We start from the raw sequence: 243,793 nt of genomic DNA, 5'->3' as shown, positions 1-243,793 counted from the left end.
GTCGCGCTTTGATAGCGGGTGAGCTCATGTTGTCTTCCCTAGCCGGCTTTTGTTCAATTTCTCTTCTCTCTCAGCAAACGTGATAGAATGGGAGAGTCTGTATATAATTAGCAATTTAATCTGCTGAAGGGATCGAAAGAATCATCTCCGCTCTGCTATCGCTGCAATCTCCAGTTCTAGGGTTTACTCCCGTAAGACAGCTTCTACACCATATCCATATCCTCGGCTGGAGTTTTCCACTGGTGATTGCTCCCTATTCCAGGCATTCCTCGGAGCTCAGGCAGGACGCTGCTGTGTGGTCTACGGCCAGACCGCCATCTTGCCTTGAGTTTGGAACAGGGACAAAGAGTTTCTAATTCCGCCTTTGGCTGAGCAAACATCATGTGAGTCTGGGCAAGTCCCTTCACCTCACTGCGCCTCAAACTGAAGATCTATCTAAGTATCCACTGTAAATATGTCTCCCCCATCACATCCTGGCTTCTGTAACCCCCCCTACTGACAGAAGACGGTGTCCAGGCGCTGCCACCGCTGCAGCAACAATATTAACTGTAAAGAGGTCAGAGGCTTTCAGAGCCAGGTTTGCACTATGTGGAGTGCCTAAAAATAACACACAAAATGATATGTTATTCAATGACAACACACCAGGAGGAAGGCAGGTTCATTTATTGAAACATCTGGATTGAAGAACAGAAAACCAGGCCTCGGTGGCCAGATCTGTGGTGAGGTTGCTCGTGCAATGAACATAAAGCGGAAATGGCCGGACCCTCCACAATTTTGAGTTGACCACTATTTCCGGTGTCAGCAACCTGTCGGCGGTCTGGGCTACGAGGGAACAAACAAATTGGTATACATAGTAAATTCAAATTATAGTTCACGTTTGCAAGGGTGTCTTCAAGCGTAAGTTAATCAATTCCAGCATGTAAAAATTACAAAAAAAAACGACAGCAGGTGGATAGCAGCACAGGCAAAAACGTTATAAACCAGACCTTAACTTGCAAGAAATTATATGACATTAAAATTAAATATTAAAAAAGAAACCATTGGCAGTGGTAACCCCCCCTGATATGTCCAGGGTACAGTGTTAATCCAAATGCAGGACCGGTGGATGGCCGAAGGGGCGGAGTGACCACTCGCCAAAATCTAGAAAACACCTGCTCACACCAGGAAAAAAAGGCGAATCAAACAGAGGCAAATTCATACTAAGGGAGAAAACAAGAGCCAATTATCATAAAAGAAATAAAAAAACTGGACAAGCAAGGTATTAAAAAAAAGATAAATATTTAAAGATCAAAATGTTGGTGTTGAGTGACCAGATGTGGCTGTTCCAGACCATGAAGAGTGTTTTGGGCTGCGGCTGACGTGTGATAAAAGTCCAGAAGTCCGAGCCATGGACAGAAGACCTGTGGAGCGGTGACCACCACCCGCGCGCCTACTGCGCCCTCCGGAGCGCCAGCTCCTCCTGGATGGTGGACAGGATACAGTCAATGAATAAATTAGCGAACTGGGTCCCTCCTCCGTGTGTCACGAGGTCAAACCTCTCGAGCTTCTCCCCTAGGGTCTGTTGCAGGCCCACGAGGTAATCCCTATAAGGAGACAAGTGAAAAGAATACCTGTTACAATAGCAGTTTAAAATACAACTATTACACAGCTAGGTACTTGAACCTATCTTAAGTGTCTAGGGGTTGGTCAGATGTAGATGTTAAGTCTCAAACCTTTAACGTAAAGCGCACTATATACGGATGTCGTCCATGCCAGTGGTGAAAAGGTGTTCTGCTAATGCCATCTGCTGTGCAGGTTTGTGGGTACCACTTATGGTACCGCTTGTTTTCCATCACTAACGAGACATATAGAGAGCGGGTATTACCACTGCGCATGATGTCTGGGGCGCGCCATGCTGTGTCCGTCACCCTCTAGCACACGAAAGATAAGGGTCGGTTAGCATGCACTAGCCCCCCCCACCCCCTTAACGGGGGTGTAGAATTGTATTTAGCATTTATATAGTGCCTTGATGCCACTAGCTTGGTTACAAAGTACTATGGGCATCCATATCTGGAATTCAGGCCTGGTCTTGTTTGTCATAATGAGACCTAGGCGGGAAGCGTTGCGGATCACGCCTCAGGGTTTGAGGGGTGCTCTAGTCTAGTCACAGAAGACACAGCTCAACCATACACAGGCCACTGACGCAGAAGAAAGTGTGACAGAGAGTTGAGTGGAATCGGTCTCACGTCAGATTTTGGAGAAAAAAAGTCTTTGCAAGAGAGAACATTGGGTGCAAAAAGAGACACTTAACGCCATTTTGTACAAAACTGAAAAACAGTCAACTCTTCTGGCAAACCTACAGGGGGCGCAACTAAACTAGCAGAGCCACTAGACAGTAAACAGGAAGTGAAGCGAGTTACAGAGGGCAACCAGACAGTAAACAGGAAGTGAAGCAAGTTCCAGAGGGCAACTAGACAGTAAACAGGAAGTGAAACAAGCTTCAGAGGGCGACTAGTAAGTTAACAGGAAGTGAAACAAGCTTCAGAGGGCGACTAGTAAGTTAACAGGAAGTGAAACAAGCTTCAGAGGGCGACTAGTCAGTTAACAGGAAGTGAAGCAAGCTTCAGAGGGCAGCTAGTCAGTAAATAGGAAGTGAAGCAAGCTTCAGAGGGCGACTAGTCAGTAAATAGGAAGTGAAGCAAGCTTCAGAGGGTGACTAGTCAGTAAATAGGAAGTGAAGCAAGTTTCAGAGGGCGACTAGTAATTTAACAGGAAGTGAAGCAAGCAAAGCAGGTTTCAGAGGGCAACTATGCAGTAAACAGGCAGCGAAGCAAGATCCGAAGGGAAACTAGACAGTAAACAAGCAATGAAGCAAGTTTCGGAGGGCGACTATACAGTAAACAGGAAGGCAAGCTTCAGAGGGCGACTAGTCAGTTAACAGAAGTGAAACAAGCGCCAGACATAAAAAATACAGTGACAGCGACTATCTCTCTTAATCAAGCACTCTCTCCTACCCCCAACCAGTTGCCTTATCCTTACTCCTAGTGACAGGGGTAGTCTCAAACATGTGCACAGCCACCACCACCACCACCGATGAGTACGCACACAAAGTGTGGAGAAGCGCCGTACCCTACCCACCCGTACCACTTCCCTTATGACAAGAGCAGACTGGAGTTGTTTATTTCATTCTGCACAGACATGCAATGAGAGTGGACACAGGAAAAGCATCAGGTGCCTCACAAGAAACATATATAATGGGTTACTTTAAAAATAAGCCATCATTGGACACAATGAGGCAAAACAGTTACCAGCACCAAGCATACTCCCCACACGGTCAACGCAGGCCGGAGAATAACAAAGATTTCAGGCTCATGGATAAGGTGGGGTAAGAGCCTATGATGAAGCATGCCACACTACGGCGGGTGAGGGTCTTCTTTACATGAACGAGCTACCCAGGCGACATGATACTGCTTTCACTTCTCATGTTCAATAAATGGGAGGGTATGATGCGGTCTCTTTCCTCTCCCTGGTTTGCTAATTCAACATTCCGCAGAAGGATGCACGTTTACACTTGCAGAGTCTGTAATGGAGTGGATTTCTATCCAGAAACTGAATATTGTATCTAAAGAATGCTGAATGTGAAATTCTTTGCCACAGCTGAAGGCGGGGAGGTACAAGCCTCTATTGCATTTTATATCTCAAATCATAGAAATATTCCTCGGAGCATAGGGAGCCGGGCGCTAACGCATGGCCAAGAACATGGGGAGCTTCAAGATGGCCTCAGTACCATCTCTGGAGGGGCTCAAGAAAACAGAAGATGCTAGACCAGGGATGGCCGCTGCAGATAAGAGCGGTGGGCTGGGTGGGAAGGGGATAGACCGATGACAAGTTAAAAAAAAACCACTTACCTGGCACTCACCGATTCGACGCTGAGTCCAGCGCAAGGTAAGTGGTTTTAATTTTTTTACATTTTATTTTCCCTCGTCGTCGTCTGTCGACTCCTCCCTCACCCCGCACCACTGCTCTTACCTCCACCAGCCATCCTTGTGCGAGACATCACATTTTGTTAATGTTACAACTGGGCATTTTGGGATGAAAATAGGCTCATTGCATAGATTCATTTATAATAAGGGCTCCTGGTTTTATGGTATTACTTCTTCTACATTTCCATCTGTATTTAACCATACTTACTTTTTGCCCATCTTATTGGTTTTATCCATATTTATTTTGTGTTTTGAGAATAAATGTAGTCGTAAATTAGTACATTCCACATTTAATTAACTAATAGACATGGACTCATACTTGGATGCTGATCACATTTTAGAAAATTGAGCAGCCAAATTTACCAAAACACTACACCGACGTATAAATATTAGCATTATATACAAAAAAAGAAGTCTGTGTTTAAGGAAATCTCATCCTATTTTTAGGTCTGGGCTAGACAGTGCATAAGCTGCCTCGAAGACACATGTTTTCAAACTGTGAGCTTCAGCCTGACCATAGGCTTACCAGTTACTCCCTCCATCATCATTCTCATATCCTTTGTCCCCATTTGTGCATGACATGCATGCATCATGCCTCTTCTTATGTTTATCCCTTCCCCAGAACATGGACCAAGTACTTGGGTCCATACACTGCTCCCATTTTAGGAGCTACTTTTTTCTTTGTGTTTGAGCGCTTCACACGAGTGCTCGTGTTTTCACCTGCTCCGTCCTCCACCTCCTGTTGCCTCTTTCCCCCTCCCATTAGTCCCATCTCAACCCCAGCCAGATCGCCCCACATCCGACCGCTGCTTTAACGGTGCAGGAGATACGTGCAGGAACACTTTAGAAGACATAAGGTACATTTTCTTCTCACTTGTTTTACAACACTACATTTATTGAACGCATGCTCAGGTGTTGTTATGGTTATATCAATTAATTTACATTACACTCATTTCTAGTGGTCCTTTCCAACGAGCCAGTGTGTGGGCCGCCCAACTGGCAGTGCCAGAGCGCCCTGCTGGCCACTTTATCCCTGGAGACTGAGACACCAAACCAGTGTGAAGTTACATTTGTGGAAGCAGCTTCATCAAACATTTCTTTTTAACTAGTAAAAGCATTTATCCTTCAGAGGGTATTTAGTGGGGCTACGTCATGTGAGTGGCTTTTGTGCACGTTCTAGTTTATAACTAGGCGATAAGTTCTAAGCATTCTGGGAACAGCAGGCCTGCATTTATAGGGTGAAAATTGTAACTACACATCTCAGCCTGCTGCTCACTGTCAGCTGAATACCAGGAGTGGCTGAAATTCACTTACAGGACATGGGGCAAGCAGACAGCCCCGGGGCGTGGGAGGGCTAGAAGGGAGCAGAGATATGAAATGCATTTCATTTTAGCTTATTAATCTTGGTGCCTAAACCTGCGGCAGTCACCCAATAAAAACAAAGCACGCATCCAAGGAATCTGTGCACCTTTGGCTGTGCGACCTGCGGAGAGCAATGTCATCTGCTCAGAGCTTAATTTGAGCCAGTGGTTTCCGGTGCTCAGCACCGGTACTTAATTGTCAATACCAGCACTTATGAGAGCTGCCACATGGTGGTGCTGTTTATGTAATATAGAGTTGAGCGCAACAAGAATTGTTTATTGATCAAATAGGCATTAAAACAACTAAATACCTGCTTCCAAAGCCATTCTTACAGCTTTGGGGACCTAGAAGATTTGAACTGTCAGACTTGTAGGAGATGTGATGGGCTGTAGTTGTGTTGATGCTGTCATTGGCAGCGCTGGCAGTGGGTGGTGCAAGCTGGGGTGGCCTGAATAGGGCTATGGCACTTTTTTTGGGACAATTTAAGCACTGCAGCTGTGTAATCGCAGATTACCACGGATTGTTCAGTATACAGAGCTGAGATTTTATGGTGTGCCTAGAACTCACTAATTAGGTGGAAAATGAGCTTTGTTCATTCACTGTGCACAAAGACAAACAGGCCATATTAAAGCTAAAAGATGGCCAGGAAGGGGAGCCCATACTGGGCTAACACGGTGCTTAGGAGAACAGGAACCGCTTTAGTAGAAAGATAAAACCTTCACAAAGAAGTTGGTGGAAAGCCACAACACTCTCTCTATTTCACAGTATTTAAGGACACTGGTGAAAGTTTTAGACGAAGTGGTTACATTAAATCAGAAAACACACAGGCATTATGTCATTACCTAAAACCTTGCATTTATTTGATGGCCTTGCATTCCAGACAGCTCATGCAATGTGCAGAGAGCACAGCGCGAGCTTCTCTAATCAGGAGACAGCATCCCGCCATACGTAAACAACAATCATTGGCAAATGTGTTTTTAGACACGTTGCGCAGCAACGCAGCGTAGCTGCTGCACAACACAGCTTGAAGTAAATTTTTAAAAGCGCAATGACGCGGTCAGCATTGACCGTGGCGTAGTGATATTTTTAAAGCGTTTTGCACAGCAGCGTGTGCTGCTGTGCAATATCTTATAAGCGGGGGTGGAAGGGAGCATCTGATGGAGTCAGTAATTAAACAAAGGGATGGGTGGGAGGGGAACGAGAACGAGTACCTCAATCAAAGCGCGGGCGGCGGACGTGCACTGACTAAGTTAAATCAATCAGTGCTTGGTCCATGCGCCAAACAAAGAAACAGAAGTGATGTTTCGGCTGCGCTGGCAAAATGAAAGGCAGCAAAATAGAGAGCCAACCAATCGAAAGCAAGGGCGGACTCCATCCTCCAGATTTTGGACCATCTATGGTTTTTAAAACACTACAACTGGTTTCATGGGTTGGTACAGTAAGAGGCAGCACACTTGTTTCACACACACGATACTGTGTATCTATATTACATGCATGTGTCATCCATGATCCCCTGATTCAGGAGACTGACTGACTAATTTAAACATAGGGTAGGCCAGTGGGCATTTGTGCCCGGGATGCGACAGGTAAATAGGCCTGTCCAGCCACTAGAATCTGTTGCTGCCATGTCACTGGGAACCCTGAGAGCACGTGCATGTCGGTCGTGTGTGGTAAGGCATAAAGGGAAAAACCTACAGAGCTCGCTGTGGGGAATAGGAAAGGGGCAAATGCTCCCCGAAGCCCTGCCGTGGACCCTTCCGTCCCAGAGAAACCCAGTGCTAGAAACAGAGATTTGTACCGACTTTGAAACAATCTGGAAACCAAATCTATGCCTGTCAAATGGGGAAAAGATACTTCTGCTGGAGCCCTTACAGCACAGCACACACGCTGAGAAGCAGCCTCGCCTCTCTGGCCGCCAGAGCCCATTACAGCACAGAGCACACGCTGAGAAGCAGCCTCGCCTCTCTGGCCGCCAGAGCCCTTACAGCACAGAGCACACGCTGAGAAGCAGTCTCACCTCTCTGGCCGCCAGAGCCCTTACAGCACAGAGCACACGCTGAGAAGCAGCCTCGCCTCTCTGGCCGCCAGAGCCCTTACAGCACAGAGCACACGCTGAGAAGCAGCCTCGCCTCTCTGGCCGCCAGAGCCCTTACAGCACAGAGCACACGCTGAGAAGCAGTCTCACCTCTCTGGCCGCCAGAGCCCTTACAGCACAGAGCACACGCTGAGAAGCAGCCTCGCCTCTCTGGCCGCCAGAGCCCTTACAGCACAGAGCACATGCTGAGAAGCAGCCTCGCCTCACTTCCCGCCAGAGCTCATTACAGCACAGAGTACACGCTGAGAAGCAGCCCCACCTCTCTGGCCGCTGGAGCCCTTACGATACAGAGCACACGCTGAGAAGCAGCCTCTCCTCTCTGGCCACCAGAGCCCTTACAGCAAAGAACAAACACTGAGAAGCAGCCTCACCTCTCCGTCCGCTGGAGCCCTTACGATACAGAGCACACGCTGAGAGGCAGTCTCGCCTCACTGGCCACCAGAGCCCTTACATGAAAGAGCAGATGCTGAGAAGCAGTCTCACCTCTCTGGCCGCAAGAGCCCTTACTATACAGAGCACACGCTGAGAAGCAGCCTCGCCTCTCTGGCCGCCAGAGCCCTTACTATACAGAGCACACGCTGAGAAGCAGCCTCGCCTCTCTGGCCACTGGAGCCCTTACGATACAGAGCACACGCTGAGAAGCAGCCTCACCTCTCTGGCTGCCAGAGCCCTTACAGCACAGAGCATACGCTGAGAAGCAGCCTCGCCTCTCTGGCCGCTGGATTCCTTACGATACAGAGCACACGCTGAGAAGCAGCCTCACCTCTCTGGCTGCCAGAGCCCTTACAGCAAAGAGCACACGCTGAGAAGCAGCCTCGCCTCTCTGGCCGTCGGAGCCATTACAGCACAGAGCACACGTTGAGAAGCAGCCTCTCCTCTCTAGCCAGCGGAGCCCTTACAGCACAGAGCACACGCTGAGAAGCAGCCTCACCTCTCTGGCCGTCGGAGCCATTACAGCACAGAGCACACGTTGAGAAGCAGCCTCGCCTCTCTAGCCACCAGAGCCCTTACAGCACAGAGCACACGCTGAGAAGCAGCCTCGCCTCTCTGGCCGCTGGAGCCCTTACGATACAGAGCACACGCTGAGAAGCAGCCTCGCCTCTCTGGCCGCCAGAGCCCATACAGCACAGAGCACACGCTGAGAAGCAGCCTCGCCTCTCTGGCAGCCAGAGCCCTTACAGCACAGAGCACACGCTGAGAAGCAGCCTCGCCTCTCTGGCCGCCAGAGCCCTTACAGCACAGAGCACACGCTGAGAAGCAGCCTCCCCCCTCTGGCCGTCTGAGCCATTACAGCACAGAGCACACGCTGAGAAGCAGCCTCACCTCTCTGGCCGTCTGAGCCATTACAGCACAGAGCACACGCTGACAAGTAGCCTCCCCTCTCTGGCCACCAGAGCCCTTATGATACAGAGAATACGCTGAGAAGCAGCCTCGCCTCTCTGGCAGCCATAGCCCTTATGATACAGAGCACACGCTGACAAGCAGCCTTCCCTCTCTGGCCACCAGAGCCCTTACAGCAAAGAGCACACACTGAGAAGCAGACTCGCCTCTCTGGCCCTCTGCAGTCTTCCAGGGGTTTATCAAGAAGAAAGATGCAGACAGACCCGGTGGTTGAAGTGAGCCACCAGGGCCCTTACAGCACAGCACACACGCTGAGAAGCAGCCTTGCATCTCTGGCTGCCAGAGCCCGTACAGCACTCAGCGCACACTTTGAAGCAGCCTCACTTCTCTGGCCCTCTACACCTTCCAGGGGTTATCAGGAAAAAATATGCAGAACTGGTGGCTGAAGTGAGCCGCCCGAGCCCTTACAGCACATAGCACACGCTGAGAAGCAGCCTCGCCTCACTTCCCGCCAGAGCTCATTACAGCACAGAGAACACGCTGAGAAGCAGCCCCACCTCTATGGCCGCCAGAGCCCTTACAGCACAGAGCACACGCTGAGACGCAGCCTTTCCTATCTGGCCCTAGAGCCCTTACAGCAAAGAGCACACACTGAGAAGCAGCCTCGCTTCTCTGGCCGCTGGAGCCCTTACAGCAAAGAGCACACACTGAGAAGCAGCCTCGCTTCTCTGGCTGCTAGAGCCCTTACGATAAAGAGCACACGCTGAGAAGCAGCCTCCCCTCTCTGGCCACCAGAGCCCTTACAGCACAGAGCACACACTGAGAAGCAGCCTCGCCTCTCTGGCCCCTAGAGCCCTTACAGCACAGAGCACACACTGAGAAGCAGCCTCCCATCTCTGGCCACCAGAGCCCTTACAGCACAGAGCACACACTGAGAAGCAGCCTCCCATCTCTGGCCACCAGAGCCCTTACAGCAAAGAACAAACACTGAGAAGCAGCCTCACCTCTCCGGCCGCTGGAGCCCTTACGATACAGAGCACACGCTGAGAGGCAGTCTCGCCTCACTGGCCACCAGAGCCCTTACATGAAAGAGCAGACGCTGAGAAGCAGTCTCACCTCTCTGGCCGCAAGAGCCCTTACTATACAGAGCACACGCTGAGAAGCAGCCTCGCCTCTCTGGCCGCCAGAGCCCTTACTATACAGAGCTCACGCTGAGAAGCAGCCTCGCCTCTCTGGCTGCTGGAGCCCTTACGATACAGAGCACACGCTGAGAAGCAGCCTCCCCTCTCTGGCCACCAGAGCCCTTACAGCACAGAGCACACACTGAGAAGCAGCCTCCCATCTCTGGCCACCAGAGCCGTTACAGCAAAGAACAAACACTGAGAAGCAGCCTCACCTCTCCGTCCGCTGGAGCCCTTACGATACAGAGCACACGCTGAGAGGCAGTCTCGCCTCACTGGCCACCAGAGCCCTTACATGAAAGAGCAGACGCTGAGAAGCAGTCTCACCTCTCTGGCCGCAAGAGCCCTTACTATACAGAGCACACGCTGAGAAGCAGCCTCGCCTCTCTGGCCGCCAGAGCCCTTACTATACAGAGCACACGCTGAGAAGCAGCCTCGCCTCTCTGGCCGCTGGAGCCCTTACGATACAGAGCACACGCTGAGAAGCAGCCTCCCCTCTCTGGCTGCCAGAGCCCTTACAGCACAGAGCATACGCTGAGAAGCAGCCTCGCCTCTCTGGCCGCTGGAGCCCTTACGATACAGAGCACTCTTGAGAAGCAGCCTCGCCTCTCTGGCCCTACGGGTTATCAGGAAGAAAGATGCAGACCTGGTAGTTGAAGTGAGCTGATCGCTGACATCCAACCGCCAACCAATGAGGCCTCTACATCTCCCTATGAAGTTGTGATAAATGTACATTAATTAGGTACTTAACTTTTGGTATGGAATTACCTGTGCTTGAGATTCTGATTTGTAATTCTAATGAAATTGGGGGACCTGGGGTCACCTGGTACTTGTTCCTGGATTGTGTTACTTATTTAGGAGCACAAATTCAAAAAGTATGTCTGTAATTTGCACTAACCCAGTAGTTGCAAGTGGCTAATTAGTTTTAGTTTTTCAGCACTTGACTTTGTTTAATGGTTTATAAGAGCTATATTGCTATTAATGGCAAAGAACTATTGAAACACATGATTGACGGGCAAACTTTTGATCAGTAGTTGAGTGTTTGTAAAGGGCACAAGTGCGTAGTAGGCATCACACTTGACGCAAAGCTCAACATGCAACAGCACATTACCAAAGCAACGAAAGGAGCTAATTTCCAAATCAACACATTGAGGAAACGTAAACCCTTCCTCCCAGTCAAAGACTTCCAAACTGCTGTACAAGCCCTTGTGATCCCCCGCATAGACTATGGAATTGTGGCCCTCAGCGGACTCCCTCTATCAACAACCGCACCCCTAAGAGCCTCCTTGAATGCTGCCGCGAGACTCATTACTGGCTCAAGAAAACACTCTCACATATCCCCTGACTTGAAATCCCTGAAATGGCTGCCCTTTGAAGCCAGAATACAGCTGAAAATTGCCGTTATGACACACACGGCCGTACACCACAAGGCACCCAACTACCTCACTCAAAAGTTGACTATATCAGGAGGTTCGAGATCCAATAGAAGTACAAAAAGTCTACTCTTGAAACCTCGCAGATTCCGGAAGGAAAAAACTTACAAACGCCCCTTCTCAGGAATGGCACCCAGAATCTGGAATGCGCTCCCTCCTGAAACAAGGCTTATCTCCTCCACTGCATTCTTCAAGAAAGAGGTGAAAGCCATCCTTATGGCCAAGTTCACCTGAACTTTACTGTTGTTGGATCAGAGACTTTGCACCACTTTTGTATCATTGGTTACCTGACTGTCTAATGTTTTCATAATCTTACATGATTGCGATCCTACTATGCTACTCACTTACTACCTATTACTACATTGTACACAGTAGTTTGTTGAATCACCCCCTTGATGTCCCTACCCCTTGTTCTCTGTAACTCTAAGAAAGTGGCATATGACATCCTTATAGCTTAAGCTCTCCTGATCTCTATTGTAGCGGGATCAAAGACTCTGCACTGTCTTATATTACTGTTTATCTGATTGTTTATTGGTATTTTATCAACACATGACTACTATCCGACTATGCGATTGACTACTATACTGTACCCAATAATATGTTTAGTCACCCTCCTGTTGCCCCCTCCCCCCTGTTTCTGTGAAGCGCTCTGATATCTGCAAAGATCTTGTTCGCGCTATATAAAACTTTGAATAAATAAATAAATAAATAAATGCACCTCCTGCATGTAGTACACACAATTTTAAACAGGGAAAAGATGAACACCATAGGTCAAAAGCTTATTATGATCTGTACAATAAATACACTGAAATGCCGGGGAAATGTCCAAGATCACAACATTAGAAGAAAGCATTAATATCTATTTAGAGCATGGCCCTAAGGCCCATTTAATTCCTAAAAAGGCGGGGGACAGCAGCTTGCGGCACATCAGAATCACCCTGCAACTATTTATTTCATAAGGAGACTTCAGATGTTGAAACAGCTGCAATGTCAGAGGGACAGTTATATGCAAAATGAGAAATTACCTGGGGAATCAGACCTGGAATTACCGATTCACTGATAATGCCTCGTTTCTGAAAGGATCCCCTCAGTCCGTTTCTTGAAGGCTGGATTTTCCTCACCCCCTCCAGGAAAATGGGAAATGCCCACCCATTTTCTGGGCCACTTTAATTGAGTGCCTAAATTAGGAGGCGATGTCTAATACATTTCTGGTAGACTGCACCACCCAAATCAGCATTGTTGTGCTGGAACATTGTTTTGTTGCTATTAATGGGAAATGTTTAGACTTAAGCAGTAATATTTGTGGAAAGCAGGCTTCAGATCATTTTAAATATTTGCAGGGTCATCGTGACAAAGAATGCAGTCATTTTTTGGCCGATTCCTGATATACTAGAGGTAAAAAATAGGTTTCATTTAGGAAGGGAAATAATGCTTCAAAGCATTTTTAGCGTTGCAGGCATCACACCTTCAAATTAATATTTCTTGGCTTGCTTCAACCCTAAAATATGTCTTACACTTCAGAATTATGGCACAATGTGCCTCTTTGGTACATCCCTTGGAACCTACAGAAAATGTAAGCAGTTCCTAGAAAGCTGAGCTTGGAGAGCAAGCATGTTCTGATTTGCATATGTATGTGAAAAATCTTGAACATACTGTATCCTGCTTGCATGCTTCGAATACCAGTGTCAAAGGATTCACGTTACAACATTCTCTCCTTTGCAGTCAGAAAGGGTCAAAGTTAAAGATATTCATGGTAAAATATATTTTAGCTGCTTATTAGATAAACTGACTGGCTTTTGTCAGACTCACTTTGACACAACAAAGTGTCTAATGTATTGCTCAGTCTCTCTGCTCTCCCCACTGCTTCAAGAATAGCTGAGGAGAGGGGGCCTCTATCAACTACTGCACCCCATCCTCAGTGCCGCCGCATTTAGGATGCTGAAAAGCCACACAGCGCTAAAGACTACTACCAAATGTATGTGGAAACCCTTAGACGTAAGGCACTTCATCGAACAATTCATTGCATCGGAAACATCTCGGGAAATTAGAGATTATTTAGAAATCCGATTAATATTTCAGGATGTTACAAACATCCTGGGAAGCTATAGGTTATTTAAAAATCTGCATTTCAGGATGACGGAAACAACCTGGGGAGGTAGAAATGATTTCGAAATCTGTTTAACGTTTCAGGATGTCGCAAACATCTTTGGAAGCTAGAGATTATTTAAAAATCGGCATTTCAGAATGACAGAAACATCCTGCAAAGCTAGAGATTATTTAGAAATCTGCATTTCAAGATGTCAGAAACATCCTGCAAAGCTAGAGATTATTTAGAAACCTGTGTTTCAGGATATCGAAAACATCTTGAGAAGCTAGAGATTATTTCAATATCTGCATTTCAGGATATCATAAACATCCTTGGAAGCAAGAAATTATTCAGAAATCTTCTTAACATTTCAGGATGTCAGAAACATCCTGCGAAGCTAGAAATTATTTAGAAACTGCATTTCAGGAAGTCGCAAACATCCTGGGAAACTAAAGATTATTTAGAAACCTGCGTTTCAGGATATCAAAAACATCTTGAGTAGCTAAAGATTATTTTAATATCTGCATTTCAGGGTATCATAAACATCCTTGGAAGCAAGAGATTATTTAGAAATCTTCTTAACATTTCAGGATGTCGGAAATATCTTTGGAAGCTAGAGATTATTTAGAAATCTGCATTTTAGGATGACCGAAACATCCTGTGGAGCTAGAAATGATTTAGAAACCTGCGTATCAGGATATCGAAAACATCTTGAGTAGCTAAAGATTATTTTAATATCTGCATTTCAGGGTATCATAAACATCTTTGGAAGCAAGAGATTATTCGGAAATCTTCTTAACATTTCAGGATGTCGGAAACATCTTTGGAAGCTAGAGATTATTTAGAAATCTACATTTCAGTATGTCAGAAACATCCTGCAAAGCTAGAGATTATTTAGAAACCTGCGTTTCAGTATATCAAAAACATCTTGAGAAGCTAGAGATTATTTCAATATCTGCATTTCAGGGTATCATACACATCCTTGGAAGCAAGAGATTATTCAGAAATCTTCTTAACATTTCAGGATGTTGGAAACATCTTTGGAAGCTAGAGATTATTTAGAAATCTGCATTTTAGGATGACCGAAACATCCTGTGGAGCTAGAAATGATTTAGAACTCTGTTTAACTTTTCAAGATGTCACAAACATTCTGGGGAGCTAGAAATTATTTATAAATCTGTCTAATATTTGAGGATGTCGCAAACATCCTGGGAAACTAGAGATTATTTAGAAACCTGCGTTTCAGGATATCGAAAACATCTTGAGTAGCTAAAGATTATTTTAATATCTGCATTTCAGGGTATCATAAACATCCTTGGAAGCAAGAGATTATTCAGAAATCTTCTTAACATTTCAGGATGTCGGAAATATCTTTGGAAGCTAGAGAATATTTAGAAATCTGCATTTCAGGATGTCAGAAACATCCTGGGAAGCTAGAGATTATTTAGAAATCTACATTTCAGTATGTCAGTAACATCCTGCAAAGCTAGAGATTATTTAGAAACCTGCATTTCAGTATATCAAAAACATCTTGAGAAGCTAGAGATCATTTCAATATCTGCATTTCAGGGTATCATACACATCCTTGGAAGCAAGAGATTATTCAGAAATCTTCTTAACATTTCAGGATGTCGGAAACATCTTTGGAAGCTAGAGATTATTTAGAAATCTGCATTTCAGGATGACGGAAACATCCTGGGGAGCTAGAAGTGATTTAGAAATCTGTTCAACATTTCAGGATGTCGCAAACATCCTGGGAACCTAGAGATTATTTAGAAACCTGCGTATCAGGATATCGAAAACATCTGGAGAAGCTAGAGATTATTTCAATGTATGCATTTCAGGATATCATAAACATCCTTGGAAGCAAGAGATTGGCCCCGCCCAGCAGGACAGGAGCAGGCAGTTCTGGATAGAAGCTGATTTAGCAGTCCCAGTGCCACCCATTAATTCTAGTACAAATTGTCCTTTAGCCCAAATAGAGTACCTGGGGTACCGAGACCCCAGCATCCACAAGTCTAAGGAAACAGAAGTTGGATAATGGAGGCAGATATCCAGATGTATATAGGATTAGGAAGCAGCTGCATCAGTATGAAGTGTAGCAATTGTAATCCACGGCCAGTAGGATGAGGAGCCACAGCAGCTGAGTATGTAACCTACAGAGGCTTCCAGGAAAAAGAGAGGCATGCCTACCCACTAGAGTTATCTAAAGATCCTAGAACAGAGACAAGTTAGATCAAGGAGGGAGGAGAACATTTTGAAAAAAAAGATATCTTCCACATGCAGGTAAATAAAATTACAGAGGTTTATTTCTGTACACCTCATCCATCACCAGCTAGGCAGTAACTGACTCCGAATGTTCCACATATAACAGTTATGGACCCTTACAGAACAAGGTAAATTATTTTTAACTGTGGATGTGAGTGTATTCTTAGAACCCCATGCATGAGACACCACACATCTCCCTTCCTTAACCATAGTTGTGGTCCTACAAAACTAACCAACATTATAAATACCGGAGTTCACATTCCCCGATAACTCATCCTTATTCTATTTCTACCTTCATTTCTACAACTCAAACCACTGCAGTGAGGCCCATATTGGGGGTGACCATAGATATGACCACCCCACTATCGAATCGGCTGCTTCTCCTGCACAACCTGGCCACCTTCCCCAGTTAACACACCATGCTGCCACATCCTTACAACTGCCCTCACAATGGCCAGAATCTGTTTCCTACGGAATGGGCTTCCTTCGCAGGTCCCAACTCTCAAGGAATGGCTCTCGGCCATGTTCAAGACGGCCTCTTATGAGAAGGTGACCTAAAACCTGATGGATGGGGCTGAGGAATTCCTCCTAATTTGGTCCCCCTTTCTAAGGGAAAACTGACCCCCTTAGCCATTTCTCTGCCACCATCTGCCTTGCCCCCTCCTCCTTCTTTTTCTCTTCCTCACCCCTCACCCCCTCTCTATCTGTTTCTTTGATTCTCTGTTACACTGGCTCTGCCCCTCTTCTGCCTTTCTTTTTTTGTTGGATTCACAGGTATCTTATTTGACAGCTGTATAATTCTTGCTGATTGTATTTTTGTTTTGTTCCCCTTGATTTATGTGATTCCCCAAAAATAATTTCAACACCAAAAAAACACAACCATCTGGTTTCCCATTCACATCTTCATGTTTGTTTTTGTCGTGAACATCAACTGAACTTCCTTCATCTCCGTCAATCATCACCTCTTTTCTCTCACTAAATTTTAAAGGCACAACTCTAATCTTATTCCAAATCTCACAATCAGCTGTCTTTACAGCATTATGAAAGAACGTAATTACGTTGTATGCTTTGGTACACTTTGACCATGCTGCACATCCCACAGGTGCTTTCATTTTCTCAACATCTGCCAACTTTGACTTTGACATTTCTGACATTCTTTCTTCTGTCAAAATCTTCTTTCCTTTTAGCATCACCCTTTCCTCTGGACTTCTACAGTCTGCAGTACTATTGAATTGTACACCTTTATCCCAATCCATCCAAGATGGACACAAACAAGGGTTGGGCGCTCTTCCCTTAAAAAGTTCAATTGAAGTCTACTCAGTTGTCATATGTTGAGACATGCAGTATGCAGTTATCTTCTCCTGCAAGGCTTTTTTTCCAGTCTACATAGTTCAGTTTGACCAACTGTATCCTCTCCTTAGTGTATTTGTTAAATCGCTCAATAGCGGCATTCGTTTCTGGATGATAAATAGCATGTTTTATGTGAGTAATACCACATGACTTTAGATAAGTTTAATTTCCAACAAAATGGAGGCACATTGTCAGACCAGATACTTTTCGGAAAACTCTCTTTTTTTTTTTTTTTAAAAGACTTGCCATTAACTTAATGAAGCCCAAGGATGAGATATCCATGACATTTATTTGTGCGCTCAACCCACCTCGAGTAAAGATCTATCATTACTATTACGTAAGGTGTGACATGCTCACATTGCAAGGGACTCACTATGTCAACGTGCACCTCATTCTACTGTTGACTCCGTAAACTCCTACATACCATGGAAACTTGAGGAGTCTTCAAAACCATATCACTATAAAACATTCCACACATTCCCTAATTCCCTGCTCAATCTCCATATCCATTCCTGGCCACGAAAAACTCTCTCTCAAGCTCTCCATTGATTTCACAATTCCCAGATGGTCTATATGAGCCTGTCTTATTACCCTGTCTCTCAATCCTGATGGGGTAATCAATTTGGTACCCCTCAGCAACAATTGATTTTTACAGACAATTCGTAGTTTATCATAATCCACACTTTTTCCAGATTCTTAAACTTGCCATGATTCATTGCATTTATCACTTTAATCAAAATCTTATCATTCTGTAGCTCCCAACCCTGCAGCATATACCATGCCCGGCTTTGTGATAGCTGGCATTTCCACCTCAGCAGCCACAGGCCGGGACAGGTATTTCCTGTTCGCTCTAGGCTTCATGGTACTTTCTGGATGGCTCTATTCGTTACCCCGATTCAAGACATTTTGACTTATGCCTCTAGCTCTTAAATATCCAGACACATATAAAGCCACAGTTGACCCCTTACCCATTTCCCAAATTCACTAGTCCCAAAGGATGAGTCTGTGGATTGAATAGTGTACCCACCATCTGAAAATCAGTGGAGGGATTTGTAATTTATTTTAAATAAAAGGACCCTTGAAGTTTTAATATCACCTGTTAACATTCGTAGGTGTTCTTCCAACTCCAGTGTGGGCAGTAAGCACCTCAAACAGTCTGAACTTGAAATAAGTCTCCCTCTTAGAACACATTTGCCAGAAAACCAGTAGCTTCTTTAACTAGGCACAGGGCTCTGAACTAGCATTATGGGGCCTAAACATCACTTTTTTTTAGATGGGACACATGTTCTTTCTGACTGTTGGCTTTTTGTGCAAGTTAAACTTCAGGACTATTTTAAATGGAGTTTTAACAACTCAGACCCAAAAATTATGATAATGTGAATGCTACAATGGTTCAGGTTCCTAGTTTAAAGAAAAAACAATTGTAGCTTCAAATGATTCATTTAAAGAATCCCATCCAAAAATCATGAAATAATTCAGTACCCGTAAGAAAATATCAAAAGATATATTTTTCAATTCAAATATACAATAATAGAGAAGATGCTCGTTGTGTTACACAAACATATGTCAATAACAAAGGACATACTAAAGTGTAAACAAAAATAATAATGGCAACAAAGGAAAAATTATATACAATAACAGGTTGGTAGGATCACAAACCATGAAACGCTTAATGCTTCCTCTTATTTTTTTCCAAGGAAGGCGTAGACGGCGTTTCAACCATATTCAATCATCAGGTCATCAACAGGACAGAACATATAAAGAGCAATCATCAATTGTTCAGGCAAAGCTGGTTCAATCTTAGGCAACAAGCAAGCGCAAATCTTGCACTGTGATTCATTCAAGATATAATTTGTGCGAGGCCAAAAGAGATTTGACGTAGCTGGAGGACTGTTGAAATCTTAAATGATGTGATGCCTCCTGGATCCAGTCCATATAATTTAAATTACTCAAGTCAAAATCCACTCCTCTTGTCAATGCATTCCGAATTACGCCATCAGAAATTATGATACCTTCAGACAGTTAATGGGGCACAAGTGCCAGACAAAAAGGTAACTGTTTGCTAAGTCCATCCAAATACTTTTCAATAACACAAAATATAATTTGATTTTAACCCTTTATTGTCTAAGTGCTATAGAGAATGTGGAGTTTGAGGGCCTTCTGGGTTTGGCGTAGTCCCCAATTTTAAATACACTAGTTTTCTACTTGTAAATTAAAAAAAGCTCTAGTCAGACTGTGTTTAATTTATTGAGTATAATTATTATTATTATACTGTAGCACCGTCCCAACCTTTGTGCCATGCTTTGGAATAGTGCTTGGTCACTGGACTTGCTACCCTTGGACAGCAAAATTTCCAAAAGAAGGGCCTTGTTTTTGCAGTTGTGATGCAACAGTACTTGTTGCCCTGTACGCCAGTGGTCAACAACAGCACTCAACACATACCAGACGGCCACAGAAGCCACTGTACACTCCGCACAGAAACCACTGGCTGCCCTACAAGCCAGATAAAAGGTCTCAAAAGATGGACACATAATTGTAAAGAATGAGTTACATTAAAGAAGAAAATTTTTTTTTAAGTTACCTGGTGTTTTCTAGTTGTCCAGTGCGGGCGGCGGACGCTGTGCAAATAGTGTTCAAATCTTTAGCTATTTCCTTGGAAGGCCAGTATTTGGCTGCAAGAACCTCTGTGCTTTCTGCTAAATGTTTCGCATCACCTGAAGTAGCAAGCAAGAAACACTGCAGTCATCAGAAATGTAAACTAGTAAGAAAAACGTAGTGCTTACACCTTACACTAGAAAGCATGCACATTAACTTTACAAATGCAATACTCTTCGTTTTTAGGAACATTTCATCTACAATTCTTGGCATGTAAATGAAAAACAAAACATACGAAGATGGATTGCAAGTGTGTTACAACTGGTTGCAAAGTTAGGAACAATTCAATCTTACAAACAATTTTATAAACCTGACCTGGCCTGTGCTGTTTGGCATATGTTTTGTCTATTTATTTATTTATAAAGTTTTATATAGCGTGAACACGATCCAGAGGGATATCAGAGTTTATGTATCTGAGATTATATCCTAGAATAACCGCACAAATTGAAATGCGTTTAACTCTTGAAATGATACATGTCATGAGATGGAGAATAATAATGCAGGTACATATGTGAGATTGGCAGATTGGAACTGTGCGTTAATGTTGGCACAGAAGCCAAGATGGAACGTTAATGTACATTTGAAACTTGCAAGTTTCCTAAATGCTAGTAACTATTTCGATTTGCTTAGAACTTCTGTATGGTGCAGTTACAGAGATCACAAACATTTACAGCACAATACAGTGAAAACCTGCCAAAAGTTTTTTGTTAGAGGCAATTTTTAAGATGTTTATGGAAAAGCAGTAATTTGGTTAGTTCTGGGTGGTATGGTCTTCCGCAGTGACGGACCACGTACCACGAATCAACAGCCTCCATAGGATGCCAAGAGGACCTTTACAGTGTGTTTGAGAAATAGAGACGCGTAGGTCGGTGAGCTGTCTATTTATTTATGTTGTTTGTAAGGTACACCGGGGCATTGTCAGCGAGATACATGTTCACCACACAGAGTCCTACATACAACCCTAGACAGGAAGCCAGTGGAGAATCTTTCTGGTTGCAGTGGTAGATTACCAGGAGTACTGTTTAGTTGAGTGAAACCCTCAGCAGTGTGGAAAATTAGTGCGTTTTGGTGAACATTATCTGCGCCATCTTGCCTCTTCCCCTGATGCCACACTTTTGTTGCGCGCGTCCGCCATTTTAAGATGCCCCGATCAGAACCAACCCTTTTGCATGCCGCTGGCCCCTGACATAGCCCTTTGCCTTCGCTAAGCCTGCCCGCTGACCACCCCCCTGCTTGCACCTGCCTGGAGTCATAAACCCCTCTTCGGCGCTGCTCTGCCCCCGGCCCTCATCCTGTTCCCAGCGCGACACCTCCCTGCTTTCCTTTCATGATCTCCGGCCCTTAGATGCAAACCCCCTTTTTCCCCGTGTGCCCGTTTTTTCCTCCCCGTTCCCAAGCCGACACCCAGCTCTGCCGATACCACCCTCGCCCCTCCCCGTACAATAGAAAGCTTCCCCCATCAAAGAAATCCCCGGGTTGATCAAAGCCCCCGCCCCATGAGATCCAATCAGACTCCCCTCATCCCGTGAATCGGCGGATTATCCAGCTGCGCGATGCTCACCACCTGTTGTGATTAGGGTGGGGATTTCAACTGTAAATGTGTGTGGGAACGGGCCCCAAAGGGGGATTCCGGGTATGTCTTTCCGTATATCAAAGCTTTGTCACATATTTGTAAACTGCAATAAAAACCATAAAACACTGTATATAAGGGGCCAGGCCTCAAATGTACGTTAGAGCACCTCTGAACGATACCTTCTGTCCGTTTCGTTGTGTTCTCCTCCGGAGAGAATAAAAAACCTTGTTTCCTGCTTTCCAGTCTCCAGCGCCTGCCTCTTCATTGATTTAAATAACTAGAGGGTCACAGAGGCAATACCGCCGGGCAAATATCGATTGTCCCCGACCCGATTGAAACTGTTTTTACAATTGGCGTCCCAAGCGTGGGGCCCATCAGCGACTCGTGGATCCAGTGGGAGAGGTCCCGACGACAGAGTGAACGACTGCAACGATCGGGAGAGCTCTTGCCCAATAGACCCTCGTCTGGCAGCCGATCATCCGAACTTCACTAGTTCCGAACAGACCTCTCTCGAGTGATCTACGGTCCTGACTGGGAACCATCAGGAGTGCCGTGAGAAATACGAGAAAAAGAGGACGATCGGGCGCTGGATTCGGAAGACAAGAAACTGTCCACATGGTCCGGGTAAGGTCGTGTTGCCACGACAAATTGCGAAAGAATTTGTCTTGATTGATTGTCAAAAAATACTAGTATTGCCTTGTTTATTTTTATTTAGAGATTCACTGTCTGCAAACGGAGAAGCAACAGGCTCTCTCTCCCTTTGCAAGCAGTGGAGGATAAGTAGGGTAGCAGCCGTGCTTGTTCTTTTTCTCCCCCACTCAATAATTGCTTGAAACTGAACTGTTGTTCACAAACTATTGTTTCCTGGAGATTCTCTGTCTGCAAGCAGGGAAGAGACCATCCTTTTTGCAGATAGTGAAAAGGGTAGGTGACGCAGATCTTTGCGGTCCTACTCATTCTCCCCATTGTTATTTTGTTGGTCTATTGGTTTTTTTGGGATCCATGAGGTATTCACTGCCTGCAAACAACGTAGAATAGAAATATTCTGTCTAGTCTTTGCACCTAGTGATAAGATAGGCAGTGCTGACTTTTTAGTCCCTCGTTACGAGCCGTCATGTCTGTCTTCTCCCCATTGATAAATAGCCTGTTTAGCCCGGACCGGGTGTTAGAGGTGGACCATATGGCTCCACTAGAAGGCACCCCATATAAGGACATGTTCATAAACTATGGGTTAGTTACCATAGCTTATAATAAATTATGGCACAGGTATACCGAAGATAGCCAAGACAAACAGTGGCCACTGGCAGGATCCTTCGACCTTGATAAAATAGAAACGTTAGAAATAGCCCTTCGAAATAATAAGACAACGCCAATTATGCTCGACAGTCTCGGTATGTGGCGCAGAGAGGCTATGCAACGACAGAGAAAAGACGAGGATAAACCAAGTAGGGAAATATACCGACAGGACAACCCCAGGACACCGCTACCCACAACTTACCCCCCGACACTATACCAAGGACGACCAGACTTAGGGTCAGACCAATGCGCTTTTTGTAGGTATGTCGGACACTGGAAAGCCCAATGCCCGACTCTACTGAGCGTGAGTAGGAGCAGAGGACCGACAGGAACGACAGACCGACAGTACGAGAAAAGGCGCGAGACAGAGAAGAACCCGACTTACATAGACAGGCCAGACAGAACCACCACGTTTGATTATGCCCGATGGCACAGATTTCGCCAGGAAAATCTCAGCGGCATGATCAAGTTCTCCTAGGTCGGGCAATGTCAAGACGGGAACCCTGCCTCGTTTAAAAACTTACAGACGGAAAGAGATAATTATGACCGATAACTGTTTTTATATTTGTCTTGGGTCTTTGTATGTCGTACTTGTACTGTCCCCCGTCTGAGTTCGTGTGTATGTAATGTACAAATCTGCGTCATCCCTTTTACACGTGTTTCCGTGTTACTCGACCCCTGTTAGCAGAAACTTAGCATAAAAGCAACCTGGAAAGAAAGAAATGATAAAACAAAATCCGTAGAACATTAATAAACTTGAACTTTTAATTTAACACAACAAACAAGGAATAATAACGATAAACTGTAGAAAATGAAAGTCAAACGGAACATTCGCCCCCCCCCATTCTGGAACCTTCCAAAATAGGGTAGGGTTACGGCTACGCCCAACCAACGGCAACCCATATAAGGCGAGCCCCGCCGCCAACTCTTGGTCAGGAAATCTTAACGTATGGGGGAGCCGGAGGAGAGGCGGGAGCCCGCAGCCTGGGCATTTGCAGGTAGTCCCGCCACATGTCTCTTTGGCCGGCCGCAACGGGCCTGGAAAGACTAAGGTAGTCCCGCCACATGTCAAGAGGAGAACGAGGCACCTCTTCCTTTTCTCTTCCGTCACGGCCGCAGCAGTCCTGGACGGCGGGATGTCCTGCACGTACCTCCACAACAATTTGTCCAAGTTGGGCTGGGAGGGAGAGGCGACACGGACGAGCCTCTCCCACCTCCACCGGTAGGAGGTTTCCCAGCCCCCAGCCCGGCGCCGAACACCCCCAGTCAGGCGATGGTGCCCATACTTCCACAGCACCGGACACACCATGGTGGCACCCCAGTACTTGCGCAGCACCGAACACACAATGGTGGCACCGCAGTATTTGCGCAGCACCGAACGTACAATGGTGACGCTTGGGGAACATCGGATGTGGAGAGGCCTTCATGCAGGGCGATGAAAAGGAGCGGCATGGAGTGCACCGGGAGAAGGAGACGATGTGAACGAGTCTCCCTCGCCCCCCCAGGTGGGGGCATCACAGCTGCACCCCAGCTGAACGTCCCGCTCTCACAAAACAGGGACCTCTTCCCTTCACTCCAAAGGGTCTCTTCCATTCTTGCAAACTCGACGAGAGTGGCCCCTGTAGGGCCTCAAAATGGCGTCTGGATCCGCTGGAAGGCGGGCCCCGGCCACTAGAGTAACTTTGGCCAGCCATACAACTCGAACATTTGTCCCATGGAGCACGAGCCCCCATCTCCGACAGCATCTCCGCAGCCTTGAAGATCATGCAAAGGTCCCCGGCGGAGCCTTCGGCCTTAGCAGGTTTCCGGTAAGGGACGGCTGCTTCGATCGCCAACGAAACAAACATGACATTGCCACACCTTCTGTTAGCGTGAATTCTAGAACTGCCGAAAAGGACTCTGGTCCAAACTGCCAGTAATGGAAACATTTCCCCCTGATGCTGCTTCCGGACTGTGCCGGCCCCGCCCAAAATGGCGCTGGTATCAATCGGAACTTACGAACACCTCGTGGTGTTCCTTCGCACTAATATAAACTTGATGTTCTGAGATTTTTGTGATCCTTTGTACACTTGGCTAGAAAAGACAAGGAGAGCTCACTCGACGAACTGTATGAAAAGACCCCCGTTACAAACGTTGATTACAAATATACAATGTATTATATTTTTATAACTGATGTAGACCTCATTTACGATACATGCGTACGGTATGTATATAGGAAATCTGAATTACAACCGTTATGATTATGTTTCTAAATTATGAAAATATATGCCCCCGAACCCCCAGCCAATTAATAGACGTTTTAGTCTCTTACAAATGAATGAGTAAAACTTTCCGATGTTTTTACTGTTGCAAACGACACCCCCCACTGTACGCACTTTAGCCATTGCCACGACCGACCAAATACGGCCACACCCTCCTAATCCATATGCTGAAATGAATTTGCAAATTAAAGTCTTTTAAACTATGGACGGGTATTGCATGTTTTATTTTAAAACAATATGGGATGGGTAGGAAAGTTCTTTTTCTGTGCACCCTACTCTGCTCTCTCTTTAAGGTTAAAAGAAGATGGTTGCCCGGCCTTGGAGGACGGATCGGATCGACAACCCGACGCTCCGCATTAAAAGTACGCGACTGACTCATGAACCCTCGCGTAGAGGAAGAACGTGACTTCCAAGGATGGGTAAAACGAATGGTGTAAATGAGGGAATGTAAAAGGAGGGTGAAATGAAATAATGTAAATATTGTAAAGTACAACGTTCCGAAGTAGCAGGGACCCAAGAACCGAAGAACTTTAGAACGCCACGGCGTCGAAAGAGGTTTAAGGACCCCGATAGTAAGATATATCCTTTGACTAGATACCTCGCACTAGGCACCTCTGGTTTCCTTTTTATGTTTCCCCGCACACGCCCTACATGAACACACTACCCCCCGACTCCGAAAACCATATCTCCGGGGACCCTGCCCCAAGGAGAAAAAGACGAGTAAGAGGTAAGTAAAGGACTTATGAATCCATGTATTTGAATGCGCGCGAATGCTGTCTCCCCCCCCCCCCTCTTTTCCTCCCTCTGCAGGTTACGTCAGAAATTACAGCCGAGGTGTGGCGAAGATCTGAGACCTTGCCATGTCCAAATACACGAAACGGACTAGCGCCGCAGGGTAGTGCCCAAGCACGCCTGCAAACTACTCACGTATCGAACAAGCCCGAAAAATTAGCACAACCTGATAAAAAAAAAAAAAATGACCACCCTTAAACCAGACCGGAAGAATGAACCCATGTCACGTATGATGCGAAACTGTGAGGGAGTGTGTGTGTGTGTGTGTGACTGAAACATTGACCCAACTGGTCAAAGGACCGAGAATGCGAGAAAGTGCGACAAAATGGTACCTCCTTTTTTTCTTCTTTCCTTTTCCCAAAGCACGTCCCCTCTACCCTGTCTAATGCTCAAACTGCATGATTACAAGATTCTAACGTGGACTCGTGAATACCCTTTACTGTGTAATTCACTAAATAGCCTTTCTTGAATGCACTGCCGCCCTCTCCGTTGCACGTGCACTATTTAGCCTGCCGTTGCACTCTCTCTCTCTCTCTCTCTCTCTCTCTCTCTCTCTCTCTCTCTCTCTCTCTCCCTTTTTTGCACTACCACTCTCCCGAGTGGTTAGCCCCGAAATTGGCAGATCGCCACCCCTAGCACACCACCTAATTGGCTTCAAATACCGTCAGTATTTGCACAAACATTTGTCTTTAATGCAATCACCCTGAGGCCGCGTCATTACCTCTCCTTTTCCGCTAGAAGTCAATAAACCCAGGTTGGGCCGTAAGGGAAAGGACAGGTAAGACAACAGAGGTTCCCTAATCTGGCCCGAAATAAGGGAACTACATGTCAACGGCTCCTATAGTATAAAACAAGGACCTCAGAATACGCGACCCTCCCCTCCCCGAATCGTCGCAATACCGAAACCAGAAAAACGATCACCCCCGTTGCCTCCCCTGTCTATGTCCCTGGTTGTCTCCCATAAAACCCCTGTCCCTCCTAGTTAAGTAACCGGGCTGTAAAAGGTTACGTAGGACCCAGAATGATGTTTTACAAGGTTAACAGACTAGACCAAGGTAAAGAAATCATCAAAATGAACCCCGCAGTAGTTGAAAAACAGGATGCACCGATAAAAAGGAAATGTTTAGCCATGTTCGTCTCTCAGCAAAATACCTGTGTAGTACCATGTTGACGACTCACTGTACCCTTTTGTAAATGTGAAACTCTAGAGAACGGCATATCTTTGCCAGATTTGTCCCCCGAAGGTGGGTTACCATCAGACGAACCGTCATGCCTGTAATAAATGATTCTGAAGGAAAGTCATAGTAAATCCAGCAGGTCCGCCACCGGTCATTCATATGCCAGTTGTGAACGTTAAAAATGACGGACATTTTCATTCTTTGCCTGGAGCTGGGAGAGAAATAGACTTTTTTGATTATCTTCATCCGAAAATTTTCTAAAAAAACTGTCTTTTCAAACTTGTTTAAGGGTACTGCTGTTGGAGGAGAGAAGGACCGGATGTGGGAGCACGAGGCCCGACTGCAGACTAAGGGACACCTGCGACATTAGCCAAGGCGAGACCACGACTGAAAAGAGCTGCAGGACGAGGCACTGTTTCCGACAGCGTGAAAAGAAAGGGTCGACCTGATGCCCCTGCTCGACGTCCAGTGCCTGTCGACAAGTCCCCGCTCTCCGAATTCCGTCACACGCCCGCCTATTTGAAGTCTCTCGTTCCCCTAGTTTGTTCCTAATTTGGCCTTGCTCCATCCCCTTTTTCCTCTGACCTACCCTATGAACTGTCTTGAACGCTCTTCTTCCATCGGAACTTTCTGACAATCACCTCAAAGGACACAGGGCGAAAAGGACCTTTCCGACCAGAAACGCGAGGAAAGGGTCGTGCCCTGCAACGCAGAACCTAGAACAGAGCCGGACTTGTAGCTCCACCGCCGGTGCTCAACAGCGCCAACGAAAGACCACAAAGAACAATGAGAACTCGTAAACTTCGAACATTTGACATCCTCAAACCACAGTTTTTTTCCTACGCCTCATTTCTCTCCCAGCCACCATTGTATTGATCCTGCTCCAATCCGAATCCGAAATATGTATTAACCTGCCAGTTTATGTTATGATATGTGCTTGCTGCTCGCCGTTTTTTTGTATTTCATTCCTATGACTTTCCTGCTGAACAAATTTATCAAAGTTCATCAAATAGGTGCACCTCCTAAAAACTAGAAACCTCAAAATGTATTGTTTACAACTCTTTATCTTGGGTTTCCTACCGTTTTCTCTCTCATGCTCACCACCATAGACCCGAGTAGAAAATGAACCAACAAGATGTCTTGAATATGTTAAAGGAGGGACTGTGGAAAATTAGTGCGTTTTGGTGAACATTATCTGCGCCATCTTGCCTCTTCCCCTGATGCCACACTTTTGTTGCGCGCGTCCGCCATTTTAAGATGCCCCGATCAGAACCAACCCTTTTGCATGCCGCTGGCCCCTGACATAGCCCTTTGCCTTCGCTAAGCCTGCCCGCTGACCACCCCCCTGCTTGCACCTGCCTGGAGTCATAAACCCCTCTTCGGCGCTGCTCTGCCCCCGGCCCTCATCCTGTTCCCAGCGCGACACCTCCCTGCTTTCCTTTCATGATCTCCGGCCCTTAGATGCAAACCCCCTTTTTCCCCGTGTGCCCGTTTTTTCCTCCCCGTTCCCAAGCCGACACCCAGCTCTGCCGATACCACCCTCGCCCCTCCCCGTACAATAGAAAGCTTCCCCCATCAAAGAAATCCCCGGGTTGATCAAAGCCCCCGCCCCATGAGATCCAATCAGACTCCCCTCATCCCGTGAATCGGCGGATTATCCAGCTGCGCGATGCTCACCACCTGTTGTGATTAGGGTGGGGATTTCAACTGTAAATGTGTGTGGGAACGGGCCCCAAAGGGGGATTCCGGGTATGTCTTTCCGTATATCAAAGCTTTGTCACATATTTGTAAACTGCAATAAAAACCATAAAACACTGTATATAAGGGGCCAGGCCTCAAATGTACGTTAGAGCACCTCTGAACGATACCTTCTGTCCGTTTCGTTGTGTTCTCCTCCGCAGAGAATAAAAAACCTTGTTTCCTGCTTTCCAGTCTCCAGCGCCTGCCTCTTCATTGATTTAAATAACTAGAGGGTCACAGAGGCAATACCGCCGGGCAAATATCGATTGTCCCCGACCCGATTGAAACTGTTTTTACAGCAGCTGTGGTGAAACCTGGGTGCCGCTCATGTCCAGATATGTACATATCACTATCAGTTAATACCAGATACAGTTGATAGGTGCTCTTTCAAAGCCTCTGGACTGCCACAAGTGGTAACTAATAATCCCAACAACAAAGTAGGAAGGCACTCATGTGGTATTCTGTAACAAAATCAAACCCAATTTAATTGGCAAGTAATGCAGCCTGAACCTCCAGTTGTGCACTCACTCAATCCATTTCAGGCTGTGCCCAGTCTCTAAAACGCACGCGCTTCCCTGAATTTCGTCCGACTACAGTCTCTCAACACCGAAACACCTTCTGATCTTTTGCCACAATCTGTCTCAGTAGTCCCAGATTCTCCTACAAGACTCATCCCTACAAAATGATCATCGCCCTTAACTTTTTTCTCCGCATGCAATGACTTTTTTTTATCCAAATCACTCCTGTTGTAAATAGGTCTTGTAAAACTATCTCTGCCTCCAATGACTCTGATGAAGACAACGAGGCAGGTTTATAATCTTAATGATAATGTATCTCTGTTTTCTCTATCTGACACTGAATACTTTGCTCCTATATGCCTCTGCCTCCCCCGTAGGATGCCTGCGTATGCTTTTCATGAACTTACTCAGTCGGATTTTATACGTTTTGCACTTTGCACCGCGCGTTGTAACATCATACATCCTTGCCTACTATATCCTGCCCACAAGTTTTATCAGACGCTGCCCTTCTTGCTCCTTCCTTGCTCAAGAAGTAGAGCTGGCTGGTCACTAAATGCACTTGGACTTCCTTGTTGACGTGCACGCTGACTCTGCTCTTTTTATCTCCACTTTGAGAAGTCCGAATCTTGATGCTGCTTTATTTTAATTATGTATTTATATGTTGCAGTTTTATGTTGAATGAGCCAACCCCAGGGGTGTAAAGTACAAAACGTATAAAGTATGACTGAGTAAGGGCTGTATGATGTTTCAATGCAATCATTTAGATCGCGGTACATTACATCGCTGTTTTTACAACGCAAGTCGTTACAACGACTTGTGCTGTCGGGCGCTGGACTTAGGAATAGTATGATTTACTATTCCAACTCCAGCCTACGGACAGTAGGGAAGGTGTTCAATAGTAAATCATACTATTCCTTAGTCTAGAGCGCCCTCCAGTGCAAGTCGTGGTAACGACTTGCGTTGTAAAAACAGCTATGTAAATGTATTGCGGTGTAACAACCGTGTTGTTAAGGTCGTTTCCCCTGCAGATGGATAAGGGAGTTACCAATAAAGTAACCTCAGTTATGAATAAGCTCTTTGGAAGAAGATAGTTTTACAGTTCCTAGAAAAGGCAGCCTGCCTCTTTCCTGTCTTCCCTCCAGGAAACGTTGCTAAAGAGGACGATCCCTGAGGAAGCGAAGCAATGTCTGCCCTCATGGATGTCTTTTTTATTACGAGCAATTAGCATAAAATGTTGTGTGATCTCAAGGCCTGCTTGTGGCACAGTGTACACTCCTTCTGCAGAGGGGATTCCCTTTTCAAGGCTTCATTGTATCCTACACATACTTTTGCACCAGAATTCAGCATACCTCTAGCAAGCGTGCAGCGAGGGCTGTTTGATAACTCTGGTGGGGTCTGGATATATTTGCTGTATTAGGGTGCTATACAAATCTGCTTCTTCTGATCTAATCTGTGTCCTCTGTTTATTTTTGTGACCGGGTAACCATTGCACTTAAGAAATATAATTAACATAACATAACATTTTGTAAGCACAATGTATGCAGTCGAGTCGAGTATTAGTGAGCCTGAATTTAATGCTTCCAGAATATTTGCAGAGGTAAGCAGGGTTGTTACCGAGAGATGACAAAGGTCGGATGAATAAAATGATCGGAGTGAAGTGATAGTGCGCTCTGGTAAATTGTAATTTTGAGAGAAACGTGGGGAAAGTCTTGTAGCTAGTGCTTGAACTAGACACATAGTCTGCTTCACTCTTGAACTTACGCAGTCAGAGTAGGGCTTCCAAGGCTGGACATAAATTGTCCCTCTTCTCAGCTTTCAAGGCTGGACCTTTATTGTCCCTCTTCTCAGCTTTCAAGGCTGGATATATATTGTCCCTCTTCTCAGCTTTCATGGCTGGATATATATTGTCCCTCTTCTCAGCTTTCAAGGCTGGATATATATTGTCCCTCTTCTCAGCTTTCATGGCTGGATATATATTGTCCCTCTTCTCAGCTTTCAAGGCTGGATATATATTGTCCCTCTTCTCAGCTTTCAAGGCTGGATATATATTGTCCCTCTTCTCAGCTTTCAAGGTTGGATATATATTGTCCCTTTTCTCAGCTTTCAAGGCTGTACATATATTGTCCCTTTTCTCAGCTTTCAAGGCTGGACATTTATTGGCCCTCTTCTCAGCTCTCAAGGCTGGATATATATTGTCCCTCCTCTCAGCTTTCAAGGCTGGATATATATTGTCACTCTTCTCAGCTTTCAAGGCTGGATGTATATTGTCCCTCTTCTCAGCTTTCAAGGTTGGATATATATTGTCCCTTTTCTCAGCTTTCAAGGCTGGACATTTATTGTCCCTCTTCTCAGCTTTCAAAGCTGGATATATATCGTCCTTCTTCTCAGATTTCAAGGTTGGACATACACGGTCCCTCTTCTCAGCTTTGAAGGCTGGATATATATTGTCCCTCTTCTCAGCTTTGAAGTCTGGATATATATTGTCCCTCTTCTCAGCTTTGAAGTCTGGATATATATTGTCCCTTTTGCCGGCTTTCAAGGTTTGATATATACCGTCCCTCTTCTCTCTGTTTATGCAATAGTTCTACAGAGAGAGCCAGACAAGATTGAGCCTCCAAACTAAATTCTAAGGAAGCCTCAAGTAGACAGCTTTCAACTAATCCAGCCTAGAAGACAAAAAGGTATTAATGAGCAGAGACTCTAAGGATAGAGTAGCAAAGACTGAAGAGGTATGTTAAGCACCTGCAGATGCAAACAACAGGAACTAATTGCAGCCTTCACCTGCCGAGTTAACTTTAGTTCAGGGTCAAACTTGATGCCAAGATTTTCCCAACTGGACTAGACTAATAGGAGATCACAGCAAAACAAACCCTGCAGGAATTCCATTGCTGGACACAAGACATCTCTAGAACCGATGGTAGTAATGAGCCATGCAGCCGTGGTTGTAGATGGCCCAATGTATCTGGAGTTACAACAACTGAAATATGACTGCGGGGGACAAAACAAAGGTGCTTATTTGGGGCAGCGAATGTGGAACGAAGATTCTTGTTGCTCTCATCCTACATGAAAATCCTAGCTACTTTTGCATCTGGGACAAAATCCTCGCAATTGTAATGGACACCAAAAGAAGAAGAAATCAGCCTATATAGCAAGTTGGTCCCTCTAATCTAAGCCAAAATTATATAGCTCTTAATGAAGGTTTTTTTTTATTTCTATATAGCCAGCAGTGTATTTTGTTTTATGTTAAACACACAGATTTCTAAATGTGATCTTAAGAATCCCACAGAGCGTCTGCAATCCTTGTAATCTTTCCAGTGAAACTCTAGAATCAGGGTCAGAAACTCAGCGGACTAGGCTTAGGGCACAGCAGTCGGAGCACCAGCCGACCTCAGGGGGGGATAATCAGAGAACGAGCTAACCTAAGTGTCGAACATTCAGAGACCCAACCAACCTTACGGCGTGGAATTCAGAGAACCATTCGACCTCTGGGCTAGTACTTCAGACAACCAACCCAGCTTTGGGCCAGGCATTCACAGAACCAGCTGAGCATTGGGCCAGACAGTCAGAGAACCAACAACCTCTGGGCCAGGAATTCAGAGAAACAACCTTCAGTAGCAGTGCTCACCCAGGGGAACAGCCATCATTCCAGACAAGAGCCACAGACCCATGGGGATATTTGACACGATAAATAATACGGCTGCTAACCACCAAAGCTCTTTGGGAAATAGGAGAGTTTTCAACTGCTCTTTTTTCTGCACATGAACCCATGGACATGCACATTTTGACAGCTTGTCCTGTTGTAAGCCTACTTTTTTCTGTAGATAAGGAATTTAGGTGCAAACAACTCAATCCTACTGAACAGACTTCTTCTGGAGCACCATAGGAGAATTCTGAATATTACCAGCAACAAAGTAAAAAGCAAAACCACTAAGATAGATTCTGTGACTCGTGGGGATAGAAAAAGATAAGCGATGGGGAGAAGAACTCTGCGAGGAGTATACCCGCCGAAGAGTAAAGTGCACTGTGTTATAGGCAGAGGGCCCTCAACTAATATTTCTTTTAACTTGGCAGCCCCTGAAGGGTTTTCAGAGGATTGGAAACTGATCAATGACTATTGAGGAGGAGAAGCAAAGCTAACTTTAGAAAACATCTAGTTAGACATTGCTAATTGTTTTAAACTGGTAATTACTAAATGCTACATCTGATGCGTTGCAAAAAACTGAGAATGTAATAATTAGCCATTTTTAATTTCGCAGTGTTTGAACACAAAGAATCAAAAAGAAAAACCCAGAAATAAAAAAGGCACCTTCAGTGATCAGTGTCCACGCAGAGGTCATGCCAACATTCCGGTTCGGATGTAGGTTGTACTGGCTGCATTTATCAGCCAGGTTGGAAACGACATCCTTTCGCTGACGTAGGTAACGCTGTGCTATCCGTAAGGAAAATTTCTCTGGTTCTGAAAACCTCCTTTCAAGCTCTTCTGCGGTGACAAGATGTTGGATCTGTCCTTTGTGGGACAGGTTTATATCAAACATGGAGTACACCGAACCAAACACTAAAACAAAAAAGAGGTTATGACACAGCGATATTGATAAAATGTGAAATGAGAGATGCAGAAATACAAACACCTTTGACAGCTTAACAAAGAGGTCACAAACACAATTCAAATATGGCTAAAGTGGCTGAAAAGAAACAAGTTACCAACCTGTAAAAAAGATTCTGTTGGAGTCAATTGTAGATTCCGATGTGTCATCTTAAGTCAGCAAGTATTCAAAAAAATTTTCTAATGCAGTCTGATACCCTCAACCCTCCAATTTAAGCCACAGAGTTGTTGAGCTGTGTCTGCGCTGTGGGTATTCTAGTGTGGTGTAAGGTGGACAGCCGTGTGCTCTAGTGTAAGAGCCATGATTTGGACAATGTTCATATGCTTACAAAATGTCCTGCTATCACAGATATATATGAGGGGGTCTTTGATTCACCTACCATATAGCACACAGATTTGCAGAGACATCGGTCAGTAGTATCTTACTTGGTTTGGAAATTACACTTTTGATCCCAAAGCAAGTCTCAGCCTTCTTTCTTGACTGCACAGCTTTTGGCCAACAGTTACCTGCACGCAGTTGGCTAGAACAGGAACCACCACCAGCGTCTCCGTAGCCTCAATAAATGTACACATGCTTCTTACTCAAAGGATGGATATACAGGGCTCATAACACGCATTCCTTCTTTTGAAGAAATGTTTAATTATGTGGAAAATTAGTTGGGGATCCAATATGTATTGTGCCTAAGAATTTCAGAAATCACAGTACATTTGACTGATCGTACCATATTCTAGCAATGCAGCACCAAACTCAACACGTGAAGTCTTCTGTCTCCCTTTGAATCCGGCAGAAAGTAGGCATCTCTCTACCTTAAGGGAGACGGAAGCAAGGTTCAACCACCTCTCCCATATGAGCACAAGCCAACAACATATATGCCCAGTTCGGCTGTAGTATGCAAGCGAGCAAGCACAACAAACCTACTTGGAACTAACTGAGATCAACAATATCTTTTCTTTTTGGTTTTCTTTCATTTACTGCACCACCTACGTAGTGTGTAGTCCTGACAACAAGTAAATAAAGAAGTAACACAAATACTATGTTAAAATTTAAAAAAATGAAGTTAATCTGGAGAGCATATAACAAGCAACTGCCAGTTCTAATGGAGTTTAAAGGTATTTAAAAAAATATTGTTTAGAATTTCATTTGGCACTTCCAAGGCACAAGAATTTAAACATGACATTAGTTTAGAGAACAGTGGAAGATCATTAGGTGTTTCTCTTGCCTTAATAGTATGGATAGTATGACTTCATAGAGTTTTAATAAATAAAGTGAAGCCCTATATAAACTAGCGGTGTCAAATAAGTATGCAATTGTCTGCTATATGAAGTCTTCAAAGACAACGCAACCTCAATATGGATCAAAGACTATTATAGAGTTTGTGTTTATGTGGCATGTGGTTTTGTGATATAATGAAAGTGTAACACAGGCCATTGTACGTTCCTTCCTTTTTGTTTATATTTTTGATTGTTAAGAGGTTCACAAATTGGTTATGTTGCAGCCATGAAGAAGTGGGGGCATTCCTGCGAACCCCGTGCTGGCTGTTAACGTCGGATTGGTATTGTGGACCTCAAATCTAGGCCTTCATATCAAATACAGAAAAAAAAACTATGTGTAAACAGATAATTCAAATAAAGCACTATGAAATTGGATGTATTTTATGCCAAATTTATAAACTAAACAAGAAAAAATTGCTTTTTTTGATATGCATATATGGGCTTTCATATGATGTGCGCATAAATATGAAAAATATTTTTGGAAATTGGTACATAAAGGTCAATTAATCAATCAGTATTTATACAGCGCAGCATATCACCCCTGCGGGTATCCAGGTGCTGTGGTTTTGCTGGTCTCAGTCAAACAGCCAGGTATTGAGTCCCTTTCTGATGTCCCCTAGATAGGGCGACGTTCCCAGATGGAGAGATAGGTAGTTTGAGTACTTGACGGTGAGTTAAGAGAAGGAAAGACCTCCACTGCCGCTTCGGCAGCTGCAGAGAGTGTGGGCGAGGGAGGTGGATTGCAGGTGTCTACAGACAATTCAGGCGGTAGTTAATGTAGGCTGGTCCCTGATAGTGGAGTACCTTGTAGGCGTTTGTCAACATCTTGAACTGGCATCTCTTCTGAACGGGGGCAGGTGGAGGGCCCTGAGGTGGGAGTTGTGCAAGTCCATCTGGGGAGGTCGAGGACGAGCCTTGCCACTGTGTTCTGTATGGTCTGGAGTCTCTTGAGGAATTGGTTGTGATTTCAGCATAGAGTGAGTTTCTGTTGTCTAGCCGACTGGTGACGAGGGCCTGAGTGATGATTTTTTTGCTGTTGACGTGGATCCATCTTTAGATTTTCCTGAGCATACAACGGGTATGGAAGCACGAAGAAGCGACTGTATTGACCTGGCACTTTACGGTGAGTTTGGTGTCCGGGAAGATGCCAAGGTTACAGGTCAAAGTTCGAGGGGGCACCTGGTGTCGCCCCATTAAGGTGTTCATTTCAAAGATCAGCATTTCTGTTTTGTCGGTGTTGAGTTTCAGGCAGTTGGTCCTCATCCAGTTGGCGAAATTCATCATGTCGATGTAGAAGTTTGTCTTGGTGATGGTGGGGTTTTCTGTTAGAGGAAGGATGAGTTGATGAGGGTTTGATGTTGAGGCCATGGGTTCGGATGATGTCTGCCAGGGGTGTCATGTACGTGTTGAAAAGGGTGGGGCTGAGGAATGAACCCAGAGGTATGTCGCAGATGATGTTCTTCACTCCGAGGAGTAGGGTGGTAAGAGAATTCTTTGGGTACGTCTGTGAGGATGTAAGATTTCTATATGTTTATTAAATTGTTCATATAATACCCCCAAAACATACAATGAACTATGGCCTAATGTATGTCAGTGTCATCTTCTAGTATTTTGGGTGGGAACTGCAGGGCCATTAATGCTGATCAAAATCCCCTGATATCTGTATATTGAGTTTGTATCAATTAGGCACTGCACTTTTTGTGATATTATATATTGGTCAAATAATCTTGCTATTTTTATTGAGACTGGTATGCCAATTACATTTTCTTTCGAAAGTGGTCAAATTGTTCAATGCGCCAAAAAACTAAAAGATTTGGCATTCAGGCTAGGTAAAAACAACATGTCTAATAAACGGGACAAAGAAGAAATGTGATATCTTGGTTGAGGTCCATTTGAATTTCCCAAATGATGTCAAAGATACAAAAAGCAGTATGTTCCTAAAAGATTAGAATATGCATTAGGTTGTGTTTGCATGTAGGCTAAACAATTGGACAAAACAGTCGAAAATATTCCAACGACTATTGTTACCTCAGATACTTCTAGTGTTGATTCTCTGAGCTCAAGTTTTGAAGAACGTAATAAAGGTGGCGAGAGAACTACATAATTTTTAGAGTAGCAAAGGAGGATGAGACTAGCACAAACAGCTCTGAACAGAGAGCTCAGTGTAACACAGGATCAGTTACACCGAGGAGAAAAAGAAAAGGTTAAAGTGTAGGGGTCAAGAAATTATCAAAGATGAGCGCAGAACAGCAATAGGTTATCTGATTACTGATCTGTTGGATAGATGGTTATCAAATGCTGGGATTCAATGTTTAAAGGTCTCTCATATGCTCAGATGAGAGTCACTTTGAAATAATTGATCCTAAAAAAGACCTATAAAAATTCACTGGAAATCTGAAGTTGAAATACATTATTTTCAATTATTCTGAAGAAGAAATTAAAGATTGCCATAACCCTAATGAAATTACGCTTAAGGACCGGCAAGATATCCAACTTTTGATGACTTTACAAACCAATGAGGTCCATGACATTGATGGTGTAATCAAAAATACGGAGATGGAAAAAGTGATTTGTTTTACTAGTAAATTGTCCAATAAATCTTGTTTTATACCAGCCATGAAGGAATAACATGTAATGGAAGTCTTGTATAAATTGGTGTCAAGTCTTTAAACAAGTTAAGAAAAACAGTCTTAAGAACAAAATAACCAATAGTGAGATGCACTTCAAAGTCTTCTTAACCCCTTCCGTGCGGAGCACATTCCCCCGCTGTGCTGGGGGGGAGGAGGGGCGCGCGCAGCGCTCCGGTGCCCATGACGAGTTCAGCTCGTCATGAGTCATGGTGGTCGTGTGCTCATGACGAGCTGAGCTCGTCATGACCACACCCGTTCCTGTAGAACGCTCGCACAGCAGGGGAATTTGCCCCGCCTGGGAGCGTTCTAACGGTCATGACGAGCTCAGCTCGTCATGAGCACACGAGCACAGTGGCTCATGACGAGCTGAGCTCATCATGAGAATCCAAGAAGTTAACGAAAGAACAATTATAATACACAACGCTGACAAAGGAGAAAATGTCAGTATCAACTCTGACTCCTATGACCGTGAAGCCATAAGACAGCTTACAGTAGCGAAAGATTACGAGAAAGTACGAGTTATAGGAACCAAAGAAATTGGGGTCTCTTACTTAGAAAATGGGTGAAATATGGTATATTGGATCAGCAAGAGTAAAGATATTTAGAAGTAAAAAGTTCTGTGACACCATTATATACTTTCTTCCTAAGATTCATAAATGTGTAGTCCATTGTGCAGGCTGATCATCTCTAGAATTGGGTCATACTCTGAGAAGATATCAGAATGCATTAACCAGTTTTTAGCACCTATGGTCAGACAGTTACCATCATGCATTAGAGATTCTGAAGTTCTTCAGAAAAAAAGTAATATCCCATGGCAGAACATTTAAAGGTTGGTAAAAATGGATGTCTAGACTCTCTGTAGAATCACAGAACATGACCATGGTATACAGGCCATAAATATATAAGATATTTATATAATGTAAACCAGACAGCCGTATCCAGCATGTGAACATGATTGTTCTATACAAAATCAATTTGTTCTATCAAAAATGGGGTATAAAATGGGAGCCAGATTTGCTCCCTCATATGCCAAACTCTTTATGGGGTCGTTTGAGATGGAGAATGCCTGTAATGAAAATCTGTACAAAGGCTTAGTATATTAAATTTTTCTAGGATATATTTATTGACAGTGTCTTACTGATGTAAATATATGTTACTATATGTAATTATCAATTGTTGTAGAACATTCAGGTTAATATACAGCTGACAATGCAATACTGCAGAACAAAAACCGGTTTGCTTGATTTAGAACGTTATACGAGTGGAAAAAGTTATGCAACAGCAGTCAGCAGCACTTATTTTTCAGGATATCTACATACCCAGATGAATATTATTCCCGATAGGGAGTTATTACTATGCTAATCCTAGTGTCCTCTCAGATCTACAACTAAAATCCAATTTAGAGCAGGTACTTTACCCACAACAACCCCAGAGACAGACGTCTGATAGGGCAAAAGCAGGGTCCTTCAGCATTCTGTTATATATGAACCCAGCAGACCTGTCACGCAGGATTTGACACTCAAGAATGATTAAATGTTCATGGAAGAGGGAAGGAGGTGACGCAAGGCTACTTTCAGATGACCACTGAGTCAGTAAATAGTGCAGACCCATTATGGGAGGACTGTAAGATAGTGGTAAGAGGGGTCTAAATAACCAAACAGTCTGGGGTACTGAGATCTCTTCACACACATTTGCAGAGATTGGAGAGGGATCTTTCAGAATTAGATTCTCATAATATGTCAACATAGATCAGGAAGTGTTAGCAAACTTATATCTTAAACTCCAGGAATAGAGGGAGATAGCGTACCGAGAATTTCACTTTTTGGGAAATACACCACCACCAGAATATATGGTCAAATAAGTAAAACTGTAACAGGGATTTATACAAAAGTTAGCAGCCTTTTAACACCAAGCTGGAAACGCCTAATAACGATATTGAGTACTTGTGGAGGACAGCAGATGAAAATTGCTTGTGGACCAATGAAAAAAGGAAAACAACCGTCAACTGGTCTTGCCTTTATAATGTCAGTGCCAAGCTACTGACTTTGCCAGTGCTTCTTTGGAAAGCATCGTTTTAAAAAACCCCTGAAAAAAGCATTTTAATTTCTGCAGGAAAAGAAAACACGCCTTAAAGTGCCTTGAAACTCAACATTTAATTAACTTTTCCACTCGCTATGTGCGCCATTGTTTACTCGTCACATACTTTTCATGAAGAAAACTGAACAGAATCTAAAAAGAATAGGGAAGTGTCACAATTTAAAGAAAAACACTTGCTGCTGCATAATTTACTTCCCCAGGACTCAGAACTAAAACAAAGGCTTCAGCATGGCCTCCAGGACAAGAGAGATTTCCTTTTCAGTCAGGGTAAGTCCACTTCAGCCTCAAACAGCTGAGTTAAGTGCAGCCGCCCACCCAACCTCCTGCACCATAAGTACCGCCTTTCATGCCAAGCCCATGTGGAACACTAGAGATAAAACAAAAAGAACCTGTAGTCTGTTCTTTTGTCAACCCCTGTAAAAATATATCTGTTGCTGTGCTTTAAAGAACAAGCCAAGAAGGGTGAGGTGCAAGGGGGTGAGGATATGAGGGGGAAGCAGAACAGAGGAAGAAAGCAAGAAACCATATGCACTACCAAGGAATGGAAAAATAAAGAAGGAACTCTCTGATTTGAGCCACAGAAGAATACAAGTCATCCAGTCAAGATGATGGTAAAGAAGCTATGCTCCAGGGGAGGGACAAAAAAAAGAAGAGGAAGAAAAGCCGACAAAAACAAAGCAAGGAAACGAGATTTAGAAGAAAGCCAACCAATGATAAGAAATTGTGTGACCCGAAGCCAGCTTCAAGTGTATTGTACTATACACAATAGGTCAATGGCAACAGACAGCTAAAAGCTGCATGTAGGCGAGACCTAACGAGGGCGCCCTCACTCCCTGAAGCCATGTAGAACATGTGCAATAGTTCTGGCTGACAGCTTCCACAGCTGAGCAAGTTCACACTTCAGTTGATACCCAAGAACATACGTCTCTATACTGCAGTATATGACTGTTCTCTTTATTGTGCCACCATTGCACCCATGTTTGTGGGGCCATATTATTATTGCTTTACATAGACTATTTAAACCACACAATTCATCGCTTTGGAAATATCTGCTGAACCATGCTTCAATTCTAGAGAACATTTACCACAACATGAAAACAACATGCTAACTTAAGAGAATCATTATCACCATCTTTGATAGAAGCCTCACAACACGCAGTTAATAGAAGTACTTTGATGTTACAAAACTGTATAATTGGTTAGATAAAATTCAAGGTTCTCTACCGATCCCCAAATTTGCTATGAATTCAGAACAAACCTCAAAGCAACATAACTTTATATTTAACAGAGTCAAAGAAAAAATATACTGAATAATATTTTGTTACCAAAATGTGGATAGTTGTTTTTTTCTGATAAAAAGGGAGTTAATGTTAATGGTAACTAACCTCCACTAACTACTCCTTGGTCTGCGGCCCATGATTCTGCAGAGAGAAAGAGCAATTATGAGGTTATCAAACACAGAAAGATCAGACACAAATAAAGGCAGACGACTGGTACAACTTAGGTTACATTCTAAGTATATGCAAGCAATGGCAAGTGTACAGACGTGTAATGGCATGGATACATATAGTTAATCATCCTGCTCTTCTCCAGTATAAAAGTGAGTCTCCATGCACCCTCCGTGACAAGTACCTCTTCTACCTCTAGACATTAAGATTAAATAATCTTCCAGTGATTGGCCTATGGACACCCAGTAGGTGAGTATAATCTTGTTAACTTCCCACAACATTTATCAGCTATGGAAGCAAGCATACTCTGAAAGATTGCAAGAGCGTGGCCCACGTAACACAGCACGCGTGTTATATTTAGAATGTTCTACGCAAACAGATCTAGCCTCCTGGACTGCCACTTAAAACTGCTTCTGATGGGAAGTAAACGTAGATGGACTGATCTATGTTACAGTCAAGGACACCCCTAAACACTCCGTCTCGGAGGTCACAGAGCCTTAGTGGAGTGACCTAAAACCAGAAGTAGAGTCCCTATTTGCAACAAAAGCTGGGGAGCCACCCATGCTCATCCTAGGGGTGTCAGAGGAGACTGCCTTTGTTTGTTTGTAAAGAATGAGACACAGAATGCCCCTGATGAAATTAGGATGCTGTACAATCTGGCTAGGCTCTCACTGCCCTCTCAAAATCAAACCTATGATGCCCTTCACTCATAGGAGGAGAGGGAGTAAAGTACAAAGACCGAGGAGACCGAGATCCTGATTTAAATGGACGTCATATGAAGTCTGGAGAAGAATTGAGCAACAGAGCCTGCCAGAACCTTTGCGTATATCCCAGGACGAACATCTAGAATGGCAGAACAGGAGTAGGTACCCCCAGCGGGACAATGTATACTCACATCACCTGAGCTGGTATGGCAGGCGGGACATCGAAGACTGAGATCACTCGAGCGTGTATCCTAGAAGGGACTGACCTCCCTGAAGGGGATATCCAGATGGAATAGATGAGACATGCAGGAATTGTGCAGTTATTCTATAGGTACGGCAGCTCAGGCAGAATCTGATAGTCATCTCTGTCCTTCATAGGTACAGTGTGGACGGATAGCATCCGGGCAAGTATCCCACAAGGTACACAACTCAGGACTAGCAACACCGGCTCAGTGGGCCAGGAGGGATCATCCGCACTAACTAGGGTATCCATGGAAGGACAGTTTAGACACACAGAAAATGGGGATATTCCAACAGGAACAACCATGACTGGCAGCTCCTGAGTAGGTAACCCCATGAGGGACAAATTGCAATTGCAGCATCTGAGCTGGTATGCAAGGTGGGACATTGAAGATGGACAGCGCCTGAATGCGAATCCTAGGAGGACACAGAACCAGCAACATTGAGGGGTGTTTCATACAGGACAGCTGAGCCATGCTGGAACTGAGCCTGTATGAGGGAGATAGAACTGACAGCATTATAGCAGGTATGTTAATAGATATTCGAAAGGCAATCAAACAAATGTTTACACAGTAAATTACAAAAGGGATCAATAAAAGTATAACAAATCAGTCCTCTGTGTGTATTCTTTTATTCATGTCCTTCTTCACAAGGGAGCAGAATGCATGCAGCCAACGTGTTTTGCCAATACAAGGCTTCTTCAGGGCGCAAAAGAGTGGGTGAGCTGCGATCGTCAAACACAGTTTCCAGCGTTTCAGAAAGCAGATTGAACATATAAAAATGTCTGGAATGCAGGATGAAATCACCATGAACAATATATAGTTCAAGTGTCCAAAATTATCCAAAATTGTATGTCAACATTGATTGCTGTTTGCAGTTCACGTCACAGAAAAACTTTAAAATGTCCATAATCATCAGACGTTACCGACATGTAGCTCGAGTGTCATGCAGTGGTCACTTGAGTCAGGAAACGAGTATCTAGGGTGTGTTCTGTAGAATGTGTTGCAAGCCAACAGTCTAGTTTGGCTTGCAGCTAGTGAAAGAGGATAGCAGGTATCCCAGAAGGGGCAGGTAGCATTTAAGTGAGCAACAGAGCTGCTCCGCGAAGAACAGACAGAACTGGCGGCACCTGAACATTTACACTGAAGGACAGGCAGAACTGACAGCATCTAGGCATTTATTTTTTCTACAGGGACACACAGGGGTGAGAACACCGGATTGGATATCCTGGAATGAACAATGGGCAAAGGAAGGAACTGAATGGATTTTCCATGGTGGACAGATGGGGCATTAGCATGTACCCGAGGTGAAGTGACTGATATAAGTACCACTTGAGTAAATATCCCAAGAAGCCTGACAGCAGGACAGACGTCATTGTAACAAGCACCCCCGGAGAGACAACTGCCGCAGGTATCTCCTGAGAGGGTATACCAAGAGGAGCAGACAGAATTGACAGAACTAGAGAAGGTACACTTCAGTGTTTCCTTCTAAGTGTCATCTGTCTAGAGAGGTAATGGAGTGAAATCACAGCTCATCTTCATCTCACAGAGATCTATGAAACATTACAGAAGTGGGACTGTACAAATGATCTTTCCATCAAGGCAATGGACAGGAGAACATCTACCTTCCAGAGAACCGTACATGACAGGCATGACTGACACTGCTGTAGCAGGTTTCCCAGGACCGCATTATAGAGGATAACCACTGATGGGCTCAGTCAAGACTGAGACAACCTTCTGGCTCAGCCATTCCAATGCAGCTTTGTCATTTGTGTGGGAAGTGCACTTCACTGTCCACCAGGCGGTTACATCCACGCTGAGTGATTAGCAGGGGATCATCAGAGGAAAATGTTGTGCTTATTGCTTAGTGAGGCAGCATATTTCAGGAGGGTGTGCTCAATACGAGGATGGATGACCTCCCAGCCTAGACCACGCTTGTGTTTTCATCTGTAGTGGTGCTCTGTGACTTGCAAAGAGTGTGGGGCAGGAAGGGTGCCAGAGACAGTCGGATTATGGAGTTCTGCTTCAGATAAAATATGTCAAACATGGGCTTCTTCCTCGTGTGTCTAGTCAGCACCATGTGTTAGAAAAGAGAGTCATGGTCTAGCCTTATAACCGCCCTTTCCAAGAAGGTGGTCTTTCCTGAGGTTTCTGCCTGGGGTTCTCGATCCAAGATGAAGTTGAGTGTTTTCCTGTCATGTTAGTTCCTCTTTGAATCATATATAAAGCAGGCATTAAGGAGAGAATGATGTGTCACAAGACATTCATTGTCCTATACTTTGTCACATTCATCACTCACTTGCTACTATTCATGTCCATGATTTTGCCTCCTTTTAGCTTGAATTCTTTTTGGTTCCTCAACAGGATGTCCTTGCTCAGCTCTTTCCTCTTTCGTGATGCCAGGCAGAGTTTGGTGCCTTTCTTATCTACTTCTGCATAAATCATATTCAATGAAGAGCCACAGGCTGTTTTACGCCTTTCTGGCTTTTTCTTCCTTTCTTTCTAGTTAGGGCTCCTGCAAGGAGACATTTTACACCTTTCACATGTACTATCAAGTGCAGGGTGGAACAGTGGTCACCGGTAGGAGACACCTGATCCTTGAGCAATGAGGAAGGAAACTTGACAGACCTTGAAGGAGTTCAGCCCTTCACACAGGCCCTGAGCTACCGATAACCGATTTCTGCCATAGACAGCCTTCCCAACCTCAGAGAAACAGGTGGAGGGTGTAAGGGCCGGGGGCATGGAAGGCATAGTACAATAATTGTGACTCCTTTGCTGGGCATTATCCCCCATGGACCTTTAAAGCTGTAGTAAACTGCACTGGGATCTCAATGACACTCCTGTGAGCAGGCAAGTACAATGTTGTGAGACCATTGTTAAATTACAAATTAGAAACAAAAATTAAATGTATCTTCCCAGGCTAATACTTTCTTTCATAGAAGTGAAAAGGGGCTAGCACACTCGTTTTCAAAACCCTCGCTTTGTAAGAAAGAGAACTATACAGGATGTATTATTTGGGATTAGGAGGGAATAGTCTAGACAAATATTCTGAAAATGAAGTTTAGTGGTAGTTTGGGAAGGATTTTTAAAAACAATATTTGAAGGCCACTCTCCAAGAAAGGTAGCTGTTGCATCAATTCCATTCAGTTGAAGTTAATTAATGTTTAGACACTGGAGTACATAAATACAGTTTAAAATTGTGTATTAAAAATTGAGCCCATCCTGGGGGGGTTAGGGGGGGCCAATCCTTCAAGTACAGACTTGAACTACTGATCATACACCAGTACTAACAGACACTTGAGTGCACAATATCACTATATAGCCATTCTTCCTTAGCCCTCTGGGATTCAACTATAGCCAGCTAAATAGTCTCAGATCAGAGATCCTTACATAACTAACCCAAACTTATTTTTAAGCTCTCATATCAAGATGGCTGTCAGTTGAAAAGACCTGAAGTAATAAATGTGGATTTTTTTTTAAACAATGAATGAATAGTAGAAACAATAATGTTTTAGTTTTTCTTTAAAAAACAATCAACTTAAAGTACATTACCAACTGACCTGTGTTTGATATTTCCACCTCTGCGCAAATGGCATCTGGAAAATAAATACACAAAAAAAACATATACTGTGACTCTTTAAAAGCAGATTAAAAAAATCATTACTAGGTTTTATAGAAACTAATAAAAAAAGCTTCACATTTTTCATACTGTGTAGAAATTCACTAACATATTAGACACAAAAAACACAATAATAAAAATACTGCAATGTCTCAAAGTGTCTAGACGATTAACCTGTCCTTGTCGCAATACAAAAGCCAGGGAAATTACAGGTATGCACCCACTGAAATAAATGTAGAATACTTAAGAAATGTCTAAACAGTTGTATAACTTGATGTTCACTCTGCATAAAATGTTCAATATGTTAATACTTAACAGTGGGAAATTACACCCTCTAATGTTTTTACATTTTAGAATTACAACCGTTATCCCACCACCTTTCTGAGTTTTGTAAATTATGCCCCTGTCTGTTTCACGATATCCATTGGTTACGAATGGTTACCACTCCGATTTACGGCTAATGGTTTTGCACCTCAGGTGCTACGTAATTTATACTAACCTGCACCAGCTACATCCAGCTTTGCAGGCTTTGTGTCTACTGAAAGTAAGAGCAAACATGTGAGGTTAGAAAACAAAGTGAACTGTTGCATAGGAAGAGGCACAAATGCTTATGATGTATACAAAGAAGGATGCAATGCTGTTTGATGGAAAGATTTTAACTGCAAGCCTAATGCAAAGAATGGCTTTGTTTAACCAACATTATACATCTGGAATAATCACTGTTCAAATTGCTTTTAAAAAAACAAATAAATGAATTATTTTATAGTTGTGAAATGACTGCACTAACCTTGGATTGATGTGTCTATCTCCATGGCGCAGGATTCTAAAAGAGTTAATCAATAAAGCATGATATTGTGACCCATTATGACCTGGTCTGGTGATATTTACAACATGGCTTTGGCACACACAGAACTATGTACTACAAACTGAAACGATTTACATTTTAAAATGTTCTTCTGATTCCAGTATTACCACCTGGAGATTAGATGGATTTGTTGTGATTTATCATTCCTCCTTATCACGGTGCACTGATAAAGCCAATAATTTTGACGTTTGGAAGCATGTACACCTAGAGACCGAACCTAGATGAAGATATTCACCTACTTATCACACAAATATTCAGACCTATTAGTACGTACACCGAGGTCAACAAGCACCTAAATTCAAACAGATGCAAAGACAAGTATGTACAAACGTCCACAACAAAAACATTCAAGCACCCGGACCAACAGGTAAATGTGTATACAGACACCAGTGTGCAATGACCAAAATACAGTTTTGTACAAACAAAAAACACATAAAGGTGCTTATGGAAAGACAGGAATATTGTCGATAGGAAGACAGAAATGGAGAGATGAAGATAACACACCTATAAGCACCAGTGCACACAGACTGACAGATGGACAGAAAACGACGCACACAGATAGATCTTCAAATAGCTATACAGGCACCAAAAAACGCAGGGCAACAGCCATGCAGGAACCAATGCACACAGAGCCTGAATTTTTTTTTTCCGGTCCGGGAAGGACCTGGCCTGGCTGTTCGGGCTGGACTCTTCCCATGTTGAACAAGGTCAAGGCTGATTTGCATATGGCTGGATTTGAACTGGAAAGGCATAGGGAGACTAAAAAACAATATATTTAGGCCCAGATATCTGTACTGGGGTGAATGTCTGACATTGTTCAGCATTCTGTTCATTAAATGTTCTTTTTGCATGAATTCTAAGATGGACATGTTTGGACTGGGTAATCACTTACTGCCAGTACCCCAATTTCAGAGAAGCACCGTCTTCTGGAACATAAACTTTGTTGCCTTGATTTGAAGGATTTGCTCTACAGCCCCTTTGGACAGGATACACTCTAAAGAGCTCAATCTAAGATCTAAAGAGATCTTCTCAATTGTAGAGGAACTCACAGGTCCGGCGAGAGTGACTGCACCACCTGAGCAATCTCAGCAGCTCTGTGACTCATTAAACCACTACTTTTTCGATAAAATTACTGCAATAAAAACGAGCATCCCTCAACCGACTACCCTCACTATACCACGTCCGGCTTGCCAGACGTCTGTGTCTCTTAACCAATTTTCCCTCATCACCGTGGACTCTTTCTCTGAATTAATGATTAAAGTCAAATCAGGCTCTACCCTTGACAGTGCCCCCCCCCCCCCATATCTTGTGTGAAGTCTTCACAGTTTGCCTGGCACCCCCTATATCCCTTCTCAATTCGTCACTTAACAGTGGCTTGGTCCCAGAATCCTTTAAGGTGGCAGAGATTCTTGCTATTTTGAAGAAACCTGGCGCAAACTCTCAGGTCATGAGCAATTATCGTCCAATCTCCCTCCTACCCTATCTCAGCAAGATTTTGGAGGCCCATGTTGCTGGCTGCTTGAGCTCCTTTGTCGAAGCTTCTTCTCATCTAGATCCCAATCAGGCTGGCTTTAGACCTGCTCACTCGACCGAAACAGTCATTCTCTCGGTCATGGACGAACTTCGCAAAGGAGCAGATCAAAACTCCTCCCAGGTTCTAATCCTCCTCGATCTATCGGCTGCATTTGACACGATCGACCATAACATCTTGGCCGACCGTGTCTGCAGTGCTGGTGTGGGGGGCCGAGCATTGAAATGGCTCCAGTCGTTCCTGTCAGACAGGTTTCAATCCGTCCGCCTGGGCCAATATTGCTCTATGAAAGGCAGACTTCCCTGCGGAGTTCCGCAGGGTTCTTCCTTACCCCCCCTCCTGTTCAATCTTTATATGCAACCTTTGATCACGGCTTTGAGGGAGATGAATGTTCTGGTGTTTAATTATGCAGATGATCTGCAATTAATTTTTAATTTACATCCTACCTGTTCATCTGAAAAGCCACCTGCGTGATATAATGACCTTCATCAGCAATTGGATGAACCTGAACCAGCTTAAATTAAACCCAAACAAAACTGAGCTGATCCTGACAGGAGGGAACGCCAGGCCTTGGAATTCTAACTTTTGGCCGACTTCTTTGGGATCTCCTCCTGTTCCTGCCGCAACGGCGAAGAGCTTGGGGATTACGATAAGCAAGGACTTATCCATGAACCCACAAATTAACTCAGTGGTCTCGGTCTGTTTCTTTATGTTAAGGAAAATAAAGAAGATAATAAGATTTATTTCTAAAGAAGCATCCATCCTGGTAGTCCAGGCATTAATTATTTCCAGACTGGATTACGCAAACTCACTTTATGCTGGCATTCCAGCCTACCAAGTGCAACGCCTGCAACGGATACAGAATCACGCGGCTAGGCTTATCTTCTCATTTTCTTCCCGCCATCATGTCAAACCCCTGTTGAAGCAGCTTCACTGGCTCCCTGTGAGCCAACGCAGTGCATTTAAATTGGGTTGTATTGTACATAAAGCTCTGCTGGACACCGGCCCGGAGTTCATATCTAACAAGATCAAGAAATACATTCCTTCTCGCAATCTCCGGTCATCTTGCCAACGTCTCTTGAGCACTTCAAGATTCAAACGAATCAAACACGGCGGGCTGCGCTTCACGACGTTGGCTCCCAAACTGTGGAACTCGCTCCCTCTCTCAATTCGACTCATTGATAATCATCTCCAATTTAGGAAACAGCTTAAAACATGGCTATTCACGTCCGCCTACCTCACCTAACTCATCTTTTTTCGTTGCGCCCCGCCCTCTAGCGCCCAGAAACCTACCCGGTTTACGTTGTGCTTTTATAAATGATTTATAACATAACATAACATAACACTGTCTAGGAGCTGGACTCTTGATATTCCTGCCCAAGGGTGGAAACACATTTATAGAGATAATCTAGGAAATCTGCCTTTTCTGCACGGCCATCCTAATTTTTTTCACCTTTTCTAGACCCTATATTTTTTGCTGGCTTTCGAACTCTGTGCATTTTATCCCTGCTAACCAATAGAAAAGTGCCTGTACTCCCCCTTTAAGCATGGTTGAATTGACAATACTCTCAATTGGTATATTTAACTTGCTGATAAGTCCTAATTTATGGTACAAAATGTACCCGGACCTGGAAGTTAAATGCCACTAGTGGACTGCAGAGTATACTGTGCCATCCTCTACAGTGGCAGCACAAACATGGCTTCAGAGCTTCCACTGTAGTTTGACTGTAGCAGTGTAATAACTACAAATCAGCCTGGTACAATAAATCTTTTCACAGGTAAAACAAACTCCCTTTTAAATATTAATAGGCGCCTCCTCTTTAGGGCTTGCAGCCCAGAAGGCAGAGTGCATTATATTTAGAAACAAGTCATGCTGAAAATAAGTTAACATGTCTAAACTGTGACTAGAACCCAAAAGCTATTTTCACTGTGACAGGTCTACCGGCCCTATGTGGAAATGTATAATGTATCCCTGGAATGGGACCAGCTAGAAAAATAATTAAAACAACTATTTTAATAGTTCTTAAAAATCTAAATCGATGGTGAAGTTAGATTTGTAATAAATATAAAGGAAAAGTAACTTTTGGAAAGTTACCTTTTCCCTACCTCATTTTTCTGGGAGTTAATTTGCATTGGCTCTCTGGCTTCTCCCAGCCAATAATTAGCCCTGTATAGATTTGAATAGATGTGAATCGTCTCCCAGGAGCCAACGATAGGCTGACCTCAGTGGGCCGCGATGGAGCCTCTGAACACTGCAGAATAGTCATGTGTGCATCCTGTTTGGTACCAGTATCAAATTCTGCTAGACAGGTCTTCTGGTTTCACATATAACATTGGGGTACAAGTTAAAGGCGAGAGAACAGGATGCCAAGACGACTCTTGTGAATCTTCTGTCTGCTTGCTGAAGAACTCTCCTTTTGCCCTACCAGCCATCTGTACCTTGGTTTATTATAGGAACGGTGGGACTCTCAAATGCATTTTAGGTTTCGTTTTGAGAGGACTCTGGGATTACCATAGTACACTCCCCCCACAACCCAGCCTTCAGAGCACAAGTTTAGTGTTTCTAAATACCTTTGCAATCTTGAACATTTTTAAAATGGGTAAGGTTGGCCCTGGGCACTTTTACCTCATTGGTCATCGCTACATCGCAGTCAGCCTCAAATTGCGCCTAGGTCCCGACCTACCAAGACCATTTACTATCATTGATGATTTGTGCTTTTTGGCGCTATTCCTACTAAATCTTCAAAATTCATATCTCTTGTTCCCCTTACTGGATTTTTGTCATGTTGAAGTCATTTTATTAAATGTTACTCTATTTTTCTAATTTGGTTTGGGATTCTTATTGTTTTGCATTTTGACTTCATTGCTATTGTGGTACTGCATACATGCGTTGCACATTGTCCTACGTAAAGCTGGTCTGCTCTGTGCCATAGTTACTAGGGGGTTGAATCCAGGCTAATTTAGTAACTTTGAGAGTTCACCCTGACAAAGGTTGGTATTATTCTTCGAGGTGAGTAGTCACCAACCCTAAATAATAATCCAATTTCTTACACATGAAGATCAGCCAAGCCTGCTATAACCTGCACGCAGGCCTCTGATCTGAATGACAGGAGCCTAGGTCCAGCAGGAACTGCAATTCCACCTGGCAGATAGACTCAAGAGGAGACCATTGCAGGAGTCACCAAGATCTGCGGTCCAGCACGATCAAGACAAGAAGTTGGACAAAGGTATTATTACTAATATTATATGAGATGTCTGAGAAACCCAGTAGAACTATCTCCACCTGGAGACTCTTGTCCAATTCATATAATTCTTAGACAGACAGTTGGACCTTCTCACTGCCAGCACCTAACCCAGTATTACTCCAAAAATATTGCCCTTTGTATCTTTACAGGGGTCCGTGTGCACACTGCAGAGCACCCACCGTCACAGTGCTTGTTCCCTCTGGAACTCAACAATTTGAACCAAAAAAGCACGGGTGCACCACACCACAACACATAATTCAATAGAAGCAATTCCAGTAGACCACGAGAGAAAGGTTCCTCAGTTAAATCTCTTTATTCCATTTTCTTATTGCTTAGAGAAAAACACAGTACAGCCGACGCGTTTCATCCAAATACAGGACTTCTTCAGGGCACTGTATAAAAAGTTCAAAGTGTCTTCATGAGTAGAGAAGGATATAGGAAGTGCACTGCTCAAAAGGAAGCATTCCCGTCCGGTAGGTTAAGACAAAAGAGCTATGGAGGCCGCCCAGGAATAAGCCACATCTAGTCCAGAAGAGTATAATACTCGACCCCCAGATAGGAGGTCCAAGAGCGACACCGTCTGCGTGCTGCGTAAAGTTAGATTCCCATCTGCAGGGAATCATGCAATATGCTTCGGAGTAATTTTCAGTTTAATATGACGCTCTTGTTTATGGGAAGAGGTATCATTCGACCTACACTCTATTCAAGTAACAAGAAAATTTCCATCAGTTAGCAGCTTTTCTCAAAAGGCACGATAGGGCAGAAGAAACAGAATCGCAATATAATAGGTTCGATCGGCGAGAGAAGCGTCCAAGACCGTCACAGCAACGGTTTGATGAAAGGCTAGTTCATGTTGACGGATTACTGCACCACACTGCAAAAGGCATTGACAGGAATTGCTGTGACAGTAATTTCTAAATCCGGAAGACTGTACCTTCGTTAGGAAGACGCAGTAATTTACTCTTTTGCCCTGGTGGTGAAGCGGGCCATCCGCTAGAATACAAATCAGATGCTTAATTCCAAACCTACACCATCTTCTACCTTGCACCTTTACCCCTCATCGAAACTAGCACTGGAGAGTCTATTATGCAAAGGGAGTCTTGGATAACTAATTGCAAGCAACAGTAGCAACGAGCAGCAAACTATAAAACGCATTAACAAACTTACTGTTTCCAAGGTACATCCATCAGTAGACATACAGCAAACCATGCACACAGACCTCCAAACAAATAAGAACCAAGTAACAAACCAACAGACAAACAAGCACCCATACGCACAGAACAGCAAGCAGCCATGCAAATATGCCTAAAGACAGCCTAGTACACTGCTAACAGAAAAAGAGACATGCAAGTACCCATGCAGTGAAGTATGCCCATACAAGCACATACATAGTGTGGCAGATACAGGGCAGACACAAGTACAGATGCATGAATTTACTCATAATTGGGCCAGGTGTGCAGTCTTTAAATCAATTTAATCTTAAGCTCTTTCTCAGCGGAAATACAATCTAATGTGGAGAACATACTGCAGGGCCAATGCCCATTCAATATTTGCAATATCTGAAATTATTACAATTATTACAGTATAAATCAACACAGTGAACGTGTGTCTAGTCTATCCTTGCATATTTATAACTATACAAGAATAGCAACTCAGACAGAATTTCTCAAGTAGCATCATGACAATTATCATTTCACTCATTCAACTGGACTAAAAAGTCTGGAATTCACAGACTGCACATATTTAAATCAATGACCACGACTAAAAACACGGTAGTTAGGATATATGGTGTGATCTAGCGACTGTAATGCTGCAGCCTCTGTGCATTAACTTTGTTAGCTTCCATTTTCTTCAACATTCATTGAAGTTTACTTTCTTGAAACGTTCACTGACTTATTGATTTCAAAGGAAATAAATGTTTCCTTTTGGCATTTTCCAAATGCATAAATGAAAAAGCAGATTTGATACACAAATTCTGTAACTCTGATACTCTAACTTCTTTCATTAACCTTTGTTTACATGTTCAACCAGTCATGTAGTAGGATGCTGTGCTTATACACAAGGTTAGGGTTCCCAGGAGGGAACCCTAGAAGGGTAGGGAGATCCTCAGTAAAGAAGATTGAACGGATATGTCCTCCTTAACATATATTCAAAAAATCCCCCCTGGAACCAGAGTGCACTGGTATGGTGTTATTTTATTAACACTTTGACTCCAGCACTACCTGTGGCATCACGTAAGTCAAAACTTATCTGCCCAAATTCTCATGTTATGTGAATGTAACACCTTCAGCCATTCCTAGCTTTTTAGACAAACATTTAACTCATAGGCCTTCTAAGCCTAACGTTGAAAAATAAATGTCCCATAATGGTATTTTCTGAAACTGCCAAAGCCAGGGCTGGCTAAGGGTGTCGCAGATGACACCGCGCCATTTGGTAGCTATGTCAAATGTCATGCAACGTTACTTCCTTTGATGTTAAAACATATGCGGTGCATAGCCCTGCCAAGAACCACACATCAGGGGTTAAACAAACGCATTTTAGTGCTGGTGTCCGTATCACTGCACTAAAATGCAATAGTCACGCATTTATGACACTGTGGCGATTATGATAGTTTTATTAAAAGAAGCCCAGGCGTGCTTTTGGGGCTAATTGTTATATTCTTAACCTGCCGTCCTCTACTCACTCGTTGCTATGGTGACCGAGACCCTTCCTCAGTCTTGCAGGATGATACAATTGTTTCCATGCTGCAAAAAGAAATCTACACATGCGTAGACAGGCGGCTAGCTGGCGCCTTATGAGAGAGTTGACTTTCAACATAAGCAACTGCAAGCGTTGAACCGAGGCTCACATGGATCCGGTGCCTTTTGTTTGTCTTCAGAGATACAGGGCAGAAAACTATAAACTATCATGTCATTTTCTTTACCAGGATGATATTACAGGGTGAATAAAAAAAATCCCTTTTTATTGTTTTTACCTCAAACGCGTTGCAATGAAAACATTGTTTTATGATCAGACAAGGCATATTTCGTTACTTTCGTGTTCGTTAAGATAGCTTAATACCCAGAGCTGCCGGCTTTGGAACTGGGGAACCAGGTTCGCGGCATGGTGTCCACTCAATATCTTGCGATTCTGGGCAAATCACTTAATCTCCCTTGGAAAGTCTAAAAATGAATCCAACCTTGTGTTCAGTAATCTGGTGCTCATGTACAGTGCGCTATTGCCCTTGGGCCAAATTTGCAGTATATAAAATGGAAAAAAGACAACATAAAATAGACAGAGGAAAGCACGATTTACTGTATCCCAAACAGTTTCTTGAGGGGTATAACCAATCTGAATACATGTTCCATGTGTTGCAAGTGGCAGGTTGGTGGTTTACAATGGAATTTCTAAATATTAAAGGATAAGGCAATCCTATCAATATACCGCTATATATTTTTGATAGCAAGCGCTCATAAAAAAAAGTTATGTTTTCTTTGTGTAATGCAGGGGTTGAGGTATATTTGTGAACGCTTCTCTTCACACCACATGCCTGCCCACTGACCCCCTGTTTGCCAGTTATGCTAATGATTCAAGTACCTGTTCCCAGGATGCGCAAGGCCCTGCCCCCAGGCCGGACACAAACTCTGCCTGGGGGGCGGGGTCCCTCATTGTTCCTCGTGGTTGCACCTGTGTTGCAGGAGTTTTGAGAAGGGGGACGTATGCAGCGGCTGCCGAATTCTGCCAAAGAACCTGCTGAACGCAAGTATCCTTAGAAGAGGGCAGTAGTCACACCTTGTGTGAAGACAGGGTCCTGTAGGAACAGCTTGAACTTAGCTGAATACATCAAGGAGTCCATTTTATCTTCAGTTATGCCGATTTTTAATGCGCCGAGCCATTTACAGATGTGCACTATGCCCTGTCACCTACAGCCTTTGATGAATCGTGTCCTACCAATGGTCTATGGACACTAAAGCAAGGGCAATGCCTCCACACACTTGTCTGGCAGTGATGGACAGCCATAATTAGTATGAAGAGGGCCTCTCATACCTGATTCCTTTGGGTGGAGAAATGTGGCTCAATGGTTAGAGCGGCAGACCCTGATGCTGAGGTCTAGCCTGGGACCAGGGTTCAATTCCCGCCTCGGCGGGTCTTGGACTCAACTTCCTTGGACCTGATAATTCTCGCCTCGGTGCCTACTCTAATCATGGGTCCCACTCTGCAACTCTGGGCAATAGCTTGCTTAATCTCCACAACGGCCCCAACAACGCTAGGATGCCTGGCTTCACCATGGGGGTGCCCAGGAGTGGGCACTTCACAGGGAAAGGCCAGGAAGGGTTCCTCAGCGGTTTTCGTACAAGCGCCGAGATGCCTCATGGGTGATTTGTGCGCTATACAAGTACCACTACATTTACATTCCTCAACACCTGTTGTTCCATCGATGGCTAGCCCCGTTGGCGAAAGCTGTCCCGTGCTTCCCACAGCACAATATACATGGTTGCCTATTTCTTTCTCTTCACATGTAGCTCAGTATAGGTTGCTTAAAGGTTGTCCCGGTGACATGCATTTCAGCATTGCACCCATTTCTGTACTTCCCAGCTTTACACTCTTTGTGGCATTTTTGTTTTCATACAGCGCTTTGAATTTTAATGTTAGAAGCCAGGGACTAAGTACTGTTGGTTTTAAATACCAGCGTACCAGTGTTTTGTTTATCGCAAATGGTGTGCGCCATTTTACTCCTCCATGCAGCTGCAATGACTTAGCAGTACTCTGCAGTACTATGATGTACCGCAGAGACCATAAGGCAATAAATAAGCCTTAGCTTCGACTGCTTGGGCAGCCAACGCAGTCTAAGCCTCACAACAAAACAGAAACAAGGAAGAAATCATTGTATAACTATTTTATAATGTTATTGTTAGACCACACACCTTAAATGAAGGATGATAAATCATGCAGGTTAAAATCAATGGGGACTGCACTCTCATATTATGAAACTTCAATTGTTTAATGCAGCCACTGCAGATGTTTTGTGTGTAACCGGTGAGAACCAGAATTGAGTTCTTTCTTGTTGGAATAAAGACTTCTGTTATTGGCTGCTGCAAAATTTGCAGGGATTAAGTGTTCATTATAAAACAATTGCTCTCAAACTGTATATTTTTAGTAATAAACAAAAGCAGGCTGTACCCAATGCAAAACTTTTTTTCTAAGTAACCATTAAAAGGACCCCCTTCAGAATTCAGCTTGTAACACTCTTATCTCTTAGAAACAGGCTGTAGATTAGTGACCTTACATTTCAGGCATTTTTTCACCAGTTTCAAGCAGCCTTGTCAAGTGACACACATCTGGGGTTAGACTAACGCATTTTAGTGCTGGTGACCAAATCACTGCACTAAAACGTGTTAGTCACGCATTTAAAAAGATACTGGTCTGATTTCTGCAGTAGGTGCATTACCTGTACTAGGCCGCTCTTCCACTTAGTTACAGTGAAACCCAAAAGCATGTTTTTCTTCAATGTATAGTGCAGATGTACAAAAGAGCTGGAGATCCAGGCCCATGTCTCAGAGAGTTGATTTGGTTGCCATGGTGATCGACAGTCTGAGCCCAGCAAGTTTTTTTACTTAGCCTAAACTTTTTAATTAGCTACCTCCAAGCCCAGCCCTGAATTGCACCACACAAAACAAAAATAATGTTTTCTGCAAAAAGTCCACCATTCTGGCATCTGCCTTCTGACCTCTTACATTCCCTGGCGCAGATACAGTTAAATGACAGAGTGGTGTCACGCACCAGTCAAAGGCTCTACTAGAGTGCAGCAGGCTCAGCAAGGCATGGCACAAGATGTTTCCATCTCAGGGTGTCAGGGGCACTCGCGGCGCTATGCAAGTGGCAGCGGAATCGCCTGCACAAGCTATCTCCGCTGCAGGCAGCAGAGGTGGGTACCCGAGCTGGTGGTTTAATTTTAGCACCAGTAGCCAACCACCCCATATATGAAGCACTGCAGAAACAGTGTCAGCCACCAGGAGAGAGTCACATACGCGGCCTTCCAACCTCAGAGACAGCGCTCCATGGCTGTACAAAGGAAGTAAGGCACTGTAGACTATGCAGCGTATTTAACGACCCTTCCTCAGTTGGCTTGTCATTTTTCTGGCCATTTCCACCCTTTACTTCCTCCACCTTTGTGGCCAGTGATGAGTTCCATGAGGAAAGCACGCCCAGAGAAAGAATTAGTATTCATTACAAAGTACAATGATGGAAGGTGTGGATGACTGGCAGCAGTTTACCTGTCAGAATCCTCAGGCTGAGTTCTACAGAGATCAGTTGGCAGAGCTGCCAGCTCTAGCAATCAGGTGCACACATGAAGAATTACAGCAGCAGTTTTTAAAGCTAAACATGGCTAGCCTGTAGAGAGAGCATCCCTGAAAAGGGGGTACCACTGATGATCCCACAGATACCATGCCATTGTAATAGAAAACAAGCATTTGCAATGCAATAGGTCTCACATTTGCCAGAGTTAGAGCTATTGGTGTTGTAAATGACAATGTCTTTCACCTAGGTGTTTTGATTTGGAGTGGAGGCATAAAAATTGAGTACAAGAAGTTGACAGACCACTTATGAATCTCTTCTGGCATTGATTGCTTTCCAGTCACATGGAAATTATAAAATCTCACCCGATAGTACCCGCACTAGGGACAGCTACAAGATACCCTTGTGAACCGGCATTGCATTTATGGCCCGCGGAGGCGGGTGGCTATCCCATGGTATAGTGAGCGCTGCGCCAGGATCCCCCCGAGCCATCTGTTTCCATTTTACACCTCCAGAACCACTGCATAAGCCAATGGTGTGAGAAAATGGAGAAATACAAGGAGATAGCGCTGCATATGTGTTTGAGTTCTGCACTTTCAAGGATGGCTTAAAACAAAGGGATGACGGACCAGCAAGCACATGTGTACACTTTGCTTCAAACCTGTACAGTTGTGGGGACCACAGCTGTATGGTTGTACATTGAATATACACACGGAAGGCCGCCGGTGATGGAATTAGAATGAGGAATTACCATTGAGACCAGAGTAGGAACAGCAGCACTGTGTAGAGGACAAGGAATGAGGAATTACCACTGATACTAGAGACGGAACTAGCAGCACTGCCTAGAGGACTAAGAACGAGGAATTACCACTGTGACTAGACACAGCTGCAGCACTGCCTAGAGGACTAAGAACGAGGAATTACCACTGTGACTAGACACAGCTGCAGCACTGCCTAGAGGACTTAGAATGATGAATTATAGATGGGACCAGAGAAGCAGCTAGCAGGACTGCGTAGAGGACTTAGAATGAGGAATTACCCCTGGGAACAGAGAAGCAGCTAGTAGCACTGCATAGAGAACTTAGAATGAGGAGTTACCAACAAGACCAGAGAAGTAGCTAGCAGCATTGCGTAGAGGACTAAGAATGAGGAATTACCACTGGGACCAGAGAAGTAGCTGCAGCACTGTCCAGAGGAATTAGAATGAGGAATTACCAAGGGGACCAGAGTAGCAGCTAGCATCACTGTCTGAAAGACTTAGAATTAGGAATTACTGGTGGGACTAGAGTAGCAGAACTGTCTGCAAGACTTAGAACGAGGAATTACCAACGGGTCCAGGGTAGCAGCTAGCAGCACTGTCTGGAGGACTCAGAGTGAGGAATTACCACTGGGACCAGAGAAGCAGTTCGCAGCACTGCCTATAGAACTTAGAATGATAATGAGGAATTACCAATGGTACCAGAGAATCAGCTAGCAGCATTGTCTAGACTAGAGGACTAAGAATGACGGTTTGTTGCAGTTCTATTAATTTGTGCTCAATCACAATGCAGAATGTTTGTTATCGTACTGTGAATTTGTACACAATCAGCTCTTAAAGTTCCCTGAAACAATGTCCACCGTAGTGTAGCACTATACAAAAAAAGGTCACTGTGCACAGACACTAATTTGAACACATCCAACTGTTTTTATGGAACTGGGTAGATAGATCACTTGTACGTTAAAAGGTCAACATCGAACTGTATAAAAGCGATTTAAAAATGCAAATCACTGAAATCACATAGGTATACTTAAAACCAACAGACTGAACATCTCACAAAGTAGGCTGCGCTTTGTGAAGGGACAGTTTGTCGAGCTGCAGTCTGCTTCTGTGGGACTGGACAGCTGACTTTGCCCACAATCAGAATAGTTCCTTTTTCCCTTAAACAGGGTCGCTCTTTAATGTCCAGACACATGCCAAGAGCACAGCTGTGGAAGCAGATGCTAGTGCCCCTTGGATTTGTTGTTGTTGCCATCCTGGGGCTTAGGAGGCTCCCCAACTGTTGCAGGTCCCATTGTGCAGACCCCCAAAATTAACATGCCTATGTGTGCTGGTAACGAACAAAGGTCACGGTCCATTGTAGGCCACAGTGCCTGCTGGACACCCAACATGGTTGTTTTGTTTAGGCGCTAGGAGACCGTTTAATTTATGGACTGGCCAAAATTTAATCAATACAAGTTTCAGATAGGGGTGGGGTTGGATAAGGACAGTAAGTGGACTGGCTTCTTAAATTGAATCCTTCAACTCAAGCAGGCCCACTCAGACAGGAAGTTTCCCATTACCAGGCCCTAAATGAGCTGAAATGTTTCTAATAACAAGTGGACGTTACTGCGCCGACAGGTTACAAATAGGGACTGAAAGCACAGTAGCAATATTGAAGGTTTATAAAGCGACTGCAGCGGTGGTCTGCATGAGTTTTCCATCCAACCCACTATGCCCACCGGAACCCTTTTAGAAAGGTAATTCCAAGAACATGGAAAAGTAAGAAGGGAAAGGGGGATAAATCCTCTCGTAGTGAACTTGATGGATAGTCAGGCTGCCATCAACAGTGCTGTAGCCTTTGTGTGTAGAGAGTGATGTGAGCATATCCTGCCATTTAGACTGTAGAGGGTCCTTAAAGATTCTACACCTCCAATCCCTTTGAATTATCGGCAGTCTCCAGTCTGTAAATCATCACTGCAATTTTAGATTGTGAGCATGCGGGCAAGGCAGATTATTGGCAAAGCAATCCAGGCTGATACAACACGACCTGGCAAACAGAAGGGAATTGTGTTTACTTCTGACACTGTAGAGAGACAATAAATTAATTCTTACCAGTTAACATTTCTCTTAAATAGCAGTCGGACTCTTAGCTCTAGTAGCTGTGAACCAGTCACAGTACCTTGTACTAAGGTATGAATAAGTGAGCTATTATTTCTAGCTTCTAATCGGGCAATCCCTTACCATAAGCCCTGGGTCAAATCCCTGAGTATTGTGCAAGTCTGTTGGTATGATGTTAACAGGTAATTTAGAACCCTTCTTTGATGCCAACTACAGGAAAACAAAAGGGAAGTCTATGTCTCCTAAGGGGCCGCCATCTTAGAATGCATAGGGCTGAGCCGTATCCCTTTAAGATTTATATAGTTAAAAACGTTCATAAAGTTAATCAAATTTAAATCAGAATAAAAGTATTTTATGCAATTAACCCTGCATCCTATATATGATTATTGCCATTCCTTCTTGATTAACCCTGCATCCTATATATGCTTGTTACCAATTCCATGTTATCATTGTAACGTTGTTTAAGGTGTAATAGTAATTACGTCGAGAGAAGTGAAATCTGGGGGCTGGTCATAGGAAGGCAATAATGAGCTAAGAAGTGGCAAATTAGCTGGCCCTAGGTGTATATTAGAGGGAAGTTTTGTCTATCTTCCCAATAAATAAGGTGTGTAAGGGTGAAGTGGAGTAGAACTGCTCCCTGTGGAGAGGTGTACATTATATTAAGTCCCATGCATCGCTTAAAGTATCGTAATGTTCTGAAACACAGGAGAACAAGCCAAATCTCCCTTAAAAGGAAGCCCAAAACCAAACCAACATCCAACCAAATAAAAAAGCCAAGTGACGTTGGTTATTGAAAAGTGCAAAAAGGATCAAATACAAGCAACAGAGAGGGAGGCACTCATGGCAGGCAGCATTAACATAACTGTGGCATTAAGAGGAGGAGGGAGGGGGGGATGCTATATTTACATGTAAGCATCTAAGGCACTGAAGCAGTACACAGACAAACAGTATCAGAGCAGGAAACCAAGAAATAAATAGCCCCCCCAAGGACAGATAACAAACCATAGTGGAATGAGACAGTACTTAGTCCCTGCTGCCTCGGAGGGACGGAAGAGAAAAAGGAGGGACAAAGAGGCAGGACTGACCACTAGCAAGCAAGGATTTTTAAAGGACACTCAAACAAACTATTGGAAAGCAGGGGGATGGCTTTAAGCCCTCAAGAGAAGTTACAACAGCTCTCTGTAGTAAATACTATCTTCACTGTTCCTCTCTGGCTAGACAATACTATTATACTTATGACATCATAGAATGCCAAGGAGTCTCTCTAGCTGACTGTACCTTTCTATTCCCTGTTGTGGCAGTTGGTCACCTGAGGCTGAGCTACCAACAGCGAGCTCCTGGTGGGGTTTTCTATCTATCTACTTACAATCTTAACCTGTCTGTCTAACCTGGAAGGAACCTGCAATAAAGGATCTTACTATCAAGTGGACTCTGCATCATTCATTTACCACAGTTTGGCGACGATTTTAACAGGATGAACTACGCGTGGATTAAGGAGAAAGGACGACTAAGCAACTAAAAGACAAGGTACTAAAGACTTTTTGGACTTTCAAACGTCAAATGGTAACCTAAAGTGAACGCCCCAGCTAACCCCACCAGTGTCCTGCACCATCTGGACAGCCTACAATCTGGGCGTAGGTTACTTGATGAGCCTGCTGTCACCCTGCTGCTGTCTGGATAAAGTCTTTCCAGCAACGCTCTTCCCTGAGGCCTGTGGTATTTATCTTTTGATTTGGCCTTCATTCTGACTGGGAAGAGTCTTGGTTTCACAGTTGGTTCTATCTACTTCATGGGAACAGTAACTGCGTGTTTCCCTGCAGTATCTGTACTGAGTTTTTGGTGTTATTGTGCTCCAGAGCGTTTTTTTTATAAGCAACAATGTGGCTCACGGATTTGAACTGTACACACGAGCGTCATTCTTGGTGAGCCGACGTGCGTGTTTGAGGAGACTGGACAGAGGGAGAGTTTTGCCGGTCAGTGAGAGGCACTACTAATTGTCAGTTCAACCTCTGCTTCTCTAAAGAATCAGTTGAGCCGATGTGCGTGGTTGAGGAGGCTGGTCAGAGACAGAGTTTTGCCGGTCAGTGGGAGACACTACTAATTGGCAGTTCAACCGCTGCGAGCCCCGCATGCGCTCTCCGTGCACAGAGTCTTACCTGGCTCGTGCTGTCTGCATCGTCGACCGTTGGTCACAAGCGATCTTCCCTTCTTCGTGCCTGCTGTCCATCTGATGACGTCCATGGAATCCTTCTGGAGTTAGTGAAGTGAGATTCTCCTATGACGCCTGTGTTGTCTTTGGAGACACGCTCCTTACGTCGCTACGACTGACGTGGCGGCCATTTTGGGTTTGTTGGGTTGCCACGGCAACAGCGTGCTGTGAGTCACTCTGCGCTGCGTGAGGCAGCGTACCGTCATCAGCGTTTGACATTAGCGTTTAATTTTGAAGGTTGGCTGTGGTAAACGCGCTTTGCCCAAACTGCTGTGTTTTTGCAAGTTCAGTGTTGGAGTTTCCTTCGAGCGTACTTGGAACAAAACTTTATTTTCGCCGAGGTGCGATGCCAAGGTGTCCGGTCTTCCTGGTCTTTCTTGCTCCTTTTCACCATGCTCCTGTCGAAGTTCGAGTTTTGTTGCCTATGTGAGCAGTGGCAAGGACTTTGCCTCTCGAGGTGCTATGGCTGCGCGGACAGCGTTACCAACACTACATCGACCTGCAAGTCTTCTACTGGGACACAGCAAGTTGACTTTTCGCATGTCCTGTTTGCCTTATGGTCTGAATGCTTGGATCCCGGGTGAGAGGTCGCTCACCGGAGCTGGCATTGTTTACTAATTTGTTTTAAAGTGTTTAGTTTGCATATTATTTTCAACATGATCTTTTGTGTGATTAGTAGTCTCTTCAGTGTTAGCCCTATCGTTTACATATGGGATCAGATTGACAGTATTTAACTCTACCGAAACCATTTTTCTAGGGTTATGATGTACCCCCAATCCTATGTAGGGCTTAGTGTCGTTTCGTTTATCAGTGTGGGTGTGATGTCATAGTGGGTAGTCCAAGCCCATACCAGTACACAAGGTGTGTGTTAGTCCATGCCCATGGTTGTACACTTACCTGAGCATGTTGGTGTTTGTGGGTGGCCCATGCCCATCTCTTGTCCCAGGGTCATAGTCCATACTATGCGCTGTACCCTCGTCTGGGGACGTTAGTGTCTGTGGTAGTCCATGCCCATGGTTGGTTGATTGGGGATGTTGATGGGTAGTCCATGCCCGTAGTATGTTCCATAAGTAGTTATGGGTAGTCCATGCCCTTTTCCCAGAGATATTTTGTTTACTCTGCGCTGTACCCTTTTCAGGGGAGGTTAAATGTTTTTTTGGCTAGTCCCATGTTCCATAAGTAGTTATGGGTAGTCCATGCCTTTTTTCCAGAGATATTTTGTTTACTCTGCGGTGTACCCTTTTCAGGGGAGGTTAAATGTTTTTTTGGCTAGTCTCATGTTCCATAAGTAGTTATGGGTAGTCCATGCCCTTTTCCCAGAGATATTTTGTTTACTCTGCGGTGTACCCTTTTCAGGGGAGGTCAAATGTTTTTTTTGGATAGTCCCATGTTCCATAAGTAATTATGGGTAGTCCATGCCCTTTTCCCAGAGATATTTTGTCTACTCTGTGGTGTACCCTATTTAGGGGAAGCTAAAAAATTTTGGGTAGTCAACGCCCATGCTGTTCTGCAACGTACCCTTTCCAAGAGAGATTCATATTGATAGAAAATGTTTGTACACGGTGTCTTGTCTGAGTCTACCTGCTTGTAGCTACTGGCCAGGGCTTCATTTAGGTGAGATTTTCAGTTGTATTTTTATCATACATTTAGTGTCGACATATCTTCTACAAGGGTAATGTTCAAAATAATCTTCGTTTTATTTCAAAACCTTACTCTTTGTTAAGGGAAGAGGATGTGGCTGTGGCATGTTATAATATAATGCTGATTCTTTGTTCTCTTCTCTCCAAATAATACCTTATGCTAAAGTCATCTTTTGTTGTACACTACTAATAATTTTGGTACTTCTAGTTTGTGTACTTCCTTACTGTTTGGGACATATTAGGTATTATTGTTGATTATTCCTTTGTTCTGCTATTACTCCATAAAGAGAGAGGATGTGTAGTAAATACCTTCTTCACTGTTCCTCTCTGGCTAGACAATACTATTATACTTATGACATCATAGAATGCCAGAGTGTCTCTCTAGCTGACTGTACCTTTCTATTACCTATTGTGGCAGTTGGTCATCTGAGGCTGAGCTACCAACAGCGAGCTCCTGGTGGGGTTTCTCCTGTTTTCCTTATAACTTAACCTGTCTGTCTAACCTGGAAGGAACCTGCAATAAAGGATCTTACTATCAAGTGGACTCTGCATCATTCATTTATTACACTCTCGAATGCTCGACCTAAAAAGGGAAGTGTTGTTAATGACCTTCTGTTTCAGAGCTTTTGGATACGTTTCAATGGATTTTCTAGAGCTTCTCAAAGCACGAAAGAGTGGTAATTTATTTTTTGTCTCCTTAGTCAAATTTTAATGCTTGATTTTCCTCATGTGAGCATGTCACTCAAGTGTCACACATTTGCCAATCGAGTGTCACTCATAGGCCCAATAAAACCATGGAATTGTCACTCATAAATTGCCTGAAAACTTGGCAACTATGTTAAAGATATTTTTTAGAGATTCTCAGTAATCAAAAGGGTATAACCTCTGTTATTTATCTCTGTCAACACATTTAGTTTTTAATGTCACGCATAAGTCCCCTGAAACCATAAAATGTTACACATAAGCATTCTGAAAACTTGGCAGTTATGGACCATAAGGCACTCAAATCTAGATCATAAACTCCCTGACGTCATCCCCCCCCCCACCCCCTCTACCCGTTTGCGTGAGCTAATTAGGAGAGGGGGGGCACTAGCCGCGAGGACGGTTGATGGGCGTGGCTCCCCAGTGAACCCAGGCGAAAATTGGCCCCTCTCACCGATATGGGTTCCCCCGGGGTACAATACTTACATCGTGAGCCCCAGGGGTACACTACATACCATGTGCCATGAGGATAGACGCCGCGGGTACTGTGCTAATACTCCTCCGTCACAAGCGCCCCCGGGAGACTTCTGAGCGATGCCTTCTGAGCGCGGTAGCTTCGACGCACAGTGCGCGTTCTCGTGGACAGCGTGCTAGTGTCCGCGTAACGTGACCGCCATCTTGGTACACTATTACAATCTGGGGCACGCTCCTAAAAATATCTTCAGTTAGCCGCAGAACTTATGTTAGCTACGTTAATAATACGTGACTCGAGATATCGTTTACAATAAATATAGGAACTACATGTTTTATTTTTTACCTGAATTTATAGGCAGGGCAAAACCAAACACGAAACATTGCTAGTAATTTAAATTCCCTATTAATTTACATACTTTTGTTTTCGCTCACGGTACTGTGACGGATCGTGGCTGCAGACAGAATTTTCTGATATGGCAACAAGATTCACGGAGTTAAAAAAAGACTAGTGTGGTCGGGTGGGGTCAGTGTACCCCTACGTTACGAGCGCGTGCACTGTAAGGAAGTGACCAACCACTGCACAGGCGCAGACGTGTACCCGGAAATCGTGGTTGCGCATGCGCAGTACGGACATAGGGTGTGTTGGGACTGGGAGTGCTGTTGACATAGAAGCTGGAGTGAAGTGAGTGGGCCCTGGGGAGCTTCGAGCTGGAGTGGAGCGGAGGGCCCGGGGTGAGTACTGCCGAGGTGAGGGGGGTGTTGGATGACTGAGGGCAGTGGCACTGACTGTGCCTTCATTCAGCATGTTGGACAGATCAGCCTAGGCATGGGAGTAAATATAATCTGACCCTGTCCACGTCACAGGCTCCCTAGTTTGAGAGGGTGAGGGCAGGGGCACAACCCCCGAGTGGCACGGCAGCCCCTGCCCTCACCCTCTCAAACTAGGGAGCCTGTGACGTGGACAGGGTCAGATTATGTTTACTCCCATGCCTAGGCTGATCTGCTGAGAAAAGGTGTAAATGAGCTGGAGCAATAACATGAGTCCCTCCTCCGCATCGGTTGTCTGCAGTTGTGGTGTGGTGGTCACTCACTCCTGAACCGAGGTGCTCCAGCCCTGGTATCCACATCGGTAGCAACCGACCGTACTTCTCAAGTGAGACCTGCAAAACTGATCTTTAAACTCGCCCCCTCCAAAGGCACTTACTTCCTGGAATAATTCAACCCATTGCTTGGCCCTTACGGTCATCTAGCACTCATGTGATGTCAACTTTGTAATTTACTCCTGCTTTAACCTAACACTGACACCTTTTTATTTTTTTACAATATAATTATGCAAATAGTTGGAGTTGGAACTGCATAGATGTAATGTGTTAGTGTGCTCAGTCTTTCTTGTGTGCCAATTTAACTGTATATACGTAACTTGTTAGCATGCTTAGTGTATCTTGTGTACCTTTTGTTTATTTTATTTATTTTGATTTATTTACTTGAGTTTTATATAGGGCTGGCTAGACCCGAAGGTATCGGAGCGCTGTACATGAGGAAAGTTCCATAGGTTACAAGTTACACATTGTTACAGAAGATACATCAGTTGGTTTGTGGCGTGTAGAAGGGTAAGGGGGTAATGTAAAAAGGTAACGGGGAGGGAGATAAAGTGGAGAGACGAAGGAAAGTCTGCCCAATGTCCGGCTGGGTAGGTGACAGCTGAAGGGAAAGTCCACAGCTCATCTCCTCGATAGCTATCAAAGTAGCTCCACCAGGCATCGGCCAAAAAGTTAAGTCTCTACGGTCGCTGGCAAGATTCACAGGTTCCATGTCCTGGTGGGTGAGCGGATGGGGGTGTTGGAAATGAGCGAGGTCTGGTCGGTGTCCACTACGGCAGCTGTTGTATTCATACCATCTGTGCGGCGTGGCAGGCGCCCATCGCTACTCTTCTCACCTGCTGACCTGATATTGAGTGCTCTCCCTTGGGGTACGGCCTCATCGATTTGCTGGGCTACAGTCTGAAATGCACCAGGCGCCTTTTTAGGGTCAGTCAGGCATGGCGTTTCTTACAGCCTTTCTTGCAGTGAAAGCCGGTTTCCACAGGGGCAGAGCCCCTAGCCCCAGGCAGAGGGAAGCGTCAAAGTTACGGACCGTATATGATCATTGTTTTCACCATCATTCCCAGTAAGTTGCTGAGACTCTAAACTGAAAACTGAAAATCTGGGCATCCACTGGGACTAATTCTTGCTTCTCAGATGCCATCTTAGAGTCAGGCAAATGCAATCACCAGATTTGTTACTGCTTCACAACCCTTGTGTGCACATAAAAGGGTAGAGATTTAGCTTGTCTTCCTCATACCCCAGTTGTATAGGAAGGACCCCTATTCAACTGTTCCATGCCCCCCTTACTGGTAAGCCTCGTCGTATGTTGTCCATCTTAGGGTCAGGCCTCTCATCCCGTCCGCACTCGCCCTCTCCGTACCTCCGTACAGATCATGAAGGGAAAAGGCTGATTAGTGCTGGTACAGGAGGAAGCCTCCTCGTCAGTTTTCAAGGCGTGGATGCCACAGAAATGTAGGGCCGATTGAGGGGTGCACAGCTCCAGTGTCCGCCGATCCCTCCGCTTAGCAACTCGGGCCCATACACGAGTCCTGGGTGTAGTGAAAGAATTGCTTGGCCAGCACCATCTTAGGGTCAGGCATTAGTCAATGGGTGTCTTACCGGTAGTCTGGCCAGCCCCAGGCTGGACACTCTGTCAGCGAGTGTCCACGCCTCAATACGTAGCATGCTGGGCCCCCGCACTTGTCGCCTCTTCCCCCTTCTCCTCACCGGGTGCGTCTTCTGAACGCCAGCTTCTCGCTCGTGCTGTCTGGAGGGGGTGGGACTCTCTCTCGAGTCAGCGGGCGCGGATTGCGGTCACATAACATCACCTCCGCTCCCCTCGGAACAGGGCGCGGAAGCCTCATGGAGCAAGAGCCTCGGGCTCTCTTCGTTTACTCCTACAGCCCGACTGTGAGCCCCACCTCTATCCTCCGATCTGCTTCTCTGTGGCGGCCGCCATCTTGCTGCCTTCCCCGGGCTGCCAGGAATCTTTGCTATAAGACATCGCCGGCAGGCTCTTCATCTGGGCTCGAATTCACGGTAGTCCAAGCGCTGTACATACTTGTCCGTTTCCACATACCTTATGTAACCTACCTGGTTCTTTTGTAAAGGGCTCTGACACCTTTGGGTAAAGTTTGCGCTATATAGAACTGCATTAAATAAAAAAGAGTGGGGCATCACCGCCAGAAGCCCTGGATAGAGGAGGGACAGGCAGAGACCTTTAGCATTAGAGAGTTCTTGACTGTACTTCTCAAGCGAGGCATCATTGACAGAAAACCTGGATAGATGAGGGGCATATGGCCTTACCACCAGGGGGTGCCTGACTGTGCTCCTCAAGTGAGGCATCACAGGCAGAAACCCAGGATAGATGTGGGGCAAAGGGCATTAGAACTGAGGTAGCCCTCCCTACTGCAACTGGGAAGAGTCCCCCGGGCTCCAAGAAAAAGTCCTTATATAAAGGTTTCCCAATAGTTTTCAAAGAATAAATGCCAACTGTTCAATTTGAAAGTTTATTCATGTATTTTTCCATCTTGTTGTATTCACAAGGGTATAATCCATTTATATTTGATCATTCCTTCAAATTCAAGTTATGCACTCTAGTAATCCCAATGCATTTCGGCATATTCATAATGCCTTCATCTGGGGATATATGTTCGTAGCGTGCAAACGCGACTCGGTGAATAGAAGGTGTGGTTGTTCCCATGAATACAACAAGATGGAAAAATACATGAATAAACTTTCAAATTGAACAGTTGGCATTTATTCTTTGAAAACTATTGGGAAACCTTTATATAAGGACTTTTTCTTGGAGCCCGGGGGACTCTTCCCAGTTGCAGTAGGGAGGGCTACCTCAGTTCACATTTATCTTGGGGAATATTGAGCATAATTGTGGCAAGCTTAGGAAAAACAGTAAATGAACTACTTTTATCACATTGGATTAATGTGCATACTGTTTACATTTGTCAACGACGTTTCGATCCTTTCAAAACAATAGTAGGATCATCATCAGGACAGATAAAGTTACAAGCCTGAGTTGTAAAAGTTCCTTGGATTTACGTGCGGGAACAAATTATGTGCACAGTGGCTCGAACCGAGCTGAAGGAGCCGCACAATGGATGGGTCTTGACATTAACTGGCAAGGATCTGCTGGTGTTTTGGGATAAGTAAATTATTGGTTCACAGCAAGGTTGCGATGCACGTTGTACTGTGGAAACCATCGTACGCATAATTTGTTCCCGCACGTAAATCCAAGGCACTTTTACAAAGGATCGAAACGTCGTCGACTAATGTAAACAGTATGCACATTAATCCAATGTGATAAAAGTAGTGCATTTACTGTTTTTTTCTAAGCCTGCCTCAATTCTGCTCAATATTCCACAAGCTACCTTTTGTCTTGCCTCAAATGTTTTTGTCTTAAATGTAAAACTTTATACATAAATAAATACATGTCATGTGTTTATGTAGGATGCAGGACTGTGTCCCACTATATTGATGTGCTGTTATTTGTGTTTTTAATGTTATTGATTTATTAAATTGAATGTCCGGGTGGACACTCGCAATATAGCACTGATTCTAGCCTATATTTATCATATTCACTATTGTTCTGTTTAAGGACCACTGTTCTAATATAAAACTGTCACCCAAGGTCCTTATCTACCTTTTGGGTTCCCTTGGTTTTTTTTTTTAATCTGGATAGGTGATGGGCAAAGGGCATTAGAACCATGGGTTTCCCGACTTTACTCCTCAAGTGAGGCATCCGTGGCAGAAGCCCTGAATAGGTGATGGGCAAAGAGCATTAGAACCAGGGGGTTCCCAACTGTAATCCTCAATTGAGGCATCACTGGCAGAAGCCCTGGATAGATGAGGGGCAAAGACTACTCGCACCAAAGGGTTCCCTCATTGGAAGTGCCAGGTGCCGCTGCCCTCAGTACATTTGGAGACCGAGTGGAGTAGCTTTGGGCTTAGATGCACAATGCGCTAGCAAAGTACTTTCATTGTTGAGTTGTGTGGTATGTGTACTGCAATACTTTTCCTCTTTTATTTTTTGTGCTTATATGTTCTTGCACTCATTGAAAGATGTAGCTAGACACTTTTCTCCGACTGTGCGTGTAGTTATCAATCAGTTTACGTGTTATCACAGAGTGCAAAACAAAGATGAGGGCATTGATGACTATCTAGTTACCCTTTAAAAAAAATTTGCAGTGATGCAATTTTGTTGTATTAAAAGATGAATTCCTAAGAGACCCAGTAATTATGCACATAAATAACCCTAATATACAAGGTAGGTTTATGATTAAATGCGGATTCATCAAAATTAGGATAAATATTTGCAATTGTTAAAAAAGCTGAACTGACAAGTAGGTCTGCTACAGTGGTGATAAAAGAAGAGGAACATAAGGATGTTGTGGGAAGAGTAAAAGAGAAGACAAGTTACACAAACAAAATAAACTTTATTTGAAACCTAATGGGATCTAGAGTATAGACAATTTCCAAGGGAATAAAGGAACATGCTATAAATGCTGTAGTATTGACCAAATGGCGAGTAGCAGGAAATGACCTTCTTTTAGTCAAAAATGCTCAGGATGTAGTGTTAAAAGTCATTTTACAGAGATTGGCGTTAAAGGTGGGATAGTAGACCTTAATTTGGGGTTCATTTACACTGGTTTCCTCCTTTCTGCTTTAAGGATCGCTTTTGCGTTACCAGAAAAACAAGAGCTCTTTGGCTCCAACCTCTTAACATGTCCAAGTCCAAAGGAAGGACTTTAATGTAAGCGTCCTCGGCCGTATCTATTATGCGCGCTAATGGATCAACCACATCCAGGAGTCTATCTCTCTAGTCCTTTTTAGGGGTCTCTGCCCATCTTAAAAAGAAAAGGGATCATCTCAGAATCAAAATTAGGCATGAGACAGACCTTATCATCGATAACTGGCCTTGAACATTCAGATTTCAATACATTTCTCACATCTTTCTCAAGAGTTTTTTTTTTCAAAAATGTTCTAATGAAATTGCCCACATGCTCCAAGGCCATCACTCTGCACTTCTAGGGTGCTTAATAATACGGGGTGAGAAAATGTCCTCCTCTAAGGCTCTCAGGGTGCTGGGGGCCGTGGGGAGATTAAGTGAGCTGTTGCCCAGAGTCACATGGTGCTAAGCTGAGCTGGCGCCGGTGCGGGGATCGAACCGTGAGCCCTGCACTCCGGAGTCAGCTGCAATGGCCTCTGCGCCACACCTCTCCCTTCTAATATCTCTCATCTTCCTTTTACCTTTTTTTCCCCTATATTATCATATTCTCCATCTGATAAGGTCAAGTACTCATTATCTGAACCATTTTTGTTTTTCCATGTCTTTATCAAAAGTCTCCTCCTGTACACAGCTTCTTATCTCTTGCTGAATTATCCTTCTAATTATCGCCTTGTTAATCTTTTCCCTCAGGGATCTCAAGTACAACCTTTCCTTTCTCATCCATATTAGTATTTACCCTATTCATAAATGTGCCCAAAAGTAGTCCTTAATCTCTTTTCTTCCAATATTATAGCTCTTCACCTGACAATGTCCCCCCTACTGTCTTTTCACCGTCACAGCCGATATAGTAACTGTCACTTGTCAAAGCGCGCAGTAATGGCATCAAAAAAACGGCAGCGTAGACTGTATGCTTAATGCAGGGATACACCCAATCCTAAATGGCTTCCCGTTCTCTTGTGATTTCCGCAACACGCTGGTCCACTCTTCTTTCCTCTAATCAATCTCTGCCTCGCATGTCAGACCAACTGACAGATGAGTGGTCGGCTGCAGTAGTGACCATGCGTCTACGCACAAGTGGTCGCTCCTTCATGCCATACCAGCCTTGTCCTGCCATGCCAACGGCCCACTCCTGAAGCAGGAATTGCCTCGCATGTGGCTACTCGCACATATAATGCCCAAAGGCTTGCTTACCGCTCTGAGGTAAGAGCACTTTTTAAACGGCACTCGCTGTGGCTGGTAGCGGCTCCCCCAAATATGTGCCTGACAAGAGTCAAGCGCTGGTAAACCACCTACACACCAGCCTAAATGCAATAAATATTAAAACCATAGATCCTAAGCGCCGGAGCATACATAGCGCATACATTTACATTGTGCTTCGCACTGAGCCTGAACTAACATCCAAACTAAACTCATAAGTTTTACCATTTTCAGACTCTACTTCCTTAAAATCCCTACATACATACTTGTTTCCATAAATCGGAAATCATTTACCCCATAATAATACACCATATACACTCATAGATCTAATTTATAAAGAAAATGAATGTGCTGGTTATCCGAAGAGGAACCGCATTTAAAAGAGGAAGAAGATTCCGAGAAGCAACTTTATTTGTAGAGGAAGGTTCTAGCTCTGGATTGTTAATGATGTGATATGTCTTTGAGGTGCTGTATGGAGTAGCGTTAACGGATAAATGCATAATGATTGACTCTGGTCTTGTAATGAAATTGTAAAAGAAAGGAAATGTGAGGATTTTATATGTGAATGAAGTTATTCATTATATTGCAAGTGTTACATATAGATATTGATGGGTTTGTGTTAATAAGAAACTCATAGTTACATAATGCTTAACACTGTCCTCTGATAAAGCCTTACTGCTCGACCACACTACCACAAATGGAGAGTGAGGTGGTATCTAATTTACCACTGCCTACCTTTTGGGTTCCACTGGACTCTGTGCGTACTATACCTCACTTTGATATAGTATATTTTAATATGGTAGTTATATATGTATCATAATAGTAGAAACAGTGTTAAATATCTGTATATTTTTGTTGTCGTTTATTTGTATATTGTTAAGGGGAAAGATATGTTATATTTTGTATAATGAATAGTTGCCACAGTACTTGAGTGTTAAGAAATACACTGGAATTTCCAGCACACAGGAGTTGGTGGCAGGAAATGGTGTCTTGTCTATGTTCACGCCTTCAATAAAGAAATATTTTTGAAGCACATGTCTCTTGTTTTATTTCAATAAAGAGTAGCCCTGCGAGTTCTTGCCTAGACTAGTGACTTTTAGAGTAACTGAAATATTTACATAAGGGTTGTGAGAAAGTGCCCTCTTTCTTCATGGTTGCCTCCACTTTTGCTGAACTGCTGATGTTATTTGACTCAGTGTGCCCTGGGCTCCTGCCAATCAGGTACCCGGAGCCTATGTTCTTTCCCGAAAACTTAATTGAAAAACAAAACTCAAGTGGCATCTCTGGCCACAGGTCCGCCCCTGGTCAATGGTACCACAGGTACCAGGGCCCTGTCACCAGGGAAGACCTCTAAGGGCTGCAGCACTCATTGTACCACCATTAGTGGCCCTGTACCATTACAATCACACACTGCCTTTGCAGGCTGCATGTTTTGGTGCAGAACAAAGTGAAGAGTCGACATGGCACACATCCCTGTGTAAAAATGAAAAAAATCCACAGAAGCCTGTGTTATGGGGAGCACTATTCACTCGTTCACAATAACGTGATTTGTTTTTTCTTATTTTTCATCCATATATTCGATCCAACATAAACATCATAAGTTTAACAACCTTATAATTCATCAAAAGTTCAAACTTAATGTATCCACAGTCTTATTGATCAGACTGAAAACTTTAACAAACACGAAAGTAAATGCTCATCAAACGGTGATCGTATTTCCTTTCTTCAAAGTTGATTTTATTCTTCTTTTTCATCAATAAATGCGACAATCTGAGTTCTTCAAACAACTCTCCATAATTCAACAAATGATGACATATCCCAATGCATTTCGGTATGCACCTTCGTCAGGGGAATGCACTATAAGTAACAAATTCTATCATGTATATATCCGATAAATGCAATATTTACAATCACAAGTACAACAGTTTCATTGTTAGGTAAATTGAACAGCAACCAGAAGATCTCCTAGTGTAATCCATGCATCTAATGTGTGATTAAGAATCATGCTCACAAAAGTTCACCTGCCACCTTATGGACCAAACCGAAAACGTGGTGAACAGCCCAGTGCTACCACCACCTCCTACTTACTACATTCCAAAAATAACCTAGTCTTAACAAAAACCATCCAAGTCAACAAATATTCTAAAGTACTGACGGTACCGTGTCTAGAAACTCTTACCTTCATTCAAGCAATAAGGCAAAAAAGTCGACCACGGTCAAAGTCCGTGCTATTCTTTTTCTAGAAAACAAGGCGATGCTCTTAGTACACTAGATCTATTGCCTCATAACTAGCTTGTGCATTACAAATAAAACCGATACTTACTCGGTCTCCAAGACCCCAATAGCAAATCTTTGTGGCGCTATTTCAATCAAGTCGTGCCCTTAATCTGTAACACATTAACGGAGAAAACTCCTTAGTATTTAAATGGTTTGTGGTACCATGTTTCGTAATGCTTAATCTATATAGCGTCATCTTACCTCTATATATTTAATCAAACACTCCACGTTACTCTGAGGTTCTCTGTCTGTCGCTTTCTCGCTAGGTCGAGCCCTGTTCAAAACGCCAGTATATGGCGTCTGACGTCATGCTGCTAAGGAAATCGAAAACGGACTACCGGCTTACACGTCCTCATCCAAAATGGCCCCCGTTTATTTACTAATCGCGAAAAAACGAGTAGACTGATCCCATTCCATGTTATTGGAAATGAGACTGAACTCGTAATTCCAATAGACGAAATAAAACTAGTAAAACTAATAATAACAAAATAATAAAACAATAACAATGAAAGTGTATGAGTCAATACACGTATCAAAAAGTGTGAGATTTTATGAGCATGAATGTCAATGACACCTAAATGTAATATAAAAAACATTAAAATACAAATACCAAGCATGTATATTTTACAGCATAATGTTACAGGAAACAAATCATCTCAATCTTGTCATTGAGTCCATAGGGTGTCAGCGTCCTAAGGGACTTTATCCAGTATGTTTCTCTTTGTGCCAACAATCTAGTTGTGTCAACATGTGATTTTTCCACCAATCTTTCTAGTACAGTGAATTTCAATTGAGGTATCGTGTGTCCCCTCTCATGCCAATGTACAGCCAAACACGATTTCATATTCTTTGTACGTATCATACTCTTATGTTCGGTCATCCGAACCTTCACCTTCCTTGTAGTGCGTCCAACATAGACAAGTCCACATGGACATTTGATTGCATATATTAGAACACTAGAGTTACAATCAGACGTGTGTCTCAGGGTTATGTTTTTACCTGTTTGGGGATGAGCAAATAAATTGCCTACCAATACATTGCCACAATGACCACAGTTTAAACATTTCATCATACCTTTCTGGCCTAGGTCTGTGCTTTCATGCCTGCGATCCTTTAGTAATTCCTTAATGTTCCTCGACCTTGAGTGTGCAAATAGGGGTTTGTCTAAAAATACCTGCTTAAAATCAGGTTCTTGCTCGATTATTTCCCAACGTTCCTTACACATTTTTTTATGGCCGCTGCGGCTGTAGAGAATTTTAGTACATAGACTTCCCTCCTGTTTTTGCTTCTTTCTCTTTTTTCCAACATGGTGGATCTAGGCATAGTTTTTACTCTATTCACGGCTTGATCAAGAATTGTATCCGGATACCCCCTTGTCTTGTATTCTGAGCGCATTCTGGTAATGGTCTCAAACCCTTGTTTCTCATCTGAACAAATCCTTGATAAAAATAGGAGTGCATATCGCTTAATACTGTTGTAAACATATCCCTGTGTGCCATGCCTACAACCCTCTGCCCTGGCATTGATCAGTCACCCCTCTAGCTGGGTGCCCTGTGCCAGTGGTGGGGTACAGATGCATGAGCTCTGTACCCCTCCTGTGTCTAAGTCCATTCTTAGACATTGTAAGTGCAGTTCTACCATTAAGAGTATATGGTGCTGGGAGTTTGTCATTACAAACTCCACAGCACCATAAGGGCTACACTGAAAATGGAGACGTTTGGTATCAAACTTCTCAGCACATTAAACCCACACTGATGCCAGTGTGGGATTTAATGAAAAAATGCACACAGAGGGCATCTTAAAAATGCCCCCTGAAAAACGACCTACCACTAGTGTCCAGGATGAGTGGCTGCTTGCAGCTGACACCACCAGACATGTTTCTGGACCCCTGAGTCGAGAGCCTGCTGCTTTCGGGGGCCTGAAACCATGCACATCCTGGGACGAGATGCCAAGCCTCCTCCGCCAGGATGTACAGGGTCCACGAAGGGGAAGCTTCAAAGGCTTGCCGCCTCTGTGAGCTTCCCCAGGCCACTTGCTGTTTTCAGCAACTGGTCCTCACTGGGTCTGATCCCCACTTTGGGTGGGAGAACTGGCGGGAAAAACAAGTGAGGAAGAGAGGTGTGGCCACCTCTGCAAGCTCCAGCCCTCAGGTGGGGGAGGCAAGGTGAAGCACAACTCTCAGTCCCCGCCATCTTGCAGATGGGGGGGGGGGACCCAGCCAACCAGGGAAAGGCTTATGCCCCTCCCCACTGGTTGGAGGCATAATAGGGGGCGTACCCACCACAGGGCAGGGACCCAATGGTCCCAACCTTTTACCTACCTGTAACACCCCTAAATCTAGTGTTATGGGGCACCTTCCTCAGAAAAGAAACCAGAATAAGTACCGAATAGCAGTGCCGAAGCTAACAAGAGGAGGGTGCCCACTGACTTGGCCCAGCCCTACCGGCCTAACCTGCTCCAGCGAAATCCTGGTGTGTCCTGCAGCCAGCAACCTCAAGAAACCTGGAGGACCTGCCTGCCTTCAATCCCCAAGACTCTGTCTCCCTTGAATACAGGATTTGTTCAAACAGACTCCAGCTCCGCAAGGATCCCGGTGATCCTGACCCGAGATCCGCTGACCCCTGACCTGCCTCAAGCCTCCAGCTGACGCCTGCAGCCTCAATCCGGAAGGTCCCAACAACCGCGACTAGGAGCATTATCAGTAACACTACTGTAATCAAATTGCAATCCAAACTGTGACACAAGTGTATATTTATTGCAAAGTATTTCTCACTCACATGTACCTGGCTTGCTTGGTTCTAGGAAGTAAAATCATTAAAATAATATTTTTATACAAAAACAATTGGTATGAAGTTCAGTCTTTGAGTGTGTGAATTCATTTGCCGACTGAGTGTGTACAACAAATGCTTAACACTGTCCTCTGATAAAGCCTTACTGCCCGACCACACTGCCACACATAGAGAGTGAGGTGCTATCTACTATACCTCTGCCTACCTTTTGGTTTTCACGGGAATCTATGCACACTATGCCTCACTTTGGTATAGTATATACAGAGTCAGATTCCTACAAGGTTTCAATATATCTTCAGTTGAATCTCTGAAAAGATACCGGAGCAGCTTCTAGGTTGTAGGAGATGATTGGCGTAGCCCTAAAAATATATAGAAGTTCACTCTATATAGAGCAAACACTGGCTGATGTCTTTGGCTATATTCAAGCATCACAACTGGTACAATATGCAAATTACCATGTTAGACCTAGCATGGGCATGAGTAAGAAAAACTGTGGTAGGTGTTACAGTATGAATTGGAACATATATTGGAAATATTAATTGTCCTGCACAGAGCAAACATTCTTAGCGCATGCAAGAAGAATATTGGCCATTTCCAGGCAGTTTGCAAATCCATGGACAATAATGTCAAAGTTAGTAGGATAGATATAGCAGAACTAGGGTGCATAGATAGACTTAGTATTGTTGCAGTGACTGTTAATTCTGTTATCAGACTTACTGCTTTGTGTCCTGCAAAAGGACCAATCTGTATAGCATGTTGCGGAATTGTTGAAATGTTTGTCAAACTAAGTGTGGAGTTATATGGCCCACAGCATGACTTATATTTCTCCTTTTAGACTTTTGAAAGTGATGATCCTAAAACCAGAGTCTATCCTTAATGCTTGAGAGAGTTGTTTGATGCGATTAGGCCTCGCTAATGATGTAGAAACTGTTTTGGTGACTAGGTGCTTGCCCGCTTTATACTGTTAACTAGCAGCCCGTCCCGACGTTGTCCGGGTATGAAATAGAATGTGTGTAATGTGTGTATTCAGATACGGTCATTCGCGTGTTCCCCCGCTTGAGGCCCAGCTGCAGCCCTGGTTCATGTTAGCAGGCGCATGTAATTAGTGTATTATTCCGCCGCCTGAGCCCGGCTACAGCCCTGGCTGATGTTAGCAGGCGCATGTAATTTGGTTTAATGTGATAGTTCAGTAACAGTGCGCATGAGAGGCTGCAGTAATTGTCCCCGCAGACACGCTCAGTCGCGTGTGCCCCCGCTTGAGGGCCAGCGGCGACCGTCTAACAATTAGAATTGTGTGAGTTTTGAATGATTGTTTCCTGCTGTTCTTGTTTTTTTATGACCCACACCAACGCTCTTCGGCCTGAGTGCTTTTCAGACGCGCCAAGGCACACACTGCATTCGGCACCCCCAGTATGTGTGAGACAATGAGCAGTCCCCCAAGGGAGTCTTGCGAATGGTTACTTACCAAGCTTCGAGGTGAACGCCTTTGTGACGCCCCCAACACACGGCCACAGCAGACGATCTGATTAATGTACGGCCCATATGACATGAAGTGAGGAACGTAGCACACGCCCCCAGCGTTTGTCACTCCCCCAGCGTGCCCCTTGATGCGGCGCAATTGCGTAATTGGCGCTTCAGATGGCATGAAGGGCGGACACACGCCCACAGCGCGGACACACGCCCACAGCGTTTGTCACGGCCCCAGCGTGTCACGCCTCCAGCGTACCCCTTGATGCGGCGCAATTATGACTCACATGGCATGAAGGGCGGAACGTACCACACGCCCCCAGCGTTTGTCACGCCTCCAGCACACGCCCACAGCAGAACGCAGACACGCCCACAAGGGACTACTTTGCGGGCACGGTTCTTTTACCTTTTAAATGTATATGGTGGCCGTCTGCATAGCCTATGTCCTTCTGCTGCAACTGCCCTTTCCAACGCTGTATTGGGTGTTGTGATTGGTGCTGTGGTTACTGGGATTACCCACCTCAAAGGTTTGGGCTCTCTCTTTATAATATTAGTATGGATAAGGAGAGGTCCACATTCACTTGACCTGAAAAAGTGATCAAGATGTGCAAAGCTTTTGTGTTTTCGCAGTTTAAAGGGTGGTAGTATAGGTGTTTGTGTCTTATAGTGTACTCTAGGCAGTCACTATGGAATATTCTGTTTGTGTTTCATGGTCTAGTGACTATAATGTGTGTGTGCTGACAGTGCTTCTGGGTTTGCTAGATGAAGTGTTCTGGAAAATGTGTCTTCACATGAAATTATATGTTCTCGATCAGAAGAAGGTGATTCTCTCTTGCTTTGCTAAGCGAGGGTCACAGCTATTGTTTATCCTAACAGACTGCTGTTACTCCACAGAAAGCCAGGATACTGAGTAGCAGAGTGATTAAAGTTCTCTGACTGTGAAATATATTGCTTCTAGTTATTTTGTTATGTTATTTAAAACTTAGTTGTAGTTATCTTCTCTTGTTGATCAAGGCAGGCTTTGCTTTGTTTTCCATTAAGAAGATGACGCGCTGTGTGGACTACAATGTTTTCCCTCTTTTACTGTTTTTGCTTACCCGTTAGCGTTTTAATTCCATTTTCGGGGAGCGAAACACATTTTGCTCTGGAGCTCGTCCACAATATTCCTCTCTTGGCCAGGGCTTGAAAAATCTTAAAATATTACCAGATCTGCAGGTCAAGTAACTTGAATAATCTGCTTGACCTAACTGTAATGTACTTGACCTGTGAACTGATCTCAAATTGTGTGATCCTAGGCAAATATTGTGTCCTATGTAGCCACTTTAATCTTACAGCCTTTAATTTCACATGGTTTGCCCAGGATGGTCACACAGTTGACTTTACATAATCTTCTAACTTTAGTCACAGAAAGAAAAGTAAATTTAGGCAGACCGATTGACTTTTGACCTGTCTCTGAAAGCCGAGAAAGTGTGACACGATAACAAGATTTAAAGGCATCTTTATTTCTCATTCAATTTGTGAGCAACCAGAACACCAGTTGTCAGCTCGCCAGAATGTGCGAGTAGGCCTAAAAAACGAGATTGGACCTCACTGTGTTGAACGTTTGTTTGGAGCTGGTGCGTGCTGCTGTAATGAGATTGGTCCTCGCTGTGTTGAATGTTGGTTTGGAGCTGGTGGATGCTGCAGTAGTGAGATTAGACCTTGCTGTGTTTAATATTGATTTGGAGCTAGATGTTGCTGCTGTAACGAGATTGGGCCTCACTGTGTTGAATGTTGGTTTGGAGCTGGTGGGTGCTGCAGTAATGAGATTGGGCCTCACTGTGTTGAATGTTGGTTTGGAGCTGGTGCGTGCTACTGTAATGAGATTGGGCCTCACTGTGTTGAATGTTGGTTTGGGGCTGGTGATGCTGCTGTAATGAGATTGGACCTCGCTGTGTTGAATGTTGGTTTGGAGCTGGTGGGTGCTGCAGTAATGAGATTGGGCCTCACTGTGTTGAATGTTGGTTTGGGGCTGGTGGATGCTGCTGTAATGAGATTGGGCCTCACTGTGTTGAATGTTGGTTTGGAGCTGGTGGATGCTGCAGTAATGAGATTGGACCTCCCTGTGTTGAATGTTGGTTTGGGGCTGGTGGATGCTGCTGTAACGAGATTGGACCTTGCTGTGTTGAATGTTGATTTGGAGCTGGTGGATGCCGCTGTAATGAGATTGAGAAAGAGCAGATCCAGCAGACAGTCGACCCTTGAATGCCAATCTCTTGCATGTACCAGATGAGGATCATCGGGTGTGAGTCGGCATCGAGTGATGCAGAGAGGCCCAGGAAAGTGAGGACTGGAGTGTCTCTGCTGTCAAGGATCATGTAAATGTTGCCTGTGGCATCTGCTGGTGTGTGATGGGTGTTCTGAAACGGATGAGGGTGTGGTTTGTCAAGGTAATTGTTGCTGGCTTGTCAACTGTGAGGTTGCTGATAGAGGAGAAAATCAGGTCCATTAGGTGTCGGCCTCTGTGTGGGTGGGTTCAGTAACTTGCTGGGTGTGGACAAGAAAGCTTCCACTGCTGCTGTATTTACTGTATGTAGGCGTATATTTAGGAGGGAGTTTGCACTGCTTTTGATCATATTATAGATGTTATGTGTTTGCAGGAGCTTTGCTTTGCTGCTGTTGGAATCTTTTTGTGAGCATCCCAAAGCTGTTCCATATGTTGGGAGCTTGCATGGCGGCCACATATGCTGACTGAGTGCATGTTTGTGTTGGCGCAGATGCTGCCTGCAAAGCTTGTACTGCTGCTGTTTGTACTGTACCAGTTCCATGTGTAGAAAGCGTGCCATGTCGCTGTGTATACTCTGTGTTCTGTGTGTTGGTGCCTACTAGGCTTCTGCCTATGCAGTGCATATTATGTGTTTGAGAAGGCTTGCATTGCTTCTGCCCAGGCTGCATGTTGGTGGGAGTCTAGTGTAGCTCTGTCAATACTGAGCCTGCTGTGTGTGAAGCTTACGTTGCAGCTACTTCTATTAATTAACTTTGTGTGCGTGTGTTCTCTAGATTGCACTGGTTTTCTTTGTGCAGGAAGCTTGCACTGCTCCTATGTTCTGCTCTGTGTGTTTTAAACTGCTGCGTCCACTATGGTACATCTTTTGTGTGCGGATGTCTTCCGCTGTTTCTTCCTGTGCTGTGGTTGCTACACTTGCGAGGCAGCTAGATTGCTAATGTCCCAGTTATTTACCGGTAATCTTCATTACCCCGAGTATCTGCTGGTATGGACCTGAAGCTCACTCTGTTACTCATGTGGCGAGGGAGACTTACAAGGAGGTAATGCCTGTGCGGCACCCGCTCTCCACATGGGTTTGCGCTTCTGCCATGCTGCCTCTGTTCTCTGTGAGAAGCTGGCATTGCAATGGCATGTACTCTGTCAGTTGTGTCTCATGAAGCTTGAGCAGGCATTCCACTTAACAAAAGCCGTGCCAGCTCACTCTGACAATGCTTGTGTTTGCCATGGACTGGGTAGGGAAGTGATTATTAACCTGTGTTCCGGGGACCCCTGGTGGTCCACGAATCCTACTCGGGGGAACCACGACTGCTTAAAAAACAAAATATTAACAGATTAATGTTCTGTTGATGTGAAGGAATTTAAAGATCAAACGTAAGGTAGTGTCCTCCGATTGATCTGTGGGAACAATGCAAGTGTATCAAACAGAATATGGAATGGACCATGAGTAGCCTAAATTGAGATTAGAAATGCTCTAATAATCCTCTTAAAATTACAATTTTGATTTAAAAAAAATATATATTTGTGAATTAAGTAAAATATTATATAATTTGTAATTGTATTTAATTCTTGTTCTGTATTTGTTTTGTATTTTGTGCAGTTCAAATCATCAAAAATGACTAGGCCGGGGTACACAGCTTCCAGTAATGGCTTAATTGGGGTCCCGAATTCCAAAAATATTCAGTGGGGGTCCCCAGGTTCCAAACATGATTAGGTAGGGTCCACAGAAGTCAAAAGGTTAAGAACCACCACTGGGGTAGGGAATGGCGATGGGGCTGGGAGTGGAATAACAGGGGGTGTTCTTTCCAATGATAAGAATATCTATGAACTCAGCTTTGGTTGTTTGAAGATATAAATAGCCTGTTTTTGAAGAGGCGTATTTCCCAACAGGTACTGCTAGTAACTGTAGAAAAGGACCTTTTCTGTTCTAAATGCGTCTTCTCTGTCTGCGACACTTGTGATTTTGCATCCATATGCCAAATGGAGTTTGGCGGAACTGCGAAAAAAATAACACGTGGGTGGAAATTAAATGCTTCTAGGCTAATATTATGACAGATGTCTTCAGGAAGCGCGGCCGTGCCTAAAATTAAACCTCGGGGGGGAAATTATCCAAGTTTTTATTTCTCAAATTCTGATCGTCTCAATTGTTGTGGATTGTCATTTCTCCACCGTAAATCGAGATTAACCCTAGACATCCTTGAAAATTGTACATCCTCACGTTTTGTTAAGACATGGGGATGGTGCCCAGGGTTTGTGGTTGTGTTCAGCTAGTTGTTGCAAAATGTCTCTGAACTCCTTTTAAAAAAAAAATGTCATAACATTGCAGATACTATTTTTTTCCTCTAGCGAAAGGGTTCTGTTCCCACTGTTTTAAATAATCAGTGTTTCTAAAACTGTTTAGGTTGGCTGCAAAAGGAATACCCCAGAGCACACTTGCTTATTTCTGGATTGGGTGTGTTTACTCAAGGAAGCAGCTGTCTATTTCTCCTAGAATTTCTATAGACACAGTTGACATCAAATCAGAAGATTAAAAAATAGAATTAGCAGTTTACAATCGGTTTCTAAGAAAGCAATACCTCTGTGTGTTCCTAAAACCTCCTCTTCTCTTACTCAGTGACGTGTCATTTCTTTGAGATTGAGTATGCGGCATCCTCTGCAGCAACATTAACGCATGGGAGACAAGTATGGAGTGAATGGGGATGTATGTGAGGTGGAGTGAATGGGGGTTTATGTGAGGTGGAGTGAATGGGGGTTTATGTGAGGTGGAGTGAATGGGGATTTATGTGAGGTGGAGTGAATGGGGATTTATGTGAGGTGGAGTGAATGGGGAATTTATGTGAGGTGGAGTGAATAGGGATTTATGTGAGGGAGTGAATGGGGATTTATGTGAGGTGGAGTGAATGGGGATTTATGTGAGGTGCAGTGAATGGGGAATTTATGTGAGGTGGAGTGAATGGGGGTTTGTGTGAGGTGGAGTGAATGGGGATTTATGTGAGGGAGTGAATGGGGATTTATGTGAGGTGGAGTGAATGGGGGTTTGTGTGAGGTGGAGTGAATGGGGATTTATGTGAGGGAGTGAATGGGGATTTATGTGAGGTGGAGTGAATGGGGGTTTGTGTGAGGTGGAGTGAATGGGGATTTATGTGAGGGAGTGAATGGGGATTTATGTGAGGTGGAGTGAATAGGGATTTATGTGAGGTGGCGTGAATGGGGATTTATGTGAGGGAGTGAATGGGGATTTATGTGAGGTGGCGTGAATGGGGATGTATGTGAGGTGGCGTGAATGGGGATGTATGTGAGGTGGAGTGAATGGGGATTTATGTGAGGTGGCGTGAATGGGGATTTATGTGAGGTGGAGTGAATAGGGATTTATGTGAGGTGGAGTGAATGGGGATTTATGTGAGGTGGAGTGAATGGGGAATTTATGTGAGGTGGAGTGAATAGGGATTTATGTGAGGGAGTGAATGGGGATTTATGTGAGGTGGAGTGAATGGGGATTTATGTGAGGTGCAGTGAATGGGGAATTTATGTGAGGTGGAGTGAATGGGGGTTTGTGTGAGGTGGAGTGAATGGGGATTTATGTGAGGGAGTGAATGGGGATTTATGTGAGGTGGAGTGAATGGGGGTTTGTGTGAGGTGGAGTGAATGGGGATTTATGTGAGGGAGTGAATGGGGATTTATGTGAGGTGGAGTGAATGGGGGTTTGTGTGAGGTGGAGTGAATGGGGATTTATGTGAGGGAGTGAATGGGGATTTATGTGAGGGGGAGTGAATAGGGATTTATGTGAGGTGGCGTGAATGGGGATTTATGTGAGGGAGTGAATGGGGATTTATGTGAGGTGGCGTGAATGGGGATGTATGTGAGGTGGAGTGAATGGGGATTTATGTGAGGTGGCGTGAATTGGGATTTATGTGAGGTGGAGTGAATAGGGATGTATGTGAGGTGGAGTGAATGGGGAATTTATGTGAGGTGGAGTGAATAGGGATTTATGTGAGGGAGTGATTGGGGATTTATGTGAGGTGGAGTGAATGGGGATTTATGTGAGGTGGAGTGAATGGGGGTTTGTGTGAGGTGGAGTGAATGGGGATTTATGTGAGGGAGTGAATGGGGATTTATGTGAGGTGGAGTGAATGGGGGTTTGTGTGAGGTGGAGTGAATGGGGATTTATGTGAGGGAGTGAATGGGGATTTATGTGAGGTGGAGTGAATGGGGGTTTGTGTGAGGTGGAGTGAATGGGGATTTATGTGAGGGAGTGAATGGGGATTAATGTGAGGTGGAGTGAATAGGGATTTATGTGAGGTGGCGTGAATGGGGATTTATGTGAGGGAGTGAATGGGGATTTATGTGAGGTGGCGTGAATGGGGATGTATGTGAGGTGGAGTGAATGGGGATTTATGTGAGGTGGCGTGAATTGGGATTTATGTGAGGTGGAGTGAATAGGGATTTATGTGAGGTGGAGTGAATAGGGATGTATGTGAGGTGGAGTGAATGGGGAATTTATGTGAGGTGGAGTGAATAGGGATTTATGTGAGGGAGTGAATGGGGATTTATGTGAGGTGCAGTGAATGGGGAATTTATGTGAGGTGGAGTGAATAGGGATTTATGTGAGGGAGTGAATGGGGATTTATGTGAGGTGGAGTGAATGGGGATTTATGTGAGGTGTCGTGAATGGGGATGTATGTGAGGTGGCGTGAATGGGGATGTATGTGAGGTGGCGTGAATGGGGATTTATGTGAGGTGGAGTGAATAGGGATTTATGTGAGGTGGAGTGAATAGGGATTTATGTGAGGTGGAGTGAATAGGGATTTATGTGAGGGAGTGAATGGGGATTTATGTGAGGTGGAGTGAATAGGGATTTATGTGAGGTGGAGTGAATAGGGATTTATGTGAGGTGGAGTGAATAGGGATTCATGGGAGGTGGAGTGAATGGGGATTTATGTGAGGTTTACTCCCAGATGTTTCCTATCTCGAACCATAAGCAAAAGTTGAAACATACTGTCACAATTAAAGCCCATGACTTGGGAACCAGCATAACCCCTTAAAATATCCTACTTGTAGAAAGCTATGTGTTGTGCAAAGTGTCTATTAATAACCCTCCTTGCTATGGAGACATCCCTGAGGGCTTCTGCTCTCTCCACAATAGGGATTTATGTGAGGGAGTGATTGGGGATTTATGTGAGGTGGAGTGAATGGGGATTTATGTGAGGTGGAGTGAATGGGGGTTTGTGTGAGGTGGAGTGAATGGGGATTTATGTGAGGGAGTGAATGGGGATTTATGTGAGGTGGAGTGAATGGGGGTTTGTGTGAGGTGGAGTGAATGGGGATTTATGTGAGGGAGTGAATGGGGATTTATGTGAGGTGGAGTGAATGGGGGTTTGTGTGAGGTGGAGTGAATGGGGATTTATGTGAGGGAGTGAATGGGGATTTATGTGAGGTGGAGTGAATAGGGATTTATGTGAGGTGGCGTGAATGGGGATTTATGTGAGGGAGTGAATGGGGATTTATGTGAGGTGGCGTGAATGGGGATGTATGTGAGGTGGAGTGAATGGGGATTTATGTGAGGTGGCGTGAATTGGGATTTATGTGAGGTGGAGTGAATAGGGATTTATGTGAGGTGGAGTGAATAGGGATGTATGTGAGGTGGAGTGAATGGGGAATTTATGTGGGGTGGAGTGAATAGGGATTTATGTGAGGGAGTGAATGGGGATTTATGTGAGGTGCAGTGAATGGGGAGTTTATGTGAGGTGGAGTGAATAGGGATTTATGTGAGGGAGTGAATGGGGATTTATGTGAGGTGGAGTGAATGGGGATTTATGTGAGGTGTCGTGAATGGGGATGTATGTGAGGTGGCGTGAATGGGGGTTTATGTGAGGTGGCGTGAATGGGGATTTATGTGAGGTGGAGTGAATAGGGATTTATGTGAGGTGGAGTGAATAGGGATTTATGTGAGGGAGTGAATGGGGATTTATGTGAGGTGGAGTGAATAGGGATTTATGTGAGGTGGAGTGAATAGGGATTTATGTGAGGTGGAGTGAATAGGGATTCATGGGAGGTGGAGTGAATGGGGATTTATGTGAGGTGGAGTGAATAGGGATTCATGGGAGGTGGAGTGAATGGGGATTTATGTGAGGTTTACTCCCAGATGTTTCCTATCTCGAACCATAAGCAAAAGTTGAAACATACTGTCACAATTAAAGCCCATGACTTGGGAACCAGCATAACCCCTTAAAATATCCTACTTGTAGAAAGCTATGTGTTGTGCAAAGTGTCTATTAATAAACCTCCTTGCTATGGAGACATCCCTGAGGGCTTCTGCTCTCTCCACAGGATAGGAAAGGGATGGTAATCCATGAAGATAAGCAATGCTACAACCACCCAGAAAGCCTGCAATATATACATTCACTTGCATTATTGCATTCTCACCCCCACATACTATCTTGGCTTTAGTCGCCCTTGCAAGTTCCAGTACAGAAGTGCCTCATCAGAAAGGTACAACTGACCGACCTTGACAGCAGCACCTCCAACAGGTCTTTGTTCACCTCAGCGTAGAGGAGCGATAAACTCTGCTCCACTCGTGTAGAAAATCTGCTTGAGCTGCAGAAAAAAGCAGCATCCTCTCGGGCGAACCGTGGTGCCACTTGCACTGATTTTACAGTTCAGAACAAGCTCCCGGTGCTAAAAATCAGTGCAAGCAGCGCAACATGTCGTCTTCTCGCAGAACTCTACGGAATCTCTTTGAGTTTTTATGTAACCCCGCTGAATTACGCAGAGTGAAACTCTGCTTGTTCCGCCCACCCATAGTGAATAGGAAGGCTAGGAGGCAGAGTCTAGTCTGTGTGCTTGTGACATGGATCACTTTTCCAGCAGCCTGATTGAGATATGTTCGACTCTTCATGAGACCATGCTCCTGGCTAAAGAAAGGGAACGACTGGCCTTGATGGCACAATATGTTTATATCAGAAGAACTACTTCAGCCAATGTATACCATCTTACGGTATAAGACACATCTGAGTATGAGCAATATCTATGGGGTTCAGTAGAGGTTATGGAGCACAGCAAGGCTAGTCATTGTACTGGTAAATTCCAGGCAAGGTGTGTCATATCCTATTCTTTAGCCACAGATTCAAGCAGGTTTGGGAGGAATTTTAAAGTCAAATGCTGTACTGCGGCTATCATGACTATTTCTGGAGTATTTTTTAGAAGAGATATCTTGCATGTTCAAGGTGAGTGGCCTCATGTGGTTATTTTTTATTCAAATTTCTTATCCGCCAACCACGCTTCTTGTGTGAACGCCATTGCTGTTCCTCATATCTTGAACCCCCACAGGATCCGGGCAATTTTTTGTTATAGGCACGTTGGAAAGTGCAAATCTAATTCTGCTGCCGTTTTTATTGTAATCTGAGTAAGAAACTGTATAAATGAGACTTTTCCTTTTGAATAATGACTTCAAGCAAGCGGGGTGTGTGTGTCATGATAACTTGTTACTATACAAAGACAGAAAGTAATTTTCATTAGTAAAAATCTGTGCAAGATAGACCATATTCTCACACCCACAAAACCTGACAACAAGCCTCTTAAAGCAAAATAATCATGACAGAGGTCTCTCATTATCCATTTCGTACCACGCTGAGGCATTCGAAACATTATTGGGGGCTGCTCTTAATCTATACGTGCATTTTAGGAAGTTTTGTTTTAAGTGAATAGCTATAAGGATCAGGCCATACTCAATCCGAAGCTCACAGTCCAGGAAACATGACTGGTAAAGCTGGGTACGTACCATTAAATCCAGGCTTGAAGTTGGACTGTCCATGTATGGGAGGTCATCGAGTATTAATGTACAGAATAGAATTTTGATAAGCTTCACCAGGGGCACTACTATTAGGCCAACAAGAGCCTCTCAAATAAATAATGCAAATGTAAGAGCACTTGCTTTCCGTTTAAAGAATATAGGGAATGGATCTAGGTTTGATAAGGGTACAACCCTTACCTGATGTCTAAAGAGAACATGACCAGGTCAGGACACAGCTATATTTCTGCACCTTGTTAGTTGCACGTTACATTGAGACCTGGGACCCAGTGCCCAACCCTATTCTAATCCAAGTATTCCCTATAAAAGGGCGATAGGTCCGGAGACCAGGACATGTCCCAGCTACAGAGTTTAGTCCAGAGCGGGCCATGATTCACTCCACCTAAGGCTGAGGAGAAGCCCGTGAAACAGTGGAGTGTGTAGCACACAGATTGCTCCTCTTGCCAGTAGTACCCACACAAGAGCAATGCCCATGTTCTTCTTGCCTGAATCCTCTTAGATGTGAACTGAGAGTCCATGAACTCACGCAAAACTGTAGTTTACCTAACAGTATTTTTATGCACACTTTGACGTTCTAGATGGCGAGCATACAGTAATTATCAGGACAGCGTGGATTGCGCTCTCGAATACTGTCACCTTTATTTAGCTATGAGAAGAGACGGGAACAGTTGACCTTGCCCTGCAGACTTATAAAGGTGAATCAGCAGTAAAGTCCAATATTTTGGGTAACTTTTGAAAAATAACCACCACTCTGTTGGGGCCAGGGGCATTTGCTGGACTGGCATCTTTAAAAATACAGGTTATCTATAATTCATCTGATGGGGTGCGAAGGTTGCTGATCAATTGCTTGCTTTTGTGGGTATAACTTTAAAACGTGCTTTAACCACTGTCTGGCCTAAATTACAACCAGCTGCAGTTCAGACTAAGCAGTCATTACTATTGACCAATCCTCATCCATATGCATCTTTTGACAGTCTCATTCCCAACTGTATAATCTGAGTAAATCTCCTCTATCCCTTTTATTGATTGGATTTTAAAGATGACAGGCTGGGGGTGTAAAATATTCTAAATGTACAGGATGACTCCATTAGGGCAATAGCAACCCAGTCTGTGCGGTGGTCCGAATGATACTTGATGACTGACAATCTATAACTCATCCCTGAGATTGTTTGCTTATAATTAGGGCTCCCTGTTTTATGGTATTTATTTTTTCTAAATTTCCGTCTGTATTTATCCATATTTATTTTCTGCTAATTTTGTCTGTATTTATCCATTTCTATTTTGTGTTTTCTGTATAAATGAAGCTGCCATGGGTATTTTTCCACATTTATTTGACTGATAAATGTACATTTGCATTTGAATATCCAAAAGGTTTCAGCTGTATACAGTGCAATAGCGTTATATGAAAACACTTGCATTGCAGATTAGCGTAAATAACTGTAGATCTTCACTTAATTAAGCTTAATTAGGACATGTGTTGTCTTTTTTCATCTCCCCTACCTCTAAATCTGTACATCTACTGGCACTCATGATTGACAGTAGCAAAACCATCCAAAGAAGACATATTTTCCGTATTTTTCTGTATTAAAAAATAAATACAGACAGGAAAAAAATAGTTTTCTGTCTGTATTTATCTGTAAAAATCAGTAACAACGGAAAACTGGGAGCCCTACTTATAATGTAGTTTTTGTCTCTGTTCTTTCAAGTCAGATTGGGGAAACTAATACTTAATCTTTCCTTATTTCCTCTATGTGGCAAATTACTCACTTTGACAGTTCTAAACCCTGGTGTCGTGCCTTACAGGACGGCTTTCGGAGATGGATAACCGGATCGCCTACGATGATTATCCATACCCTGTAGTGTTCTTACCCGCCTACGAGAACCCACCTGCATGGATTTCACCTCATGAGGTTAGTGGAAGTTCCATCTTGCTGCTTTGTTATTTCCATTCTTGTTTCTGGATGTTGGGGTAGGGAGATGATTATGAAGAAAGGGCACACAATGTTGTTGAGGCAATTGAATGAGTATTCAATTCTGCAAAAAAGGTTTGCATAGGACACACTTTATGCTCACATACCTTGCATGAGTATTTCACACAGATTTCCATTTTACTTCCTTCCTATTTTGCATTTTGTCTCATGTGGGTCATTCAGCTTCTGTTTATTTTTATACGATTTTATTAGCTGTGTCATAATAAACAGAAAATATTTATTTTCATGTTACGGAGGTGCTCTGAATGTAAATATACATTATTAATCCTGCAATATGACTACTTAGTCATGACTAATCTAGTCTCTAATATTTTCCTCATTTGTAAGGTCTTCCTCGCCGTGGCCCTTAGTAAATTATTCACACTACAAAGTACATTTTTTACACCTCATCTTTTATGGATTTATAATCTCCAGATCATCTTGCAATTCTAGGTGACAATATGCAATTCTCTACCTTTTCTATATTGTCCTGTCTCTTTTCACGGTTGTTCAGTAGGGGCTCCTGTATGTTCTGGGTCCCAGTAGAACTACAACTTTCCCTCCTGTGTAAGTCTCAATCAAGCAGGATATGATATCTGCAGTCCTTCCATAAGCCTGAAGGTCTTTCTTGAAATTCCAACTCCCTACTTCTGTAATGGAGCTTGTGTGTGGAGGAATGCGCAGCCGTGTGCCTTTTTCTTTACTCTCTTTAGGGTCTTCTCTTGGACTGTCTCCCCCTGGAACTGTAACACAATTGTTGGTCCATGTTTCATTTAATTTGTGTTGTTACTTTTGGTTCTGATGCACAGGTATTTCACAGTCTGCTTCTGTGACTCTTCCCGGTAGAGGCCTGTCTGTTCCTCCAGCCAGATTCTTCTGAATCCTCAGGTTTCCACATTTCACACCTATGATTTGAATCGATAAATGCACAGGATCAGTGCTCTGATGTTGTTCTGAATCATGTGATCCTTTCTACGAATATTTTATTCAACCCTCTGGTATCTTTGATATCGGCTGTAACTCTGTTGGGCAGTACAGTGGAATTCCACTGCTTTCATTGTGTCCTCCAACATCTGCAATAACTAATTATTTTCATCAAGTTTCAGTTAGTTTGTTTTCAACATCTCTATAAACACTTCTTTAGCACTGAACCAAGAAGCCTCCTTGTGTATTATTGCATTTTTTGTAGTGAAGATTTCTAACTGTGCTCAATCTTTGTGAGACTACTTGATTCCATAGGGTATTCACTTTTTGTTTTGACCGAATTATTTAATGTTGTTTTGGGCAATCTGCTGTTAGTTGCTGTCGTGCCACTGTGTCAACAGACCAGTGCTGTACATTCTATTCATGCTGGAAAGATGACTTGTCTCCTGCTCAAGCTCGTCCTGTGATCGCGCCTATGATAAAATATACAAAGAGCGCACATAAAAATCTGTGTGTGGGTTTTCACTAATCCACACTATTCACCAGCAGAGTTACACTCTCGTTCCGCTTTTCCTCTGAACTCGCTTAGATCCTCTTTAACAACGCCCCCTCTAAAACTCTGATCTTTCACATCCCACATTGCACAGACGATACAACTCAAAATCCCACTACTTCTCAGTAATTTATTTACCTCCGGGAATCTTCACTTCATTGTAGAGGTCTTTTTAATAGACCTAGTAGTTTTCTAGGGCAAGAAAAACACCTTGGCTGCTGCTTTAAAGAGTGTGTGTGTCTTAGAACAGCTCTTATTACCAATCCCCAGTAAAGTGAGCTTCTAAACCTGATCATATTTTGAAGTCCTCTCGCCTGTGTCTCTTAATTGGTTAGAGCATCTAGCTTGTCCCAATAAACTCTAGCAATTTCTTTGACTCATCCTAACCGATCTACACCAAAGTCCTGAGAATATCGTTTTATGATATCAGATTAAACACATTGCCTTCTGTGCATTCTTATTAAAAAAAACGGTTAGCATCTGCGAACTCTGGCTCGGTCACCATTCCGTGAAAAGATGTGTTAGATCATTAAAAAGCGGACTTTGAAGTCACTAACACCAAAGCTATTTGGTAGCCCAGAGATGGCCACGCTGGTGGGCACTCAGTCAAACAACTGGAACTACTCCAGATGATCTAATCACAATCGCTCTACTGTGACAGACTGCTGGAGAAACCTTTTAGACTCTTGATTGGCTGAGCTAAAATCAAGTATTTGTAAAATATGATCCACTTCAAATCTGCCAACGTCTTCTTCCCCACAATTAAATATTTAGTGAATCACTTTCTGAATTCTCATGCTCTCTTTTTAATAGCCATTTTACCCAAATAAACTACTTGAAGTGAACATCTCAAATATTAATTCTCAAAATAAGTAGAATTATCCATCTAGTCTTTCGTACACTATTTTCTGAAGAGTTCTGGTCTGTTTAGCTCGTATGAAGGCAACAAAATGTTTCACACTTCAGATCCGTGTCCTATGAAGATTATGTAGTTGCAGAACCTTTACTCAAAGAATGGAAATAGTATCGCTTACAACATCATTTAAAAAAAAAAAAACAATTATGCCTTTATTTTACATTGAAAGTAAGCCGAATCTCTTCTTTCTGAAAAACATCAACCATCGATCTTAATGATATCACAAATCTCAGAACAGATTTTCATTCTTTGCAACCTTGATGGTAACAGTGAGACAACTTCACTTAAATCGATAGGTTGAATAACATAGAAGCCCACTCACCGGACTGTTGGTGTTGCTGGACCTCTCTGTGACATTTTGCACTGTGGACACCAGCCCTTAAAGGATTGGCACCTTTCCTCTTCACAAGATATCCTTTTGCCACGCCTCCAGCCCATTGCATGCATTTTGGAGCCACCCTGGACCCTCCAGTGCTGCCAGCCAGGTCTTTTCCTACCAGTATCACTAGCATTCACCTCCCTTTTCAGAGTCCTGTCCTCCTCTGACACACTGGAGATGTGCTAGTTATGAAACTTATCTGCCATCACTGCTAACCACTCTGTGCTGGCTCCGGAGAGCTTTTTAGTGGGTGTCAATTTGCATTATAGTATATTTTCTACAATTGGTGGTGGGTAATCCGTCAATCACTGAGCAGCAATGGGCCGTGCTTGGAGATAACTGCTGATAATGATAATATTAACTTGATGATATAACCTTTAAAGAGAAAGAGACTTAAGGGCCTGAGTTCAGAAGCATAGCCAGCCCTAGCTGTCTAGTTGAGCAGAACATATGATCCAGGGTGGTCAGGATATGATTACCAAGATCCATTGGTGAAGATATTCTGAATTTGAAGAATAACATTTACAATTTAAATTCATGTAGGCAGCTCCACAGGTGAATAGACTGACTAATGGATGAACAGTGTGCATTGGGTGGTTCAGGACAAGCAGTTTTGAAAGTTATTTTGGTGTGCAGCCATGGGGTGCCTTGCATACCAGGCAAAGTGTTTCAAGGGATGCGTTTTCTTTTCATGCGAGCCAGTGGATCGATTTAAGGGCCGGTGTGGTTGTCATTTCAGAGGAAAGTGCAGGTGAGCCCTGTAGTTTTGAGAGCGATGAGAACACCGTACCTAAGCCATTAGTTGTCAAAGCACTTCCAGCTCAACAGCACGTTTGCTTCAACATGCATCTTAGAATCATTCTAATCACAATAGCTTAGGTATAGCACTCCGGTGTGTGCATAACACTGCATCATACCTGCAAATATTGTCAGAGAAGCCTTTGGAAAACAAAACTGCTTCGGCTGGACAATGGGAACCGAACACCCAGCCGAAAGCTAAACAGCGCAGTCATTCTACCATACTCTTACAATAATGCAAAGACCTTTTGGGGAATCATTTCACGTAAGCGAACGCTAATTGTTTGTGATCTCAGCTTCTAAGAAACAAATGGGTTCAAACCGCACACAGCAGTCAACAACTAATTAGTTTGAACCCCACAATCATACTGTATTGGAACCCAGATCAATAAAGCACTAGAGTCCCACACTGATGGTAGAAGGCACTGTATTAAGACCAATAACATTCCTTTGCCTCTAACTCAAACTCTACCCTTCTGTTACCATGCTATTTTCAGGACTGCATGGCTCTGGTTGTGGTCTCAGGATTCATGTTTGCTTAAAAATAACAAAATATTGATCACATTTGTAAACATGATTACATCTTCAACTTTCTCTTTATGGCCCAGGTTGGATGCATATCATTTAAACACACAAAAATAGGTATATTGGAAGAATGTTTTAGCAACTTTTTTCATAAACCACCTACTGTAGGAAATTGAAAAGACAGTTTTTTTGCATGCCATTACCATATAAAATATAACATTAGGAATGTAGCTGGAAAGAACATGTGACATTTCTTAAGGTTTTGTACCCTGAATTACTATTAGATTGCCATGTGTTGAGCATATGACCCATGTTCTTCTTGGCTGTGAGCTACCTGGCAGTCTCTGGCTGACGAATGTTGCATAGATGCTAAAGGAATACTATTGTATGCTCTTGGGAATGACCACCTCACACACATTGTACTGATAAACTCGCTTATGTTTTTAGAGAATTTACCACCCGGACTACAACAATGAACTAACTCAGTTTCTACCACGAACCATCACGCTGAAGAAGCCCCCAGGAACCCAGGTGAGAATTTTTCGTGTGGCATCTGTTTTTTTACATTACTAAAAATCTCACACAAACATGGGAGTTCTGATTTAAAGGAGTTGTTAAATACTCGATTAGGAAGAATTGGAGGCATAATTCTCAAAAGGCATTTTACAAAAAGGGAAATGGATCCTTTATTCTTGATGATGAGAAGGCCCTCGGCAGCGTAAAATGGGAGTGCTTGCTCGTGGTATTTGGATGAATTTTGGAGATTACTTCTGAAGCATTTTTACCACCTTCTCTACGGAGTCTAATAAAAAAATAAACATAAGTGGTTTTCTTTAAGGATGGTTTAAAGTTCTTATTTTCAGCTATCCCTGCTGTGATAATTTTAGACATTAATCGTGACTGATGCACCCTTCGAGTGAACACTGAGATAATTGCCATCATGATCTGGGAGAACTGACTAACACAACTAGTTTACCCACCTGAACATGATATTGTCTTGATTTTTCACATTCCATCTTTGTGTTCAGGGATCAAGGTTGCCTGTGATTGACCTGCCATTAATGAGTGTAGATGTTAAACCATGATTTCATTTATGAAAAAGAGAACATCAAATTGCAAACTTTGTACTATGGGGTATCCAAAATAATTTTTTTAACCAGTTTGGATGATCAAGTATTGGGCAAGCCAAGAGCCCGGTACAGTTGGTTATGCGTAAATTTAAAGAAATAAACAAATTGATGCATGCAAAAACAAGAGAGAACCTTTAAAATATGTATTTTCTTAACAGGAGTGCCCTAATTAGGTTTAGCTGTAACATTGTTCATCGACTTTTTACTTTCCCTAGGGTGCATGGTTGGTCGGTCCCACTGATGAAATGCCCTTGTGAAGGCTACTCAGTACAAAGCACTTTGCTCTGTTTTTATTAGGTCTTGCCTAGCGTTGCAGCGCGCATGCGCTGCTCGCTCTGCGAGACATATTGCGGTAGAGAAGATTTCAGAAGGGGACTTGAAGCCTCGCTCATCATTTTCATTGGCTGGCGTCATCGTTTATGCTAAACAGTGGCCTCTGACTGAAAATGAGGCTTTTTTGTTACCACCCTGTCTCCTTTTGGGACTGCCCGTCTGGACTGGATCGCTTGCTTAACGGCTGTGGTAAGGGTATTTCTTATCTAAAGGAGGCATGTAGTCACGGATCATGTTTCCGAATTGTGTTTTTTTTTTTTTCTAAATGTGATTGTCTGGCAGTGGCGACATTACAAAACAGCACAGCGCACAGTCAACACCGAAATAAAACGTTCACGCTACTGTATTTTTCCCTACCCTAAATCTAATGTTTAGTTTAAACCGATTTCGGTGCTGATATACATACACCATCTCCCCAACCAGTCACTGCTCAACTCCAGAGTCCAGTCTTCCTTTGTATTGAATGTGCGCCTCACACCTAATGCGGCCCTAGATGAAGGGCTTGCACCTCCTGGGGGGTCGAGGAGCACAGAAGTAATGTGCCACTTTTTGGCAGAGCCGCCCACCCTAATCCCGGCCCTCATGTCTCCAGTCCAACTCCACATTCTATATTTATCTCCCTCCTCCCTTCAAACTAACCAAGTTACCTAACTTATTCACTCACTGACTGACGCACACAGTTCTCACCAACAGGGAAATGGGATCCGATTTATAAAGACAAAATCAAGGAGTTGGGGGTAAAGGAGAGCCCTAATAAAGGAAGAGGCTGATGGGAGCAATCAACAATCAAGGAGAAAAACTTTTGTAGAGAAAATCGAAAGTTCAGAGATGGAGAAAAAGGGAAAGAAGGAATAACTGAAGGTAAAACACAGCTCATGGGGCAGCTCCTGCGCCCATCTATCAGCCGAGACAGTGATGTCTAAATAACACCTCCTTCTCCTGATCAATGTAATCCAATTCATGTTGCCAACGTGGTGTTTACCAGAAATAACTGCCCGGGCAGAGCCGGTGTGTTTGCAGTTTGGGGGTGCATGTGTGCTCAATGCGTCTCTGGACCCAGTCTTGGCGATCCCATATACTGAGTAAACTCCCAGTACTGAGTATGCACGACGTGACACGCTGAGTGCACACCACACCGTAACATGCAAACACTACCATAACATGCACACCCATCATAACATTCAGCAGCGTTCTAGCATGCACATATCACCCCAAAAATACGCAGATTACCCTATTATGCACACACCGTAATATACACACATTATCAAACGAGGGCAGCCGGTCCTGGGAGGGCTGACTTTACGAGCGCTTGGCAGTGTGCCCTGTGCCAGGGATCAGAGAGGCCCAGTTGGCTTGGCGAGGAAGGGAGGGCTGACTTCACGAGCGTATGGCAGTGTGTGGTGTGCTGTGCCAGAAACAAAAATGGCGACGGCCTGTCCACATTGGCCATCCTAAAAGTGGTCAAGGCAGTCACCGAGAAGCCCGCTTTCCAATCACGCGCCATCGTTTAACATAAACGATGACGCGTGCCAATTGGAAAGAGGGGCGGGCCTTTAAATGAGTTTGAAAAATGTATCAATAGCAAAAGGCACTCTCATGACGAGAGCAGCGCATGCGCACTGCTAATGCCAGGCGAGACCCAAAAATGGAGCCCTGTGTTTGGTTTGGAGAGGCCCATTTTTCCCATGAGCCCTCAAGCTCTTACGGGAGCATAAAGGCTCTTGCGGATCTTGCTATGATTTGCTTGTTGTTAGAGTTTTAGAAATAAAATGGCCGCCAATATTGACTGAAAAATTGCAGGTGTTGTGGAAATGAAGTAGATAAGCAATAAAAGGGGGCAGCTGAAGGGCATCCTGTACCCAGTGGCATATCAAAGGCCCCTGCAGTCCCCGCAGTGCGTGGGAGCCCCGACATCCAGGGCCTCCCCTCAGCCCAGCCCCTTGGCCTGAGAGCTCCAGAGTGAGTCCAAAGGGGGCCCCTAAATGTATTTTGCGTGGGCCCCTCAACGTTTGTTATGCAACTGCCTGTACCCATAGATTTGGAGAGGAGGGGTCGAAGGCATAAGTGCTGTGACATTTTTTACAATCTCTCAGGACACTCTCAGGATCGTGAATAGTGAAAGGAGTAGGTGAGTGCTCAATTCACTGTACTGGTTGAAATGCATATTGTGGCCCTTGTCATTCAGAGGGAGTGTGTAAGACATAAGTACTGTGATGAGTAGAAGGTTAATTCTTTCCTAAAAAAACAAGCATTTACAATGCAATAGGTCTCGCAATTACATTATTTTGAGCTATTGACATTGTAAATGACATTGTTTTTTTTTTTTATTTTGTTTATCTTCTGTAAAACATAAAAGGCATTTGCTATTGACTATTAACATTGCAAATGAAAATGCCTTTTATTTTTGTTTTTAAAGCATAAGTAAAGGGCATTGGTATTTATAATGCCAATAGCTGAAACTCGCGTAACTGCGAGTCCTATTGCATTGCAAATGCTTTTTTTAGAGGAATGCAAGGCAAAATTAGAGTGGTTTGGGGCACCAGTATTTCGAATGCATAAAGACTATGTGGTTAAGATTATAGATCAAGTGGGGTGCATTCCAACGATCAACTATAAAAAATGAGGGGGTACAGGTTACTGGTGACATTCACAAAAGAGCATAGAGCACCAATCAATCAGATTCCTGGGATGAATTTATGAATAAGTGCATTTTGAATTATGTGGAGTACCTAAATATATTTTCCGGATTAGAAGTGTTGTGTAACCTGAGGGATAGCTCTGCTGTGAGACTAAGGCAGGTGAGGGGAGCTGGACTAGGAGCATGCCTAATCCACTGGATAAAATGAGGAGGAGTAACCCGAGCGATAGCTCTGCTGTGAGCCTGTAAGTCTGGAGGAAGAGGCTGTGTAACCCGAGGATAGCTCTTCTGTGGGAGCCTGTAAGACTGGAGGAAGATGCTGTGTAACCTGAGAGATAGCTCTGCTGTGAGCTTGTAAGACTGGAGGAAGATGCTGTGTAACCTGAGAGATAGCTCTGCTGTGAGCTTGTAAGACTGGAGGAAGAGGCTGTGTAACCAGAGGGATAGCTCTGCTATGGGAGCCTGTAAGACTGGAGGAAGAGGCTGCGTAACAAGGTGGCAGGTACCACAGGCCCTTAGGAACAGACTTGAACCTGCGCCCCAGCTCGTCCACCTCGTTGTGGGCATTTGGCGGCGAAACTGATCAGTTCTGTATTGATGCTTTGGGTATTGGGTGATTATTGGTTGTGGATTAACCCTGGACTGGATAGTGAGTAACCCTGCACAGGTCTCTGCAGGCCACCAGATCACACAGTGAATCATCCATCCGCCCCTATCCCGCCCGAGACTGAGCATATCCGCTGCAGCACAAGTGATCTCTGTCCCCCTTTCCCCCACTGAATCACCACAGGAGCCTGGAGTTAGCCCTGGAGGTGCTGTGCATGGAGCACCGACGGAGCTGTGCACGGAGCAGCCGGGAGTGGTGTGGGGTTTAGGTGCACCAGCAGAGCTGTGCACGGAGTGCTGTCACTGAACAGCGGGAGTGCTATGCACGGAGCAGCGAGAGGGCTGCAGGTAATGCTCACGGTGCACCGGCAGAGGAGTGTACAGAGCAGCAGGGAGTGTTGTGGGGTTTAGGTGCATCGGCAGAGCTGTGCACGGAGTGCTGTTCATTTAACAGCTGGACTGCTGTGCTTGGAGCAGCGGGAGGGCTGCAGGGAATGCTCACGGTGCACCGGCAGAGCTGTCTGGGCCTCAGTGGGGGAGCGCTCCTCTTCCTTCTTTCTCTGCAATCTGTCACTTTCGTTTCTCTCACTTTTGGATCTTCATCGCTGTCCTGTAACTTTGTTGTCTCTTACATTTCGTTTCCCCTCTTCCTATTTCTCTATAGACTCCATGCCAGCTGAGCGGGCACGGTGAGGGGGTGGTGTGGGAGGTCACAGGAGGCTTGTCTGTGCTGGAATTCCAGAGATGGGTGCGAGAGGAGAGGGGAGTGCTCAGAACAGCTCCCTTGCTTCACGGCTGTACTGAATAATTTTCTTATCTGCTTGTTAACTAAACAAGCAGTTAAGAAAAGTCTTTACGGCAGCCATAAAGCAGGCTATCGTGTCCGGGGGGGGGGGGAGGGGCAGTACAAAAAGTGGACAGGATGGCACCCAAAAACCCTCTTTTCCAAAGGAAAGCCAACGTTTACCATAAACGCTGACGCTACCCAATGGAAAAGTGGGGCGGGGTTTAGAGTACCTTTTACAAATCTTGTTATTTACAAGATCTCTCGGAGAACGGAGCAGGGCTCTGCCCTGCCACGCCCAGCTGAGACCTAAAAACTGTTAATCCTGTCCTCTTTTCCAAGTCACTACCTCCCAGTCAGAAAGTGACAGACGCTACCTTCAGCTCAACAACCATAGGAAGAGTACAGTCGCTGGCCTCCAAATTCCACCCTGTGGAGAAGTAGGGCCACTTGATTTATTTTTTAGTTCAGGTATGACAGTGTGGCTAGCTGCCCGACCGAATGTTACCAAGTTGTTCAAATATATAGAGGGCTTTGTCTTCACCGAGTGGATAATTCATTTCTCAATTTGAGAGCCTGTTTGGTGTATCATCCCACCTCCTATGAAGTACTTTCATTAGGGACTCTTTTGCATCTCAGAAGTCCACTGAATCATCACACATGAATACTGCATCTCATTATATGCACTGTAAACAAAAAATCATATTTTTTGTTTGTTTTTCCTAGAATAGCATCCACTGTCAGAGTTCCAGTACATCATACTATGATCACTGAATTCTAGGAGACCCTGATTCTATACTGCCACCAGGGCTTTAAGTGGGCGGGGTTTCACCAGCAGTTTTTTAAAGGAGGCCTCGAAACGTATCTCTGTCGGGCTCAGTATTGTGCCCTGTCACAGGCGGTCTGTTTTTTTCCAGACTGCAGTGACAGCAGGCACATCGATGTGAGCCTGCTCACACTGCTCACTTCTCACTAGTGGAAAAGTTACGGCATCACGTCATGCCAGGTGTGCGTTGTAGTGGCAGGGAAATCCATTAAAGAGAGTCATTGTCAGCCGCAGTTGGTAATGGGTGTACCTGCAGGGTGGTGATGTGGGGAGGGGCAGGGGCAGAGTGGGGGGCAGTAATCTATGAATTACAGAGCTTTACAGGTAAGTAAACATTTAAATAAATAAAACGAATTTCGTTGTGTGCACGGCATCCCCAAATGCGATGCAGTGCGCGCAACGAAATTCGTTTTATTTATTTAAATGTTTACTTACCTGTAAAGCTCCGTAATCCATAGATTACTACCCCCCACCCTGCCCCTCCCCCTCCCCACGTCACCGCCCTGCAGGTACACCCATTACCGACCGCGTCTGGTCATTTTCTGTCTGGATTTCCCTTCTCTTTTTGAATCTCAGGAACAGCAAAATCGTTGTGGTGTCACCAGGGCGGTAAGTGGAAGCTTTTTCAATATTATATACAAGCCATAGTTGCTGCTTATTTATTTTATGCAACTAACAACAATTGACAAAGCCACTAGTCCTGACTTGCTGTAGGTATGCTGTTACTTGTATCATATATCTGGATGTAATGACAGAAACAGCAAAATACAAGTCGGCCACGCCCTTAATTGCATAGGCCCGCCCCTTTGGGAGACCCCCCCCGTTTTTTTCATCCCACTTAAAGCTCAGACTGCCACAGAATACTAATTTATACTGATTACTGTCCCCTTTTTTTGATGCCATACACTATCCTCAGTACATTGTTTATAACCCCAAACTACCATTCACAGCCCAAGAATACACTAGTCTTCACAAATTCGCATACTGTTGACCCCATAAGGAAATGCAGTGCACCCCAGGAGAGATCGACTGTACGCTGATCCAGAACCCCCTCTACTGTCCTCTTCCAGTACGCCCACCCCAAAACTCCTTCACTTAATCCAGGGCACCTTGTGAAGGTCAACGCTCCCTGCTTCCCCATAAAGCAAAACAATTAGGTCTGGCTTTACAATTTTAACTCATAAGAATACATTCATGTACAAATTCAGTTTGCATTCATTAGCATATTAAAGCCAGAGCTACTGGCTTTGTAAATGTCTGCTTATTCCATTACAAAGTAATGTGCCAATACAATTCAGTTAGCCGTGTCAAGCATAGTGACAGCTAGAATTCTGGAACAGGTCTAGGTATATCTAAAGCAAGCTAGACGTTACCCTCTTTGTAGTAAAAGCTTAAGCCCTCACTCTTCAACTGGCGCGAGCAGACTTGGTGTGAAAAGTACCTAGTGATATAAAGTCGTTCGTCGTGAAACATTTTGTGATTGAATAATGACAAATCCATCAGGAAGGAATTTTATCCACAGGTGGAATCGTGAGTCATATTGTTTAATAGTAGATCTCACATGCTATGTTTTGACTATAAAATGGAATAACTACTAGATAGACAAACGTAGTGACACATTTAAACTCGAATCCATAACCATTGGTGGTGGTAGCCAGGAAGCCTGGCAGTTTTAACTGCTGTAGGAAAAGCAGGTGTACCGGTATCGCTTAAAGAAAAAAAAAACAAGCTTGCCGTCAAAGTTTCCTTGTCTTTTGACACCGAGGCGTCCTACAAACACACAGAATGAGTTAATAAAAGCGTGCAGCTGTTTCCTAGAGCTGCTGCTGTGCATTGCACCTGGGAAGGCAGAGAAAAACTCCACTATCGGAAGTCCAATACTGAGCGCCCCTTCCGGGGCCCTCTTTTATGCTTACTTTGTCTGTTGGTTGGCCTGCTTCCAGAAACGCGCCTGGAAGGTCTGCCCGCCTGCCTAGTTCCGTCCTAGAGATTAGTATGCCCTGATGGGATGTCAAATGCTTCCTCGAGAGGTTGATCCGAGCTCGGCTGATGAATGGCTTGCATTTCGTCGTTCATAATTGGTTTACTTCTCTCCGAGTTCTGCTTCCTGTTTCCACTGCATTCCAAATGTAGCTGTTTATTATAGCGACAAGACACAGGATGCAGCTGGCACTGAACTATCCATCACCTATAAAAGAATCTCTTTAATTATGTCTAAAAATATGCTACAAATGTCGTAAACCTCTCAGACAGAAACGTTGATTATTGTGTTCAGAGCTGGTTCATTTTTGAACGTTGGTTTTTCGCTCTGCCTTTTTAAAACATCCATAATAAGGCAGAGGCGGCTGGTGGCTTTTAAAAGTGTTAGGCGTAAAATTTGATGACGAATTTGATGTATCAAGCGTGAGAAACAAGCGAAGTAAACTAACATAATGTGTATTTAATGGTGGACTCCCCGTAGAAGTTTTTACAACTAGAGAGCAAAATTGGAAATTTTAAAGAAAATGTTGTTAAAGAGTTTGGTTTAAGAACAGTAAGGTTTATAAAAGTATCCCCTTGAAAAATGTTAAAGCTTGAAAGAGTGCACCCTTTACAAAGATAGACACCAAGATAGTCTGCAATTTGGAGGAGTTTTACTGAAAATGAGAGGTGGAACGTGGCTAAAGTGGTAGGAGAATTTATCCCTATAAGAAAAATCCCCGCCGGGCCGCCGCGCTGCCTGCGACGACCCGGAAGCGGTTGGGAAGCCGGCCAATCACAGCGCGGCCCCAACCGGAAGTCCCGCCCCATCGCGGCGAGAGGGAGAGAGAGCTGCCCGAGGAGCCACGAAGGCTCCGCATTGAGTCCCGGTCCCGAGATGGGGGACTGGGTGAAGAGCGGGCGGGCGCATGGGGAAGGCGGGGCTCTCATGTGGTGAGAGAGCCCCGCAAAGCGCTACTGCCGCCCGAGATGCAGATCCGCCGCCGAGCACCGCCAGAACAGGTGAGTGTGTTGAGTGAGAGGAGGGGTGAGTGGGGGTGGGGTGTACGCGTGTGTGTGTGTCTGTTTGAGTGTGTTTGAGCGTGCGTCTGTCTGTCTGTCTGTGTGCGCGTGTGTCTGTTTAAGGGGGGGTGCGTGTGTATATGCAGTGTGTGTATGGCTTTTTTGTGCGCATGTGTGAGTGACGACGTGCGCGCTCACGAGGTACAATCTCGAAGAAAAAGCGCGTGGAAGATTGCTGTCCTCATTCCCCCAGAAGTAACAACATAAGTCGTCTCGCCCTAGACAGCAAAGCTTCGCTTTGCTTTCGTCTAGGCGAGACCTAAAAAATGAGACTTGCTGAATTGGTGAAACATAGGAAGGAGTTGGTGATCTGTGAATACACTTTGGTATGCACACTTGTCCCTGTAGGAAGGAATCTTAGTGGGGATCGTGTTCATCAGTCTACTATTTACGCACATGAGCTAGCGAAGAGTTGTGAGTAGAGTTTAGGCATTTCTAACAACCTAATATGCAGACCCATCATCCAAGAGTAGGGTCTCCGCGGAGAGGCCAGTCCCTCCCCACACCCTACTATGCACACCTGTCATCTGAGAGAGAGGCCTAAAAGGAGAAGCCAGTCCATCCCCCTCACCCTATTATGAGCACTCATCATCTGAGAGAGGGGTCTGAAATGAGAGTGCAGTTCCTCCCCAACCCCTACTACCCACACCCGTCATGAAAGAGAGCGGTCTGAAAGGAGAGGCCAGCCCTTGCCCACTCCATACTACACACACACACACCTGTCATACGAGAGAGAGGTCTGAAAGGCGGGGCTAGTTCATTCACATACCCTACAATGCACACCTGTCATATGACACTGAGGTCTGGAAGGAGAGGCCAGTCCCTCCCCACACCCTACTACACACACACTAACATTTGGGTTTTTTCAGTGAATTTCTAGGTTTAAAAAAAACCCATTAATTAACGTCTTGTTCTAGTTAGGTGTGATAAACAGATCTATTTCTATTTAAAGATAAACCCTAGAAATTCACTGGAGAAAACAAAGGTTATAGTAATGATATAGTTATGTTAATTTCTCACTGACCACATTAACATTTTGAATTTAAAAAAAAAACAAATTCAGCAGTTCTAGTTAACAGCTCCAACTGTAAATTGGGCCCCTCCATACACTGCCTTTGACCCCACGTATGACATCACTCATGGCATGTACTACGACATCATTCTCTGCAGAACTTTACTTCTGTTGAAGCCACTCACTAAGGGTGTGTAATAATTAAGGTTCAAATTATGTGCTAAAGTTTATCTAAATTATGTGGCAAGAAAGGCAAATTTTTCAGTAAATTTTGTCAAGTATTATTTAGATCCATTTGATATAGAAACTGAATTTTTGTTCAAATCTACAAATTGTGCGGTAAATTGATAATTGTCCTGTAAACACCGAAGCCACAGACTTTCATAGTTAAACTTACTTTTGCCATTTTCCATTTTAATAACCATATAATCATGAAAGATGAACAAAACCTAGACAGTCTAATTGAACTCACTTCCTATTCATCAGCTGCACTTTGAATAGATTAACTTTCCAGTCCAAAGTCAGAATGTGCTTTTTTTTTTTAACACGATTGGTGTTTTTCTAAAATCTTCCATTCTTAACTACATGATTAAAAAGTGTTTTGTTTCACAATAAGAAGGGGGATACTACCAACCTTACGAGATGGGAGGCCCTTAAGACCTCTGTTAGAGGAATCATACTTAAGATTTGTGCAGCCATGAACAAGGACGCCAACAATAACCTAACACGCCTAGAGCAAGTGATCTCAACACTTGAAAAGAGACACGTGATTTCTAAAGACCCTCAGACCCTAAATGACATGATGAGCAAAAAATATGAATATAACAAGATTATTAGTGAGAGAGCTGGAATCTGGCTTAAGAACCACAAAAACTTCAAATTATGCCAAACTAACAAAGCTGGTAAGAGCCTTGCATCTTATCTGAAATTTAAGTTGCAACGTACTGCTATTAAGTGCTTAGTAGATAAATCAGGGACGTCACACAATGATCCCACTAAAATTGCTGACATATTTAAAGATTTCTACAGCGACTTGTATAGTAAAAACAAAGAACTTAATAGCACTAAATTAAGCACATACCTGGGTAATTGTGCTCTCCCCTCCCTTTCGCTGCAAAAACAGGCGGGCCTTAACCTCCCCAAATCCGCTGCAGACATCGAACAAGCCATCAAAACTCTCAAAACCGGGAAAGCCCTGCGACCAGATGGGTTCAGCGCCATGTTTTACAAGAGATTCTCTTCAACCCTAGTAGAACCTTTCAAAGACGTATATATGGGCTTCACCAATAGCGGTCAAGTCACTGGTACCCCTGCAGAAGCAATTATCTCAGTAATTCCTAAGGAAAGGGAAGATCCAACATCCCCGAAGAATTACAGGCCGATATCGCTGATCAACCTTGACTGTAAAATTTATGCCATGATCCTGGCCAAACGAATTTAGAAAATCCTGCCCAAACTCATTCACCCATCACAGGTAGGGTTTCTTAAGAATAGACTGTCTAGCGACAACACCCGCATCCTAGCACACATAATAGAAAAGGCCAAGCTAATTACCTCCCCGACCGTTGCAGTAACATTAGATGCAGAAAAGGCCTTTGATAAGGTCGACCGGTCTTATTTGGAAGACACTCTGCATAAATTTAAGTTAGGAACAGACTTTATTCGTATGGTGATGGCCCTATATTCTATTCCATCAGCAAGAGTACGAGCAGGGGGATGCCTATCGTCACCCTTTAACCTGGAGCAAGGTACGAGACAGGGCTGCCCCCTATCTCCCTCCCTCTTTCTACTCACCATCGAGCCCTTCCTCTATTATCTTCGACATAATGACCATATTAAAGGTATTTGCTTTGATGATTATACAGTCAAAATTTCGGCCTATGCTGACAACGTCTTAGTAATATCTGAGAATGCAGTTTTAGCAATTCCAGCCCTGATGTCCTCTATTGCAGACTTTGCCGACGTGTCAGACTATAAGCTTAACAAGGACAAAACGGAGGTGAAACTCCTCAATAATATAGGTGATAGAAGCTTTATAGGTAACTCTGGCTTATTCTGGCAAACCTAAAGCTTTAAATATTTAGGAACAGATTTTGAAAAGGACCTAATTAGCACCCTCAAAATTAATGAGCATACCCTTCATAAAAAGATATCTTCTCTTTTGGACGGTTGGTCACCAACATTTTTGTTGTGGTGGAACAGAGCGGAACCTCTGAAGATGATGATCACACCTCTGATCAATTATCTTGTAAGTATGCTTCCTATGTTACTATCGGATGACTTCCTCACCAAAATACATAAGCTCTTCAATACTTTTTTATGGCAAGGCAAAAAACCAAGAATCTCCCTGAAGAAGCGCCAACTATCGAAAGATAAGGGAGGCATAGGTCTACCAAACTTCAGGTGCTACCAAACGGCATATTTATGCAAACAAGGTGTAAATTGGTTCCAACCTCAATCTGAATACATTCCTGTTTGGGTTCATGCCGAAAAGGCCATCATTAACAACCTACCACTACCAGCCTTAATGTCAATGGATATGGCAGCTTTTCCTCATTCCAGATACATATTTCTTAACACTAGAAGGGCCCTCCTAAACCTAGAGAGACACTCTATGGTTAAAATCAAAATAAGCAAATCCAACTTAACCTCGTTGTGGTTCAACCCAGCCATAAAGGAGGAAGGCAAACACCTCTACTGGGAGCAATGGTCTAAGAAGGGGTTGAACTTAGTGAAAGATCTTTATGAAGGGTCTTCGCCTTTACCTTTCGCCATCTTACACTCACGGTTCGATCTCCAACCTCTTGACTTTTATAAGTTCTTATGTCTTAAATCCTTTCTCTCTGCCAGAGCCATCTCTCCGAGCGATCCTACAATTTGTAACAAGCGGTTTCATCGCATGTCAATGGGTCACATGGTGTCTAGAATCTATAAAATCCTCTCCCCTAACCCCCAGAAGACGCATAGGAAGTGCGAGCTCGCTTGGGAAAACGAACATAATTCCTCTAAAATATCGTTTGGTTGGGATAAGATACACCTTACACCTTTTTCCATTAAAATATCACTGATACTCTCTCAAACTAAATGCATTCTGATAAATAGAACATATTGGTCACCGGAAAAACTCTACAAGCTTAAACTCCTTGATAACCCCCTGTGCTGGAATTGTAAAACTCATGTGGGGGACTTGGATCACATGTTCTTTAATTGCCCGATGCTCCAAACCTTTTGGGACAGGATTTATAACTACATTCAAAGAACCTTCCACTACCGACCTAGTAGGGAATTCGCATATGTTATGTTTGGGGCAATAGACACAAGAATAGTGAATGAACATGACCGTCACCTAATGGATCTCATGCTTACGCTTGCGTGTAAAGTCATCTTAAGCAAATGGAAAAGTGCATCGGATGTTTCTTTCAAGATATGGCAAGAATGGTTGGCCTCTTTAAGGGGCGCAGATAATGATGCACTCCACTCCTCACCGTGGCGAAAATCGCACGCCAAGCTCTGGAGTTCACTTGACTCTCTGGAACTTTGCTATGATCCTCCTTAGATTTGCACAGTGGTCATATCCTATTTCTATTTGGGGTGTTTTGTAAAGCGCATGGTGACGCAACAACGGCGTGTCCCCGCGCTAAGGAGCTACTTTCTTACTGGACCATACAGAAACGGCGCATCAACTAAGCAAATAGAGCAGTTTTGAGCTTGGCTCTAAAAATTGATTCAGATGGCTCAAGTCGAAGCGCCATGGGCAGCTTGTTCCATCTAGCGGCTGCAAGGCATCTGAAGGATCTTCCCCCCATCCGTGCTCTGGACACCTTAGGAACAACCAGGAGTCCAGAGCCGGAAGATCTCAGGGAGCGGGGAGGCTCATAAGGTGTCAAAAGTCCTTGTAAAGGGAGAGGGGATCTCCCATTAATGATCCGATGGCATGTGCAAAGTGCTTTAAATTCTACCCTGCTTCTGACCGGGAGCCAGTGCAGAGACCGGAGAGCCGCTGCAGAAGCAGCTCTTCTGGGTAGTCTAAGCACCAGTCGGGCAGCGGCGTTCTGTAGGACCTGTAAGCGGTTAAGGTTCTTCTCCAAGGTGCCTAAATAGAGAAGGTTGCCATAGTCCATCCTTGATGTGACTAGTGCATGTACCAAGGTCTGTCGGGCTCGCACAGGCAAGAACTTCAGCGTCTTCCTAAGGCTTTTAAGAATCCCAAAGCATAGTCCGACCACCTGGTTGATCTGAGGGCCAAAGGTGAGGGCGGCATCAAACTAGATGCCCAAATTCCTCGCTTTTTGGCACGGAATGGGTGTTGGGCCCAGGGAGGATGGCCACCATGCCGACGTCCACGCAGACTGGCAGCCCCCCACGACCAGCACCTCGGTCTTGCCCCCGTTGAGCTTGAGGCAATTGGCGGACATCCAGGCAGCAAGGTCTTGCATGCATGCTCTGAAGGTGTCCGCCGAAAGACCGGGTGCGCGCGATAGGGAGATAACCAACTGCGTGTCGTCGGCATACGACACCAAGCTGAGGCCGTGACTCTCTACTAAGGTGGCAATCGGAGCGACATAAAGATTGAAGAGTGTTGGACTCAGGGACGAGCCCTGCGGCACCCCCTGGTCCAAAGAAATTCGCTCCGAGTAGTAGTCACCCTGCCTCACTTGGAAACCTCGGCCAGTGAGAAATGAATAAATCCATTTCAACGCCGCCCCTTTCACCCCGATCTTGTCCAGACACTGTAGCAAGATGGAGTGTGCTACAGTGTCGAACGCAGCACTAAGGTCTAATAAAATTAGCGCCATTGTTTGTCCCTCGTCGGCACCCTGCCTGAGGGCTTCGGTAGCCCTCAGGAGGGCGGACTCCGTCGAATGACGGGGCCGAAACCCGAATTGGGTAGGATGAAGATGGTTGCCTTCCTCCATATATGCCATTAGCTGTTTATTTGCCACCTTCTCCGCTACCTTGGAGAGAGAGGGCAGCAAGGAGATGGGGCGTAGATTGTCCAAGTTCTCGAAGCTAATATTGGGCTTCTTGCGGAGGGGAAGCACCACAGCCTGTTTCCAATCGTCAGGTATTGAACTGGATCGGAAGGAAACATCCAGCACATGCCTGATGTAGGGTTCCAGGGTCTCCAGACTGTCACTCAATCTTTTAGGGGGTGCGGGATCTCGAGGGGAGCCTGATTTAACAGACCTACAGATTTTAATTAGCTCTTCCGGTAAAGGGGTGATAAAGTTAAGTAACCGATTACGATCATCTTCCTCTACTGCTAAATCTGTTGGCTCTTCCGCTGCATGAGGTATTTCAGGGAAGGCGGCGTAGATTTTCGACACTTTGTCTCCGAAATAAGTAGCGATGCGGTTGCATGCTGCTACTGAGTGATCTTTATCTAGACTTGCAGTTTTGGGGGTGGCTAGAGACTTATATATGCTAAACAGTTCCTTAGCGGAATTCTCTGCCCTCTGGATTCTGTCTGCATAGTATTTGGCTTTTTCAATACGGATTCTGTTATGATAGATGCGTCTCTTGATATGGTAGACTTCTTTCATCGAACCCTCCACTACTGTATAACACGCTCCTGTCACCTAAGAGCACACCATAGATGCTTTTACCCCACTGTTACGTTTTAGAGTACATAACATGACTTTATGTTAGCTGCTCTTTCCGTTCACATATCAATTTCGTACTTCTTTCTTTCTTCTTCTTCTTCTACATCTCCCTTCTTCTCTCTCTTTCCTCTTTTTCCTCTTCTCTTTTCTTTCTCCTTTCTTTTCCAAGTTCACTCCTATTGCAACCATCCTTTTGATCAATAATTGCATATTTGTGAATATTGTTCATTGTTTCATCGATAGAGAATCATTTGTTAAATGGTCTTGATGCTCTTTACTTAAATTGTGAAACTCAGGGTGCATTGGCTCATGAATGTAATTAAGTGTATGTTTTTGTTTTCGATTTTTTAAAATCCTGCTTCTCTTAATAAAAAAGATTTGAAATGAAAACAAAGTGTTTTGTTTCTTTTTACTGCAGTCAACGAAATAGTATGGGGCTGCCTTTAGCACACTATTTTGTATAAACATTTCCATTCTTTTCAAGCAGATTACCCTTCAATGAGCATCTAGATATCTGTCTCTCCTCACTTCAGACTGTTATCCTTGTGTTAACTGTACACTCAACATATTGCAGATGTCCTTTTGTAGAGCATTTATGTTTTAGGTGTTATTCCTGCCAAATAGATATTGAGGTACTGCCTGTTATGCAAATTCATGGGAATCTGGGAATAATCCATGTTGTGTTTTTCTTTTCCAGCTGGGATTCAACATCCGAGGCGGGAAGGCGTCTCAGCTGGGCATCTTCATCTCCAAGGTTAGTCTGCTCTGGTGTACCTGCATGCTTCGTCCTCTGTCGTCTCTGAATGCACTGGATATTCCAGTGCCCTTCCTTACCACCTCAACCAACCTCTGGTCTGGTAACAACACGCGCCAGTGCACCCACCCCATTAAAATACCCTTGCCATTTGCCCCCACTCGGTGGTCTGCCGGTGCAGGTCAGCGCTACTCTTCAACTCTCATGCTGCGCTGCTATGGGGGCTTGTCGCAAAGCCCAACTAGTGCTAGTCTGTCTGGAGAACCACCCGCAGCTCCACCAGTGCACATTAGACCTCTCCTCAGCACCCCCCCATGAGAGTGAGCACCGTCCACAGTTCTACGAGTGCACACCAGCCTTCTCGTGTGCACCTGCCTTGAGAAGGAGAATGGTCCACAGTTCAACCAGTGCCATCTCCGCCCTCTTCTCGGCGCCCTCCCTTTAGAGTGAGAACCACCCGCAGCTCTACCAGTGCACATCAGCCTTCTCGTGTGCACCCGCCTTGAGAGTGAGAACCACCCGCAGCTCTACCGGGGCACCTCAGCCCTCTCGTGTGCACCAGCCTTGAGTGAGAACCGCCTGTAGCTCTACCAGTGCACATCAGCCCTCTCCTCAGCACCCTCCTTGAGAAGGAGAATGGTCCACAGTTCAACCAGTGCCATCTCTGCCCCCCCCTTTAGAGTGAGAACCCCCCCGCAGCTCTGCCAGTGCACATCAGCCTTCTCGTGTGCACCCGCCTTGAGAGTGAGAACCACCCGCAGCTCTACCGGGGCACCTCAGCCCTCTCGTGTGCACCAGCCTTGAGAGTGAGAACCGCCTGTAGCTCTACCAGTGCACATCAGCCCTCTCCTCAGCACCCTCCTTGAGAAGGAGAATGGTCCACAGTTCAACCAGTGCCATCTCTGCCCCCCCCTTTAGAGTGAGAACCCCCCCGCAGCTCTGCCAGTGCACATCAGCCTTCTCGTGTGCACCCGCCTTGAGTGAGAACCACCCGCAGCTCTACCAGTGCACACCAGCCTTCTCGTATGCACTCCCCCTTGAGAGTGAGACCGCCCGCAGCTCTACCAGTGCACATCAGCCTTCTCGTATGCACTCCCCCTTGAGAGTGAGACCGCCCGCAGCTCTACCAGTGCACACCAGCCTTCTCGTATGCACTCCCCCTTGAGAGTGAGACCGCCCGCAGCTCTACCAGTGCACATCAGCCTTCTCGTGTGCACTCGCCTTGAGAGAGAACCGCCCGCAGCTCTACCAGTGCACATCAGCCTTCTTGTGTGCATCCGCCTTGAGAGAGAACCACCCGCAGCTCTACCAGTGCACACCAGCCTTCTCGTATGCACTCCCCCTTGAGAGTGAGACCGCCCGCAGCTCTACCAGTGCACATCAGCCTTCTCGTGTGCACCCGCCTTGAGAGTGAGAAGCACCCGCAGCTCTACCAGTGCACACCAGCCTTCTCGTGTGCACCTGCCTTGAGAAGGAGAATGGTCCACAGTTCAACCAGTGCCATCTCCGCCCTCTTCTCGGCGCCCCCCCTTTAGAGTGAGAACCACCCGTAGCTCTACCAGTGCACACCAGCCTTCTCGTGTGCACCCGCCTTGAGAGTGAGAACCACCCGCAGCTGTACTGGGGCACCTCAGCCCTCTCGTGTGCACCCGCCTTGAGAGTGATAACCGCCTGTAGCTCTACCAGTGCACATCAGCCCTCTCCTCAGCACCCTCCTTGAGAAGGAGAATGGTCCACAGTTCAACCAGTGCCATCTCTGCCCCCCCCTTTAGAGTGAAAACCCCCCCGCAGCTCTGCCAGTGCACATCAGCCTTCTTGTGTGCATCCGCCTTGAGAGAGAACCACCCGCAGCTCTACCAGTACATCTCAGCCCTCTCTTCAGCACCCTCTTGAGTGAGAACAGTCCACTGTTCAACCAGTGCATCTCAGCCCTCTCCTCAGCGCCCCCCCTTGAGTGTGAGAACCTACTGCAGCACTACCAGTGCACATCAGCCCTCTCCTCAGCACCCTCCTTGAGAAGGAGAATGGTCCACAGTTCAACCTGTGCCATCTCCGCCCCCCCCCCCCTTTAGAGTGAGAACCCCCCCCCCGCAGCTCTACCAGTGCACATCATTCCTAAGGTCCAGGAATTCCAGGCAGTACTATATAGGAGCCTAGAGAGAAGACCAGATGTGAGGGCAAAAAACTGAGTGCCGCAGGTAATGCCAAGCAATGTGCAGAACATTATTCATGATTTGATATGTCCCAAGACCACGTAGATGCAAACTCTGGGAATCCCTCCGGAAGGGCCACAGTTGCAAGAGAGGTTATGATTGCAAGGGAGGATGGCACCAGAATTTGTGTGCCACCAAGGTTATGAAAACATTTACAAATTTGAGTCCAACAAAGCACCAAGCAGACATGGCTTGCTTGCATCTGGGTGCACACATGGCCTTGTACAGCTGCTTCAGGTAATTCTGTGGAGCTCAGGAAAAACATGAGGGCCTACAGGAAGATCCTGGAAGGAGTAGTGCCAGGTGGGATTAAGAGTGCTCCAGAAGCCACCACAACAGCAGTGTGCTTCTGGTGCCTTGGGTATGAGATGGAAAGAGGAGTCCATGTGGAGCTGTAACCCTCTGCTAGACGAGGAGATATCCCCCCCCCCCGGTCAGATAATGCCCCCCCCCCGTCAGATAATGCCCCCCCCCCACTCCCCCCCCCCCCCCCTCCATCAGATGCCACATGGGCCATCACTAAAGCTCTGCATCACTGGTGGTCCGGGCGCAGTGTTACCAGCTGTGTGCATGCACCAGTGAGTCTGGCTTGTGAGCCTGGACCTAGATTTACAAATCCAACTATGGGGTGTGTGAAGGTGGCTCTTAGGTTTCTGGAGAAACACTGGGAATATTGGGAAGAGGAGAAAACAGCCCTGCCTGTAAGTTAGAGATGAAAAGTAAAGATGCAGCAAGGCAGAGCATCGCCCAGAGCTACTGGCCCCCATCATTAGTGAACCCAACACAGTCCAGAAAGGGGGAGGAAGTATGCAGGATACTCTGGCATGGCCTGACATTGGTCAGACTAAGTTAGAGTTGGAGAAGTTGTTTAGTAACAGGAGACAGTGATGAAAGAACAGGTTGATCGTGGTGGTGGCACAGCAACTCAAACTGGCTAATGACAAATGCACCCAACCATTAGCTCCATCTAAAAACCACGGGGACTCCCAGCATAGCGGCAAAGCAATGCCGGCGGTTGAATGTCCTACCAAGTTATACATTTCATTTGAGTTTTATATAGCACAAAGTAAACTCTGCGGCCATCAGAGAAATTTACATATGAAAAGTTACAATACATAAACAGTTTATGGTGATTACAATTACAATGTGCTAATCACAGGTTGCAAATATAGGTTTCAGTACAACAAGTTATTAGTGGTAGGTAGGTGAGTTCATCCAGGCCAGAACTAGTCGGAAGTAGTCTGCTCCATTGCTAGGCGGGATTCCCTTAGTCTTAAGGCGCTGCCAGTCCTAACCAGGCTTATCCAACACCCAGGTGTGATGTGGTCTAGGCAGGAGGCCAGTGGAGTCCCACATCAGTGGTTTTGTGCCATCCTGTAAGGTGATACTTAAGTAAAACTGAAATTCCCTGCGTTGACCAGTTCTGTAAACCACAGCTTGTACACCTAGCATCTACCGCCCCGCACCAGAAATACAGTGCGCACGACCCCACCCTTGGTTTTGCAAATGACCTTACCAACAACAGAGATGATCTGATTAGTGACATGGCATACCACTTGCCATTCACATTACAAATTTCACAAATAACTGATGGGCTTGCAGCAACTTTGTTTTCACTGGGATTTATGTATTGATTTTTACAATATATAGTCATGTAATTTTTTTAATAAAAAGCAGCGCAGCAGGAATTATGAAGTAACTAAAGACCAGATTCAAATTTCAGAGACATTTTGATTACATTAGGGCCACAAACATGATTGGCCCGGTGAAGGGTGGAATAGTCATGGCCCGGTATATTCTGACACTGCAGAGATTAGAATTTATCAGGATCAATGAAACAGAAAATGTTTTCCAAATGGTCATTGATGGTTTTAATAGCCCCATTTGGAGGAGTCACGGTAGCGGTTGGCGACTGCACGTCTGTTAAAAGGTAATAGAAGACCATCCTTCTCACATCTGAGAATCTTATGACCGCAAGGATATATAATACGTTCATAGTAAGAGGAACGTCAGAACAGCATAAGGCCCAAAGCAAGAAAGAGCTGGAACCTTCGTGAGCAAACATATGGGATAGAAGACATACCCTATAGGCCCTACAGAGATTCCTTCAGTTGATACAATGAGAGGAACCTGTTGAGATACACATTTACGTAAAGACAAGGCCCCCCAGCCCATAGTGACAGTAGCCACACAGAAGATATAAAATCTCATAAGGTCCTGCCCCTTGCCTGTACAGACCTGGTTGGAGCGTTCTCTCGAGATTTCCCAAACTCTCTACCCGTCATAAATAATTAAATGCAAATCTTATGGTCCTGATAAAGATGGAGACCATTGATATAGTCCATTGAAACGTACGTCGGCCAGAGAGTGTGACACCCCAGACTTCAGCACAGCAAACTAGGGTGGATGATGCCACCCCACTCTTTATCCATCTGTGCATGCAGTGTTGGTCAGGGGAGCAGTATTTTATTTGATAAAGTTTTATATAGCGCGGAACAAGATTCCGAAGGATGGTAGTGATAGTATGCTAGTGATATGGTTGTGGTGTATTTGAATGAGGTATGAGTGCAGGGGATTGTAAAAGTTTTTTTTTGCTTTATTCATTCTGTACAGTAATAGTTTGCATATTTAGAAATATAAATATGAAATTGTGATTGTTGCACAAAATGAAATGTTTACTGAAATTTAATTTCTATATTTTGATAATGTTTTCAAAATATTTATAAAATATAAAAGGGAAAAAACTTGAATAAAATATGAAATAATAACTATTAAAGTTGGTGTGTGGAGAGTAAGGGAGCAAGGGACTCACGTCTGAGCATACCCTGCCATACCCCCTTTTGTACCGCTTTTGGCCGCCATAAGTGTGGCAGGGTATGCTCAGACGTGAGTCCCTTGCTCACTTTGCCACTGGATTCAAGCAAGCCGGGCTGAAGACGGCTGTAATGCCAGAAACCGGTCCTCGGAAGCTTGTTTCCGGTCCAGGGAAGACATGGCTTGGCAGTTCGGGCTGTACTGTTCCCATGAGGCACAGGGTCAGACTGATTTGCATATGGCCATGTCTGAACTGGGGAGCCAGAGTGGGCTAAAGAACGGTGATGGATTAAACCCAGATCAGTTGACTGGGGTTGAGTGGTTGATTGATTCAGATGCTCCGTCCATCACCACCCCCTTTTGTACCGCTTGAGAAGTATCCCATCCCAGGAAGGGGAGGGGGAGAGGGAATGGAGCCCCACTTAACAAGTATCCCATACCAAGGGTGGGGCGAGAAGGTACTGTAGCCCAGCGTAGGAAGGGATTCATCTCCGGTTTGGTGGGGGGGAAGAGGGGGAACTAGAGCCCTGCTTAAGAAGTATCACCTCTCACCCCATCCCAGGGGTGGGGTGAGAGGGAACTGGAACCCCGCTGAAGAAGTATCCTGTCCCAAGGGTGGGGCGAGAGGCAACTGGAACCCTATCTTAGCAGGCATTCAGCTTGGAGGTGGGAGGCTGGATTGTAGCCCTCCTTAAGAATGTTTCATCTCCAGGGTGGGGGCGTTTCATGGTCCGTGCTGTATCCTCTATGACTGCATCCTTATAACTAGCACACCATTCATCTGTCAGTCTGTAAGGTTGTCAGTACAGTTGTGTGCACACTGTTTCTGGCCGGTCTTTTTACTCTTATTTTATATGGCTTCTTTTCTTTCTCTCCCACAAATGTGTCCAGTATCTGGGCCATTGTAGAGCTTCAAGCACTGCGTGGCCAGCGCCTCGAGACCCTCACGGGTGATGTGCAGCGCTATATAAGTGATTGGTTCATTTGTGTTTGGCACCAGAGCTCAGCTGTCAGCATGCTGTTCTCCATATTATCACCAGTCCCTTGCTCTGTTGGTATTCTGGTGCTTGTGATCACAGAGGGTGCTATAACTATCCTGTAACCTCTTTCTCTGGACTGTTCTCAGGTGATTCCAGATTCTGACGCCCACCGCGCCGGCCTGCAAGAGGGGGACCAGGTGCTGTCTGTGAATGAGGTGGATTTTCAAGATATCGAACACACCAAGGTGAATGTTGGCGCTTCCTTCATTAACTGTACCTATGTTGCTAAATTCAATGTTCCCATGGTGTACCGCCAGCTTCCAGTATGTGCCATAAGATACACAAGGATAACTTAACCGCTCCTTCTGTGTGCTGCTGGAGCGCACCATCTGAATTTGTCTTTATTATTCTGCCTCTTGCAGGGTCGCCTGTCTTTCAGTGGGCCTCTGTAAACGCTTCTGCAAAGGCTTGTGACTGGTCACTGCAGACCTTTCATGCTCCCAGTCCATCTTGAGCATCAGCATCTCTAGTGGATGGCCCATGAACACCTTGACCAGCGTCCAGGGCAGTGTCTCCAATGCAGCGTACCAGGGCGAGACAGCCAAGTGAAGCCTCTTGGGTTTCTAAGTGGACGCTGCTACCCTTTACCACTCGCTCTTCTTGGACCCCACGAAGGAAGACATGGGCCGTCAGTATGGGCCAAATGAGAGTTTGGATTCTTTCTTTGAAACCCTCAGACCATAAATGGTTGGGGATTCATCTGAGCTGGAAACTTGTGTTGCTGCATTTCTTCCTCTCTTTTATACAAATCGTGCAGTCTTTGCTGGACTTACTGCATTTTAATAATTTTTATTTTTTAATAAATTTAAGCCTGGTGCTTACATAAAATCAGCCGATCTATCTGGGCCTGGGTGAGAATGATTTGGCCAAGACAGCATTTCTTGTCAGTGTATAAAAAACAAATATCAGCTGGTGTCCTCGCTTCCTTAATATTTATCCAAAAATGGGCAATCTCTTTGATATCGAAGGTGGGAACCACTATCAAGATGGTGGTGCAGGTAACACTCATCAGCTGTGTGAGCATGAGTTATAGGAAGGCTGTCCTGTGGCACATGAACAGTAGGGAGTCTGTGGCGTTCATCTGGCAGGAGAAGATGACGTGTGTGCTTTCTGCCAATAGGTATTAGGAGAAACCAAAAGAAGATGACTTGGATAGGGTGCTTTCAGACTAAGAGGGCGCCAAGGTCTGAACCCTGCATTATCATTGGCCTCTGTGGGAAGGACGTGTGTCAGTGAGAAGTTGGAGGATCACCAGGTGACAGCAGTGCTTAATTTGAGCTGGTGTTTGGCACGGACACTTAATTGTCAACACTGGCACTTGTGACAGTCTGGCACCAGGTGGTGCTGTCTGGCTAATTTAGGGATGAACGCAACAACAGTTATTTATTAATTCAATAAACATTAGACTCTTACCTGCCGCCCAAGCCATTCTTATAGCTTTAAGGGCCTGAATCAGTCAGAATTGTCGCACTTGTAGAAGTGTGATGGTTAGTAGTTGTGTTACTATCATTGGCAGGACAGCGGGGGCAATGTGTGGTGCAAGCTGCAGTGGCCTCTTGAGAGTGCAGGCACAATTAAAAAAAATTCTTATTTAACAAATTAAGCGCTGGAGGGAACCTGCTGTAATGAGCTGTCCTCGTGATATCCAGGAGATAGGGTAGACTTAGTGTTAGGTTGTCAGCTGTGTCGAAAGTAGCAGAGGGATTCAGGATACGTTCTGGAGGATGCGTTGATTAAATTAAAGATGTTAGGGGCATGTTGGCTCTCCTCCAGGCTGTCCTTTGCATCTCTATTTTTCTTTTTGTAATCTTATTTTTGTTTGTTCTTTTTGTAGGCAGTGGAAATATTGAAGACCGCCCGGGAGATTGTTATGAGAGTTCGCTTCTTCCCTTACAGTGAGTATCTCGCTCTTGAGGCCTGTTTGTCCTGTGATCTGTCTTCCACCCTCTTGTTCGACATGTATTTTTCGTTTCTGAGAGCTGGGACTGCACAATCTGGGATACACAGTTTATCTTCTGAAGAGCAGGAAACGCAAACTTTTGTTGATTGGATAGCTGTGCCAGCGAAGAAGAAGATTGTTTGTAAAATCCATTGAAATTCCCCACCTTTTTTTTTTTTTTTTGTTTACCGGGGGGTTCCATGAATGTAGAGCTATCGCTGTGAGGTTGCGTGGGATTACCACATATTAGGGCCTGTGTCTGGAACTCTCCATTTGGAGAATGCTCAGACCCAGACCTGCAGATTGCCCCTTGACCTCCATTGAGTTCCCCAAGGTACATATCAATATTCTGATGATACCATATTGCTATCTGCTTATTCTTCAATTTTCGAATCTTATGCAGACGGGGCTCAGTCTTATCAGCTAAAGCTTTTAATCTACACTGAACTGAAAAAGGGAAGCCCATCGTGATATGCGAGTTAATTGTTGCAGATGGGTGTTCGCTTATGCTTTAGGGTGCCAACTTTTGACTTTGCATCAGGTGAAAAGAAGTCTGGGCCTTAGAGATTTTGGTTGATGCAGGGTGTCTGCTTCTCCCAATGGAACACTACAGTCAGACTCTTTCTAGAGTGCTGAAGGCTAGTGTTTGGTTTGGGCCATTTCTTTCTTGCAGAAGGTTAAGGTTTTCCCTATAGTTTCACGAGTGCTGCAGTTTAAGGTTTCTCAGATTTACAACTTGCCTTCAGTTCTCATGATATAGCTTCTGCCTGTGCACCTTAATGAGACTCCATTCTGTCTGCTGAATTCATCCTTTGTGCAGGGATGTCCCCACTAGGCATCCGGTTGATCTTGGACAGAGGGAAAATCCTGAAATGGAGGTGCCTCAAGTATTCGGGCCTTTTGAGGTAAACGTTGCTCTCTGAAGGTCTCTTGGGCTCAATTAGCTCAAACTCCCTCGCGCCTTTAAAGATCGGAGGAAATGGTTATCACACCATGACCAATGACGTTTGGGCTAACCTTTTGCCCTGCAGACAGGACAGTTGCTGGCTGGAATGATGACCACTCACCAATGAGGAGGGCAATTGAAATGGTGCCCTGCTCTCCCCAGCTTCTCTCTCCCCCAAGGGAGCCAAGGCTGATCCATGGGAGATGGTTCCAGGCTGGAGGTTGATTTGCCCAAATAGGACTACAACTCCTACGGAGTCACAGGTGATGTCCCACTTCTCGACAAGGAGAACAGAAAAATGAATGCAGCAATACCTATCCACAGTCCCTGTAAATGCCTCCCAGTCCTATCTCCAAACCCAACAGATCCAACCCATACTGGTATCCAGGTTTAACGCAGTCATGGGTAAAGCTACCCCAACCAAAAAATAGTTTTGGCATTCCAGCAGTTGCTGCATCTTTCAGCCCAGTCGTCAAATCACATTCTGTGGTGTTGTGCCTTCTTGGGATGATGGCCTCATGTATCTTTATTGTAACCCACACACCATTCACATATGCTTTGTGGGTCAGTGTCATAGGCAAAGGTTCACTGGAAATATTTAGTGTAGGTAAAGGCCAGCTCTCTACTTTGGTGGAACAGCGCCAACTTGTTGCAGAGTAGGGCTTCCTCAAACTCCATTCTGCAAGTGCCCATCATCACAGACTCCTCTCACAGGCTGTGGTGTGCCTCTTAATGACATGACTGTCCAGGGGTGTGGTACCTAGGAACGCTAGCAACACTCCTAGCCCTTAAGGCCTTTGCCAAAGGAATTTCAAGGCACGGTAGTTCTCATCAAGACAGACATGACCACCAACTATTACCTTAAAAAACTGGGAGGCACGCCCTCTGCCTACCTCTTGGTACTGGCAGAGGAGATTTGGCATTAGGCAATCCACCACAACAAAAGCTTCTAGCGGAACACTTAACAGGGGGGACAGCAATTTTGCAGACCAGCTCAGCAGAACACCTCAACAAGTCCGGGAGTGGAAACTCCCCCCACAAGACCTTCACAGGTACTTCCTGCGTTGGGACACTGAACAGATAGAATTGTTTGCCTTTCCCGAAAATGCAAAATGACCAAACGTTGCCGCCAGGTACCAACAGTCCATATTCGTTCACATCTACAAAGCAGACACTTGGTCAACCCCATATACATTTATAAAGCACTAATGTGTGGACATTCTAGCCCGCCAACAGGCTATGGTTGACCAAACAGTCTTAAGGGCTTTGCTGAAGACATCGGGTGCATATACGCCCACCCTCCTCCTGGAAGATTGAGTTCATTGCAGATTACTGTTCTTTTTAATTAAGTTCACATTCCGCAATATGAATATTGCATCAATCTACGCTCAGTCAGCACTCCATAAACATTCTCAACTGCTATACAAAAAACAATTTAAGAGGGAGTCAGTGCCCATGTGCATTGTCCACTCGGGTACGAGTCACAGCAAAGGCAATGCACTACGGATGAATTGATCGGGGATATTTGCATAGGCTTTTCTTTCTCTCCCACTGCTCCTGTACGTGGTATGGAAGATGAGATAAGCCTCCTTAACACTCATCCTGGTGGCTCCCACCTGAGCCAGGCAACCATGGTACGGCATGTGCCTGGAGATGTCTGCCCCCCAAAGATACTGCTGCTCCTGCCGGATCTTCTCACACAAGGAGACCAGACCCATGCGTCTCAGCCTACCGACCTGGCACCTGAGTCTTAGGCATTGGTTATTTGAATCTCACCAAATAATCTATGACCATTGTACAGGAGGTGTGCAGACCCGCTTCACAGGGTTTTTATGCCACAGACATCTGGACCCTAAAAACCTAACGTCTAGGACATCTCTGCAAAAATCAGGCTTCATGTTTACACTCTGCTGCTATTGTGGCACACATGCAAAACAGAGAACATTGATCCATATTTAATATTCCAGTAGTCAAGGCCTTTTTGGAAGGTCTTACGAGGGCCATACCTGTGAGAATACCTCTTGCCACCATGAGGAACCTTAATGTAGTCCTTGCACCATTCATGAGGCCACTCTTTACTTTCATGGCCACTCCAGTGTCTTTACTGGAAGGCTTCCTTCCTTGTGGCCATTTCTTCCGGCAGACTAATTAGCTAACTGCAGGCACTCTCCTTACAAGAACCCTTCTTTGAGATTCTGAGGTTTACAAAAATAGGTTTGTCGGAACCAATCCTACTTTTGGTTGTGCCCTTCCACCTTAATTTAACTATGGAGTTCCCAGTCTTCTTTCCATGGCCAGACTCTGAACCAGACACAGCCCTAGACATGCTAGTTATTAAGAACTCAAGTGTAAGCCTAACAAAGGCGATCCCATCTCTAGGATAGTTAACTGCATCCAGACACGGCACCACAAAGCTAGAAAGTCATACTTGTGCTGCCCAGGGTGCACTCCACCCATAAGAAAGGGGCAACCATGGCGCCATTAGGCAACATTCTGCTAGCCGACATCTGCAAAATGGCCACCTGGATAACCCAAATACATTTATAAAGCACTAATATGTGGACATTCTAGCCCGCCAACAGTCTTCAGGGCTTTGTCAAGACACCTGCATCAGGAACGTGCTAGCCCCCAGTGAAAGAGGGTGCTGCTTTTCAGTTTATGCAGAGTATGTGTATCCACAGCCACACATGCTACAAGTGGAAAAGGCTACTTACCCTTTGAGCATCTGTTCGCAACATGTAGTGCTGTAGATCCATGTACGCCCACCCTCCTCTTGGAAGCCTGTGTTGATTGCAGGCCTCTGTTCTTTTTAAATAAGTTCACATCTCACAGTGTGATTAGTGCACCTTGCTACACTCACTCAACACTTCATTCACACTCTAACCTGCTGTGCAAGAAACAATCTAAGATGGAGTCAGTACCTATGTGTATTGTCCCCTCAGGGAGGAGTTGCAGTACTGCTCATGACTTTTTCTATGAAAACCAACTTTCAAATGTTTGAGGCCCATAGAAGGCAGGCGTTTGCAGAGCATGAGTATTTACAGCTTTACAGGCCACGAACAGGGAGTTAGAGAACGATTATTAGGAACCTATATCTGATCTATCGGCTTTGGCCTATTACTGAGGGAGGAATCGGAACATGAGCCAGAGGAGTATCTGGCACACAAGAGCTACAGGAAGAACATGAAGAGAAATATACACACGCTTTGAGGAAAACACTGATACCAAATGTAGCCGACACTGAAGATGACAAATTGCTGGAATCTGAGCCTGCTTCCCCTCAGGAAGAGATAAGACACATCCATAGGAGCCAACCCTGTCAGACGGTCTTACCCATATGCCGGCTACTGATCGATAGAGCAACCACTACTTATGGTGTACAGTTAAAAGAACAGAAAGAAACCTGCTTACTGCTGGAAACATTAAACCAAAGAGAAAGGAGCAACTTTTACCTTCCAGTGTTACACAGAAGTGAAGGAATTTTGGTTTGTGTATTTCTACTGATCCCACCACACCCTATTTCTTAAAGACATACATGAATACATGTCCTTACTCTTCTTAGTCCTATTTTGCACTTCCAATTACAAGTACAAGGATTATTCCTTGTACTCTGCTATCTGTAGGTCTGGTGTTTAGTCCCATCCTCTTGCATGCCTATTCCCTATTACAGTCTCCCTATTGTGCATCCTTTTATTTTATTTTGCTTCCCCCAATTCCTCACCTATTTCTCTTTTACTCTCTCCATATGGTACCTCGTTTCTTGTACGGCCTAATGCACTTTCATTATTTGTTTTATGCGCTCACATCTGAATTTTGTGACTGTTTCATTGAAGCTATGTACCGTAGGGTTGGATTCTTCACTGCTGCTGACACTTGCTGCTTGTTTCCCCTTCCCTCAGATTACCAGCGACAAAAGGAGAGGACTGTGCACTAAGAGTCTTCCTGAAAACTGACTGCAACACCTACTGCCTCTCCGTCCACTCGCCACCTGCCCTGCAAAGGACCACCCCGCTAACCACGACATGCGTATTTATTTCCCTGACCTTAGTCCATTTATTTTTAAAGGATCTGTGCCTTTTATCACACAAGCCCTGTCCCCCCCCCAGCATGTGGAAGCCATTTGCCCAAACTTAAGGTTGGTTTGTTTCCAGTTTGATTTGGATTTCAGCAGAAGCCTTGTTCTACCATCATCCATTGGAGTGATACCTTCTCATCTCGTTCCCTCATCACTGTTCTCAGAAGGAACGCACTGACAACTACTTGGTGTACATAAGCAGTGCCCTCGTTCATCTGCGACTGTTACTTGTGATGAGGGGTTCCAAGGATGCCAGACATTTAAGCTGTCTCCCCCCTGGATTTTTCAGCATACATGTCTTCCGTACGCGCTTCACAGTCCTCCCTCCAGGTGCGCTTGTGTGCATCGAGGGTCTGGACCAAATGACTGAGTCTCTTGGTTCAAATGAGTGATTTTCTGTTCTTTGTGAAAAGGAGGGGAGGACCCTTGAGTACTTGTCGTCTGGTGGTTGGTCAGAAGTGTATTGTGGCTTTCCACTTTGATCAGGTCAGAGTTCAGAAGATTGATGAGGTCAGAGGTCACCAATTATTATTTTGATATATGCACACACACATACACACAGATACATATATACATTCATACACAGAATTAACAGTGAAAAGCAATAGAGTGGGGTTTGTCTTTGGCTCCCACTCGCTCGGTGTTGGGGCAGGAAGACTACCTATAGTTATAGCTTGATGTAGGGCTGGGCTATAGACTGGGCTCCATGGTTCAGGATGACGCTCTACGATAAAGCTTGTTGAGGTGTGGCCTAGAGCCGAAGCGCATCTCTGGTTAGATATGGTGGTTAGGTAGTTTAGTAATATGTATCCATTGTAGCTGTGGGGATTTTGTGTTGCTCTGAGTCAGTGAGAGTCTTGGACACTGGACTTTTCCACATCAGTGGAAGGGGTTGGGGGGCACAGAGGACTGCTTGGAAGGAGCAACAGATACAACTTCAAACAGGAAAGTAATTGCCACCCCAAATCCCTTGAAACATGTGCAAGCACCTTAACAGGTGCATTTTAGACAGTAGCTAATATATAATGTCTATAGAGGGTAGACTCTCTCTGGTGAACTGTTCTCCCTGCCGTAATTTGCTCAGAAGATTATGGTTTGTTTCCAGTACAAATGTTCTGTCCATTGTTAGATCCTCCACTTTTTTGTTGAAATGTTGTTTCTTGGTAAACAGGCGGACTTTGCGTTTGTGTTGCTGGCTTTAATTGCCCTCTTCAATGGTGGGTAACAACGTCCTGATCTGTGTGGGTAACCGAAGGTCACAATTTTGAATCCCAGATTTTTGTCTTTTGCAGGTTGATAAAAATGAGAAACCTTTCACTAGGGTAACAGTTTCAAGCCAAATCGATATCTCCAAGGATGGTGAGACATCACGTTGGGCACATGGGTCCTCCAAATTGTTTGGCAGGGCTTCGCCCTCACTTTTCTTTCATCCCACAGTTCCTTCCACCTGCTTCAGCATGGCTGACGGAGGATTACTTCTGTTTTGCAGCAGGATGTGTAGGTTCTTTTGGCCAGTGGAGCTATAGGGAGGGTTTCAGGCTAGTAAGTAGGAACTGGGCGTTACTCCTGCTACTTCCTTATGCCGAAGAAAGACTAAGGCCTTTCTCTTATGTTGGATCTCTGAACGCCTTCCTGCAAAAGAACAAATTCAGGATGCTCATGTTGGCCAAGATCTTGTCTGCTCTGCATCCTGGACGCTGGATGATAGTGTTGGAACTGTACGGGTGTTTCCATATTGCAGTCCTTCCGTCCTACAGGCGTGATCTTTGGTTAAGTTTGCAGTGATCCCTTGTGGCCTTTATAGTGCCGCTTGAGTGTTCACAAAAGTGATGGTGGTATTTGCAGCACACCTTTGGAGGTCAAGTGTGTCAGTCTGCCACCTCGACGCCCGTCTGTTAAAGACCGGCTCAATCCGGGCAGTTTTAGACCTCCTCCATACGACAGCAAACCTCCTAAAATTATTAGGGTTCACTGTGAATGTGCCAAAGTCACATCTGACTCCTTGGCAGACACTTGTTCATCTGAGCCATTCTTAATGTGGTGCCTTCATGCCTTCTCCCTGGAGAAGAGTCTAGGACTTTCGGGCTATGATCTCGATGTTTCTGCTTCTGTCCTAGATCTAAGTGAAGAGGATGACATTGTGGGTGTAGGGACTATTGGTCTCCTGCAGCGTTCTAGTCTACCACACCAGAAGGCACATTCGGGCTCTGCAGTGGAATCCAAAGTCCCAGTGGGCACAGCCCCAAGGGAATCTATCAGAAGGAGGGGGGAGATCAGAGAACTCTGACATGGAGACGGGTTTCCGCCATAGACCAGTTTGTTGCAGTTATGGGCAATCTGCTGGGCATTAAAGGACTTCCTTCCAAACATCAAAGGGATGCTAGTACAGGTGCTCAAGAACACCACCATTCCCGTGTGGGACTTCAAGAAGCAGGACGGTGTTGGCTTTAGCCCTATGCAAAGAGGCTCTGTGCCTTTGGAAGCAGCTGACTCGCCAGGGCATTTATCGGGCTGTGAACCACCTGGTAGCATCTCTCAATACGAGGGTGGATGAACTTGGTCACCAACCCCCTAGCAGATCATGAATGGCAGTTACACCCGGAGGTTCTATGGTGTTTGGTCATTTTGTCATTGCTGATAACATGCAGTCAGACTTTTTGATGGCTAGAGTTCTCAAGACGTCTCTCTAGGAGACACATTCAGCCTAGAGTGGAGTTCGAGACTCCGGTATGCCTTCTTGCTTCTAACGGGTTCTAGAAATTTTGACCACATTACTCCATATCTGAAAGCACTCAAATGGCTATCGTATGAAGCAAGAATTCCGCAAAAAATGGCTTGTAATGATCACAAAGCTCCACATTACAAAACACCAATTTACCTTGCCCAGAAAATTAAGATCTCAGGAGGCTTCAGATCTTCGAGGGGGTCCACAAACTTCCTTCTGAAACCAGCATTGTTCCGTATGAAGAGAACTCATGATAGAGCATTCTCTGGAGCTGCACCAAGAGTTTGGAATGCTCTTCCTCTGCATATCAGAGGAATTACCTCTATCTTGCGGTTCAAAAAGGAGGCTAAGTCCTTTCTCATGAGTAAATTCCTCCCTTAACTAACTACGGTTTACTCTAGGCTCTGTTACGTCCCTCAGTCTTTCCTGAATAGGCTACATTCAGCTGGGCTAATAGGATGCTTGTATTGCGAATATCAGAGCAATGACTCGGGTGATCGTACAAGTCAGTGGGCCTTCAGCGATTCTTACCTTTGGGCCACAATCAGCCCTACTTGGATACCTCAAGTCCATACGCAAGATTCAAGGAACGATGGCGAATGATGGTAACTCTACCAAGCCACAGGGATATGGGACTTGACTTGGAACCATAAGTATATCCAGTTGCTTGCTCCACTTTTTCTTTAGCCCCTTAAGCGCTGCCGTCTGCCAACTGTCATCACGAGCACTACCGCCCCAGTGCTGCGCACGACCGTTGGCCGATGGGCCAGCGCTCGTTATTCGAACGTTCAGCACTGGGTGCTGATCGTTCAACGCAGCTATGAGGTTAGCAGTGGTATTACAGTCTAAATGCAATTAAGGCATAGCATATTCTACTATAACCAGTGTTGTCCACTAGTATGATTTTAATGTTTTTTATTTATAAACACTGAAGGAAACTAATTGCTTTTGATTTCTAAAGCTCTCTGCCACCCAGGATTGGGTCATGTTTGCACTATAGAAAACACTAAATAAATAAATACCCCTCCTGGCTCAAGTTCAGAGAAAGAAAACAAAAATTTAGCCAGACCAGGTCCAAGTCATCCTGGTGGCTCTGGAGTGGGCCGGGAGGATGTGGTACCAAGAATTCATGAGCATGAGGACCTGTCTTCTGATCAAGCGGTAGCTTCCTTGAGGATCTACTGTCGCAGCAACATGGCACGGTACTGCACCCCAGCCTGCGTGATCAGAACCTCCATGTGTGGAGACTGTGCTGCAGCAACTAGTTTCCTTTGATGCTCCGTCTGGGTCATTGATATTATTCTAGAAGCCAGGTGCCCATCTATGAAATCGGTGTAAGCCGAACAGGGAGACAAGTTTGGGGCTTGGTGCGGCACCTGCCAGAATGATGATCTGCTACAAGCTAAACTGTCCTTGGTGTTTGTTTTGTAGTTGGCCCAGCAAGAACTTGGATTGTGCAGTGTTAAAGGTATTTGTTGGCTGTTTTGGCTTTGTACGATTGCGAGATCAGCCTTCTATAATGTTGTAATGAGGTTTCTCAAAGGTTTAGAGTATTTGTTTCCACCGAAGCCCTTTGTGGGATTTACATCTGGTCCGTACCATCTTCACGTGCACTCCTTTTGAACCGAAAAACAATTTTCCACTATGTCTTTTGACATTTAAAATTGTCATTACACCGCTTTGGCGTGTGAGTGAGCTTCAGGCACTCTCAGTCCAACTGCCTTATGTGTAATTTTTTCCTGACAAACTGGTTTTGAGGAGAAAAGTGGCATTCTTGACTAAGCTGGTGACACCGTTCAGGCGGTTTGACATATCACCCTTCCGGCCTTCTTTGCCCTGCCTCACCCCTCTGAAGATGGAGAGCAGAGACTCCATTGTTGGTATGCAAAAAGAACCCTCAGTTTCTACATTGATCCTACCAGAGACCATCTGGATAACAATTAAAAATGAGGTGAAGAAAATAACCAGCTGTAGGTTGATCATCTTCAGCAATAAAATCTGCTCTGTCTTAGTTAAGAAGCAGCCACTTTAAGGAATAAGGGCTCATTTTACTCAAGCCAAGGCTGCTACTACTGCGCCGGTATGCGGAGTGCCTGTCCTATATATCTGTCAGGCTGCAGTGGAGCACTGGTGCTCAGGTCTGTCCTGATGACCATTTTGACCATTCGTTCCTGCAGGGCATTTTGGTCTGAGCCACACCACAGACCCGCCACCTGTGAGGAACTGCTTTGATATCGGTTCACAAGATGAGGAATATGCAGGTGGAAGTATTCATCATAAGAACAAGTTACTTACCTTCGGTAACTCTACCCTTCCTTTTTTGTGGAATGGACTCTTCCATCTAAAAAGGTACCAAACTAGACCAGTGTGCAGATCTCAAGTCGATGGATTTGCGTGTGAGGGTGCATTCAAGCCGTTAAAAGCACCCGACGTAAGCACGCCCAGGTGGTGCATATTTGCAGCCCTGCTCATGTCTTCCGTTGCGGAATGATGTTGGTGCAGAGCTGCATGCGTGAAGAAGTACTGCTTTTGAGTTGGCGTATTAGTTCTGATGTATGAGGGAACGTTCACAAGGTTAGGAATCTGTGGTTATGTAGAGTATTCACCAGAAAGAGTATTATCAAAGGTATGTTCATCTAGCTGTGGCTATGTAGGGACTAGGGGGCATATTATCAAGGGGGTTTATCTCCGCTTTTTTGGCTTTAAAAGCCAAGAAAGCGGAGATAAAATTATCTCCCTATTACCTAGCTGTCGCTAACACCAGTTAGCGACAGCTAGTAGGAGATAGCGACCATCTTGGGCCCCGCTTTGCAGGTCAGTGATATTTATCACTAATGACATGCAAAGTGGGCGTGCCAAGATGTTAGCGACTGGAAACAGTAACTAACATCGCTATCTCCTATTACCAACTTTTGGAGATATTTGCGGTAAGCACAAATATCTCCAAAAGCTAACACCTGCCCCTGAGCAGTTCTTAGCCAAGTTATCCAATGGTAGGTGGTTTCATGGCTAAGAGCATTAGCTCGGTAATGCATGAATATCGCTGACTTTTCAGCGATATTCATGCATTGCGGCCGTTTTTTATCGCATTTGCGATAAACCTTGGTAATACCAAGGTTTATCTGCGATAAAAAATCACCGCAGCTTAGCGGTAAAATTTTGTCTCTAACCAAGCAATAGCGCTAATTATCACTATTGCTTGGTAATATGCCCCTAAGGTTTTATCTGCTTCCTTACCTCAGTGAGGGATGGGCGACCTTCTTGCTCAATAGGGCAGTGGCGGCTGACACAAATCTAAATTGGTGGGTGGGGGTTGTTGGGGAATACTAATAAATAAATAAAAATCGTACCTGTCACTGCAGGCTGCCTTAGTGCTCCTCTCTTCCCGGCAGTCACTAGGGCACAAAGCACAGGCACCCCACCCAATCCAGGCACCGTTCTCATGCAATACCAAGCATGAGAGAAGCGCCAGGATTGGCCTGGGCGGGCTGGTCTGATGCTCGCTCAGGCACAGGGAGCCTGTGCCATTTCTCCACCCGACTGTGCAACATCTAGGTTGGAGAAATGTTAGTATGCATGTCGGTTTGGCCATCCTAAGGCAGCCGACCAAACCGACTGATTCCATGAATTCCAGCAATTGGGTAGTAAGGTATTCCTGCGCAATGTCTGATGGTTTAGGTGTTTTGAATGTCATGATTTACACTATGCTACCAAGGGAGTCCAGACAGCCACCACCCTATACTGCCTGATTGCAATCTGTTACAATTGCATTAAATACGTCTTTTTTGGTTGGTCTCCCTGAGCAAAAAATATATAATTTCTCTCATATAAGTTCACAATGTTCATAAGTCAATCAATTCAAACAACGACAATTATCCGAATAGAATGTCCGTGGTCTACTTTATTCTTCTTTGATTCTTTTCTACACATGGACTTGTAAGACAGATTTCTTCAAAAGTGTATATCTTGTATTTAGATCACAACACTACAGCCAACATGCATGTTTCGTCTTTGGTACATCCCCAAAAAGACTTCCTCAGGGCTACAGCAATAATTTCTGCACTATTAATTTCCGTATTGGCATAGAAGCTAGTAAGGACCACTTAAAGGTAAATCAAAAAGACACATATCGCTTATTCCAACATCTTATTCCACGGGACGGTATTAGTCTCAGTCAGTATCTGACTGTGCCTCAACGAGGGACCGAATGGAGTAGTTCCCTACATCTACTTCTTAACAGGGTTGGCGATTGCCAACATCAGTGGTTTAGAGGGGTAGCTTGCTCATATCTTTGACTGGGGGTTGGGGAGTTAGGATATACAAAGCTAAATACAAAATGCATTAACATTTGTCACTTGGTGGGAGCCCAGGAATTACTCATATTTATAGCACAGAAAGGATATAAGAAAATGGCTCATTGACTGGCAGGATCACCCATACATGGTCCTTCACAGGCAGTCTCTACAGCCCCAGTCTAATGTGGGAGAATAGCTACACACTTAAACCACTTGAGATAAGAGGGACAACCTCACCCGGGAGCAGTTGACTTGAACCCCTTCTGAGACACCCATGAAACGAGACATTTCAGTTAAAGTGCGAGTGCATCGGGCATGATTAAATATAAACACTGGATAAAAAGTAATTATTTGTAAAGAATTTAAGTTTTATGTACCACAAACATTCTTGTGTATAAAATATTTTCACATGTGCACTTTGTTGGACTTTTGCAGACTACTAAAATTTCCAAATACCTGCCTAGTAAAATAAATAAGTTATTATCTTACAAAACAAGTTGTTGGTTTATTCTTCAGAGTATTGTAAATGTTTGTGCTAAACACTTTAAATGTCGCTTGTCTGACCCTTCTCCCCTTCCACGATCCAGGTTTTTTCACGTCAGTGGAGGGGCCTGTGGCACTCTGTTACAGTAGGGCACATTTCAGTGGTGGCATTCAAATAGGTACCATGATGGCAGCAGGTCCTTTGTGTTTTAGTTTCTCAGTTGTGCAGCCTTCTACACCCAAGCGATTCTTTTCTTGATGGGTTACCTGCCATAGAGTTCGGAAGCAGCTGGCACGGTCTGCCTTCTCTTGAACTGTGTCAGAAGCACAGTCACTGGCAGGAGGTACAGCAGAGATGTCCGAGTGGTCAGGCACCTCCTGCTACTTATAAAACCTGCCTTAAAGCAGAAGCATCTGAGCCTCCAGGAGCCAAAGCATGAGATGTCTTCTATCTCATCCGAGGTGGGTGAGATCTGGGCCTCCCGTTCCTTACCAGCTCTAATGGGGGTGGGTGAAAATCAGAGGCCTCCATCCCCTTCCCGAGGTGAGTTCTGGAGCTCAGAAGTAGCTTTTTCTCTCTCGGTACTAAGCTCAGTGATTTTTTTTTTTGTTTTCCAAATCTCTTTATTGTTTTCCAACACAAACAGACACGTGAATGACTGAGCATGTGTACATAAATGCAGTTCCTGGCACATGTAAGAACCTATAGGACCATTGTTCACATTGCGCGGGAGATTGAACCAATAATAATTATCCCAGGTGTCCCGAAGTCTCCCGTTAGAGTAACAACTAAGGTATTGACAGGATAGAAATATACAGTCTCACATTTGTGTCATAATACTCCATGCATCAGGTCATTCACATTCCCGTCCCCACCCCACATTCCCTCCCGCTCGCCGGCGCGTCAGCTACGAAGCTTAAACATAATAAAGTGGCAAATCTATGCAATTATGGGTCCTGTGTCTGTCACCAGTCGTGCATCTTTATAAAGTGTAGTGACCATTATGGGAGGGGGGGGGGGGGAACGCCCCATGTACCTCTTCAGCACCTTCCAGGCCCGTATTCTGCCAGTCCCCATCCCCAGTGAGCACACTCAGCTCTGACTCAGAGTCCAAATCTGCTGTCTTCAACTCAGTCACCAGGGCCTCCCACGCTCGCGCTGCCTCTAGCGCCTTATCATTGTGGGACCTATGAGCTTGCTGCAGACGAACTATGCCCTCGCTGCCAGCCCACATGAGTAACGCAGCCTTCCATCTGAGGTAGCAGGGCCCAGTAGCAGCTCTCAAGTGGGACGTAATTTCTCACTTGGCAAGCAGCAACCCCAAGTCTAAAAACGTACTTGTCATTTTTGTCTTGCTAGTGTGTGGAAACCAATGTAACAAACAGGTCCCCTTATCCGGAGTAATCCGTTGCTCCGTTACATTGCAGAGCAAAATGGCCACCTCCTCCCAGTGTGTGCCGAGTTGCGGGCAATCCCATAGCATGTGCACGAGATCTGCCTACACCGGGGCCATTGTGCAGTGTCTACATGGAAATATTGGTTAATTTTCGCTGGCGTGAGGTATGCTCTGTGCAAAATAAAAAATTGAATGAGTTGGAACCTGGCGTTTCTAGTGCCCTTCCATGCCCTCTTAAGGATCTGCGACAAGGCCGAGTCGGGTATCTCTTGTTTCTATATCCTCCAGCCACTGTGCTTGTAGCTTCTGCAATGGAGTCAGTCCCTCTCCAAGCATGCGCCTATATATATGCAAGTGACCGCTTTGTGCGTGCCCGCCGCCATCACTACGTATTGGCATGCAGCACTTACTGGTGGTTCCGAAAGGGCGGTACCCCAATGTTTCTGAATGGCATCAACGAGGGCCCCATGCATCAAGAAATGTCCCCGCGGGAGCCCAAAGCTCTCTTGTAGTGAACTATAGGGCAATAATTCACCATCTCCGAATAAATCTCCTACCATCTGTAAACCTAGCATCTCCCAGTCCGCAAGCGCAGACCAATCCCCCCGTGCGGCAGGGCGATGCACATCCCCAGCGGTATCTCCGGGGCGTAGGGCCGCTGCACCCCAACCCTATTGTGGTATCGCTTCCAACAGTGTCGCAGTGCGCTCTCCTCGACCGACAGTTCAGCAGCCCGTAGTGGCTGTTGTAGCACCATAAACGATAGTACATGCCTCGGAACATCTGAATGAATGAATGAGGGCATTTTTGTAGCGCGCAAACTTAGCCCCGAAGGGCGTCAAGGCGCGGAGACAAACAAACAGAAAGTCCAAGCTACCAACTGCAAAACCATAGAGCACTGGGAGCATAATCACTAATATGCCTGAGAGAAAAGCCAGAAGATTGACTGGAGAGCTCCAAAGGGAGGGAATTCCAAAGTTTTGGAGCTAGGGTGGAAAAAGCTCTGGTTCGGAGTCTCGCAACGGTCCCCGAAATTCCTGTGCCACCGCCTGGGTAAGTCTCTGGAACTGCGCAGCCAGATAATATAGTTCGAAGTCGGGGACAGCTAGGCCCCCCTCTGCTCTTGGGCATATCAAAGTGTCCAGCACTACACAACGCCTACCCGCCCCCCCATATGAAGCCACTCACCGCAGATCGGAGTTGTCAGAACAGAGCAACCGGTATTCTTATAGGTAAGGTGCGGAAGAAATATAACAGTCGCGGAAGCGCCACCATCTTCAGCAGCGACACCCGACCCGTCGCCGACAACGGCAAAGTGCCCCAGAACTGCATGCTGCCCTTAAGGCCCCTTATTTCCCTGCCTATATTCCCCTCAAGCAGATCGTCCTGGGTATGGTATACATGCGTCCCCAAGTAGGGCAGGCATCTGGGCTCCTACGTAATATCTGACAAGTGCGCAGGTGGGTCACAGGCTCCAGTCACTGGGAACACGCAAGTCTTTGCCCAATTGACCCGCAAGCCAGAAATGCCCCCGAAGCGACAGAGCAGGTCCCGCGCGCCCTCCAATGCACCTTCGGCATCAAGCAGGAAGAGCAAAAGGTTATCCGCATACAGCGAGATATAATGTGCATGGCCACGAAGCCCCAGGCCCTGGAATGCCCTCCCCATTCTCGCTCGTGTCGCCAGAGGGTCAATAGCAAGGGCAAATAACAACGGAGAGAGCCGCCAACCCTGCCTAGTGCCGCGCACCACTGGGTATGCGGAGGAAATGACCCTACTCACCCTCACCCTAGCACTCGCCAAAGCATACAAAATTTCAGTCCAGCGGACATACCCCCTCCTCAAAGCCGAATGCTCTCATGACTGAAAACAAATAGGGCCACTCCAAGCTGTCGAACGGCTTTGCAATGTCCACCGCGAGGACCTGTGCCTGGCTGTCTGCGCCATAGCCCCCATTCAATATGCGTAGTAGCCTACATATGCTGCTAGCAGTGCTGAAACCCGCCTGATCCGAGTGAACCAGCTGCGCCATAAGAGGAAGGAGTCGAGTGGCCAGCACACGACTCAATATCTTATAATCGGTGGTGAGCATAGATAACGGGCGATATGCCGCTGGATCCGTAGGATCCTTACCCGATTTAAGGAGGGGAATTGTAATGGCCTCCCTAGTGGAGGCCGGCAGCACTCCCAGCAGCCTGACCTCTCTATACATCAACAGCAACCGAGGAGCCAGGACATCAATATAAGCTAAATAGAACTCAACGGGCAGTCCATCGCTGCCCGGAGTTTTGTTGTGTGCCAGGTGTTTAATGGCGCAACGGATCTCAGCAAGCGAGATATCCTGTCCAAGAGATTCCGCTTGTTCCGTCCCTACGGTAGGCAGCTCCAGGCCCTCTTAAAAACGCCTGTATTTCCGCCTCCTCGGTGTGCAGGTGGCTCGTATATAACTCGGCATAAAAGGAGCGGAACCGCTCATTAATTTGATGTTGCGCATATTCCAACCTCCTGGATGAGGAGACCAGCGCCAGAATAGGGATGCATCTAGGGACGGGGTTAGCCAACCACGCCAGCAAGGTGCCCACTTTATCTCTTTCAGCGTGTACACGAGCCAAATACGCTCTGTGGTCAAAGCACCTTAAGCACTCCACCACAACTGCCACCGCTTCCTTCAGGTACTGGACCATGCCTCGCGCTTCCGGGGCAGTGAAGTGGCTGCGCTCAGCTGCTCTAAGGGCCTCCTCAGCAGCCTCAATTTCTTGCAACAGCAGTTTCCGTACTCCACCCATTTAGTAATACAAAACCCCCGGATCACCACCTTGAAAGCGTCGCACTCCGAGGCGGCTGTCGTAGCTGTGCCCTCATTCTCAGCGAAGTACTGCTCACTCCCTGTACCGAGTTCAGCTCGGAAGGCCGGATCTTCCAGCAGCTCCGGTCGCAGCCTCCAGGTCAGAATAGCAGGGCGTTCCGCAGCCCAACAAAATCTCACCAGCAGTGGATTGTGGTCCGAGATGGTGTGCGCTAAGTACTCGCTACTAGCCACCATTGTAGCCAGACCGGAACTACACAGAATCGCGTCCAGCCGCACATGCAAATCGTGTAACACAGAGAAGTAGGAATAATCTTGTTCACCCAGGTGTTGTGCCCGCCAGACATCCACAAAACCCTAGTAATCCTGCCACTGGGTCCTAATTTTTGCCAATTTATGATTCGGGCCCCTGAAAGCGGTGGATGGGATCTGTCCATGCCCACACCCGCAATGGAATTAGAGTCCCCACCCATCAATACCGGGTTCGTAAAATAAGCCGCTAAGGCGTCAGACAAACGCTCCAAGAAGGACGCCTCCTCCACATTAGGGGCATAAATGCAACAGAGGGTGACCTCTCGTCCATTTAGGCGCCCCTCCGGGTCTATCAGTTGGTCAGTCATTTGGAAGGGGACACCAGCTCTAATCCAGATCAACACCTCTCGCGCAAAAGCGGAATAAGTAGTGTAATACAGTTGTCCCCGCCATCTACGCTGTAGCGCTACCCCTTCTGCCCTAGTCAAATGTGTTTCCTGTAGAAATGCTATCTGCACGCCCCTGCACACCAAATAGGAGGGGACCTTATACCTGCGCTGCATTGAGTGTAGTCCCCACACATTCCAAGTCACACATTTCACATCAGGTAACGGGCCCATAATACAGATGCACAAAACACAGGAACTCTCCGTTCCCGCTTAGACGCGCCGGAAAGCGTTGTCCCCCAAACAAGGCAATCCCATCCCCCAACAATCCCACCCCGCCCACACCAACTCCCTCCCCCCCAAGAACAGGCACCAACATAGTGAATCCCATCCAAACTAACCCAACAATGTGCCTCAAACGAAGTTAAGGCAGGCTAACTGGGACCATCCGTTGGGGGTGGATAGAGCCTAGCAAGTAACCTGCAAATAATCAAAACCGCACCCAGTGTCCGCCCCAGGACCCCCCTCCAGATATCGCCGTCACCGCTTCCAGCACTCCCCTGCGCTCCACTTCCATTTGTGAGGTTGATGGCTTCCGTAAAGCCCGCCGTCGCTGCGATCTGCGGGGTTGGGAGTCTCTAGCCAACTCCCGCGCTTCCACCTCCCGACAATCTTTGCCGGCCCTGTAGGATTCCAGCCATGCCCACGCTTCCTCTGGTGTGTCATGAAAACAGGTTTTCCCATCTAAGGCGATGCGCAACTTGGCCGGAAATAACAGAGTATTGGATCCTTTCTGCGCGTAATTCTTTCTTGACAGACTGAAAGGACATGCGACGCCGCTGAGTGTCGAAGGAGTAGTCTGGGAATAGTGTAATGCTATTGTCCGTACGAGCCTTCTGAAGGAGCAAGTCTCGGTCCCTAAAAAGCAGCAGCCGCGCCACCACTGCCGTGGAGGGCGCCCCTGCAGCGGAGGTCTGGCAGGGACATGGTGTACGCGTTCCAGGGTATAGAAGGCCAATAGTCCTTCAGGGGCCACAACTGTTCTGAGCCAGTCTTCCAGATAGCGCACCATGTCTGATCCCTCTATCTTTTCCGGCAATCCCACCACTCGGATGTTGTTCCGCCTATTCCTTCCTTCTGCGTCCTCCGCCCGCTTTTCCAGCACCGCTATTCGGTAAGTATGGGCGAATTTTGAGAATTCGCAGTCCGCAAATTCACGTGAATTAAAAAAAAAATCCACGAATTTGTGGATTTCCCCACGAAATCGCGGATTTTTTGGTAATTGCACTATACTCAACTGGAGTACTTTCTACTGGCTAATCAGTAAGTGCTACCTCGTTGGGTAGTAAATGTATCGTGCTTTTCCTACACTACAGCTGCGTAAAGGCCCAGAAGAGTTGTCTCCAGTGACCCCATGTGTCTGTAACTTTGCCACTGCGCCCATAGAATGCTATGTGTGACATTTTCATAATTTCAGTGAAATTATGAGTGACATTTCAACAACTATGAACGACACTTTATCGCAGGCAATATCACGCGATGAAGATGAGGCAAACATATAAATATAAAAAATATTTCACCCATTTGAGCAACAGGAAGCTCTAAGCTGTCATTTAACTAAAGTGCACTAACAGCAGGCAACTGAAAAGCAGGCAGAGTCAAAATGTGTGACTCCACAATTCTCAGACTCAGAACACTACAGGCCAGGGGTGCAGGTAGGTTAGAATAATTGAAGCATTCGTTTTACTTATTAATAGCCATAGCAAGTTAGCTGAGCTACTAAAACACAGATGCCTTAGCCAGCCTTTGCATACACTGGCCCGCCTAGATTCTCCTTGCTGTAAGTAGTCAAATCAATGAGATCAGGATGCAGAGCATCAGTGTAAACTCCAGGGCCTCTCTGGTCCACGTAGGACCCAGCCCACAACAGAAAGATGTGAGGCCCCACTTAAACAAACGTGGATTTTCTTAATATCTGTTATCCTGGTCTGCATTTGAGGTGATGTTTGATCAAAAAAAAACCTAGGTAAAATGGAACAGTACTGATCATGCACTTTCAACCTCTGACAGCCCTTATGTGTCTTAGCCGGCACCATTTGAAAGTCACAATCAAATTACAAAGCTCAAGTCAGCACACAGTATAATGTATGTCTCACACTCATCTAAGGGTCACAGAAGCCAGCGTCGTAAATTCTGGAAATTCCCTTGTTTGGACTATGCGCAAGCATGGTCATTGTTTTTTAGGCGTGATGGAAACAGTTCAGAAATCCCTGCCTTCAGATCCTTGCACTCTCACCACGCACTTGACATTCGGAAAACAACCACATATAAATTCTGCCTCAGAATTTCTTTCTAAAAAAATAATTTCGATCACTGCCTTATTATCTCCTTTATAAATCCGCTCCCCTGTCCAGGTTTACATTTACTGAGTTTGTAAAAGCGTTTTTTTCTCTTTTCTTTTAATAAGTATCTCTTCTTTTCCGCCATAATGCAGCCTGTTGCTCCCAAGTCTGCAGCATTATATGAGCAAAGTAAAGATACTTCTTCAGCAGGGTCCTGGGTGTTTCAAACTATTTCTTGGTGGCTATGCAGTTTTACTGTCTCGAGCAAAGGTGGTCACTGGTCTAAAATGTCTTTGACTCCTACACAGGGGCGATATGTTAAGAGGGGGTATTTGGTGTTTCACAACTCCCCTCCTCCTCCACCTCCTTCAGTAATGCAATCACTGCCTGGATGGCTAACGGTTTCCCTCCCCGTGCACGGTGAAGATGACTGGGCCCTAAAGCAGTGCAGCAAGGGAAAGCTGAGAGCCTGGAGGCCTGATTTACTACTAATGCCCTAACACTTACTTGAGTGAGCGCCCGCCGTTACATCAGATCTGCCACAGTCCAGGACTGTAAACTCCACTGACTGCACCATGACACTGGCAGCGGCCGCGCGGGTTCAATCTAATATCAAGCCTTGCTCGTTGCTAAATATACATTTTGCTACCTCACCTGCATCCGAGTGCTAACCTAATTATAACCACAGGGTTACTTCCACATTAGTTGTTGCCACACTTTTATCTTGCTATATAAGTTAGAAAGCATGCACGTGCTAAAAACCTGACCGTATTTGTGTCACCGACTAAAATCACTTACTTAAAGTTTCATAGACTGCAGCGGTCCGTGACTGCACTGCTGGCCATCGATGGTGCACTCTCTGCAGCCTACCTGTTCTCAGGCTGCATGGCCACTCGCCCCGGGGCCCCGGCGCCGCTCGCTGGCCAACCTCACGGTGAGCCTGCCGCCCGCCGCGATTTGATGGTCACGCCTCTTGCGCAGAGAGACTCCGGACGTGACGGCACTCTACCTGCCATCCGGATACTGCCCGGCGCAGACGGTCATCACCTCATCAGGGGTAGAAAGCCCTTTCTAAATGCATTTATAATTATTTGATTTATAGATTTGATTTATAGAGCGCAACGAATGCCCGGAGGTGTCTTGGCGCTGTGGGCTCAGGGAGTGTAGCACTAGTGACAGGTGGAAACTAAATGTCGGTTTGAAAGAGCCAGGTTTTTACTTTTCTTCTGAATGCTAAAAGGTCTGAGCTATCATTGATTGTTGGCGGGAGAAGGTTCCATAGCCTGGCAGCTCCCAGCAGAAAGCTCCTTCCTCCCCAGCGACTCTGTCTGAACCTAGGCACTTGCAACAGCCTGCGTTGTGCGGATCTAAGACTCCTAGAAGGGGTGTAGTATTTGATACGTGAGGTAAGGTAAGCAGGACCCTTTCCCTGCAGTGCCTTAAATCTAATGCAGAGAGTCTTAAATACAATCCTCTTCTTAACCGGGAGCCAGTACAGGGCTCCCAGATGTTGTGCAACTGATTGGTGCTTAGGGATGTTCAGTATAATTCTGGCTGCTGCATTCTGCAGGCGTTGCATCTTTTTCACGAATTGGGTTTGGATCCCTACATATAATTCTTTGCCATAATCCAGTCTGGAAAATGCCAGTGTAGTCACCAGCGTTTTTACTGCCTCCGGTAGCACAAAAGGTCGCACCTTCCAGATCATTTTCAGAATTGACCAGAAACTGGATGTAAGACAATTGGTGTGACTATCAAAGGTAAGCCTACCATCAAACATAATCCCAAGATTTTTTTGTCTTGGCGACCGGTGTAGGACAGTCCCCTGGAACTGTAGGCCACCACCTCCGCAACCAAGACAAATGATTGGCACCCAGAAGGAGCACCTTGGTCTTGCTGCCGTTCTACTTAAGGCAATTTGATTGCATCCATGAATTGACATGGGTCATGCAGATGTTAAAACGATCAGCTACCTCCTCTTCGTTATTATGGATGGACACGACAATCTGCGGGTCGTCCGCATAAGAGATAACCGAAAAACCAAACTGCATGTTCAGGGTAGCCAGCGGTACAAATGAAACAGTATGGGACTCCGCGACGAGCCCTGTGGCACGCCGCACTGAAGATTAAAGGTTTGGGAGCTAGCCTCGCCCAATTCTACTCGAAAAGATCTTTCTGTGAGGTACGATGCAAGTTGGGCCAAGGCGGAATCTTGAACGCCCATCGCCGCTAGCCTATTGACAAGGATTTGATGGTTAACGGTGTCGAAGGCCGCTGATAGATCTAATAGTATCAAGGCGGCCTTCCCACCCATGTCCAGAGTCTTCCTTAACTCTTCACTAGAAGCAATGAGGGCCGTTTCCGTTCTGTGACCCTCTCTAAACCCAAATTGGGAATGGTCCAGCAAATCGTGGGCTGAAACAAAAGCAGTGAGCTGGGTGTTAAGTAGCTTCTCCAACACCTTAGCGCAGAACGGGATTCTGGAAATAGGCCGATAGTTATTGGGCTCGGCAGGATCTAAGTGAGGTTTTTTTAGTAGGGGAAGTACCGATGCCAACTTCCAAGGTTCAGGGAATTTACCATGCTGTATTATTCCTGCAAATAGGTCACTCAATTGTTTACCAAGGGTCTCTGGGAAGAGATGGAAGACCCTCGGAGGGCAGGGATCAGAAAGAGCCCCTGATTTTGTGCCCATAATAGTTTTAATAATTTGGTCCAGCGATTTGGGGGGAGGGGAGGGAGGTGAAGCCTGGAGAACTCATCGTAGGAGTGCTCCTTAGAGATATAGATTCAGCAGGTTACAATTACACCCGATCATGCTCTTCGTCTGATCTAGGGTTTTCCCCTATGTCTGGGAATGCCCAGGGCCTGAAGCCTAGCATGAAGATTCACAGCTCTCGATTAATCCCAGCCCCCGCGGTGTGCCATGACTGACAGCACTCTGTGGAAACGGTGCCGCGCCGGCGCCACAGCCAGATATTGGGCATTGTTGCCAGTCAACACAGCAGGCAGCTGGGGCAGAGTGAGTTGATACAATGTAGCGCTCTCCGAGCTGAGCGCGCCGCAGATGGTGATTTAACTATTTAGGATGTAGCCTAGCAACCGCAGCACGTCTCTCGGGAGAACTGAAGCACAGAGAGCCAGTTAGGGGCTGCTGGTGGCACAGGTTGGCAGGTGGTGGCAAATGCGTGACAATGCATTTCAGTGCGGTGAAGCAGACCACCGCACTGAAATGCATGAGCGTCACGCCTGATGCATGATACTTGACAGGACTGGCCCAGAAGAGTGGTCTCCAGTGACCACGTGTGTCTGTAACTTTGCCACCGCGCCCATTGGCGCCGAGGTCCCTCGAGTGAGCTGTCCATCACAGTGGGGGGAAGGGCGGGAAGAGGTTGCATAGCCTAGTCTGTGTGGAGCCGGGCTTCTGTGCGAGTTCACATGCCTCTTGTTTATGAAGGTCAGAGACCGATCAGAGTAGCAGATGAGGAGAAAGCAGTAAGTGCTACCTCGTTGGGTAAATGTATCATGCTTTTCCTACACTACAGCTGCGTAAAGGCCCAGAAGAGTTGTCTCCAGTGACCCCGTGTGTCTGTAACTTTGCCACCCCGCCCATTGGCGCCGAGGTCCCTCGAGTGAGCTGTCCATCACAGTGGGGGAAAGGGTTGGAAGAGGTTGCAGAGCCTAGTGTGTGTGTGGGGTCAGAGACCGATCAGCGCTGCAGATTGAGGAGAAAGCAGCCTCCTGGTCACTGAAAGTACAGGGGGATTGTGCTCGAGAAACTCGTGGATGCCTAGACCTCCATCACGGATTACAGCTATTTGTAGACGGTAGATTTTGGGAGAAAGCACACCTGCCTAGCATCGACCATGCTCCCTAGATTCTTGGGCTGATTAATAATGCGTTACTGAATTTGAGCTTCAACTTGGGCACCTGCTTTATTTATATCTGTAAGTGCTTCCTGCTGAGGTGTGACAGGAGCCTCGTTGCCTAATTGTAACTATTCTTTGACCCTGCTTCGAGGGTCAGAGAATAGTTGCAAGCAGGCAACGAGGCGCCGCTCAGGAAGCACTTACTGGGTTACAGCAGGTGCCCAAGTTGAAGTTAATGTCTTTGTAACCCTTTTGTAAATGGTTACAAAGAAATTAGCTTCTATTTGGGCACCAGCTGTAACCCTGTAAGTGCTTCCTGAACAAAATTCGTCCCGCTTGCGGAATTTGCCGCAATTTTGCAAGATTCGTGGATCGTGTGCAGAAAATCCGCAAATTCCACAAGCCGAACAAATTTTTGGCCCATACTTACTATTCGGTCCAGAGCGCTCGCCATCGTTGCGGTCAGCGCAGGCTCGATCTCCTGGATCGTGTTCTCTACTTGTTTCACCCGGTCCGATAACTTCGAGTGATCAGCTCACAGCAGGCCCAGTCCCGTTGCCACTTGCGCAATGTCCTGCTGCAGGACGGTATGAGAGTCCGCAATGGCAGCCAGAATCTTACCCAATTGAAGTTGGAGCCCCGGAGTTTGCGGCCAGCCATGCGTTTCCCTGTCATCTTGGGGCGGGGATTCGGCGTCAGAGGGTTGTGGGTCCTCCTCCTTCCTCCCCCGGGGCTTGCCCATAACGGCAACCATCGAAGCCTTCCAAAGGCCAACACCGCGGGGTCCCCCGATGTGTGTTGGGTGAGCTTAAGGATCAGCTCCCCGGACAGAGGAGTCTAAGAGGCGTCCCTTCTCTGCTCTTCCTGGTCCGCCAAAACCGCCTCATGCAACGCTGTTCGCGAGCTCCTCCACTCCACCGCGGGAACCGCGCAGGTCTCGACAGGGCAGCAGCAGCCAGACCGCTCCTCCAATGTCCCCCCTGAGCCCAAACCAGTGTACGAGTCATCGCAGAGCCGGCCAAGGGTGCCGTCGAGTATCCAATTGGAATGTCCCGTCCCTGCTGTGAGTCCCAGGTGGGCGGATGTCCAACTCTGCCCATGCGCAGGCTCCCCTACGGTCAATTCCGCAGTCTGCCCAGCTCGCCTCTGCCTTCACGAGGCTCTTCCCGTATGCCTCCAAGTTAGGGCGCCCCGGGTCCACCGCAACACTCAGCAGAGGCCCAACAAGAGGCCCGCCACCCATCGCTGCCCGCCGTTGCACAGCCCGCGGCTTTCCAGGGCCATCCGGTGACTTCCGCAGCTCTCGGTCCCAGCAGCTGCCGCCCTCCGCCAAGCAGATCCAGAAGAGTGAGCCCGCAGTCACCAGTCTTCTTCCGGGCCTCAATCGCCCCCTCAAGGGGTCACCGACCTGCAAGCTAGGTCCCACACAGGGTAAGGGGGGAGGGGGCAAGGCCTCTATATGTCAGGCCCCCGTGGTGCAGTCCCCCTCCGAAGCACCAGCCGGCGTGGGCTGCCCCCTGCCCTACAGCTTCCGGTCCCGCTGTGCTGCCCCTAGCGCTTCTCGCACAAAGCTGATCTGCCCGCAGTACCTGCCAGGGTAGGAGTCCCCGACCTGACGTTCCCGGGACTCCCGCCGATGCTCTGCCACAGCTCTCCCGAGTTCGCCGCCTGCGTCATTCCGCACCAAGACGCAAGGCGCTCAGCAGTACAGGACAGGTCTGCCGACCACGTCCTCTGCAACACAGTCTAGGAGCCTCTCAGGAAGGTGGCACCGCCATCTTGAATCCGCCTCCGTGATCGGCGCGGCCTGGGGTTCACTCCACGATCCCCGGTGTCGCCGTCACTCGTAACCGACACCCTCCAGGACAGCTGCCCATCGGTTCCCCGACCCTCATGGTTACGTGGGGGGGGTCTAGGGGGTCGATTTCAGGAGAAATGCCGTGTCCCTTAGCGGAGCTCGGCGCTCACACTACTAAGCTCAGTGATGCCTCTGTCCCATTGCTGAGTTTTGTTTTTTATACCTGGATCCATCCATACCAGTTGTTGGCCCCTTTTTTTTTTAGCAGAAATGTTGGGAAGAGTGTAATTGACCTCAACGTAGTAGCCGTCATGACCATCCTGAAGGTTGATGTGTTGTGGATGGGAACTAGTTTTTGCTGCCTCCCTTAGGCTAGAGGAGGCAGTCTACATTGCTTGTAGCAAGCTCTTTTGCTCATCTGAATTTGTCTGCCTTAAATGCTGCTCTATGCTGTTCGCAATGATAGGCCATCCAGCCCGAATCCCCAAGCTAAATTTTCATTCACTTACTGATAAGTTGTAAAATATTTGTCTGAAATATTTCTGAACCTTGCATGAAAAATGTCAGTGGAAGTGTGCACGTTTTGTGCTCATTCACAAAACAGTGAATCTCAGTTTCAGAACGTTAGTGGGTTTCCCCATTTTTAAAATGTTGGCTGCCACCTCCGATCAGGTCTCTCCTCTTAGCCGAGCATTGGACCATCATGCTCTTATTCTGTGCAGATTCCATTTGCCATATCTGTGGTGTGGCAGCACAAGTTTTGCAACCCATTTACAGTTATTGGAAATTCTTGCTATGCTAAACATTATGTGCGAGGTAACAAAAAATTGTAGACTATCAAAAGGCTTAAAATTGGCAAAGCTCCAGGCCCAGACAGCTACAATGCTAAATTCTTCAAGACGTTCTCCTCATCCTTACCTGCCCCATCTTGAAACTATATACACACTTTGCTAGAACCAGTCAAATTCCAAGCACCCCGGCTGAGGCTATTATAACAGTATGTTATGTTATTATAATTTGTATAGCGCAGTAATACTCGAAAAAAAAAAGCCATGTTTTGAGTTGTTTCCTAAACTCAAGAAGGTAGTGAATCTTCTTAAGATATAGTGGAAGGGAGTTACATACCTTGATGGTATTGTAGCTGACACTCCTCCCACCCCAGTTCGTCCTTTTGAATCTGGAAGTGGGCATCAAGTTGGCATTAGCTGAACGTAAAGGTCTATTAGGAGAATACCAGCTGAAAAGGTCCCAGAGAAATTGTGAGCCTTCTCTGTGCAGTGCCTTATGTGCAGGGCAGAGAGCCTTGAATTTAACACACGGACCAACTGGCAGCCAATATAAATCCTGGATATCTGCCTTAACCGACTGATATTTGGGAACATCCTGGACTAATCTGGCGGCGGCGTTTTGAAACGCCTGCAGCCGTCTGAGTAGGTTAGATTGGAGGTTGATATATAGACCATTACAATAATCCAATTTTGATAAAACCAGGGAGGTCGTCACCGTCTTTCTGGCGTTTTTGGGAATGAATGGGAGAATCTTGCGTAAGGTTCTAAGGGTAAAGTATGAGGAAGACACAACCTTAGAGACCTGGGACTTAAAATTAGGTGTCTCATCTACAGTGACCAAGATTTTTAGCTTTAGCTACTGGTGTGGGAGGAGGGTCTAGGGTGTCTGGCCACCAAGCTGGTGACCACCGTGGAAATAGGTTTCCAAACAGCATCACCTAAGTTTTGCTTGAGTTAACTTCCTTGTCCACTTTAGAAATTACCAACTGGGTATCCTCGGCATTGGAACTAGGCATTAGGTCAATACTTCTTATCAGAGGAGCAAGTTCGGAAACAAATGTTAAAAAGCATAGGGCTCAATGAGGAGCCCTGCGGAACACCACAAGGCAAGACAAAAGGTGCTGACTTAAAATCGCCTAAGTGCACTGTTTGGGTTCTATCTGATAAAAACAACGTTGAGAGGAGCTTTCCTCCTATACCTATGGCTTTTAGTAGTTGAACCAGAAGTGCATGGTCCACGGTACCAAACGCCACGGATAGGTCGAGCCGAATAAGAGCTGCCAACCCTCCGCCATCCAATGCAGTGCGAATTTCCTCTGTGGTCTTTATCAGAGCCGTCTCAGTGCTATGACCTGCTCTGAATCCAAACTGACTCTGGTCTAGGATTTGATTGTCTGCAATAAAAGTGGAGAGTTCAACATTTATTATTTTCTCAATTTTCGCAGGAAGAGGGAGTCTTGTGATAGAACGGTAATTGGCCGGGCCATTATGTTCTGCCTAAAGATGGGAAAGACCTCCTTCTCCCAAAGAATTACAGACCAATCTCACTGATGAACCTGGATAGTAAGATCTATGCCGCAATTCTATCCAAACTCATTCACTCCTCCCAGGTAGGCTTTCTAAAACACAGACTATCTAGTGATAACACTAGACTACTATGTCATGCCATAGAGATAGCTAAACTAGTAAAATCCCCCATGGTAGTGATCACATTAGACGAAGAAAAAGCGTTCGGTAAGGTTTGTTGGATTTACCTTCACTTGGTCCTGGAGAGATTCGATCTAGGTGATAACCTTATTCCGATGATTATGGCCCTTTACCACAAACCAAGCGCTAGTGTCTGAGCTGGAGGCATCATTTCATCCTCAAACTATCTAAAACAAGACACCAGGCAAGGCTGCGCCCTCTCACTACCTCTATTCCTCCCAGCTCTGGAACCTTTCCTCCAACACCCAAGAGAGGACCAGGGCATACCAGGCTTCACATTTGGAAGCACCATAATCAACCTCACCCCATACGCTGACGACATATTAATCATTACCGAAAATGCCCCCCTCCGCCATATCAGCTCTAATGTCATCAATCCAACAATTCTCTGATGTCTCAGGATATTCTCTTAATAAAGACAAATCTGACGTTGTACTTCTTAATCGTCAAGGTAACAAAGACATACTAGGGACCTCTCGACTGGCGTGGCAACAGGGATGCATTAAATATCTAGGGCTAGAATTCACCAGTGATCTAACCACTATTCTACAATCGAACGAAAAAACATTATTTAACAAAATCAATACGCTACTCTAGGGTTGGTCCCCTAAATTCCTATCCTGGTGGGGTAGGCCAGAGACCTTGAAAATTATAGTTTAAAAAATATATATATTTATTGGCATTTCAGAAAACAAACACAAAGGACGAAGGCATCAGATCAAGGCATTGACACGTACATACAGCGTATGAGAACAAGAGCAAACAATCTTCAATTGCACAACTCCATTAGTACAATTAAAGTGTAGACCATCTCAGTGTGCCAGCGTAATTCCTAAAGAAACAAGTATATGTCAGCTCACCACCCAGGGGTTTCCTGCTCCCCCGGTCAATGGTATAACCCAACCTGGGGCACTTCCCTCTATCTTCCATGTATGCGGCCTGTCCGGAAAGCGACCTTGAAAATTATAGTTCACTATCTCGTCAGTATACTACCCATGACACGCTCCGAGGATTTTCTCAAAAAGATAGATCAGGCTTTTAATAACTTTCTCTGGCAAGGGGGAAAAATGAGAATCTCACTCAAGAAACTCAGATTATCCAAGGGCGGCCTTAGCCTACTCATCTTCAGAAACTATCAAACAGCCTACCTCTGTAAGCAAGGCGCTAACTGGTTTATGAACAATCCGGCATATGAACCACCATGGGTTTCAGTGTAAAAATCTCTCAAACTATATAACTCTTGCCGCTCTCCCAACAATGCATTCCCTCCACATTCCAAATATATCATACAAAACACAAAGAATGCCCTCCTACGCTTAGACACCCAATCACAGGTTAAAATGCAGAATTCCAACTTAGCTTCTTTGTAGAATAACCCCAAACACAAAATGGACGGCCTCCCAATTTTCTGGTCAGAATGGGCGGATAAGGGCATCAATCTAATCGAAGACATCTATGAAGGGACCTCTCAACTGCCTTTCTCCGCATTGCAGACAGGACTCAACCTAGACTTCTACAAATTCTTAAAACTGAAAGTACAGATTGCATAAAGTTCATTCTCTGCTGCTGACCTCTTGCTACCCCCCTTGCTAGGTCATCTATTCAAAGCAGGACACATGGTATCCGGAATATACAAACTCTCTACCCAAACCCACGTAAGAATCTCTCCTGAAACAAACTTAAATGGGAATTGGAACTAAGCACAAGTAACATCTCTACCAATTGGGGGAACCTAAGCAAAACCCCGTTCTCAAACAAAATCTTGCCAGTCCTGTCCCAAACATAAAACATGATTATTAAACAGAGCGTATTGGACCCCCTATAGAATTTACAAGATCGGTCTTATCCAAAACCCCAAATGTGGCCGCCGTGAAGGCAACCTATCTCACATTTATTTTTGAAAACATATTTTATTGGTTTCATATTCACAAATTACACAATATTTTATCATCTACAAACATCGCCCATCAAACCTTCCAATATCCCTCCCCAGCACCTCCTATAAAAACCATCCAATGATACTTCCGGATTATATACAATACGGCCCGGGCGATTCATATATAGCCATACTTTAACCGCATGCGCGCTAGCGGTTTTCCCGCTGCGCGCTGCGATTTGAAAAAAGCCGCGTTACATGACGAGCTCAGCTCGTCATCAGCGTGCGAGCGGCACAACTCATGACGAGCTGAGCTTGTCATGAGCATCGAAGCGGATATTTCTCAGTTCTGTGAATCTTAATCCTCTTACTAGTACTACCTCCAACCCCAATACAGATCCCTCCCCACCGGTGTGTGTTACTTAAAGCATCTCCTTCAAGTCTTGTTTCGTGATTTAACTACTATTTAAGGTATTCCACAATGTACCTATAAGGGGTCTTCACCGTGCAGAATATCCTCCTCCTCATCTGCTTGGTGATCAGACAAAGATTGTACTAGTGTCTCCCATGCGTTTGCAGAGTCTAGTACCTTCTCATTATTCAGACGTCGCGCCTGCTGATATCTAAGAACACTCTTGCCACTAGCCCATTTTAGCAACTCTTCCTTCCATCTCTTGCTGTTAGGGCCTTCCTTCGATTTCCAGTGCCTTGTTATTTCCCTTTTTGCTAGCAGTAACCCCATATCCACGAATTTACTTGTTACCTCGATCTTGGACGTATGAGGGAACCAATGCAGTATACATGATGCCATGTCAAAAGTTAATTGTCGCTCCGTGACCACATTCAATGTACTTCTCACTTCTTCCCAGTAATCCCCCAGCTTAGGGCACTCCCACAGCATATGCTCCAGCTCTACTCCTTCACTCGTGCACCGAGGGCATGCTGCATCCTGCACTTTAAAGTACTTCCTAATCCTACCCGCTGTCAAATATGCCCTGTGTAGTATAAAGAAATGCACCAGTTGAAATCTTGCATTCCTCGTGCTTTTCCAAGACCTACGCATTATCTGTTCCCATGCTGCTCTGGTATAGGTTTCCCAATGCCTGCCTCCCATTTTAATCTTAAGGCATCCAATGGTGCCAATCCTTCATTCAACATTCTGGAATACAGGCATGTGACCGCTTTAAAGGTCCCAGCCGCCATCATTACATATTGTCATGCCATTGTTGTTTTGGGCTCTGTGAGCCCTTCCCTCTACTGTGTGCGTAGTGCATAGACCAGTGCGGCGTGTAGCAAGAATCCTCCCCCAGGAAGATCATACCTCTCCTGCAATGCCTGGTAAGACCATAATTCCCCGTCCTCATATAAATCCCCAAGTACCTGGATCCCTGCCTGCTCCCAGTCCAACAAGGGCGTCCAATCGCTTCCGTAGGGTAATGCTGTAGCCATCCCCAACGGGATTTCAAGCACATAGGGATGTAACACTCCTGCTCTACGTTGGCTACGATTCCAGCACAATCTCAGCGTCTTTTCCTCTAGGGAGAGATCTTTAAGGTCCAGCTTTTGTTGAATAATTATAAAGGATAAAATGTGCCGTGGAATCCCCCTACCTCTCAGGTTCTCAGGGCCTCTAAACTCCATTGCAACTGCTTGCGTCAATACCTGGAGTTGAGCCGCCAAATAATACAGCTCAAAATCGGGAACCGCTAGCCCACCTTCCGCCTTCGGTCTTACCAGTGTTGCCTGGGCCACTCTCCTTCTACCAGATCCCCATAGGAACCCTATAATCAAGAATTTCGGTGACTTAAAGGTCGGGCTCGGTATCCAAATAGGTAATGTTCTAAAAAAAATATAACAGTCGAGGCAGCGCCACCATTTTTAACAACGCTATCCGTCCCATCACAGACAACGGGAGAGTGGCCCAAAAGGCCATGCTACCCTACAAAGCTCTCACACATTTCCCCACGTTCCCTTCCAGCATATCATTGGCACCATGATAGATATGTACACCTAGGTACGCCAAGCAGGTTGGCTCCCAGCGCACTTTACTAGAAATGGTGGGTGGTAGCTCACCAGGCTTCACTGGAAATAAGCACGTCTTGGCCCAATTTACCCGTAGCATCACCAAACTCCAACAAGCTCGCTGCTCCCTCCAGTGTATCTCCTGCATCTTCTAGAAACATCATCCGCATACAGCGAGATATACTGCCGATCTCCTCTGTACCCCAGGCCCTCATAGCTCTGCCCCAATCTGGCTCTTGCTGCCAACGGCTCTATTGCCAGGGCAAACAATAGGGGGGAAAGAGCATCCATGTCTCGTCCCACGGGCCACTCAGTATTGGGGTGATATCAATGCTCCTACCTTCACCCTGGCCACCGCGGAGGTGTACAGCACCTTGGTCCAGTCTACGAAATTATCCCCTAATCCAAAGCGTCCTAGTGTCTTATATAAATACAACCATTCCAGCTATCAAAGGCTTTCTCTATGTTCACTGAAAGCACCGTTGGTTTCGGTGCGCCAGGTTGTTCCTCCTCTAAAATCCTCACCCATCGTCGCACGTTGGTAGCTGTGTTCCTAGTTGGAATAAACCCAGCCTGATCCTCATGGATCAGGCCAGTCGTGCTGCAAGAGACGAGCCGCCAATATCCCATTCAAAATCTTGTAGTCAGCATTGATAATGGTCGGTAGGCAGCTGTGTCTGTACCCTCCCGCCCAGGTTTTAACAATGGGATAATAAGCGCCTCCCTCATTGACCCGGGAAGTTGACCTTAATCTTTTGCCTCTCTATAAACCTCTAACAACCGTGGAGCCAATAAGTCCACGTACTGCAAGTAGAATTCTACAGTCAATCTGTCTACGCCTGGAGTTTTATTACGGGCCATGTGCTTGATATTGCTCCTTATTTCTTCCAACGTTATATCTCGGCCCAAGCATTTCGCTTGTTCCTCTTCCAACTTTGGAAGGAGCATCCCATCCAAAAAGGAATACATTTCTGATTCCCCTGCCACCAGTGAGCTCTCATACAATGCCTCATAGTACTCTAAGAAACGGCCCAAAATCTCACATTAGGTAAACGCAGCGCCACCATCTTGATCCTTCAGAGCCAAGATTGGAGAGCCCCGCGTCGCAGGATTGGCCAGCCAAGCTAACAACGTCCCTGCCTTGTCTCCCTCAGCATGTACTTTCGTAATATAGGTTTTATAATCAAAGCAACATAGTCTCTCTATCTCCCCCGCCACTGCTTCCTTGGCTGCCTCTACTGCTTCCTGCACTTCAGGATGCCCAGGTCTTGCTAACTCGGCCATCCTCAATCTGCTTTCAGCCCTGTCCACGTCCTGGAGTAGCACCTTCCGCACTCCTACGTGTTTACCAATGCAGAGGCCCCCGTATCACCACCTTAAATGCATCCCATTCCATTGCTCTTGTAGACACCGTACCTGCATTCTCATCAAAATAATGTGTTATCCCTTCTCCTACCTCCCTCTGAAAAACCGGGTCATCCAATGTTTCGGGACGTAACCTCCAAGTGGGGATGTCAGACTTCGCAGTCATCCAGTGCATAGTAAACATCAATGGAATATGATCAGACAATGTCCTAGTGAGATATTCAGAGTGCATTATGGAGGGCACTATCGATGTGGAGCATAAAACTGCATCTAACTGAACATGCAGGTCATGCATCGCAGAGAAGTAGGAATAATGTGGATGGTGTGTCGGCCATATGTCCACTAAGTTCCATCTGTTTTGCCACTCCAGCCTACATTTAGCCAATCTATGGACCGGGGAGTCCGCCAGAAGGGGGTGCGACCTGTCCTGTGACACATCCACTATGGAATTGAAATCCCCTCCCAACACTACCGGTCCTGTAAAGCAATGTGCCTGATAAGCGTTCTAAGAAGCGCGCCTGGTCAACGTTTGGTGCATATATACTACACAGCGCTATGTCCCTGCCTCACAATCGCCCCTCCACTGCTACAAATCTGCCTTCAGGGTCTATAGTTTGTTTCGTGACCTGAACAGGAACCCCCGCCCGTATCCAGATCAATGCCCCCCGTGCACACGCAGAGCATGTGGTGCTAAAAACCTGCCCTCTCCACCTTCGCCGCAATGCCAGACCCTCCGCCTTAGTAAGGTGAGTTTCTTGAAGCAACGCTATATGTATTCCTCTCCTGACTAATTATGCATGGATCTTGTGGCGCCTTGTCATTGTGTGAAGACCCCTCACATTCCAGGTGACACAACTTAAATCAGGTATGGCCCCCATCACAGTAGAATAATGTCCATATTTCACTTTGTACCATAGTAAACACACCAGTGACCCCCCCTGCTCCCCCCCACCCCCCCAAGAACAGGACCTAGAACCAAACTGCTAGTCCCCATCCAAACCACTGCAACAACCAACACACACACCTACGCCGACCAGCAGTCACTGAGAGCATGCCTTATGGGCAATGGGGGGTGCTCAGCGCCAACGGGTGACCACGTGCACTCCAGGCTTGCTCCGGCTTCGAAACCCGAAGAAACATAGCATTCTCTTCCCTCCCTGCACACCATTTTGGTCCCATTGAGCATTCACTGACTGTTCGAGCTTGCCACTGCATAATAGAGGCAGAGGGGACCCCCCCCCCCGTGCAGCATCAAACGCTATCTTCCCTCCTCTGCAATAGTGTCCACAGGCCCCTTCTCTGCCCCAGCAGTCTCATAACAGCATTCCAGATTTCAAACCTTTACTCATCCAATAGCCCATCTGTCGTCACCGGTGTGACCAACGGCAGCCTTACACTGTCCGCTTCTGAGGTCTCAGTTTCCGAATGCTCCTTGTCCTTCTCAGAGTCTGTACCCTCCGGCGATTGCACCTTCCGTTCAACCGACAAAGCAGACACCGCCTCAGTTTGCGATATCGATGGTCTCCGTAAGCCCCGCCGCCGGTGTCAAAGCCGCTGTGATTTGCGTATCTGAAGCTCTTCCGAGAGTTCTTGGGCCTGTCCTCCTTGTCCATCCTTTCCAGCTCTATAAGACTCCAGCCACGTCCATGCTTCCTCTGGAGTTTCATGACAACAAGTCTTGCCATCTAATATTATTCTTAATTTAGCTGGAAACAGCAAGGAGTACTGGAGACCCTCCACCCTCAGCTCTTTTTTGACTAGCAGAAAGGACGCACGGCGCCGTTGAATCCCGAACCTTTAATCTGGAAACAGATTAACCTTGCTATTTCCTACGTGAAATGGGCCATCAGTGCGCGCCTTTTGGAGCAGCAGATCCCTCTCCTTAAAGTGCAATAGGCGCACCACCACCGGTCTAGGGGGACGCACCTGCTGCGGTGGTGGTTTCGCAGGTACTCTATGCACTCTTTCCAGGGTGTAAAAAGATGACAATCCCTCAGAGGCCACCACTGATTTCAACCAGTTCTCCAGATATTGTACCATGTCCGATCCTTCCACTTTTTCAGGCAGGCCCACTACGCGGATGTTATTCCGCCGATTTCTACTTTCGGCATCTTCAGCGCCCTTCTCCAACGCCAATAATACGATCCAAGGCATTCATCACTTGCTTTCATCGCAGTCTGTGCTGGCGCTACATCCTGGAGTACACCTTCCACTTGTTTCACCCTATCTGCCAGCTTAGAGTGGTCCACCCTCAGGAGGCCAAGGCCCGTCGCCACCTGTGCAATGTCTTGTTGCAGGGCAGTGCGGGAGTCTGCAATTGCTGCCAAGATTTTGTCAAATTGCTGCTGCATTCCGGGGTCCAGAGGTGCCTCCTGCGCATAGAATTCAGCTTGACTAGGGGCCTCACTGTCCGAGAGCTGCTGTGCCCCATCTTTCTTTCCTCTTTGGTTTCCCCATGGAAAGGCCGTCCAGCTCCTACCCAAGCAGCGATCGGGGTATGAACCGGACTTGCGCGTCTAAAGAGAGCCAGATCTCACACCCAGTCCATGTAGTACCAGGAGTCCAACTTTCCAGGTGGTTCCCCGCTCCGCTGTCGATTTGTTCTAGCCCAGGGTCGCAGGACACCACTATATTCCAACTGTGTCCGTGCAGGAGCCCCAATCGGAGGGTCCCGGTCACCCTTGCCTGGCCCAGCACACTCTTGCTCGCCGCTGCCTCTGTGCTCACTGTTAGCCCTAACGACTCCACTTTGTGGTCCCCAACAGAGGCCCAAACGGCAAGACACCACCACCTGTGGTCCCGATCAGGACCCACTCTCGGCGCTGTTTTAATCTTGGGTCAAGACCTTGCTGCCCTGCTCGACACCATCAGCTCAAGTTTCAATGGCGCACAGCCATCTCCATGGGTGCAGCAGAGCCTCCAATCTCTCAGGCCCTCTGCAGTCAGTCTTATCCGGGAGACAAATCACTCACTTCAGGCCTCTCCCGGGTCCAGCAGAGTTCCACCACTTCTCCAGGGTCCCGCCACAGTCTCTCCAGGGCCTAAAACGCAGCTCCTCTGGGCGCCGTCATCACAAGCGCCAAGTCCCGTTCCTGCCCGGGTCTCCCATCAGGGGCCAGCAATTGTTCTTCTGAGTGTGCTCCCTACCCCGCCCCAGCTCGCAGGCCGCAGCGTCCCCGGGGCCCCACGTCCGCCTCCGCGGCTTCGGTGCTCGCCACTCGCCACTCACCAGTGCGAGGCCAGTCTCCGCCACTCCACCTAACGCCCCCTGGTCGTTATCTTCTGTCACGCCGTCTCTCGTTTTCCCAGCTCAGCTCCGAGAGGGGCGGGAGCCTCCGCACTCGCAGCCCTAGTCACTGTGCCTTCGCCACTGCCGGGTGATTTCGCGCCAGGCCGTCCCAGCGCCGGCCAGGCCGTCAACACACCCCTCCGCCGCAGCTCTGATCCAGCGCACAAGGGGATCTCCGCTGCACCACTCGCTCGGTCCGCTGAACGATCGGCTCCCCAGCTAGCGATCCACAGCGTCCCTCAAGTCAGGCTCGGAATTTCTCGCTTCCGCGCCGCTGCCATTTTGTGGACGCCGCCAACGGCCGTCTCAAGTCCGGGAACCTTCAATAACTCCAGAGTCACGCTAGATACAGCAACGGAGCCGAGCCAGTGCAGGCCTGCTCTGCTCTCCATTCATTCGGTGGCATCAGGGAATCCAAAGCGTCATTTAAACAGGATTAAGTCGGGTTTTCTAGCGGAGCTCAATGCTCACGCAGCCTTCCTCATCGGCTTCCAAGCCACGTCCCAAGGCAACCTATCTCACATGCTATTCTATTGCCCCATCCTCCAAACTTACTGGGACAAGATTTTCAACTGTATTAAATGCTTCTTCAAAATTGTCCCCACTAAAGAGTTCTCGTCTGTAATTCTAGGCTCTTTAACCTCCAATTAAAAAACAATAATGTTCGTCACCTACTGGATCTTATGCTTACCCTAGCCTGCAAGCTGATACTGAACAACTGGAAAACTTTTAACATAGTATTGTTCCAAATGGGGCAAGAATGGCTTTGGACCATTCACGGCGCTCTTGAATGTGTAACAGTTTGGAGTGGGCTGGTGTGTAGCAGGAGTGACTGCCAGGGTATCCACTCTAGTCTGCTGTATTCATGGGGGTTGGGAGTCTTCCTCCCTTACAGATTACGGACCGTTCTCTCTACCACTGTGCAAGCTACCTCAGGTGTTTTTAGACTCTCTACACGTACATTCTGAGCTTAGTAATACAATGAGATGCATATATTTTCTCTACGACTTACTCAGCGCTTCATTATCTCCAATGAACCAGTAATCAATTTTGAATCATATATATTGAGCAAATACTAAAGTTTAGTCTACTCCCACTTTGCTCTAATTTATATATATATTTGAAAGATAACTGAACGATATTGGGACTATTGATATCATTATTGCACTCTTTTCCCTTCCCCTCTTCGCTGTATCCCTTACATACCGGTGCATCATACTGCACTCTTTATATTTATTTGTTTTACCACTGTACTAGTGTTTGCTTATGCTTTCTGAAAATTCAATAAAATACTTTGATAAAGAATTGTAAAAAAAACTTTGCGGTAACTACAGTTTATTTAGGTTCGGGATAAAAAGGGCTGGCCTATGGTAAAGTGGTAAGAAGAGAGCGCACATTAACTCAAGAAGCCAGAGGTCAGAAATAGTCTGCATCAATGTATCAAACTTGTATTATAAGCGGAATAACGCATTGATTGTCATGGTGCAGCCACCCCTGCACAATAAGTCGCAAATCAATAAAAATGATTAATTCGGTTACCAGTTCGACTATGGTGACTTTATGTAATGTCCTTGGGTCCATCATGCAATTTCAAATCAACATGTTTGAAGATTCGACCTTGAATCACTTAGAGTAGAAAAGAAATTGAGGCAAATATTGTCAAGGTACCTCCATGAAGTGCACATGGGGACAGCTACACACATTTCAATGTTAAACAATGTTTCCAGGCTTCCACTCATTAAGCGCTGTTTGATATTTAGTCTTTACTCCTCCGGGGACGCACAGAGACCTACATGCCTGCTTTCTCTGCGGCAAGTCTCCGAGAATGAAGAGGAGATATATTTCTCTTACGGAAGTTAAGTTTTCAGCAGGATGTGGTTGTATGTGGTGCAGTGAGTGATGGGGAAGTGTCTCTCGGCCATGCCGCTCGTAGATCCTGGACCATCTCAATGCCCAGCCTGTGTTCACTGTCCCAAGCAGCTGATATGAACATGCTCCAGCAGGACGGGTGACTGTCACACTCCTGTGCATCGCAAAACACAGTAAGTATGGTATGAAGCTGAAATCAAACTCTGTGACAAACATACATTAGGAGGGGTGGACACTAGAACAGTTTTCTCTCCACGTCTTTACCTCTCTAGGTCTTCTCCAAGGCGTGGTCAAAGCGCAGGAGATTTGAACATTTGACTAGAAATTGTACAAGAAAGACTGCATATTGAATAAATGCCAGAAGACCTCGCATTTTATAGACCAATGATTCACTAATTGCATTTTGTAGTCCATAAAGTGTTACTACTTACTACAAAATGCACTTCATAAACGTACAGGTGGAGATCTGCACCTCACCCTCTCCTAACTTGTATGTGGAGATCTCCACGCTCTACTTTTCTACTTAGAGGCCGATTTCAATGTCAGACGGATTCAGGTCCGTTCGACATCGGTCAGGGGCCGTAACCAACCGACCTGCTGTGGTCGGTTACGGCCCTACTAGTACGATGCGACCATTCGTATGGTTCACATTGCAAGCATGCATTCCGACCGGAAAGCATGCTTGCAATGTGAAATATAGGGGTGCAGTTCATCCCTGCACCCTGTGGCCGGCGCCTCAAGGTGCCTGCCACTGGGTGCAGGGATCAACGGAGGGGCACCATAGGTGCCCCTCACACACATGGGGTCCTGCTGAGGCCCCCCAGAGACAGTTTCCGACTGCCTTTTCGTGCCGGACACACCTGCACGAAAAGGCAGTGAAAAACTGCCATCGTACTCCCTCGGTCGTAAAGAGGCGACCGGGGGAGTACTGGAGGATTTCCGGATGGTAAACTGGCTCTCCGAGCCCATTGGAATGGCTCGGTCGGAAAGAAATCCATCCGACACGTACCAATTCGATCGGAAGGGCTCTGAACATGGTTCGGAGCCCTTCTGACCCGAATCAGAATCCGCCCCTTTGTAGTAAATGGGAGAGGGGTGGTGAAAATATGGGGGATACTACTAAATAGGAGGGGTTTAGAGAGAAGTAAGGAGAAAGTGCATTGCTGTTCACAAACTATTTCTAACGATAGCACTGCCAAAAAAAGGCCCTAAACCAGTAATTCATGTACTTCAGCTCAAACCTGGCTGAGCCCAGCGCCACACACGATCAACCACTATTACTGCAACTCCCTCCCTTTAGAAAGAAATGGAGGCAGTGACTTAAAATAGACCTCAGCAGGAAATATGTTAAAATTCATTAATTTTGAATTAAAAAAATATACATTTAAATGTTTAAAGATTAAATCTTAGAAGATAAATATAAAATATTTTAATAACCTTTTTAAGTTAAAAATATATATAACTTTTCTAATAAAAATACAATAATTTAAATTAATTCTATACTTTTTAATATGTAGCAAATATAAACATTTGACTTTAGGTTGGATTAAAAAAAACTTTAATAATCATTTAAATTTAATATAGTTAAGTTTAGTTAAATTAAAAATAGAATTCAAGTCAATACTGATTTAGTCTTTATGTTCTACATTTATAATATATAAAAATGATCTTAATATTTAACAAAAATAATTGTACTATTGTTTTTTAAAGTTTAATAAACTTCTTAAATTTTATCTATAGACTGGCTTTTAGCCGGTTTAATCAGAGCATCCTTCACTCACACACTCATGCCGGATTGTCATTCTAGTCCATGTATAAATCACTGACTTGGGCCTTTTATTCACACTTTGCACATTAAATGAATCAATTGTTTTTGTTGGTCAGTGGTAAATATCTAGAAGAGGTAAATCGCTATCCTCATAGCCATCTCGTTCCTCGTGATAACCTGAAGATTGCTTTCTCCATGGCTATTGATTCCTTCCTCAATTCCCCCTCTTTTACCCTACCACCCCTGTTCCCTCTTAATCTCTTGCCGACCCCACTCATCCTGTCCCCCTCGTCTTCTGTTCTTCCTGGTGGGCTAATCTGAGCTTTTCTCTAGCCAAACCAACCCCTTTAGTTTTCTGGAGCTCTAGTTAAAGTTTCAGCGGCACAGCAAAAATCTACCCTCCCCAAGAGTAGGATACATGGAACAGTGGACATGGGTATCTTAGAGATGGATGGAGGAGACGGTCTCAGGGAGACTCCAGAGAAAGATCTCGGGCCACAGTGGGGGAAGTGAGGGGAAGGCCGTCTAGAGACTACATCCACAGTACTCCTCTCTGGGGGTATCATCTAATGATCTCCCCCCTGAATGTCCAGTCCCCCTTCCGTTGTTTGTAAATGTCTGCTTTTCTATAAAACGATCCTTAAATCTATAAAGACCTGCCTACTCTTGGACTATTCCACCTTCTAATGCAGCATCTCCTTCAACTCATCTACAGACTTGTCTTTCAGGTTTGCCGTTTCCCTTTTGACATCTACTTTTCTTATGTGCAGGATTTCATCAAAAATAAACATGGACTTATTAATTGCATTCGCGTCTATTAGAGCTGCAATCTAATGATCCTTACTGCTTGGAGCCACGTCGGGGAACCTTTCCCGGAGCCCCAGGATTGTGCAATGTTCTGTTCCAACTCCTGAAGAGAGGTCTGATCTTTGAATGAGGGTCCCCCCCCTCATTCTCGTCAGATTACGTTAAGCCAAATAATGAGTTTAAGACTGGTAACTTAAACAATGAAAGTCCCTCCCTTCTGGCGGTTTGCATCACATGTTATGGTCATGCATGATGCACCACTAATTCATGACACTGGTCGCGGGTACTCGACATTACCCCAGAGTTACTGCCCGTGAAAGGACAAGTGCCCTGAATCTGCGATACTGGGCGCCCCCTCCCCAAACTGAGGATCCGCCTAGAAGATTCACAGACCTTGCTCTGCTCCTGGCTGAACATCTCACTGGAAAAACTGTCTCTCCTTCCAGGACAACAAGGCAGCCCGTCTGTCCCTTGGTTCCTCTCGGAGAGAGCGCTGACACAGGGAGGAGGCAGCATGCCTTCACAAGCACACTTTTCAGAAATGTGAGACCCCCTACTAGAGGAGTTTAATTTCCTCCTCCCTCACCCCAAAGATCGTCCCCCCAATGGTCCACACTCACACAGGGAGGAGGCAGCAGGCCTTGGCAAGCATCACTTCTCACAGATGTGGCGCATCAGACTAGAGGAGTTTAAACCCTCGAGTCAAGAATGAGATGTACCTCCCCCAACACCACAAAGATCCCCCCCCCACCCCTAATACTTCATTGATACCTAGAAATGTTACAAGTATCCTTGCCTTCAGTTTACTCCATTCACTCGCACCCTGCGAGGGTCGCCTTACGTTACCCGGTAACCCCGGGCTCTGGTTGTGGTCAGGGCGCTGGTTCTCCCGGTTGCACCTTCATTCACGAGGCGTGGCTGCCGGACGAGTTGCACCAGTCATGCCTACTTTGGCTGCCGCTGTAGGGCGGTGGTTTTTGTTATCTGTATTTGTTATTAAATTGCACAATACTAGTCGGGTAACACTGCGACTGAAGTGGTCGCTTGTTGTGGAATCGTCCCAATGACAACTTGTAAATGTAAACAAATACATAAAAGGACCGCCGAGCCTCTACTTACCAGATGGACCTAAAACCAGCGCTTCTCCCACGTGGTACCTTCCACCAACAAACACCGGACAATCTTGTTCCCATCGACTTTCACGCAATCTCCTTCAGGCAGCATTCTAGTCATGATCAACAGGGGTGGATCCATCTTTCAGAATTTGTTGAAAATAATTATTAATACTCGGCAAACTTGGCTTTCCACTGCATATGGGCTTCCTACGCAGCTCTTTGACGTTTGTTATTTCATCCGTGTTCAATCCTATTAAAAATCTCCATGAACTCTGCACTAAGCCCTCTGATTAAACTTCCCTGTGTTTTCTTCCAACTCATCTATTTTCTGTGCCAACCCATTTCATTGGTCATGTCTTCCATGGTACAGCCCTCGCCTCTCGGATTAGCCTCGCTCCCTGGTTCTCTCGGTGCCAAGTCTGCCTTCCACATCATGGACCTCTGCACCCAAATGAAATCCCGACTGTGTCCCAATCATATCCTCACCACCTTCCTTAAATAGTCACTACTTCATATTCTACAAAAAGCTGATTCTGTAAAAGTTTTTTTTAAAGTTACTCAGGGGCTAGTAAATATGCCTCAATCGCCACATCACTTTTCTGGACGTTCTGGTGGCGATAGGGGCTCGCCTTATTTACAAGGCAGCGTTACGCCACTTAACGTGGCTTAAAGGCACTTTTTCATGCTATACTTCTCATGAAAGAGGGGGCAATGGGTGTTAGTGGGCGTTCTACCGCAACACCTGCTGATTTTGACACTGCCCCATGTATACAAAGACAGTGTAAAAAGGAGGCAGTGCCAAAATTAAGACCAGTAAAAACCTGGTCTTACCCTGGCAAAATGAGGAGAAATGAAAATGATACTTACCAGTATGCATCTGTTCTTGGCATGTAGGGCTGCTAACATTCATATCTATTGCATAGATCGCCGCCTAGTGTTGGGTCCGGATGATTGCACATTGTTGTCCTGGAAGAGTCTTCGAAGTATCACGAGATAGGTGGCTCCTCCCCTGGACTACAGTGCGCATGGGCATCGACTCCATCCTCAGATTGTTTTTAGCCATTGTGGCAAAGATGGAGTGTAACAGTGTAAGCGATGGCCATGCCTAAGAGTAAATGTAAGAAAGTCTGCAGCCGCTACAGGCGCCGGGGAGGAGGGCAGGCGATATGAATGTCAGCAGCCCTACATGCCAAGTACAGATGCATACTGGTAAGTAGCATATTCAGTTCGAGGCATGTGGGCTGCTGAATTCATATCTATAGCATAGAATACAATACATAGCAGTCCCTCCATTAACGGCGGCCGCCCGTGCCAGTTGCAGAAGTCTGAAAAAGTGTTTTAAGAACAGCCTGTCCTACAGCTGCCTGGAGTGCACATCTACACAGTAGTTTTTAGTAAACGTATGTGGTGTAGACCATGTGGCTGCTCTACAAATGTCTTCCAAAGGAATATTACCTAGGAACGCCATGGAGGCCCCCAACTTACGTGTGGGGTGGGCCCTAGGGGGGACCGTTAAAGTGCGCTTAGCTTTGTGATAGCAAATCTGAATACACTTAACGATCCACCTGGCTATTCCTGCTTTGGAAATGGGGTTGCCTTTGTGCTGGGCTGAGAAGGCAACAAAGAGCTGTTGTGTCTTTCTAAAATCTTTCGTTCTGTCAATGTAGTATATTAACGCTCTTTTGACATCAAGCGTGTGGAGCATTCTTTCTGCTACTGTTTCAGGGTTTGGAAAGAATGCGGGCAGTTCGATGGTGTGATTGACATGAAACTGCGACACCACCTTAGGAAGAAACTTAGGGTTAGTGCGCAGCACCACCCTGTTAGAATGAATTTGTATAAATGGCTCTTGTACTGTGAGCACCTGTAGCTCACTAACGCGTCGTAGAGACGTGATGGCAATGAGAAAAGCCACTTTTCATGTCAAGAACTGAATCTCACATGAATGTAGAGGCTCAAACGGGGGGCCCATCAACCTGGTGAGGACCACATTGAGGTTCCACATAGGAGCTGGCGGGGTCCTAGGGGGGATGACCCACTTCAGCCCTTCTAGGAATGCTTTAATGGCAGGCACCCTGAAGACAGAGAGATGCTGCCTGTTCTGAAGATAAGCCGCTATTTTTATTTATTTATTTATTCATTTATTTATTTTAGGTTCTTATAAAGCGCTAACAATCATCCTGGATAGGATATCACGGCGCTATGCTCGCTAATGTGAGAGTAGCATGGATGGAAGCCAAGAGGGGGTTTATTCGGGAAGAGGAAAGAGGAAAGATTTTAGCTGCTTCCTAAATGCCAGGTGGTCTTCTGTGAGTCGGAGAGCTGTAGGTAGTTCGTTCCATTTGGCGGCTGCAATATGAGAGAAAGCTCGTTCGCCCATCCTGGCTCTCTTTACCCTGCAGGTTTTTGCGCGAGCCAGAGATTGAGAGCGGAGGTTCCGAGTGGGCGCATAGAACTGAATCCTATTTCTGAGGATGAGGGGGCCAGTTTTGTGAAGTGCTCTGTGAGTGATGCACATCATTTTAAAAGAGGCCCTTTGCCTCATTGGTAGCCAGTGGAGGTGGCGCAGACAGCTCTTGGCCGAGTCGTATTTCTTTTTCATACATATGGCTTTGGCTGCTGCGTTCTGCACCATTTGGAGCTTGGAGAAAAGGTACTCGGCCATGCCTACGAACAAAGAGTTACCGTAGTCCAGCCTACTCATCAAGAGTGACTGGCCAGGATCTTTCTGCACTCCAGTGGAATCCAGGGGAAGACTCTTTTGAGCATTTTCAGGATTCCGAAGCCTTTGCCACAGATGGCAGCTACATGAGTCTTCATGGATAGTGCAGTATCCATGGTTATTCCGAGGTTTTTCGCAGTTTGTGCCGGGGTAGGTGGAGTGCCCAGCGCTTTTGGCCACCAGCTGTCGTTCCAGAGCTCAGTATGGCTGCCGAACAGAAGGATCTCGGATTTGTCAGCATTGAGTTTTAAGCAATGTCGATGCATCCATTCGGCCAGCTCGGTAAGACAGTTAAGGAGCCTTTCTTTGGGGTTGTTTTTTTCATCCAGGAGGACCGTGAGTTGGGTGTCGTCGGCATAGGAACAGATTTCCACGCCCCACTTTCTACCTATTCCTTCCAGGGATGATACAAAGATATTGAACAAAGTTGCTATGGCGGATAAGTGTATCCGAATGGAAGTGATGAAGCAAAGCTTCGCATATTTTGCGACTTGCTGTACTCATGAACCTCGTCTGTGTGTAACAAAGTAATAATTGTATGTCTTACTAATGTTTATTTTATGTTAAACTAAGTCTCCCGACGCTTGCACATGTGTTTTACTAAAATAATTTACTCGAGTCATTTAAAATGTCTGCCGCTTGTATTTAGTTACTGCGCATGCGTCAGCCACACTCACGTGTCCTGACGCGTCTGCAGAGTTGGAGGGAAAATTATGCGCATGCGTAATACATAGCTTTGCCTATAACGTGGTACTGCTCGTGCCACTGCTCTTGTCACTGTTGATATGTAGCTAACATTTAGACTGCATAAGTATATTTTATGATGATAAGTTGAAAGTACAACCCTGTGACGTGATTTCATAATGTTATTTCTATGTATTAATTTGTTCTCGCTTAATTTTCATGTACCACGGGGAATGGGGGTCCGAACTGGTTGGGAGCCATATTGAAGGTCTCTTCTGCGCATGATCATGGAGCACTGAAAGGTGGCAACTTTGGACAGCGGAACTCAGCCAGCTGGCAGCCACAGTCATGATGCTCCTGGGAAAGCCACCTCTGCGCTATGAGAGCGGAGAATGTTGCTCCTCATATGATACAATGTGTGTTGCGCTACTGTTTGCTGTGCAGTTTCTCATGGGAACCCCAATCTTGCTAGGCGGTACCCAGATATGTAAATGAAGCATACAAATAGTGTGTTATGATTGGTGTGTTACCCAAATCCTACCTTAGGACCAATCCAAATTGAGGGATTCTGACACTTTGCAACATTGGGGGGTGGTACACCGTCCCAAAAGAGTATATCTACCCTGGGTTCACCTAGGGAATTTGTCCGACTTGTCTGGTTTAGCTGACCTGTCACTGACCCATCGTACTCAATAGGTGACTGAAGATACAGAGCGCTGCGGAGCACTCTGTCCGAAATTGACCATAGACTAAGGTTCTACTGAACCTTAAAGTGCTGGCGAAGCACTTTGCTGGGAGTTCGCTGACCCAATCGGGGTCTTGATCGATAGCTGCAGAGAGGGTGGAGCGCAGGCGTTGCTTCCAAACTGCGGGTGCGGTCCTGTCCTGAGCGGTCATGTCCTGAGGGTTCGCTGTCCTGTCCTGAGGGTCCTGTCCTGATTCCTATTCCGAGGGTATCCTGTCCTGGCTTGGGTGTCCATTCTGCACCTGCTGTCCTTTGAGGGGTCGATACAGAAAAGGGGGTGGTGATGAACAGAGTGTCTGAATTAAGCAGACCACTCTTACCCAGTCCAAAGATCAGGGCTTGACCCATCACCGTTATTTATCTCACTGCCCCATCCCAGCTCAGAACCTGGCTATATGCAAATTAGTCTGTCCCTGGCCCAGTGCATCATGGGAACAGGGCAGACCAAACTACCAAGCCAATTCTTCACCAGAAAGGAGACAAGCTACCGGGGACCGGTTTCTGGCATTTCAGCCTCTTCGGCCCGGCTTGCTTGAATCCTGATGGAGCAGTGAGAAAGGGACTCATGTCTGAGTATACCCTGCCACACCTATAGTGGCCAAAAACGATACAGTCCTTTGAGGGGTATCCTTCCTTGAGGGTTTTCTGTCCTTAACTGACCCGTGGCCAGGGTTTGGTTTCCACACCAGTCTAGGTAAATACTGCTCTAAATTCTTTAAACTTGCCCCTTTCTATTTTTCTGTCTTTTGCTTTAATAAAGATACACCTTTGCATATGTTGATTTTTCCATCCTTTTGCCGCAAACTATTGAAACGAAAAGTCATTTGCATATTTTCTTGATATGTTTCCATGTTACCCTACCTTTTAGAAATCATATTTTGCATTGCGGTTTGTCATTTCCTGATATGGTCTAGAACGGCCTTACTTAAACTTTCTAAAGAGTTCTTGCCTTGAATGCATAGCATTTTTCTTTTTGCATCTCATATTCGCATTTAATGATTACCCTGACTTTATTTCTCTATAGTTGTATACTTTTCATTATCTTGGTTATTGATTGCCTTATTCTTGTAAGTTTAATGCTTGATGAAAACGAACTATAGATAAAGCTGTTAAAACTTCCAGTTGTCCGTGGTCATTTACAACAGTATTGAATGTCATTTTGAATTTGCATTTGCTGCCTTTCCTTTTACAGCTAGGCCCCTGATCCGTTGAGGTCATAGGTACCCGCATCGGTGGATGGTAAGTCGGGTACTCTGAGAAATAACGGTAGGGAACACACACAAATTGGTAGCAGCCCGTGAAGTCGCCCTGTCAATGAATAGTGTGAATTGAAAGTATATGGGCCCTGAAGCCGGAAACGGCGAAATCATTGGCTGGGTGACCTCACGCGCTCTATCAGAAGCATATGCCAGATTGCATTTGTAAAGATGTAACAAATAGCAGATGATAGTAGGAATGGATGCATCTAGCGGGTTGATATTGTATTCTGTACAGTAAATGACAAACCGCTTCCATTTCGCTGCATAGCAAGCTCGGGTAGTGGGCTTTCTTGCCTCCCGGATGATGCCCATGCATTCAGGAGGTAGATTAAGGTAGCCAAACTCTAAGACCTCAGGAGCCAGATCGCCAGATTGAGCGGTTGCGGATCTGGATGCTGAATGTCGCCATGGCTCTGCGTCAAGAGCCTGGGTGTGAGGTGCAGCCTTTGATGCGGTACCACGGAGAGTTCTAGAAACGTGGTGTACCATGGTTGGCGTGCCCACGTTGGAGCAACCAGGATGAGTGTCATCGAGTGCTGCTTTAGCTTTCTTGCCACCAGCGGTATGAGAGGTGCTGGGGGAAAAGCGTACGCAAATCTGCCTGACCAGTTCATCCATATCGCATTGCCCTGCGACTGTGGGAGAGGGAACCTGGCAGCAAAGCTTTGGCATTTTGCGTTTTCCCTTGTGGCAAACAGGTCGATCTCTGGATGACCCCACTGCTGGAAGTACGGGTGGAGTACTGATGGGTGTATCTCCCACTCGTGCATCTGATGGCTGTACCTGCTGAGCAGATCCGCCATCTGATTGTCCTTGCCCGGGAGGTGTTCCGCCATGAGGAAGATGTTCCTCTGAATGGCCCACTTCCACATGCTCTGAGCCAGATGAGACAACTGTGGAGAGTGTGTACCTCCCTGCTTTTGGATGTAGTACATGGCTGTCATATTGTCCGTCCGGATCAACACGACTTTGTTGCACAGATGTACTTTGAAGGACTTGAGTGCCATGAAGATTGCCATCAGTTCTAGGTAGTTGATGTGCATCTTCCTTCGCTGCGTCGTCCATAGTCCCTGCCCCGTGTAGTGGAGCACATGAGCTCCCCATCCCTGGAGAGATGCGTCCGTCGTCAGAACAATCTGTGGCACAGGCTCTTGGAACGGTCAGCCCTTGCAAAGGTTGTGTGGATTCCACCAATGCAGAGAGTTGTATGCCCGACCGGTCACCAACACTAGGTCTTTCAACTGTCCTTGACCCTGAGTCCACTGATGTGCCAAGCATTCCTGGAGCGGACGCATATGCAACCGTGCGTGCGGGACTATGAAGATGCAGGAGGCCATCATGCCTATCAACTGCATGAACACTCTCGCAGGAAGTGAGTGTTGTGGTCTGAATTTTTGGATGAGCGACTGGATGTTGCCTATCCTCACTGCCTTTGGCTGAGCTGTGGCCGCCAGAGTGTCTATCGTCGCGCCCAAATACTGCCGCACATGGGCTGGCTGAAAGTGCGACTTCGGACAGTTTAGTGAAAACCCCAGACTGTGAAGAAGGTGAATGGTGTGGGACATGTCGGCTGCGCACTGCTGGGCTGACTTTGCTTGGACCAGCCAGTCGTCCAGATAAGGGTAGACATGGACGTTCTGTCTCCTAAGGTGCACCGCCACTGTCGCCAGACATTTCGTGAACACTCTGGGGGCTGTGGTCACCCCGAAAGGAAGGACCTTGAATTGGTAATGCCTGTTCTGGATGGTGAACCTGAGGTATTTCCTGTGGGAAGGATGGAGCGGGATGTGAAAGTAAGCATCCTTGAGGTCTAAGGTTGCGAGGAAGTCTCCCTGGTTTAGCAATGGAAGAACCTGCTGCAGTGTTAGCATATGGAAGTGTTCTGAGAGAATGTACTGGTTAAGGGACCGTAGGTCTAGAATAGGTCTGAGTGACCCGTCGTCCTTTGGGATTAAGAAGTACAGGGAATACACCCCTGTGCCTTCTTCCTCCACCGGCACGAGCTCTATTGCGCCTTTTTACAGCATTGCAAGAACCTCCTGCTGCAATAAGTGCAAATGCTCTGCTGACATAGGACGGTGTTTTGGGGGTATGTTGGGTGGAGTGGATGTTAGCTCCAAACAATAGCCGAACTGGATAAGTTTCCTGACCCACCTGTCTGTGGTGATGGACTTCCAGACCGGCAGGAACTGATTGAGTCTCCCCCCGACAGGTGTTGGATGGTCGGGGGGCAGTGACAGGGAGTCACTGTTTGTTGGTGGCAGAGGAGCGGGAACTGTTGTTGCCTCTGCCCTTGGAGCTGTTTTCCCGGTATCCTCCTCTACTCTGCTTGGTGTACGAGGATTGCGCCCCACCTTTATTGAACTGCGTCTGCTGTGACATCTGGCCTCTGTTAACACCTCGATTGCCTGAGCGACGAAAAGTGTTCCCTCGAAACTGTTGGGACTGGAGAGCCCCCATGGACTTGGCAGTCTCAGTATCTTTCTTAATTTTTTCCAGGGTGGTATCTACCTCTGGACCAAATAACCTGTCTGGGTTCACCAGCTGGTTGAGGATGGTAGTCTGTATCTCTGGCTTGAACCCTGAGATACGGAGCCATGCTTGACGCCTCAACATCACGCTAGTGTTGATTGCCCTTGCTGCTGTGTCCGCAACGTCTAGTGCACACTTTATAGCAGCGTTGGAAATGAGCTTGCCCTCTTGGACAAGCATCTCAGCTCCCTCCTTAAACTGATCTGGTAGGTGTTGCAACAGGGTCTCTAGCGTGTCATAGTGTTCCCTGTCGTATCTGGCCAATAGTGCCTGCGTGTTTGAGATACGCCAGATGTTGGCCGCCTGAGCTGCTACTCTCTTCCCTGATGCCTCCAGCACTTTTGACTCCTTGTCTGGGGGAGGAGCTTCACCCGTGGTTTGCGAGTTCGCCCGTTTGCGGGCATTAGAGACCACCAAAGAGTCCAATGGCAACTGGCCCTTTATGTATGTTGGATCGCCAGGCGCCGGTCTGTATTTCTTCTCAATTCTAGGGTTAACAACCCTTGACCTTGTGGGCTCTTTGAAAAGGTCTGCAGCATGCCCAAGGACCCCTTTTAGCATTGGAAGAGTCTTGACAGTTTTTTCTGCAGTGGAGAAAGGGTCAAAAAGGAAGTCAGCCTCCACAAGGTCAGCATGCATGTCAACATCATGGTTTTTAGCTGCCCTCTCAATCAAAGCATGAAATGCCGTAGAATCCTCAGTGGGAGAAGTCTTGACGTTGTACACCTGAGGGTCATGGACTGCATGCTGATCCCCTTGATCACCTGGCTCCATCCACGAGTCCTGTTGCTCATCAGGCTCCATGTGGGTAGGAAAACTGTACTCCTCATCCTGCTCCCCTCCATCTTCTCCATCAGAATAAGTGGGTGAGGGTGTTGTGCCTCTTAGAGTCTGTGGAACCATTGGCTCAACCAAGACTGGTGTGTCTGGTGCAGGCTTTTTGCGCTTTAGGGTAATTGTGAATGACTCCAAGGGCTTCGATGCTGTAATCTTCCTCATGTAAAGCGTAAGCTTTCCGGTGTCGGCATCGATGAAACGCTCCGACTGTTTCTCTAAAGAGTGTTGTCGATGCTCCAAACTCCCAGCCGGGTGAATTGGCGTCGACAATACCGAGTCTTTGGGCACCGACTGTGGTGCAAAGGCCTTAGGCGGTAACGTGAAGAGGATCGGCATCGAAGTTTTTTGCGCCGGGACAGCTGGCTTCGGGGCGGAAGGTGTCTTCGGTTCCGACGCAGAAGCCTTGTCCCTAAGTCGCTGGAGGGAGTCCGAGACCTGCTTCGTAAAGGAAGCGGAAGGTTTCGTCGACCCGACCGATCCCCTGGGGGCGGACCCAGGTTATGACCCGAGCGTGGGTGCCTTCTGTTTCTCAGATCGAGGCGCAGGAGCATCTTTCACCGGTGCGCTACGATCTTTGTCCACGGCCGCAGACATCGACGCCGACGGCTTCGGATCGGCAGCCTTGACCTTCCGCTTCGGGATCCCAGACTTTGGCTCTGCGCCCTTGACGGCCTTGTCCGATGCAGTCACGACAGCCTTCTTAGATTTCGGCTCGACTGCCTTGCTCGACGCCGATTCGACGGCCTTCCCTGAGCTTGGCTCCTTGACCACTTTTGGCACCTTGGCTGGGTCGATAGCTTTCTTCGGCTTCGAGGCCTCCGAAGACGACGGCGTCGATGGGGTAGCAGACGTCTTCGGTTTCGATGACGCCTCGGCCATCTTTGTCTTTGTCGACACCGTTGGTTTCAGTTTCGGTTTCGACAATGGCGGCTCCGCTGAAGTGTCCGTAGCCGGGCCGGAAGGCGGGGCCGTGGATCTTGGTGTAAGGTCTTGGGTAAGGCCATGTGGCGATCCCTTGACCTGAGCCTTTGTAAGAGTACGAACGGGGTATAGCTCTTCCTCCGAGCTATCTTCCATGGCCCCATAGGCCTCGTCGTCGTCCCCTACCTCGTCGACGACTTCCTCCACGTCTTGGCCTTCGGCGTCCGCTTCATAGTCTGACTCGACGACCACCAATGGGGGTGAAATCTGCAGTTGAACCTGTTGCTCGTCCGCTTCTGCGTCTACGAAGACGTCCACCGGTGCCGGAGCCGATCGCCGGGCCTCGAGTCGCGCCACAGCTTGATCGTTTTCTTTGAACGAAACCTGGAACAGGCCATACAATTGGCCTCGTCGTGGTCCGGCGACAGGCATTTGTTGCAGACTGGGTGGACATCGATGTGTGGGTACTTGGATCCACACACGGGACACTTCTTGAACGGACTCCGCTCCATGCCGTGGAAAGTCTTGCTGCGTCGACTGGGCCTCGATCCCCGAAGAGTCACACGACCCCCCGGATATCAGACTCGATGAGTTTGAAGACGTCGGGCACCGAACGCAAACAATACCGACGGTTAGAAGAAGGCCTTTTGGCCTCGAAAAAGTTTTATATCGATTCCGAACAGGAGTTAACGAAATCACATCTGAACCCAATGGCGGAAAAAAACTATCTGAGGATGGAGTCGATGCCCATGCGCACTGTAGTCCAGGGGAGGAGCCACCTATCTCGTGATACTTCGAAGACTCTTCCAGGACAACAATGTGCAATCATCCGGACCCAACACTAGGCGGCGATCTATGCTATAGATATGAATTCAGCAGCCCACATGCCTCGAACTGCTTTATTTCTCCTTTTTTTGCTGTTTCTACACGTGCTGCATTGTGCAGCACACATAAAAACAGCAAAATGCCAATGATTGCTTATATGCAGGAAGAGGTTCCTTCTGGCACATAAACCATCATTAAAAAAAAAAAAAAAAAAGACGAGTTGTAACTTCCATGTGTGCTGCACAAAGCAGCACAGATAAAAGTTACAAAATGCCATTACAGATTGTTTATGGGCAGGAAGGGACACCTTTCTGCACATAAACAATCTTTCCCTGCAACGCAGGCACTCTTGCACTAAGGTGCAAGAGTGTCTGCAGTGGCGCTAGGTGCCTACATTTAACGCCAGCGCTAAAGGAAAGGCAGGGCTGTACAGTATTATTGTGAATGCGGCACATCCCTGTGTTTGGAAATTGTCAGAGTGCAGCGTTAGCCTTCTTGGATTAACGCCGTGCTCCAACAGTTTCCTAGTAAATATGACCCTCTGTTTCCAAGTCTATATATGATGATTTCGATTAAAAAAACTTTAAATGCATTCACAAAAGACAAATGCTAGTTGGGGGAGGGAAGTCTCTCCCAAAGTTCAGACAGATCGGACACACATTCTGAAGCAACCTGCAACACACATGATCCACAACGGCACGAAAAGACACCAGTACCAGGCTGCACTTGGTCCAACGCTTTTAATAAATTAAAGGCTTAAATTATACCTCGCCCCTCACATTTTAAGATAATCTGTTCTTTCGCAAACTCTACAGTGAAAGCTTAGAACTGTGCCACAGCGGGCGAGGGTGCAAGTGGCGCCCAGTCACAGTAAGCTCAGTTCACATTTGGCACTTGGGAAATGGGCACCGCTTCGTGGTCCAGCCTGCCAGGCGTGTGCCCTGATTTTACTTACCATGGCAAGGTACCGCCATATAATCTAGAAAACTCAACAAGTTCAATGATGGGAGGCCTGTGTGACATAACACAATACAATCTTCCCCCACCCCAACATTCGGTTGCAAGACCCTTGATACAACCACAGTTTGATGCATGATATCAAAACATCCCTCCACGTACACAAAAATGCATCCTTTCCTCTTCGCTGGACGGTGAGTTATTAAAAAGTGGTGGATCCACATTTAGAAGATAAAACTGGAGTTCTGTCCATAACCCAGATCTTCACGGCGCAAGCCCTCAATTCCTGCAGTCGTCCTCGTCGCTGTTCCCACCTCGGTCCTCGCTGGCGTCACACAGGCCACTCTCGTCGATGTTCTCCAGCGAGTCCGCGTGCTGCATGGCGAGCCGCGTGAGGGAGATGCTGGGGAGCGTGTTCTGCTCAGGGTTGAGCCATGGCTTGAAGTCAGGGTTGTGGGTCTTCTTCCAGGCCGGGTAATTGATGCAGGCTTTGTAGATCATCTTCAGGACCTGCCGGGGAAGAAACACGTCATCACTTTATTAAAAATGAGACTGAAGACCACCACCAATCACATAGCTTTGTTTCATGGACCGATGACCTTCACAGGAGACCACAAAATATTAGTCAACATGGAGAAGGAGCACAAGACTGAGAAGGAGCACAAGACGGAGAAGGAGCACAAGACGGAGAAGGAGCACAAGACGGAGAAGGAGCACAAGACGGAGAAGGAGCACAAGACAGAGCACAGCTTCTATCAGAGTGGGCGTGTACAGTCTGCATTCCTGTAGCTGGATGGTGGAGACCCAGACACTGAAGGAAAATAGGCTGAAGACAGGTCTCCCTTCAGGAATTCAATGGAGACCTTGTTAGCAAAGGGCTGCTGATCAGTCATTCCTGGGCACTTGCGCTTGGTAGATGGTAGGGGTGGGGGTGGTGCAGCAGGGTGAGGAAGTTCCTCACACTTTATTGTGGCCATATTTTGGATACTCCTGCTTGGAGCCGCCTCACTGATCACCCTCATACATTTCATCTCAAGGGACTTCCAGCACCACCCCTGCCCACCAAGAGCCCCTCGTGTGAGGGGGGAACCGAGGCCACTTTCGCCACACATACATAGTGCTATTGTAGCAGTTCAGGCTGTAATAGTGGAGTGGTGTGGCTCACTGGTTAGAGGCGGCAGACCCGGGAGCAGAAGTCAGCCCGGGACCAGGGTTCAATTCCCGACGCGGCAGGGTTGTGGACCTGGGTCAGCGGACTCGACAATTCTCGCCTAGGTGCCTACTCTAACCTGGGGTCCCACTCAGCAACTCTGGGCATTAGCTTGCCTCATCTACACAACGGCCCCATCAACGCTTTACAAGTATACGACATTTAACATTTAATACCCGAGGCTTAGCCGGCATCAGAGAAGTCATTGTGTCTGTGTGCCTGTTGAGTTTTGAGCGCTTGTCCCCCACACTACCTCCCTGAGAAGTCAGACCGCTTGCACTCACTACTATCAGTCAAGCGTTTAAAAGAGTTGTACTTGGCTCAGTTTGCTCAGCCTTAACAGGACAGCGGTGGCCCATGACCTCACCACCACACTACCCGCCCTGCACACACCCCTCCAAAACAAAACTAACAAAAAAATCAAGATTAGGGTCCGACAACTCCTTTTCTGAGATTTTTGTCTTTTGGTAAAGTACTGTTTGTACGATTGATGCACTTCATAGAAACTGTTGCGGTCTCTTCCAAAAAGGGCTATGGCCGTGTTGCTGGCCTCTCCCATAACCCTTCAATCAAACCATGGGAAACTCCCTTTTTTCTAAAACACACTTTATGATTTTGTTCTCGTGTACCGGAGTTTCTCACTGGCACGAGAATCAAAAAGAGTAGATCCAGAAAACAGCAGGCTCACGATTTATTATAGAGTCTGCAGACTCAAAGATGTAAATAAGTCTGAGGTGGGTCTCATACCACATACAACAGATCTTATGTGCCATCACATCAGCAGAATCCTTGACTGCACTCATGGCCTGGGCCAGTGTGATCATGCCCTCTTAATGGTTATTTTGAAAATGCTTCCCAGGTACACGGTCAAAGAAATGGACCATGGAGTTTCATAGCTCCCTGTTGTAAAGGCGCACCTGTGTGGTGGAACCAATAACCCTCCCAGCTGTGGCCGACAGAGTCCATGCTTATACTTTCTTCTTTAAGTTCAGAGGACGATGTTGATCAGAAGACACAAGCATTTCTTGCAAGCCGACAAATGTGAAAAAAAGCCACCACATCACAAAAGCAGGACCAGATGCTTTAATATTCAGCTTTCAAGTTTCCCTGTTCATAGCCTCATCTAGAATGACAAAGCGATGCTTCGTTTTCCCTGTTCTTTGATGGCTCTTCTACTGATGTACTATGGGGCCTGCCTCTTCTCCTCTTACACGGCTGAAGGGGGTGGCATTGGGTGGTTGCCACCCACATGAGCCAGTGGTGAAGGCGCGGATCGACCCACTGGGTATATATGTGGCTCAGAGTCATCCGCCACAGACTGGGAGATCTTCTGTGGAATGTTGCGCTATGGAGATGATGTAATACATCGGGCCCAAAATATCAGGTCAACGTGATATGTGATCTCACAACATCATGATATCAGAGTAGAACAATTAGTATGGACAGCAGAAGGTGCAATTAATGCAATTGGTCTACTCTGATATCACGATGCTGTGGGATTACGCATCACGCTGACATGATATTTTGCGCCCATGGTCTATATTAGTGGTATACTATTGTACCTACTGTGGGATTGGTGTCATTGGTGTGACTGGTCCCACGGCCAACACTGAATCACAGATCTTTGTTCTTGTACTGCATATATTGACCCAGGTTCTGATCTGGGGTAGGGGTCGGTTTTTGTATTTTGGTGCAGGGTCTGGAGATGATGGGACATCCAAGATGCTCCTCGAAGAACTCAACTTCTCACTGGCCACTGACTACTGGCTGTGTAATCGTGGAGGGAAGGGAGCATCCCTTGTGGCCCCACTGCTGGGACAGATCTCACTGAAGAGGAACCATCAGACGCTGATAGAAAAAAAGACTGGACGCTGACCTGGATCAAATAGTTTTTTCATGTTTTTTCATAACCATTTGGTATTACACAGGAGTACTTTTTACCTTCTGTTGTAGTAAGGATATTGTCCTTGCTTATTGTGTGTGTGTTGTGTTTGTTATCTGTGGATCACTAAGGATACTTGTTGTTCACTTCATTTTTTCCTTAGGTAAAGGACAATTCATTTAGAGTCTCCTCCAGCTAATATTGGGGCTCCAAAATACTGGTAGGATTACTTTTTTCATTAAGAATTGTCGTTCAGATTTTTGCAGTTGCATCATTACCACCTTTGGTCCTGACGAAAGCTTTGTTATAGCTGAAACATGTTGACCACACTGCCTAGCGTCTTATGGTAGTCATAATTTCAGACTACAAGGCGCCTGTTCTTAACCACGACACCAGAGCAGTATCCAATAAACATTATCTGCTCTTGTAGTTGTTTTTAACATTTTCTGTTCACCTTATTTTGAGCACTGCACATTCATTAGTACCACTCAGAAATACACTGTGGCTTGAAGGTCATCACAGTTTTCCAATCTCTGCACCATCTTTGATGGAGTGGGTGAGATTTGGAATACACTACTCACTTCCCACATGACGATGCCTCCGCCACGTTTGGTGGGCTGATGGGAATATTTCAGCCCAGTGCTATTTCTGTTCCCTTACTGTATCCACAACACACACTCATTGTTCTTCTGACTATGTGCCTCCCGGTTGTGTATTCATGTTCTTCAGGGTTGTGAGGTTTCATGGTCATTAAATCAACCCCTTTTTGACCCCCTTTTAAGAATGTGATATTTTGGTATTTGGAGCGACTTCGGTCGCGGGTCCTTTTTTCCACAATCATACATCCTTTTTGATTGTGTAGCTCACTCAATTGACGTCATCTTCTTGATACACCTACACTATGGACACGGCTGACTTTGCTGGTTTAGCCTTTGACGACGAGTACCTTAATAGCCTTCTTGATGACAATCCATGTATCGTGGATTCTTTGCCCGACACTTCTGGTGCAGCGAAAGATGATTGGCCGACCCTACTTAATCTTAAAAAAGCGCAGTCCCGGATTATGGTCCATGGATTTATCATGGCAGAATATTTAAGAGGAAAGTGCACTCCAACAGGGCTGATTGTGACCAATGCTCCTAGGCTTTTCCTGAACGATAAAGAATTTATTCGAGCTTGGGCCTTGATAGCATGGAGATGCACACGGGATTGGTTAATCCTGATTGTGAGCTCTGCCAAGCGGATAGCGGACACCATGCTTATAGAAATCCAGACCTTGGAAGGCCAGATTAAGGCCACCTGTACCACTCTCTTTAAGAAACGTCTTGACGAGACGAATAAATCTAATAAGGATTACAAGGACAATATACTTGCAACCAAAATTGACAAATTTAAAAAAGACCTTGCCCGTTTTTCCATGGTAAAAATTTACCCCTACACTAGTGAGAACTATGCGACCCCAGCAACCAACAATAAAGGGAGGCGTTATGGCTCTAACTATTCAACCTCAGCCTCTGACTCCAGTGATTCCGATAGCACTAATCTCACCGCTCCACAAACCCGGGGTGGTGGACAGCAATGGTCCTCAAGGAGGACGTTCAGGCAGAGAGGTGGTATGCAGGGGAACCACCAGGGAAATTACCAGAATCCGGGGCCGTGGTGGCCTCCTGGTCCATGGGGTTTTCAACCCCCGCAGTTCGGACCACATATGAACCCTTATATGCAGCCCCCCCAGTTCTTTCCGGACCCGTCTTTTTTAGGACGTGGCCGCGGTTCCAACCGCGGCAAACGGAGAGGACAACAGTTGGTACAGTGGGAGGCCGATCCCACTTTCCCGAACACAAGGAGCAGGAGGGCTGCTCAACAGAGTACCAGCACAGAACCGAGCAGCACTTAACTGTAAACCTGAGCTCGCGAGTTTTAACTACTGATGAGCTCTCAGTTCTTGAGAGAGGTTTAGGATTCGTTCCAACCAACAAAGGTGATCCCTTTCTATCCAGACTTGAACTTGAAAAGTTCTTCAGGAAGGTACGCCTACACTTTCTTTAAGAACAAATCCGATCCAGAAGCCAGTTCAGAACAGATTGAAACCAATACTGGGCTACACCCTAAATCCACTTTCACCCCCCTCAGTCATCAGGTCCCCTCCCAGGTCTTGACCTTCGAGCTAGCAATCACACATGACATCATGAGGCTTCACGAAGAGAGATTCGAAGGCTTTCAAAATCTCCCCATGAAAGAAAGGGCATTGATCACGCTGTCCAAAGACCCATCTATCACGATAAAACAAGCAGATAAAGGTGGTGCTACTGTCATTCTTGACACCGCCTTATATCGACAAGAATGTCTTAGGCAACTAAACAACGCACTATTCTATCGCCGTCTCACTGCAGACCCCACACCCCGCCTTCTTGTAGCTATCAGGACTTTAGTGGATGAGGGATCTGCCGAGGGATGGATCACACCACATGAAGCGAGATTTTTGGTCACTGAGCATCCGGTAATTCCAGGATTCTATTGCCTGCCCAAAATCCACAAAGCCACAAGACCACAAGACCACCACCGGGACGCCCGATTATTTCGGGCATCGGGTCTCTATTGGAGCCCCTATCCACCTTTGTGGATCATTTTCTCCAACCTATCGTGAAGGCCATGCCTACATTTCTACAGGACACTGCCGATGTCTTGCGACTATTGCCAGATGTGCAATTCAATATGGAGACTGACCTTCTTGTCAGCTTTGACGTTGAGTCTCTCTTCACGTGTATTCCCCAGTTAGAGACTCTGGAGACTATCAGACAGTTGTTGTCTCAGTGCACCCTTGATACCATCACCCCTATCCATTTTATCATGGACTGTGCGAAGTTAGCCATGACTGAAAACTTTTTCAAATTCGAGGATGAGTTCTTCCTCCAAATTTCGGGAACCTCAATGGGAAGCATTTTCGCCCCGAGCCTCGCCAACCTCTATGTCCATCAATTCGAGCAAGATCATGTCCTCAACCATAGCAACCCTTTTTTCCATCAATTGGTGCTATGGAAGAGGTACATAGATTAAATTTTTGTGGTTTGGCGAGGCTCAACTGATGAGGTACATTTGTTTCATCAATGGCTGAACGATCGGAACCCTTACCTCAAATTCACCATTGAGGTTAGCCATGAGAGACTATCGTTCCTTGACCTCTCCATCTTCCCAGCAGATGGAAAGTTAGGAAGTGAGCTTTACACAAAACCCATGGCAAGGAATTCCCTTCTACTTTTTAATAGTCATCATCCACGTGCTTTACGTGCAAATTTGCCAGTCGGTCAGTTCCTCCGGCTGAGAAGGAACTGTTCTACCAAAGATCTGTTTAACAAACATGCCCACCAATTGTCACTACAATTACAAGCGAGACGCTACCCAAAAGATCTGGTAAAAAAAGCATGGAAACGCGCCTCAAACAATCACCGAGATTCTCTGCTTGAGAAACGACAACAAAAGCCAACCATGGATTGTCTAACCTTTGTCAGTACTTTCAGTGCGCTTTCAAATAACATCCAAAAGACAATAAGGAAACATTGGAATATCCTCAATATTTCCAATGAAAACATTCCACTACCACTGTTCTCTTTCAAAAGAGCACCCTGTCTTCGGGACAGTTTAGTCCACACGAGACCACGGTCCCAAGAACCGGTTGGATCCAACACACTTTGGGATCTACCACCGGTACAGGGCCACTACCCTTGTGGCTCGTGCAGCGTTTGCCCACAAACCTCTAAAGCTGAACGAGTTGACTTGGGGTCTGGAAGAACCTGGTTTCTCAAGAAGCACACGAATTGCAATACTGAAAGGGTCATATACATGATCACTTGTCCCTGCTCATTGAGATACATAGGATTCACTACTAGGAAAATAAAGCTGAGGATTGGAGAACATAAGAGCACCATCCGTTGCCAAAAACAATCAACTAGACTAACTGATCATTTCCTCGCTCAAAAACACTCCGCAGAAGACCTCAGGTGGGTCATCCTGGAACAGCCTTTTATTCCATCTCATATTAGTGACATCATCAGATTCCTCTTTTTGAAAGAGCAGAAATGGATTTTCTCCCTCAAAAGTGACAAGAGGGGTCTGAACGATGACATTGCCTGGACGGCACTGTAAGATATTCTAATGGTGGCACATTAACTGTCAAACTACGCACCATACCTGTCCGGGTTAGTTCTAACATGTCCTTGTTGTCATGCGAACATACACCTAATTTGCATGACACCACTGTCCGTATACATTTCTTACTGACTATTCCTTAGAATTCCCCTATAGGAACATCATCTTTCTGCTGCACTAGTCTATGGCTCTTTATTACCACAGTAAGTCGCCTTTGTAACGACCTCCTCCACATATAATTTCTAAATTTTTTACCTTGGCCTTGTGCAAATAAATAATAAGGGGTTATTCAACATTTGTATTGAGTATGTCCCTAGCACCTCGCGCTACCAATAATCGGGGGTCTATTATCACACTCAGCATACCCAGCGCATCACGTTACTAACATCTTTGCGCGCCTGGCCTTAGCTGCATTGTGCGCATGCGTACATCGAGTGCACAATCCACCTTCTGCAGCCTCGGTTTTTCATTGCGCGGCTCAAGTCCTTACATCTCCTAAGCCTCCGCTATTAATCCTGGCATGCTCAGGGGCCTGACTTCACGCCCTTACTTCCAATATTTTCTATATTCCCCGTGTTCGGACACCTTCATGACTGCGCATGCGCAGGGTGCTGACGCTGCCAGTGCCACACGCGGGCCGATAACACTACCTCTCAATGACAAACAGCGCATGCTCAGAGGATAGTGTTCTTCACATGAGCATGCGCAGCGCGCAATTTCCAATGCGCGATTGTACAAACGAGCTCATTGCTCGTTTTTAACACGTCCAATTAGTACTAATGGGCCAATCACGACGGGGATAAAAGGCATGCTCCCTGCCTGTCCGCTACCTCCACTCCTACTCGGATGCTTGCCTGAGGTACCGACGGACAGGTAGGTGTGCACTCTGCCTTCTCCCTTCATACTTTTTCTTTTAGGGCTTGGGCTCTTCTCGTTTTGGGCTCATAACTTTAAACTTCGGCACCAGTCTAGTCCGTGTCCTGGTGTTTGGTGTTCTTTTACTTGGGATAATTGAGTTTTTTTCATTGATAGAAATCACTTTGTATTAGCCACTTTTTACATGTTGAAGTTTCTCACATGTCAGAAGCTACACTTTATGGCTATTTTCTATCTTAACAGAGCGGGGCCTCATTTTCCCGAGCAGGTGCCGGGTGAGGTGAGGCTACTTCCACACAATGCTGGGTAAGTTGAACTCCATCAAATAGTTTTTTCATGTTTTTTCATAACCATTTGGTATTACACAGGAGTACTTTTTACCTTCTGTTGTAGTAAGGATATTGTCCTTGCTTATTGTGTGTGTGTTGTGTTTGTTATCTGTGGATCACTAAGGATACTTGTTGTTCACTTCATTTTTTCCTTAGGTAAAGGACAATTCATTTAGAGTCTCCTCCAGCTAATATTGGGGCTCCAAAATACTGGTAGGATTACTTTTTTCATTAAGAATTGTCGTTCAGATTTTTGCAGTTGCATCATTACCACCTTTGGTCCTGACGAAAGCTTTGTTATAGCTGAAACATGTTGACCACACTGCCTAGCGTCTTATGGTAGTCATAATTTCAGACTACAAGGCGCCTGTTCTTAACCACGACACCAGAGCAGTATCCAATAAACATATTTTCTGCTCTTGTAGTTGTTTTTAACATTTTCTGTTCACCTTATTTTGAGCACTGCACATTCATTAGTACCACTCAGAAATACACTGTGGCTTGAAGGTCATCACAGTTTTCCAATCTCTGCACCATCTTTGATGGAGTGGGTGAGATTTGGAATACACTACTCACTTCCCACATGACGATGCCTCCGCCACGTTTGGTGGGCTGATGGGAATATTTCAGCCCAGTGCTATTTCTGTTCCCTTACTGTATCCACAACACACACTCATTGTTCTTCTGACTATGTGCCTTCCGGTTGTGTATTCACGCTGACCTGGAGCACCAACAACTCTAGGTGTGGCCTGAGGGGTCCAAAGGGGAATCAGGTCTGGTTGCACCAGCGGCTGAAGAGTAGGTGCAGAACTCCCTGGCCACTCTAGAGCCAGTGGAACAAGGCTGGCCATCTTCCTCCTGCTTTGCAAACTCCTCCACTATCCCCGAGGCACCTGTAAGGCATCTCCAGGCAGATTTTTCACCTTTTGGTGGAGTAGGAATCATCATTCCAAGATTTCTTACCCCACTCAAGGAGCCCTGTCAAGTTGCTGAAAGAAGAGAAGAAAAGCACCTCAGTTGAAAAATCAGAAGAAAAAGGCACTTCCTGCAAAATAATGCAAAATGTGTAGGACTTGGAATGAAGCCAAAAAGAACCTAGAAGGCAGCACTTTGAGCATCCTTCTGACAAAAAACAAAATGCCTCACTGACCCTGACCTGCATGATTGATAGTCTGGAGTTCCTTAAAGGGGCAGTGTAGAAAATTGTGAGGATTTACAAAAGGAGGTCGTTCAGTGATGTTTTAAACCAAATATATTTACATTCATTTTGCCAACTGCATTTACTTTTCAACCCTCTGCCCCTGGGGAAAAAACGTTGGTGCTTCTTATAGGCAAGTTTTGACTGTAGAAACGTTTCTTAAAAATTGAGTCCTAGGGCATCACACACGTGTGCGGACATATTCTAGTCTTTACAGATATCGGTGAGAATCTCATGAAAGAGAACTGTGCTTCATCTCACCATGAATAGAGTGCAGAAGGCCCCTCACTCCATCAGGCTGCTGCTAAAGTCAATGGCACTGCGGGAGAGGTAAATCTGTCTTAAGATGGCTGGGCTTCGAGCGCATGGAGGGCACAGAAGCGTCATCTGGCTACGACTAACTAACTGGATACCAGTGACATAATGAGTGGAGGAAAGGAGAATACATTTGAAAGGCGAGTAGACCGGATCTCAGAGTCCTTCCACGTGGCACTGCTTGGTCAGTTTTGGCGACGAGCCAGGTCTGCATCACGTACCAGACGGGTGACGCGATGCTAAATGATTTCCAGCGTTTCAATGTCTATGGGGAAAAGTTTGAAAGTAAACCCTCAACATCTTTGCACATGGTTCAGGGGGAAAAGTCATTTTCCTTCTTAAGAACCCAATACTGCAGTAGGCTGGAGAGCACCTATTTACTGTTGGCGAGTGCAGAGGTGGAACAAACAGCATGTTAAAGTGCCCCCAGAGTCCAGCATCCTACCTTCTAATCTGACAAACAGCTTTTATTATGGTCATATTTAACATACCAGTCTTGCCTTGAAACCTGTAGACCCGGAATCTAATTCTGGCACTGGAATCGGACCAGAAACTGTGCGATGGTAGCAAACGCCTGTATCTCCCTGTACCTCAGTTTGTAAACAACAGTTACGTAAAACAAGTACATAATGTAAAGACTATCAGTGTACTGTAAAGTACAGTGCCAACCACATGCTTCCAGAACCCTGCCTCCGCCACATTGTTCTTGTGAATAGAGCGCTGAGAGAGCTCTACATTCATGGCAGCGATGACAGTGTATGAATCAAGATGGCGGAGTCCATCTAGCGCTCTGTGGATGTCTCATCACTTTGACAGCTGATGGGTTTCAAGAAAGAACAGATCTATCTTGTGAGACCCCTAGGAATGCCTTACTGTGCTGGAACAAACAAACAGAGGCACATCATGACTACTGATGGTTTTAAGTTGTTCAAGCCCAAAATACTATGGGGTAATGTGCACCATGAAATACAATGCTTGGTATACGTTGTACTTTTATGTTGGAAAAAACGTGATAGATCTCATCGCATTCGTTGGATGGCTGAGAGTTGACCAGCATTGCCAACCACATGGTATTTCGCAAAGCCATTAAAACTCATCTTTCTCCTTCACTATAGCCTCTGTTCTCTCAGTATCTCCCCACTACTGCTATTGTTAGTGCTGGGGCGCCACTGAGTAGGGACAGCTGTGCACTCTATAAAACCTGTAACATAACATAACATAACATAACATAACATAGTAGAGTCCATAACGACCGGTACAGACCTCAGATGCAACACTGACCACAGACAGCTAATACTATTCAAAGGGCGGGAGAATAAAGGCAGTGACAGAGCTGGCACACTCGAGGGACCTCAGAACTGGTCAATAACATTACTTATTGTGCCTTCCCGCCTTATGTTCACTGGCCCGCCACTCACAACTGCCACAGCGCCATCACTCACCTTGGGAGCCAAGAACTGAGAGGACTTATTGACGACCCACTTTGGTAAGGACCCTGAAATGAAACAAAAACAAGAAAAAATGTTCAGAACAAATACAAAAGAAACAGGAAGAGAAGCAAAGCTAGTCACCCGGAAACGGAACATTACACAAAATTCCATTCAATGGTGCAGTACTTTACAGAATTGCATGAGATTGTCAAGCTTTCCTCCCCAGAACAAAGTGAAGTCTTAAGTACTGGCTGTACAAATCCAATACATTTCAGACAAGTCAAACAGCATAGAGTACTAATCTGACACATTCAGACAGGTGAGCTACACAGATGTGGGGTTTCAGTCCTCCGCCCCTAGGGAAGAGGTTACACGAATCTTACGTTACAAGAAGCCAGGCGCATCCGACTGAAAGCCAGGCGCATCCGACTGAAAGCCAGGCGCATCCGACTGAAAGCCAGGCGCATCCGACTGAAAGCCAGGCGCATCCGACTGAAAGCCAGGCGCATCCGACTGAAAGCCAGGCGCATCCGACTGAAAGCCAGGCGCATCCGACTGAAAGCCAGGCGCATCCGACTGAAAGCCAGGCAAATCTGACTGAAAGCCAGGCAAATCTGACAAGAAGCCAGGCAAATCTGACAAGAAGCCAGGCAAATCTGACTGAAAGCCAGGCAAATCTGACTGAAAGCCAGGCAAATCTGACTGAAAGCCAGGCAAATCTGACAAGAAGCCAGGCAAATCTGACAAGAAGCCAGGCAAATCTGACAAGAAGCCAGGCAAATCTGACAAGAAGCCAGGCAAATCTGACAAGAAGCCAGGCGAATCTGACAAGAAGCCAGGCGAATCTGACAAGAAGCCAGGCGAATCTGACAAGAAGCCAGGCGCATCTGACAAGAAGCCAGGCGCATCTGACAAGAAGCCAGGCGCATCTGACAAGAAGCCAGGCGCATCTGACAAGAAGCCAGGCGCATCTGACAAGAAGCTACGCAAATCTGACAAGAAGCTACGCAAATCTGACAAGAAGCTACGCAAATCTGACAAGAAGCTACGCAAATCTGACAAGAAGCTACGCAAATCTGACAAGAAGCTACGCAAATCTGACAAGAAGCTACGCAAATCTGACAAGAAGCCAGGCGCATCTGACAAGAAGCTACGCAAATCTGACAAGAAGCTACGCAAATCTGACAAGAAGCTACGCAAATCTGACAAGAAGCTACGCAAATCTGACAAGAAGCTACGCAAATCTGACAAGAAGCTACGCAAATCTTTCAAGTGTCTGTCCTGGAAACTGAGCTAGCTCTTGCATGCACACATGAACTTGTGTTACCATTCAGAGATGGTGTGTGATCAAGGTCCTCAAAGCTACTGGGCCAGTGGCGCAGTTGAAAATTCCCAGTCCTCACAATCCATCTTCTGTACTCTAGAAGTCCGACAAAAAGCATGCTCCTTCGAAGCAGAATTAGTATAAAGTATTAAAAAGGCCAAATGTAAATTTACCAACTTCAGCAACTTACAGTTGTTCTCTGCCCAGATCCATCATGGGAAAACCACCAAACCTTTCATATGGGCCCGCTGCTGGGTACTCGTTAGGCATAACCCATGTGAAAGTCACTGCTGTACTGCTGGGGAGTGAAGACCTGGCACAGTCATATGTGGGCCGCGTCTGATTGTACATGTGTAAGAGAGGGAGGGATTATCTGGGCAGCTCAGTCGGGTCACTCCTTCCTATACAAGCGTCTGTCCATAAGCAGCCGGTAACATCAAACCAGGCTTGCAGAGTTAGGGGCAAGAAACTTGGCCTTCAGAGCAGAAAGACTTGGATAGATGAGAACAGCAAAGGCAGAAGACGGGAAATGGCCAATGGGTGCTCGCTCTACCTACGGTAAGCGAGATGGGCCGAAGAGGCACACGTGGCAACGGGGCTATGAGCAGCCATCACAAAGGGCCACTTGGACACGTTCATTCTTACAATCAATATTCTTAGGGCATTGTGGTTTGTGTTAGCAGCATTCACTGGTAAATACATTTTGTTGAAATCATAGCATGCAATGTGCCCCTTTAATCAGTTTTACACACCAGAATATTTTGAAATCAATTGAATACATCATGCTCTTGGCTTGCAGTGACCCCACAGTGTAAGAGCAAGGCAACAATGTGTATGTACAAGGCTAGCAACTGACCCCGGGGCATAATCATAACCTGTGGGCCAACATTTTGGAGAAACAGTCTATATAATGGTCAACAATTGGGCCACTAGACCAGAGGCATTTTTGTCGACTATGTTTCGGCTCTCCGAGTCATGCACAGGTCATCATCGTGATAAGTAATGTTAGTAGCGCAGGAGGGTGGCTGTGATCTGTGTATGGAACAAAATAGACTTCTTTAAAGTGCAGCAGAAAACACTGTTCTATTAGCTCACTAAGGACATTTACCGCTAATATTTATTTATACATTTTATATAGCGCTAGCTAGAACTGCAGGTATCAAAGCGCTTTACATTATCACGAAGAATACAGTAATTCAAGAACGCAATACCGTATTAAGCGAGACTCAATAGATTCTAGTACACACCAAAGAAAAACAAAGAAAATGTGTTAGGCCGAGAGCGTGGGAACCGAAAGAGGTCAAAAGAATAGTACATGTTAAGGGAGAGTGAATCTAATGGGCCGCAGAAGCAGCCCAACAACCGGCTATGACAGACGGTCTATTCCTGTAATGAGAGATAATAAACAATGTTCAGTCTGCTTAAGAGTTAAAGTATTTGTTGAGGAGGAGGAGTTTCAGGTCTTTTTTGAAGCAAGGGACGGAGGGGTTGCATCGTAATACTTTATTGGCTGCTGACTAATTAATTGGGCAGCGATGGAAAATGAATGGTCTTACAGGTTTAGTCCTATTGATTGAGACTCCACGGACTGTCCCTCTCTGGTCACTAATGACTCTGCTTTGGACAGTGCCAGTCCCTCTGCTGAGATATGAAGATGCCGCGAGTCGCTGAATTAATACTACGCTCAGTGGCACCAAGCCTAACTCAACAGGAATACACCTTTTAGCAACTCGTTTTCCATTGTTGCCTTATTTATTCTGGGAGCCGCCCATGGAGTATAACCTGTAGAACCTGTAGAACAAGGCATGTTTGAAGAGAGTCTGACCATTGTTTGCATTGATGCAATCACCCAAGTTTCAAAAAGAACATTGAATCGCCCTTGTTCCTCGGTGTGATCCTTGTATGCTCCTTCGTAGGCAAATATTCAGATTTTCACTTTTCAGTGACATAGTTGACAATATTCTTGGTGGGACGACAGAGGCCGCCGCAGCCTGTACGCGGTGAAGTAAGCAGCGCAAAAACCAGGCCAGTTGCAAGTTGCACTGTGCTACAAGATTGAAATATAAGTGCTAAATTTACTCTGAAGCACATCACTGAAAGGAGGACTCCAAGGTCAAGTGGCGCGGTTGGTCTTTGCCAAGAGGTCTCCAGACTCTGCACCCTCCCTGGACACACAAGGGACCCATCAACCTCCAGTGCCATGGATGAGAGGTCTGAAAACCCAAAACTGAAGAGGACTTGAAGAGAATATACTGCAGCATCCCGGTAACACAGACATACAGTACGGCGCTTGCGGGCCTGTATTTAGCTTCTCACAAACTGGAGCATCTGAGTACAAAGGCCCCACAGAGAGCCCCAATTATAACTAATAGCAGCTCTGAGCAGGGCCCAGCACCAGGTCCTTGATAGGAGGACTTTTCTGAAACAAAGATGCCTCTCAGTCACTCTGTGTTAAATAAGCTGATATTGGAGCCTTACCAGCGTCCGTACCAGGAAGGAACGCGCTGCATCAACCCCTTTAATAAAGCAGTGACTGCATCACTTCACAAATCATCCAACCAGGATCAACATTTGATTAGAGTAGACTCCCACCCCTTCCACCCAGCCTTGGGAGCAGCATTATCTGCGGGTGCTTCAAACTTGATTTTAAGTGACAATGGTGGTTGATGAAGTGCCCGCATGTTGAACAAAATGCTTTGACGAAAGCTTGCAACAAGATTGCTTTTTCCCATTGCCACCAGGAGCTCTCCTAGGCTTTGGTGAGAGTTAGAGGCACAGAAGCAGCCAGGAGGGCCTCTCTTAGGGATGGGTGCCGTTCTGCTCCGCTCCCCTCCAACATTGCATTAGCAACTCAATTTCCTGGAGAAGAGGTCCTGGATTGCCGGTACATGTCTGAGCCCCTTCGACGTGTCCGGAGGCTCCCAGCTCACCTATGAGAGGAGGTCCTAGATTGCCAGTACATGTCTGAGCCCCTTCGACGTGTCCAGAGGCTCCCAGCCCACCTATGAGAAGAGGTCCTGGATTGCCGGTACATGTCTGAGCCCCTTCCACGTGTCCGGAGGCTCCCAGCTCACCTATGAGAGGAGGTCCTAGATTGCCAGTACATGTCTGAGCCCCTTCGACGTGTCCAGAGGCTCCCAGCTCACCTATGAGAAGAGGTCCTAGTTTGCCGGTACATGTCTGAGCCCCTTCGACTTGTTCGGAGGCTCCCAGCTCACCTATGAGAAGAGGTCCTGGATTGCCGGTACATGTCTGAGCCCCTTCGACGTGTCCGGGGGCTCCCAGCTCACCTATGAGAAGAGGTCCTAGATTGCCGGTACATGTCTGAGCCCCTTCGACGTGTCCGGAGGCTCCCAGCTCACCTATGAGAAGAGGTCCTGGATTGCCGCTACATGTCTGAGCCCCTTCGACGTGTCCAGAGGCTCCCAGCTCACCTATGAGGAGAGGTCCTGGATTGCCGGTACATGTCTGAGCCCCTTCGACGTGTCCAGAGGCTCCCAGCTCACCTATGAGAAGAGGTCCTAGATTGCCGGTACATGTCTGAGCCCCTTTGACGTGTCCGGAGGCTCCCAGCTCACCTATGAGAAGAGGTCCTGGATTGCCGGTACATGTCTGAGCCCCTTCGACGTGTCCAGAGGCTCCCAGCTCACCTATGAGAAGAGGTCCTGGATTGCCGGTACATGTCTGAGCCCCTTCGACGTGTCCGGAGGCTCCCAGATCACTGATCAACAGCGTCTGTGGGATACAATCCTGCCAACCCCAATAAATATGCCATTTTGTGGATGTGAAAATACACTGCTGTAGAACAAGTTGGGGGTGTCAATGAACCCCTCATGTCCTGACAACTTAAACCCACGGCCTCTAAACTACTGCAGAAATCCATGTAAACAGAAGCAACCCCTTTTCTTAAAAGAGGTAGGAAGAATTATTAGGGAAGTACCCAGTGACTGACTACAACAGTCATGCTTCCCGAAGCTAGGCAAAACCCTACCACACCCCAGCACAGGGGAGGTGGTAGGGGGAGGGGTGAGTCTTATCACCAGGAAAACCTTCACCCACATTCAACAACGGTGACGCCAAAACACAAACCCCAAAATATGTCAACATAACGGCACTGACCAGGCTCTCCGGAAAGAGAATCTTTGCTACACTAAAAACAACCACCGCAATACTTCATTTCGATAACCGAACTTGGGGCCCAGGTTTTGTATTCATTTAGTTAGAGTTTTGCTGCCTACACAAACAAGAGAAAACAAGGCCATGGAACATGGAACTGGATCAGATAGTAGTTTGTGGGGTCCGAGCTCCTGCTCCCACTGGTTGCAGGGAATTACTTTCAGGCCTTCTTCCCATGTGACGTTGATATCCATTCACTTTCTCAATACATTTACTGTACAAGGCGCCCGCCTTGCTTCTTTTGATATTAAAATATTCCACGCCCGGGGCAGAGCTCGGTTCAATAGTACGTAACTGATTTGTGTGGCACAATCACCACCAAAGGGCATCTTGTAGCCCTGGGCAAAGCAGACTGTGGACCTTGTGTTGGACCCACATGCCAAGGTCCACGCGGTCCTTCTGATGATCAGTGGTGGTCCACAGCAACTGGGTCTCAAGCTCAGCCCTGAGAATAGATCGTGGGATCCAGTTCAACCAAAGAAAGGGGGGTGGGAATGGTTTTTAGTGCTTTTAATGGCAGACTGCTTCGACAGGGATTCTGGCACCGAGTCCCGGGTGTTTGTAGAGTCCTGTCCCTACACTCCGGCATTGGGCCTTGGCGTGTCGTACTCATGACTGTGGATGAATGATCAGGTTGGTGGCTCATGGCAGGTCCCCCCCTTTGTGTAGGAGAGATCTTTGCCTGGCACTCAAACAATCCCGATCTGACTGGATAGATCCCATTTACTGTGTACATGCCCATTTATGGATCCTTCGGGCTCCTGTACACGCTTCCTCTATTCAGTCATTCAGAATGTGTAGCGTTGAACAAAAATCTGTGTTGCATTAGTAGCAACATTTTTCTTTTTTTTAATAAATCTTTTTATTAAGTTTCATCAATACAACACATCATGCTTAACTTGCTGAGGATTCAGTACCTTTCAATCAACTTAGACTTCCTATTACATAGAAGCAATTCACATTGCATGGTGTGGGACAATTGGGGGAGGGGGTTGCCATTTCCACCTGCAGTGATCCTTGGAACGGAGGAAAGGTCCGAACAGAGCAAGGAGCCACTTTTAGACTGAAGATCCTCCTGACATTTCACTACAACATGCAACTCTCTCGGCCACAAAGAGAGCAACCGTTGGTGTATGGAGAAGTGTGGCTCACTGGTTAGAAGCGGCAGACCCTGATGCAGAGGTCTGACCCGGGACCAGGGTTCAATTCCTGCCTCGGCGGGTCTTGGGCTCAATGTCTACGGACTCGATAATTCTCGCCTCGGTGCCTATTCTAATCATGGGTCCCACTCTGCAACTCTGGGCAATAGCTTGCTTAATATCCACAACGGCCCCAACAGCGCTGGGATGCCTGTCTTCACCTTGGGGGTGCCCTGGAGGGGGCATCTCACAGGGAAAGCCAGGATGCGTTCCACAGCGGTATACAGCGCCAGGACGCCCCGAGATGGGGCGGCAGTGCGCTTTACAAGTATACACACATTTACATTTACATGTATTGTGTGATCTTTAGATCTCCCAGGAATGGTAATGTCTAATTCTAACCTCATCCCCAGCAATCCTGGCCTTATTTACCGCCGACCAACCGCTCTGCATGCATGGGTATGCAAGATGGCTCCCAACATCTAACCCAATGTAAGAAAGAAACTGTGAAAGCAGGTTATCACCCAGTGAGGGTCTCCTGGCGCTAAAAGGTTCTTTTTACCACAAGGGTTCCTTGATGGCTCACATTACAGACTATTCGACTCTAGAGTAATCGGAAGAGTACTTTATGAAGGGTAATCTCTGAAATGTTGTAAAGAGTATAATCCATTTTCCTGCAAGGGGAGGGGTTGGTATGTCAGGGGATCAATGGAGCTTACATTAACCTGGGTGTTTTTCATCCACGCCTTTATTGGTTGGTTCTTCTTTTGTGGAAGGCGTGTGCTGAGACTTGGATGCTGAGCTTGGGCTGCCCGTTACCTTAACATGCCACTGTCCAATATCGTGCGGTGAGGGCGCCGAGTCTAGAGTATGGATTGGGGTCCAATGCTGTATTCTGAAGTTCCACGCTGAACTATTCCCATGACCAGGATCTGGAACCGATTTGCATGAGATTGATACTCATTGGAGACAGTGGAGGCTTGCCGGGGAACAGGTGGTGAAACACAGAGACTACATCCATCCTTTTCGTGCCTCTGTCTTACCGGTCACAGTGAGAAATCCACTCTTTAAACGGAGGAAAATACTCCCACCATGCTCGAAGATGTGGAATCTTTTACCATTTGTATTGCAGGTCCTTCAGAGGTTTTGACTGAATTCTATACCATTTCCCCCCAAATGTACATTACTTTATTGAGAGACCTTGTGGGAAAGTAGGATCTGCTTCTTATGGTTAACCCCACTTTTTGATTCATGTTAAACTGTTTTTGACTAGTCTGACTGGGATCCTGCTAATCAGGACCCTAGTCTATCTGCTTTCTCCATAAAATGTTATGTCATGTACTTAGGTACACTCCAGATTTGATACTGGGTTACCCTAGTCAGTCCCTAGTATATGCTACACATGTACCCGGGGCATACATACCCCAGAGGCCTCCCATGGGCTGAAGCATGTATTCTGTCACCCACGAGAGGCCATGCAAAATAGATCTACAGGCCTGCCATTGCAGCCTGTGTAAGTTGGTGCATGCACTACTTACTTAAGATAAAGGTTTACTATATCTAAGGGTCACTACACTTAAAACCTATAAGTCACCCATATAGCAGGCCTTGACAATCCTGAAGGCAGAATGCTTGGTTCTAAGTGAGAGGGTGCCGTTGAATGAGCAGGACACCCCTGCAGCCTACGGAGTCCATTCTCCCGGGTTGTTAGTGCTACAGCCATTTACGACATAGAGTGGCATTATGCAACTGCGTGATGGTCAACTCTAAAACGACTGAAAGTACCCCCATCGTGTTTGGTGTCAAACATTGTGGAATCATACCCCCACAACGGTTACCAGTGTGGGAGGTATGATTCCACCCATCAGAAACGGGCTTTGAGGTCCCTGGTGTTCCTGATACCAGCCTTCTAGTCCCGGACAGCCCAAAACGGTTGCAGCCGACCAGAGACTCATATCTGCCCTCCTGCTACTGAGCCAACCTCAAGCAAGGGCAGAGAGAACAATAGGCACCCTGTCACAGGGAGGTGTGACCACCTCCCAGACAGGATTCATTTTACTAGGCCTGGGTGGGTGCGCTTGCCAGCGACCAAAAGTCTGCAGGAGGGGCACATTTGGTGTCCCTGTGCATAGTCCAGTTTATACCAGTCCTGGGAGCCGTTAGCTCCTGCTCTGGCACGAAACTGGATAAAGGACATGGGAGTAACCTCCCTACTGTCCAGACCTTCCCCTGGGAGGGTCCCGTGAATCTGTCCAACCCTCTCCCGTGGGTACAAAAGGGCTTAACCTGGCTGTAGGACCCTAGATTCGACGTGGACAAGATTCTGAACAAGAAACCACTGACCATCAACGGTCTAGACACTCTGGACTACGTTTGGGCCCAACTTAGTCTCCCACTCCGTCCAAGGCATCCCCTGTGCCCGTGCACCATATAGGCTCTGTGCCGGACCGGTGGAGCATCGAGGACAACTGAAGATATCTCCCTTGGAGTGAAGGAGTCGCAGGCACCGTAACGCAACTGACTGGTCTGCTGCGTCTTAACTACTGCTGACTCCAAAGAGGAGGTGGTTTTCTAAGTCCCTCGAGGTCCGACCTGCCCTCTCACCAAGTTTGAGGTCAGAGTCCCTCGTGGGGGCTGCAATACCTGTGCACTGCAAGCGCATATGCTTGTTGGCGTTACCAAAACGGGTCCACCGGGCTCCAATTAGCCCCGACCTCTTGCATCATTTCCACCAAAAAACGTCAGCTTCCTCGCATAGAGTGCTCCGTGGGCTGTTGCTTGGTAAATCTGCTCGAGGTCCCCTCGTGACTCCTGTCCCTCCGGCCTGTGGGTTCACTTGAGGGTCAACATTGCTTTTCTTGGGCTTCCCTGGTTGCTCCAGGATTGCCCTGACTCCCCCGTGTGTGGTGAGTCTCCTGGACCTTGCTGGTCTGAACCGTAACCTTTCTTGACCATCTTCATGGGTTGCTGTTGCAAAGGCTTGTTGGTGCTCCAGCCGGACATTGACCCCTCTGCACTCTACAACCTTCATGGGACAGCTCGAATCCAGCTCCTGGCCATCCTCAACGTCTCCTGGTCTTGGTGGCTGCAGAGTCAAGAACCCCCTCAACGCATCTGAAGCACCAGACATCAGTGGGCATTCATCTACCGAGCCCCTGGTCACCCCTGAGTGACCCAGACTCTGTCCCCTCTGCTTTCAGGTACTCTTCATCCCGAATCCACCATTGGATTCCAACTGACACTTTTCTTCTTTCCCGCAGTGGCATTCCCTTGAAGTCCTCCGTTGAGATCGACGGGTGGTTTCCGACATCACTTCAGCCCTATGCACCCAGCTTACCTGGGATAGGTAACTCTGGCACTACAGTATCCATGGGTGGGGTGGCTCTTCAACCTCCTATGATTCAAAGGGCTTCCTCGTAATCCACTGGGAAGGTTCCTAAAACTTTAAAGCTGCAATCGCGACTCTCAGGTGGAATTTTACGGTGCCTGCGGTCGTATTCCCATACTGCACCCGTCCCCCGTGGGGTCCCTACTTACTCACCTTGGGTGGTTCCTTGGGGTCCCAGTGTTTCTACATCCTCTAGACACGGTCTTGACTCGAGTCGTGGTTCTTATACCACTACCACTCTTATACCACTATTTTAGTATATGGTTTGGTCTCCCCCTGGAAACCACTGTGTAGTGCTACTTATGATTGTTTCTATGCTGCAGTATTGTGTGCTTTGTTTTTATCTGCGTGTAGCAGTTACTGTGAGGTATATAGAGTGTGTTAATAATAAACAGATTTTTATAACTACTGTGTGGTTCTCCTTTCATTTAATCAATACAATAAGGTTGCATTCTGGTAAAACAAGCTGCTTAACATTCCTTCAAGACTAAGCCTGCTCTCTATAGCTACCACTTGGATAGCTTTCTGAGGTTAACTTTGACCTCTTAAATCACCATAAGGGTTGTTTGGACTGGTGCAAGGTGCCCACTTTAATAAGTGATTCAGAAAAGGGGGTGGTGATGAACAGAGTGCCTGAATTAAGCAGACCACTCTTACTCAGTCCAAAGATCAGGGCTTGATCCATCACCGTTTTTTAGCTCACTGCACCATCCCAGCTCAGAACTTGGCTATATGCAAATTAGTCTGTTCCTGTCCCAGTGCATGATGGCAACAGGGCAAACCAAACTACCAAGCCAATTCTTATACTGGGAAGGAAACAAGCTTCCGGGGACCGGTTTCTGCCATTTCAGGCGTCGTCGGCCCGGCTTGCTTGAATCCTGATGGTGCAATGAGCAAGGGACTCACATCTGAGTATACCCTTCCACGCTTCCCGGAAGCTGGTTTCCTTTCCAGTGAAGAATTGGCTTGGTAGTTTGGTCTGCCCTGTTCCCATGATGCACTGGGCCAGGGACAGACTAATTTGCATATAGCCAGGTTCTGAACTGGGATGGTGCAGTGAGCTAAAAAACGGTGATGGATCAAGCCCTGATCTGTTGACTGGGTAGGAGTGTTCTGATTAACTCAGATACTCTGTCCATCACCACCCCCTTTTTGAAATCACTTTAATAAGTGGGCATCATATACCAGGCCAACTTCTCACAGACCTTGATTGCCGAATGAGTCTTCAAGCATCAGATTGTTCACTACGCCCAAATGAAACTTGCCATGTCCACAGACAGTGCAGCCAGTCACCTGAATAGCTTCATCACTGTATCCGGAAAACTTTGTATTCCAGTTTCCTCAAACATAATCTGAGCTTTAGAATGAATTCATATTTATAGATCCACCATGACACATCTTTCCAATCCGGACTCTCCCTCCTTTTTCTCCTACAACAAGAACCCCTCCTTTGTAGACATCCTTCTCTATGTCTCTAGATATCACTGCTAACTCCTCTCTCAAATTATAAACTTGCATTAAAAAAACCTTGCAAGAGTTGTTGCTTCGTCCAACTCTACCTTCTATGGTCCGATCAAGCCAGTTATCCCCAGCACTGACATGATCATTTCTAGCCCTATCACCAGAAATGTTTATTTTCCTGATTAACATAATTGAACACCTCTTCTTACCTCAGTTGGCAGACAGGCAGACAGGCAGACAGACAGAGAGACAGACAGACAGACACACGCACACACCCTCCCTTCCCCCGATGCTCAATTTTAAGCACAATCCAAGAACAATCAGCTACTTGGTGGCCAGCAGCAGGTTTTACCACCAATCGTATCAAACCCGGCAACGGCTCGCTGTTGAAAGAGGGAACGAGGTGTGCTTCAGTGGACGATGGGCTCTTAGAACATATCCACGGAGCCCTGATGTACCAACATCATCGCTATAGAGCCCAAAGGGCTGGCCGATGACCTGGGCTACGTTGGAAGCAGGAACCCACTTGAAAGGTCTCCACATCTCCAAAGTTGCATTGGTTTCATGGAAGCACTTGGCTATGCAGCACACTCCCCGGCGCGTCATCCGTGATGCTCTAAAGCGCGCGGAACCTTCTCAGAACAACTCACTCTACACACAATGCGGATGCGTAGCATTTAATTGCGGATGTTGGAGGTGCCGTCTCACTACACACCAATATGAGGCACACATCCTTTAACAAATGGTGCCATTGAGCTACTCACCAAGTACACAAAGCATACTGTTCACCCACCACAGGAGATCAGATGCCAACCGCATGAAAAAGGTCCTCCTGCCAACTGCACCAGTGTTTCGTCCTCGTGTGAGAGGGGTCGGGGGCACCGCACTCCCCCAGCCCTTGAACTCAGAAGGACCACGGCGAGGATGAGGATGGAGACCGAGCTCCTTTGTCAGGTCTGTGATGAGCAAGATGAACCTTCACCCAGGTCAACCCTGATGAGCTGTCCTTACCACAGAGGTGCCTGCTTCCTGTTCAACGTGAAGGGGGTCTGTGTGGGACTAACACACTAGAGGGCAATAACAACCACCAGATACATTAACCACCCTCACAAACCCCAAAAACAACCGACCAGAAAGGCCAATCCATGGACGCACAGAGCCCCCTTTCATGCCTTACCTTTGGGGTCCACCTGAGCCAAGTATGTCAGGATGCAGCTGTTGGGCCCGGTTGAGGTGATGAGATAGCCGGCCAGGAGGGAGACGGCACGAACACGATCCCTCCGGGGAGGGTAGTCCTATGGAGTCAAAAAGGACGCGAGTTAAGCTGTTGTACCCTCCTCACAGCTGAAAGTCAATGCCATCTGCACTCAATGAGCCTGATCTCAATGGACGCTGCTCATCCCACACCCTCCACCAATCCTTGACCTTGGACCTCTACGTCAACACATACATGATCAATTGCACTGATTACAAGAAATGCATGAAATACAACATGAACGATGGCATTGCCAAATTCTCACCCCTAGCCGACAATTCACAGGAATACTCGCTGAGTGATCAATGCACAAGCCTGTGGTCCATAAAAACCCAGCCTTTCCCCCATATTTGTTGGTGCTCAAGAGGTGAACCCCTTGCAGCATAAATGGGTTCCTCTTTAGCCGCACACCAGTTTATCTCTTTCCTCCATTCGGTTCTCATCGGTGTATTTGTCAGCTTCAATTTAAGGGCAATGTCTCTTTTTGGCACCATCGTGGCCATCCCAATTTTGAATTGTCCCCCCCATTGTCAGATTCGTCCAGAAGCCCTAGCAGAGCCTCTGCAAGTGACAACGGAGTGTGTACCCCAGGACTCGGGAGAGAGAGGATGAACGCGTTGCCAGCAGGCAGTAATCAGAGGGCACTGCCACGCCATATGGAAGACATCCGCATCTGGACCCGAGCAGTGAAGCGGGTGGGGGACGCACCTTAAACACTTGCCACCGCACGTGCATCATGCTTAAAGCTCAATGCAGGGGACAGGCTTGAATTTCTGGCTGGACCGTGTATTTTAGGTCCATCAACGAGGTGGATGTTTCAGCCAATGTCCGAGAGGCACCAAGAAGACCATGCTGTGTGTCACCACCTGGCGGTGCTCCCTTCCCTGAGATGCTCTTGGACCGGGTCGGGCTCATGGGCGGCGCGTGCCGGGGCTCCACTGGTTTGGGCACAAATGAGGCAATCCACAAGTAGTGAATTATTCAGGGATGTTCCCATAACCAACGTCTTTTTCGGTGCACCAACGAGAAACACTAATATTACAACTTCCATTATGGAAAATACAAGGGCGACTAGTGCACGTGGAGTCGATCAGGTAGAACAGCAGGTTGAGCAACGGCTGCAGAGATGGGTGTGACATCTAGCCCAGATTTTAGGAGAGGGCTAGCTCTTTTGAGGGCAATAAAACCAGCCCAATTAGTTGATTAACAATATGAATATGTAAGAGCCATTTCAGAGTGGAGACGTTATGGGTAATGGTCACATTTGTTCATTTTATATAGAGGTGTTTCCGATTATCATAGGCGCACGAGCCACAGTCTTGGAAACCAGTGGTGTCAGGATACATACTGGAAGATTAGAGTTTAGGTCTCGGAGAGCCCTGGTCGTGGGGACTGGTTCACATCCGCCGGTGCCTCGTACCTCGCTCTCACCCATCTGGGACAGCTGTGCCATCTCTCATCTGCGTGTGACTCTGTCGCCTCGTGAATCAGCGGTGTGCACTGCTCTCCACACTAACTTACCCATGTCCCTCCAAGAGAGGTTTTAAGTCGGGGGCAAATTGGGCCCTGGCCCCCAGCCTTACAGTGGGCCACTCTGATAGAGGCAGCTATGTTCTGCAGAGTCTTACCCGGATACCTTCAATAATTCTGAAACAGATCCTTTTAAATAGCGTTTTCCTTTAATTGGTTTTAAATGTGGATGATGTGAGAGTCTATTTAAGATATTTTGCAGACTATTTTTTTTATTTTAGATCAAGCTAGGACCTCACATATGAGAAATGGGAGAGGGTCACGGATTATTTGCAGTAATATTAGAGAGCTGAGGCTGTTTTACAATGTTGAAAACACACACCAGTATCCCTGAAGAACACATGTAAATACATATTGAATTTGGAGGAGTGTGGCTATGGGCGGTAAGTGATCTGGCGAAAGAGAGCAGACACTTGATTGTACTCAAGGCTGTTCTGAACAGGGGCCCCTAGAATACTTCAGGCCCAGGGCCCCCAAAATCCTTGAGCTGTCCCTGGCCTCCTTTCCACAAGCATCACCCGGTGGTCTCCCATGTCCGTCTGGGCTTCAGCCTTTCCTCTCATCACTCCTGCGGATCCCATCCTATCTTCGCTTCCTACTCTACGCTACCACGGTCTGATTGGTGCCACACTCACCGCGTCCACTCCGCACCCCAGTCCCCTCTCTCATCCACCCTCCGCAGCGTTCTTCTCCACCCTCACCACGTCCACTCCGCACCCCAGTCCCCTCTCTCATCCACCCTCCGCAGCGTTCTTCTCCACCCTCACCACGTCCACTCCGCACCCCAGTCCCCTCTCTCATCCACCCTCCGCAGCGTTCTTCTCCACCTTCACCACGTCCACTCCGCACCCTGGTCCCCTCTCTCATCCACCCTCCGCAGCGTTCTTCTCCACCTTCACCACGTCCACTCCGCACCCTGGTCCCCTCTCTCATCCACCCTCCGCAGCGTTCTTCTCCACCCTCACCGCGTCCACTCCGCACCCCAGTCCCCTCTCTCATCCACCCTCCGCAGCGTTCTTCTCCACCCTCACCACGTCCACTCCGCACCCTGGTCCCCTCTCTCATCCACCCTCCGCAGCGTTCTTCTCCACCTTCACCACGTCCACTCCGCACCCTGGTCCCCTCTCTCATCCACCCTCCGCAGCGTTCTTCTCCACCCTCACCGCGTCCACTCCGCACCCCAGTCCCCTCTCTCATCCACCCTCCGCAGCGTTCTTCTCCACCCTCACCACGTCCACTCCGCACCCCAGTCCCCTCTCTCATCCACCCTCCGCAGCGTTCTTCTCCACCCTCACCACGTCCACTCCGCACCCCAGTCCCCCCTCTCATCCACCCTCCGCAGCGTTCTTCTCCACCCTCACCACGTCCACTCCGCACCCCAGTCCCCTCTCTCATCCACCCTCCGCAGCGTTCTTCTCCACCTTCACCCCGTCCACTCCGCACCCTGGTCCCCTCTCTCATCCACCCTCCGCAGCGTTCTTCTCCACCCTCACCACGTCCACTCCGCACCCCAGTCCCCTCTCTCATCCACCCTCCGCAGCGTTCTTCTCCACCCTCACCACGTCCACTCCGCACCCTGGTCCCCTCTCTCATCCACCCTCCGCAGCGTTCTTCTCCACCCTCACCACGTCCACTCCGCACCCTGGTCCCCTCTCTCATCCACCCTCCGCAGCGTTCTTCTCCACCCTCACCACGTCCACTCCGCACCCTGGTCCTCTCTCTCATCCACCCTCCGCAGCGGTCCTCTCCGTCCTCCACACTCCCCTGCACTCCGCTTGCTCCACTCCTCAATGCTCGGCCCCTTCATGCCTCCTCTGCCCCGTCACCCCTCCTCGGTCTTGTGCTCCTGCCTCCACTCTCACCTGCGGTGAGTCGCTCCCCACTCTACTTCTCCTGGTGTCTCACGTTCCTTTCATCCGTTTTGTACTCAAACCCAGTCTCCTCCTCGGTTTCCAGGGGTCGCCTCAGGTTTGTGCCTCGGTCTTCATTCATCCACGGTGTCCCTCAGCCCCGTTCATTTGTTTCTCATTCATCTGCCTTTGTTCCAGTAACTATCTCACCCAGGGCCTGGCCACTCACTCACCCAGGGCCTGGCCACTCACTCACCCAGGGCCTGGCCACTCACTCACCCAGGGCCTGGCCACTCACTCACCCAGGGCCTGGCCACTCTTTCATATTCATCTTGTGGCCGAACCCCACTCCCGCCATGTTTCAAGGATGCCGCTCATCAGCTATAGGCTGAGGTCACCGCCTCCGTCCTCTGCATTAATGCTATGGTAACCAGCTCCCTCATCTGGTGTGTGCTAAAGTCACCGCCTCCCATCCTCAGTTTCACTCATCTTGAGCCTCAGACGTATCTCAGTGTGTGCTGGATCAGTTTTCCTGCTCCTCTGTCCTGTGCCCTGCCCGCTTTCTGTCATCAAACTTGTGTCTTGGCCCACTCTCTCCTCCCGCATGGTGGTCCCCTCTCACAGGAGATGTTGCGAAAAGGTGCTGAACCCTGTAAGACACTATTCCTCACAGTCACTAGCTGTCTTGGCGCTTGACAGTTCCTGGATGTCGATAGCCTCAGGTCTGCAGTAAGATATGGCCTGCCCACGGGGTCTCAGCCAAGGCCAGTGAAGGATGACATACCCCACCACCACCCTACACCCCCCCCCCCCCACCTCCCCCCGTCCAAAGGAAGCGTGATGTGGCCTGAAGGTGAGGAAGGGGTTGAAAGTTGGTGGGAGACAGAATCCCATGGCTGAAGACCAAGTGCACATACCTTAGCATAGCTTTGTGTTCATCAGGCAGAAGCAACCCCCTTCCATCCGGGAGGCTGCAGCAGAAGACTTTAGTTGTTAAGAGGTGAAGACTTAACTTCGTAGCATTTCTTTTTAGAGTTTAAATGAAAGCCTAACCCGAAGGAGAGTACGTGGCCCTGAGAGCCACATGGACAATTATTTCTTCTTTTGCAAACATCTGTATTGCTAAATTTATGCCCATCCAACATCTTGCCAATTAGTAGGACAAAAAAAGAAAATGTAAAAAGATTCTACTCCTTGACTACAAAGGTAAGTGGTTAAGGGAAATCTGGACATTAATGTCTACCGGAAGCGGTAAAAAGATCCAAGGTAGGACCACCATGGTGGGGCAGGAATACTGAGACATTTTGGCTTAATATTGGACATGTTTGAGAACGAAATAGAAGTTAGAAAGTAACAGATGAGGACTCAGCAGTCTTGAATAATCATCTAGACTTGAGGACACACCTAGTCAAGTTGGTTCTCTAAATAGCTACTCCATCTTTGGAGACCTTCTCCGATGGATTCCAGACCTGTGGCCAATGCGTCGAGAAAACACGCTGGGTGGAGCATCAACGCCAGAGTCACTTTTGTCGCAAAGACTCGTATAAATTTTCGTTTGAATCACACTGCTCTTCATGTGGACAGGTCCAGCCTGTCCAGTCTATCTTCCCCTCACTCTCACCCTGCTGTCCCTTCCCTCGACTGAAAGATACTCACCGGGTGCTTGACCGAGAAGTTGATGATCATGTAGTACTTGTCCAGGACCAGCCAGGACCGCAGGGTCACCACATCTCGATTCTTCAAGGGTTTCGGACATTTCCCTAAACAGAAAAAAATTTAATTCAAAAGGAGAACTGAAATTGAATCAGAGCATTCCCATGAGGAGCCACACACTTTTAAATATCATTGCCTTGAGATCTGAGGCGCGCACTGAGGTTGGGAGAGGGAAAGAGCTCTGCAGAGCTTCTGAGAGTCCTGGCATGGAGCGGGGCTGCCACTGCCCTCAATGATACTCACAGGAATAGTAGCCCACGTCTGCATTGGCGCTGATGCGGGCAATGTCCCTGGTCTCGATCATGCTGATGTCCCACTTCTTGCGATACTCGATGTCGTGCAGAACGTCGTACAAGGTCTCCGCAGGTACATCCTTTATCGCAAACTGGCACTGCAGATGGAAGGAGCAGGAGAGTCAGTCATGTGCACCACTGTGGTGTTCGACACCCATCCCCACTGGAGAGTTCCCAGCTCCTGCATATCATGGAGCGGATGCAACCCCTACTACAAATTCACACCAGCTGCTGCAACACTCCACTCCAGTATCACCAAAGAAAACCCCAGCAGGGCTTTTCTTCATCACAGATGAACCCTGTACTTCAATGGAGACTCCCTCTCTTGCAGCGATGCCATGCTCAACACTTGAGTGAGGAGAAACCAGTGATTCTTAACCTGTGGTCTGAGGATCCCTGGGAGTCCACGAGGACTATTCAGAGAGCCCGTGACTGGTTTTTAAATATTAAAATTAATACAGTACAAAAATAAGCAAAATTTAAAATGTGCAACCGTTCTACATTTATTTCATAGTGAATTAAAACACAATATTTCAATATTTGAGCACTTGTTTGATGTGTTCTTGTATCGTTGTGTATTGTTTTGAGATTCAAATCATCCAAATTGCATAGCCTTTGGGGGTCCCCGGTTTCTAATTGTAACTGAATCGGGGTCACTGGATTACAGTAATGATTCAGCAGGGATCCACAGAAGTCAAAAGATTAAGAACCACTGCTCTAAACACTTCAATTAAGACCTCTATCTATCTATCTATCTAAAGGGATTTTATTATTCAGGGTTGTCCTTTCCTACTTTGCATTGAGCACTGTAGCGAGCTATGAAATATACAGAAGTAACAGCATAACATTTCATATGAAAATTGCATGTCTGGTAATATTTCATCTCTACCTGTACTGCAGAGTTTTAAATGCAAATGAAACTTTTCTTAAATATTTAGGACACCTATAGTTAGCAATACTCTACTTTTCACTTTGTTGGAGCCCCATATCTGCTGCCCCACCCCCATCTGCACATTCATGGAGTAGAGCTAACTGCAACAACCATCACACTCTGCACTTCTATACAGCGTCACACGCCTAAAGCTGTGCCACCCTTTACAACAGCACGCACTACTCCCAGTGATCCCGCCCCTTGCGCGTGAACGAAGGGCACCGCTGTCTACACTTCAATGGAAAACAAAAACTCACCAGTTCCTTACTAGCCAGCTAACTGAGCCCTTGTTTATTATGAGGACTGTGTACAAGGTGCTAGATTTCTTTCTAAAGTGAAGTCTAGGGCCAATGGAGCGATTCACGATCCGTTCTCAACTTTGCGATTACTGAACCAGACTGACTTGGTGAGCTTGAGCCCAGATTGGTAAATGAGAAACAATGACTTCAGTGGGGCCAGTTGTACGCGTTTGCGAGCATGCACAATCGTAGGTATGTTTCAGACGCCTCAGGTCCAGGCATCCTTGGCTGGTATAGATGTGCGCTACAGTTCAAAGTAGGGTGCACCCATCATGAAACCGCTTTGGTCTAGTATGATCCCCATAAACCGCAGAAAGTGGACAGAAGAGCCCGCCCAAAGTCTGGTAAAGAAATTGGTCACAATAGGGGAGTGAAGGGGGTGTTTGTCAGTGCAGACCACAAGCTCAGCAAAACATTGTGCAAAATGACCTAAATAGGCTCAATAATAAACACTGAAAGAGACAACTCATCCCCTGAGTGATGTACAGAGACGGTGTAACTTTACATCCCCTATAGAAGCTGTGCAACCTCTTGCTTCTAGACCAGCGCAGATCTCACCCTGGTTCTTCATAAGTCCCACAGGCAGCGGGGCTCGTTGGCTCCTTTGCTCTGTAAAGTGCGGCCCATTGTCCGCTCTTAAGGTATGTGGGGCTCTCCTTGAAGGACACAGTGTGCAACGCTTCGAGCAGAGCAGACTGGTCCAGACTCAACCCTTGCCTGCTGCGGCACAGCAGTCAAGCAGACTCTTGCCGCGACATAATCCAGTGCTACCCTGTATGAGTACACTGAGTCTTTCATGGCCATGAGAGACCCTAGAACAAAGTAGTTGTCAAACTGACCAGTATTTGTGCTCGGAGTTGACCTATCAGCTCCCTTGCACATTTCAACAGTTGGGGGGGGGGTTGGACTGCTCCAATTGAATCCTGCATGCCCATCGTATGAGCAGCCCAGTGCTTCATTTAAACCGGTGGTTTGTGGTGCTGGGCGTAATGGTCAACACCGGCACTTATGATAGTTGAGCATTCTAAAGTGCCTGCTGGTGTGCTCTCTCAATGCATGCCACAGAACAGAATGGGACTACCTGTGCAAGGTGCTGGATTGAAGAACCTGAACTCAATCTGAAAAGATTTATGAAGGCCAAAGTTGTTCATCTGCAGAGTAAAAGTAAGGGTCGTCGTTACTGCCCCCGACCATGTGGGATCCCTTCAAGGCTCACGCACGCGGTACTCACAGGTTAACACCTATATGCACCGCTGGTCAGGATCATTAAGCAACTGACTCCATGAGGACATCCCCTCATTACACTCCGGCCTCTCACAATCACACAGCCAAGCAGAGCAAACACTACTATTACACAAGGCAAGGATATTACTAGGTCTGTCTCCAACCAATGTCTGATCAAACAGAAAACCTGCTCTTGAGCTCCGCAGAGTCGGCAGACCTACCACACCTGAGGCAATCACCTCTTGGCGCCCGTCAGGTACAGCAAAGTCTGTCGAGAGCCGGGTGCTCCCTTCGACTGGGAGCTCTACGTGGAGCCTTAGCTCCATCCAGTCGGCAAAGCATGTGACATCTTAAGTACACTTTAACAACAGTATGGATTATCCTAAAAACAAACAGCAGGGCTCTGATGAACAATGAAATTGCAAATGCTACTGAGTCTTGTCCCAGGTTTGTGACTCGCTAGAGATGTGAATCCAAAAAATCTGGTCAAAGGAGTTGCAGGTTATCAGACAAATTGCAAACTAAAGTCTTTTAAAGACCCCACAGTGTATCCACAAACTTAATGGTAGGAGTTTGAGAGGTGGGAGTGCCATCAACTCTTGGGCTCCATCTCCCTCTGAATTATGGAATAATGAAGAGCTATCAATGTCAAGTAGAGATTATACGGAGAGAATGGATTAAGTAATTTATTTATTTGAAAGGTTTTATATAGCGCAGGCTAGCCCCGAAGGTATCAGAGCGCTTTACATGAGTATCAGACCATAGTTGCAGGATTCATCGTTAGACGGTTACACAGTTTCAGAGCAAAGTTACATATTAGGTCGAGAAAAATAATAAGGACATGTATACGCAAGGGAAAGAGCAGGTATGGGGGAGATTCAGGGGAGAGGGGGTAGGAGCAGGGGAAGAAGACAAAGAATGAGGAGGGAAAGAGGTGGGTGAGAGACAGAGCATGAAAGGGGAGGGGGAGCGTGATGGGGGGCACAAACCGGGAGACAAGTAAAAGCTGCGTCTAAAGTCCGGTAAGCTGTGATCCCAGGGGGAGTGGTATCATTCCCACATCTCCGCTACGTGAGGCTCCCTTAACGCAGTGGACTCTCTCAGAGGGGTCTCTGAGACTCCAAGGCCTACATACTGGATCCTTCACCAACAAGGGGAGAGGGAGTGCTTTGGAAAGGGGCGCCATTCCCGCACATCTGCTGTGTGCGACTCCCTTGACGCAGTGGACTCGCTCAGAGGGGTCTCTGAGACTCCAGGGTATGAATATTGGATCTTTGCCCAACAAGGGCAGAAGGAGTGCTTAGTCAAAGGGCTGAGTAAAGAGCTCATGTCCTCATTCCTTCTACTTACAAAACAAAACCATCATCTGTAGGCACGCACTTTAACCCCTTCGATGCGGATGACAAAGCCAGCTCGTCATGGGCGTTACCTGCGCTACGCGGATGACGAGCTGGCTTTGTCACAAATCACGCGATTTTCAAATTTCAGCGCACAGCGGGAAAACCCGCTAGCGCGGTAGCGGTTAAATCCATGTCAGATATCGCCAGGAGGGGCGATATTGTGCCCATTATTTGGTTTTGACGGTTGATGCTCATAGGTCATGGTGGCTACCTTAAACGGTTTATGGAAGACGGGCATTAGACCAACCACGTTCAGCACAAACCACAGAATCCACCTAGGACCATGGAAAGTTCCAAGCACTGGGCCTTGTGGTATTCAACAAGCGCACAGATAACAGGACAGCGCAGGGATGAGAGAAGTTTGTATTATCTGAACAAGATTTCAAATGTGAGCATTAATGGGAAACACCACTCAAGGAAAACAAGCCCAAAACTGAAGTGCGGACGAGAAGACTGCAATCATCAATGCTCCGCATATAAAGAAAGAGAAGTTGTGTGGGCACGGGTGGTAAGGCTGGGAGAATCTGCAGAGAACCTTCCACTGGAATTGTAGAGTAAAACTGGGAGGATGGCGGAGCAGGGGGCCGGCGCATCACTGTTATAACCTTCATTTAGTAACCAGACATCTGAAGCTACACATTTAAACTGTGGTCAAACGTGGAGTACCTGGAGCATGCACACCATGCAGACTCAAGAAATAAAATCCTTAAAGCCAAGAGATTGGGCACATTTTGACCCACCCTCGGAGGCCAACATTCTGCTCATTCTCATCAGGTCGAGCTCAGCTCTTTACACTCCACTTCTAAAGGTCCAGCTGTGTGACGGTCAGCGAGTGCCCAATAAGGACTTGATCTGTGCGATATTGGGTTCCTAAAGACACCTCAAGCTGCATATTTACAGTCACCTCTCAGAAGCCACTCACAGCGACGAATGGGAACAAGAGAACCACCTCATAGGGTACCCCTGAAAAGATAAGGCTATCAAATGACCCATGAGGGCACCAAGATAACCCTCACCTTCTACAACACCAACCTGTACACGTATGTGAAGTGTGTGCTAGCTCAACACCCACCTCTAAACCTCAATCCTGAGCCTCACAACGGCAGCAACACCAGCCAATGCACAGACATGAAGAAATGCCACCTAAAGAAGCCGCGGTCTCATTGGAGACTCCCTCAACCCGGAACTGCAAACTAGACTTCCTGAAAAAGCAACCTATGCCCCGCAAGCAAGACACCCTCATTCACGAACTGCAGCCTCCCGGCAGCCTCTAGATATCAACAAAGACTCCCTCATCTCTTGGAACGCCAACATCTGCACATCAATGAAGACTCCCTCCCGTCCAGGAACCGCCGCCTCTACATAGCAGCAAAGATTCACCTATCTCTAGGAACTCCAACATCTGCACATCAATGAAGAATCCCTCATATCCAGGAACTGCCACCTCTACATAGCAGCAAAGACTCCCTCATCTCTCGGAACGCCAACATCTGCACTTCAATGAGGGCGCCCTCCCATCCAGGAACCCCCACCTCTACATAGCAGCAAAGACTCCCTCATCTCTAGGAAAGCCAACATCTGCACTTCAATGAGGACGCCCTCATATCCAGGAACTGCAGTCTCATGGTAAACTCTACATATCAACAAAGACTCGCTCATCCCTCAGAACTCGAATATCTGCACTTCAGCGACAACTCCCTCCCATCCAGGACTTGCAGCCTCTACATATGGACAAAGACCATCTCATCTCAAGGAACTCCAACATCTGCACCACAGGAACTGCAGCCTCTACAGATCAATAAAGACTCCCTATGCTCCTGGACCAGCAATCGCTACACACAAATGGAGACTAATGTACCTCCAGGACCGACAAAAACTACACCTCAACTCCAGGAACAACATCTACACATTAAACTCTCCCTCATCCAGGAGGCGTACACCTCAGTCGAGACTCCCTTATCCACAGAAACGCAACCTCTACACCTCAACTGATACTCCCTCACCTCCAGAAACTGCAACACTGATACCACAAAGAAGAATTCCAACCACTACATCTCAAGGATGACTGTCTCTTACCCAGAGGCTAAACCTCAAAGGAGACTCCCTCACCACCTGGAACAGCAACCCCTCCCTCTCAATTGAGTCTGCCTTACTGCCAGGAACACCAAAATCTGCTCTTCACCACCACCCCTATCCCCTGGAATTCTCTCCTGCTGGACATCAGATCCTGTCAATCTGTTAGCCTTCAGAAGGAAAATAAAGACGTGGTTGTTTAACCAATAACTTGCTCATCACCCTGCCACTGTCCGCAGCACCGAGACGCCCTTCATCATCTGCACCCATCCCTACCCACAGGAACTACACCCCAAGTGGAGAGCGGCTGACCCCATATTGTTAATTACAGCCCTCCTTTTGTCGAGGGAAGATTGGTTGAACCCTGTGTTGGATGCCCAGCCCTCTTTTTGGCGAGGGTAGATTTGGTGAACCCGATGTTGGATGTGCAGCTCTCCTTTTGGCAAGGGTAGATTTGGATGCGCAGCCCTCCTTTTGGCGAGGGTAGATTGTTTGAACCCTCCGTTGGATGCAGGCCCTCCTCCGGCCGAGGGTAGATTGGTTGAACCCTCTGTTGACGCGCGGCCGTTCTCCGGGCGAGGGCAGATTGTTGAATCCTTCATTGGATGTGCGGCCCTCCTTTTGGCGAGGGTAGATTGGTTGAACGCTCTTGTTGGGTGCGCTGCCCTCCTTTTGGCGAGGGTAGATTGGTTGAACGCTCTTGTTGGGTGCGCTGCCCTCCTTTTGGCGAGGGTAGATTGGTTGCACCTTCTGTTGGATGCGCGGCCTTCCTTTTGGCGAGGGTAGATTGGTTGAACCTTTCTGTTGGATGCCCGGCTCTCCTTTTGGCGAGGGTAGATTGGTTGAACCCTAGGTTGGATGCGCGGCCCTCCTTTTGTCGAGGGTAGATTGGTTGAACCCTCTGTTTTTTTTAAAAACGTTCTCTATAATGCAGTACACAAGCCAATACTAGCAGCAAAATGCATAAACTCAATATAGTGAGCATTGTTACAATTCCATGAAATATGAACGGGGATATCATTTTATGAAGTTAGCTGGTGGCAATCCACATTAGGCCTTTTTCCCTCTATGTGCTAGAACCTAGTTTATTGTAACTATAGAAGACCTCTGGGCTTTGTCAGGGGGGACCCCATACCTCCAGGTTTAGATACAAGGGTTTACATCTCCGGACTAACACAGCTCTTCTCTTCAGAAGGATTTTCTTCAAGTGTCTTAACATGCCTACACTCAATTTTAAAAGCACATGGATTTTCAGTAGTGCACCTGTGGCAGTATGATGTGCAACCTGCGTGGGACTGACCAACTCCGATTAACGGAGCACATTGTTTTTCGACCTTGAACACGCTGTGCAGACAGAGCCTCAGAGTACAGCAAGAAAAGTGAAAGGTAGATGTGAGCGAGCACAAGCAGAGGGTTTGTGAAAACAAATTTATGTAGAAACCTGTGCAAAAGGCGGCAACATGGCAGTAAAGCATATACTAGCTTATGCTAACTTAGCAATGTACGCAGTGGATACATGGCCTCACTACAAAAGCAGGGACCTGGGCCGGTGGAGCAGAGCCGGCAAAACCACATATGTTATGTTATGTTAAAAGTTTGTGTAAGCGCGACAGCTGCCCCAGCAAAGGGGCGTCCCGGCGCTGGTAGATCAAATGCAGTACCGAAGAGGCAGGCCAAGCTGGGACGAGCAACCCTAAGGGGGAGAAAACGAAGGTTTTGACGGCTTTCCGGAAGGTAAACAAGTTCTCCATACCACGGATGCCCAGCGGCAAGGAGTTCCAAAGCTTGGCTCCCAGTACCCGGAAGGAGCGACCACCAATACGGCATAGTTTGGTACGAGGTACACCCCTCCCACTTGTCCTCTTTAATTCGCTCTACGGGTTGTAAATTTGGTTAGCATAGGAGGAAGAAAAAAAAAACACACACACACACACACACACACACCAAAGTGCCAGCATTCAGAAAAAGTATTTAAATACTTCTCTGGAACTACGTCGGAGGGAGACTGCCGCAGGGACCTCCAGCGCCCTCTGGGGGTCGGCGCCCTGGGCATGAGCTCAGCTCGCACATGCTAAAGGCTGGCCCTGCTATAGTATTAAATGGAAGAGAGAAGGATCTAACCCTTCAGTGTCTAAACGGCTCAATATGCAAACCTGGATCCTAATCCCGGCTTCCCCACGTGTCCAAACGGTGTGATTCGTGACCAATCCATTGCTTGACTTCAATCTGTATAATTTTCCTAACTCCTCCAGTTTTAGAGCACACTGAAGTAACTCGGTGCAGGAAAAGCCTCACCTCTACATGGTTCATATAAAATAATCTTGCTTCACATTTAACAATGTTATAGGCTACAGAGGACATGACAGGTTGACATTTTAAGTCGCTTGTGGCAAGGTCATCAGGGCATGGGGTAATCCTGAATGTTTAAAGTTTAAAAAAGCATTACTGTAAATAAATGTCACTCAATATAGTGATACGATTGTATGAACTTTACTAAAAACACCAGGTTTAATATTTTTATTGTTTTTTTATGACATTTGTTTTCCAATTTACATCTCTGGATGGTTCGGCTAGAGGTTCGGCTAGTGCTTTGTTTCTTCTAATGGATGTCTGTGCCCCCCAAACCCAGAAAGTTAGTGCCCCCTCTGCTCTTGGTGGGTGCTCACTGACATGCCAGTACTGGACAGAAGGCTTGGGAGTAGGCAGGCACCATCCATGCCAACCACGGGCAGCACCGTAAACAACTCTACAGCCAAATGTGTGAGTGAAGCACTGAGTAATCAATCAATCAGGGGTTTGTTAAGTGAGCTACTCACCCGTAAGGGTCTCAAGGCGCTGGGGGGTGGTGGGGGTTGCAGGCTCCAGTCCATCAAGGAGGGGTTCTGTCAAAGAGCCAGGTTTTTAGGTTTCTTGAGAAGATGGGGAGCGATGTTGTCTGTCCGAGGTGGATGAAGGTCGTTCCAGGCTCTGGCCGCGTGGAAGAAGGATTTGCCTCCCGATCTGGTCTTTTTGGTGCGGGGTCCACGGCGTAGGAGAGCTGGGCTGATCGTAGGGTCCTTTGGGGTGCGTGGAATTTGGGTCAGCTGTTCAGGTATGCTGGTTCGGTGTCATGGAGGGCCTTGTGAGCGTGGGTGAGCATCTTGAAGGTGACTCTAGCTTCAATGTGGAGCCAGCGGAGTGTGCGCATGTGCTGGGAGATGTGTCTTGGCAGGTTGAGGACCAGTCTTGCGGCGGCGTTTTGGATGTTCTGTAACTTGCGGGTGAGGTTTTTGTTTATTCCGGCATAGAGAGCATTGCCGTAGTCGAGCCTGCTGGTGACCAGGGCGTGAGTGACGGTTTTTCTGTGTTCGATGGGGATCCATTTGAAGGTCTTACGTAGGTGGCAAGGGTGTGGAAGCAGGAGGACGAGACGGAGTTGATCTGGCAGTTCATTTTGAGGTCTGAGTCCAGGATGATTCCCAGGTTGCATGCGTGGCCCGTAGGCGGGCTTCCAGGCGCGGGGGCCACCGGGTGTCGTTCCAGGCTTTGGGGCCATGATGAGTATTTCCGTTTTGTCGGTGTTTAGTTGTAGGCAGCAGTTTTTCATCCATTTGGCGACTGCTTCCATGCCATCTCGAAAGTTGTGTCTGGTGCTGTTGGGTTCATTGGATAGGGAGAGGATGAGTTGGGTGTCGTCTGCGTATGGCACAATGTTGAGTCTGTAGGTTCAGACGATGGGGGCGAGCAGAGCCATGTAGACATTGAAGAGCATAGGGCTGAGGGAGGACCCCTGGGGGACTCTGCAGGTGGTAGGTGTAGGGCCCGTGAGGAATGGGAGGGGGGTGGGGGGGGGGGGGGGGTGGAGAGGGAAGAGTCTGACCCACTGCGTTCTGTCGGAGAGGAAGGAGCAGATCCAGTCGAGGGCTTTGTCTTGGATCCCTGCGTCTGCGTATTAGGGTGCGGTGAGAGACTGTGTTGAACGCCGCGGAGAGGTCGAGGAGGAGGAGGGCTGCTGTTTCTCCTTAAGATAAGGTACGGGTGTCATTGTTGTGGCAAAGAGTGTAGTTTCCGTACTGTGTTTTTTTCTGAAGCCTGATTGGGAGGAGTCGAGGATGTTGTGCTTTTTGATGAATGTGGCGAGTTGGCTGTTGATGGCTCTCGATAACTTTCGCTGGGAACGGGAGCAGGGAGATGGGTCTGTAGTTTTTGAGGTTGGTGGGGTCCGCCGAGGGTTTCTTCAGGAGGGGTTTGGTCTCAGCGTGTTTCCAGTAGTCAGAGAACGAGGCGGTTGCCAGGGAGCGGTTGACGGTGTGGCAGAGCATGGGTGCGATGGTGTCGGTGGCTCTGTTGAAAATATGTTTGGGGCAGGGGTTCGTGGAGGCCCCGGAATGGATTGACCTAATCGTCTTCAGTGGATCTTCGGTGGTGAGGGCTGTCCAGTTGTCGATCGCTGACTTCAGGGTGTCGGGGTGGTTGGTGAGGGTTCAGTGTGTTGGTTGTCTTTGTCGAAGTTTTCGTAGAGGCTCTTGATTTTGGGGTGGAAAAAGGTGCTTAGTTTGGCACAGAGGTCTTGTGGAGGGAGGGATGTCGGTGGACTCGCTGTTGGGTTGGGCGAACTCCTTGATGATGTTGAAGAGTTCTTTGCTGTTGTGTGCATGAGTGGAGATTCTGTCTTCAATCGCTTTTTTCCTCGTTTTTCTAATGAGTTGGTGGGAGTTGGTGGGCGTTGGTGGCGGCTCTGAAGTTGTTGGGGCTTCTGTGCATTTGGTGTTCCTCCAGGCCTTCGAGGCGGTGGCAAGTGCGTCTGGACTCTCGATGTCGGTGGTCAACCATCTAGCTTTCTTGGTGTGGTGGGTGTTTTTTTTTTCTTGAGGGGGGGCTATGGTGTTGGCGCGGTCGGAAATCCATCTGTGCAGGGTTCGGGCTGCGATGTTGGGGGTTGTCTTTTTCCGTGATGGTTGGGGTGGAGTTGCTGAGTGATTAGGTTAGTTGGTCATCGGTGATTCTGGTCCAGTTTCTTTGTGGGAGCAGGTGCTGGTGTAAGTGGATGGTGGGTGTTCTGAAGGTGAAGTGGACGCATTGATGGTCAGTCCATGGGAGTTTGGTGGTGTGGCTGAAGGTGATGGAGTTTCCTATTGTGAAGAGGGGTCAAGGGTGTGTCCTGCTGAGTGCGTGGGTTCGGTTACGATCTGGTAGAGTCCAATGTTGTGGAAGTTGTCCAAGAGTGATGTGGTGCTGGGTTCCAGTTGGTTGTTGAGGTCTCCCAGTAGGGTGTAGTTGGTGGACGCGATGGCATGCGGGGAGATGTCTGTGATGGAGTTGGCAAAAAGCCAGCAGAGTCTAGGGGGTCGAAAGATTAGGGTTCCTCGGAGGGTGGAGGTAAGGCGGGCCAGTATCTTGAAGTGACGGTGTTCCATCAGGTCTGTGGGCTCGTCGGGGAGTGTACTCAGGCGGAGGGTGGATTTGTGGACGATGGAGATTCCTCATCCCGGGCGGGTGGGGCGATCCTTCCCAGAGATCTTGTATCCTTGGGGAATGGAGCTGGCGATGTCCAGTCCCGAGGTGGTGTTGGTCCATATTTTGGTAAAGAATGCTACGTCCAGGGTGGTGCTGTGGAGGAGGTCCCAGGTTTGGGTGGCGTGTTTGTGGAAGGAACGGACGTTGAGGGTGATGCTTTGCAGGTTCTTCGGTTTGGTTGTGTTCTTGTGGTCGAGTTGCGCTGGGTCCCTGGTCTTGGCGGTGCTGCAGGTGTGCCGGCAGCAGTGACAGCTGAAGGGTCCTTGGGTGTAGGCTGGTGATGCTAGCTTGCAGTTGTTGCGGCCTGGGTTGAGAGCATGGAGTGCCGCTGGGTTGTAGCATTGGCGGTGCAGCGATCCAGGGTTCCTGGCGCTGGTCGCAGTCAGTGCAGACGGGCTTGCCTTTGGCGAGCCGGTGACGAGGCCGCCATGAAGTAGGGGTCGGGGTGGGCTGGACAGCTGGGAGGCGGGGGGGGGTGAGCTGGATTGGGCTAGTTGTGCTAGGGGGGGTGGGGGAGGGACTGCGGGGCAGCAGCGGCGGGGAAAAACGGGCTGAAAAGTGCAAAAGGAAAAGAGAGAAAAGTGCAAATAAGGCAGCAAAAGTGCAAGAAAGAGTGGAGGAAAGACACAGAGGACACAGAAGGAGAGTGTAAGGGGGAGATTGAGATGAGGGTAAAAAATGAGTGAAAAACAGAGAAAAGACCCAGAAGGAGAGTTAAAAAAAAGGAGAGAAAAAGCGGAGCGAGAGAATTGAGCCAGAGGTCCACTGGACCACCAGGGATGAGACGCAGATGAAACCTGCGGGTGGAGGAGAGCCGCGAACACCAACACTCGAGAGTGCAGGCGTTCGGGGGGGAAGGCCTCACTTAATGGTGGAGCTGCGAGGAAGGGAGAGCAATTTCACAGACAAGGAGTCCTGCATGTAACCTTGCCTGCCTGGCACCCCGACACTCGCCAGCGCCCTACAGACCCCAGCAATTAGTGCCATCCTTTGCCGAGGGCCCCTCCCGGTCCCCAAAGACACTGCCTAGACCATGAAAGGCATCCACTCAGGAGCCCCCCACCAACCCCTTCGCTCCTCACATCAACCACAGAGCCGCAGCCGCCATCGCACCCGAACTGCAACGCACCATCAACACCACCTTCAAAACAGGCACCTTCCTAGATGGCTGGAAGCGCGCAGAAGTCAGGCCCCTGCTCAAGAAGCCCACAGTGGACACCACCGACCTCAAGAACTATTGGCCCATCTCGCTCCTCCCCTTCAAGGCCAAAGTTGCTGAGAAAATGGTCACAAGGGAACTGACATGATTCATCGAAGAGAACATAACCTTGACCCATCCCAATCTGGATTCCGAACCAACTACAGCACCGAGACCAACCTACTCACCACCCCGAAGACATCCGCACTGTCCTGGAACAAGGCCACTCAGCAGCCCTCATCCTACTCGGCCTGTCAGCTGCCTTCGACACCGTCTCCCACCGCACACTAGTTGTCAGACTGCACAAAGCCGGCATACAAGGAACAGCCCTGGACTGGATCAGATCATTTCTCACCAGAAGCAGCCAGCGAATCAGACAACCACCGTTCCTCTCAGACCCCATGAGAACCACCTGCGGAGTCCCACAGGGGTCATCACGGAGCCCAACCCTCTTCAACATCTACATGGCCCCCCCCCCCTCAGAGCCATCCTACAACACGGCCTCAACATCGTATCCTACGATGACGACACCCAGCTCATCCTCTCCCTCACCAACGACCCCTACCACTGCCAAACTCAACTTCCAGAAAGGGATGCAAGACGTTGCAGTCTGGATGACCAACAGCTGCCTGAAGCTCAACGCCGAGAAGACAGAAGTCCTCGTCACAACCCCTTCCGCATGGGACAACACCTGGTGGCCGACTGACCTTGGAAGCCCACCTACCTCCTCAGACCATGCCTAGAACCTGGCCATCATACTTGACTCATCCCTCACCATGAACCGACAGGTCAACGCAGTCACATCCAGCTGCTTCAACACCCTCCGCAAGACCTTCAAAAGGATCCCTCCTGAGTCAAGGAAGATAGTCACCCACGCACTCATCACCAGCAGACTGGACTATCGAAATGCACTGTAAATCGGAATCAACAAGACCCTACTCCGCAAACTCCAGACGATACAGAGCACCGCCACCAGACTCATCCTCGGCATCCCCCGGCACAATCACATCAGCCAACACCTACGATGACTCCACTGGCTCCCCGTGGAGAAAAGAGTCACTTTCAAGATCCTCACTCATGCCTGCAAATGCCTACACAACAATGTACCCAAATACCTCAACGACCAAATCAACTTCCACGTACCCAAAAGAAACCTCCGATCTTCCAACCTCGCACTGGCCGAAACCCCACGCCTTCACAGAGCCAGAGCAGGCGGAAGATCCTTCTCATATAGCAGCCAAGACCTGGAACGAACTCTGGGTAGACATCAGGTGCGCCCCCGTCCCTGAACACCTTCAGGAAGTCTCTCAAGACCTGGCTCTTCGGCTAAGCAGACCTGTGGACCCCGCCCCTCACCCTCAGCGCCTTGAGACCCTCACAGGTGAGAAGCACGCTTACAATTCCCCTGATTCATTGCTTGAATGTGGCAGTGCTCAAATACCTGCACCCGTGCAAAGGTGCCCCCACTCACTGTGGCCTGCAGCCTTGCCATAGCTATGGTGAGGGACAGCAGATTTATTTAAGAGTCTTATATCTGCCTTGTTCGTGACAATTTGGCCTCTGCCTCGCGCCACCATCAGCCTCTTCGGTGGACTCGGAGTGGTTTCTAGTGCCAGCCCGGGGGCCCAGGTTCGCGGCGCCCGAGGGGGGAGGTGGGTGTGGGGGGCCAGGTCCGCGGCGCAGGGTCAGTTGGTAATGAACCAGGTTTTGCGCAGGGTCAGTTGGTAATGAACCAGGTTTCGTGTATTCAAGTCTGGCCTTCCCCTTCGCCCTATGCATGCTCATACGGTCGGGCGGAAGAGGTAGGAGGAAGATGAAACCAGCCGCTTTGTTTATAGACATGTCAGTATTTTTAATTTATTTATTTATTTAGTGCATTTTTATAAAGCGCGGACATTACCCGAAGGTGTCAGAGCGCTGTACAATAGAGCCAGTTACGTTACAAGAGAACAGTGGAAACACAATAAAACATTACAAAGAAAACCAGGAGACTAAAAATGAAGGTTACATAGACACAAAATCCAACAAAGCACGCAGGAGTGAGGAATGTACAGGGAAAAAAATACAAATTTACAACGAGGATTGAACTTCCAAGAGGGGCCTGAGCATGAAAGTATTAATTCTGAAAGTGACTTTGAAAGAGGAGCGATTTGAGGTCAGCTTTGAAGATCCGGGTAGAGGAGGTGGCACGGAGCAATGGGGGAAGCGAGTTCCAGATTCTCACCGCATTGCCTGAGAAGGATTGAGCCATCGATCTTTCCCTTTTGAAGACGGGGGGAGGGGGGCTCAAGCAGAAGTTTTTCCGCCATGTGCGAGGGTCACGAGCCTCTGGACAATTTCAGTTTGTTTGCCAGGTAACGAGGGGAGGACGTGTGCAAGGCTTTATGCGCGATGCAGGCAGTTTTGTAGATCTTGCCTTGATCGGAAGCCATCAAAGAGAGGACAGGATAGGAGTGATGTGATCACTTCGTTTAGACCCTGTAATGAAGCGAGCTGCTGAATGGAGGATGGATTTGAGGGGGTAGAGGTGAGATTTAGGTAGGCCCGTCAGAAGAGAATTGCAATAATCCAGTCTTGAGAGAACCAGCGATTGTACCAAGTCTTTCTCCTGGAAAAACCGACGGATCCCCCACAGAAGGTGCAACTGGTATCGTGCGTTTTTGGCAATAGAGTTGATTAGGTGGAGTCTTTTGTCAAGTAGGACACCTAGGGATTTCACGCGGTCGACAATGATGGGTTTATTGTTGGGTAAGTTCAGCTGATCCATCCAGGATTGAATGGGAGGAGGTGAGAGAGGTAGAAAGGAGGAAGAATTCTGTTTTGGCGGGATTAGAATGAGTTGGTGAGCTAACAACCAGTTGTGAATGGAGTTGAGAGTAGAGTGGAGTAGTGAGAGATCGTGTGCGAAAGACACCTTGAGGTAGATTGGAGTGTCATCCACATAAAGATGGTAATGGATCCCAGATTTGCTTAGGAGGTTCCCTAATGGTTCCAGGTAGAGATTAAACAAGTATGATGCCAGGATAGTACCTTGAGGGACGCCTTGACCTACAGCCAATGGAGATGAAAGACTGTTCGCTATCTTAAATCATTTGGGATCTGTCCGAGAGGAAAGAGGCAAACAATTTCAGCACTGTGCCTTCCAAGCCCATTCTCTGTTGAGTGTTGACAAGGGTACTATGATTAACAGTGTCAAAGGCTGCAGAGAGGTCTAGGAGAATCAGAAGACATGCTTCCCAGAGTAGAGTATATGCAGCGCATCATCAATCAATTGCAGCAGGGCTGTTTCAGTGCTGCAATTTTAGATGAAGACAGATTGGAAAACGTCGAGGAGATTGTCCATAATATGTAGGGTAAGTTATTTCACAACACATTTTTCGGTGATTTTCGAAAGAAAAGGGAGGTTGGTGATAGGGCGGAAGTTGTTGAGGTCGTTCGCATCAGCTGAGGTTTTTTTTTTTTTTTTTTTTGAAGAAGGGTAACCTGACCTGATTGAAGGGCGACTGGGAGGGAGCCTTGACTAAGGAAGAGATTAACTAGCCGGGTCCAGAAAGAGAGAGTATGGGTGTAGAACTCGATGGCTTAGACGCTAGGGATGGGGTCAGAAGAATGGTTGGATGTTTAGGTTTCGAGGATGGATTTGAGGAGTTAATCTACCGAGATGACGTCAAAATGTTGCCAGGTGACTAAAGATTTCTGCTCCTCAAAGGGGGTGGGCGACATGATCCACCAGGGCTTTGACCTTTTCATCAAAGAAAATAATGAAATCAGCTGCTCTCTTTGTGGAGTCCTCTGGCTTAGTAGTTAGGGGAGAACGGATAGGGTTTTTGAAGAGGTCAAAAAGTTTTTGGGGTCTTTTTTTGCCGGAGACGAGGAGGGATCTGAAATGTGATGCTTTTTCGTGGAAGATGTGGTTGTGGTATTTGGATCTTGCTGAACGTAACCGAGAGAGATTGAAGGTGGAAGGAGATTTTCTCCAATGTTTCTCCAGGCTTCTAAGGTTTTTCCTTTCATCGTAGAGCGCTTTATTGAACCAAGGTGCTGATGGGGTGGGTCTTTTCCTTTGGAGTGGAGCCAACTTGTCAATTTCGACAGCTAGGACTGAGAGGCACTGAGATGTGAGAACGTGGACATGCATGTTAGGGTCAAGTCTAGGAAGTGACCGCATAGCAGAGTCACAAAAAGTGTCAAGATCAATGTTTTTAGTGTTGCGGAACCAGGTAGTAGCTCTTTTAGGTTGACCAAGCGTTAGAACGTGCGAAAGATTAAAACAGAAGGGAACAAGGAAGTGGTCAGACCAGTCTACATGGATGGGGGGGAGCAGTAGTCAGCAGGTCTGCTTTGGATACAACAAGATCCAGAATTGAGCCCTTGGATTGAGTGGTTTCCGAGCAATGTTGGAAGAGATCGTTAGCTGAGAGAAAGGTGGCACGCTTGTTGGCAGCAGAGTCTTCCAAAGAGCCCCAATGGAGATTAAGATCACTCAGGAAGATCTGCCTGTCACTTTGAGAAAATTGGTCGAGTTCCTCCACAAAGGCAGAGCAGTTACCGGGCAGGTGGTAGATGACATGCTATCTAAAGGGTGAGCCATGCTGAACTTGCAGTTCTAGGGATAGGTATTCAAATGTACAGAAAAGGATGGTAGGGAAGGCTTTCATTTGAAGGGAATTCCTGAAGATGATAGCGACACCTCCCCTAATTTTGTCTGATCTGTCATTTCTGAGGATAGAGTAGTCAGTGGGTACCAGAAGATCAAACAGAGTATGAGTGGAGTCTTTAAACCAGGTCTCAGTGACCGGCAATTACCTTTGTTTTAGAAAAGCACTGACACCTTGCACTTTGGATGGCGGCTTCCTACTTTGTTTCTTGTGTTAGAGGGCCCTCAATCACAAACTCCCTCCTGAAAGCAGGGTGCAGCTCAGCAGCAGCCCCAGGTTTCATGGTGCCCATGTGTGCCAGGGCAGGGAGCGCCCCCCCCCCCACAGCAGGTCCAGGGTGGGGCCATCGGTAGGTTCTGGTGCCCAGGATCAGCGCAGCCCATCCAGGGGTGAGAGGACCTCGAGACTGTACAGGGTGTGCACACACCAGAAGTGGGACCGTGCCAGCCACGCAGCAGTAGGAGGACTCCGCGGAGCGGGCACGCGATGGAGCAGGCGGTCTTCAGAGCCACTATGCGGTGCCAGTTTAATGACAGCTGGACAATCATCAGCTCCAAAGGACTCCAGAGCAGGCAGGGGTCTGGACCAATTATTAAAAAAACAGCTGACAGACGCATGGTACTGAAGAGAGCAGCCCGCAACACTCCACCCTCAAACCAACCTCAAACCACCCAGAGGCTGGGTCGAGGAACCGTGATCGAGGGTCCCAGGAGGGGCGCTCCCAGCGACATGGATGGGGAACTTCTCATCACTCCTAGTGTCGTCCACGGACCAGGGGCGTCCACTACTCCTACCCTGCTATAATCCACAGGCCGGAGAGGCGTCTACCCTCAACACCCTACTGCTGTCCCCAGGCCGGAGAGGCATCTACTCCTTGTGTCATCCACAGACCAGAGGATTCTACCCCCAACACCCTACAGACATTTACAGACTGGAGGGGCATCTACTCCTCACACCCTCCGGTCCTCCACATGCTGGAAGGGCGTCTGCTCCTCACACCTAGTATCGACCACAGGCATCTACTCCTCGTAATCCACAGCCTGGAGGGGCATCTACCTCTCACACCCTTGTGTCATCTACAGATGGCAGAGGTGTCTACTGCTCATTCCCTAATGTTGTCCACAGACCAGGGGTGTTTGCCCCTCAAACCCCACTGTTGACCACAGACCCTAGAGACATTACTCGTCACACCGTTGGGTCATCCACAGGCAGCAGAGGGGTCACTCCCGATATGCTACTTTCGTCCACAGACCGGAGGCATCTATCCACAACACCCTACTGTCGTCCACAGACCGGAGGCATCTATCCACAACACCCTACTGTCGTCCACAGGCCGGAGAGGCGTCTACTCCCTAGAGACCCTAGAATCACCCACAGACCAGAGAGGCCATGATGGGGAATAGACTCACCTTGACTACCAGCAGCGATCGTCCCAGAGACATGGACATCTAACTGCTCCTGACACAGAGACATGGAGACGGAAGTCACCCTCCAGATCCTAGTGGACGAGAACCACTCACAGAAAGAACTCAAAAAGGAGAAAATGAGAAAGTCAAGCGAACAAAAGCTGCAGAGCGAAGGACTGCATGGTCGACACTTCAAGAAATGGATCCGTACCAACCCTGAGCGCCAGCAACTAGGGCGCTCCCAACCAGCAGAGGTGGCACGAACACAGGGCAGCAACAACTCAGCATCAGAAGAGCCTGCACCGGTGACTGACTGCCATGACACCCCAGCAGTGCTGGGCACAATATGGGCAGAGTCCATGCTCAGTGGCCATACTAGGGCTAGGGTGTGAGTCTACGCAACCCTCATGGTTTCCAGCCGCGCACGCCCTAAGCAGCATCATTCTAGACGTGGGCTTTCTACAAACTTCTAGAAACAGTGGATGCTGCTGGTGCCGGCAGCCCCACGGGGTGCAGGGGCCGGAGTCTGCTTGGGTTTAGGCCCAAGAGTCTCCAATTGGCGGTGAGCACTGCTCCTCGACGTATTTTAGAGTGACGGCTCGCGCACGGTTTGCAGTTGGGGGGTCACAGTCGCGTTTGCAGCAGGGTCACTTCCCACCTATGACCGGAGCCAGGACGAATGAGCATTCATGTCTGTTGCAGCAAAGCACAGCACGCACTGCACGCGCAATGAGTGACTCTAGGACCCTTGGTAGCAGGGCGAAGACTCAACAGAACAGACACCACGGCTTTCCGAGAGGTTTGAGGGGGGGCCCGGTGGGACCCCGGTGCTGTGTCAACACGGAGGACCCTGCCTCAGTCGCTTCTTCTCAGGGACAAGGATTGCACAATCCCCGGCTCTGACCATGGAGGAGCAGACTTCCAACTGAGCACAGACACTGAATGTCCTTGCAGACTAGTGTTGCGATTGGATAGTGTTAGGGCTCCCATTGGCTGAAGGGGTCACATGATTACTAGGGCTACAAAAAAGGCCAGGCTTAGGGCGTCTCAGCCCGGGCGTCGGGGCTAAGGGTGTAGAGGACAAGGGTAGTTGCCTGTTTGGGCCTGTTAAGGGTGTAGAGGACAAGGGTAGTTGCCTGTTTGAGCCTGTTCGAGACTGGTCGGGACTAGGGCCAGAAATGCTGCCCTTTTTCTCATTTAACAATACCCAGCCCACACCATCCACAACCACAAACAGAGCAATAAAAAAAAAATCCTTCACTCTTTTATCCCTCCACTATCCTTTTTCTATAAAAATTAACAGACTCACATGTTTCACTTCTCAAATTCCATATTCCATATTCAACTATACTAATATACTGCCCAAATAACTGAATAACATATCTACTACTCAAATTACTTCATATTTATACTATACTAATGTATCGAACAGATACAATGTACCAGTGACCCTGGGACCAGCCATCGAACAGAGATACAATGAACCAGTGACCCCGGGGCCAGCCATCGAACAGAGATACAATGTACCAGTGACCCCGGGGCCAGCCATCGAACAGAGATACAATGTACCAGTGACCCCGGGGCCAGCCATCGAACAGAGATACAATGTACCAGTGACCCCGGGGCCAGCCATCGGACAGAGATACAATGAACCAGTGACCCCGGGGTCAGCCATCGAACAGAGATACAATGTACCAGTGACCCCGGGGCCAGCCATCGAACAGATATACAATGTACCAGTGACCCCGGGGCCATCCAACAAACAGATATACAATGTACCAGTGACCCCGGGGCCATCCAACAAACAGATATACAATGTACCAGTGACCCCGGGGCCATCCAACAAACAGATATACAATGTACCAGTGACCCCGGGGCCAGCCATTGAACAGAAATCCAATGTACCAGTGACCCCGGGGCCAGCCATCGAACAGAGATACAATGTGCCAGTGACCCGGAGGCCAGCCATTGAACATATACCAGGGTCAGATACCCTGGGGCCAGCCACTGAACATATACCAGTGTCAGATACCCTGGGGCCAGCCACTGAACATATACCAGTGTCAGATACCCTGGAGCAGCCACTGAACATATACCAGTGTCAGATACCCCGGGGCCAGCCACTGAACATATACCAGTGTCAGATACGCCGGGGCCAGCCACTGAACATATACCAGTGTCAGATACCCCGGGGCCAGCCACTGAACATATACCAGTGTCAGATACCCCGGGCCAGCCACTGAACATATACCAGTGTCAGATACCCCGGGCCAGCCACTGAACATATACCAGTGTCAGATACCCCGGGGCCAGCCACTGAACATATACCAGTGTCAGATACCCTAGGGCCAGCCACTGAACATATACCAGTGTCAGATACCCCGGTGAAGCCACTGAACATATACCAGTGTCAGATACCCTAGGGCCAGCCACTGAACATATACCAGTGTCAGATACCCTGGGGCCAGCCACTGAACATATACCAGGGTCGGATACCCTGGGGCCAGCCACTGAACATATACCAGTGTCGGATACCCTGGGCCAGCCACTGAACATATACCAGTGTCAGATACCCCGGTGAAGCCACTGAACATATACCAGTGTCAGATACCCCGGTGAAGCCACTGGCATAAAGAGGGTGCCAACGAGCCTGGAGCCAGCAACATACAGATTGCTGAAGCGTCTGTGCTTCTGGAGCCAGAAACATGCAGGGGCTTCCAAGAGCCACGAATAGAGCAACCCCAGCATCAGACAACAGGGTTCAGGGCAGCCTCATGCAGCCCTTATTTCAGGGGCTACATCACCTGGGCTCCAGAATAACAGCGGATGACTGAAGGCCGGATGGTCATCACCACACTAAGGAAAGAGCCTGGTACCAACATCCACCACCAGAGAGGCAGGTACCAACATCCACCACCAGAGAGGCTGGTACCAAAATCCACCACCAGAGAGGCTGGGTACCAACACCCACCACCAGAGAGCCTGGTACCAACATCCACCACCAGAGAGCCTGGTACCAACATCCACCACCAGAGAGGCTGGTACCCACATCCACCACCAGAGAGGCTGGGTACCAACATCCACCACCAGAGAGGCTGGTACCCACATCCACCACCAGAGAGGCTGGTACCCACATCCACCACCAGAGAGGCTGGGTACCAACACCCACCACCAGAGAGCCTGGTACCAACATCCACCACCAGAGAGCCTGGTACCAACATCCACCACCAGAGAGGCTGGTACCCACATCCACCACCAGAGAGGCCGGTCGCGCCAGACATCAGAAGCGTGCCATCTAGCAGGCACCTGGTGCCGGGCATCAGAAAAACACCGGGGTCTGGAGAGCCCCAGATCTGGGGCCTGTTGAAAGATATAGCCGCGTACGAAATATAGGACATAACCAAGCTCCCCAGGATGCAACCTGGGACGAGAACCTTTCTGAGGGGTTTCTGGTTGGTGTGAAAGGGGAGGTTGTTCGTGTTCAACCTGTATCTGCTTTTTTTTTTTTTACCATTTTGCAGTAACTGTAGTTCCTCTTTTAATCTGGCTCCCTTATTTTTGACTGGATTTTTTTTTTTAAAGCACACAGCTTCTTGGCACTAAGTAAAGAAGCATAGCAAGAGTAAACCGGTCTAAAAATGGAAACATAAAAGTGCATATTTGACTCTGTTCCCTGGGAGGCTGCTCGACTCCACACAGGGGCTTGGACTCCGACACGTGTTTGATCAATAATAGGCTCGCCCAGTTGGAAAAACCTAACTTTTAGATCAGGTCAAACTAACATGGCACAGAAAGGGAGGCAGGGTACTGAGGTCAGATGCTGCATGGAGATTTTGGCTGTATACAAACCACACCAGGGACTAAGGGCTTCAGGGCGCCATGCAGCCGGAGCTGCTGTAAGCATGTGCTGCAGTAGACATGCCAAATTCAACCCTTTTCATAGGTTTAAAAGCCTTCATTTTACATAAGCTTGGTAACCGGCATGTAGCTCCTTGGAGCACTGAAGGGTAGGGTGCACAGCGCAGAAAAGAAAGACATGCCAGAAAAGAACGCAACACGTTTCAGCATGAACATAAATCGAAGGTGCTTTTATTGCAATAGGCTACAGCAGCCTTCCTCTTGGTGTGTGGGCTGTAAAAACGGGATTATCCCCAAAAATATCTTGGGTAAACACCAAGATTTGTTTTTTATGGCACTATGATGTTTATCAAATATTCAATTACTTGGTAAACAGATTTTTGGTAAATATGTCCTGATGATTATTTTTAGATATCATCTGCAAACGGCTCTTAGTTGTTTGTTGTTGATATTGTGGACAATACCAGTATCTGCAGCGGTCTTTGTGTCCACCCATTGCTGGTCGATTGTATTCATTTGCCTCTTATTTGATGATTTCACTTCCTGTTAGTGTGTTTGTCCCTCCCTTGGAGCAGAGCATCTTTACCCTCTTTTTGTTTGCGACTTCCATCCTTCCTCTGCTCTCATTCGGATGACTTTATTTTAGGACTCCACCTTCAGTTTTACTGGCTCTATCCCACATGGTTTGTGTCTCCCTCAAATCCCACCCCGCGCTTCTCCCACCCATCTGGATTTCCCAAAATGTTATTTTTTAATCCCCCGTCCAGATCCTCTCTTGCCTGCGCCTCCACCCCCAGCTCTGCGTCTCCCTCACCATTGCAAGAAGGGCACTCCCAAATTTGGATCAGTACATTAAAACAAAATGGCCACTGCATCATCAGACGAGCGTGTGTTGCATGCACACACATCTGTGGTACTGGGTACCTCAGCATCACGACACATGCACAGGTGTGCATAATTGCACACAAAAAAAAAATGCAGGTGCTGTTAAGCATTGGCAATAACCATGTGTTCTTGTTTCTGCCAATGCTGAACAGCATCGGCAAAAAGCACTGCAGAAGCCAATAGGAAGGCCCTGGCGTACCTAGTGGCAAAACCTCCTGGCTTTCCTAAAACGTGTCGCGAACGCTGTTCACCTCTGCTTGAAGCCTGGATATAGTCCCTGAACTGGTTGTAATGCACTGTCCACCCCCAGCAATGGCAGTCATCCAACCCTCCAGCTCACCTGAAGGGCCCCTCAGCAAAGAACAAAGGTTCCTTTGGCAGCAGCTGGGCGGCTGGCAGATCTGGACAAGCAGGCAGTGGGAGGTTAATTATAAAAACATCCAGCACTGGTTGAAGAGGAATGTGGGAGGGGACAGCAAAGACTTACAAGGAACAGCGTCAAGGAACCCTGACACTTAGCAGGGCTCCAGCTGCCACTGAAGCCTCAACACATCTCCAAGGTCCCCAAGGAGGTGACCTGGGGCGAGAACCAGTATGGGAGTGGGGATGGGGGCAGGGGTTGTTGTTGGTGTGCAAGGGGAGGTTCTCATTTTAGTAAGTCAGTCTCTGGGAAGGTCATGGTTTCTGCCATCTTGAATTTTGCCAGAATTGAGTGACTTGGTTTGTTTTGCAGTAAAATCACAGATCGCTCCACAAGATGCAGATGGCTGGGAAGAGCGTAGACACTGAACGCATCACCAATGACTCGCCAGTGAATATGATACGAAAGGCTCTCACTCCAGAGAACCTCAGACCACATCGAGACTTGAAAAACAGAAGAGAAACAACCAGATGCGTCGTCTCCCTGGAAGAGGGACACTCCTGGACCCGTTCTCTCTGGTCCGGAAGGGTCTTTGGATGCTCTGGGGGCGCTTCCAGGGTCAGCGCAGCTGGCTTCCTGTGGTCCCAGGGACATGAAGAGCTGGAAGATTATCTTTAAGGAAGAACCAGCAGACCCGTGGGCCCTGGGACCGGTGCTGGAGCCCTGGCTGCAGTGAGTGTTGAGCTCGCCTCCCACCGCTATCGGTACCCGGCACCATGGAAGCCGCCACACCAGATTGGGAGCTTCAGGAGTCAACAGAAGGAAGCTAGCCAGCATCAGAAGACACAGGAACTATTCAGACACCAGAGGACCCAGCCAAGGAGCAGAGGGTACACCCCAAGGGTGACCTCAGCAGAGACCTCACCCAGAGGCTGCACCCCGAGGGTGACCCCAGAGGCCGCACCCCGAGGGTGACCCCAGAGGCCGCGCCCCGAGGGTGACCCCAGAGGCCGCGCCCCGAGGGTGACCCCAGAGGCCGCGCCCCGAGGGTGACCCCAGAGGCTGCGCCCCGAGGGTGACCCCAGAGGCTGCGCCCCGAGGGTGACCCCAGAGGCCGCGCCCCGAGGGCGACCCCAGAGGCCGCGCCCCGAGGGTGACCCCAGAGGCCGCGCCCCGAGGGTGACCCCAGAGGCCGCGCCCCGAGGGTGACCTCAGAGGCTGCACCCCGAGGGTGACCTCAGGGGCCGCACCCCGAGGGTGACCTCAGGGGCCGCACCCCGAGGGTGACCCCAGGGGCCGCACCCCGAGGGTGACCCCAGAGGCCGCACCCCGAGGGTGACCCCAGAGGCCGCACCCCGAGGGTGACCCCAGAGGCCGCACCCCGAGGGTGACCCCAGAGGCCGCACCCCGAGGGGGACCCCAGAGGCCGCACCCCGAGGGGGACCCCAGAGGCCGCACCCCGAGGGGGACCCCAGAGGCTGCACCCCGAGGGTGACCTCAGAGGCTGCACCCCGAGGGCGACCTCAGAGGCTGCACCTAGGGTGACCAACCGTCCGTAAATTTCACAGACGGTCCGTAATTTCGGCCGTCTGTCCGTTGTCCGTGAAGGATTCTTTAACGGATGCCATTTGTCCGTCATTTTAACAGGGCACTGGTTGCCTCACCCTAAAGCCGGCACAGCTTGCACCCACCTCCCTTCTTCACTCCGATGCTGCACCAAAGCTCCTCAGATACTCAGCAGCACTGAAGAGGCACAGCGGGGGGGCAACCCTCACACCTCCAGCCCTTGATGACCTGTTAAGAGGTGCTCAAAGGTGACAGAGGGCGGGGCTGCAGCTTCAGGAGCAGCGACATCTATTCACATGCAAACAGCCCTGAATGCATCAGGTCTCTGCTATTTAGAGGGGGGCTCACACATTCCATTTCTACCCAGGGCCCCAAACCTCCTAGACTCGGCCAGATTACACCCCTGATTACACCCATGATTACACTGAGGCAGCACGTGCTTCTCACGTGCGTGCTCCTGTCTCCTGAGGCAAAGTAGCCGGGAGTTGCTGCATTTGTTTTTTTTAAACTTGTGTTTTTAAACTTTGCACTCTGGCACTTTAGGGCGACGTACAGCGGACCTAGCGCTGTCACGTGACACCCTCTACCGGCTCCCATCGCCGCGGGCCACGCCCACTTCTCGGCCACGCCCCCTTCCCGCCCTACTTATAGCGCTGAACTGCGAGCGCTCACTTAGCTCCTGTCTCCTGAGGCAAAATAGCCGGGAGTTGCTGCATTTGTTCTTTTAAAACTTGTGTTTTCTGTGTTTTTAAACTTTGCACTCTGGCACTTTAGGGCGACGTACAGCGGACCTAGCGCTGTCACGTGACACCCTCTACCGGCTCCCATTGCCGCGGGCCACGCCCACTTCTCGGCCACGCCCCCTTACCGCCCTAACGGTCTACTATTTAAATGTGCATCTCTAGAATGCGCAGCGGACGTGCGCAGCGGGCGCGCTGTTTGCGCGTCGAAGGCGCGCCTAAGGCAAGCCCGTCTGCGCCCGTCCGCGACCAGACCGCGGCCGGGGCCAGACACGCTGCCGGCAGCGGAACACAAGGCAGAAGGATTGCGTGGTCAGGTGAGGACCTAAAGGCGCTTGATCCCCCATCCAAATGCTGCACTTACCCTATAGACCCTATGACCTTCGACCCCCCTCAGATCTGCTACAACTGTGGGATAGCTATTGGCAGCGATGCCTCTGTGATATCCCCTAATCCTAAATCCCCATCTCAAATAAGCCTTAGGGCGGGCTTACTTAACTGCAGATCCTTAGCCAAACACGCAGATGATGTCTGGCTTCTATTAGAAGAGCAGGAATGGGATATCCTGTTTTTAACTGAAACGTGGATCAAGGAGGACAACTTGACCTCCATTGCCCTTGCTGTCCCTTTGGGCTTTAAAATATGCCTCGCCAACCGCCCTGGGACAAAAAGAGGCGGTGGTGTAGCCATTATTTTTAAAGAGCACTTAGCTTTGACATCCTCAGCCCCCACTGCTATTCAAGGAATTGAAGGCCTCCACTTTTGCTTCCAAGTGAGCCCTCAGCTATCACTAGCAGGACTAGTGATATATCGCCCCCCAGTGGGTACGGACCCCTACCTTACTACCCTATTAGATACGATTGTCCAGAGTTCGCTCCTCCATCCCCTTTTTATTGCGGTAGGCGACTTTAACATTCATATGGACAAACCCGACTGCGCGATGGCAGAGCTGCTCAGAACCACGTTAAACACGGCCAGTCTCAGACTGATCAATGAGGGCCCTACACACACAGGGGGCCACACTATTGATCTCATCTTTTCTAATATTAATAATGTGCTGTCTGAGACACCTCTCCCTCTGACATGGTCAGACCACGCACTCGTCCCATTTACACTGAACATTGCGAATGATATCCCTGTATCGAGTAAATGCTACTTTCTGAAGAGGCAATGGAAAAAACTGACCGCTGATACTATGTGCCAGGTCCTTGCGCAAACCATCCCTTCCCTGACAAACAATGCCAATACGGATGCTATACTTCTCAATGAATGGATCGGAAAGATGGTTTCCTCCATTGCTCCAGCCTCTCGGGCCCTATCAAAAAGAGACTCCCCCTTAGCTCCTTGGTTCTCGCAGGAACTTAGGAATGAGAAAGCGGCCTGTAAAAAACTGGAGAGACTCTGGAGAGCAAACTACGGTCTGGAAGAAAAAGCTAGGTACAAGGAAGCCTCCAAAAAATTCCGGAAAGCCATTAGAAAAAGTAAAAAGCGTTTCTATGCGGATTCGATTCTCCAGGCAGAACAGTCTAGCAAACAAGTCTTCAAAGTGGTACAGTCGTTTTTTAAGCCAAAATGTATTGAAAGAGAAGTTGTACCCACAGCTACGCTATGTGAGCAAATTTCAGAGTTTTTTGATCATAAAATCAAAAAAGTGTACGACTCTTTTGGTCCAGTAATAAAAACAGTGAAGCAGGACCTAGCGAATAATGGCGAGCGAGGAGAGACCCTCACCCAGTTCATGCATATCCCCCTGAGTGAGGTAAGGCAAGAACTTAGCCGCTGCAAATCCGGCTCCCCTGACGACCCCTGCCCAGCTAAACTATGGAGTGCCATAGCGGATTCGGTAGCCCCCACACTTCAATGTATTTGGAACTCTTCCATCACTTCAGGCACTTTCCCGGACGTCTGGAAGCACGCTACTCTCCTACCCCTAAAGAAGAAACCTAATGGGGACCCAGATGACCTTACGAATCTCCGCCCAATATCCCTACTAGCTGCCCCAGGTAAAATGCTGGAAAAAATTATACAGCGCCAACTGAGCAAATTTGTGGAAACCAACAACATTCTACATGAAACTCAATCGGGCTTCCGTCCCGGCTTTAGCACAGAAACAGCGCTCATAGAGGTAGCCGAGTCAGTGAGGTGGTCGATGGATGCAGGAAACTCAGCAATGCTGGTACTCCTGGATCTGTCGGCCGCCTTCGATACGGTGGACCACGCCAGTCTACTCAGCCGGCTGGCAGAGATAGGTATTCAGGACAGAGCGCTGGGGTGGATAAACTCCTACCTATCACTTAGAACGCAGAAGGTGGCACTTGGGACGATTTCGTCCACACCCAAAACGCTCAGCTGTGGAGTCCCGCAGGGATCGGCCCTCAGCCCCCTTTTGTTCAACATCTACCTGGCTCCTCTCTTCACGCTAATTGCCAACTGGGGTGTCAAGGCAATCTCATATGCCGACGACACCCAGTTGGTATTTCCGTACTCTGAGAGGACGCAGGATTCTTTCTCAAATTTCAAAGGCTGTCTCCAGGACATAGCGCACTGGATGAACACCAATAAATTAAAACTAAATGCTAATAAAACCGAAGTCATTTTCTTCGGCAAGGGTCCCTCCCCCGCCCCTGAACTCTGGTGGCCGACGGAAATGGGCCCGCCCCCTTCACCCAGTCAATCGGCAAAAAATCTTGGAGTGAGATGGGATGAGAACATGTCCTTTACATCCCATATCCAACAAGTGGCCGGATGCTGCCTGAGCAAGCTGAGAAACCTCCGAAAAATTCTAAGACTCTTGCAGGAGAGCTGTAGAAAAACGGTTGTCCACGCGACTGTCACTTCACGGCTGGATTATGCCAATGGTTTATACCTTGGCCTCCCAAAATACCTGACTCATAAGCTCCAGGTAGTTCAAAATGCGGCTGCGAGACTGTTACTGCGAATTCCTTTCAAACAGTCAGTCTCTCCGCATCTCCGAACCCTGCATTGGCTATCAGTTGCCAACAGAATAAAATTCAAAGCTCTGACGCTTGCGTTCAGATCTCTGCATGGCTCCTGCCCACAATACCTGAAAAACCGCCTTCCAAGATACTCCCAAAGCCGTGCACTACGGTCCAATGACCGTGTCCAACTGGTCGTCCCGCGGGCAAAAAAGGCCCGACTAGGCGGTCGGACCTTTTCAGCTAACGTCTCCGCTCTGTGGAACTCCCTGCCACAAGCAATCCAACAGGCCCCCTCCGAACCCTGCTTTAAGAAACTGCTAAAGACTTGGCTTTTCACCCAGCCACGCTAGCTCTCCTATTTTTGCCTCAGGTTATTTGTGTTCTACTAGCGCCGGGACACCTCCTCGAGAGGTAGCTGTTCGCGCTGTATAAAATCCAGTATTATTATTATTCTCTTCACCGAGCTTAATTACTGTCACTAAATTGTAAGCAAACCTCGGTTCTTCAAACATGCAGTCTATAATGTAATACAATAAAGAAATGGCACAATCGCACCCAAACTGATTAACAAAGTATGGAGGACAATCAGTTCAATCAGTTCTCCTACAGTATCTCCTGTAAGTACTGTACATCACAGTGGGGGATGGCATTTTGGACAGAGAGCCTGTCTTCATTCTCTTGTGCAGGAGGGGGCGAGGAGCCCAAGATGATACTAGAATACTGCATGCCCACCCCTGTGCCCACCCTGGTGGATCATGTTCCCTCTCCTGTGATGGCTCCTGCCCTCCCCTCAGTGATGGCTCTTGTCTCCCCCCCCCCCCCCCTCCATGTGGTGGCTCCAGTCCACCCCCCGCCTGTGATGGCTCCTGTCCCCCCATGTTGTGGCTCCAGTCCACCCCCGCCTGTGATGGCTCTTGTCCCCCCCTGTGGTGGATCCTGTCTCCGCCCTGGGTGGCTTCTGTCCCAGTCCTGGAACGGCCCCTGCAGCGAGGGTGAAGTTCTTGATGGGGCTCTTATCAAAAGGGCTCAGCTCAAAAATAATGTGGAAAGGTGGGCGAGTAAGTAAGTGAAGGGATGGGTGAATGGCTGGATGAATTAGTGAAAGGGTGAATGGATGAATGAAAGATTGAATATATGAAGAATGAGAGAGGATGGATGGATTGATGAGTGAGGGGGAAGGATGGAGAGAAAATGTAAATAGCTGGATATATGGGTGGAAGGGTCGCTGGATGATGGATGAGGGGAAAGATGGATGAAGGGAAGGATGGATGGATGGAGGGGAAGGATGGATGGATGAGGGGAAGGATGGATGGATGAGGGGAAGGATGGATGGATGAGGGGAAGGATGGATGGATGAGGGGAAGGATGGATGGATGGATGAGGGAAAGGATGGATGGATGGATGAGGGAAAGGATGGATGGATGAGGGAAAGGATGGATGGATGGACGAGGGGAAGGATGGATGGACGAGGGGAAGGATGGATGGACGAGGGGAAGGATGGATGGACGAGGGGAAGGATGGATGGACGAGGGGAAGGATGGATGGACGAGGGGAAGGATGGATGGACGAGGGGAAGGATGGATGGACGAGGGGAAGGATGGATGGACGAGGGGAAGGATGGATGGACGAGGGGAAGGATGGATGGACGAGGGGAAGGATGGATGGACGAGGGGAAGGATGGATGGACGAGGGGATGGATGGATGAGGGGAAGGATGGATGGATGAGGGGAAGGATGGATGGATGAGGGGAAGGATGGATGGATGAGGGGAAGGATGGATGGATGGATGAGGAGATGGATGGATGGGTGGGTGAAAGGATGGATGGATGATGAGGGGAAGGATGGATGATGAGGGGAAGGATGGATGGATGAGGGGAAGGATGGATGGATGATGAGGGGAAGGATGGATGGATGATGAGGGGAAGGATGGATGGATGGATGATGAGGGGAAGGATGGATGGATGATGAGGGGAAGGATGGATGGATGAAGAGTAGATGGATAAGTGGTACAGATGGATAGGGTGAAAGGGTGGATGGATGAAGAGTAGATGGATAAGTGGTACAGATGGATAGGGTGAAAGGGTGGATGGATGGATAATGGATGGATGAGTGAAAGGATGGATGAGTGAAATGATAGATGGAAGGATACATGATGGATAGGTTTGCAAATGGTTGAATATGTTTGGAAATGGCTGGGCTTAGTTATATACTATTGCGCAACCTCTGATGTGTCTGTAAAACTTACCTATTGTCCTGGAGTTTTGTCCTGAATTTTGACCTCCTGTCCTGAATTTGTGTCCTGAATTTTTACACTCACCTTCCTGAATTTGCACCAATGCCAGTTGGTCACCCTAGCTGCACCCCGAGGGTGACCTCAGGGGCTGCACCCCGAGGGTGACCTCAGGGGCCGCACCCCGAGGGCGACCTCAGAGACTGCACCCCGAGGGCGACCTCAGAGACTGCACCCCGAGGGTGAACTTAGCAAGGAAAGCCTCCTAGTTTAATCCTCTGGAGCTTTTTGCTGCCAGAAATACAAGCCTCGGCGGCCTGGCCCTCAGGTGTGTGGCCTCCTGGGGCTGTGCTCAGCTATGGAGTTCAACCTCAACAGCTGGAGGGTTTCAGTCACCAAAAAAAGTAACTAAGTCAAAAGGCAAAGCTTAAGGGTGAGAATTTGCAAAGGCGGCAAAGTGCTCCCAGCAGTAAAGTGATGTCTGCAGTGACGGTATTCAAGTTTTGCCCTGCACGGATTATTGGACTCCAAGGTTGGGTCCTGGCTGTACCGGTGAAGGAGTCGGACCCTGATCTGACCCACACACACTATCATGGCCAGACAAACACGGTGCTTAGGTCTCCGTCATTGGTGACTGTCGCCCCACACTCGCACTTTGTTAATCTTTGACACCTTTTGACATTTAAACTAAAAAGAAGAAAAAACTAAACAATCTTCGTATCTCTTCAGGAGATTTTTGTGATTTTGGACTTATTTTGATACTATTTATTCATTCATGTTATTGATGGTTTCTTGATGTTGATGTTGTTTTGGGTCTGCATAACTATTGAAGTGCTGGCATTTCCCATTCAAAGATGAGAACTTTTTTTGTTAACAGCACTTTCGTTGAAGCCTTCATGGCATATTTTTCCACAAGAGATATCCAAGTCAAAATGTAGGTCCTTTTTTTCTCCACATTTTGAGGATTGTGGGTTCACAGGATTCGCGGTTCCCCTGGAAGGCACCGAAAAAATTGCAGTAAGATGGGCGTCCTTTCAGATACGTCAATAAAGAGCTGTGTAAAACAGTGTGTCTTTAAATCTGGCTTCATCTAAAGGTGTGCTGTGCTTGGAGCTCCCGTTCTGCCCGCTCTCCCAACTCACAGAACAGGTGGAATGTGAATTAAAAACACAGACACTTTCTGTCACCACACTTTTTGCAATCTTCAAAGTGGTGGGAAAGGTTTCCTGTTTTTGCGGTTTCTAACTCCTTGCAGTGGAGTGTTCATTCATGGGTGTGGGGCTCCTGGGTGAACCCCGAAAGGGCTGTGTTTCTGAAAAGTAGACATTTAGAATCCGGACAAGGGTCGTGTACTGAGGCCGCTCGTGGTTTCCTCAAAGAAACTAATTGTTAAAACAAAAAAATAGCAAAACTAAGTAGAAACAAAAATGAAGAGTGACAAGGTTTACATCGGTATCTTTTTGCACCAAAGGCCGCGCTACAAACACGATAAACCCTCCATACGTCACACACGCCCTCTGCATGTAGAGTTCATCGGTTGCCAAACATGCGATGCCCGGAGCCATCCACCAAGGGGCGACTTACCAGGACATTTCATCGTGTTTTGATCATGCAGCCAGAGAGTACAGCAACCCATGACCCTGGAAGCAGCCACCAGACAGACCGACACCATCCACTGAGTACAGCAACCCATGACCCTGGAAGCAGCCACCAGACAGACAGACACCATCCACTGAGTACAGCAACCCATGATCCTGGAACCGGCCACCAGAAGCAACAGGTACCAGCCACTGAGTACAGCAACCCATGATCCTGGAACCAGCCACCAGAAGCAACAGGTACCAGCCACTGAGTACAGCAACCCATGATCCTGGAACCAGCCACCAGAAGCAACAGGTACCAGCCACTGAGTACAGCAACCCATGATCCTTAGCCACCAGACAGACAGACAGACACAGCCACACACACACATACCAGCCACTGAGTACAGCAACTCGTGATCCTGGAACCAGCCACGAGAAACACAAAGGGTACAAGACACCATCAGCCACTTGAATACAGAAATCCTCATTCTTAGAACCAGCCACTGAATAATACAGCAACCCGTGGTCCTGGAAGCAGCCACCAGACGCACACAAGGCTCAAGACCCTAGCCAGACAGGACCTGATGTTGGCATTAATGCAACACCAGTGCATTCTGGTACCTGTAGCCTTGAGATATTCATAGTCCTGTTTTCTTTACTGTGCACTATGTAAATTAGTCATTTATGCACACGGTTCTGATTAAGTATATGATATTAGTATTTTACAAACCTAGTCAGGAAGCAGAGTTCCAAGAGAGTGTCAGGACACATTTTTAAAAAGTCTTGGTTCAGCACAGAACGAATTCCAATAGGCGGTTGTTCATGTGTAATATTATTTTCTGCAGTGTTCTCAGACTGAGACTTCCTCTCAAGTGAGTGGGACATGGTGACAGCCGACACGTGTTTCGCCCCCTTCACATGGCCTTCCGGCCTGGGGCTTCCTCAGGGCGTAGAGATAAAGAAAGGACAATATATTGTCCAGATTGTTCCTGTGGTCTGGATTGAGCTCCTCGTTAGTGTAGGGCCGTATTGCCCTGGAGCAGTCTCTTATCAGTCGGCGTCGGAGAACACTGCATAAAATAATATTACACATGAACGACCGCAGCAGCACTCGCTCCATCGCAAAATCGCTTTCATCGTGTTTTGATCATGCAGCCACAGAGTACAGCAACCCATGACCCTGGAACCAGTCGCCAGACAGACACCAGCCGCTGAGTACAGCAACCCATGACCCTGGAACCAGCCGCCAGACAGACACCAGCCGCTGAGTACAGCAACCCATGACCCTGGAACCAGTCGCCAGACAGACACCAGCCGCTGAGTACAGCAACCCATGACCCTGGAACCAGCCGCCAGACAGACAGACACCATCCGCTGAGTACAGCAACCCATGACCCTGGAACCAGCCGCCAGACAGACAGACACCAGCCGCTGAGTACAGCAACCCATGACCCTGGAACCAGCCGCCAGACAGACAGACACCAGCCGCTGAGTACAGCAACCCATGACCCTGGAACCAGCCGCCAGACAGACAGACACCAGCCGCTGAGTACAGCAACCCATGACCCTGGAACCAGCCGACAGACAGCCAGACACCAGCCGCTGAGTACAGCAACCCATGACCCTGGAACCAACCACCAGAATCACAAAGAGTGCAAGACCCCATCGGCCACTTGAATACGTAGTACAAAAATCCTCATTCTTAGAACCAGCCACTGAATAATACAGCAACCCGCGGTCATGGAACCGGCCACCAGAAGCGCACACAGGGGGTACCAGGTACTGAGTAAAGCAACCCATGATCCTAACCACCAGACAGACAGACACACAGAGACAGACACAGAGTTGGAGACAGACACAGAGTTGGAGACAGACACAGAGTTGGAGCGAGTGCCGATCAGACGTCAGATCTTGTAAAACGACTTGACTGGCTGCCCACAGACTCCAACCGACGGGTGGAAATCTATAAAAGATACTACCGTTAAGGCTCCTTTCGCCCAGAGGAGAACTGAGACTTTTGGAATTAGAAACCATCATTTGAATAAGAAGCTTTTAACTTGTGCAGTATCCGCAACTCGGCTGGCCACTCCATCACCTGTCCTGAAGTAGACCCACCTCGACGCCTTTCATACTATTGCGCATTTGTAGGGTCGAAACGTCGACGCACTTGATACGTCTACACAACGCTCATGATCATATTTTAAATCATTTATGGACCTTGTAGCGTATGTGCAACAATCATAAGGACAAACAGAAATCTACTCCCCTTCCCATTTCTCACGTTGATTTGTCTTGCATATAGTGTACTGTTTATGTCACCATTCACCACGTCACCTTTTTCACCAGTCACCTGTTCTTTTTGCAATTGTTTTGTAAATTGCGACAGCCTTGAATAGTTGACCACTACTTTAATACAGCATTCAATTCTATACCTCGGTGTGTCTTATGTTATTTTCAGTTCCTTCCTTAAATCATTTATATTTGTTAGAAGTACACATGTGCTGCTTCTACAATTCAAAGCAATCTGTGCACCCCAACAGAATCCACTGACCATAAACAGGGGCTGGAGAGCCGTGCTGAAGCCACTGAACATAAAACAGGGGCTGGAGAGCCGTGCTGCAGCCACTGGACATAAACAGGGACTGGAGAGCCGTGCTGAAGCCACTGAACATAAAACAGGGGCTGGAGAGCTGTGCTGCAGCCACTGAACATAAACAGGGGCTGGAGAGCCGTGCTGCAGCCACTGGACATAAACAGGGGCTGGAGAGCCGTGCTGCAGCCACTGAACATAAACAGGGGCTGGAGAGCCGTGCTGCAGCCACTGAACATAAACCGGGGCTGGAGAGCCGTGCTGCAGCCACTGAACATAAACAGGGGCTGGAGAGCCGTGCTGCAGCCTCTGATCATAAACCGGGGCTGGAGAGCCGTGCTGCAGCCACTGAATATAAACAGGGGCTGGAGAGCCGTGCTGCAGCCACTGAACATAATAAACAGGGACTGGAGAGCCGTGCTGCAGCTACTGAACATAATAAACAGGGACTGGAGAGCCGTGCTGCAGCCACTGAACATAATAAACAGGGACTGGAAAGCCGTGCTGCAGCCACTGAACATAATAAACAGGGACTGGAGAGCTGTGCTGCAGCCACTGAACATAAACAGGGGCTGGAGAGCCGTGCTGCAGCCACTGAACATAAACCGGGGCTGGAGAGCCGTGCTGCAGCCACTGAACATAAACCGGGGCTGGAGAGCCGTGCTGCAGCCACTGAACATAAACCGGGGCTGGAGAGCCGTGCTGCAGCCACTGAACATAAACAGGGGCTGGAGAGCCGTGCTGCAGCCACTGAATATAAACAGGGGCTGGAGAGCCGTGCTGCAGCCACTGAACATAATAAACAGGGACTGGAGAGCCGTGCTGCAGCCACTGAACATAATAAACAGGGACTGGAGAGCCGTGCTGCAGCCACTGAACATAATAAACAGGGACTGGAGAGCCGTGCTGCAGCCACTGAACATAATAAACAGGGACTGGAGAGCCGTGCTGCAGCCACTGAACATAATAAACAGGGACTGGAGAGCCGTGCTGCAGCCACTGAACATAATAAACAGGGACTGGAGAGCCGTGCTGCAGCCACTGAACATAATAAACAGGGACTGGAGAGCCGTGCTGCAGCCACTGAACATAATAAACAGGGACTGGAAAGCCGTGCTGCAGCCACTGAACATAAACAGGGGCTGGAGAGCCGTGCTGCAGCCACTGAACATAATAAACAGGGACTGGAGAGCCGTGCTGCAGCTCTGAACAAACAGGGGCTGGAGAGCCGTGCTGCAGCCTCGGATTATAAACAGGGGCTGGAGAGTCGTGCTGCAGCTCTGAACATAAACAGGGGCTGGAGAGCCATGCTGCCGCCACTGGACATAAAACAGGGGCTGGAGAGCAGTGCTGAAGCCACTGAACATAAACAGGGGCTGGAGAGCTGTGCTGCAGCTCTGAACATAAACAGGGGCTGGAGAGCCGTGCTGCAGCTCTGAACATAAACAGGGGCTGGAGAGCCGTGCTGCAGCTCTGAACATAAACAGGGGCTGGAGAGCCGTGCTGCCACCTCTGAACATAAACAGGGGCTGGAGAGCCGTGCTGCCACCTCTGAACATAAACAGGGGCTGGCGAGCCGTGCTGCAGCCTCTGATTATAAACAGGGGCTGGAGAGCCGTGCTGCAGCCTCTAATCATAAACAGGGGCTGGAGAGCCGTGCTGCAGCCTCTGATTATAAACAGGGGCTGGAGAGCCGTGCTGCAGCCTCCGATTATAAACAGGGGCGGGAGAGCCGTGCTGCAGCCTCTGATTATAAACAGGGGCTGGAGAGCCGTGCTGCAGCCTCTAATCATAAACAGGGGCTGGAGAGCCGTGCTGCAGCCTCCGATTATAAACAGGGGCGGGAGAGCCGTGCTGCAGCCTCTGATTATAAACAGGGGCTGGAGAGCCGTGCTGCAGCCTCTGATCATAAACAGGGGCTGGAGAGCCGTGCTGCAGCCTCTGATTATAAACAGGGGCTGGAGAGCCGTGCTGCAGCCTCTGATCATAAACAGGGGCTGGAGAGCCATGCTACAACCACTGAACATAATAAACAGGGGCTGGAGAGCCGTGCTGCAGCCTCTGATCATAAACAGGGGCTGGAGAGCCGTGCTGCAGCCTCTGATCATAAACAGGGGCTGGAGAGCCGTGCTGCAGCCACTGAACATAATAAACAGGGGCTGGAGAGCCGTGCTGCAGCCACTGAACATAATAAACAGGGGCTGGAGAGCCGTGCTGCCGCCTCTGATCATAAACAGGGACTGGAGAGCCGTGCTGCCGCCTCTGATCATAAACAGGGACTGGAGAGCCGTGCTGCCGCCTCTGATCATAAACAGGGACTGGAGAGCCGTGCTGCCGCCTCTGATCATAAACAGGGACTGGAGAGCCGTGCTGCCGCCTCTGATTATAAACAGGGACTGGAGAGCCGTGCTGCCGCCACTGAACATAATAAACAGGGGCTGGAGAGCCGTGCTGCAGCCTCTGATCATAAACAGGGGCTGGAGAGCCGTGCTGCAGCCTCGGATTATAAACAGGGGCTGGAGAGCCGTGCTGCAGCCTCTGATCATAATAAACAGGGGCTGGAGAGCCGTGCTGCAGCCACTGAACATAATAAACAGGGGCTGGAGAGCCGTGCTGCAGCCTCTGATCATAAACAGGGACTGGAGAGCCGTGCTGCCGCCTCTGATCATAAACAGGGACTGGAGAGCCGTGCTGCCTCCTCTGATCATAAACAGGGACTGGAGAGCCGTGCTGCCGCCACTGAACATAATAAACAGGGGCTGGAGAGCCGTGCTGCAGCCTCTGATCATAAACAGGGACTGGAGAGCCGTGCTGCCGCCTCTGATCATAAACAGGGACTGGAGAGCCGTGCTGCCGCCACTGATCATAAACAGGGACTGGAGAGCCGTGCTGCCGCCACTGAACATAATAAACAGGGGCTGGAGAGCCGTGCTGCAACCACTGAACATAAACAGGGGCTGGAGAGCCGTGCTGCAACCACTGACCATAAACAGGGGCTGGAGAGCCGTGCTGCAGCCACTGACCATAAACAGGGGCTGGAGAGCCGTGCTCCCGCCACTGAACATAATAAACAGGGGCTGGAGAGCCGTGCTGCAGCCTCTGATCATAAACAGGGGCTGGAGAGCCGTGCTGCAGCCTCGGATTATAAACAGGGGCTGGAGAGCCGTGCTGCAGCCTCTGATCATAAACAGGGGCTGGAGAGCCGTGCTGCAGCTCTGAACAAACAGGGGCTGGAGAGCCGTGCTGCAGCTCTGAACATAAACAGGGGCTGGAGAGCCGTGCTGCAGCCACTGAACATAATAAACAGGGGCTGGAGAGCCTTGCTGCAACCACTGAACATAATAAACAGGGGCTGGAGAGCCGTGCTGCCGCCACTGGACAAACAGGGGCTGGAGAGCCGTGCTGCAACCACTGAACATAATAAACAGGGGCTGGAGAGCCGTGCTGCAGCCACTGGACAAACAGGGGCTGGAGAGCCGTGCTGCAGCCACTGGAGAGCCGTGCTGCAGCCACTGGACAAACAGGGGCTGGAGAGCCGTGCTGCAGCCACTGGAGAGCCGTGCTGCAGCCACTGAACATAAACAGGGGCTGGGGAGCCGTGCTGCAACCACGGACCATAAACAGGGGCTGGAGAGCCGTGCTGCAGCCACTGACCATAAACAGGGGCTGGAGAGCCGTGCTGCAACCACTGAACATAAACAGGGGCTGGAGAGATGTGCTGCAGCTCTGAACATAAACAGGGGCTGGAGAGCCGTGCTGCCGCCACTGAACATAATAAACAGGGGCTGGAGAGCCGTGCTGCCGCCACTGGACAAACAGGGGCTGGAGAGCCGTGCTGCAACCACTGAACATAATAAACAGGGGCTGGAGAGCCGTGCTGCAGCCACTGGACAAACAGGGGCTGGAGAGCCGTGCTGCAGCCACTGGAGAGCCGTGCTGCAGCCACTGGACAAACAGGGGCTAGAGGGCTGTGCTGCAGCCACTGGACAAACAGGGGCTGGAGAGCCGTGCTGCAGCCACTGGACAAACAGGGGCTGGAGAGCCGTGCTGCAGCCACTGGACAAACAGGGGCTGGAGAGCCGTGCTGCAGCCACTGGACAAACAGGGGCTGGAGAGCCGTGCTGCAGCCACTGGACAAACAGGGGCTGGAGAGCCGTGCTGCAGCCACTGGACAAACAGGGGCTAGAGGGCTGTGCTGCAGCCACTGGACAAACAGGGGCTGGAGAGCCGTGCTGCAGCCACTGGACAAACAGGGGCTGGAGAGCCGTGCTGCAGCCACTGGACAAACAGGGGCTGGAGAGCCGTGCTGCAGCCACTGGACAAACAGGGGCTGGAGAGCCGTGCTGCAGCCACTGGACAAACAGGGGCTGGAGAGCCGTGCTGCAGCCACTGGACAAACAGGGGCTGGAGAGCCGTGCTGCAGCCACTGGACAAACAGGGGCTGGAGAGCCGTGCTGCAGCCACTGGACAAACAGGGGCTAGAGGGCTGTGCTGCAGCCACTGGACAAACAGGGGCTGGAGAGCCGTGCTGCAGCCACTGGACAAACAGGGGCTGGAGAGCCGTGCTGCAGCCACTGGACAAACAGGGGCTGGAGAGCCGTGCTGCAGCCACTGGACAAACAGGGGCTGGAGAGCCGTGCTGCAGCCACTGGACAAACAGGGGCTGGAGAGCCGTGCTGCAGCCACTGGACAAACAGGGGCTGGAGAGCCGTGCTGCAGCCCCACAAACAGTGACAGAGTCTGGTCCAAGCCTCCAAGCACCCCCCTGAAAGGCTGAAGTCCACAGAGAGCCGGCAACTCCGGTGCCAGCCACGGAAACAGGGCCGGGCAAAGGTGGCACACCTGCTCGTACTCTCCTTCCAACTGCCCGCGGTTCACCCACCATGACGAGGCTTCTAGGCTCACTTTTATCCTTCACAACAGGACCGAGGGTCCGCGAGGGATACTCAGGGGGCCCGCGACCATCTGATCAAAATACATATTAAAATGAACACATTAAAATGTATAAACTATACACAAATAAGGAAGAACTTTGAAAATGTGGAAACTTTCCCTATCTGAATGTGAATTGAACAAAATATTTAAATATTTGAGCATTCGCTTGGTGTATTTGTGTTTCTCTCTGTGTGTATTGTTTTGAGGTTCAAATCACAGAAAATGTTAAGGCCGGGGGTCCCCAACTCCACTAATGACTCAGTGGGGGTCCCCTGATCCTAGTCATCAGTCAGTGGGGTTACAAAATAGTCAAAAATGTTGAAAAGCGCAGCTTTACCATGCGCGGCCGGAGGCGAGATGACGCTTCATGCTGCCGGCTGTAAGAACAGGACGGGCAGAGAGTGACGTCAGAGGACACCTATGGAATGAGGACCACCCATTAGTGGGTGACGTGGAACTGGGGGTGCTGGTTACCAGGCAGCAAACTGGAATGAGGAACAAACAAAACCGGTTCCTGG

At 47.1% G+C, this 243,793-nt stretch overlaps 3 protein-coding genes across 7 annotated transcripts in view; 1 reads left to right on the top strand and 2 right to left on the bottom strand.

Annotated features, from left to right (window-relative positions):
• Nucleotides 1-645: 645 nt before the first annotated feature.
• Nucleotides 646-66,038, bottom strand: LOC144752214 (uncharacterized). 4 transcript variants are annotated; one of them, XM_078640179.1, is made up of 8 exons: nucleotides 65,919-66,038; nucleotides 46,491-46,526; nucleotides 46,203-46,241; nucleotides 45,645-45,680; nucleotides 41,079-41,114; nucleotides 33,398-33,646; nucleotides 19,660-19,792; nucleotides 646-1,583 (listed from the first exon to the last, which is right to left on the bottom strand). In XM_078640179.1, exons 2-8 carry the CDS (start codon nucleotides 46,513-46,515, stop codon nucleotides 1,430-1,432), a joined length of 672 nt encoding a protein of 223 aa, XP_078496305.1. In that variant the 5' UTR covers nucleotides 46,516-46,526; nucleotides 65,919-66,038; the 3' UTR covers nucleotides 646-1,429. The 4 variants fall into 4 exon arrangements, with proteins under 4 accessions (XP_078496305.1, XP_078496304.1, XP_078496303.1 ...); XM_078640178.1 differs by lacking the exon at nucleotides 65,919-66,038 and adding an exon at nucleotides 65,544-65,656; XM_078640177.1 differs by lacking the exon at nucleotides 65,919-66,038 and adding an exon at nucleotides 63,584-64,700.
• An 83-nt stretch (nucleotides 66,039-66,121) lies between these two features.
• Nucleotides 66,122-126,129, top strand: PDZD11 (PDZ domain containing 11). Of its 2 annotated transcripts, none has more exons than XM_078640175.1 (7): nucleotides 66,122-66,234; nucleotides 90,932-91,038; nucleotides 95,641-95,724; nucleotides 111,865-111,921; nucleotides 118,075-118,173; nucleotides 119,823-119,883; nucleotides 124,773-126,129. In XM_078640175.1, exons 2-7 carry the CDS (start codon nucleotides 90,946-90,948, stop codon nucleotides 124,805-124,807), a joined length of 429 nt encoding a protein of 142 aa, XP_078496301.1. In that variant the 5' UTR covers nucleotides 66,122-66,234; nucleotides 90,932-90,945; the 3' UTR covers nucleotides 124,808-126,129. The 2 variants fall into 2 exon arrangements, with proteins under 2 accessions (XP_078496301.1, XP_078496302.1); XM_078640176.1 differs by having other exon boundaries at nucleotides 66,124-66,234; nucleotides 90,904-91,038.
• Nucleotides 126,130-173,157: 47,028 nt separating this feature from the next.
• Nucleotides 173,158-243,793, bottom strand: part of LOC144752212 (START domain-containing protein 10-like) — a 145,823-nt gene continuing 75,187 nt past the window's right edge. Inside the window, exons 2-6 of the mRNA XM_078640174.1 lie at nucleotides 202,855-203,002; nucleotides 202,555-202,658; nucleotides 197,441-197,558; nucleotides 184,788-184,840; nucleotides 173,158-173,899 (exon numbers count right to left, since the gene is read on the bottom strand). Of these exons, the coding sequence (XP_078496300.1) occupies nucleotides 173,669-173,899; nucleotides 184,788-184,840; nucleotides 197,441-197,558; nucleotides 202,555-202,658; nucleotides 202,855-203,002 (654 nt within the window). The 3' untranslated portion in view covers nucleotides 173,158-173,668. The remainder of the gene's footprint in view (nucleotides 173,900-184,787; nucleotides 184,841-197,440; nucleotides 197,559-202,554; nucleotides 202,659-202,854; nucleotides 203,003-243,793) is intronic.

Source organism: Lissotriton helveticus, chromosome 4_2 (genome assembly GCF_964261635.1).
Source record: "Lissotriton helveticus chromosome 4_2, aLisHel1.1, whole genome shotgun sequence".
In the NCBI taxonomy this organism is placed as follows: domain Eukaryota; kingdom Metazoa; phylum Chordata; class Amphibia; order Caudata; family Salamandridae; genus Lissotriton; species Lissotriton helveticus.
The sequence above is the reverse complement of the archived record's forward strand: the minus strand, read 5'-3'. Positions and strand labels throughout refer to the sequence as shown.

Bases quoted from the DNA above. Each gene is read 5' to 3' on its own strand.
- LOC144752214 (XM_078640177.1), bottom strand. From the start codon at position 63,638: ATGACCCTGGGACAAGAGATGGGCATGGGCCACCCACAAACACCAACA. The intron at 33,647-41,078 runs GTTAGTTACCAT...TTTTTGTTTTAG, and splicing joins CCAAGGAGTAGTTAGTGGAG to TGTTTGGTTCGGTGTACTCC. The intron at 1,584-19,659 runs GTAACTTAAAAA...GTCTCCTTATAG, and splicing joins GGACAACTAGAAAACACCAG to GGATTACCTCGTGGGCCTGC.
- PDZD11 (XM_078640175.1), top strand. From the start codon at position 90,946: ATGGATAACCGGATCGCCTACGATGATTATCCATACCCTGTAGTGTTC. The intron at 118,174-119,822 runs GTGAATGTTGGC...TTCTTTTTGTAG, and splicing joins AAGATATCGAACACACCAAG to GCAGTGGAAATATTGAAGAC. The intron at 119,884-124,772 runs GTGAGTATCTCG...CCCTTCCCTCAG, and splicing joins AGTTCGCTTCTTCCCTTACA to ATTACCAGCGACAAAAGGAG.